Below are 245,196 nucleotides of genomic sequence, written 5' to 3'. Positions count from 1 at the left end.
ATTTATATATCTCAATTTTAGAGACATTAAAATTTAGAATAGGTTATATATATATATGTATATGTATGGACAAACATATATATAATGTTTACATATGTGTTTTCTGTATTGCAGCATGAGTTTTTTTCCTGTAAGTTTTGAGGCAACCCAGTTGTAGTTAGTTAAGCACATAGACTTTGATGCCAGTCTGTTTCTTATTTGCTTGTAGCTCTGGGAAAATTATTTAATTTCTCTGATTTCAGATTTATCTATAAAATGGGGAAAATAATATTTCCCCCTGGATCACTCACAATATACTTCATTAGACCAAGCTGGGCATTTTTAGTTTGAGTTCTAGAGCTTTTTGCAAGATAGATCTGTTTTGTTGCTTAAAATATCTATCAGCTTTCAGAGGAACTGAGTCTGTATTTTATTTTCTGAGACTATCTTTTAGCTCAGACTTTTGCCTTCAGGAGGTCTACAGTCCTAAAAACAGCTGTTCAATCAGGTTATTGACACGAACAGCTCCCAGGAAGAACATGATTTTAATGAGACCCATTTTTGTGCATTCACTTCCCATTGTAAGCCAGTTAACTTTACATAAAGAAACCTCCAATCCATAATTATAACCTCTGCTTCTCATTCCAACCTTCTAGACAGTGCTTTTCCCACAACTCTTTGCAACTGTAAGATATTTATTCATTAATCCTTTCTTGATCTCTCACTCTTTTCTCCTCCATCTTGCCAGTTAGTCTTTGCACAAATAGGCCCGCTAGCCATACTCAGGTAGCAAATGAATTCATTTTTGTCAGATGAGGCCCACTGGTTCAGTGGATCTATTTGGAATGTGTTAGGCTATTTGTTAACTAAGGTGAGCTACAGTGACTTTTTGGAGGCTAACAGAACAAAACAAATGTCTTTTGCTCTAAGACTGAGAAATGTTTTCTGAAGTTAAGTTTAGGAACTGTAAGATTTGGGAATTTTGTTTGATTTTGTTGTGTGCAATTCTGATAGCTAAGAGAGAAAAAGATGTTACCAAAGGCTAATTTTGGACAGAGGATGTAAGAATGATTATTTTCTTTATGTGTTCTTCCACATTTAAAACATTTTCCCTGTGAAAAGAAGCCCATATTTCTCTTTGAAAACGTCAGAAACTATTTACCTAAAATATCATTTTATCACCTTACTACAGTAGTTCTTAACTGTGGCTGCTCATTAAATCATCTGAGAACATTATTTTAATGCCTTGCCTGAAACCAAATATAGAGATTCAAATGAATTGTTTTGAGGTGAGACCCGGGCATTATTATTGTTTAAAAGTATGCCCTGGTGACAGTTGGCTTATTTTTGAGTCTCCGTGCTACACAGAGACTCAATTTACTTTATTATCAGCCTTAAGCTAAATCTCAATGCCTGTCTCTGCTACAGTAACTAGAGATTTTACATCCATGACCAGAATAATAACAGAATGTGTTCCAAGGCCCTTGTTGGTGTGTTCAATGAACCCGTGATTGGCCATATGCCAAGAAATCTGCTACCCTCTGGAGGGTATTGTGCTATTACAGATGAAAACCCATTTTCTTATATATATTACAAAGCATGTGGGAAGTTATGAAAAATGAACTAAAAAGGTTTCATAGTCAAATCATTTAAAAAATGCTATACTATCTCTGTGTAAGGAAGTTACAATGCAAATTAGCAAAAGAAAGACTGAGAAGTTCTATAATGAAGAAATTATTTCCCAAACTAATTGCACCATTTTCTCCCCCACATAAGTCTTGTTAATATTTGAGAAACTAATATTGTACAAACAATATCTTGTATTAATATCTATAAATAAAATCATGGCTTTGGAGAAAATAAAGGAGAAAAATTTAATGAAAGATTCCTTAAGTAAGCTAGAAAAAGGGACAGATTTATAAAGTAGATGCAATAAAATGAAAAGATCCCACATCTGTGTAGTGACACTGATTAATTATCACTACGAAGATGGCAGTCTGATGTGTCATGCAATGATATTCATGTTTACTTTCTCCTTAGTTTTTCTCCTAATGAAACATTTGAAATGTTTGTACTGTTGTGTAACAGATGGAATTGTGACTTGTGCTTTCTAACATATGAAGTTGATTTCATGCACTGTCAAATGTACCAAAAATGTGTGTCTAGCGAAAGGCCAGGCATAATGGGGTTCCACCCAGAAGTTCAGTTAATGCTAGTGTAGACCCCTTTTATGCAATATACAGCTGTGTTTTCCTCAGGCTAGGAACATAGCAAGTTTAGTAGAAATAACATTTTCAGTCAAAAGGCTTCTGTGTCGTTAGTACTGTGATCCTTGCCAATTAAATACAGTTCTCCTACTGTGTAAAAGGAAGATACGGGAGGCTTTTGTAACTGTTCAATGACCTCCAGTATGTGGAAATTTTCATATATCCTCTGACAGATAGTAGGTGCTCAACAAATAGAAATCCAATGTAAAGGTGATTGCTGAGCACAGAGATAACACCAAATTAAAGATTCCTGAGATCAACATGGAAGGAAGCTGAACCTGGAAGTAAGAACGGAAAAAACCGACCATCCCATCCCCATTTGTCAGGGACTCCCTCAGTTTTAGCACCTAAAGCCCTACATTTGGAGAATTCCTCTTTCCTGGGCAAACTGGGAGGGTTGGCTACCATAACTCAGAATGCAGAATACCCAAGAGAAAACTAGTGGTCAGAACACAAGACACAGAGTCTGGGAACATTAGGAAGAATAGTCCTGAGATCAACCACTATTTCTCAGTCAGATAGCAAACCAGTCTAAGGGTATGAGTTGGCATAAGCCCACAGGTAGAGGTCAATAGACACACTTGACTCATTTGAGGGAAACTCAAGGTGCTATACAAGTAGTGCTATATGAGAGAAATGTTACAACTAATTTCTTGAGTGACTGTGGTGGTAAGACTAAACAATGAGGAAGGGATAGTCTCTTTAATGAATATTACCAGGACAGTTATTAACTATAGAAAAAAATAAAACATTCTTTACCTCAAACAATACACAAAAGTTAGCAACATAGACACCTAAATATGGAAATTAAAATTTTAAACATTTTAGAAGAAAGTAAAAGAGAAAAGCTTAATGAAACCTTTTTAAAATAAGGTATAAAAAGGGAAAGATTGATAAAGTTGGTTGCATAAAATGAAAAGACCCTACAAACACAGGAAAGAGCCATGTTATAAACTGGGGAACAATATTTGCAAGTCATCGAACCTATAAAGGATTTGTATCAGGAATATGTTTAAAAAGAAAAAAAAAACAATTCAATAAGGAAAATGCCAGCAATCTAATAGACATTTGAGAGAAACAGGCAATTCACAGAAGAAATTTGAGTGTTAAAAAAATTAATTTAAAAAAATATATATGAAAGAGAGAGAGGGACAGACAGACAGGAAGGGAGAGAGATGAGAAGCATCAATTCTTCATTGCGGCTCCTTAGTTGTTCATTGATTGCTTGTGCCTTGACTGGCGGCCACAGCAGAGAGAGTGACCCCTTGCTCAAGCCAGTGACCTTGGGCTCAAGCCAGTGACCTTGGGCTTCAAGCCAGTGACCATAGGTTTATGTCTATGATCCCATGCTCAAGCTAGCCACCCCATGCTCAAGCTGGTGAGCTCAAGCCAGCGACCTAGGGGTTTTGAACCTGGGTCCTCTGCTTCCCAAGTCAATGCTCTATCCACTGCGCCAACACCTGGTCAGGCTAAAAACATTTTTTTAAGAAGCTCAGTCTTACAACTAATCAAGGAAATGTGAATTGAATAATATTTACATCAAACAGATTGTCAGAAATTCAAGAGCCTGACAATACCACTTGTTGGTGAGCATGTAAAGTAACAGAAATGCTCAAACTGCTGGTGAGGATGTAAATTGGCAAAATCACTTTGGAGAGCAAATTTTCAATATTATAAATACCTGAGCACTACTTTCCAGGTGCACAGCCTAAAGGAACTCTCAAACATGTGTGCAGGGTTCACATGCAAGAGTGTTCACTGTACCATGGTTTACACTGTACCATGGTTTACAAGAGCAAGAGACTGAAAAAAACCAGATGTCCATCAGCTGTAAAATAAATAAATTGTAGTATAAGTTAATGGATTACTGTCATACAGCAGTTAAAAGAAATTAGCTAATGACCAATACAAATAAATCTGAAAAGCATAATATTGAACTAGAAAAAGCAATTTGCAAAAGGAATTTACACAGTATAAAATCTATAGCAAGAGTAAAACAATATTTAAAATTTCATAGGTACACAAATAGATAATAAATATATAAAAACAGTCACAGAGATAATAAGCCAGGTAGTGGTGACTTCTGAGGAGAAAAAGATGGAAATGAATTCAGGAAAGAGTCCACATGGTAACAAATGTGTCTAATAGGTTTTTGTTTTAAACTACCTAAAGTAAATATAGCAAATGTTAAATTTTGCCAAAACTGGATCATAGATACATAAATGTTACTTTGCTTTCAGTACTTCTCTCTCTGCTTTGAGTATTTTATTTTTTATCAACTAATTAATTAAAGTGAGAGAAGGGGAGATAGAGAGACTGACTCCTGCATGCGCCCTGACCAGGACCTACCTGGCAATCCCCATCTGGGCCTGATACTCAGATCAGCTGAGCTCTCCTCAGTGCCAGGGGCTGACACTCAAACCAATTGAGCCACTGGCTATGAGAGAGGAAGAGAGAGAGAAGTGGGAGAGAAGGGGGAGATGGTCACTTCTCATGTGTGCCCTGAGCAGGGGTCAAAACCAAACGTCTGCACAGCAGGCCGATGTTCTATCCACAGAGCCAACTGTGGCTAGAGCCAAGTATTTTATTTTTTAAAGAAAGTAAAAACAATGGTATTAATATTTAAATTTAGATTATTTTAAAATTACTCTAAAGTATTTTTTAAACAATGAAGCAAAACTATGCTAAAAGTTGGTTAAGCCAAGTTTAACATGATTTACAAAGAAAAAGTTCAAGTTACCCCGTGTCCTGACAAATTTCACTGCCACACAACCAACACTAGATGTCACTCTACTACATGCGTGAGAGCTCTCTGGCTGAAATGACATGAACTTGGGTATGTTTTATCATTTTTGCCTCCAGTTGATATAGAGAATGAGGAAAAATTAGAGTGCTCTCTCCTTTATATTTATCCTAGAAGGTGAGAGGCATGTCCGTTTTGGTTCATCCTTTTATCCACAACACCTAATGCACATTAATAGAGTTGCAAAAATATTGTTAGTTGAACAAAGGACACGAGACTAACAAGAGAAACATTGAGTATCACCGACGTGTATAAAATTAAATTTGGAATGGTTTTTCTTTCCATAGCAGCTAGGTATTTGAAGGGTTTGCCAGGGAAAGATTGTGACTCTAATCTCAAAACTCAATTTGTGGTTAATGAGGAGAGGGCAACATTTCACATTCTTTAATCCAAAAATGAATCATCATTTATTGGTGCTCCAGGCCTTCTCCAAACAAGGAAACTTTGAATCAGTAGTCGTTACCCTTTGGGGGAGGGGCGATAAGCACCTTTGATAATCAGGAAAACCATGGACTTTCTAAATATTTTTACATAAACACATAAAAATTGTTTCAATGCAATTTCTGCAGTTTTGCGGACCTCCTTAAAACTCATGCATGGACCCCAGATTGGGATCCCCTGCCTGTAATAGATAAAAACACCTGCTCAGGTGCTTTTCCCAAGCTTCTTAAACTCTGCTTTCACTCTGGCAATAACCAGAACGTGTAGCTGAGGCCTGCACACAATTTGGACTAAGTAATTTAATTATGTGAGTGAATGGGGTGGAAACTAGCCCTGTAAATTCAGGTATTAACCAAACGTGGGCTATATTTAATTTGAAAAATATATGCTGTACAGATACCAAAGTATTTGTGTATTATTTTTTCTATCAGACTAAGAAAAAAAATTAATAACCTATTTCTTTGCTAAAATATTTATTTGGAAGCTTCTTCTTCCCTGAGGAGCAAACTAAACCCCAAGAATTGCTCCACAAACTAAAAATATATTCTTGTGCTTATTTGTCCAACTGTCTTCATTTTACACATGCTAACTGGAAAGAATTTCTAACTCTTTATTTATTTTCTTGTATCATAAATATTTGAAAAGCAATCTTTAGCCCAAATTAGGTAATAGTAGTTGATTTTATGAATACAACTTAATGAACTTTCCCTACATAGTGTAAATCAAATAAGCTTGAAACTTCTTTATCTTGCTTGTTCCAGATTCTTTCATTATTCAAAAGGCCTCCTTTTTCCAGGGACTCTAAGTTCTGATAGTCACATTATTAATTTACCAAAATCAGGTGGTGAATGTCAAAAAGAAATTCTTGTTTATCATGACAACCTTTTTATTTAAGTGACTTAAGGCCACAATTATAATAGGTAAATTGCATCAAATTTTTTAAATGGTGGTTTTGTTCAATTGAGATTATGTTAATGCCATGAGAATGGTATCAGATGGTACCAGAGTTTATTTTTACCCTACTATACAACTCTATTATATGTATTTGGTAAAGTAAATCGAGAGTATTTTATTAGAGTCCTGATTTGGTGCAGCGACCACATATAGACTGAGTCGGTCATAGAACCAGTTGTAAAATTACATGTGAAAAATGAAACCTGCTGTAAGAGGAGAGAATCTATCTTGGGTTCTAATTATTTGGCCACCGTAAACTTCCACAATCCTTTGTAATAAATATAGGAAAACATACGGACTTTATCAGAGATTTAAAGGGCTCCAAGTAGCTGTTTCATTGAGGCAGTTCAAGAAAACTTAAGAGTTCTGTTCTCTTAAAGCAAAGAGCATGAATACTGATCCTTTTTTGTAACGGACAATGTTCCCAGGATGGTTTCTTTTTTCTTTTGTATTTTTCTGAATTGAGAAGCCGGAGGCAGAGAGACAGACTCCTGCATGCGCCTGACCAGGATCCACCCGGCAAGCCCACCAGGGGGCGATGCTCAGCCCATCTGGGCTGTTGCTCTGCTGCAACCCGAGCCATTCTAGCGCCTGAGGCAGAGGCCACAGAGCCATCCTCAGTGCTCGAGCCAACTTTGCTCCAATGAAGCCTTGGCTGTGGGAGGGGAAGAGAGAGACAGAGAGAAAGGAGAGGGGGAGGGGTGGAGAAGCAGATGGGCGCCTCTCCTGTGTGCCCTGGCTGGGAATTGAATCCAGGACTTCCATACACTCGGCCAACGCTCTACCGCTGAGCCAACGGGCCAGGGCCCCAGGATGTTTTCTTAAACAAAATGACCAGTATAAATATTTAAACTCTATGGAGACAATATTATATTTTACAACTAAATATATAACCATGTAAAGTCTTTCAATTTTCAGTTATAGATTTAACTACTGTATTTCTCTTTGGACTTGTAAGAACTTAGAAACATTTGACTTCTCTTTATTAAAAAAAAGCTATTAACATAAGTGCTTAAATGATTGACCAACTTTTTCCTTGGAACAAAATCATTCTAGATGAGTCATGGCAGGCTTAATCAATAGACACATATTTCCAGTTTTATAGCCAAGATCTTACAATAACATTTGATTATTATGCCAATTTATGGTTCTGTGATAAAAAATATTTTGTTTTTATATGCTCATACCATATGCTAAATTTGTGTTTATTTTACTTAAATTTTTAAAAACTACTTTATTTATTTATTTTTAGAGAGAAGGAGAAAGAGAGAAACATCGATTTGTTGTTCCACTTATTTATGCATTCATTGGTTGATTCCTATATATGCCCTGACTGGGGATTGAACCCATACTTTGGTGTATCAAGATGATGCTTGAATCAACTGAGCTACCCGGCAGAGCTTTACCTTAATTGACACTTTAAAAAATTTTTTTAAGTGTGAAATTTCTCTTGGGGAGAAGTTTAGTGAGGACTGCTGGCATTAAACCCCAGAGGTTCCTGAAAGCTGGCTCCACTTCCTTATGCTTCTCCAGGAAAAATAGACTTTGTAGGTCAAGTTATCTTCTTTTTATTAAGTTGTAAGCATATTTCAAGATCTTGCAGTTTTTTCTCATTTTTGGTAACAAAATAGAAGTAATTGAGAACAGATAAGAATCCAACACAGTATAATTTTGGCAAAACAGAAAATACGTAAAACTCTTGACTAAATCTCACCTGTACCGGTCAGCCCCCAAAGAATGTTAAGTGTCATTAGAATAGAAACCTGTCTGTTTTATAATCCTCAGAATCCCCAGGGTCTGAAACAATGCCTGGGCCACAGAGGAACTCAGTCAATATTGACTGGATGAATGAGTGAGCAAACCCAGTATTTAGGGTTATGTGAATCTGGCTTTGGGATAAGAGGCCAGTCTCAGTCTTTGCAGTCTCCATTTCTCAAGTGGTGTCATAATTTTGAATGATTGCCAAGAGGAATTCTTAATTATAAACATTCTCCAAATTCACAGAGAAAATTCTACCTCCAAAGTGATTCCATGGTCTTTAGTATTTAGTATACTTTAATATTTTATAGTATCTTGAGCCACTGGGCTGTTTAAAGACTTCCTCAAATGAATAGACAACCACATTAACCACTAAATTTGTCAAATTAGATTAACTTTGTATATTTTTTAAATAATTTCTTAAAACTCATAGACATCACTGGTTTTAGTATTAAACAAGTACTAGATAACTATACTTTGTGACTGTTTTAATTCAATCGACTCAAATCCTTAGAGTTCCACAGTGCTCTTTGCTTGAGAGCTGAATTTTTATGAGGCAAATTTACACCACAAATAATGCTGAAAGGTATGAAAAATTTTAGGTTTTAGACCTCATGTCTAATCGTTTGAGCTGGACAATGGTGGAAGGGCCATCCACCCTGGGAAAGGGTGAGCACCTGGTCAGAGTGTGGGCTTTGCAGCCAGACCCATTATGTGAGGATCTTGGATAGGCTGCTCACCAGCTCTGTGACCTGAGGCTAATTACGTATCCTCTACTTATCTCATTCTGTCATCAGTAAAGTGGGCACGATGACCATACCTCTGTCACAGCGTTGTTCTGAAACCACTTGAGTTTCTATATATGTCTTTAGAACAGTATCTGGAAAACAGTAAGTGTTTTTGTTAAACAAACAATCAAGAAACATAATAGTAAATGTTAAATGATTACCATCCAGAGATGTTATAAAAGAAGTTTTTGCATATTCAGAAAGATGACCTCTAAGTTCTCTCCAGTGTTAAAATTTATTATTCTACTTACTTCTGTGTTCCGGCTCCCGTAAGACATGCCTACCCAGAGTGCCCCAGACACTCTTTATTCACTTTAAGCCTTCACTCATGGCTTTGGAGAATATCTTCCCTGCTCCAGTTATCCAAATTTTACCCTCACCATCCGGCTTTTCCCTCCTCCTGCTCCTTTCCGCCTCTTCTCTTTTCTTCTTCCTCTTGGCATCCAGTCTCTAGTGTGTGTTTTATTACTTTATGTTATTCTTCCACTATTTTACATGCAATCATTGTCTTCCCAATCAGATTGTAAGCCTCTTGAGAACAGCCTTACGCTTCCCTTATTTTCCAGCACACATGTAAATCCCTCTTAAAACAATACATGGTAGAGGGGAAAGTAAAATGAAAATCAACTCTTTAGTGATAATTAAATGCAAGTAAAGTGGATTATATATTCAATGTGCAGACCATTGATGAGCAGTTCTTATTTCTAAAGAAGTTTTGGTTCATAACTCTCCCCCTCACCTTTTTTTGGTCTGATCTACTGTTGGTGAAATATTTGTAGATTAGCTGGTTCCCCTTCATTCCTTCTCTTCTAAAATGTGTGGTAAAGTAAAAATGCCTAGAGCAATAATTTCTGGATAAAAAACAGCTGCACATGAAAAATAACTGATGTGGTTTTAAAATTACTCTGAGGTAGGAATTAAAATGCCTTTTCAGCCTATGCTCTAAAGAAGAGTGCTAAAGCTAATTCCCTGTAAACCATGAAATGGAACCAGAGGAAGATGCAAATTTTTGGATAGTCAATTGATTTGAAATAAGTAGAGTTTTAAAAACTTTTATATATTATTAAACATTCAGTTTGCTGAGAGGACTTAGTGATAGTTAAATAAAGTCTTATCTATACCCTTAGTAGTGTGAGTGTGTGTTTTCCATAATTATAAAGATACCTTTGATATTTTTATAAATTAATTTTTAATGATTTTGTAGATTCAGGTTTGTTTTTTTCTATTATGCTTCTGACATTTTCCAAGGAGTGACCCAAATGGCCAACATTCTTTATTCTTCTTATATTTCCCAAGGGGAGATGATTATAGTCATGCTGCTGTAACATCACCCACACCAACCTGGTGTGCAGGAATGCAAATGAAGTCAGACATCAGAACAAGATTGGAAGATTCGCAAAATAGTATTCTCTCAATATTTGATTGAATTTTTAAATCTAAATCTGCATAGACCCATTGTTTCTAAACTTATAAAAATATTTATATTCTATTTAGTTATTTCTTCATCTAAAAAAATATTCTTAGCTTTAAAAGATGGTTGTAAGAGAATTCTAATTCCCTAGTTTTCTTTATATAGAGAATGTCTGGGTAATGTTAAAAATCCAGTACTTTCCTTTAGAAGAAAACTAACCAGGAAATAAAAAAAGGGTTTAGTCATTATTCCTTAAATTGCAGTATCTCTTAGCTAATTCACACATGAAGTGGAAAAATTAAGCAGCATTAAAATAGATGCTTGATTTGAGCCTATTGTTGATTCCAATACTTCATAAACAGTAGTTAAACATAAAGATGAAAAACATGTAATACGTTTTATTTAATCTTTGAGCCTTAAGACTTACGATGTTTAGCAATGTCTATATAAAAAGATAAAATATTCTAAGTATTTATTTCATTTACTATATTCTAACAGTTTGCTTTGTCAGGAAACTTGTTATTAAATTATATAAACATTATAATTTAAACCTTGCATGGGTTTTGGAAAAAGTAACAGGCTGAGACAATTAAAGGCAACTAAGTATCTGAGGATTAAAATAGAATTAAAGCAATACTTACAATGTACTAAAATTAGGCAGATAGTTAGAAAGGGCTTGAATTTCAACCACAAATTAAATATATATTAGGCATACAGAGTGAATAAGTTGGAATGTTTTCTTATAAACAATACTAATAAATTTCAAAAAACTCAATGGCAAAATATACCTTTTCAACTATATGGGGAAAGTATTTAAAAATAACTCACATAAGTGCATACTGTGTATAAGACACTATTCCTAAAACTTTATATGTAATGACTAATTTAATCCTCATAACAAATCTATGAGGTAGATACTATCACTATCCCTATTTATAGATAAGGAAACTGAGGCATGCGGAGGGTAGATTCTTTGCCCAAAGTCACTCTGCTAGTGAGTAAAAGATCTGGGATTCTAAACTAGAGTTAGGGTGCCAGAATCAGCTCTGAACCATTTCACCATTCTGCTTTTGCAGCATGATCAGTATCTCTTGATTTACTTTTTAAGAAACGTGAATGTCTGGTTAAAATATTAAGTTATAATATGTTGTATTTAAATACAACAGGGAATATCCAAATAAGTTGTATAGAGTTTTTGAAAATATGAGTACATGCTAGAAATCACATTCTTGAGCTACAGAAATTGAAGACACATCATGATATGAATTTTTCTTTAAGATCGTTAGCAAAAGAAAAAGAACTTCACTGCATCTGATAGAAAATAATAAATAATTAAGTTTTATTAAATGCTTATATACCAACCATTATTCTCAGTGCTTTAACTTATTTAATATTGAAACTTTTAAGATACGTGTTATTATTGTTCTCATTTTAATTGAGAATGAGATTAATTGGGATCACACTCATTAATATAATTATACAGATTTCAGGTGCCCAATTCTACAACACATTTCTGTACACCATATTGTGTATTTACCCCCTCCTCCCAAGTCAAGTCTTCATCCTCAACTCTATTCTTTATCTCTGGAGATCTATGGGTCTCTGGTGTTTTCTTGTTTTATATAGGTGGGTAATTTAGAAACTTTTAGGTGGCTTTTTCTGGTAAGGGGTTTAGAATATTTGATTGAGCTAAAAGATAATTGCTGCTTACTGATAGACTGGGGGTGGTGCTTGAAGGCATTTTGCTTTCTACCTGCCGTGTAACTACTGCATAATCGAGTTTAATAGAATGGTAATGGCCAGGAGCTCTGGGGTCCAATTTTTCAAATCCTGGCTCTGTCTCTTTTCAGGAGATTTTGGGCAAGTTACTTAACTTGCAAAGACAGTGCTCTTGAATGGATTATAGGGAAACACTGCTGTCCTGTAGGGCAGTGGTCCCCAACCTTTTTTGGGCCACGGACCAGTTTAATGTCAGAAAATATTTTCACGGACCGGCCTTTAGGGTGGGACGAATAAGTGTATCACGTGACCAAGACAAGCGTCAAGAGTGAGTCTTAGACAAATGTAACAGAGGGAATCTGGTCATTTTTTGAAAATAAAACATCGTGCAGACTTAAATATAAATAAAATGGAACTAATGTAAGTTATTTATTCTTTCTCTGCGGACCGGTACCAAATGACCCACGGACCGGTACTGGTCCGTGGCCCGGGGGTTGGAGACCACTGCTGTAGGGTAAGGGAGGACAGGGTGAAGGCAAAGGGAGGAGAGAATTATGTGAAAGAGAATAAAAGAGACAGGAGGTTATGATAAATTTTCTAAAAATGTTTCCTCTTATCCTCAGTCAACAACATTTTCCATTACCTGTTTGATGTTTTCTATTTGTTTAATGATGAAATCTGTTCAATTTCTGTCAGCTTCTTCTTAGTCATATGAGAACTTTCCAGAATGAATGTACTTCAAGAGAACTGACCTACCAGGCCCACCCAGGCTGTGACCGTGAGATCACTTTGCAGCACTTGCCCTCATTCTGTTCGCCACATTTCCGGATGTGTCACCAGGGCTGCCTGTGGACCACACCCACAAAAACAACTCAGAAACAGATTTTCTTTAACCACATGTGACGTTGGTGAATTGGAATATTTTTTAACTGGGTCACATAGCTCTCTAATTGATTATTCTTCCTCTAATTTTTCCTCCAGAAAAATTTAACAGGTTTATTGATAAAGTTGCTGAAACTTGTTCACTGAAACATTTTGACTTGCATTAATGCTTTCTGTCCCCACATTATATTAAAACTTCACACACATGAAAATGGAAAAACTACCAATACCTGATTTCTGTCCCCTATTTTCAACTTGCATTTATACACGTAGGCACGTTCTCCATGTGTGAAGCGTGCTAGCTGGATGCCTCTTGGCATTGTTACCATTTGGCATGGATAGCACACAGGTTGGTGTCTTCAAAAAGGCCAATCAGTTAGGCCTCACTTGCCTTCTGTAAAGCACCAATAGCTACACCCTGGAAGGGCAGATCTGTTTTGAAGTCCTGAGTAATTTTTCGCACCAGACTCTGGAAAGGAAGTTTGTGAATCAGAAGTTCACTGAACTTCTGATAATGTCTAATTTATGTTGTGCCATGGTACCAAGCCTGTAACCATGAGGTTTCTTCACCCGTCCAGTAGAGGGCACTCACTTGCAAGTGGCTTTAGTAACTAGTAACTTCCTCAGTGCTATACCACATGTCCATTTACAGGCAGTCAGCTTTGTATGTGCCATGGTATAGAGAGGCCTCCTTACTTACTCTCCTTCTCATTCCTCTGAAGTTCAGCGAGCTGGAGGAGGTGCAGTCGCAGCTGGAAACAACCCCTCCCTTTTCAACAAATATTTATTGAGAACTTATTCTGTGCCAGACACTGGGGATATAAAGATGAATTAATCACAGTTGCAGAACCTGGCCACTTCGTAGTAGCAACAAACCTAATAATATGCCTTATATGTTGTCAGTGCAGACTGCTTTTGCTTTTGAAGTTAAGTTGCTTTCCAACTCTTGACTATTCACAACTTTTTTATAGCCTGTGGTTCCTATGTTTGCCTTCTGTTTAGCTCCTGTGCTAGCATCCTTATTTGAAAATATGTCAGAGCATCTAAACTTTTCTTTTTCTACCACTTTTTCCTTTTCACTCCTTTTTTGGTTCTATCCAGTACTTTTTTTCTGCTAGTGCAAGCCAGTTGCATGTACTTACTTTGTGCCAAACATATATTGTTTCCTTTGTGGTGTTTACTTTCTGTGAGGTCTATACCTGTGCTATCCAACACTAAGTGAATGACTAAGTGAAATATTTCTACAAATATATATAATTTGATTTGATTGAAACCATAAAATTATATCTATATTAAATTTATTTATATATTTTAAAGCTTTAGACGTACAACTACAAAGATTAGCTATAGCATTTGACCTTTTTAGTCCATAAAAACCTGCCTTTCTAAAAAAATATTATGGTTTCAATCAGATCAAATTAATTTAGACCTTGCTTGGGCATGAGAAGAGAGTTCAAAAAGTTGCAATTGAGAATTTGGCCTCACTATGTGTTTGGCATTCATCATTAACACTGACTTTTCTTAATGAGAAAGTTGCAGCTATACTAAGTAATCTTCTCTCTCTCTTTAAATAATTTTCTTATGGCAGAAACTAAGCCACATGCAGCTTCAATTTGGAACTAAGTCAAACAACTAGAATTTATTATTATTACCACCTTATCATTATCATTATCTCATCACAAATATTATTACTACTAATGAGATTTGTAACTATTCGTTTTTTGTTGATTCTTTCCCACAAGAATCCCTCCCAACTCTACCCATTTTTAAAACCTCATCCTAATTGCGTTTATTTAAACAGAAGTAACAATTTACTTAATTATATAATACTAAAGTAAAAACACTAAATCAATACTGATTTGGGGTAGGAGATTATCCTACTAAAGCAATATTATAGTAACACATCTCTCAGACATAATATTCTTCTGTTTGCAGCAAAGAATCTTTCTGAAACACAAGTAGAGTTATTTCTGGAGTCAGACATTTGAAGATTATTACTACAGTACTTGCTAAAGAGAGGCCCTACAGTCCTAATCAGACAAAAAAGTGAAATACATAGACAAGACAATAGTGCACTGCACCCTTCTCGTGCATGGCATTCACAGAAACAGTGAGGTGAACAGTGTCACTGATGTGCAATAAAGCAACGTGCATGCTTGGAAGTGCTGGAAACATTGTGGAAAGAAATAAAGAATACTCCATTGAAAAGTTAGGTAGACCCATAGTCTAGCTAACTCATTGCCTTTGAAAGTAATTTTATTTTTTAATTAAGGTTTTTCTGGAAGACATGAGTATTAACAAATAATCTGATTGAAAAGAGAAACACACTGTCTCAGTAGGGAATTGATTTCACAATCAGTATTCAATTTCACAAAAATGCACCACTGGAAACTCAAAACAGTGAATTTAAAACATAGATTAGAAAGTGTGTAAATAGTGATTCTTACCTGGTCAAAAAGGTAAAGCAATGGAAAATGATTAAAGATAGGCTATGACTCTAGCAATAGTTCAGATTGCTTGGATAGTACAAGACACTTAGTGCTGGGTAAAAAAAAAAGTCTTGAAACACTTTGCTTACATCACAAAATAATAAAGGAAATCCAGTCTTCCAATATTGTGGTATTCAAACTGTACTAAATGTTCTAGCTGGTGTATTGGCAGAGAAAAACAAATAAAAGTTATAAGAATTAAAAAAGAGCCCGATCAGGTGGAGGCACAATGGATAGAGTGTTGGACTGGGATGCAGAGAACCCAAGTTCAAAACCCTGAGGTCATTGGCTTGAGTGTGGGCTTACCAGCTTGAGTGTGGGTTGCTGGCTTGAGCGTAGGATCATAGACATGACCCCATGGTTGCTGGCGTGAGCCCAAAGATTGCTGGCCTGAAGCCCAAGGTCCCCGGCTTGGGCGCAGGCTCATCCAGCTTGAGTGTGGGCTCACCAGCTTGAGCATGGGGTTGCTGGCTTGAGCGTGGGATCATAGACATGACCTCATGGTCACTGGCTTAAGCCCAAGGTCATTGGCTTGTGCAAGGGGTCACTTGCTCTGCTGGAGCCCCCCCTACACCGGTCAAGGAACATATGAAAAGGCAATCAATGAACAACTAAGGAAACTAAGGAGCCACAGCAAAGAATTGATGCTTCTCATCTCGCTCCCTTTCTTTCTGTCTGTCCCTCTCTCTGTCTCTGTAACACACAAAAAAGAATTAGAAAAGAAGAAACAAACTGTATGTATATGCAGATGATGTGGTTGTTTATATGCAGAAAAATTCAAGACTACAAATTTTTAAAACTAAGAATTTAGTAAGGTTACTAGATATAAGACCAATATACAAAAAAAAATTATATTCCAATATATCAACAAATACTTAGAAATATTTTTTAAAAGACATCATCTATAAAAACAACCAAAACTAGTGTGTAGCAATAAGTCTAATAAAAGATTAGCAAGGTTTTTATGTATAAATTATAAAATTATGAAAATGTCTTTAAAAAATACCTAAATGCATGCAGAGTTATACCATGTTCATAAAAATATAAACAATTCCTTGAAGATGTTAATACTCCTAAGATCAATGATAAATGTAATGCAGTACCAATTCAATCCAACCCAGCCGATGTGAGTAGTGAAATAGAATTGAATTGCTGGTATTTGAGGTGAACCTGAAATTCTTTGGGGAATCTAGTATAATTAATACTTCTGATAGAAAAAAAAAATCTCTGTATTTTCTGTTATCAAAGGATAAATACTCAGATGTATACTCTAATTAGTAATGCTACTATCTTATTTACCAAGAACTGAAATATTTATGTCACTATTGGGAAATTAAGAATGTAATTTCCTGGCAAAAGAATTGCTGTCTCAGTTGTAAGATGGCATTTTTCATCTATGACTCAGAAGGAAGTCTGGAATACCTGCCTGGTGCCTAAGATACAGATTCTAGGTCTCCAGATGAAGAGAGAAGAATGTTTTAGCAAGTGCGCCCCGCCACACATGAGAGCATCCAGGGGTATCTGAATGACTCTCCCTCGCCCAAAGGCCACTTGTTAAACTATAACAGACATGCCGCCACCTGTTCCTTCAGAGGCCAATAAGTGATCTTTGAACAGGGCTGGAGTTAAAAAGTAAACCTATGCTTCACGTTTTTGCATTGTTATGACTAAAATACAACAACTGACTTAATATAAGTACGCAGTCAATATTTGCTTCTAAGATTGTCTCAGAGTTTACATTTTAAAGGAAGAACACACTTGTTATGAAAAAGGTTTTCCAAATAGTCTGATGGCTCTGAAGCAACTCTTGAAACTATAACTCTATGTAATCAGCTAAACTTTATGTACTACATTACTTTTCCAACTCTATAAAGCCGTGAATTTGTGGTATTTTACAGTAAAAAGGGGGTCAGTTCAAAAGGCAAGAATATAAGTACTCTTTTTAAGAGCTATATTATTTTTTCATTGATAACTATGAATTCTTAAGACAGATGAAGATTAAATCCTTGATCAATAAGCATTTCTTTTCTTTTTCAGTAGGTGTGAAAGCATTATTTAGAATATGGAAAAATCTCAGACTGGTGACGTGATTGGTGTTTTCTTTCAGTATTTTCTTCTGTGTTTCTGGCTCGCCTTCTCACCCAGCTTTTCTTCTCATACATCCTCTTCATTGTTAGAAAGAGGTGCTAGACAAAAACTAAAAACTTCAAGGAATGCATGCATGGAAAATCTGTTTCCTACAATATAAGCTTTAAGCATAATTTAGTTTTTATATATTTTTTCTTTTGTTGACTTTTCACTAATTGCTAAAAGTGAGTATAGTTTGAAAAGAGTGGGCCCTGGCTGGTTGGCTTAGTGGTAGAGCATCAGCTTGGCATGTGGAAATCTCGGCTTCAATTCCTGGCAGGGCACACAGGAGAAGTGCTCATTTGCTTCTCCACCCTTCCCCCTCTCCTTCCTCTCTGTCTCCCCTTCCGCTCCTGCAGCAAAGGCTGCATTGGAGCAAAGTTGGCCTGAGTGCCGAGGATGCCTCCATGGCCTTTGCCTCAAGTGCTAGAATGGCTCCAGCCACAATGGAGCAACGCCCCAGATAGGCAGAGCATCGTCCCCTGGTGGGCATGCTGGGTGAATCTCAGTCCGAGGCATGCGGGAGTCTGACTGCCTCCCTGCTTCTACCTTCAGAAAAAATGCATTAAAAAAAAAAAGATAGAAAAGAGTGAAAATAGTAAGTATATAGAGGACTTGAATAGATCATTTAATTTGATCAAATTGATGTTTATAGACTACTCCACCCAATAACAGAGGAATACACATTCTTTTCAACACACATGAAATATATGTGTTGACAGACCATATGCTGGGCCAGAAAACATCTTAACAAGTTTAAAAGAATAGAAATTATAAAAGGTATGCTCTCAAATAACAATGAATAAAACTGGAAATAAATAGCAGAAAGATAGCTGTTATTTTTCCCAAATATCTGGAAATAGATAATATACATTTGAATAGTTCACATACCAAAGAAGAAGTCTCAAATGAAATTTAAAATATTTAGGACTGAAGAGACATAAAACTACAATGTAGCAAAATTTGTGGGATACAGCAAAATTAATTTGCTTAGAGGGAAATTTATAGTATTAAATGCATATGTTTAAAAAGAAGAAAGGTCTAAAATCAATAACCTAGGCTTCCACCTTAGGAGACTAGTGAAAAAAAAATCAATTTTACATATAATCCAATGAAAGAAATATAAATTTAAAAATACCACTTTTCACATACTTAAGACATTTATATTTTTAAAGTATAATATCTAGTAAATTAGGAGCCATACAAATTGATACAACCCTTTTGGAAAAGAAATTTGGCAATGTGGCCTTAAATCTACCTGTCCATTAACCTGATATTTCTATTTAAATGATTATAAAGAAATAACCCTTGATTAAGAAATTTTTTTACATAGAGAGCTATAAAAGCATTATTTATAATAGCAAAAATCTGAAAATAGCCCAAGTGTTCAAGTAAGTGTGGCAGTCACTGAAACAGTTAATGGCCATGAAAATTGATATTTTGTGAGAATTTCTTATAACTTAATAAGTGAAAAAGGGTATGAAACAAAAATTGTATAGATAGAAATAAGATCAGAAAGAAATGAACCAAAACAAAAACAGTTTCTTGGGATGATGAGTTTGCCCTTTTTATGGCTTTTCTATATTTTTCAAAGACCATAATGGACATAGTGCTTTTGCTCCTGGATTTTGGAGACCAGCTCTGCTAAGTCTCAGTTCTCATTTATAAAGGAGTACGGTGATTGGAGGTCTCTCCCTAAGGTGACTGTGAGCACTGTCAGTGATAAAGCATGTAGAGTGTTTAGCACCATGGCCTGCCATGCATTAAGTCCTCAATAAATGCCAGTTATTGCTATTGGTTATAACAGAAAGAAAAAATCTTATCAAGAGTAAGTATATTAGGACACATTGATTCAGAGTTGCATAGGGGAGTTTTTACTTCTCTATAGGACTCTATTTACTTACCTTTGGGATTATATACATAGTCAAGATATTTGTTTACTGACTGTAAAATATTTTTAGTCTGTAAAGGGGCAAATAAATGTCCTTTTATAGAGCAAAAAAAGGAAGGGGGCACATACTAGAAAACTGTAAGTGTATTTGACTCTCTTTGTATATTTAAAAGTGCCATGTCAAGGACCACACCAGTGAGACTGGGAAAAGAATTCAAAGCTACTGGCTTTAGCTACTTATACCTCAAGTCTGTAGGTCCTCTTTTGTTTTGTTTCAGAGTAAGGAATAGTAGTCTGTACCTCCTTCTTTTCCCCTGTGAGTGGGTAGAAAGCCAGAGAATATGGTAATTCCACAAAGCAAACTTCCTACAGGGTCATTAGAAGACTGAGAAATCTCTTGTTGCTTCAGAATTCTTTTCAGTGTACATTTTAATATTGCTTTAAAAGTATTAATATACTAGAATCTATGTAAACACAATAAATTAAAAACAATAAAAAAGTATTAAAATAGTGCTCTCTGCTTTCATAACCAAAAAAGAGTTCTGTCCATAATTGGATTATCATGTATTCTAATAATAATTAATCATTTCTAAAGAAGATTCCTTCTTCTCAGTTTGCAATAAAATTTGCATTCATTCAAATATTCCTGATGAGGGAATAAAGTGGGAAAATGATGTCCTGTTCCTCATGATGAGCAATCTTTCATAATTATGTTAAAGAGACTAACTACATCCATGTGAAGTGCTTAGACTTCACCAAAAAGTGCTTAGACTTTTTTGTATTCATTTTGTGTTAACTTTAAGGTTTCTATTCTTCAAGTGTTGTTTTTGTTTTTGTTTTGTTTTGTTTTTTAAGTAAGAGGAGGGGATATAGTGACACACTCCCACATGCACCCTGACAAGGATCCACCCGGGCAATCCCCTCTGGGGCAGATGCTCAAATCAACTGAGCTATTTTAGCATGAGGCTGACACGCTTGACCAACCAAGCTATCCTCAGCTCCCAGGGTAGAGCGTAGCACCAACTGAGCTACTGGTTGAGGGAGGAGAAGAGGGAGAGAAGGGGATGAGGGGTGGGGAGAAGCAGATGGTCGTTTCTCCTGTGTGCCCTGACTGGGGATTGAACCAGGGAAGTCCATATACCAGGCTGACGTTCTATCTACTAAGCCACTGGCCAAGGCCTATTCTTAAGGTTTAATAGGGAATATTTCTGTGAGTAGAGAGCATTTTTAAGTAGAGAAGGTTTAAGGTAGGCCATTGGAGGTATTATTTTGAATTTTGCAGGAACATAAATGAACTTATTTTTATTTTAACCATGCATGGGTATAGCCTTCTAATTTCTCTTATCACTTATTTACAGGTTTTTAAAAAAATGTGTGAATATGTAATGAAGTTATTACTGTGAGCTCTGAGAATGGGATTATGGTTATATATTGCTCAGTGAGGTTCTTCTGATTTCCTGATAACTGAATCTTTCTTCTACAATGAACTCCATTATACTGAATTTAGGGTTAAAGTAAATTGTGTCATAGATTTGCACTCTAAATTGCATTGTAATCTTGGGAGATCTGAAATAAAAATGTTCAGAAAAGTACTTGTGTTTGAAATTGTAGCACAAGTTTAGGGTTAGAAAACATCCGGTGAAATTAAGACCCATAAGTAAAATCAATGCTAGAAGCATATCTAGCTTAATTAGTAGCTCAAATACATTGTCCCACATAATTTATCTTGAAATCCCACTTACAGACAAAAGATTTTGTTTGGTTGGTTTTTTAATCAAATTGCTGCTTTAGGAGATTATGGGCTTTTAAAAACTGGTTTTATATAATTTTTGATGGTTTTTTAGGGGAAAATATTCTTTAGTTTGTAAGCTAATCTTTGAAATCTAATTCAAGTTCAAAGTCTGAGCACATTTGCACATGAACACACTCAATATTTCGCTTTCCTGATTTTTCCCTGCGAGCTAAAGAAGATGGCTGGTTTAATGTCAGCAAATCCCTGCCACACAAAATTGCAGCAGTAACCAAGGCTGAAGGCTTGCTTAGTCTTTGTCCTTCTGTTCATTCTGGAGAATGTTCTCCACGTTTTCTCTCATGGAATTAATTTTCATTACAGCGGTCATGGGACATTTTCAAGAGTACTTCTGTGTTCTCTACTGTTCATTCTTATGCCAGTTGGTTCTTGTTCGATGGATGCCATACCCTGTCTCATTTCTCTGAGGGTATTGATGGTAGATCTTGGTGTCCTCACCGTTTGTGTTTCCTCAGAGGCCCAGCTTTTATTAGTCTGTTTTGATTTTCTGTTACTTCATCTCCCTGGTCTGTGTCATGAATGTCTGTTTATCCTCAGGCCTTAGTTTATATTTAACAATGAGATACTAACAATGTCATTAAAAGCTTTGTGGGCCTAGGTAAGTCTTTTTGGCTGGTGGACCTCATTTTTCAGGTAAAGTGGGGTTTTGTTAGGGAATCCCTAATGGCAATACTGTAGGTTCTTTTTTTTTTCTTTTTCTTTTCTTATTTCCATCCACTTTCTCTACAAAAGAATCTTTTAGTATCTTTCCTGGGAGTATATATGTCTGATAGGAAGGTTGCAAGAGGACTATTCCTGTGTATTTACTGATATTCAGCCTTTGACTCACCCCTCCCTCAATGGGCCTGGCCTCTTGTCTGTCTGTTTTAATTTCTTCAGAAGTCAAACCCACCATCTCTTGGGTATGCTGTGGATGAAGTGGGGTATTGGGAAAAAGTCACCTAGTGCCTGACCAGGCGGTGGCACAGTGGATAGAGCATTGGACTGGGATGCGGAGGACCCAGGTTTGAGACCCCGAGGTCGCCAGCTTGAGCACAGGCTCAGATGGTTTAAGCAAAATGCTCACCAGCTTGGGCCCAAGGTCGCTGGCTCAAGCAAGGGGTTACTTGGTCTGCTGAAGGCCCATGGTCAAGGCACATATGAGAAAGCAATCAATGAACAACTAAGGCATTGCAATGAAAAACTGATGATTGATGCTTCTCATCTCTCTCCGTTCCTGTCTATCAGTCCCTATCTATCCCTCTCTCTGACTCTCTCTCTGTCCTTGTAAAAAAAGTAAAAAGTCACCTAGTAGCATGAAATAAGGAGAATGCTTGGGATTCTCACTTCCTTTTCAGCCATTTTAAAACCAATTCTGCAGAGTACACATATCCCCTCTCATGGCATGATTAGGACTCTGGATTCAGCTAGGTCAGCTAACAATCTTCCATGGGAGTATGGAAGAGAACTAACCCTGTTGGTAGAAGAGAGAGTAAGAAAGAAAGGTGTTCTAGCAGTTATTCTCTGAACTACATTTCCAAGGATCTGCCAGAGTTAGCCAAAGGAGGAGAGAAGAGGAGGCAAGGGAACAGAGCATGCAGAAGCAAGAGGCATGAAGCGCCGTTATTCGTCTCAGAGACTGCAGGCCTCAGAAACTGTGGGTGGGGCTAGAGAGCCTGTGGCTGGACCTGGTACATCATAGAAAGTTTGTGTGCCAAGCCAAGAAGAATGATTTCCATCTATCAGTGATGGGGTGCAGCAGAGTATGTTAATAGGTGCTTGGGCCAGATACAGTGTATATTGGTGAAATTGCTAACTTTTGGTGATATATACAGCCAGTTGTCTAATTGACATTAACCTCCTTTTCTTTCTAATGGAAGCCTGATTGTTAAAGGGTGGCAATGTGCTCAGACTTCCTCATGGTCTGGAGAGACCACAGAGCCCGGGTCTGGACAATTAGATGGAAGCACGTGGGTGAGGTGGTTGGAAAAGCTTTTTGAGACCTAGCTGGCATATATCTTCTTTCCTTCTCTCCTTCTCCATTTCTCTTGCCTAGAATGGGGACACCAGTCCTGGAGGTGGAACAGGCATCTTGTGACCGTGAGAAAGAAACCACACAGGTCGTGATGACTTCACTGAGAAGCTGAAGTTCTACTAGACTATCTCCCTCCTGACTTCTTGTCATATGAAGAAAATCTCAATTAGTTAACCTACTGAGTTGGGTTCATGCAACTGAATGCAAACATTTAATATAATGTTATATTCATTTCCTAGAGATTTGCAATGAACTTAGCATATTAACTGTTCTGAAAAATCCTATTTAACTTTGTTAACCTACTGTTAAGGTTATTTGACCATAGAACTCTTTTCCCTCAGAAACTTAGTAATGAACACCAGCATTTTGCAGAAGTTTAGAAAAAACTACTCTTTTTGTGTTGGTCCAGAAAATGGACTATTGTGACATTCTACAGGATAAGAGATATGGGAAGAGTGATGTGATAGAAGAGCAAGATAATAAGTTTAGTTTTGAATGTGTTGAATTTGAAGTGTCTATTGACAGCCCTAAAACTCATGAGTGAGATTTGCAGGTAAGCAAGGTAGGTGGGGCTTAAATCCATGGTTCCCCAGGTTAAACTGCCAGTGTTAAGCTAGAAAACCTTCTAGGAGTGTTTTTACCAATAAGGAAATTGACATTCTAGTTTTGAACCCTTCCTTTAACTGCTTTCCTATGCCACTTTCTGACTTGTCCATTTATTTAGCTGTGTTAACTTGGCTCAAATATTTAACTTCCCTGAGCTCGTTTTCTCATTAAGGTTATTAGCTCCACAACCTAACCTTAAAGAGTTGTGAGAATTATAAAGTATTCAACATTGTTGCTGGTAGGTTATAGCTGTTGTATCAGTTCCAATTCCGCTCCCTCCAGCTGGGGATTTGTTGTGCTGCTAAGTACTTTCATCTCTTGTGTATGCCTTTTTTTTTTTTTTTTTGTATTTTTCTGAAGTTGGAAATGGGGAGGCAGTCAGACAGACTCCTGCAGGCGCCCGACCGGGATCCACCTGGCATGCCCACCAGGGGCCGATGCTCTGCCCATCTGGGACGTTGCTCTGTTGCAACCAGAGCCATTCTAGTGCCTGAGGCAGAGGCCATAGAGCCATCCTCAGCGCCCGGGCCAACTTTGCTCCAATGGAGCATTGGCTGCAGGAGGGGAAGAGAGAGACAGAGAAGAAGGAGAGGGGGAGGGGTGGAGAAACAGATGGGCGCTTCTCCTGTGTGCCCTGGCCAGGAATTGAACCTAGGACTCCTGCACGCCAGGCCAACACTCTACCACTGAGCCATCCAGCCAGGGCCTGTGTATGCCTTTTATAGATGTACAGCAGCATCTAAAACTAAGCCAGGACCACAATTTAGCTTCTATCTATTAAATATCTTCATATCACTGGAGATTAAATTCCAGGGCATATAAATACTATATGATTTTACTTACAGGTGGAATCTAAAAACAAAACAAATGGACTCATAGATACAGAGAACAACCTGACGATGCCAAAGGGGAGGGGATGGGAGGGTGGGTGAAAAAGGTGAAGGGGATTAAGAGGTATAAACTTCCAGTTATAATGTACAGACAAGAGAATATAGTCAATAGTATCATGATAACTTTTCACAGTTGTAAATGGTTACTAGACTTATCGTAGTATATATATACTAGATTTCATAAGGTAGGTATATAAATGTTAAATCACTAAGTTGTATACCTGAAACTAACATAATATTGTATGTCAACTATAATTCAAATAAATAAATAAATAAAATTTAAAAAAATTAGAAAACATCACTAAAAAATAAAAAATCTCAGGACAGGTAGAAAGAGATTGTATGTACATGATGGATTTGTACTTGACTATTTTATGTATTTAACAAAACTTAAAGTGCTTCCTGTATGTCTTGCTCTTTTTACTACTTCATAAAATTAACTCATTTGGTATTCATAGTAATATTATTAATTAGGTACTGTGATTATTTGTATATGGCAGTTGAGAAAATGGTTGCAACCAGAGGTTAAACCACTTGCCCACAGGCACATAGCTAGTAGGTGGCAGAGCCAAGTTCAAACCTGGAGACTCAGAGCTCAGAGTCCATGCTCTTACCCACTACACTACTATATAAAAGATATAAATAAACAAAAGGAATCACCCATATTGCTTACTGTTCTTTCATCCTCATGAGGCCTCTGGTAATTGTTTCTTATGTATTGCTCTACATTTTAAAGAAGTGGTAATTTGACTCCAAGCATCTTTTCATCAATGTCAGAAATAGTAATATGTATAGAAAGTTTTAGCTAAGAGCTATTTAGAGGAGAAAGTGTTTAAAATTTGTGCCAATATAGTACTGTCCAGAGTAGCTATTTTTGTATAACCAACAGTAGTGTTCTTGTTTGTTTGAACTTTTTAGGCTCTGTATAATTAATCTAAACATGAAAGAGCATGCGTGCAGATTTTTTTTTTTTTTTTTTTTTTTTTTTTTTTTTTTTAAGAAAAGTACTGCCTACCTTCTTGGAAGAGCACATGAATTTTCAGAAGCTCTCACTCCCTTCCTTGGAATGAGCAGCTGTAGCCAGAAAGCACATGAAATAAGAAACAGTGCCAGTGACAGAAGGTTTAGAGTAAAGCTTAAGGAAATTCTCAAGATGATATTTGTAAAGGGCATTTGAAGGACATAAACCAGGTAGAAAACAAAACATAAGATTATTTCAATATAAACATTTCATTTTTTCCTAATAGTCTTCTAGTTCAAAGAGAGATAAGATCATATTCATGGAAAACTGATGAATAAGCAATGATAAAAAAAAAAGTCTGTCCCTGCCTCAATAGCTTAGTTGGTGCATCATCCAGGAGCACAGAGGTTGTTGGTTCGATTCCCTAGTCAGGATACATACACGAGCAACTCAATGTTCCTGTCTCTCAATTCCTGCCTATCTCTCTCTCAAAAAAACAAACAAAAACAAAACAAAACAAAACCCTGAAAACCTATGTCCTAACTCCAGTGTATATTTATTGAATAATCTAAGTTTGCTGCTTATATCTTTCATATCACTTTCTCTCTCTTTCAATGAACACCACTATTCCTGTTCCTTCCCACACATGGATGCTGCAAGGATAAACGAGATGTTTATGTTTATAGTTCCATGGAGGAAAGATACCAGGTACATTAAAACTCACTACTTCAAAGTCCTTCCTTTCCTTGGAAATGTGCAGTAATACCATGTGTATACAGTGTTGTTGAAGAGTCAAATTTTCCATAAAAGTGGTTTTTTTCTTTCAGAAAATAGATACTATTGTTAATCAATGTCACCCCATTAAATTTAATTTCAAGATTAAAAAATTAATAAAAAATAAAACAGATGTTTATCCCATTTGGGACTAACAATTTCTTTTTCAAATTTTACAATTTAACCTTGTTAATTTTGTTCTTTAAATTCATATTTATTGAGTATTTAGTAGTTGACATGTATTTTATTTTATTTTTAAAATTTATTTATTCATTTTTAGAGAGGAGAGAGAGAAAAAGAGAGAGAAAGTGGGGAGGAGCAGGAAGCATCAACTCCCATACGTGCCTTTACCAGGCAAGCCCAGGGTTTTGAACCGGCAACCTCAGCATTCCAAGTCGACGCTTTATCCACTGCGCCACCACAGGTCAGGCTTGAAATGTATTTTAATGGGACTCTTTCCTTCTGGTAAAACAAAATATATTTTACCTTGTATTAGTGATCTTTAAGACATTAGTAGATGAAAGGGGAAATTTTGTTGGCTTCATGCATAATATCAGCCAACATTACAAAGCAGCTAATGCACTTTTAGGCTACAGCAGTGTAAGTCCTAGGCCTAAGTTAAGGAAACCGCTGCTCCTGTTTTATTCTGCACCGATCCAGACAAACCTGAAATTGAGTGTTCTAGATGCACAATATAAAAGCACATTGACAAACTGTAGTATATCTGAAAATGGATGATTAAGAGGCTGAAAGGTTTGGCAATTCCACCATATGGGTGATTAAACGAACACTTGGAGAAAAGACTAGTTAAAAGGAGCAATAAAACTTGACTTCAAATCTTCAAATACATGCAGCATTATACACAGAAATCAAGACATAGAAACAACCTCAGTGTCCTTTAATGGATAATTGGACTCAGAAGACACAGTGCACATGTGCACACACACAATGGAATACTACTCAGCCATTAAAAAGGCGAAAAGCTACCGATGGATGATTTTGAGAATATCAAACTAATCGAAATATGTCAGGTGAAAAAGGACAAGACATATGATTTTTCCCGTATGTGAAATATAAAACAGAAAGCAACAAATGAACAAACAAAACAAACCCAAAGACACAGACAACAGAAGGGTGGTGACCAGAGGGGCAGGGGGTTGAGGGAGGATGAAGAGGGTAAAAGGGGCCAAATATACTGGTGACAGAAGCAGACTAGACTTTGGATGGTAAACACACAATGCAATATACAGATGATGTATTATAGACTTGTACACTTAAACTTATATAATGCTATTAACCAATACCACCCCAATAAATTTATTTTAATATAATCTTCAAATACCTGTCAGGAAAGAAATTGGACTTATTCTGTATAGTTGTAAACAACCAAACTGAAAAACATAAGTAGAATTTTAAGAAAGATGTCACAATTAAATAAAACAGTACTAAAAATTTAAAGTGCATTTCCATTAAATTTAATTTCTAAGTGAAATAATAAATAGCCTGACCTCTGGTGGCGCAGTGGATAAAGCATCAACCTGGAATGCTGAGGTCACCGGTTTGGAACCCTGGGCTTGCCTGGTCAAGGCACATATGGAAGTTGATGCTTCCTGCTCCTCCCATCCTCTCTCTCTTTCTCTCCTCTCTAAAATGAATAAATTAAGTAAGTAAGTAAATAAATAAATAAGGAAAGGGCTGCTCTTGAGGCTTTCATTTACTGAAATTTCTAGAACAGAAACAGGGAACCATTAGATAGAGATTTTGTGGAGAGGGTTCCTGATAGAGTGAGAAGGTGGGTTCAAGGATCCCTAAGGTCCCTTCTGACACTGAACATCCTATGTTTCATCAGGAACTTCAAACATTGTACTTAGTTATAATAGAGTTACCATCCTTCATGCTTTGCCTCTGAGCTAAAACACCTCAGACTGCTGTGAGTTTTTGTTATGTATCCTTACTTTTTATAGTTCTCTCATCCTCCTTATTATCAGGTTGTCTCAACTCATTCCTTGTTTTAATGACATCCTGCTCCATCCTAATTTGTTACTTCTAATATGTTGTGACCTAGGAAAACAGTATAACCAAACCTATTAACATTGCAAGAATAATTTAAGTGAAGACCTAAAGAACTCTCCCATGGATAAGATTTTTGGTCTCAACATTTTTAGTTCTTAAAGGCCCTTTCAGCTTTCTTCCAAGTTCTCAGGAGCATTCTAAATTTAATTTGTCAATTATGGGGTTTCTGGAAACCTGTTATTGAACTTCCCTGGGTTTGCTAAGCTTCCTACTCATTCATAGAATTTAAAAATTATAAATCATTACTGAAATTTTCAAAAACAATCACTAAGGCAATGATATACTTATGACTGAGTAAGGTTTTCCTTATGTAGGTAAAATTTTCCTGCATAGCTTCTTTAAAATGGAAAAAGAATTTATATCTAAATTAGAATTAAATTAAATACAAATTTAGAACTAAATTAGACTACCTAACCAAATAAAATTGGTCAGAAAGAGATTAGAATGCTGATTACTTTTCTCTACTGAGCTGCTGCATAGACTTTTAGTTTTATTGTAAAGATATATTAGTTTAGAATATGGACAATCATTCTATTTCACTTTTTTTCCCCTTAATCCTTGTTCTTGGTATACAGCAATAATTTTTAACATTATTCAGTCAAAAATGTTTAATAAAAATTTACTAATATACTTAGCTGGTGTTCTCAGTTAAGAACTAAGAAGAATATAAGAAAAACATAATAATGTTTTGTATTGACTAGTATAAAAGACCAGTTAACCATTAAGGAACTTACTGTCTTGTTAAAGGAAACCAGAACCAGTTACAGAGTGATCAAGGACATATGAAAGGGTAGGCAAAAGTAGATTTACAGTTGTGAGTACATGAAAGTTTATTCTTACATTACTTATTAATTATTGTATTATTTATTTGTATCATTTGTGTAACTTATTTCATATCCTTTATCACAACCTGCATGTCTTTTCCCACATGAACAACTGTAAACCTACTTTTGCCAACCCCTGTATTATCAAGGTAGTATTGTTGCAGGTAGTAAATGCTTTTGAAACTTGCAATGAGAGATGGATTAGTTGTGCCTCAATATACTGTTATATATTGTTAACTTGAAAGTAATAATAAATGTGTATTTTCTCTCTTTTCTAAAAATTGGCTTTGGCCATTCGGTTAATATTGGTGCTAAGAACTTTTGGCTGTTGTAATTTCCTCACATTTATTTGGTAAAAAAAAAAATAATTTTGAGAGGTGTTTCAGTGACTGCACTGGGAGTATATCTATAAAATACAAAGAAAGCTCCAACATTACCAATATTTGAAAATTCAAAGGTTTTATACAAATTGTTATACAGATTGCTGTTCCATAATGTTTGCCACTTTCCAGTGTTGATCAGGAGAATAACTTTAATGTCTTAAATGGATGATGCTGATCTCACCCCAGCTCCTCTTGGGAGATATAAACTTCTTATATATCCCCAAGTTGAGTCATTATAAATAATATCGACATGTTCCCCAAAGCTCTGAATTGTCTTCATCAGTAACACACAGAACTGAATGGTATCTGTAAAGTAGTTAATTTTATGGAAAATATTCCAAGGCACAAAACGGACACTGTAATAAAATTGCTTTCCGCTTAACTGTCAATTTCGCTAGAAGTGTACACAGAACAATGTCTTCATAGAACTTGCAATCGTCCTAGACTCAAGTCTGTCTCCTTACATAGACAGCAACCATGAGCCATTTTGCCCACAATCAGTTACTTGTGATTCCTACTAAATTGTTCCCATAATCTTCCACAACATCGTTTCACAGCACAACACACTCCACAGAGTCCAAGTGCTTGAAAGGACCCAGGACGTGCTCTTTGTCATGCCTCTGTCTCTAGACAAGGATGTTCTTACACTACCCACTAGCTAGCCCTGTGACCCTTTTCTTTAATAAGCACCTAGAGTTTGAATGAGGGAGTACCTTTTACGTCAAAATGGATACACCTCGCGTCAAGTATTGATTGTTTCGACGTGATGTTCCCTACGCTTCCCTCCTCCCCCCAACAAAGGCGCCAGAGAAGCCGAGAACGCCACTTAGCTGCTCGTGCGCTTTCGGACGCTGTGACCCCGGGCTGGGCTGGGGGTGTTGCTTCTCCGGGTCGTGAGATTCCCAGAGAAGGGGCGGCGGGTGCGGGGAAAGAAGGAGGGCTTGTTTTGCCCGGAGATGTGGGAAGTAGGCGCTAGCCTGTTTCGCGGTTTTTTAAGCCCCTTGGCATGCCCTGACCTGATCGAGAGAGTCAACTGCTCTCTGGAATGTTCTGGGAGAAGGTGGGAGATTGTTTCCCAGCGGAGGCCTGTGGGTGCTGGCGGGCACCGTCGGGGTGCAGGGGCAGCGCAGGGAGATGCGGGCCGAGCGTCGGGAGGGACACGAGCGGAGCTGGGCGCGGGGGTGACGGGCGCGCGTGGGGGGCTGAGGCCGGAGGGACGGGCTGGCAGCGAGGCAGCGAGGGCGGCGGGTCGGGCGCAGAGATTCCCCCCCCGGCAGCGGCGGCGACCCGGCCGCGCGGGCTGCACCGCCCCGGCTGTCAAGAGAGCGCGGGGGGCGGGCGGGAGGAAGGGGTGGAGGTGCGAGGGGAGGAGGGCTGGCACCGGAGCGCCGCGGTGTCGGTGCAATAAAAATGCATCCCATGGAACTGCCCATGGAGAAGGACGGGACCGAGCCGCGGCAGCCGGAGGCGGTGGTAGAAGCGGAGGAGGACGCCCCGGAGGAGGCGGCGGTGGCGGCGGCGGCCGGGAAGTGAAAGGTCTCGCAAAGTTCAGCGGCAGCTGCTGCGAGCGCCGAGCCGCGGGCGAGCCGCGGAGGAGTGCGCAGGACCGCTCAGCCGGACAGCGCGGCCCGGCCGGCTATGGTCCCGGGGCTCCCGCCGCCCCCGAAGTGCGCGGGTCCCTCCAGGCCGGTGCGCAAGGGTCACCGCACAGCCCCGCGCGACCCCGGCCCGCGGCTCCCGGCCGCCGGCGACCACTGACTAAGCCTGGTGCCCCAGGAGGAGGAAGAAATAGAGTCCCGGTTCCTCCCGAGGACGGTTGGCGCTTCATCCCACAGCCGAGAGGGCTCGGCTCCCTCCCGCACCCGCCGTGCCCGGTCGTCCCGGCTCCTCTCGGACATGGGGAGCTGCGCGCGGCTGCTGCTGCTCTGGGGCTGCTCCGCGGTGGCCGCAGGTGGGTGGCGACGCTGCCGGACCCCCACCCTTCTTCCCTCGCGCCTTTGGTTCCCCACCGTAGGACTCGGGGGTGCAGGGGAGCGTGGTTTAGGAACGCAGAGCTCAGCTCCCGAGGATGAAATGAGTGGCCATGTTCCGCCTCCTTTGCCCGGTCTCCGCAGTTTAAAATACTGTTGATTTTTTTTGCAACTGCGATACACATGCCCTTGGATAACCCGATATCCTGGGTGCGCCCCACCGGAGATACCGTGACCTTGGTTTCTTTCTCGGTTTGGTTTAGTAAAAAACTGCCTTTCCACTTTGTAAGGGAACAAAGGACCAAGCTCGCCATCCCCCGGCACTTCATGGCCTGAGGAATGATGGGGAGGGGTGGCCCAGCGACCCGGGGCGCGCGTGGGCTGGGGCCGCTCTTCGGTTGCGAGCGATGGCCGTCGTTCCCGACCTCATGCTGGGTACTAGGGAGCCAGGTAGGGACACCTGGGGCGGGGTGAGTGCCCTCTTACCGGGGCAGTGGCTGTAACAGAGTGAAACTCGGGGCTGGGACTGTAGGTGGTGATCACTCTGGGTTGCAAGGAGCTAGCTGGCCGCCCCTGGGGAGCTGGTACCCTGGCCGAGGCTCCGCGGGAGGTGGAGGCGGGTCTGCTCCCGGTCTCGGTAACTGGAAGACGAGCAGAGGCGTCGTCAGATGCGCTCTCCCTCCCACTCGCATCCCGGCTGGCTTGGGCTGCCCTTGGCCACCCGCTCCTAGCTCGCCCTTTCTAAACTCGGGAAGCTCCTTTTGCCTCTCTCCCTCCCTCTGAGGGTCACCTGGTTTCCAGTGAGGCATCAGTGCAGCGCAGCGTGTAGGGGGGAAGAAAGTGAGGGACTCTTCGGCCATCCTTCTCTCAAACATATCTATCTTGCTTCAGAAAGGGGAGTGTGGGCTGCAGGGACTGACTGGTGGGTAGACAGCATCACCTTCCCCTTCTCTTTTGCTTCTTCCATTCTGTCCCAGAGACGCTGGCACGCAGTAAAAGCCAGGTTCTAGAATGTGCATCCCGACCGAGCCAGACTCATGGAGCATCCTTGCTGTACTTGGCTGACCACTTATTTAGGGATCTCCAAGTATTTTGTTCTCCCATTCTTATTCTGGCTCTAGTCTTTTCTGAACTTCTTATTAGTTCAGGGGCATTGAAAATTTTCCCATACTTTCCCCAAGGAGCCTTAAAGGTCTAAAATTTTACTTTTTTTCTTCCTACTTACACACCACTGCGTGGACTTACACATGCTCCCCTAACCACAAAGTGAACTGTAATAAACCTTTCCCTTTCCAAACCATGTTATGGCAAAAACATGCAAGCAATCAAGAGGTTGTAAATAAATATCCCAAGCCAAGTGTTTCAAGTCAAAAGTACTTGTACGGGCAGTATATGATTTTCCCTGAAATGTTTTACAGGTGAGTCATAGCACATTGTGTGTTTGGGTGATCCTGGCCACAGGCAACTGTTGCCCCAGCTAACCAGAACAGCAGCAAATAGAGTCCACGCATAATGCACTTGAATGTGACATTTAAAGAATATGCCTAAGGAATGGCTTTCTTTTGACTGCAAAGGCCATGTGGGGCTGGTGATCTTAGTGTGTGAAAGGTCTCTGTTTTAATCTAAGCTGTCATTTGGCTTTTCCAACAGTACTGTGATAACAGTTCAGAGGTGCTCTTTCTTAAGAAGCACAAATGTTCAATTACCCCAAATTTGGGGTCTGACTTCCTTTTCTTTCTTTACTGTTTTAACGTTTAAAATAGATGATTTTGCTTACGGTACTCATAATTAAACAAGAAACTCAAGTTAAATGATTATAATATGTAGTCAGAATGTTAATAAGTGGATAATGTTTTTCATTTCAAGTAATTTTGAAACATTAAAGTCTGTTGGACCTTTGTTTGGCTGGAAGTGCATGTTTCTTTAAGAAGGCATGCTAGTTCACAGATACTGTTTAAAGGTGCTGTTGATGACAGCCAGTCTACAAACATTTTCTGTTAAGCAAATAGGTAACTACTATATAACCTGTCACAGGTAGAAACACTCAAGAGTCAAAAAGCATGTCAAAAAAGCTTTTCTACTATATGGCAGTATAGAGGGGTTTTTTCTTAGTTATATTTACTTAATTTAAAAAATAGATATTGTGCATGTGAGTATCAGCAGTCTGTTTTGCCTCCCAAATGAGATCCCATCATCAATTGATTATCTCATACTGCTTTTCCTAGGGGATTTGTCCCTTCATATTTTTGGCTTAAAATGTAATAAATTCTACATTTCCTCCTTAATGCATTGTCATTAGATAATGCTAAGGACTCAAATTATATTTAAAAGACTGAGTTGGATGATTTTAAACACATTATTATTTTGGGTATTAAGTCATGACATCAAAAACAAATCAGTATATTTCAAATACAGGAAACACTTAGAAAGCAAGGGACTTAAAAAAGGTTAGGCCCGTTATGTTTACCCTAGTGTTTCCATTTTCCTTCCTCTTTACCTAAAGTGATTTTCTTTTCTTTTGTGTGAATCTTACTTCTGAACTTGAAATGCACACACACACACATCACATACACACTTGCATATGCAAATGCAGTGTCAATACTCAAATTTGGTAGAATTTCCTCTTCACTGAAAGTCTCAAGCTCTTTAGGGAGAACTTGATCGTTGAAGATGGATTAGGTGGGCAGAAGCGCTCTCCAGATGGGTTTGTCTTGAATAACATATGCTTTCCCTTCCCTAGGACTGAGTGGAGTAGCTGGAACGGGTTCCCGCTGTGATAAAGCCTGTAACCCTCAGATGGGAAATTTGGCTTTAGGGAGAAAGCTCTGGGCAGACACCACCTGCGGTCAGAACACCACCGAACTGTACTGCTTCTATAGTGAAAACACTGATCTGACTTGTCGGCAGCCCAAATGTGACAAATGCAATGCTGCTCAGCCTCACCTGGCTCACCTGCCAGCTGCCATGGCAGACTCGTCCTTCAGGTTTCCTCGTACGTGGTGGCAGTCCGCTCAGGATGTGCACAGAGAGAAGATCCAGTTAGATCTGGAAGCTGAATTCTACTTCACTCACCTAATTATGGTGTTCAGGTCCCCCAGGCCGGCAGCTATGGTGCTGGAACGGTCCCAGGACTTTGGGAAGACATGGAAGCCTTACAAGTACTTTGCAACTAACTGCTCGGCTACTTTTGCCCTGGAAGATGATGTTGTCAAGAAGGGAGCTATTTGCACTTCTAGATACTCCAGCCCTTTTCCATGCACTGGAGGAGAGGTAAGGGCACACGTTGAACTCCACACTGTAAGGAAGGTAGAAAAATGTTACCAGCCCACATTTTTTTTTAAAGCATGAAAGTATACCTGTAGCAACATGAATGAATGAAATTAGAATTTTTCATGAGCTTTATTTGTCATAAATTATTTCTCATCCTTAGACATGGATGTGTAGTCATTTTCAAGCAGGTTGCCCACTGGCTGAGTTTAAGTCAGAATTCTAAGACTTTAATTTTTTATTTTTTTTTCAATATCATCACTCTACCTAACAGGTTTGAAAGGCTAATGATTTCATCAGTTAGTGGAACTACTTACTGTGCTTCTGACGGGGCAAGAATTACTGAGACAGCCTGTTCCTGCAGCCTGTGTTGGTATCTTCCTGAAACTGTTAACATAAATAGGAAGTAAATAAAAATAAAGCCAAGGGAGAAAAAAATCTGTCTGTCAGAAGGATCTGTTGTATAACAGTGGAGTTTTATTGTTAAGACTATGAAAGTTCATAGCAAACAAATGAAGGTAGTTTTGTTAAGATACAAAAGTTATTTTTGTACTTAGAGACACATCAACCAGTTTTAAGGATCTTGGGTCTATCTTGGGCCCAAGACCATCTTTCTTTTTTTAAAGACTTTATTAATTTTAAGGAGAGAAAGAAAGTAAGAGAGAGAGAGAGAGAGAGAGAGAGAGGAGCTGGAAGCATCAACTCCCATATGAGCCTTGACCAGGCAAGCCCCGGGTTTCTAACTGGCGACCTCAGTGTTTCCAGGTCAACTCTTTATCCACTGCGCCACTACAGGTCAGGCCCCAAGACCATCTTAATTTCATTCTTCAAAAACAGCTTCCTTAGCTACTAGTCCAATTTCTATATAGAATGATTTCTCTTTATTTCATATTTTCTTTTTCCTAAGGGGAAAGCAGGTCTTTTAAACTTATATGGATGTGTACCTAATGTATCTCCAGATATATAAAAACATTCAGAAAAAAATTGAGTGAAAACAGATTAAGAAATAAAATATCTTCATCATGTAGATCAAGAAATATCAACTAAAAACAATCAGAGAAGAGAGAATATTCTTTCTAACTCTGGTTCATGTCATGAACACACAGAAAAAATAACTGTTTCTCAACTAGGGGTGATTTTGCCACCATCCCTCCTCCCAGGGGACATTTGGCAATGTCTGGAGATATTTCACTAGGAGGAGGGACACGACTGGGATCGAGTGGGTGGAAGTCAGGGATTCTGCTAAACCTGCTACAGTGCACAAGACAGCACCCCTCCCATTCCCAACAAAAAACTATTAGCCCCAAATGTCAATAATGCCAAGGTTAAGAAAGCTTAGACAAATTGTTAGGCATGCATCTAATGCATATAGTACAATGGCTACAGAGACTAAGATAGTCACTCTTTTAGAAGTCTTTTATATTACTATTCACAGACGATAGTATTTAATAAACATTTATTGAGCCCCTACTATGTGTCAGGCACTGTGCTCAGTGCTACTAATTCTGCCTTTGGTTGTCGGGGTGGGGGGTGTTTGTCAAGAGCCTGATGAAAAGGTTGGGAACCTCTTTCCCCCACTACCATAGATACATATGGACTTTGCTATGTGATCCAGCTGTTTCTTCTCTGTGCATTTTACAGACCAGAAAGAATGCCAGTGGCAACCAAAAGATGTGGCACAAACAGCACAGGCTGTTTTCCATTTTTCTTCATGGTCTTTAAAGTTGGCTTAATATTGGAAATCTGTGTGCACCCTGTCATGATGGGTATTTTTAAAGATACCGGGATAGGAAAGAGACAGATAAGTTAGTCATTGTTTTCTTATGTGGAGGACACTTTGTGTTGCAAACAAATCAATGGTTTGAACTCTCAAATTGCTTTAGAATTGATCCACAGGCTGATATCAGCTCCCTACATTTCAGTGCTACGGGGTCATGTGTATCTATGAAGAAGCAAAAATACAGTTTCAGTAACCAGATGGCAGGCATGCTTGCTTAGCAAACATGAAATGTATTACAATGGCCCAGCACTCACTTAGGGATGACTAGGATAATTTTTAGTTAACCTATAGTGGAGGCAAAAATCTTGACTTTTTTTAAAAGCCAAACTACTTACTGCCATCAATGCCTATCAAATTTCAAGCAGATAGAGACTAAAATTTGTCAGTTATTTCAATGTACAGTCATATTTTCTATCCAGTTAAATTTTTTTTTCATTGTAGTTGTTATTTCAACAGACGTAGTTCAATGGCAAGAAAAACATCAAGTGCCACCTCGTTCCCTACAGAGCAGTATTTTCAGATGTACATTAAACTGTCATGGAATTGCTTCCCTTTAGAGAGCAGATTTTGAAATGAATCTTTCCCTCCTGAGTTAGAGTAGAAGAAAGTCTTCTTCAAAGATAAGGACCAGAGCAAACCTTCCCAGAAAGATTATTACCTACCTCTCTTATGTTGCTCTGGAATGTCAATTAATTCTGAGTTATGAACTAATGTCTCAATACGCTTCTGTTTCATCAATATCTATCTTTGGAAATTGAGGGATCCGAAAAATAAGCCAATTAATCTAGTGCCAAATAAGTAGTCTCAGATTTCATTTATTGCTTATTTGTAATATCATTTACAAATAATATCATTTACCTATATCTTCCTCCCTACTATATAAGACTTCTTGGACTTCTCGAGGGATTATCCTACTAGTCTGTATTCCCAGCATTTAGCACATTGCTTGGATCACAGTAAGCAATTAATAAATCTGTAACTGAATGAATGAATGAAGGAATGAAGGAATAATATGACAAGCAGGGACAGGGGAGGAGAATATTCTTAAATGACAGAGATGGAGGAATGAAGTGCTTGGGTGAGGGGGTAAGATTCAGAAACCCTGGTTTTCGTGGAGAAGCTGAGTTGGTAATAATATGGAACAAGTTGTGACTGGAGGAAGAAAATTAATGAAAGATCTTAATGTTTTATTCATCCATTTATTCATCAAATAATTTTTGAGTTACTATGTATCTGATCCCATTCCAGATGCTGGGGAGATAACAGTGAAACCAAAAAGATAAAAATTAACAATTAAGTAAAATATACGGTATGTCAGAGTGTGATAGAAAATAAGAACTAAGAAGTGAATAAAATGCAGTAGGGATGGGAAATGCTGGCAGGGAAGGGCTTGCTGTCTTTAAAACAGATTGAAAGATTTGCACTTGATGGAATAGACCATGACAAGATCTCTGAGTTCCTGGCAAGTTTTCAGGAGTGAACAAAATCCGTAATTAAGGGTTCCACTTTTTTTTTTTTCCATCTGTAGATATGGGAAAATGAAGTTGTGTGTTAAAATGACAAACATTGGTAAAAATCCCTCTGGCTAGTGTTTCTTAGAATGAGAGCTTTTGAAAAGGAATGTAAATGTCATCGTTGGAAGAGCACATGACCGATGAGTAATCTGAAGCCTAAAGAAAGTTAAGCGACTTGTCTACAATTACTCAGCTGAAGTCTGTATTTCCTGACGTCAAGCTCAGTACTATTTGCACTGGGTTAAACTTCCTTTGTGCCATGCCAGATAGTGTGAAAGACACAAAACCTATATACACACCTTTTCTTTCAACTCCTTACAATCTACGGGGTAAGAGATTAAATGTGTTAATTTATGGACTGATTTATCAAATAATATGAGACAATACATGTTTAATTTTACCAATATATTGTACAGATAATATGCCTTTCAAGATTCAAGTATTTATTTGTCCTTTTCCAGTGGTCGGCAAACTCATTAGTCAACAGAGCCAAATATCAACAGTACAACGATTGAAATTACTTTTGAAAGCCAAATTTTTTAAACTTAAACTATATAGGTAGGTACATTCCTTATCGAGGTAGCGCCCACACGTAGTATTTTGTGGAAGAGCCACACTCAAGGGGCCAAAGAGCCGCATGTGGCTCGCGAGGCACAGTTTGCTGACCAGGGCTTAGGCTATTGGAAGGATTATGTTTCGATATCTGTTATAAAGTCAGTATGGCACAAGTATGCAGTAAGTGATAAATTACTTAATGAGGTTTTAACAGGTATTTATAATGTGCTAAGCGATATTTAGGATTTTTAAACTTAAAAGATAAAGCAGAGCTATATATGAGTAGGACTATTTTCTAAGCACTATTCTTTGGTTAGCTACCCATTTCTTCAGTCATTGAAATCTCTCCTGCAGCAGCACTGGTTGTGAGTCCTGGTGGCACCGAATAGCTACTGAAGCCTTCCCACATGCCAGGCACCCTGTAAAGTTGCATCCCTATTCTCACAAGAACCCTGCTAATTGGGTACCAGTATTAGACCCATTTTACAGATGATGATACTGAGACTTAATGCGTTTAAGTAACTTGGTCAGAATCAAATACTGTAAATCATAGCTAACTTGTACCAGAGCTTGGATTATTAGCTTGCCTGGAAATTGTTTATATGATTAAAGTTTATTATAACTCTAAAATGTCATAAAAAAGCCAAACCCTAAACTAAAACTAAATTGCTTTAGTAATTATTAGGTATTATCTACAACTTACTGTTTAACTGATAATTTGTAAATGGTTGCATGAACTTTAAAAAAAATAGGTTTTTTTTTACATTGATAGGGAAATTATAACAAGTAAAGATTGTTTGCACTTAATGTTACCCAAGATCATTTAAAATGAGTTAAATATGAATGAGTATCATAGTTCTTTAAAATCACTTAGCATATTTTATTTGAATGGTTTGTTTTAGGGAGGAGGGGAGTGTTTTTTACCTAGCTAATAACTGCTTTAAGCAACTTTTCTAACTTAGTCACCCAATGTATTAGCATTTTGCTTTGAAGCATATCCTCTGCTACAATTTTGTTGAATTTCCTTGAAAATAAGATATTGTATATATTTGTTTAGAGTGCTTCAATTATCCAAACCCTGGGAGCTAGAGATTTATAATAGAAAGTTTCAAAAAAGAAAAAAAGTGCCTTTAGTTTAAAGAAAACCCATAAGGTGGTTATCAATTAAAATTATTTAAAGAAGTGACATAAAAATTATTTTAAACCCAGAGATAAAATCAATAAACTTTGACCAGGTGGTGGTGCAGTGGATAGAGCATCAGACTGGGATGCGGAAGACCCAGGTTCGAAACCCCGAGGTCGCCAGCTTGAGCGCAGGCTCATCTGGTTTGAGCAAAAACTCACCAGCTTGGACCCAAGGTTGCTGGCTCAAGCAAGGGGTTACTAGATCTGCTGAAGGCCCACAGTCAAGGCACATATGAGAAAGCAATCAATGAACAACTAAGGTGTTGCAATGCGCAACAAAAAACTAATGATTGATGCTTCTCATTTCTCCGTTCCTGTCTGCCTGTCCCTGTCTATCCCTCTCTCTGACTCTCTCTGTCTCTGGAAAAAAAATCAATAAACTTTGATTTATTGGTTTCAAAGAAGAATTTTTCTTCCAAAATAATACCTTCCTTATAGCTATTTTTAAAAATTTGCTTAGCTTCTGTTTGCTTTGTGATTTGTTTGAATTGATGATTGAATTTCAATATTTGGTTAAAATATTCTGAAAACTGAGACATCAGATTGTAAATGCTGAGTTAGTAATGAATGGTTTACAGTGAAAACTTAAGGCTGGACAACAAAGAACAGATGAGGAGCAGGCACCTGGAGGTCAGGCATATCTGGTCATGCAAGGCAGCTTTCTACCAAATAAAGGAGAACCTTACAAGTCAGAGAATCCGGCTGACCAGTGGTGGCACAGTGGATAGAGCATTGACCCAGGATGTTGAGAATCCCGGTTCAAAACCCAGGATTGCTGGCTCGAGTGCTGGCTAGTCAGCTTGAGCGCAGCCTTACTAGCTTGAGTGTGGAATCATTGACATGATCCAAAGGTCACTGGCCTGAGCCTAAGGTCGCTTGCTTGAGCAAGGGGTCACTGGCTTGGCTTGCGCCCCCCAGTCAAGGCACTGATGAGAAGCAATCAATAAAAACAACTAAAGTAAAGCAACTACAAGTTGATGCTTCTCAGCTCTTTCCTCTCCCTCTTCTCTCTCACCCCCAAAATAAAACAAAATAAATAAAAGAAGTCAGGCACTCTGGAAGATGAGGAAAATAAATCATGCCAGGGAATGTGGAGGTTACTGCTTCTGTCAGTAATCAGAAATTTCTGGAAAGTTGATGAATAGACTCTCTCCCTCCCCTGCACTGCCATGCATATTGTGTTGCTCACACGTGACTACTATATAATGTCATGTCACCTGTCCCTTCCACTCCTGTCGTATTTTCTTCTTGAGGAACTCGGTCCCTTCCATCATTGTATGTGCTTTGTGCGCATACACAACCTCAGCACCCAGCACACATCCCTAAAAGGCATAAATGTCCAAGATAAATTTGTTGAATTGAATTATGTGAAAATAACTATGAAATAATTAATTGTATTGGATGTTACACATCTACTAAGTATTGGTCCTTTCACAGGAATCATGATTTATTCATTCTTTCTACAGATATTTATAAAGTGTTCCCATGTACCAACCACTATTTTAGGGGTTGGGGATACAGAGAAAAAATCAAATATTTCTGCCCTAGCGCTTACTTTCTAAATGTAAGGTGCTAAACAAGGTAAAATATAGAATGGTAGCTAGTGATAAGTATGGATAATTAAGAAAAAAAAGAAGCAGGGAAGGGGGCTAGAAAGTGGAGAGTTTTTTGTTGGTTGGTTTATTTGTTTTTTTATTGTTATTATTCATTTTTTTATTAATGTTTAGACAGAGCTCTCAGGGAAAGCCTCACTGAGACTTTTGAATAAGGACCAGAAGGAGAGAGAAGTGGACAGTGAGCAGATGCAGGGGAAGAGCAAAGGCCCATGGAAGTGTGCCCGGTGCCCTCAGGACAGTGAGAAGGCTGGTGCAAAGGCAGAATGGTCGACTACAGCTTAGCAGCTGTGGTCAGGGGTCAGAGGTAATGGGGAAGTGTGGGAGAAAGATGGGGCCTTGTAAGCAAGTGCCCAGGATGGCCCACATTTACACCTACTGTCAGTTAAAGCCTATTAATTATTTTTAGCATCACCTTTCATTTTTAAATAGGTCCCAGTTTGGACCATAAGTTACCACAAGTTATTATTATAAGGTTATTGCTTTTACTCTAAATGATTCTGGAAGCCATTTGAGGTTTTAAGCAGAAAGGTGATATGATCAATTTATTTTGAATAGGATCACTCTGGCCTGTGCATTAATAAAAGATGAAAGTGGGAAGGAGGGAGACTAGCTAGAATGCTATTGACATACTTCAGGCTAGATTTAATGGTGAATGGACAGAGGGTAGCAGTGGAAATGGGGAAAGTGGTTGAGTTCTAGATCTATTTTATGGAGAGAGCCAATAGCATTTGCTGAAAGGTTGGATATAGAGTGTGAAAAAAAGAGAGTAGTAAGGATGTTTTTAGGCTGAACACCTGGAAGAATAGAATAGCCATTTTCTGAGATGGAAAGACTATAGGGGGATCGGATTCAGAGAGGGATGCCAAGAGCTCATTTTTGGATGCATTAAGTATGAATTGCTTATGAGATATCCAAATGGAAACACTCAGTGGGTAGTTGGATCTGTGAGTTTAGAGTTCAGAAAGAGGTCTGGACTAAATATATAAATTAGGGAGTCATCAGTTTGGAGATGATATTTAAAGCTGTGAAACTGGATGAAGTAATCAAGGGAGTGGGTGTGGACAGAAAAGAGGAAGGTCCAGCACTGAGCTCAGGGCAGGATCACATACTTTTGAAATTGCCAAATCTTTTACTTTTTTATTTTCTTTTATTTTTCTGAAGTAAGAAGTGGGGAGACAGAAAGACAGACTCCCACATGCGCCCAACTGGGATCCGCCCAGCATGACCATTAGGGGGCAATGTTCTGCCCATCTGGACCGTTGCTCCATTGCAAAGGGAGCCATTCTAGCACCTGAGGTGGAGGCCATGGAGCTGTCCTCAGCGCCCAGGCCAACTTTGCTCCAGTGGAGCCTTGGCTGTAGGAGGGGAAGAGATAGAGAGAAAGGAGAAGGGAAGGGCGAAGAAGCACATTTGTACCTCTCCTGTGTGCCCTGGCCAGGAGTCGAACCTGGGACTTCCACACGCCAGGCCAACGCACTACTGCTGAGCCAACCAGGCCAGGGACAAAGTTGCCAAATCTTATACACAATCCAGTCTCACCAACTATAGGTCCAACAGTTGTTTAATTAAGCAAAAACAAAAATCTAATAACATTGACTTACCAGAGTCAGAACAGTGGGTATGAATTCTAAGATGACACGTGAGAGAGAAAGCATGAGAGCTGCAACTTGAGGTTTGCAAAAGATGAACCAAAACAAATAGGGGAAGGGAAAGCACTGATTGGATAAGAAATAATGATGGGAAAAAGAGAGGAAACAGGACAGAGGGAGAAAGATATCTTTGAAAATACCGTACTGAAAGACAAATGTTGAGTTTATGGGTTTTAAGGGCCTCATAGTCATTTTATCTTGACTCATCTAACTTTTCAATCTTTTAAACCCAGAATTACAGTTATAGGAGAAACTTGTTTTTGGAATGACCCTGGGTCATCACAGTATTGAGAATGAAGTTAAAATATAGCATGGTACACATTTTTTTCTGTCTAGTATGTTGTAAAATTTGATTTGCAGAACGTGATGGAGAGCATGTATGTAAGGCATAAGAGTGATATAATAATCCCATTGAAGTGTTTATATTTTTACTAGTTTAAGAAATATCTTATTAAAGTTTTAATTGTTTATTTTATTAATATTTAATGGTTCTGTTGAGAAGGAGAAGAGAAAACCAACATTAGAGATCACAGTAGAACGTGCAGGTACTGTGCACACATTTCACTTTATCTCTACAAGACACATGCTTTTCCTGGATAGCTTGTCTTGTTAATGAACAAAAAACAAAACAAGATACAACCCTCTCTCTATGTTGTATTTCTCTTCTTTTCTTAATCTTCCTGTAACTGATAGAGGTGCAGAAGTCTTTCCAGCTGTTGGCTATGTTTGCTGATGTTACTTGACCCTTAATAATTACAGTCCTGAAACAAACAAAAAAATATGAAAAATATTCAAATGTTTTCTGCATGGCATCATGTTTATTTGAGCTAACACTGTACCTTTCAGCTGTTACTAGAAAGGGATTCATTGTAAATTGAAGAGAGAAAACATAATCTCTTTCTTGTACTGTTTAATCTCCATTGAGAATTATTGTTTCTTTTTATTTCAGCCAATCTAATCCTTCTGAGATCTTTGAGGTTTTCTATCAATTCCTTCTGCACTCGATGGCTACATTTCTCTTGTATTCTGTGTCTCAATATATAACCCCAGTCCCCTTCCCCACCTCCAAATAAAAAGTAAAGGTCAATAGGCAACACGTCAGACCAATGATCTATTAGCAGAACCAGACATCTTACTCTTCAGGAACCCTCATCCTTGCTGTTTCCAATCTCAGTACACCCAGAGGGTTGCAACACTCATCCTTTTTTAACAACAGCTCCCTCTCTGATAATTGTCAAAGTTCAGAAGAATGTAAATCTACTGGGGGGTTCTTTCTGTGGGAGGAGTTCAGTGAGGGGTAGTTTGCAAAAACAAAAACAAGATGATTGTTGACTCCTGCTCCCTACCTCTCAACCGCCTTCCTTCCCAAGTGCTCGCTCAGTTTTCATTTGTTTCTTCTAGCCATTTTTTTTTCTAATTTTTGTTTATTTCCTCCAAGCATCTACTTATATCACATCAGATCATTTCTTTGATCTCTTCTTTGGGGCCAGAGTGGCCCCAAAATACTTATTTGTCTCCAAAAATGAAGATGATACCTAGCCTGTCCCCATGATTTTCTTTCTGGAATCTTCTATCAGTCCTCTTAACTCCGTTGCCCCTTCTCTTCCCATCACATCCCAATTTTCCATCAATCCCACTGTTCACCTTCTTGCTCCTTCAGCTAGACAGCTGAACTCTAATGGGAAAAATAATAACATACTTGTACTGAGAAATACTTTTAAGATTTATGTTTTTCATCTCAGTTTGGCCCTCAGACTTCCCTGGAAATCCTTTTCTCTTTGGCTGTCTTTCATTCCTTCAGTGAGTCTTTCGAAGTGTCTCTCCTCTTCCTAAGACTTCTCTTCACACCCATTGTTTGCTCTCTGGTAAAGTGCTTGCCTCTTAACCCATTGAGAAATAAAAACCTATATGAATGGCATCTCTGTCTAACCCAGAAAGGCCCATCAAGGCAAAAAGCAGAGATCTATTCTCAGTTCCTTTCTCTCCTCAGCCAACTTCAGTCACTCACCAAGTCCTAAACTCTTCTGCAACTGGAGTCTCCCTTCAGTAGGTATGCTTCTCTCCATCTCTACAGCTACTATCCTGGTGCAAACCACCATTATTTTTCATCTATATATATCATTGCACTATTCACCTGAATATTCTCTCTGGTCTGTTTTGCTTGCTTCCCAATCTATTTTCTATATCCCACTCTGAAGGATCTTTTTAAAATCCAAAATATCACTTGCCTGCTTAAAACTGTTCAGTGACTCTCTGGTTTGCTCCTAACATTGTCCTTATTCTTTAACGTGGAATGCTGGGTCCTTTCTGAACGCCCTTTGGCCGTATCTCTCATCACTGCCTCTCACCTCCACTGTATCCATCTCCATGGTGCTATGCTTTTTCCTATACCCTGACCCCTGCACACATGATTCCTTTTCCTGATGCTTTTCTTTTATGCTCCACTCCCTCAGTCATGCCTCTCATTCACTTAGCTAGGTTGTCCCTCAAATATTTTTTGGATGGATGGATTGATGGGTAAATAGATCATTCCTACTTATTCTTAAGGAGTTTGCTTAACTTCTCTTCCCAGAACTCTGGGTTCTGTCCACATAGCTGCGCATCACTCGTGTGCACTCCCGCACATGTTCCCCTCTCACGGCATGTCCCACGTTGCTTTGTGCACTCTCTAAGGTAGTCCACGCTGCACCTCGAGAAACACTGTCTCGACGTTCAACAGGCTGCCTCACATAGTAAATAGATATTTATTAAATAAATGAACTCTAAGGCATTATTTGTTAATACTACTGATAATAGCTATTGCTTTTTGTAGTTTAATGTGTTTTTTGACACAGTATCTGGTACATAGATACACCAAACAGTCTGATAGACGACTTACTAAGTGTCTCATGGTTAAGCAGTTAGGATGACAGATGCTAAGGCTGACAGTTAATCATTGTAGTTTCTCAACAAGCACAAGGTCACAGATTCTATCCCTTCACAAACGCAAACCACGGGCTCTATTCCTAACCTGCGAAGGCCTGGCACAAAGGGTCCCAGTTCACGTGGAAAGGTACAAATCTTCCACTGCCTACTGGACAACAGAGGAAAGTGCATGTAAAGGTTAAATTGGGGATTTTAATGTGTTTTTCCATATTATTAGAAATGATTGGATAGATGTCCTCATGCTCCTGCTTCCAGCTGGACTTCTTTTCGCAATGCTGCGCTGGGTGCCAGGGTGGCTGCTCTGTGATTCTGGAGAACACTGCCTGTGATACCATCTCTGGACAAACTTGTGCCACTACTTGGTTCACATGGATAAACCACCAAGCTTGTTACTCCCTCTCTCTAACTAAGAACTGCTATTTCAAGTACAGTAAGCCAAATCCAAATTACTTGCATTTCTAGAGTTGAGATGAGAAACTAGCTTTGAAAAAAAAAAGGTTTCAATGTGGGTTTTTTTTGACAAAGCAAACGAACAAAAAGAAAACACAGAACAAGAACTTAGAACCCCACCCCCAAAAAGGACTTGCAAGCTCTGTCCCTTTCCTGTTACCTGAACTTCACTGTGGTGTAATCCGGCCTTCAAGGGGTTCACAGTCTGACTGAGACTTCTAAATTGTTGTCTCTTAAAGGATGAATAATAAGCAAAAGATAGAGAAGGAATTCCATGGAAAAGTGCACACGTATAAGGAAAATCAATCCTTAGAATGGTTGTAGAGTACAGTAAGGGGGACAGCAGGCAGCAGAGAAGGACGGGGGAAATGAGGCCGACCCTGGAGGCTCAAGATTATGCAAGGTTAAGTGAGCCAAGTGTTTCGGACTTGATCCTGTAGGTGATGGAGATCAATCAACAGTTCTTCTGGGTAGGGATAGTGTAATCAGAGCTGTTTTAGGAAAACAACTTGGGGAGCAGTGTGAAAGATTCTTGAGCAAAATTTATGAGATCAAATTTAATAGTGTGAAATATAAATTCATGTAAAAAATCAGCTCTACTGTCATTAGAGAGGTGTGAATCATCAGCCATTCACATGAAAAAGAGCTGAGGGTTTCAGCTGCTTGTAATCTCATTGCGAGTCAACAATAATATATCATGACTACCAAAAAAGCTAATGCAATCCTAGGCTGCATTGATAGAAGAATAAGGTTCCATACACAAGGGAGAATAGTCCTTCTGTTGTGTTCTCTAGTTGAAGCATAGCTAGACTGTTATGTTCAGGCCAAGGTATTCCTGTTTAGAGAGAGCTGAGCAGAACTGGTGAGATCAATTAGAAACCTCATTGCATAATTAACTTGGACTATTTTGCCTGTGAGAGAGGATTTACGGGTGTTCAGGCACTGCTAATATTCTTCAGATGTTTCGAGAGAGATTAAATGAACTCCAGTGTTTTCAGAAGGCAAGAGTATAACCAAAGAAACACTTTCTTAAAAACTGGATGTACCCAAAAGACAAAGTGAGCTCCCCTGAGTTTTTCATTCATGAAATGTTTCAGCAAAGGCTGAACATCCCAGTGAGAGATGTTACAGAGAGCACTCATGTATAAATTTAAAGGTTTGTGTCAGGACTTCCTAATGTCTCATCCATCTCTGAATAAATAAATAGCTTATACCATAGAGTGGGTAAGTGACTGACAGAAATCCTTTACATTTAAACTACTCCAATAGCAGAGGTCATGAGTTGGGCAATGCTTAGCTAGTCATGATGGCCTTCCTGCTAGGTAGACCACACCCTCAATTTTGGTGTTATCTTTTTTTCTTCTTCTTTTTTTTTTTTATATTTTTCTGAAGTTGGAAACAGGGAGGCAGTCAGACAGAATCCCGCATGCGCCTGACCGGGATCCACCCGGCACGCCCACCAGGGGCGACGCTCTGCCCATCTGGGGGCGTCACTCTGTTGCAACCAGAGCTATTCTAGCGCCTGAGGCAGAGGCCACAGAGCCATCCTCAGCGCCCGGGCCAACTTTGCTCCAGTGGAACCTTGGCTGCGGGAGGGGAAGAGAGACAGAGAGGAAGGGGAGGGGGAGGGGTGGAGAAGCAGATGGGCGCTTCTCCTGTGTGCCCTGGCCGGGAATCAAACCCAGGACTCCTGAATGCCAGGCTGACGCTCTACCACTGAGCCAACCGGCCAGGGCTTGGTGTTATCTTTTTTAAGAGATGTCATTTCTTGCAAGGTGAGTGGTCCTTCTTTATAACCATTGGGCATAAGGAAGTCACTTAATTTGCTTTAAGAAAGGGGAGGCAGGGGAAAAAAGAAGTGAGTCCTTATTCTCTTAGTCTCTATCTTGTTTTAGTAGATGATACCTTATCTATAGTTTATAGTATTACTAAATGCAATGTGGTAGCATAAAGTAGGAGTTGGAGTCCCACACCTACCCTATCACCTGGTCCTAGTGGTTCTCAAGGAGCCTAAATGACTCTCTTTTTAATTTACGGGTCTTACTTAGATTCTTCATTTGTAAATTGAATCAATGTCAGAAAGAATAAGATAAGGCATACATGTGTTTTATAAATATCTAATCACTATATAAATGCTAATTATTATTAATAATATAATTCAATTATATTATTAGTGAAGTCAACTTTTGGGCTAGTTCATCCAGTCACTCAGCAAATATTTGGGTGCGTACTATGAGTCTAGCACTATCCCAGGCTCTGGGGATATAGTACTAAACAGAAACAGACGTATAAAGCACTCTCAAGCCCAGCCAACTGACTTGCAAATAAATTTTAAGAACACAAGTCATTTGTAAGTTAGTGGCTTCTCATACTAACATTGGTTAATTGTCAATGTTCACATCACTATGCACTACTATATAATGCTAGGCATTACTATTTAGGGACATGAAAGTGGGACAGTGTGGAAGGCTGATAGGGAAAAAATTATTCAGTTGAGATATAGTGCTGGAGGAGACATGTATGGATACTCTGGACTGCCAGAAAGATGAACAGATGTGACCAAGAGCAAATTAAGCCTCAAATACTGCTGGAGGCAAAAATGACAAAACTGAAGTTGTCCTACTTCAGGCACATCCTGAGAAGGCAGGGTTCTTTGGAAAAGACAGTAATGCTGAGAAAAATAGAAAGCAGAAGTAAAAGAGGAGACTAAATACGAGATATATTGACTCCCTGAAAGTAGCCACACGCACGAGTCTACAGGAGCTAAGCATGGCTGTTGAGGAGGGCATTGTGGAAATCCTAGGTCTCAGAGAGTCAGAACTGACAACAACACATAGCACACATGTTTCCAAGAGCATCAAGGGTCCACATTTTTACTTAGTGCTTTTGGATGTTTAGTTAAAGAACATCAATCTTAGTCATTTAATAGTTGATAAAGTTAATAAAAATATAATTGATAAAGTTAATATAAGGAATTATATACTTTTTATTAAAGCAGTAGCCCAGTCATCTTCATAGACAGGCAAAAATACACTGGAAGAAGTTAGATTGAAAAAATGAATAAATTAGATGTATAAAGGACGATTCATGTCTCTCCACTCCTTATTTAGTCCTCTATATCTACTGTGACGCTACAAATTCTTTTTAAATTATACTATGAATGTCAAGTACTGATAAGGAACTAAGTTTTTAAAGATATTTTTAGATGGCAATGTTATGATAAGATACAAGTATGAGCTTAAAGTAAAATTTCTTATCAAAACTGAAAAAAATGTAGCCACCTACACTTTGTTGGTATTTCAGACTCAAGAAGGAATTTCCAAGTGATTCTAGCAAGAGGGTGTTCTGTAGTGAACTTACAATGAGCAAACAGAGTTTGGGTCCTGGCCTTCATCTGGACCCCCTATTCTTTTGTTACGAATAGATACTCTTCATGATTTTGTATGGCAGGTTTATTGTTAAGATTAATGATCTTTTAAAACAATGTCCTTGAAATATAAGATTATTAATTTGAAATACTGTAACCATAATTCACATGCGCCTGTTTATCAAGAACTTGCACCAGGCACATATGGAAACTCATGGCTGGGAGTTCAGTGATGTGTTATTTCTGCTCCCTTTTTAGCTTTCCTTCTTTAAAAGCCCACTTGATAAAGCATTTAACTGCTTCTGGATGGTCTGGCCGGTGATGTAAGTGTGACCAGGAAGGTATGTTACCTATGGAGCTGTCCGCTGTTAATGTTGTCCTCAAAGGCGATTTTAGATCTCCTGGTCAATTTCTAGCCAGTTACCTTCATGGATAGGAAGACAGGGGAAACTGATTTGTTTCACTGGTAGCTACTGAATATTTAGACTGCTGCCACCTCCCCATACCCCCACCCCTTTGTTACCCCAGCCTTTCCTGTCAGTCTGCCTGTCAGTTTAGTTGGCATGTAACCAGAAATATTATTTTCTCATGAAATAAATAATACAATGACAGATGTTATAGAAATAGGCAGATAGTATCACAACATTCTATTCAGATGTAGAAGTAACTCTTTCATTACCTTCTCTACTTCCCAAAATAAGGACATTAAAATTGCAGTCATGCCTCCCTGTGATTGGCGATGAGTGCTCAAGAGGCTACATAAATGATATTCTTATAGAGAATATATTTTTTCCTATTAGTTCCCTGTCTCCTCTCATGAACTTCATTTCTTCCCAGACTACTACATTGAAAATATATAGGTCTTTTAAAATCTGAATATTCTTTACATTACAGAAAAACACTTGAAATACATTTGGATTAAAAATAATAATAAAATCAGGAAAAGGTATGTTCAAAAATAGAGGTTAGAATTTGTTTGACATCTTAGAAAGGAAAATGTCTGGAAAATATTGTCATCAGTAACTTCTGCACAGAGATCGTTTGCTACTCAGCCAGAGTGGTAGATGGTCTAAAAATTATGTGAAGTGAAATACAGTAGATATTTTACCTGGAGAATGAAAGTTAAGTTCATGGCTTCCCTTAAATATTTAAAGAACTTCCTTATTTAAGATAAAATAAACTCATTCTGTATAGCTCCAAGACCAGTATTAGAAGTTGCAGAGGACAGATGCTAGCTTCACACAGAGGAATTTTTTGATAATAAGAACCATCACAAAATGAAACATGCTGCCTGGTGAGAATGTGGAATCTAACAGAGAATGAATGGTTATCAGCTGTTCCAGTGGAACTTCCTGCATTGAGAAATTTGGGTTAAGTAGCCTTATTTTTTTTTCTAGTTTTTAAGACTATTTTGAGCTATTTTCTAATAAGACAGAACTTAATTTTCAAGAATTAGGAGACAACTAAAATCTTTGCATATTATTGATTTTTTTTCTTTTTTCTTTTTTTACAGAGACAGAGAGAGAGAGGGGGGGGGGGATAGATAGGGACAGACAGGAAGGGAGAGAGATGAGAAGCATCAATCATTAGTTTTTCGTTGCAATACCTTAGTTGTTCATTGATTGCTTTTTCATATGAGCCTTGACCGCGGGCCTTTGCTCAAGCCAGCTACCTAGGGTCCAAGTTGGTGAGCTTTGCTCAAACCAGATGAGCCCGCGCTCAAGCTGGCGACCTTGGAGTCTAGAACCTGGGTCCTCTGCATCCTAGTCCGACGCTCTATTCACTGCACCACCTCCTAGTCAGGCTGATTTTTTTTCTTATTCAGTTTTGTATCCAGAGTACATACCACAGTACCTGATATGAAATATTTCCTCAAAAAGTAATGATTAAATTAATAAAATGATACAGTAAATAAATGATAATAATTTCTTTAATCACAGTTTTGTTATTATTTAGAAACAAAAATGACACTGATGATAAGGGATACAATTAGCATTTATATTAGCCAAGTTTTCAATCTATCCCGGTTGGGAATGTCTTGTTCGCATATAAAATATAAGAAACAAAGACTTTTAGAAACTGAAGTGAGATTTAATTTTTTTCTCTTTGGAGGTCAGAATTTCTGTTGTGGGCTTTCTTGCTCTGTAAGCCCAATGGCTTAAACATCCTTAAATTTTTCTGTACTTTCAGCTCTTCTCTATTAACTTTTACTCTGAAACAGAAGGAAATATAAATTTTATAGTGCTTACTGCTGTCTGTCTTTATGATTCCTATTAATTAGGCTACCAGTGTTTCAGCTGAGCTGATTGTAATTCACTAAATGTAGATCAAAGTAGAGAGAATAGTATATACTTCTTACTTTTTAAGCCAGTTACTGACTTTTATTTCTACAAGTCTTTCATTCTAATTCAGCTTTTGCTTCTCTTCCTTAATTTATTTCTTGCAACTAACCCTTATATCTCAGCCTGAAACTTAATAGAAAAAGATAAATGAGTTTCATCTCTACTAGGAAAACTTTTTGTGATGGTGATTAATACTTATCTTCAAGGTCTTCTACAAATGAAGGACAAAGTGGCCCTATGCTACCGAGTACAACAGTAATAGCAAATATTAGTCTGTGGTTTAGGGAAAGTTGGGAAGTCCCTTTGAAGTCTATTTGTTTGTAGTCAGGATGTCCTCACCAGGGTAACAGTGTTTAAAGTTTGATATTTTGAAAAAAACTTTAATCAGGACATTTTGGTTGCTCCTGATTAAGCCTCCTGAGTGAAAAGATGAAAGCACATTCTAGTCTAGGTTTGCATTATGGAAATCTCTCAATAGGCACACATGTGTTCAACAAGAAAGCCTGCTTATCCCCAGGGATAACGTTGTTCTAAGACCCACAGTGGATGCCTGAAACTGCAGATGGTACCAAACCTTATACATACCATGATTCTTCCTATATATACCTACCTATGATGAAGTTTAAACTACTCTTGCACTTTGGGGCCATTATTAAGTAAAATAAGGGTTACTTGAATATAAGTACTGCAATATCAAGACTGTTGAGCAGATAACCTAGATGGCTACTAAGTGACTAATGGGCGGGGAACATCTACAGTATAGATATGCTGCACCCCTGGGAGGGACTGAGAAGGATGGAGCAAGATTCCATGACACTACTCAGAACGGCATACAATTTAAAACTTATGAATTGTTTATTTTTGAAATGTTCCATTTCCAGACTACGGTTGACCATGGATACATAAACCAAGGAAAAAGAAAGCATGGAGCCTGACCAGGCAGTGGTGCAGTGGATAGAGCATTGGACTGGGACACAGAGGACCCAGGTTCGAAACCTTGAGGTCACCAGCTTGAGCATGGGGTCACTGGCTTGAGCGTGGGATCATAGACATGACCCCATGGTCACTGGCTTGAGCCCAAAGGTCGCTGGCTTGAAGCCCAAGGCTGCTGGCTTGAGCAAGGGGTCACTTGCTCTGCTGTAGCCCCCTGGTCAAGGCACATATGAGAAAGCAATCAATGAACAACTGAGGTGTTGCAATGAAGAACTGATGTTTCTCATCTCTCTCCTTTCCTGTCTGTTTCTATCTGTCCCTCACTCTGACTCTCTTGCTGTTTCTGTCAAAAAAGAAAGAGAGAGAGAGAGAGAGAGAGAAAGAAAGAAGAAAGAAAGAAAGAAAGAAAGAAAGAAAGAAAGAAAGAAAGAAAGAAAGAAAGAAAGAAAGAGCATAGATAAGGGGGGACTGTTGAAATTGCCAAAAATAGTTTTCTATGACACCCAGTAAGGGAAAGTGCTCTATGTATGTATACATTTTCATAAGTAAGACTGAGGGGATAAATAGAGGTGAATAAAATCACTTTAGAGACTTTACTGTGAAGAAATGGCTGAGGCCACTGTGGATAATTTTACTGGCATTTGGTCTCGTTAGTTTTTAAGAGTTGTCTTACTCTTAAATCAGGGAATTAAAAAAAACCTATATGTTTATAGAAATGTAGATATATGAGAGAAAATTTTTCTGGATGTTAACAACTGAGTATTAGTGGTTTATCTTTTTTCCAATGTGACTAGGTTTTGTTGGTCAATAGAGGGTAAGGGGATGACTCTTTTAGTGCACCTTATTTAAAGCAGTATCTGTACTTACTGTGGCAGGAAAATTCACTTTTACTATATACATAATTTTACATTCTTCATTAAAGTACCTTGGTATTACAGTTAAGTGAGGCAGAGAAAACTGTAAATAGCTTTGTTCTGATCATGTTAAATGATAGCAGGGCCAAAGTGAAATTCTAAGAACTTTAATTCAGTAAGTGAAATAATTACCCAGAGCTGTCATTTTATCTACTCTGAGGGGGGGTATCTGCTATAATATAGTTTCTGCTACTTAAATATTGACTATGCCTCCAAATACAACAAATTACATAGAAAGCAATTTTATTTTCAAGTTTTATTTGCTCAAGGGAAAAATCTCAAGTAGAATCCTCTACCCTTTAAAAAGGAAGGGGAGACGAGTAGGGAAGGAACAAGAGAGAAGGAATAATTGCACTTCATATTCAGACTGATCTTAAAATCAGATAGGTTTTTCCTTTTGTCTCATTTCTGACACTCCATAAGTTGCAACATGTTAAGTTATCAATTTGAAATGAGATTTCTGTTTTTACTAGTGAAGGATTAACCACTATAGTAATTGCCTTCCCACAATAAAAAACTAGAAAACTGGAAAAAATATGTTATACAATTGTTTCAGACATTGGACAATAGGCAGAACAAAACAGATTTGTGAGAGAGGGGAAACAGAGTGAGCCCTATGACTGCCCTGCTTACTGACCAGCGTTTCTACACCATAGCATAGGAATGGAAACCTGGAGCCAGTGATCTCCCTGACTCCAAGGAACAGTATGTGACCTTTTGTGTTTGGTTTCTTTCACTTAGCGTAATGTTTCAAGGTTCATTCACATTGTAGCATGTATCAGTACTTCATTCCTTTTTGGACAATATCTCATTGTATGGATGTATCACTTTCTGTTCATTCATTCAACAGTTGGTGGACATCGGGTTGCTTCCACTTGGGGGCCACTGTGAACATACATGTGCAAGATTTTGTGTAGACATAGGTTTTCCAATTCATTGAAGAGTAGGTTTTTCAATTCACTGACGAGTAGAATTGCTGGCTCATATTGTAACTATATTAAACTTTTTTAGAAACTGCCAGACTGCTTGCCACAGCAGCAGCACCATTTTACATTCCCATCAGCAGTGTATGAAGGTTCTGATTTCTCCACATGCTCTTCAACACTTGTTATTGTGTCTTATTTATTATAACCATCCTAGTGGATGTGAAGTGGTATCTCATTGTGGTTTTGATTTGCATTTCCCTGGTGACTAAGGATGTCAAGCACCTTTTCATGTGCTTATTGATCATTTGCATATCTTCTTTGGAGAAATGTCCATTCAAACTTTGCCCATTTTTAAATCGAGTGCTTTTCTTAGCATTATGTGGGTAGATTTGACAAAAAGAGAATAAAATTTGGAATTAGATACATGGGGTTTCTAATTCCCGGTCTCAATAATCTTGGATAAGTTCCTTAATAACATATTTTTCAACCTTTAAAATAAAGATAATGATAGTAGCCTCATGTGTTTGAGGATTAAAACAGAAGATGTATGTAGATGTGTGACACAGTCAATCAAGAACAATCATTATTAATATTAACATCTGAAACGAATCTCTTATTTTCAAAATGCTGTTGATTAAAGCACTCATGTATTGACCCAGGATTTTTTTTAACATTATGAGAGATAAAAAAAATTTTAATTTTCAAATACAGTTGACATACAATATTACATTAGTTTTAGATTTACAACATAGTGACTAGACATTTATATAACTTACGAAGTGATCACCCTGGTAAGTCGAGTACTCATTCAACACTATACATAGTTATCACAATATTATTGACATATTCCTTATGCTGTACTTTACATCCCTGTGACTGTTTTTATATCTGGAAACCTGTACATCATAATCCCTTCCCCTTTTTTATCCAACCTACAAACTTCTTCCACCTGGCAACCATCAATTTGTTCTCTGTATCTATGACTTTGTTTTATTTATTTGGTTTTGAGATTTCACATATAAGTGAAATCATATGGTATTTCTCTTTCTCTGTCTAACTTATTTCATTTTGCATAATATCCTCTAGTTCCATCCATGTTGTCACAAATGGCAATATTCCATTCTTTTTATGACTAAGTAATATTCCTTTGTATATGCACCACATCTTCTTTATCCATTTGTCTATCAGTAGATACTTAGGTTGCTTTCGTATCTTGGCTATTGTAAATAATGCTGCAGTGACCTTAGGGGTTCACCTGTCTTTTTAAATTAGTGTTTTGGATTTCTTCAGATAAATATCCAGAAGTAGAATTGCTGAATCATTTGGTTGTTCTATTTTTAATTTTTTAAGGAACCTCCATACTATTTTCCAGATTGACTGCACCAATGTACAATCCCACCCATGGTGCACAATGGTTCCTTTTCTCCACATCCTCACCAACACTTGTTTGTTGATTTATTGGTAATAGCCATTCTGACAGGTGTGAGGTGATATTTCATTGTGGTTTTAGTTAGTGACATTGAACATATGTTTATATGTCTATTGGCCAGCTCTATGTCCTCTTTAGAGAATTATCTCTTCAGGTCCTCTGCTCATTTTTTAATCTGATTGTGTGGTTTTCTTTCCGTGTTAAGTTGTACTGCTCACAAAAATTAGGGGGTCAGGGAATGTGCAGATATTCCAGTACTTTCAGCCTTTTGCATAGTAAATTTTCACCAATAAAATAAATGTTGGTTTTGCATCTCATTTGCACAATCGAACAACTTTCTTTGACTTGTTTGCTTTTCTAATGTTCTTGTTTAATAAAAAATCAAATGCTTTTTTTTTAAATCATTTTATATTCATTTTGAAATACCCCTAATTTTTGTGAGCAGTATATATATTTGGATATTAACCCCTTATTGGACGTATTATTGGTGAATATTTTCTCCCATTCAGTAGATTATCTTTTCATTTTGTTGATTGTTTCCTTCACTGTGCAAAAATTCTTTAAGTTAGATGAACAAATACTTTCCCAATGAAGATGTATGTCAAATAAAGACAAGAAAAGGTGCAAAACAATGTTAGTCAACGGGAAAATGCTCATTAAAACCACAGTGAGATACTGCTCACATTCTACTATCAAGTCTAAAATGAAGAAGACTGACCATACCAAGTGTGGATGAGGATGTGTAATAACTAAACCTTTCATATATAGTGCTAATAGAAATGCAAAATAGTACAATCAACTTAGAAAACAGTCTTGCATGCAGTTCTTTTTTTTTTTTTTAAGAGGAGAGAAAGGAAGGAAGAGAGAGGGGTAGGAGAGAGCTGAGGAGCATGCACCTGTAGTTGCTTCACTTTATTTTTATTTTTTTTAAATAAATTTTTATTAATGTTAATGGGATGACATTAATAAATCAGGGTACATATATTCAAAGAAAACATGTCTAGGTTATTTTGTCATTAAATTATGTTGCATACCCCTCGCCCATAGTCAGATTGTCCTCCGTCACCCTCTATCTAGTTCTCTGTGCCCCTCCCCCTCCCCCTAACTCTCTCCCTCCCTTCCTCCTATGTCCTCGCTCCCCCCACCCCTGGTAACCACCACACTCTTGTCCATGTCTCTTAGTCTCATTTTTATGTTCCACCAATGTATGGAATCATGTAGTTCTTGTTTTTATCTGATTTACTTATTTCACTCCATATAATGTTATCAAGATCCCACCATTTTGCTGTAAATGATCTGATGTCATCATTTCTTATGGCTGAGTAGTATTCCATAGTGTATATGTGCCACTCAAAAAACTGCAAATAGAACTACCTTATGACCCAGCAATCCCTCTACTGGGTATATACCCCAAAATCTCAGAAACATTGATACGTAAAGACACATGTAGCCCCATGTTCATTGCAGCACTGTTCACAGTGGCCAAGTTGCTTCACTTTAGTTGTTTATTGATTGCTTCTGATAAGTGCCTTGACCAGGGGCTTAAGCCAAACCAGTGACCCCTTGCTCAAGCCAGCAATCTTCAGTGCAAGCCAGTGACCTTGGGCTTTGAGCCAGTGAGTGACCTTTGGGCTCAAGCCAGTGACCTTGTGAATATTTTGATAATCCTGAGCTCATGCCAGGGACCCCACACTCAACATAGCAAGTTCACGCTCAAGCTGATGAGCCTGCGCTGTAGCCAACAACTTTGGGGTTTTGAATTAGGGCCCGCAGCATCTTGTGCCAATGTCAATCCATTGTGCCTCCACCAGTCAGGCTTGCATGCAGGTATTTATAAAGTTAAATATGCTTTTACCATGCCACCTAGTAAGTCCTCTCCTAAGTACTCATGGAAAATAACTCATGTTCTCACAATGACTTCTATCTGAATATTCACAGCACTTTTATTTATGATAGCCAAAATTTGTAAACAGTTCGAATGTCTATCAACTGATGAATGAATAAACAAATGGCCAAAATTCTTTAATAACTTACTTCTTGCTTTTATTTACTTGTTCTCTATTCCTTCTTGAAACCTTTATAAATTGTCTCTTATTTTACTTAGCCTCTCAAGTCTTCTGTGAGCCAGCCACCCTCCTGAACTTTTTCTTTTCTTTCTTGTCTCCTGAATTGTATTTGCCATTATTAATTTCTTTTTCTTTGCATTCTTATTTCCTTTGGCTTCTATGATGATGACATTTTTTATAACATTGCTTGCTGATCCTTTTTATTTATTTTTTGTATTAATTTTGGCTCATCTCCTTCCTTCTGACCTCTAACTATGAGTGGCCCCTAAAACTTATCCACTTGTTCTTAGTTTTTGTTCTTATATTCTTTTTTTTTTTTTTCCTCTTACAAATGGCTGTTCTGTCAACCCTGCCTCCATTTCCTGTACCATAGTTTAGGCCAGGGGTCCCCAAACTACGGCCTGCGGGCCACATGCGGCCCCCTGAGGCCGTTTATCCGGCCCCCCCCCCCCACTTCCAGAAGGGGCACCTCTTTCATTGGTGGTCAGTGAGAGGAGCATAGTTCCCATTGAAATACTGGTCAGTTTGTTGATTTAAATTTACTTGTTCTTTATTTTAAATATTGTATTTGTTCCTGTTTTTTGTTTTTTTTTTTTCATTTTTCTGAAGCTGGAAACAGGGAGAGACAGTCAGACAGACTCCCGCATGCGCCCCACCGGGATCCACCCGGCACGCCCACCATGGGGCTACGCTCTGCCCACCAGGGGGTGATGCTCTGCCCATCCTGGGCGTCGCCATGTTGCGACCAGAGCCACTCTAGCGCCTGAGGCAGAGGCCACAGAGCCATCCCCAGCGCCCGGGCCATCTTTGCTCCAATGGAGCCTTGGCTGCGGGAGGGGAAGAGAGAGACAGAGAGGAAGGTGCGGCGGAGGGGTGGAGAAGCAAATGGGCGCTTCTCCTGTGTGCCCTGGCTGGGAATCGAACCCGGGTCCTCCGCACACTAGGCCAACGCTCTACCGCTGAGCCAACCGGTCAGGGCCCTGTTTTGTTTTTTTACTTTAAAATAAGATATGTGTGTGCAGTGCTCGCTTCGGCAGCACATATACTAAAATTGGAACGATACAGAGAAGATTAGCATGGCCCCTGCGCAAGGATAAAATAAGATATGTGCAGTGTGCATAGGGATTTGTTCATAGTTTTTTTTTTTTTTTATAGTCCGGCCCTCCAACGGTCTGAGGGACAGTGAACTGGCCCTCTGTGTAAAAAGTTTGGGGACCCCTGGTTTAGGCTCTTCTCTGCCAGATTTAGTCTTCTGAAATGAAGTTCTGATCATTTATCTTCCCTGAAGACCTGCTTAAGACCTTCAATTAGTCTATAACCAAACAGAGTTAGTTGTGATATAATGGCAATAACACTGAACTTTGACTCCAATAACCTGGGTTCAAATACTAGCTCTGCCATTTACTAGCTAGGTGACCTTAGACAAGTAAATTAACATCTTTTTAGAGTGTCTGTATCTGGAAAATGGGAATGAATAATACCATATCATAGATTCACTGTAAGAATGAAATCTAATAAAAACAAAAGCAATTTGTAGATGTAAATCATTAAGCATGGGTGTGATCTTTTAAGAAATGTGTGTTTATTCTTATATGTGCCAAACATTGGCTATATGCTAGTGGACAAGCAGACCAGCCCTGTGCTCTCCTGAAGTTCACAGTCAAGAGAGGGATATAAGCAATTAAAACAGACATTATAAGTTCTAAGTCTAGAGGACAGAACAGGTGCCTGAAGTAGCACATAGGTCTAAACTAACAGTGGAGAGGAATGGCAAAGAAAGCTCTCTGAATAAAGTAACATTTAAGATGACACCTAAAAGATAGGTTGAATTGGCCAAATAAAGGGGTGGGGCAGTGAGCAGCAACAGCAAAAAGGTGTCAAAAGTATTCTAGACAGTGAGAATAGCATGGGCCATGGCTGAAAAGGGAGAGAGACCATGGAGCTTTCTAGGAACAGGAAGGAGTTTGGTATGGCTGGAGTGTAAAGTTTAGTATAAAGAGAGGGAGTAAGAATTGGAAGGGATGGGCAGTGATAGCAGAGAGATAATGTATGTCATTTCTAGTATAAGTCAAACAAACAGAAGGTGTCAATGATCCAAACTGTGCACCAAGCATGGTGATAGAAACAGAGGTGATCAATATTGGGAAGTTGCCCACATAGACAATCAACATCTGGCTCCTAGCCACTGGGCTACATTTACTGATAGGGCTCAGTCCCAAAGATAGGAGATTGGCAAAAACAAGGCAGGTTCCCACTATACACTTTTCACAAACCAATTTCATTTATAAAGAACATTGATTTTCAAGGCATTTCTACATCTGATACCTTTTCAAAAATCTCCATTGCATCTTTGTGAGCCAAGCAGGTATTACTACCTTTATCAATTGTAATTTTATACAATTTGAATTAGTCACATCCCTTAACAGAGTAAAGGTGGAACAGTTAGTCCTATCTATTATTAGGATGACAAGTGGAGGTGGAATAAATTATATATAGTGTTTTCTTGAATTTGTCATTTAAAATTTAACTTTAATCCAGGAATGGCTAGCTGTGAAACAAGTATAAAATGAGATATAACAAAAAAATCATTAGATTGGAGACCAGGAAACTCGATTCCAGTCTTAGTTCTGTCACAAACCTACTGGTTCACCTTTGGCAAGTCACTTTAAGCACTCTGTGCCTCTTTTTCCTCTAGCCAGACAAGATCTTCGATTGCTAAGGACTCTTCAGACACTCAAATCCTATGACTGCAAGTACTGAGGCAAAGGAAAGCTAGGGTCCAAGGTATTGGAGGATTTTTAAAATGTATTTATATTTTTAGCCTCAATCTTAATTTTTTCTTTGCCCTTCTGTGTTTCTTGTTCCTCTTTGCAGTTCTGTCATTTCCCTCCCCACTGAAGATACTTAAGAAGCTGCCTTTTCATCACTTTAAAACTGTAAATATGTCCTTGAAACATGCAAAGAGGCTTTTGTGTACTTACAAATCGAGGTTATTATCGTACAAGTAAGTCACTTGAGTGCACTGCGTTCCTCAGCTTGTTCCATAGAGAGCTTTATTAGGTTATATTGTCCTATCTGAGAAGGACTAGTGGAGTAGATAAGACTCTCCCACTTTAAAAGGTGGACTATCTGATGAAACAGGGTGCCTAATGCTCCAGAGTGTAAGCAAAAGGATTTTGGTGCTGCCCAAAAGACAGACCTACTTTTCTAAGACAAGTAGGTGTTCCACTTAAAGTGACACAGTCAAGGACAAATGTTCTAAAATTAAACCAACCAGCTGCTTTTACGCGGATGCCCACCTGTCACTTATGCTCTCTTCTCCTCGTCCAGCCTTCTCTCTTTGTGAAGCCAGAACTCCCACTCACTGAAACCCTTTAAAAGTCTGAAACTTCACATGCATTTCAAAAGGTCTATCCAGGAAAGCAGAATGCCTGTTTCAGGAATGTATATATTAATATTAGGGTACCTATACTCACTTAACTAATATATACTCTTTGAGCTTTTTCATCTCAAATACCTAAAACTTTAACTTAAATGGTGCCACTAACTGGCTTCAGAAGTCAACTGACATATAACCTTCCTTGTTAGGGGGGTGACAATACAAAACTAGAGTGTGAATCCAAGTAAATTTTAGGAACTTAAAATTATAAGAGTTTTCAGTATGGTATCTTGAAAAACAGTAGAAATGGAGAAAAATATATCAGTTTCTGTGTTTAGGTCTTAGGTGTGTATATTACCCTAACAATAAACAGAGCAGTTGTCAATGTGTAGTGACAAGCTTCGACTGAATTAATAAGATGCTATTTGCAAACAACTGGTAAATAACCACATAAAACAAAGATGGCTCTATAATACAATTGGTAATGTTTCTTGATATAGATGTTATTCTAACCAGGCTTAAATAGAATGGAGAAGAAATGTAATTCTTTTTTTATTTATTGAATTTAGAGAGAGAGAGAGAGAAACATCAATTTGTTCTGTTTATTTATGCATTCATTGATTGATTCATTTTTTTTTCAAGTAAAACTAATTCATTTAATTTTTAAATTGAATTTATTGGAGTGACAAAAGTTAACATAGATATACTGGTTTTAGGAGCCCAATTCTATAACACATCTCTCTATACCATATTATATGTTCACCCCCATCCAAGTCAAGTCTTTGTCTATTGGTTGATTCTTGTATATGCCTTGATCAGGGATTGAACTTGCAACCTTGGCATATTGGGACAAGGCTCTAACCAACTTAACCAACTGAGCTACCTAGCCAGGGCTTAATTATTTTTTTATATAGAAGTAAGTGAAGTAATTTGTCTTTATTATTATTATTACTGATTTGAGGGAGAGAGAGAGACAGAAGGAAGAGAGTGAAGGAGGTGAGGAATGAGAAGCATCAACTAGTAGTTGCATCACTTTGGTTGTTTATTGATTGCTTCTCATATGTGCCTTGACTGAAGGGCTCTACCTAAGCCAAACAGTCTTTGCTTAAACCAGCAACTTTGGGCTCAAGCCAGTGAACTTGGGAATATGTTGATGACCCTGCACTCAGGCTGGCAAGCCTGCACTCAAACCAGTGACCTCAGGGTTTCGAAGTGGGGGCCTCAGCACACCAGGTCAGTGCTCTGTCCACTGCTCCATTACTGGCCAGGATGATTTTTCTTTTTATTTGATTATGTTAGGCCAAAGTTCCAGGAATTCCTCTCTAAACGTGTTGTTATTCTTACAGTTGGTGTAAATTTATTTGTAAATGTATTATAAAACCATTCAAGTTTGGTACTCAAAGAATATTTTAATATTAATTAATATTAAATCCATCTTTTCTAAAAAATAAAGTTTTATTAGACATGTTGATTGCAATATAAGTTTAACAGACAATTAAGATATTTTGTAAAATGATAAAGTTTATTGTAAAATACTATATACCTAGTATATTCTATTAAGAAAAAAGTGCACATTATATAAATAAAATTGTTGTCTTGGCCGGCTGGCTAGGTGGTAAAGAGTTGGCCTGGTGTGTAGAAGTCCCGGGTTTGATTCCCGGCCAGGGCACACAGGAGAAGCACCCATCTGCTTCTCCACCCTTTCCTTCTCCTTTCTCTCTCTCTCTTTCCCTCCTGCAGCCAAGGCTCCATTTAAGCAAAGTTGGCCCCGGGAACTGAGAATGGTTCCATGGCCTCTGCCTCAGGCGCTAGAATGGCTCTGGCTGCAACAGAGCAAGGCCCCAGATGGGCACAGCATCACTCCCTGGTGGGCTTGCAGGGTGGATCCCGGTCCAGTGTGTAAGGAAGTCTATCTCTCTGCCTCTCTGTTTCTCACTTCATAAATAATAATAATAATAAAAAAATGTATTATATTTATATTATTATTCTTATATCATAAAATTAAAATAAATTTATCTTATCATGATTCTATATTGATTTACTTCTTCAATATCTATCATTAAGAATCTGTAAGAAAAGGTGTTAGATAGGAATACAAATATGCATTGAAGCATAAGGTAAATAAAATTATAGTAAATATCATAAGTTGAAAGTTATAGTGAGGGCTTACCTAGCTATTAAAAAAGACAAATTACTGAAAAAATTATTCAATAAATTTATAAAGTTTAAATGCTTTTAAAATTATTTTTCATATTTCTTAATTTGATATGCCCAATAATTTCCCATTTATTTTTAAAGCTTTTTTATCTACTAAATGTAACCATACATCTAAATTTATTATAAAACTTCTAATATGTCATTCCTATGATATTTTTATAAAAAAAATAAGGACTTAGTTCAGTTGTAATTTTATAAACTGTATTTCATAAAAGTTAAGCTGACTTGGATTTTAGATTTCAGCTCTCAGCCAAGATGCAGTAACAAGAACCAGATTAGTCCTGCTGTCTGAAACTAAAATATTGGACAAAATATATGAAACAACTATTTTCAGGTATTGGATATTAGGCAGCGGAGGATAGTGATCCCTAAGAGAGAAAAAGTAAATGAAATGAGCCCTTAACCCACTTCCAATTTCTAGTCTTGCATGCATGAAGTACGAACTGAGGAGAAGCCTAATAGATTTCCTGAATTAAGGAGCTGATAGTCTGGGAGGGTTAAGGTGGCTAGAGTTTGCAGGGCAGAGTACCAGAGAGAAGAGAATTGCACTGGAAGAGACTTCCAGAGACAGTTCCCCTCAAGTCTTCAGCTGAGTACTGATCAATACGTACATGTAAGAAAACTACCTGAGGCCAGAGAAAGAACAAAGGGAGAAAACTTTCAGAACTCACTTAAGGCCAGCACTATAGCAAGCCAGAGTAGAAATCCTTATCATTTAACTTTGTAAGACATCAATAAAGTAATTAGAAGGGTGTTGCCTCAGCAGAAGGGCAGAATTAGCCCCATACTGAAGGATGCATTGGTCCTACCTAGCAAAACTTAAAGCCTCGGCCCTGGCCGGTTGGCTCAGCGGTAGAGCGTCGGCCTGGCGTGCAGGGGACCCGGGTTCGATTCCTGGCCAGGGCACATAGGAGAAGCGCCCATTTGCTTCTCCACCCCCACCCCCTCCTTCCTCTCTGTCTCTCTCTTCCCCTCCTGCAGCCAAGGCTCCATTGGAGCATAGATGGCCCGGGCACTGGGGATGGCTCCTTGGCCTCTGCCCCAGGCGCTAGAGTGGCTCTGGTCGCGGCAGAGCGACGCCCCGGAGGGGCAGAGCATCGCCCCCTGGTGGGCAGAGCGTCGCCCCTGGTGGGCGTGCCGGGTGGATCCCGGTCGGGCGCATGCGGGAGTCTGTCTAACTGTCTCTCCCCGTTTCCAGCTTCAGAAAAATATAAAAAAAACAAAACAAAACAAAACAAAAAAACTTAAAGCCTCAAAAGGATCAGCTATTTCCAAGTAACTTAACTGCATCTCAGAAAAAAAAAAAGCTCAAGAATACAAAAATATCAAGCACTTAACAAGGTAAAATTTGCAACGTCTTGCAGTCAATTAAGCTATGCAAAAGAGCAGAAAAATACAATCCATAATGAGTAAAAAAATAAGTCAATAGTAATAGATCCAGAAATGACACAAAGGACATTAAAATAGTTATTATAACTGTTCCTATGTTGAGAATGTAGAAGAAAGATTGACTAAGTTAAGCAGAGCATGGAAAATAGGGCAAAAATCCAAATTGAACTTCTGTTGGAGACTATAATGTCTAAGATGAAAAATACATTGAATGCTATTAATATTATAGATTAGCCATTACAGAAGAAAGATTTGTGAAGTTTAATACATAGTAATAAAAATGATCCAATATGAAATGAGATAAAAGAGAAAGATAATAAATAAATCAGTGAGCTGTGGAACAGCTTCAAGCAATGTAATATATGTGTAGTTACAGTCTGCAGAGGAGAGAAATAGGAAAAGTAGAACAGAAAACATTAAAGAAATAATAGCTGAAAAAAGTTCTAAATTTGCTATAACTATAAATCTATAGATCCAAGAACCCAACTAAACTTAAACATAATAAACAACAAGAAAACTATCCTAACGCAAATTATAATCAGATTGTTTAACAACCAATAATAAAAAGAAAATATTCAAAGCAACCCAAGGGGAAAGACATAACACATTATGTACAGAAGAACAAAGGAAACAATGCGAGCAATTGCTTAACTTAGTCAGTGAGGCAGAATGCTGAAAGTCCTGACAGAAAAAACAATGTCAACCTGAATTCTGTATCCAGCAAAAATATTTTTCAAAAATGAAGAGAAAATGGGCGAATACTGCTGTAAGTTTCTTAAACTATACTATATAAAGTGGTAAATATTACTTAAAGATAGACTGTGTTAAAGATGTATACTATAAACCCTAAAGCAACTGCCATTTTTTAAAAAGAGTTAAACTAGTAAACAAAAAATAAAATAAAAAGGATTCTAAAATATTCAACCCAACAGAAGACAAAAATATATACAAACAATATAAAACAAAAACCAAATGGTAAATTTAAACACAATCGTATCAACAATCACATTAATGGTAAAAGGTCTAACCACTCCAATTTAAGGCATAAATAATCAGATTGGATAAAATCTTTTAAAAGATGTACCATATTTCCCCATGTATAAGACACTCCCATGTATAAGATGAACCTTAATACTGGGGCCCGAAATTTGAAAAAACATTTATTACATAAAGTTATTGAACTCAAGTTTTATTCATCATAAAATTTATACAACTCCTCATCACTGTCAAAATTCCCATCCATTAGCTTGTCCTCATCTGTGTCTGATGACGAATCACTGTCTTCATATATTGCCTTGTCCTCAGTTCCATCTGTGGCATTTGAAATGCCACAACCACTGTATAAGACACACCCAGTTTTAGACCTCAAATTTTTTGGAAAAAGGTACGTCTTATACATGGGGAAATACAGTAATTATGCTGCCTATAAGAAACCCTCTTTAAATACAAAGACATAACTAAGTTAAAAGTAAAAGAATAGGAAAAGATAAACCATGCTAACATTAATCAAAAGCAAGTTTTTGGTAGTGGCTATATTATTATCAGACAAAGTAGATTTCAGATCAAAGAATATCACCAGGGATAAAGAGGGACATTTTATTTATATATTGATAAAAGAGCCAATTCATCAATAGGATATAACAATCCTAAGTGTTTAGGTACTTAACAGCAAGGTTTCCAAATACATGAAACAAAACTGCAAGAAGAGATAGGTAAATTGATAATTATAGTTGGAGATTTCAACACCTTTCTATAGTTGATAGAATAAGTACAGAAAATCAGTAAGGATACAGAAGATTTGAATAACATTGTCAGCCAACTTGGCTTAATTAACATTTATATAATAATGTTCCACTGCAACAGTAGAATGCACAATCTTTTCAAGGTACAAAGAGCATTTATCAAGATCGTTCATATACTGGGTCATAAAACTAGTACCAATAAATGTGAAAAATTTAAATGATAAAATATGTCATCTGACCACAAAGGAATTAAATTAGAAAACAATAACAGGAAGGTATCTGTGAAATCCTCAAGTATTTTGAAATTAAATAATACACTTTTGAATAACTCATGCGTCAAAGAAGAAATCAAAAGGGAAATTAGAAATCATTTTGAACTGAGTTAAAAATGAAAACAAAAACATCAATATTTATGGGAAACAACCAAACAAGTACTTAGGGGAAAAAACATCTCAAATCAATCATTTATGGTTTTATTTTAAGAAACTAGTAAAAGAGGAGGAAATTAAACTCAAAGTAAGCAGGAAAAAAAAGTAAATAAAGATAAAAGCAAAAACAAAATAGAAAAACAATAGAGAAAACCATTGAAATAAAAAGCCTGTTTTTGAGAACATGAAGATGTCTATGATTCCAAAAACCATTAAAGAACAACTGCAGTTATGATCCCAAAGTTTCCATTTTTGGTAGATAAGAAAGCTAGACCAGTAACCATAGAAAAGACGTAATATTTGTACGAATTTGGGTGCTTGCTCTTGCCTGCCCGACCTGTTTTCTTAAGACTGAAAGATCTTGTGTGCTACTGAGGAAAAAATTCATAAAGCCATTTGAAATCACATATTTTTACACAGATATTTATACATATGTGTGTGTGTGTTCACATACTTCTCATCAAGAGTATAGTAAGAACATCTTGCTTTCTTTATTTTTCTAAACCTTATTCCATATTTGGCTTCCCCTTTTCTAAAAAAAAAATGCTATTTGGAGAGATAGTTCATTTAGCCATTCAGCATAATTATGAAACACTACAATATGCCAGAGATTGTGGGACATGCTGAGGGACACAGCTGTTAGCCTTGCCTGCTGAGCAGAGCCTAATAATGGGAGCTACAGACAAGTAAACAGGCAGTAACAACGTACTCTTGTAACAGTGCTAGTGTGGGAAGAACGAGTGCCAACAGGGTCCACAGGATGGATAATCGACTTGGACCTGAAGTATTCCTCAAGTTCGCATGTAAAGAGAATTTTTTTAAATGTGATAACTAAGTTTCTTGAATTATTATGATTCAACATAGGCAATATAATTTTAGGTGTGGAATAATATGGAAGGTATGAGTTTGATACGGAAAGAATTCCTTGACTATTAGGTAGCTAATATTTACTCTACTTAAATCTGTTCACACTGTTAATACTCTGTTGAAGTTTTCATCCCAGAGTATAAATAAGACATATAGAATGCTGGTTTTTTTACTAATTTTCAGTATTATTGAGAGTTTTTTTTTAAGTATTCCAGAAAAGACAGAATATATGGGTGATTCTAACCTGTTAAAAACTTTTTAAGGATCTCTTTATTATATTGGGGCATAAGAAATGGCAGAACCTAAGCCAAGAATCTTTAGGCAAAGTGTGAGGGAATTCCAGGTTTAGAGAAGTGAGGCAAGACCAGAAAAATGTGAAGATTCCAAAGATTAGGTAGGAAAGGGTCCTTGACTCATTCAGAAGCTCAGATAGGTTTTAAAATGATGCATTTCCTTTAATTCATTGATTTTGCATTTGGAAATGTATTTTCAGGATATTATAAATTTCCTCATTTTAGCTACAACGTTGTCATTGATTATACTGAAAAGTTGGAAACAACCTAGATCCCTAACAATAGTAGCCAGGCTAAATAAATTATGTCATAGCCATACAATAGAATTCTAACCAGGTTTTAGAATAATGTAGCAATGTTTCTCAGACTTTATTAGGCATCAGAACCACTTGGAAGGCTTGTTGAAAACACAGATTGCTAGGCCTCACCTCCAGAGTTTCTGATTCTGTCAACTTGGTATAAGGCCTAAGAATTTGCATTTCTAACAAGTTCTCGGGTTGATACTGATGCTGTTGGTCTGGAGTGTGGGACACATTTGAGAACCACTGATGTAGAATTATTTATATTGACTAGAAAAAATATTCACAAGGTATTGTCAAGTTGAAACAAAGCTGTTTGCATTATATTCTTTGTGTAAATGTGTAAAAGTTTAGATGGAAAAAATATAATCCAAGTGGCATCCCTGGTTGTCTTTGGGGTGAATTGCATTGTAGATTCTTATTGTCGTCTACATTTTTCAGTGACAGATTTTTCTGTAACAAGCATAGTATTAATCACTAAACCATAATCAAGTTTCTTCAATAATAAAATCATAAAGTCCTGGCCAGTAGCACTAACAAACTGGAAACATCAAAGTAGGCTAGATCCTAGTCCCTCTTTTTAACTTTGTTCTGTTAGGAGTGTATTTTCAGAAGCAATCACAGACAGAGGAGCGGTGATGGGTCCATCGATACAGCCTGTTCCTGATGGGAACAAAAATAGAGGAGGCTGACATTATGGAGGGCCTCTCCATTTAAAATTTCATTTTAGTAGTGCCATACAGGCTTCTTCTGAGGATGTTTGAAGAAAAACTGGGTGGGACCCAAAGGGCGACCTGCCAGAAGTTTGAAGCATCTGGATTGGCACACTCTTTGTTTCCTGTTGCAGGGTAGATCCATTTCCCAGGGTATCAGATTAAGGCGTCTCCTTTCTGGAAAAAAGATTTCATGGTTTAAATTCCCGTTCACTTTTGTGTCTGTGGCATTCTGCTGTCTCCTTTCCAGCATGCAGCCTCAGGGGTCATGATGTCCCTTCCCTGCTGATATCAGCGTGCCAACTGTGGTGTCATGCACACCAAGCACAGAGCTGCCATTCAGTTTCCAGTCTGGGTTCAGGAAGCAAAAGAGCTTCTAAGTTCCTACAAACCTTGACAGATCTTCCTCTAGCCTTGTATGTGAACAGCTTCCAGGGAGAGGCGGGGGAGGGGAAAGGAGCTAGAGGGAACAGAGTAAATGTCAAGGGTGAATATGTGACGGGAACAGAGAGAGTGACAGTTGTCACCAATGTTTAGAAAAAGGAAGGGTGGGCGACAACATTGAGAAGTACCCCATAGACTTTTCAATGGAATACTTCTTTGGTGGGCACCGGTCACCCTTCTCCCTGTCCTTGCATTACTGTGGTGGATAAACTAGGAAGTAGTCACATCAGTTATTTTATTTAGAGCACGTATTCTTTGTGAATGTCTAATAGAGTGCCAGTATTTGGGATATCATAGTGAAAACAAATCCTATATAAAACTCAAAATGAATTTCATGTTTTCTATTTTTTTTAATGGTTCAAAATATAAAATCATGTTCCAATTTAGGCTATTGTTAAAAGAAAGAGATATTACTTCTATATTGACTTTCAAATAAGGACATATTATTTGTTGAAAAATTTTATTCCACAGTATGTTGCTTTCCACCACTTTACATGTGAATAAAGGGGGCAGAATATTGGTAGAGTTTAAAATACAATCACTAAGTTTTGCAAGTTCAAAAATAGCTAGATATTGGTTAATTATGTAGTTATTTATAACTGTAATACAACTTTTTACCTCTCACCTCTGGTGCTATAACATGAATTCAGTATAAGAATCTGTTTAGGACCCTATGGAAGAAAGTTGTTATTTGAAATTCTTACCTATTACCTGAATATCAAAAACAATGTTATAACTGATCAATAAATTTACCAAAAATGCATTGGATACCTACTCTGTGCTAGACACTGTTCTGGGAGATAACAGTGACTCCTCTCTAGAAGTTTATATACAAGACTGAGAAGACAGTAAATCAATAAACAACTACAAATTTAATGTGTCAGGCAGAAATAAGCAGTAAGGACAAAAATAAGGCAGGGCCATTGTAAGGATTTTGTATTTTGTTGAGAAAAATGGGAAGTCTTTGGATGGGGATGGATTTAAACAAGGGAGTGATGTGATCCAACTTCTGTTTATAGAGAATCACTCTGGCTGCTGGATGGAGCCAAGTAGCCATTGAATTACTACCCGTCTCCCCCAAAGTTATATTTCCTTGAGGACACTTCTGGACCAGCAGGCTGGAGATGTGATCCTACACAGCTGATTCTTACCTTTTCATTCTCTTGGTGTAAAGCTGGTCTCTAACATGAATTATGTCCAAAATATTACTTAAAGAATTTTTTTCTGGAAAGTTACTTTTCTAGCTACATTCTCTCTAAATAAGAGTTTATCTAAAGTCTACTTTTTAATAATAACTTTACTTTCATACTACAGTTGATGAACAACATGGGTTTGAACTGATTGGGTCCACTTATATGTGAGTTTTTCCAAAAATACTATAAATGTAGTTTCTCTTCCTTATGATTTTCTTCATAACATTTTATTCTCTAGCTTACTTTAAGTAAGAATATAGTACATCATACATATCACATACAAAATATGTGTTAATTGACTGCTTAAATTATTGGTAAGGCTTCAGATGAACTGTAGGCTATTAGTAGTTGAGATTTGGGGGAGTAAAAAGTTATATACAGATTATTGACTGTGTGGGAGTTAGGCACCCCTAAACCTCACCTTGTTCAAGAATCAACTGTACTTGGTTTTCAAAATATTTCTGTGTATGTCAACTATAATTCAATTAAAAAAAACATGTGTCTGGATCTTGATTTTGTAATCACTTTTTAACTGGTCCTCCTGTATCTATTCTTCACCCTTTATAATCCATTCTCTTCACAGAAGCCAGAGTTATCTTTTGTAAGACTATAAAAAGAAGGTTTTTTGTTTTTTTTTTTACAGAGGCAAAGATAGACAGGGACAGACAGACAGGAACGAAGAGACATGAGAAGCATCAATCATCAGTTTCTTGTTGCGACTTCTTAGTTGTTCATTGATTGCTTTTTCACATGTGCCTTGACCGTGGGCCTCCAGCAGACCGAGTAACCCCCTGCTGAAGCCAGCGACCTTGGGTCCAAGCTGGTGAGCTCTTTGCTCAAGCCAGATGAGCCCGCGCTCAAGCTGGTGACCTCGGGGTCTCGAACCTGGGTCCTTCTGCATCCCAGTCCGACGCTCTATCCACTGCGCCACTACCTGGTCAGGCTCTTTTGTAAGACTATAAATCAAATCATATCACTGGTCTGCCTACAGGCTTGTAGTGGCTTCCATTACAATAACTCTGCCTTGGCCCGCAAAGGGTTTCGTTCAGGATCTGTCATGCACCGTCTCTGTCCTCCTCTCCAAACATTGTCCCTTTGTTCCCTGGACTCTAGTCACATTGGCCTTGCTGTTCTTCCTTGATTAAACCAAGTTTGATTTATTCACTTCAAGGGCTTTAAACATGCTCTTCCTTCTGCCTAGAATGCTCTTCCTCCAAGATTGTTGAGTGGCTGCCTTCACTGCAAGAGTTCATTCTCGGCGGGTTACTCAATTTATGATCCTTAGAGTGATGGGGCAGCTCTTCCCCAGGTGTGATCAAGGGCTAAAAACCTCTTTAAGCATATCATGTACAGATAACAGAAAGTATAAATCACACCACAATGATATGGGGCAAACAACCCAGGGTTTGCACACAGTCCTCTACATTCATGGTGTTTTCTTCTTTACAGGTTATTTTCCGAGCGTTGTCACCACCATATGATGTGGAGAACCCTTACAGTGCCAAAACACAGGAGCAGCTGAAGATCACTAATCTTCGTGTGCAGCTGCTAAAACAACAGTCTTGTCCCTGTCAGAGAAATGACCTGAACACAAAGCCTCAATATTTTACTCACTATGCAGTCTATGATTTCATCGTCAAGGGAAGCTGCCTCTGTAACGGCCATGCTGATCAGTGTGTACCTGTTGATGGTTTCAGACCTGTCAAGGTCCCAGGAACATTCCAAGTGGTATGTAAAACAAGTTCTCACCAATGCCAGACAAATCCCAAGTTACCTTCAGCTTTGGGCACTCTGAAGTTCCCTGAGAGCTGATCTGTGTTTGCATAGTGTTTCTTGTTTTCTCCTCTGCTGCTTCACTTCTCCAACTTCATACCCATCCCATAAAGTGCCTATTAACTTGTTTTTTAGTCTTTAATTTTAGAATTATAAATAGTCAAGCATGATAACAAGATTCCTTGGACAGCATCAATGCCAGTTTTTAGTACCATGACCTTCAGATAGAAAGTGTAAGGTGAGCAGTAAGAGAGGTTGGCATAATCATTTTAGTGGCATTATCACACAGAAGCCAGCTTTGACAATAAATGGGGACCATTGTTGAGTAGATTTTTATAGTGGAAAAAATAAGAACCTGTCTAATGCCTGGTATCTTTTGCTGTTCAGCCAATCGAATGAATAATAATTCTCTATACAGAGTGGCCTGACCCTCTCTCTCCTCAAGACAGAGTAAGCTCTCATTCCTCTAGGCTCACACATCCTCTTGTGCAGAGGTCCCCAAACTATGGCCCGCGGGCCACATGCGGCCCCCTGAGGCCATTTATCTGGCCCCTGCCGCACTTCCGGAAGAGGCACCTCTTTCATTGGTGGTCAGTGAGAGGAGCACATTGATCATCTCATTAGCCAAAAGCAGGCCCATAGTTCCCATTGAAATACTGGTCAGTTTATTTAAATTTACTTGTTCTTTATTTTAAATATTGTATTTGTTCCCATTTTGTTTTTTTACTTTAAAATAAGATAGGTGCAGTGTGCATAGGGATTTGTTCATAGTTTTTTAATAGTCCGGCCCTCCAACGGTCTGAGGGACAGTGAACTAGCCCCCTGTGTAAAAAGTTTGGGGACCCCTGCTCTTGTGCTTTCTTCTGAACTTTACTTCTCTGCATCGCCTAGGCCCTAGGAGATCATGGACTCCCTGAAGACAGAGACTGTGATCTTTGTATCCCAGAAACCCAGTGTGCTAGCTGAGCCAGAAGTAGGCCATTGTTAGGTGTTGGATTGAATAGTAGCAGCATAAGAATAGAGATATGATGAAAAATTACTGTCATTGTTTGTTCTCACCTCACCTTCTTTTAACCTACTAGCTTCTAGACCCTAATGGATCTTTGAAGTAATATTGCTTCAAATAAAGGATGAGATGATTTGTTATACCTAAGTTAATTGAGTTTGTGTATGATTCAAATAGAAAACAACCCAGATATTCCAGAGACATGTTAACCTACTGGACTATAATTTGTGTGAGGTAGAATGCTAGAAATTTCTGCCATTTTAAGTGAATTAGTAACAGTAGAGCCTACAGGCTACAGTGGACTGAATGTTTGTATCCCCCCCCCCAAAATTCATATGTTAAAACCCTAATCCCAGTGTGATGGTAAGTGGAGGTGAGGCCTTTGGGAGGGCCGGTGTCCATAACGGAGGAAGCCAGGCAGTTAGCTGGCTCTCTCTATGCCATGTGAGGACACAGGGAAAAGTTGGCAGCCTGCTCCCTGGAAGAGATCCTAACCACAACTTGACCAGGCTGGCACACTGCGCTTCGGCTTTCAGCCTTCAGAGATGTGAGATATTAATTTCTGTTGTTGATAAATCACCCAGTCTATGGTATAGCAGCCTGAACTGACTGAGCTGACAGAGATGCTGGCCTTTGTTTCCTCAACTGTCTGCTATAGTCCGAGCTGTATAAGATACCTCAGGGTGGAGCCTTGGGCAAAAGGACAGACACAAGAAGGCCACTATTACATGGTCAGAGTAGGCCATACCTGTAAGCAATTAACTTAAGAAACAACCTGAGCCTGACTGGGCAGTGGCGCAGTGGATAGAGCGTCGGACTGGGATGTGGAGGAACCAGGTTCGAGACCCCAAGGTTGCCAGCTTGAGTGCAGGCTCATCTGGCTTGTGCAAAAAGCTCACCAGCTTGGACCCAAGGTTGCTGGCTTGAGCAGGGGGTCACTCGGTCTGCTGAAGGCCCGCGGTCAGGGCACATGTGGGAAGGCAATCAATGAACAGCTAAGGTGTCACAATGAAAAACTGATAATTGATGCTTCTCATTTCTTTCCGTTCCTGTCTGTCTGTCCCTATATCCCTCTCTCTGGCTCTCTCTCTCTGTCCCTGTAAAAAATAAAGAAATGTTTAAAACAAAAACAAAAACAAAAAAACAACCTGAATGGCTCCGATCAACCAAACTAAATTACCAGATTTCTCAAGAGCCTTACAAAACTTTCATGTGTGTGCCTTTAAAAGCAAAGCAATAGTCTCTTTTTTTTTAAAGTAAGGCCTCTGAATGTTCATTTTCAAAGAGATAGCAACCCTTTCTAAGGCTAGAGAGAAAATTCTATATGGTTCTATTACATTCTCTGTGTGTATGCAAATACACTGCCCAGAATGAGAACCACTCGCGGGGGGGATATTGCGTCTGCTTCTCACCCAGCAGCAGCAGTCCCATTATTGTCTCCTGTGGCTGGGACAACTGGGCAAGGTGTGGATCCTGTCTCAGCTGCAAGCTGAGGACAAAGCACAGCAGCCACCAAGGCTACCTGAACATGTGGGCGTCTCTCCAGATGGTTCCCTCTGTGCTTCTGGAGGCAAGTGTGGCTAGGCCTGCTGTGGGACCTCAGCAGACAGTGGGGACATCCTAGACAGTGGGGACATCATCATCACCTGTTCTTCAGCTCCAACCCCTGCTGGCTCCGGCCACCATGGGCCCAGCCTTAAGATCTGGGCTTAAAGGGCACGATCATTGTAGATGAAATGAAGCGAGAAGTCATCAGTCCCAGCAGCAAGGCAGAGCCACACCAGTGCACCTCTCTGGCCTGGTCTGCTGATGGCCAGACCCTGCCAGCCATATCAACAACCTCATACAGGTATGGCAGGTGACCATCAGCACCCATTATAAATATACTGCTCACAAAAATGAGGGGATATTTCAAAATGAATATGAAGCGATAACATATCCCCCAATTTTTGTGAGCAGTATATATTCCAGAGCTCTAAAAATAAAAAATTAATAAACTGGCTTTCTGACATAAAAAGAAAACAAATTTTGTTAATTCTATTAAATTCAACAAGGGATAATAACACATAGTTAACAGAGACCTTTGCAAAAGTCTTAAAATATAACTATTTTGTACAATCTTCTGCCAGCACTAAAACTGTCAACGATGAGCCCACACCCCTGTGTCTCTGCCTGCTGGCCTTCTGCTCCATCCTGTCACTCCCCCCTGGTGCCCCCCATCGCTCTGATGCACTCAGCTGTATGCTGTCTGGGGTCACTGCCACCCTCCTCCCAGGCCTTGCTGCCTTGGCCTCTGCCTCAGCCAGCTTCTGGTGGGCTCGTGTGGGGATGGTGGCCCCAGATCCCAGCCTAGGAGTCACAGCAGCCTGTAGGAGAGAGAGCAACATCAAGAAGATGAGTCTGGAAGGTGGTGCCTGCCAGGATGATAACAGAAAGATTTACATGCACCCTGGACAAAGAATACCTGCCCATTGCTGAAATGGCTGAGTTTTACAAGACATCTGCAGAACTAGCTCTGGATGAAAATAGCAAAGTGTTGAAAAGTGGCCAATATGTCACTATGCAGATCATTTCTGGAACTGGAGCCGTAAGGATTGGAGCCAAATATCTGCAAAGAGTTTTTAAGTTCAGCTAAGATGACTCTCTGCCTAAGCCATCCCAAGGAAATTGCTCACCCGTCTTCAGGGATGCTGGCATGCAGCTACATGGTTATCTAGTTATCTATATTATGACTCAAGACTTGTGGCTTTGACTTCATAGGCACTAAGAAGGGTATTTCAGAAATGCCAGAGCAAAGTGTTCTCCTGCACAGCTGTGCCCACAGTCTCAAGAGAATGAACACCATCTTGAGCAGTGAGAGGAAATAGCAACAGTAGTGAGGAAAAAGAACCTCTTTGTGTTTTTTGACATGACCTACCAAAGCTTTGCCAGTTGTGATGGTAACACGGATGCCCAGGCTTATGTGGTGAGCATGTGGCAGCCCTCACTGCAGTCTGCAGAGATGCTGATGAAGCCAAAAGAGTGAAATTAGAGTTGAAGATCTTGATCTATCCAATGTGTTCCAGCCCTCCTCTCAGTGGGACCCAGACTGCCTCAACCATTCTGACTAGCCTGGATTTTGAAGATAGTGGTTGCAGGAAGTTAAAGTCAGGGCCAACATCATCATTAGCATCTGGACTCAGCTGGTCTCCAACCTCAAGAAAGAGGCCTCCTTCCACAATTGGCAGCACATTCCTGACCAGACTGGCATGTTTTGTTGCACAGGGCTAAAGCCTGAACAGATGGAGCAGCTGAACAAGGAATTCTCCATCTGCATGACAAGGTCAGCCACAACTCTGTAGCAGGGGTGCCCTCAGACAACTGGGCTACCTTGCTCATTTACCAGAACACCATGTGATTTCCCTGGTGAGAGGGAACAAAGACAACCTCCTGTCTTCAGCCTCCTCTGCTGTTGTGAGATTCACATGGAGGATGAGGAAGGGTGGATGGTAGTGAGCGGACCATTTCTTTTCACCACAGTGCTTAACACTCAGTGGTTGAATGTGTTTCTAAGAAAAGAACGTGAAATGGGGCAGAGGCATCCATGGCTGATGTCTGGCTCTAAACTGAACTCTCCCACATTCTTTTAACTCCAGCTTTTCCAAAAGAGTTTACACGTGCAAGAAAATCGCAGCCCCTACAAACCTGTCAATCACACCATGGCAATATTGCAGGAGCTTTAACTGAGACACATTATGGTGTTGGGGATTTCCTCTATAGACCCAGCATAGGAAATAGCCTATATTACAGGCTTTGTGGAAAAGACCTACTTCTAACAATAACAGTTCACCTGTTCTGTCCTCTCGTGACTGAACAATCTTACCAACAGAGAGTATTATAGAAGTTGTGTTTTGGAAAACCAGATGTTTTAATGTTTCTCTCTCCTCTCTTAGCACTTCTGTTCTCCTCCTTAGGCACAAAGGTTTATAACTAGTCTAGATTTTCATACTGTTCTACTACTTGACTGACCATCAACCCCATCCTCTTAGGATTTACTCATTTGAAGACTGAAAAACATAACCTACTATTCATCCGATACCCTCAGTTTTCTCTGCAAAGAATAGCAGAGAGTAGGCAACTGCCTTTTATTTTAGCATCCTCTCCAGTGAGTGGTTGTTTCCTGTTGGATTTTTGCCTCTGCCCAGTTGGACCTCACACTTTCATTCAGCATGGTGTTCGGTCACTCATCTCACGAGTCAGGCAATGCAGGGGAGTGTCAGGAAAGAGGTTATTCTGGGCTCTGGTTTTACCCAGTGTATGCTGCCAGCTGGGCTCAGGCTTCACCCTTTGGAAAGATGACCATCATCTGCTCTAATCATGTAAACTTATTACAGCCTGGTTTCTCAGTTACAATAAATTTACTGTAGGAACCTTCTCCCTTGGAAAAACAAATGAGAGAGAGAGAGGGTGTGCCCTGGCAAGGTTACTCAGTTGGCATTGTCCCCATACACCAAGCTTGTGGAATTATCCTTCATCAGGGCACACACAAGAATCAACCAATGAATGCATGAGTAAGTGGAATAAATCGACGTCTCTCTCTTTCTCTCTCTCTCTCCCCCCCTTCCTCTCTCTCTCTAAAATCAATACATTAATATTTTTTAAATTAAAAAACAGAGAAAACTGTCAATCTATAAAGAAGATCTGAATAACCAAGTAAAGGAGATTATATAGTGTTTTTTCATTTCATAAGGATGTCAGAATGAGAAGTTTCTATTCTAGAGACCCTATGGGATGAAAAAAGAACCCTCATTTCCTTTACTAATCTCAAGCTACTTTGAAATTGGAAGCAATTTCCTTTTAAAATAATACTAGTTTTGTGACTTCCTGCTCCCAGCTTTCATATTAATTTCAACTTCTGCAGCAATGGTGGTAACCCTACTGCCGTAACTATAGCATGTGCTGAAACCAGGCAAGATAGTCCCACAGGCAAGAAACAGACTGTGGTCAAGGCTATGTTGGCATCCAGGGATCCAGTTCCATGAGATCCTTGCTGTTTCTATTGTAAGAAAGGAAAGAAGGAGAAGGAGAAGAAGGAGAAGGAGAAGGAGAAGGAGAAGGAGAAGGAGAAGGAGAAGGAGAAGGAGAAGGAGAAGAGAGGAGAGGAGAAAGGAACCTGCAAGCGACTGGACCAGCAGAGGTTTATTATTATGATGATTGCTTAGTTGGGCAAATTGTACATTAAAAGTCTTTTGCCTCATGAAGAACATGGTAATAAGGTCAGTTGTCCTCCCATATCTGTGTATCTGTGAACATCATCCATTATAGGTATGTAGAAATAAATAACCGGATTTGTAAATTGTGCCTGTAGAATTGAAGGCAGCTTCTCAAGAGATGCTACTGTTTTACTAGTCAGCTTGCCCTAGGCATGGGTGTAGAAACCTGACTTTTGTTAGCACAGTTTTTCGTTATAGAAATCATTCTCAAAGAGTTGGTCCCTCAACCAGCAGCATCAGCGTTGCCCGGGGACTTGCTAGGCCCCACCCCAGACCTGCTGAATCTGACACTGTAGTGATGGGGCCCGGGAATCTGTGTTTAACAAACCCTCTGTGTGACTACAGTGCTTGTTAAAGCTTGAAAGCTGCTGCTTTATAAACAGCTGCAACTAATTTTGTTTTCATGTGCTATAATTTTTGATAGCTGAAGATAGAGAATTAAGGTAGTTAATGGAAATACTTTGTTTCCTAAGCTATACAAGATTTTAGGGTCATTTTCCTTTTTTGGGAGAAGGAAGTAGGAAAAGAGACAAAGTGGGAAAGAAGTCGACATCTTCATTTACCTTAAAACACTCCTGTGTCTTTTAAAAGAGTGTCCCCTTTTCCATGTTTGTCCTTATTAGATCTGTTTCATTTATCTTTTGTCAGTTCAACTTTTTGTCCCTTTTACTAAAAGGCAGAACAATCATTTGTTTTTGTTTTTCACTGGAGGGTAGAACACTAACATTGGAATCAAATAGACCCGGCTTTGACTTACCACCCCATTTACTAAGTTAGTCTCACTGAACCTCTGTTTCCTAAAAAGAAAAAAAAAAAAAGATGGTCATATCTATCTCATATAGTTATTGTGAGGATTGAAAATGTGATAACCAATGGCTAGGGCATGGTAGACACTGCTTACGGTGACTGCTGTTATTATAGTGTATAATATTATCTCAGCCACTTCCTCGTCTTCTTCCACATATTCTTCTACCCCAATAATGACAAAAATAAATTACAGCTTATGTGCTGCTTGACATGTGTACAGGGCTAGGGATTTCGTAGCAAGGAAAATGGAACTTTGACTCCACCCTGCTGGGATCCCAGAAATTATGTGAAGAGAAGATCTCAAGCTTCTTATCTTTGCAGCTGCACAGGACTTATTTAGTTCTTTTTTCCCTAGCAGCTGGTGATTTTTACAGCTGTTGAATGATGGATGATAAGAAGGAACATGGAAAGCTTTATTGTTTTACCAAAAGTATTATCCACTGGATAACACAGAAGCCTTAGAATAACACAAAGAAGTGTTTAAATATCTTGAGTTACACTTGTGCAGGTTTTTTTTTCTTTTGTAATCAGAAACTCAGTGTAAAAAGAGGTTCAATATTTTTACTGATGTGTTCAAATCTAAGAGGAACATTGAGACCTATGGAACCATGTAGTAGGGTTTGAGGAAAATGTTACTTAGCTGTCTAGCTGTGTCAGACAGGATTTTGAATCATTTTATACAGTTTCATGACAGGTTTAAGACCATCATTCTTACCTTTATAAAGAATTCTTTACTGTGAATATGCAAAAAGTAATAATTAGAAAGCTCTTGTCTCTTCCAGGTATTAGGGGAAAGAACAGAGGGTTTAAAAATAATAGTTATTACATAAGCATTTAAAAATATTTTTATATAGTAAAACATACACTCATGTTTGAAAATGAGCACCTGTAAATTAGTTCCATGTCTTCTCAGCAGAGTAAAAAATTATCATAGGTCACAAATACACAACAACTGGATAATGTGTTATCATCATTTTCTTTAATAGATGAGGAAGTGAGTCTTGGAAATGTTATCTGACTTCTCAAAAGTTAAGAAAGGGTACAGCCACAGTTTAAATTCACCTGTCAGACACTGAAGCCCATTCTGTCTTTGCTATTGTTGTGTTGTTAAAGATTTGGATCTAACCAGGGTTGATATTATGCCAAGAGCAGAGGAAAAAGAAGGGATAAAGAACAGGAGGGACCAGGGAGATAGGGATGGTCTCAAGGGCCTGATTATCATGATGGACTGCAGAATCTAAGCTGAGCACAGAGGAGAGTGAGGACACAAGAGAGCAGAGACAATTCCCACCACCAAAGGTCAGCTGTCTTAGATTTTATAAAGCCTTTTCTCATGCATTGTTTCGCTAGATCCTTACTACAACACTGGAAATAAGTATTTTTATTTCAATTATTCAGATAAGGGAAACTCAGATACAGAGAGATTAATTTACTCGCTTGAAGTCACAGTAATAGGACAATAATTCACAATCATTGCTGTACCCCCTCTTCCACCCCCAACAGGCTACCAAGAAAAAACTCTTATTAAAAAGACTCTTTTTTAAAGGGATAGGTAATCTATCCACGTCATCTACATTTTATTATGAAACCAGAAATTATGGTTGATTCTCTCTCTTCCCTTCTATTCAGTAACTAGTGAAATGACTCAGAGGGAAGAAAGAAGAAAGAGTCAAGAGATAATTCTGGATAATGTACAAAGTGAATAATTTAGAAGTGGCTCTCCTTTGGGGGGGTATATATCATCTTTGATGGATATTTTTGGATTAGGGAAAGGGATTTCTGGATCTGTAATCCTACTTTCATCTCTTGCCCTAAATAATTTTCACTGTGAATGAAAGACAGCAGCAATCCTAGTTATTTCATTTTGTCACTTCAGATCTGGCGGGATGGATACATGAAAGAGGGCACAACGTGGTTTTCTTAGTATTAACAAAAAATAGAACCTGACAACTTGATACTTTTAGTATGAGACTGTTCTCAATCCATTCCAAGCTCTTAACCAATGCTCCTGTGTAAGTATGGTATAGTTTTGCGAGCAGTCCTTTGGCAACGAGTAACGACAGATACCACAGAAGGTGAATAGAATGTTTTATACCTCATTTACTACCTCATGTTTCCCAGTAGAAGGGCAAGCCAGTAAAATATGTTCATGGATGGAAATTATTAGTGTTTTGACTGTAAAATTTCCAACTAATTTAGCCTTATTTTCTCTCTAGACAGTAAGACATGTTCTCCTTTAATGACAAAGGCTTCCTGAGATTGCTCTTTTGATTGGATGATCGGGAAACCATAAGACTTCAGAAAGGGAGGCATTACAAAATAATTTTGCACTTATGAAAGAAATCTCACTGAGGTTCTTTTTAAGGGCTCCCCAGAACCTTTAAATATTTATTTAAAGGCCTTTGACTATTTCACAGAGAGGTTAAAAGATAAAAATACATGAAAGCTAAAATGTTGGTGTTAGAGCTGACATCTCTGAAAAGAAAATATTTATATAAACCAACAGGAAAGTAAGGCTGATTCTCCAAATGTGATATTTGTACATTCAACTTTTCATGAACATGCTTTGCAGAATGTGAAACACATGTATGTTTAAAGTCAAAATTGAGGCATCATCAAAGTACAAAAATCAATTTCTTCAACAGGTTCAAACTGCTTGTTTTATAGATTTGAGAAAATATAAGTTAAATTTGACATTATTCTCACCATGAAGTGCTCCTTAGCTATTTCACTTTGCAATGTTTAAGTGAATATTTCCTTTTCAGTGTAGCAGTTTTGCGTACATCCTACAGATAGTTGGGAGCCTGGAGTCTGAGCTCTGGGTCAGGAAGCCTAGTCTCCCTATTTAACTGCTAATATAATGGGGTGAGGGGGAAGCTTCATAGAAAGAGAAAAGCTGGGGTTACAGATAGGCATCTCACTTCTGGTTCACAGCCCCAGCTCTCACATCTCTAAGGTATTTCATTTGTGTCTTGCCAATTTTGTAAGAGCTGGAAATGTACTTCAATTTTTCCTAAAACAATTACATTCAGTAGAAGATTAACTGTAATTTAAATCCTTAGTTCCTCTTCAAAGAATTTTTAGTGACCAGATATATAAGGTTAAAATACACACACACACACACACACACACATGTGTACATATACATCATAATTATTCCACTAGACAGAAAATTCACGGCTACTTCAAACAGTGAGAAAAACAAAGTCTGTTAATCTTGGCATTCAAAACCTTAATACTTTAATTGGAACTGTAGTTGTATTGGATCTTAGCAATATAAATATTTTTTAAAAGATTTTATTTATTTATTTATTATAGAGAGGGGAGAGAGAGAGAGAGAGAGAGAGAGAGAGAGAAGAGGGGAGGAACACATATCAACTCCCATATGTGCCTTGACCAGGCAAGCCCAGGGTTTTGAACCAGCAACCTCAGCATTTTCAGGTTGAGGCTTTATCCACTGCGCCACCACAGGTCAGGCAGCAATATAAATATTTTAATGGAAAAAAAATAGTACACCTCTGGGAATATAGAAGGACTATATTATTTGTTAACTCATTATAAGATTTTTTAAGTCATGGAATCTGATTTTTTTTTTTTTGAGACAGAGACAAGAGAGACAGAGGGAGGTACAGATAGGGACAGACAGACAGGAAGGGAGAGAGATGAGAAGCATCAGTTCTTTGTTGTGGCACCTTAGTTGTTCACTGATTGCTTTCTCATATGTGCCTTGATGGGGGGGAGGGCTACAGCAGAGTGAGTGACCCCTTGCTCAAGCCAGTGACCTTGGGCTCAAGCTGATAAGCCTTGCTCAAACCAGATGAGACCATGCTCAAGCTGGCGACCTCGGGATTTCGAACCTGGGTCCTCCATGTCCCAATCCGACACTCTATCCACTGCACCACTGCCTGGGCAGGCTGATATCTTTTTCGTTTTTCTCTCTTTAGATAGAAATAAAAATTAAAAAATGATGGTTTCAAAAAGTATAATTTAGCTTTAAGAGAACTCATATATTAGAAATAGAAAAAAAGAGATGTGTTCCACTATTAAATATTTTATGTATAATACAGACAGTTACAAAATTTGTAAGAGTAAATAGTAATCAAGTGTCCTTTCCTTTGCCTTTTATTTTTGCATCTCTAATGGCATGTGTCTTAGCTGTCTAAGTCAGCTCTCACAATTAATGAAGGGCAGTGGTTCCATTGTTTCCAAGATAAGGCCCTAATGGGCTTTACAATTAAAGAGAACTGTGATACTAGTATTTCCATATGCTGAATAGAGGCTAAAAATGGTAGTTATAGCCCATTAACCTTCTAATTCTTATTTGTAATTTAGTTCAATTCATAAATATAATAAAAAGGGAATTTAGCCCTGTTAGATTACACTTTGCCACCTAACTTCATTAACATTTTGCAAAGTAAGGAAATACTTAAATGTTAAACATTTAAATTATTAGTGGCCTTGACACAAAACCTCAATCATTTCTCTTCCTTTCCAGAACCCCCTATAAGGCAATTAAAACATTTACTTACCTGTATTTTAATTATTTGCTTACATATCTAACTTCTCTATTTGCTAAGCTGTCTGATTCTTTAATGGCAAATACTAGGCCATTCACAATGTCTAATATAAAATAGGTTTAAACAATCCTGGGTCAATATATAAATTAATTAATCAATGGCATTTAAAAAGTAAGAGATAGTGTTATTCACTTGATAATATTGTGAATAACATTAATAATGATTGCTCTTGATTGTCACACATCTACATACATCGTCAAACACATGGGGTCAGTATCATTATCTTTATTTTAAAGGTAGAAAAATATATCTTGTTACTACGGAATTTATCCAAGATTATTGAGACCAAGGATTAGAAACCTCATATATCTAACTCCAAAATTTATTCTCTTTATGTCACATTTACCCACACAATGCTAAGAAAAGAACCCAATTTAAAAATGGGCAAAGGTTTGAATGGACATTTCTCCAAAGAAGATATGCAAATGACCAATAAGCACATGAAAAGGTGCTTGACATCCTTAGTCACCAGGGAAATGCAAATCAAAACCACAATGAGATACCACTTCACATCCACTAGGATGGTTATAATAAATAAGACATAATAACAAGTGTTGAAGAACATGTGGAGAAATCAGAACCTTCATACACTGCTGATGGGAATGTAAAATGATGCTGCTGCTGTGGCAAGCAGTCTGGCAGTTTCTAAAAAAGTTTAATATAGTTACCATATGAGCCAGCAATTCTACTCCTTAGTATATATCCAAGTGAATTGAAAACCACTACACAAAATCTTATATGTGAGTGTTCATAACAGCATATTCATAGTAGCCCCAAAGTAGAAGCAACCCAGGGTCCACCAACTGATGAGTGAATGAATAGAAAGTGATACATACATCCATACAGTGAGATACTGTCCAACCATAGAAAGGAATGTAGCACTGATACATGCTACAATGTGAATGAACCTTGAACCACTGTGCTCAGTGAAAGAAGCCAAACCCAGAAGGCCACATATTGTGTTATTCCTTTTTAAAATCCCTTTTATATGATATATCAAACATAGGGAAATTCATAAAGACAAAGTAAGTTATGGTGTCTAGGAGATGGAACTCAGGAAGGAATGATGAGTGATTGTTTAATGGGCATGAGGTTTCTTTCGGGAGCTATGAAAATGCTCTAGAATTAAATGGAGGTAATGATTGCACAATTTTTTGAATGTACTAAAAATCACTGAATTGGATGCTTTTAAATTGTTAAAATGATTAATTTTCTATTATGCAAACATAATCTCAATAAGAAAAAAATCCGTAACTAAAAAACAAACAAAAAAAACCCATGGCTGATTATATAGGAATTTTACAGTATGAATATATTTCAAGTCCCAGTCATTAAGCTTACTGTTTTAAAGAGCAACAGCTTTCGATGGATGACTACTGAAGAACCCGTTCTTTCAATAACTGGCTATGGCTGTTTCATCTTCAGATAGATGATCACGGATTTGTTAATGACTGCATTCTGATAGAGTTGCCAAACAAGTGTAAGTTTTTCATAAATCATTATTGATCTTTCATATGAGGATACTCAAGAATGAATACTATGTTTTAAAAGGTTCACCTAGAAACAAGCAATTTTCCAATATAAAAAGAAGCATGTGAATGAATGAATCCAACAAAAGACTATGGAAGAAAACATGCCCTAGCAACTGGCTTCTTGTACTACAATCAGGGCTCATTTATCTTAAACAAGTCAACTTTTGTAACACCCTTTGCACTGTATAGAATACTGAGTGACAGTCAAACAGAGCTGTCAAGAAAAAAGTGGGAAATGTGAACTAGAATGAATAAAAAAAAAAACTTTGTAAGAGAATGCAAAATAGCCTGTGACAAAGAATTTTCCTTGAAAATAATCAGAAGCTATGTGAGCCCATTGAGCAACTGAATGTCAGTGGGGTGAAAAGTACTTAATAATCCCCCCCAGCATTTCTAATAGAATTTACCTGGCCCCAACTAATTATAAAAACCCATCTAAATCCTAAAAGACGTTGAACAAAACCCCACAAAAGTTCCTTCAATCTCGAATCAAACGCTGCTTGACAGATAACTTACAAAATGAGTTCTGCTAGTTTTTGTCTCCACTCCGTTTCCCAGGTTCTTGCCCCGTGGTTGTGTTAATAGTTTTAACAGCATATCAGACGTCCTATATTGTTAATTCCACTTTTGCTATTTCTTCCTAAAATTTTTTAAATTAAATAGGTACTAAGAAATTGACATTGGCACGATCCCTCTTTCCTTCAGTGAGGGTTTATTATGTTATTTTAGGTGTTTGTGGGAAGGAAAAAGTCCTATTGATGACATCACTGTTCTAAGATGGAGCCTTTAATATTTTAGGACTCTCTTGGAAGTTCAACTCCCGATTCTGCCACTGATTTGCATTGTGACCTTAGAGGAGTTTAAGTATAAAAAGACAAGTGCAAAGTGAAATTGTGAAAAGACTTAACTGAGATCAAATGAGCTGAGATAGAGTGGGTTGAATGACTATTAGTAACTGTCGTAGTCACTCAGCACAGTGACCAGGTAACAATTTTGTTTGAAAGAAATTTCAAATTAGCTGTATATCAAGATAGTTTCTTAAACAATATTATAGGAAACTCAAGGTCTGTCTATCGACAAGAACTGCAGCAAAACTATAATGATATTTGTCAATTGTCTCTTCCTCTATATCTTGCAGCTGAAGAAATTGTGGCTTTTATAGAGAAAAGAAGCTAATTTAATGTCTTAAGGCAAGTAAGTCTTAGATATACTGAAACAAACATCTTCAAGCAGAGTGCCTTACTTTATTGCCATTGTATACAAGCAAATCTGAAAACAAATTATGCACATAACCTATAATAACTCAAAGGATTTAGCCAAATAATTGTATGTATTGGGGGAGGGAAGCACAGTAGCCAGAAATAATTCTTAATACACACTGGAAACAAAGAACAAATAACAAACAGTTCTTTACAATGAAGTAAAGTAGAAAAAAAAAAATCTCGTAACTTGAAAATAGGATGATTGTTTCTAAATGTAATCTTCATAAGCCTCCTGGGCATTCCAATTTTCAGTTCAATGATGTTTGCATTTTTATAGCAGAAATATTTATTACAGTCAACAAAGTGCCCAGATGATACTGAAAAGAAGAAACTAGTAGAATTAGTCTTGGGAAAATTTAAGACATTCAGAACCCATTTAGCTTTATAAAGCATGTTGAAATTCCACTTTTAGGTTTATATCCTCAAGTAGTGTTGGTAGAAGAACTTTAGGGGAAGATAAGAAATGGCAGTGTTAAAGGATATATTTTTAGAGAGTGAAGTCATTACTCTTAAAGAGATACAAAATAAACATGTGTCAACAATTGTATTTAACTCACTATTAATGACAGACCAGTAAGACATTATAAAGGATTCAAAGGAAAATTCAAAGAACCCACAAGTACATAGGCAAATAAAGAATCCTGAAATATATAATATATTTCACAAATAGATGCAGAACAGGTCAATATGAAAGGCAATGATCAACTGCATTCTTACCAGACACAACTGATTTGCATTTCTATGGACAAAAATTATTTGCATTATTATTAATTTTTGACAACTTAGAGAGCTGCGAAATAGTTCAATGGTAATAAAAGGTAGAGATAACCCAGAAGGGTGTCCTAGACAGAATACTGTCATCTTTTTAGGGGGTGGGGGTATTTCAAAGTCTTTCACAACTTTTCCTAACAGAAAGGATATATTTGTTAATTAGGAAAACATGCAAAGAAGAATATTCTGATAATGTGTTACATGTGAACCTCTTACACCCATGGTTGTAAATAAAAATATCATAGTTTCTATGCTTGAACTCTCAAAAAGAAAGAAAAACTTGAGTTGTTCTAGGAAATCATTACTCTGAAGGATAATAGAATCCCACCTAAAGTTACTCAAGAACCTAAAATGTAAAGTAAAGTGCTCACTAACAAAAACATACTGTTGGGTTAATAGTAGATTTTAAAACAATAGGAATATTTTACAGCATTTTACTTAGCTTTAAAAAGTGATATAATTTTATTAACAATATTTTTAAACTCAAAAATGTTTGTGCAATTTATTTGAAAGGCCCAAGTTATGCTTTTCTCTGCCCTGGAGCAAGTTCTGACTTCCTTTCTGCTAATGGGTGGGCTTGGGGGTGGGGAGGGTGTTGTTTTTGCTTTGTTTTGATCTTGACTAATTATCTAATTTTCATAAAAAGGGCCATGATGAATGTTGAAAGATAAACCACAAAACTTGATTTGAATTCTTAGTTCTAGTTGAAATACTACAAACAAAGGTCTTTAAGCAATTTTAGAATTAAGACCCATAATTTAGTGTAGGCAGATTTGGTAGCATTTGGAAACTTTGTGTGTGCATATGCATACTTCTGACTACTTCCTTCAACTTCTGATTTCTTACAGTAAATAGCATACACAATGGCGTAGATAGACTACCATTTTAGATATGTGAATCAAAGGTTTGGTGCATACAAAATTTTGTGCATGAAAAAATGGAAATAAGCCAGCAACCCAGATCTAAAAACTGCCTCCATCATTAGGTTATGCTCAACGTTCCCACCATTCTCCATAACCTAAATGAAAACTCTCTGTTACTGTCCCTACGGGATTGGATCTAATGGGGAAAGTAAATAATATAAAGGAGGTGCTATCCACAAAGAACAAATCTCCAATTAGAGTTCATTTACATTCCTGCTATCATTTCCTTTTGTAAATTTCTTCCCTGAAAATTTCTGATAAGTAGGGCAAGTAGGGCTTGTTAACACTTGTGGTGGCCCAGAAATGCCCCAGGAGGTATCAGAATGTTCAGAGCACAGATAAGTTTTACACTGAATGAAAGAGAATCTAAAAGGATTCTCCATTCCTGTGTGCCCTGAAGTGGGGCCGATCTTTCCTATCCCCAAAGCTACTAGACTTCTCCCAGAGGAACGGGATTTATCATCTACTCAGGAAAAGAATACCCTTGAAATGAAATGTCTCACTTTGTGTCCAAACCAGCCTTTGTCCTAAAGAGCTCTTCAGGGACAATTGGTTTGAAACACACCGATTTTATTCAGGTGAGACCCTGAAGAGCTGTGGCCAAAGTGGATCCCTCAGAAATCCTACTCCTTGGAGTCTTAGGAGAGCATAGTTTAGGGGTTAAGATGGTGACTTGAGTCAGACTGCTACAATTCAAGTAGTTCTACCATTTACTGGCTTGGTAGGCAAATTACTTAAACTTCTTTGAACATCAGTTACCCTTTGTAAAATGGCAATGATAATTGTACCTTACTTATCTTGTGTCAATCCAATGAGTTGATATTTATACAATGCCTAGAACAGTGCCTGACACATAGTGCTACCCAATTAGCTATTTCTTTTTTTTTAACCAATTAGCTATTTCTACTATTACTGCTATTATATATATAATAGCAGTATATATATATATCTCACTTTGTGTCCAAACCAGCCTTTGATGATATATATATCATCATCATTATTACCATTATTATTTCTCCCATTTCCCTCCATAACTGACCCTGCTCCTTGGGCTTACAGTAGATCTCCCAGAGCAACTATAGATAACTGCTACACAGAAGAACACAAATTTTCACCTACAAGCCTTGCTCAGATGTGAGCTAGTATACCCCTTATAGGAAGCACTGTAGACAAAACTATCTTTAAATCCTACCCTTTCCCAAATCTTCCTTTGTGACAATTGAAAGTATCTCCTTTACACATGAAATGCATAGTTAGCATCCTGCCTTCTTGGCAAGTTTTAAAAATGAGACTAAACTTCATACCTAAGGTTTTGGATGCTCCATTAAATATATATTGGCTGAATAAAAAAAAAATAACACGTATTTGTTGAAAACCTATTATATGCCAGTTAAAGTTCAATGAAATTTAAGACACTTATTTCTTCTTCCCTTCAAGAGTTTACAGTCTAGTAGAGAAAGGCAGATAAACCCATGATTACCATATAGTGTACTAAATTCAGTTTTCTTATGAAATCTGCATTGGCTCTATTCTTTTATTATTATTATTATTATTATTTTTTTTTTTTTTTTTTTTTTTTTTTAGCTCTGTCAGCCAGAGCAAGATTCTTGGCAAAATATCGAAGTAGGTAGTTTGCCTTTGGCCCCTTCCCTCTCCTAAAACATTCCCTTTCCTTTCATCCTTTCATCAAGAAGTCACTTCCTCGTCTAGGTAACTCTGAGTTCATTTCTAGGATTGAGAACAGATAGCAATAATCCTTGCTGATATATTTGTTGCTAATAATTTAAGGTTCTTTCCCCTTCTGAGTGTAAGTGCATTCTGGTAGGAAGCTCCTGGACCTCAAATACCACTGAGGAGCTAAAGAGATGAATCTACAGGAAGAATTTCAGGGACCTGGCTAGCTGGGAAGAGAGACATCCCAAAGTACTGGCCAATTTTATCCTTGAATCATAATTGCTTCTGCTCTATATCTATTTTTTATTTTATTGCCCATGCTTTCTGACAAGAGCTGTTTTCTCTAGTGGTCAAATACAGACCAATGAATAGATTGCAGAGCTTTTCAATTGTTTGCATTCTTGCTGTATATATTATTTGACAAAGCTTTGGAATACCCAGCTTCAACCTATTTTGCCTCATTTTTGACAGTGTGCTTCAAGTTCCCTTTTCCACCAAACTCAATTATTATGCTTTGTATTCACCATGGAACTCCCTCTTCTGTTACACTGAAACCTGCAAAACCTTAGTGGGGAAAATGAATATTTTATTCGTTAAAGAAAAGACATGTTTTTCTTACAAGGCTTTCTATTCAAATGTCTGTACTGTAGCATTGTTGTGCATGTTTTTTGTTCTGCATAAGGGGAGCAAGTTCTAACAGGCCAGCCTGTTATTAGAATTTATCTCTTTTCATGCATAGGAAGTTCATTCTTTTAAAAGTTAATCCTTTTCTCTAAAAGGGACATGCTATCTCTTTAGAAATTAATCAGTTTTTGCCTTCACATTTTGTCTTAAATTGCTGCATAGCATTGTTCCACTTCTAAATCATTTGTTATAGCTACATGGAGGGCTGTGAATTGCTGAAACTGCCTTTAAGTGAGCATTTTCCTTTGGTTCGTAGGACTGTTTGCATCCTCTTTTCAGAAACAGTTTGTAAAGTTCCAATGATGCTATGAAAGGTTAATTTTTTTTTACTTTAAATAATTTTTTCTTTTTCAATTACAGTTGACATACAATACTATATTAGTTTCAGGTATACAACCCAGTTGAATAGTAAAGAAAATAAAATCATATGTATGTAAAAAAAATCATGTGTGTAAAAAAATGGAAATTACTCCATTTATGAAATTCAAGACTTCCTAAATATATACTTAGCTGTAAAATCTTTCTTTTCCCTACTGACATTCAGTAGAACTTTTAGTTGGACATAAATAACAGTTGTTTTCTTTTCTTTCTTGGAATGTAATTGGGAAGCAAGTTTTTTTTTGTTTTTTTTTGTTTTGTTTTTTTTTTTATAAATTTTTATTAATGGTAATGGGATGACATTAATAAATCAGGGTACATATATTCAAAGAAAACATGTCTAGGTTATTTTGTCATCAAATTATGTTGCAAACCCCTCGCCCAAAGTCAGATTGTCCTCCGTCACCCTCTATCTAGTTCTCTGTGCCCCTCCCCCTAACTCTCTCCCTCCCTCCCTCCCATGTCCTCCCTCCCCCCCCACCCTTGGTAACCACCACACTCTTGTCCATGTCTCTTAGTCTCATTTTTATGTTCCACCAATGTATGGAATCATGTAGTTCTTGTTTTTTTCTGATTTACTTATTTCACTCCTTATAATGTTATCAAGATCCCACCATTTTGCTGTAAATGATCTGATGTCATCATTTCTTATGGCTGAGTAGTATTCCATAGTGTATATGTGCCACATCTTCTTTATCCAGTCTTCTATTGAAGGGCTTTTTGGTTGTTTCCATGTCTTGGCCACTGTGAACAGTGCTGCAATGAACATGGGGCTACAAGTGTCTTCACGTATCAATGTTTCTGAGGTTTTGGGGTATATACCCAGTAGAGGGATTGCTGGGTCATAAGGTAGTTCTATTTGCAGTTTTTTGAGGAACCACCATACTTTCCTCCATAATGGTTGTACTACTTTACAGTCCCACCAACAGTGAATGAGGGTTCCTTTTTCTCCACAGCCTCTCCAACATTTGCTATTACCCGTCTTGTTGATAATAGCTAATCTAACAGGAGTGAGGTGGTATCTCATTGTAGTTTTGATTTGCATTTCTCTAATAACTAATGAAGCTGAGCATCTTTTCATATATCTGTTGGCCATTTGTATCTCTTCCTGGGAGAAGTGTCTGTTCATGTCCTCTTCCCATTTTTTTATTGGATTGTTTGTTTGTTTGTTGTTGAGTTTTATGAGTTCTTTGTAAATTTTGGATATTAGGCCCTTATCTGAGCTGTCGTTTGAAAATATCAGTTCCCATATAGTTGGCTGTCTGTTTATTTTGATATCAGTTTCTCTTGCTGAGCAAAAACTTTTAATTCTGATGTAGTCCCATTCATTTATCTTTGCCTTCACTTCTCTTGCCATTGGAGTCAAGTTCATAAAATGTTCTTTAAAACCCAGGTCCATGATTTTAGTACCTATGTCTTCTTTATGTACTTTATTGTTTCAGGTCTTATATTTAGGTCTTTGATCCATTTTGAATTAATTTTAGTACACGGGGACAGGCTGTAGTCGAGTTTCATTCTTTTGCATGTGGCTTTCCAGTTTTCCCAACACCATTTGTTGAAGAGGCTTTCTTTTCTCCATTGTGTGTTGTTGGCCCCTTTATCAAAGATTATTTGACCATATATATGTGGTTTTATTTCTGGGCTTTCTATTCTGTTCCATTGGTCTGAGTGTCTATTTTTTTGCCAATACCATGCTGTTTTGATTATCGTGGCCCTATAATATAGTTTAAAGTCAGGTATTGTAATGCCCCCAGCTTCATTCTTTTTCCTTAGGATTGTTTTGGCTATTCGGGGTTTTTTATAGTTCCATATAAATCTGATGATTTTTTGTTCCATTTCTTTAAAAAATCTCATAGGGATTTTGATGGGAATTGCATTAAATTTGTATATTGCTTTGGGTAATATGGCCATTTTGATTATATTTATTCTTCCTATCCAAGAACAAGGAATATTTTTCCATCTCATTGTATCTTCTTCGATTTCCCTTAACAATGCTTTGTAATTTTCATTATATAGGTCCTTTACGTTCTTTGTTATGTTTATTCCTAGGTATTTTATTTTTTTTGTTGCAATCGTGAAGGGGATTATTTTTTTGAGTTCGTTTTCTAATATTTCATTGTTGGCATATAGAAAGGCTATGGACTTTTGTATGTTAATTTTGTATCCTGCGACCTTACTGTATTGGTTTATTGTTTCTAATAATCTTTTTGTGGAGTCCTTCGGGTTTTCGATGTATAGGATCATATCATCAGCAAAAAGTGATAGCTTTACTTCTTCTTTTCCGATATGGATGCCTTTTATTTCTTTGTCTTGTCTGATTGCTCTGGCCAGAACTTCTAGCACCACGTTGAATAAGAGTGGAGAGAGTGGACAACCCTGTCTTGTTCCTGATTTAAGGTAGAAAGTCCTCAGTTTTATGCCGTTTAATAGGATGTTGGCTGATGGTTTATCATATATGGCCTTTATCATGTTGAGATATTTTCCTTCTATACCCATTTTGTTGAGAGTCTTAAACATAAAATTGTGTTGTATTTTATCAAAAGCCTTTTCTGCATCTATAGATAAGATCATGTGGTTTTTGTTCTTTGTTTTGTTGATATGGTGTATTACGTTAACCGTTTTGCGTATGTTGAACCATCCTTGAGATTCTGGGATGAATCCCACTTGATCATGATGTATTATTTTTTTAATATGTTGTTGTATTCGGTTTGCCAGTATTTTGTTTAGTATTTTAGCATCTGTATTCATTAGAGATATTGGTCTGTAGTTTTCTTTCTTTGTGCCATCCTTGCCAGGTTTTGGTATGAGGGTTATGTTGGCCTCATAAAATGTGTTTGGAAGTATTGCTTCTTCTTCAATTTTTTGGAAGACTTTGAGTAGAATAGGAACCAAGTCTTCTTTGAATGTTTGATAGAATTCACTAGTATAACCGTCTGGGCCTGGACTTTTATTTTTGGGGAGATTTTTAATAGTTTTTTCTATTTCCTCCCTGCTGACTGGTCTGTTTAGGCTTTCTGCTTCTTCATGACTCAGTCTAGGAAGGTTGTATTGTTCTAGGAATTTATCCATTTCTTCTAGATTGTTGTATTTGGTGGCATATAATTTTTCATAGTATTCTACAATAATTCTTTGTATTTCTATGATGTCTGTGGTGATCTCTCCTCTTTCATTTTGGATTTTATTTATTTGAGTCCTGTGTCTTTTTTCCTTGGTGAGTCTTGCCAAGGGTTTGTCAATTTTGTTGATCTTTTCAAAGAACCAGCTCCTTGTTTTATTGATTTTTTCTATAGTTTTTCTGTTCTCTATTTCATTTATTTCTGCTCTGATTTTTATTATCTCCTTTCTTCGGCTGGTTTTGGGTTGTCTTTGTTCTTCTTTTTCTAGTTCCTTAAGGTGTGAAGTTAAGTGGTTTACTTCGGCTCTCTCTTGTTTGTTCATATAGGCCTGAAGTGATATGAACTTTCCTCTTATTACTGCTTTTGCTGCATCCCAGAGATTCTGATATGTCGTATTTTCATTTTCATTTGTCTGTATATATCTTTTGATTGGGAAGCAAGTTTTATCACACATTCCTAAAAAAAATTCAGCTAATGTGCCTCCTCCAAAGCATTAACCAGATTGGTTTTTTGGTTTGGTAATTCCATTATGGTGAATGTCTATAGTGAACACTACTAGATGATGAAGTATACCTTTATTTGGAAGGCAGGAACTGGAATATTTAGTCTGTTATTTCTTTAGTCACAAGCAATGGAAAAATAGTCTAGAAGGAGGAAAACAGAAAAAATCAGAAAAGAGTAGAAATTAGTTTAGGAATAATCAATATTGACAAATGAAAGTCTTTACACCACTTATTTACTTTTTCATTTGTGTCACTAGTTGTGCCTGCAAGAAAGAAGAGATATTCTCCTAGCTCTCTCTTGTCTGATTTTTTTTTTTTTTACAGAAAGAGAGAGAGAGTCAGAGAGAGGGATAGATAGGGACAGACAGGAACGGAGAGAGATGAGAAGCATCAATCATCAGTTTTTCGTTGCAACACCTTAGTTCATTGATTGCTTTCTCATACGTGCCTTGACCGTGGGCCTTCGAGTGACCCCTTACTCGAGCCAGCGACCTTGGGCTCAAACTGGTGAGCCTTGCTCAAACTAGATGAGCTCGCGCTCAAGCTGGTAACCTCAGGGTCTCGAACCTGGGTCCTCCGCATCCCAGTCTGACGCTCTATCCACTGTGCCACCACCTGGTCAGGCTCTTGTCTGATTTTTGGATGATCTGGAAATGTTCTGCATTGATGAGATGGCAACACAACCCAGCCATAAGACGTTTAAGTCTTCTCTGGGAGCTCAGGAAGGTTTATGGGTAGTTGCCTACAACCAACCAGTATTCACAACACAGAGAAGGAAACCTTAAAATCATAAAATCTTTTTTTTTTGTTTTTTTTTTGTATTTTTCTGAAGCTGGAAACGGGGAGGCAGTCAGACAGACTCCCGCATGCGCCCGACCAGGATCCACCCGCATGCCCACCACACACTGGCACTCACACACTGGGGGGCGATGCTCTACCCATCTGGGGCGTCGCTCTGTCGTGACCAGAGCCATTCTAGTACCTGAGGCAGAGGCCATAGCATAGAGCCACCCCCAGCGCCCGGGCCATCTTTTGCTCCAATGGAGCCTCGGCTGCAGGAGGGGAAGAGAGAGACAGAGAGGAAGGAGAGGGGGAGGGGTGGAGAACCAGATGGGCGCCTCTCCTGTGTGCCCTGGCCGGGAATCGAACCCGGGACTTCCGCACGCCAGGCTGACACTCTACTGCTGAGCCAACCAGCCAGGGCCAAAATCATAAAATCTTAAGAGTAGAAGGACTCTAAAAGTAGTCTAAACCAATCTTCCATCTAATGCTTAAATATTTTACAATATATTGATAAGTGATTGTTCAACCCATATGCCTGACACTGTCAATGACTAGATTCTCATAGCCTCTTGCCATGCCAATTTCCTCAACTACATGATTGCTGACTACTAGAAGGCCTCTGTTTCCAAAGAAACAATAAAAAACAGCTTTTCTAGGCAAGACTTGTGTTTCTTCCAATGATGTATTTCAAAGATAATAATTTCCTCATTTTGCACCCCGCTCAGATTCCTGAATCTGTTGCCTCAAATATAAAGAAATGATATTTTCTCTTCTGTATTTATTTGTCACCAAATAAATAAATATATTTGTCACCAAAGTGCACAGCTATTAATGAGCATGCTGTTGCAATAATTCCTTAAATTACTGTTTGAGTCTGCCCCTATAAGATAAATATATACTAAAAATGATTTACAAATAGGTTAATATTAGTACCAATAAATAATATTAAATGTAAATAGGAAAATTGTTAGCATAAACAGAATAAAGTACTTTTAGTATAATAGAGGGGCTATAAAACTCACAGAATACCCAAAATGCCAAGGTGTACCTTGATAATTAGGAGTTATAGACTTGCTGTTAAAGTAGATTTTGTATTTTCTAATTAGATAGCCAGACACCACTTCAAATAAGCCTTAGTAATAATCCTATTTTTCTGCTCTTTATCTAGTTTGTGTTTGTCTACCAAACAAGAACTATGTTTGACTAACTTCTTACTAAAGTTTCTTTCTTTTATTTATTTATTTTTTCAATGAAGACCTAGTTTTACTTGCACATTTTTTACGAGCATCAAATAGTGGGTGATCTTTCAAGCTTGAACGGTAACAGTTGTATTGCTGAGGAAGGATTTCTTGTTTCAAGTGATGTAGGTAATGATTTACAACTATTTTGGGTAATACTCAAAATGACAGCTCCTTGAATTTTTTTGTGCACAGAAAAATTTGTTGGGCTGGCATCTTTTAGACCCTGGGAGGTTCATCCCAATTCTCAGCATGTGGGAAACAAGGGAATGCTCTGAAATCCTTACTCCAGAGGGAACTGACCTGTCCACATTATCTTGTGATACATGTGAATGTTTGATGACATTTCCCTAAATGTCTGTGGCCTCCTGAGGCCTGGAATTTATGGGCCAGGGTGAACCTATGAGTTGGATGAAATTAGTTACAGGCTGTGGGTATTCCAAAACCAAACCTAAAAAAATTGAACTATAATGCTAGTTTAGTTCCTTTAAAACAGAACAAAACAAAAAACAACAGTACTTTGCAGCATCTTTCTTCATATGGTACTCTATATCATATGTTGTTAAAACAACCATATGGTTGTTTAAAACTATAAAGGATGCAAAAAAGCAGTAAATAAGAATTAACAACCTTTTAAAATTCTGAACATTATCAGAAAATAAACATGGGTACCACTGGCTGTTTGAAAGTATAAGCAGAGTTAAATACCATATTTCCCCGTGTATAAGATGCACCCTTTTTCGAAAAATTTGGGGGCTAAAAACTGGGTGCGTCTTATACAATGATTGTCGATTTTTTATTTACATTTCCCGCTTTTTTGCGCTTGTTGTCTTTGCACTCATTGTACCTGGGTGAAAAGATCCTGGGATAATATCAAGATTGAGATCGTTGTCAAGTCATTTAAGAAGTGTGACATTACAAATGCCATAGATCAGTGTTTCCTAACCCCCGGGCCACGGGCCCGTACCGGTCCGTGGGCCATTTGGTACCGGTCCACAGAGAAAGAATAAATAACTTACATTATTGTCATTTTATTTATATTTAAGTTTGAACGATGTTTTATTTTTAACAAATGACCAGATTCCCTCTGTTACATCCATCTAAGACTCACTCTTGACGCTTGTCTCGGTCACGTGATACATTTATCCATCCCACCCTAAAGGCCGGTCCGTGAAAATATTTTCTGACATTAAACCGGTCTTTGGTCCAAAAAAGGTTGGGGACCACTGTCATAGATGGAACTGAGGACGAGGCAATATATGAAGACAGTGGTTCGTCATCAGACACAGATGAGGACAAGCTAATGGATGGGAGTTTTGACAGTGATGAGGAGTTGTATGAATTTTATGATGAATAAAACTTGAGTTCAATAACTTTATGTAATACATTTTTTTTTCAAACTTTGGGCCCCAAAAATTAAGGTGTGTCTTATACATGGGAAATATAATATATATATATATAATAAAAGAAATAATAAAGAAGGAAAAGGGAGAAAAATAATAGACAAGATAGCAATAAAATAGACATTGTTTATTTTTAAATTCTTTAAAATTTATTTATTTATTTTTCTTAGAAAGTTTTTAAAAGAGAAGAAAGGGTATTTAATATACCTTTCAATCATTTCCTTACTCAAAAATCTTCAATGGGTCTCTACCATAGTTACTTTCTACTTCTTAACATTTTCTCAAATGCCCTCCTCAGTTTATACTCCATATACTCAATCCCCTTAACAGCAGGGATGGACTAGGTATTCTGACTCTAATTTTATCAAACATTTTTATCCTGGGTGTATGTGTATGGTTTTTGTTTTGTTCTGTTATTGTACAGGTTATAAAATTTAGACAATTACAAAACTGTTTTTCCCACTAATCGTCAATATGCTACCAACTTCCGTCAGCTGAATATATGAAAAGCTATCCAGGAACTAGGATGAAAAGACCTCACTCTTATAGACCAGTAAAAAATTTAATTCCTGCAGACCTCCAAATTACAGTACAAATTTGTCTTTAGAGTGTGCCTGAATGTGTGAATGAAGATGTATAGTAAACTGTTAACTCCATGAGACTTTATATATCAACAGCTCATAGTAAAAAGAGACATAAAGAGAAGCCCAAGAAAATATAGTTGGTAACTATAATTCAACTCACACTTGGGCATTCCAAGGCTAAAACCAATAAATTAAATCTATAATATTAGTTGAGTTTCTACAAAGAGAATCAACAAAAATTTTTGCAACATCATGGTTCTCTGAAGAACCAATGCCATTTGCTTAAAAAAAAACAAAAAAAATGTTTTTACTAATCCCTAAAAGCTAAAAAGACAACAATATTTAATTTTCATTAAGCACAAAGACCTTACATTACAATATACAGAAATAAAATTTAGCAAGATGGCCACCAAAATCATTTATGAAGTTATCCAGATTGTAACTCTTAGCTCTCATGTGGTTTACTCGCAACTAGCCTGCAGTCCTCCAAACACTATATAATTCTTGCACTTGTGAATATAAGGTCTATGGTAGTTATGTATCACACTTGTATAGTACATATGCTATTTCCAGAGTGCCTCCACAAAGACATATGTATACTAGGAGAATTAAAAGAGAAAGAGGCTCTTGGATAAGATAACACAACTTACTGGAGTGTTAAATTAGGTCAAGCAATAGTACATCAATATATTGGTGTAACTATTTCCAGATTATGTTGAACTCTAAGGATTCATTTTGATTCTGGCCACTCTAAGTACATGTCATTTTTAGTTCCTTTACCATTGCAATAAAAATATTTTAGATTTTCCCTAGCCTCCTAGCACCACACCTTGGTTCATTTTGTTTCCTCTTCCTGGTAACTTGCTTCCCTTCTGTCAGAAATACTGTATCATCAAGGACCAACTCAAAACCAACCCTCTCATAAAGGCCTCCAGAACTGCCAACCTATAATGATTTCTGCAACTTTTGAATTCCAACATAATTTTGTTTCTTAGATATTTATTTATTGTCCAGTTTATAAATGTTTTAATGTAAGTCATTTTTCTTCTTCTACATTATACTTTTTTTTTTTTTTTTTTACAAAGACAGAGAGAGGGACAGATAGGGACTGAGGCAGGAAGGGAGAGAGATGAGAAGCATCAATTCTTCACTGCAGCTTCTTAGTTGTTCATTGATTGCTTTCTCATATGTGCCTTGATTGGGGGGCTACAGCAGAGCGAATGACCCCTTGCTCAAGCCAGCAACCTTGGGCTTTAAGCCAGCAGCAACAAATGGGCTCAAGCCAATGAGGGTCATGTCTGTGATCCCATGCTCAAGCCAGTGACCCCATGCTCAAGCTGATGAGCCCATGCTCAAGCTGGATAAGCCTGTGCTCAAGCTGGTGACCTTAGGGTTTCGAACCTGGGTCCTCTGTGTCCCAGTTCGATGCTTTATCCACTGCGCCACCACCTGGTCAGGCTACATTATACTTTTCTTAAAGACAGAAATTATATTTTATAATGCATTCTATATCAAACATTGTGTAACATAGTGACTTTCCTTTGAATATATTTATTAAATAATTTTTTATTGGCTGCTATAATTTATTACCTTCATGCTGTTACCTTTTATACTATTTCTCAAGAAAGAAAAGAACACCTTATATTTATAGATCCAAATTTGGGAATCCTTTTCTGAGCTACTTTACAAAACTTTCATTTGTATAGTCAGGATATCACATATCAATTAATGCATCTTAGTACTGGAATTCATGGCAATACTTAGTCATTAGGAAGTATTCAAGATGATTCAAAATATTACTTTTTAGAAGAAATTTAGTGAGATAACACAAAAATATTAAAATTCTCATAAAACTCTCAGAGCCCAGAGAATTCTACTCAAGTATTCCTCCCTGTGAGAAATACTATTTTTAAAAACCCTCAAATATTTTGCTTGACCAGGTGGTGGCGCAGTGGATAGAGCATTGGATTGGGATGGAGAGGACCCTGGTTTGAAAACCTGAGATTGCTGGCTTGAAAAACTGAAGTGCCTCAGTGAAGAATTGATGCTTCTTATCTCTCTTCCTTCCTATCTGTTTGTCCCTATCTGTCCCTCTCTCTGTTTCTCTCTCTGTGTCACAAAAACAAAAAACAAAACAAAACAAAAAAACCCTCAAATACTTTGAACTGTGGGATTAAAAGAAAATACCCAGTCATTATGACAAAATGTATTCAAAGTCTTAAAAATATTTTTTTGCCATTTCATTTTACTTCTAGAAAACACATTTCAAACAAATAAAGATATATTCAAATAGTTAGCTACAAAGATGTTTATTGTAGCATTAAAATATAATATGTAAAAATTCCCCCAAAATAGGTGAATGAATGTCATATGGCTAAAGCCAACTAATGGAATAACATTGTAGGAAAATTGTTCTTTATTAGCATTGTTTGTGCTCATAGCTCATACTTAGTTTTGTTTGTAGGTCCATGGGAAGTGTATGTGTAAACACAACACAGCAGGAACCCACTGCCAACGTTGTGCACCATTATACAATGACCGTCCCTGGGAGGCAGCTGATGGCAAAACAGGATCTCCTAAAGAGTGCAGAAGTAAGTACTAAGCCCACAAGACTCAAAGCCTTCTTTATAAAGTAAACTTATCTGTGGACTCCTTGTTTTCTCTGGAAACATACAAGTGGTGGGTGACAGACTCTGTAACCTACACAAACATAGCTGGTATCATTGCCCACTATGACCTCAACCACTGGAAACAACTACTCCTTGCCAGTTGCCAGTAAGACTGTTTTGCCAAGAATGAGCTGCCCATTTACTTGGCCACTTATTGTGGGACCTAAACACCCTTCTTGATAATTTGACATCATAAAAACCTGGCTAGATACAAGAGCAACTAGGATTATGGTGTACAGTTACCCTTGTAGCTGAGTTAATGAATTATAATCATGAAAATAGCTAACTCAAACTCATTTCTCAAAACAACCCTATAAAGCAGGCAATTTTTATTTATTTATTCATTTTAGAAAGGAGGGAGGGAAGAAGGGAGGGAGGGAGGGAGGGAGGGAGGAAGGGGGAGAGAGAGAGAGAGAGAGAGAGAAAGGGGGGAGGAGCAGGAAGCATCAACTCCCATATATGCCTTGACCAGACAAGTGCAGGGTTTTGAAGCGGCAACCTCAGTGTTCTAGGTCAATGCTTTATGCTTTATCCACTGCGCCACCAGAGGTCAGGCAAAGCAGGTAATGTTAATCCTATTTTAGAGATCAGGAAACTGAGGCTTAGTAAGATTAAGTAAATTGCCAAAATTAGTCAATGATAGAGTCAGGATTGGTTCTAAGTCTTCAGACTCCAAATTTCTTTCCCCCCATAATACCATGATACTACTTGAAATGACAAATCAGATTTGAAATTATGCCAGTTAGTCAAGAAGGAGACTTCGCTACCAGAGTTAACTTTGAGTTTAAGGTTTAAAATTAGATAGGAGGGTAAAAAAATATGGAAATATGTACCATTTTTTAAAATTCAAAATGTTTAGAGAAATTCACATGTCCATAACAATGTTTATATTTACAAGCTTCAGTTTTACTAGGTTGTTTTTTTTTTACAGGTAAATACTGTGGGTAAAGTTGTAAGAATTCTCTTCTTATGCATAATTAGGAGTCATAACTGATTTAGTTTCTAGGAAATGTAATGGATTTCCTATAAGTATAAATCTTAAGTTATCTTGTAATATGCTTTTTAAAGATTATGAATCTGGTCAAAATATCATAACACATCAAGGAAACAATGAAAAACAATGGTACAAACATCTGACTTCCACACACAAAAAATAAAGACTGGAATCTTATTCTAAATCACTCATCAAAAGAATCTAAGGAATTTCTCCTAAATTCCTAGAATGCCATTCCAGCCTTTTCAAGAGAAACCAACTGCATATCTAAATACATATAGAACACAGAAACTTGTCATTTGGTGCTATTGACTGATAATCTTAGAAATACCTTTGAGAAATTTATTATGTAAGAAACACTGCTTACCTCTTCTATAAGAAAATTTAGTCTTCTATAAGAGACTGTTTCATACTCACCGGTAAAACAATTAGCTGATAAAGAGAAAGAGAAATCAATCTACTTGCCAAGCTACTAAACCCTGTCAACCAGTAGTTTCCTTCCAGGCTCTTATAGGCTTATAGGCTTCCTGAATTCAGGCCTATACCTGCAATATGAATTAGCATTTTCAAATAACGCCTGAAAATCTAGGGTTTTCTAAGGAAGGCCATGGGACCCACTGTGCTAACAGTGGTCCTTGGGAAGTAGCAGGAACGGAAATGGTGATGTATTACCATTAAAAAGAGAAAAAAAGTGGTGACCACTCAAATAGTCCTTCCAAAATAAATGTCAACTCCAGTTGCTAAGGTAACAATATCTCTGCCTAATTTTAAAAATCTACATTCAGTTGACTATCAGGCATATCTTCAAACTTATTTTTTAAATTAAAAATCTAATATGTTGGTTTGACCTGTGGTTGCACAGTGGGTAAAAGCATCGACCTGGAACGCTGAGGTCACAGGTTCAAAACCCCAGGCTTTCCTGGTCAAGGCACATATGGGAGTTGATGCTTCCTGCTCCTCCCTCTGTTCTTTCTATCTCTTTTCTCTCTCTGTGTCTCCTCTCTCTAAAAAAATGAATAAATAAAATGTAAAAAAAAAAATCTAATATGTTAATTATATCTAAAAAAATAAGAGTAATAAATTTTAACTAAACATTAGAAACCCTACCAATTTATTTTTTATTATGTGTTTTCCTTTCACACTTCTTTTTTCCAGCCTGCAAATGCAATGGGCATGCTGATGCCTGCCACTTTGACATGAACATATGGGAGGCATCAGGGAATCGCAGTGGTGGTATCTGCAATGACTGTCAGCACAACACGGAAGGTCAGCATTGCCAGCGATGTAAGCCAGGCTACTACCGGGACCTCCGGAGGCCCTTCTCTGCTCCAGATGCTTGCAAATGTAAGTGCAAGACTAGCGTTTTCAGTGGACACCTTTTTATATTGTTTTGATTCTTGTGTACTGTGAAAATGTGCATAGTAACTTGTGGTTACTGGAAAAAAAAGATAATGTACAAAAGAGCTAAATCTTTCCATCCTTCATTTGCTAGCCGTAGGGAGAGAGGTCGTGTAATTTCAGACAATACATTCACACACATCAGTTAATTTCTTCATTGATGAGGGGTAAGAATTCTCAAATTATTAGATGAAAACAATACAATATTCATAAAAGTAATTCTCCTTTCTCATTCTCCACTAAGTAAAATTATTTCCTGTAACATCACATTTTGGAAAACAGGATGACTAGTATAATAGATAAAAAAAAAATGATGAAGAGGGAGATATATTTAAAATTATCTTAAGACAAAATATATGAGAACATAGACAATGAATGAACTGAAGTGAACGAAATAAAGAGTGGTTACCTGCACTTGGGTCATTCCAGCTTCCATCTCTAGAGTGAGCCTGAACACTTGCTTTGGTTTCAGTATGAATGTACTTCGATTGACACTGTTCTAATGTACCCCCGTACCATAAACAATTTTAAAACATAACAATTTAATCCCTATTCTTCCCCTAAATTCTAAATTCATATAGAATGGATTCTGATTTTTTTACTGGCATAACTCCAAGAAGTTTATTTGAAAAAAATAGAATTTAAAAATATCACTCCAATTACCTGAAATGTAACTGTAAATGGTGTATACAGAACTTAAGTCAATGTCCAATGTGGATGAATAGCTTATCTAACTACATGAGAATTTACATGTCTAATAACTCAGAAATTACTAGAGGACTAAACCATTCAAGACTGTTAATAGAGATTGATGGTCATGCTTTTCCTTTCCCCACTGAGGACTCTGTGTTCCAGCTCAAAACAGGGACAGGAAAGGAGCAATACAATAGGAAACAATCATTTAAAATCTTGAGATTTGCTTTTTTTTTTTTTAATTTAAAGGAAAAATTCTATTGCTCTTGAAAAACACATATTTTGAACATCAGGCAGGAGATATCTACACACAAATTTGAGTGGGCTTATTCGTTATAAGCTTTCTCTCTTAAACTGTGGAAGACAGACTGTGGCACAGCTCACTTTCAACACTGAGCCCAAGATTTGGATGTCATATTTCTCAGAGTACTATTTACTTCTGCTCTTGTGTGGGCTCAGACCTGAAGCTAGAAACTAATAATAATAATTCATATTGCTAATCTCTCCTAGTTAAAAAAATACTCAGATGCACCAAATAAGGAACTGTAAAAATAACTAATACCAATTTAGTCCTTTTTGCCTAATTTGTAGGAAATAGATGGATTAGTAGGGAAGATCTATATCTCTTTTCCTTCTCCAGACAGCCCCCTGCTTGACTGGTACACTGCCTGAGGAAGGCCTGTCTCCATTCCCTTTATGACTGTACCAGCCTGTGTTTGGGGCAGAGACGCCTGTGCCCACTCACTGCCCTGGTGCCTTCTGGTTCTTCCTTTCCCTTTTCTGCGCCAGGGCTAGATTCCAACACTTAGCACATCCAGTTCCAAGAACTAGCACATCCACTTCTTCTCTCTACCTACATACTCACTGTAATATATTGTTTAATTGGCAACATGTTTGGTAATATTTTCACTATTATTTAGTTATATTTTCATATCATTAACCATTTCCTTGACAGAAACCATTTCCTTGTCCCTATGTCACCTTTAGAGTTATTAATTCTGATAATAAAATTTATCACAAATAAATTAATGGACTTAGCATTTATTAAGCACCTATAATGTATCAGATTTCATGCTAGGTGCTGATATAAATATTGATATAGCCACAACTTTTCTCTCCATTTGTTTCCACTTAACTTTTATGAGGAAGATAATATCAAGAAAACCAGTTGATATTTTTAAAAATTTGAACTATCTCAGTGTGTGGTTCCATCAACAACATGTACAATGTTATTCAAAATAACAGTTTTATTATATTTATTCTACTGTGCTCACCAAGGCAGAAAAGTAACCTACAACTCAGTGTGTGGTCCATAGATCAATCCCACTGGCATCATCTGATTAGAAAATGCAGAACTCCTGATCCCATCCAGAGCTACTGAAATAAATTTGCACGTTAACAAAATTCCCATGTGAATGTATCATATTAAAGTTTGAGAATACTGAAGAATGCTTTTCAATAGGGGTTACATGCATTATAGCACTTACTCTAAAGGTTAGTTTTTTTAAATGACAGAATATCCTTTAATTCCTGAACATCAAATTAACCAACATTTGCATCTCTACTTGTGCATATAGATTATGAATTTTTAAAAAATGAATTATGTAAGTATTTACTGAGGGGAAAAAATGGAAATGTGAAAAAATATGTTTCTACAGTATAGTACTTTCCAATGTATGATCTATGAAACACTAATTCCATGAGATGTTAATAGGAATTAGGATAAGGAGACATTTTTCTATGGCTTGAAAATTTAGGAAATGGTGGATTAATCAAAGGTTTCTTTACTTTAGGATGCCTGCTTGCTTTCCTTCTTCTTCCCTCCCTCCTTTCCTTTCCTTTCCTTCCTTCCTTCCTTCCTTCCTTCCTTCCTTCCTTCCTTCCTTCCTTCCTTCCTTCCTTCTTTCCATCCTTCCTTCCTTTGAGGGGGGAGAGAGATGAGAAGCATCAACTTGTACTTCCATCATTGGAAGTACAACTTTACTTGTTCATTGATTGCTTCTCATAGGATGGGAGCAGGGAGGGGGTACACTCAAACCAAGCCACTGACCCCTTGCTCAAGCCAGTGACCTTAGGCTTCAAGCCAGAGACCATGGGATCATGTTGATGATCCTGTGCTCAAGCTGGCAAGCCTGTACTTAAGCTGGTGACCTGGGGTTTCAACCCAGGGTACTCAGTGTCCCAGCTCAATCCCCCTGGCTACCCACATGGCCACCACCACTCAGGCTACTTCAGGATTTCTCGGAGTCTTTCATATACTGATGTTTATTACAAACCTCCTACAAAGTCTGAGGTGTGTCTTTCAAATTTAACCAGGAAGGAATGCTTTTCTTACAGAACACCTTCTGGGATCAGTGTTCTACAGAACACACTGGAAAATGTTGCTACTGTAGTGTGCCCATCTCTATAGAAAGACTTCACTTTGGAAGTCATGTCCTTGAAGATTCCTTCTATTTATTTGTTACTTATTTCCAAGGGCTAGATACCATAACTGTATATCAAGGAAATAATAAACCTTATATTTCTATCTGTAAAATAATTACAGAAATAATATTAAATAAGCCTGGGCAAGCTACAATCATATATCATTGATGATATATGAAAACACTTCTCTTCCTTACTTCCTAGTTTATGTCTTCTCAGGAGCTGGAACCATTGAAAACTTGAAGTAGCCAGCCAGACAAAATTATAAGTATATAAATTATATACTCAGTTTAGCTCAGAAGACATTTACTGAATGCCTTTTCTGTTCTAGGCACTGTGGTAAGTACTAGGTCTGTAAAGATAAAAGGCCTTCCCTAAAAGATCTTACACTCTAGATGAGGAGAAATATACAATAACAGGCCATTTCAATTCACTGTGGCAATGGTGATGATATAATAGTAATAGCTGACATTTATTGAGCTATTTTCTCCTATTTTCTTTCTTTCTTTCTTTCTTTTTGAGTGCCTCCTATTTTCCATTCACTGTTAGAAGGGCTATACACACATTAATTCATTTAATTTTCATAAAATCTGAGGGAGAGTGTGTAGGTGGAATGAAGACAGTTAGGGAAGATTTTCTTGATGAAATGCCTCCAATACTTTTTTGGTGGCTGTTTTATTTTTTTCCTCTGTAAGTGCTGAAACACCAAGTTTGTCCTGTTTTCTAATCAATGATTGCCTTCATTGGCTTTAATGAGTTGATCTAAAAAGTGGAATGAATGTTATTCAATCTACTACATGTTTAATAGAATACTTACTGAGGCACATTCATTCATTCAACAAATATTAGTGACAAGTAGCTAGCTCCCTGCCAAATAAGCCAAGGATTTATTGACCCCATTCAAGTTCCAGCCATATTTTTCCTCACATTATCCTGATAGGCACTATGCTAAATGCTATGGTCCTTATATTTACAGTTAATTGATGGTCATAAATTCATCAAGCCTAAAGAAAAGGGGTCATGAATCAAATCTACTAGCCAATAGATTTATTCCTCTCTGCAATTAAATAATCTGTTCTCACTTCCTCTTTATTTCAACTGTAATCAGAGTCAACTGTGGACCCAAACAACTACACATTGTCATTGCCAAGAACTTGCTTCTGAGGATTCCAAAGATGTTGTTTGTTTTTTTAAGACTACTGAAGATCATTGAAACTGAATTTATTTCTACAACTTAGAAAAAGAATTTTAAAAGTACAGTGCATTTAAGGTCTGTGAACACCAGGGACAATGTGAAACCTCTCAAGCTGAATCTAGGGATAAGGGAAGAAATCAAGGCTGAAACCACTGGTCACTAAGTTACAGAAGTCAAATGGAAAATATAATTATCACTGTATACTGAGGTACTGTGAGGAATACTGTCTCTCTGTTCTAAAAGAGAAGTCTCTTTTAGAGTAACTTATTTGAAATCTTAGTCACTTATGTGCCTTTGGTATCCTATAACTTAAATATTTTCCTATGGCAGGCACATTATAAATGTGAGAATAACCCTAATAGGAAGTGGCATGCTGACTTTCTAGGGAGAAAAAAACCCTCTGATTTGCAGCAGTAGCTAGTTTTTGTGGTTTAAATATTTTCACCATGCCAGTTCCAAGCCATCAGATCATTGTTTTTTGTTGTTGTTTTTTTATCAGGAACTCAGTGACTCAGATAGACTCTAAACCAAACGTGGAGTGGTTTCTCTCCTTTGAATGAAGACTTGCCTCCACCTTCATAGCCCCTTCTCTGATTCAAGCATGTCTCTCTAGTCAAACCTGTATGTGGATTATAATCACTTGGGAGCACTTACTGAAAATATGAAATTACCCTGATCTGAATCAGAATATCCAACAGGGATAGGAGTAGAAATCTGTATTTTTAAAAGCATCATTGGTGATTCTAATTTAGCCTTTTGGTCTTCTGATCAGCATGTGAGAACCACTACATTTATCATTGCTGTTTCTAGTGTGAACTCTATTTACTTTCATCTTTAATGAAAGATTTTGAGCTAATAATCATCTATAATTTAATCTACTTGCTGAATTAGCCATAAATCTGACAGAAAATCCTAAAGGATTACTAAAACTCTGGCTAGACATGTTTTTTCCCCTGACACAATGAAAGATACAAATGCTGGTAGCAATTTATATCAATTACTTTTTCCCACATAAGAATGTCTAACTTAGAACTTCTGCTTTTCTCCTAGAAATTTCTGGCAGAATTCTAAGATGTCTATTTTTCATGTAACAGTTTCAAAATAAATACCTAGCCATTCTATTCAGAGGAAGCCCTCTTATTCATAGTATACAAATTAATTTACTGTAAATATCTTATACTTTGAAGTGAATTATTATAATGCAATTAGAATTTATAATAAAATTAGTATACCACTACATTGACAATTTACTTTTACTTCCATATTTACATATTCAAAGCACAGCCTAAACTATTGTAAGTATGTTATTGTGTTGGATTTAAATAATCACTGAATCCAGTTCTTTGTAAAGGCCCTTTTCCCTTCCTTTTAACACAAAAGATATGTTAAACGTTAAACAGATGAGAAATTGATTGGATATGGGGTATTAACAGCTATTTCATGAAATGAAATTTTCCATGGCTGCTTGAAGAAAATACTTTATAGAACAGAATTAGCTCCCTTTTCAAGAAACAGTCAGTTGGTAACTATACAATAAGTTTATTGACCTTTGTGTCAAGACATATTTTTAACTATTGCATAGTCTCTCTCCATATTTAAAGAAAAATCAGCAAATGGAAAAGAAAGCAAAATTCATTCCCTGTCAAAGTAAACAGCCTCTTGAAAAACTGACATGCCCTTCCTTCCTCCCTAGAGGCCAAAATAAATGTAGTCAATTGCCTTTCAGTAGAGAGCAAATAAAAATAAACTTGGTCTCTCTGTCCTGAAACCCAAAGCAAGTGTTTACCAAGATAATGTCTGGTTACTTGGTTACTGTTACCCTAACTAGCTAGCTCTCTTTGTAAAGAAAGAGTTCTATCATCCATCCAAATCTTTTTCTTTTTCTTGTTTTATTTTCCCCCTTTCTTTTCTTCTTTCTGGCATAGGTGAGAACTGGCCAGCTGATGTAAATAAAAGTGCTTTCAGTGGGTAACTATCTTGCCACAGATTACCTTTCCATCCTTCATGGTCTACTGACATATGACCTTCTCATGATGCTCCCAAGAAGAATCTTTGTATTTGCTTATTTGTTTGTACCTCTATTTAACAATTATTTCATTCTGTGTCTAGGATGGTTCTTTTTTCCCTTCAAATTATCTTAGAAGTAAAAATTTTAAATTAATAAAATCCAGAATACCTTACCACAATGACATATTTAGGAACTCAGAAGCACCTTCCATTTTTCATTCTTGTGCCTATGTTCGGCCCTATCTCGGAAAAAGATTTTTCTCAAAGGTCACTGACATTTCTTTCAATAGTAGCTTAGTAGACTTGTCTTTCAAATTGTAGTTTTAGAAAGCCACATGAGTTCTTTTTATGTCATTCAACCTAAATATCTTTGTTTTATATTGAAAGTGTGAATGATTCCAGCATAGAATCAATATGATGTAAACTGTTTTTGAAAAGCAAACTTTAAATAGATCAAAAACTCAACAATAATAGTTGGGAAACTTTAATCTCAGCTTTTTAAAATATCTAGCATATAAAACAAGAGGGTTAAGAAGTGAAAGAGATAGAGAAAATACATATAATATAATAATCAGAAAATACATATAATGTAATCAGGACTATCCTTTTAAAAGATTAAATGACATGTATTAAAATTCACCCAAGAAGAAGAAATTTTATGAATTGATGAGTAAAAAAAGTCAGTCAGACTGGGGAAGAGACATAGAAGAGATCCTGAAATTCTCTAAAATGTATCCAAAACAGAAAGTATAAATCATGGAATAAATAATATGGCATTCTGCATTTGATAAGGACAAGAATTAACTAATCAAGCAATTAGTTTTAAAACATCAAAACCCTCAGAAAATCTGGACAAAATTAGATGGGGTATAAAGAAAAGAACTAGCATTTGTTGAATGGCTACTATGGGTGAGACACTAGCTGGGCAATTTACATAAGTTATATCATTTAGCAATTTTTATGAGTTAAGTGGTGTTTTTTGTACTTTATAAATGAGAAAGCTGAGTCTTAAATTGACTATATAGTTTGTCCAAGTTCATGCAGCTGGTCAGAGGCAGGGCTGGCATTTGAATCCAGCTTTGTTTGACCTCAAGACTTTGAGCCAATGACCTACATAGACCTAAAGAACATGATTCAACACTGTGACCTAGTTGATAAAAATAAAATGCATGAATTAACAAAGGTGGAAATAATCAGACATATATAGTAGAGCCAAAAATAATTTTTAAAGAACTTAAATTTTAAATATATATGTATATATACATATATGGTTTGGGGTTTTTTTTTTGTTTTTTTTTGTTTTCCTGAAGCTGGAAACGGGGATAGACAGTCAGACTCCCGCATGCGCCCGACCGGGATCCACCCGGCACGCCCACCAGGGGGCGACGCTCTGCCCCTCCGGGGCATCGCTCTGTCGCCACCAGAGCCACTCTAGCGCCTGGGGCAGAGGCCAAGGAGCCATCCCCAGTGCCCGGGCCATCTTTGCTCCAATGGAGCCTCGCTGCGGGAGGGGAAGAAAGAGGCAGAGAGGAAGGAGAGGGGGAGGGGTGGAGAAGCAGATGGGCACTTCTCCTGTGTGCCCTGGCCGGGAATCGAACTCGGGACTCCTGCACGCCAGGCCGACGCTCTACCACTGAGCCAACCGGCCAGGGCCTATGGTTTTGGGTTTTGAATAAAACAGATAAAGAGCCATGTAAAGTTTGAATATAAAGAACTGCATTTACTTAAGGATTCTTAGTACAAGAAATTTGGGGGTAACCGGAGAGTGTTCCAGCTAGACCAACAAAACAAGGAAAGAGAGATACTAATGAATATATATAAAAAAAGATAAATATTCTCAGATTAACTAGAAGACTTCTCAAAGAGAAATAACTTTCTATACATACTCAAAAGGTGTAAGGGGATATAGGAAGTAGAAAAAAATATTTACTTCCTTAGAACAGAGTCATAATTAGATATAATTGGATGAAAGTAAGGAAAGGAATTTCAGACTGATTAATGTGACAAAAAATTTTGTTGCCAGTGAGAAGCATTTATAGGTGAGGAATGTCTCCTGTGGAGTTAGAATAGAGAACTTTCATTATAAACAATAAATAATAAAACCAGACTGAATAAAGCATTAAATGTAGGGAGTAATCTCACACGCGTGTAGGGAACAATCTTACACTGGCAAGATAAAGAATAATCTGTATTACTTAACCATTTTAGAAAACTAAAATGGTCAATTTAGTTTTCTAAAATGGTATGGATTTGTTGTTTTACTTTGTTTTTCCTGTTTCAGTATCTTAGTATTGCAAATGCTGTGGCGCTGATACTAAAAACCTGTAAAATAAATAGTATGAGCTTTTTTTGTAATTTCATTGAACAAAATCATTTCATGGTTGTTGGTTATTGAGAGGTTCATTCATTCATTTATTCAACAAAGATTGAGTGAGTCCCTAAAGTGGGTCAGTTATGGCCCTAGGTTTGGAGGATATAGAGATGAAAAGATGTGGTTCCTACTTTCCAGGCCCTCACAGTGTACTATAGAAATAGCAGTCAGGCAAAAAATCATAAAGAGATTACACTGAAGGACAGAAGACTGTCACTCACTAAGAAATAGTTATTAAGTGACTATACTTCATTCATTTTTAAAAACTCAAAAAAGATTTAATCAGTGTTGACCATCTGGCAGGCTTATCATAGTCACTAAAAACACAATAATACAGTCCCTAACCCAGTGGTTCTCAAAGTGTGTGCCCTAGAAGATTTCCAGGTATTCCAGAGAAATAAGTGCCTGTTGGGGACCAAAAACCCAACAGAGTTTTTGGAGTTTAGATTTTGGGGGGACAGAAGTATGAGAAATTGACTGTAAACTGACAGTCTGCCCAACCCCCCACCTCACTTGCCTGATTAGGTTGCAAAAGGCTGTTAAGCTGTGGTGCTGGATTGTTTACACTACCCCCATGTTCCCCAGAAAGACTGGAGGCAAGTTTCTTCTACGCTTTGTTTGGTATAAAGTTAAGATGATATATATGGTGAGGCTTTTCTGCACTCAACACAATTAAGAGTAAAAAGAGAGGAATTCTTCAATGTATTGACGAGGAAATGAGAGTTTGCCTTTCAAATATATGCCCAAACATTGAAGAAATCGCTAGGACACATCAGGCTCATGTTTCTCATAAACACAAGAATGAAAAAACTTAACACATTTGTGCCAGGACCTGCTGAATTTACTAAATCTTACTAAGAATGTATCTATATATATAAAAAGATAAATTTTTTGTCATTTTTTTATTTTTTAACCCTTCTTTTTTACAAATTCTAGAAAGCATAACTCAAAAAATGTAACAAAAATGTTTTTTAATGTCAGAATATATTTAATTTTATTTGAAATGAACATACACTTTGAATATGGAACTAGATATCTTGGAACATAATGCATATAACATTTAAAGGATGAGTAGAAAACGGTTTCCTAGTTTAATAAAGGGGTAAACCATATCGCCTTTGACAGAGTAAACTTCATTTACAAATTTTTTCTTTATTTTTTGTAGTGATTCATCCACTAGCAAAAATAGTTGATAGTACAAAAGAGAAAACAGTATCAATAAAGCTAAAAAATTTTCATTTTATCTAATATTTAACTTCACACTTAATATAGTAATAACAGTTCATATTGTCTCCTTTCTGTTTAGAGCCGCATTCAAAGTCATCTCTTTTAACTACCAGAACCTTGGCAGGCAGCTGGACAGCTTTCAAAATAGCTTTAACATTAAAAATTCCCCATCAGAAATTCTGTAGGGCCTTGGCCTTTTCAGGAGAAAACAATGTTGGGAGCCCGGGCAGCACCCTGAAGGAGTGGCCATGGGCAGTGATGAAAGGGTCTGACCAGTAGCTTCTTTCCCAGCTGAGGACCTTGAACTTTGAGTTCTGTTTTTAGAAAAGCTAAATCAGAAGCAAATACTTGTAGGGTATTTTGCTCCCAGTGTAGCTTTTACTAACAGAATAACAAAAACTACAAAAAAAAAAAAAAAAAAAAAAAAAAAAATAACAAAAACTAGAGCCATAAAGTAATGCTAAGGAGTCCTGGTGATTAAAAAAAGGGTAAGATGCTGGACACAACTGTTTATTTCTACAGCAAGCTTGGCATCATGGGTCACTCTAAGTGGAAGACATGCAGACAGACTCCTAAGTTCTGGTGAAGGTGGGAATGAAGATGAAAACACAGCAATGGTGTCTCCTGTGTCTCCACCAATAAATGCTTTAGCAACCCCATCAGAATGTGGCTAATGTTTTAACCAAAACTTTTTCATTATGTTCCTGGCCATTTTGTATATACTTATTATGTTCACATCAGTTGACAGTTGCAACTCTTGTCCTACATTGTATTGTAGGGTACCCTCCCATAAGCAGCAGGGCCTGATTCACAGAAGGACAGTAATAGCACTTTTTTTTTTTTAATCCAAAGAAAGGAACATGTAACAGGGGAATTATCTAATTCTATAGGATTTAGCATAATCAACAAAGTTATTTGTCACCAAATTTCTTCCAGGGGCAAAATAAGGAATTTCAGCTTATTTTGGAAGCTAGTTACATCATTAATTTCCTTTAAAAATAACCCTGATCTACAGTGAGGCAGTTATTGTGCTTTGTGTTCCCGTGCACCCTTGACTGCATTGTTACACGCTTTACTGCCTTGTAATTATTTATTTGCATATCTCTTTCCTTACTGAAGAAGACTTGGTGACTCTGCATTCGTTGTTGGATCTTCAGCCCCTTGCATAGTTCTTGTTAATTCTAAAGTTTAAGAACTCTTTGACAAAGGTGTGAATGAATGAATGAATGAATGGTGCACATTTTTAAATCAATGTTTCTTCTAGATAATAATATTGTTTATTCTTTAAGCATCTGGTGCCACTAAATGCCTGATACATTACTACATACAAACACTGTCTCATTTAACCCTTACACAAACCTACGGCCAAGGTATTATTTCTTACTTTATCAATGAGAATATTGTGAGTTGAGGAGGTTAATTTTACAAAGGATAAGCCTCATAACCAGATTTGAACTCATCTAGTCTGACTCGTAAATTTGTGCCCTTACCAACTCTGTTATACTGCCTTTGTTTTATTTTCTGTCTTTCTAAGCGATATTTCAGGCAATTTCCAAACAGCTGTATTTATTGTCAGCATTTGTAGTTGATACAAAATACTAGTTTCAGAGCCTTACAGAGATGCACAAGGTTACTTAAATATGTGCTCACCCATTGTTTTATTAACAGTTAGGTTTCCTTGTATATATACTCCAAAGCAGCCTAATGTCTTAACTCTTTCTTGAAAATGCTCTATAGAAGGATAGTGCTTCATATAATATTATAGGTGTATTGCTGCAACTGTACATCTGTAAATATAATTTGTATAACATTTAGCAAGTATCTGAAGTCATTATTTAAAGGGAACCTATTATGAAATTGTTTATAAAAGTACCCATTACCTCTAGCCTATTTGTTTCAATGTTTTATATTATTATTTCAGGTTTTCTTATAATAGGATGTATCAGTACAGAATATATTGTTTTAAATTACCATATTTCCCCATGTATAAGACGCACCATTTTCCAAAAAAATTGGGGTCTAAAAACTGGGTGCGTCTTATACAGTGGTTGTAGATTGAGATTGTTGTCAAGTCATTTAAGAAGTGTGACATTTCGCCCTGGCCGGTTGGCTCAGCGGTAGAGCGTCGGCCTAGCGTGCAGAGGACCCGGGTTCGATTCCTGGCCAGGGCACACAGGAGAAGCGCCCATTTGCTTCTCCATCCCTCCGCCGCGCTTTCCTCTCTGTCTCTCTCTTCCCCTCCCACAGCCAAGGTTCCATTGGAGCAAAGATGGCCCGGGCGCTGGGGATGGCTCTGTGGCCTCTGCCTCAGGCGCTAGAGTGGCTCTGGTCGCAATATGGCGACACCCAGGATGGGCAGAGCATCGCACCCTGGTGGGCAGAGCGTCGCCCCTGGTGGGCGTGCCGGGTGGATCCCGGTCGGGCGCATGCGGGAGTCTGTCTGACTGTCTCTCCCTGTTTCCAGCTTCAGAAAAATGGAAAAGAAAAAAAAAAAAAAGAAGTGTGACATTTCAAATGCCATAGTTGGAACTGAGGACGAGGCAATATATGAAGACAGTGATTTGTCATCAGACACAGATGAAGACAAGCTAATGGATGGGAGTTTTGACAGTGATGAGGAGTTGTATGAATTTTATGATGGATAAAACTGAGTTCAATAACTTCATGTAATACATTTATTTTTTCAAATTTCAGGCCCCAAAATTAAGGTGTGTCTTATACATGGGGAAATATCGTAGTCATTCGCATTTTAAAAGAAATCTTGTGACAATATTTAGGAATTAAAATGACATTTTAAGTAATTTTGCTTTGCTAATTTGGTTCTGAGAGCAGTTTGAGACAAATGTTTACTGTGGGATTTTATGTCTAACAAGAAGAAGACAAAGCTTCAGGGAGAATTTATGTCACTCCAACTGGGTTGTAACTTTGACATTCATCATAATGACTAGGTAAAAATTAAGTGCTTGGGTTGCATTTTAGAATGATCAATAAGAACTATATATTGGAGAATCAGATCCTTAACCAGAATCTAATACAAACCTCTTATTTTTCCCCAAGCAAGAAGGAAATATATTTGTATTTTGAAAGAAAGTAAGAAATGTAGCTTAGGTGCGTCAGACATTGCCTGCTTTACAGGCTTCAGGAGATAGGTATGCAAGGCAAGCCACGGAGTGCAGTCTGAAAAAGTATTCTGTGAAAGATGTCAGGGCCTTCTGCCTGGAGCGAGTTCTGCATAGTTTCCAAGTGGTATTTTTATCTTGTAATTATGTGAAAAGTCACATTGACAGAAATCCACCAGTACATGTGATAGAATCACATTCTTCTCTGGTCATTCCTGAAATGTGTGTAGGTTTAAAAATATATAGTAGTACAGACAGGTTAAATCTTAGAAAGGCTTGATAAAAGGAAAAGATAATGGTATCCTGGAATATATATTACATGAAATGTGAGTCCTTATAGTCTTTCTTCTGGTTCCTCTGTCTGCTGGTAAGAACCAAATGGCCTTAACTGAGTGATAAAGTAACTATTGGTTTACTCACTTCAAAATGATGAAATGTTTATACTGGATTATGTGATTTCCTTTAAAGTCTTCACATAGCACTTTGATACACTCATGTCGTATAGTATCCATTCTCTCCAAATGGATGATAGACTTCAAACTTTAACTGCTTTCCACTCAATTCACACTCCAGACCCACTAAACTTCACATTTCCCAACAGGCCATGTCTTTTTACATATGATTCCTACTGTCTGAATGTCCTTCAGGTCAATCCCATAAATGCTTATTTGGGCATCTACCAGATGTTGTTCTGGGGCCTAGAAAACAAAAATAAAAAGATAAAGATCCTTCTGTCAATGAGTTCAGAGTCTAGTAGTAAGGGAGACGAGCATGTAAAGAAATAAGAATGATGTGCTGTGATATACACAAAATAGAAATATATACAAAGAACAGAGGCAGCATAGAGGAGAGAGTAGCTAACTGTCCAGAGGGAATGGGACAAGAAAGTGTGTCATGGGCCAGATGGACAAGGTGGCAAAAGGCAAAGCAGGCCCGTCTGGTACACCGAGGCATGAAAGAGCTTCACACTTCCACAAAGCAGCAAGTGCTTCCACATATGATGCAGAGACTTAGACCGCAGTGGCGATGGACTGTACACCTAAAAATGGTTAAGATGGTACATTTTCTGGTATCTGGGGTTTTTTTTACAATTAAATTTTTAAAAATTATTTAAAAGAAATACAACAGGGAGACTATCTAAAGACCAGGCTGGAAATAAATAACTTCTTCCCCTTCTTTTGAACTTGCAAAGTCCCACTCATCTTTTAGGATCAACTCAAATGTCTAAATGACCCCTCCCTTTTGGACCCTATTTGATTTTCTCAGCTCATGTTCCAGTTCTCTTGGCTCCCGTAACACTTTATACAGACCTCTATTGGAGTACTTATCAGAGGATGGAAATTTTTGTTTTCCGCAACAAGACTATGAGTTTCTTGAGGGTTGGCTCTGTTATTTATGCAAGCACAGATCCTACAACTTTCATGAATTATTTATTCAATTAGTTAATTCACTATTAATTAACCATGTGCCAGACACTACACTGTTTTACATGCATAATCTCTTTGCATCCTTACAACAATGTAATGAGGGTAAATATTATTCTAAGCTCCAGTTTACAGACAAGAAAACAGAAAATGAGAGGCGAGGTATCTTGCCATAGTCAGAGTTACTAGTGGAGCTTTGAAGCTAGATTGAAGCTAAACTGAGATTTTAATGACAAAGAAAATATTCAATAAATGAAGTTTCCAAGGGGATAAAGGAGAGAGTGGGATCTAGAATATTAGTTGAGAAAACTTTAGCAGGAAGAGTTGGCCTAGTAGGTGTCAGGCTCTGTGCTGTGCATCTTGCTGAAGTAATTTCATTTAAAATAATTCCATCTTCATGAAATCTCCATGTATTATGGATACTTCATTGACGAAACAGAGGTTTAGGAGAGTTAAATTTCTTTCCCAAGATCACAGAGCTAGTGAATGGCAAGGCCATAAACCAAGATCTCTCCCAGCATTTTTCATATGATTCTTAGAGAAAACTGGAAAGATAGAGATTTTGAAGTGGAGAAAAGATTATCCAGTGTACCTTATTAACTAATTAGAATTTTCAGACCAAGTGGTTACAGTGAGTTAAAAAGTTTGGAATATTTTGGGATAGCCACTGTGAGGAAATTTTTTCATTAAAAAACCCCACAAACAGATAGAATTGAATAAATAGTGTTAATGAGCATCAGTTAGGGCACCCAACTGAGGTTAGGGTACACAGATTTGTGATGAAACCAATAAACACATTTAAAAAACTTTGTTCAACTATTTTTGCTATCCCAGGAACAAATAAAATATTAAGGAATTGTCAAACTGTGGGCAGTGAGCAACTGTGGGATTTGGGAGAGAGCTGAGGGGAAGTACTCTTGATTAATAGCAAGGACTTGCAGAAATGGCTGCTCGTAGATTTTTGTCTGAGGAACTGGATTTAACATGTGTCTTAGTCCATACAGGCTGCTATAACAAAATACCACAGACTGGGTGACTTAAACAATAATCATTTCTCATAGTTCTGGAGGCTGGAAGTCTGAGATCATGGTGCCAGCATGGGATTCTGGTGAGAGGTGTCTCCCAGGTTGCAGGTTTAGCATCACATCTTTCACAGAGAAGAGAGCTCTTTGCTCTTCATTCCCCTCATAAGGGCATCAGTCTCATCACCTCCAAGACCATATTCAAATTTCCCAAAGGCCTCACCTCCAAATACCATCATATTGTGAAGAAGGCTTCAACAAATGAATGGGAGGAGGGGGAGACGGTGACACAAACATTCAGGCCGTAGCACATGCAAATTAAATCCATCTTTCTCCCTATATCAAACCTAGACCCTCTCAGTTGTACAGAACTGGAGAAACAACCAACCAAAGTCACTGTAAGTTCATGACTTTAACCTCAAATGCAGCCTTTATGTTGCCTGGCAATTATATTTCACCTCCTAAGTTCCTCATTCACTCTTCTACTCCCACGCTTCATTATCTTTCATCTGATGACCTTGCTTCATCCAGAAAATACAATTAGAAGGAAAAATCCCACCACTGCATATATCCGCTCGCCTGCATCCATATTTATATGCTGTGCTTTCCATCTTGTTTCTATGAACTGATCATGCTCCTAATCAATGCCAATACCTTGTTTTCTATACCAGATCCCAGCCGTTCTCCCTTTCTCAAGTATAAGCAAGTATACCTCTAACAATTCTCCCATCTCTCTTTTAGTCACAAATTTTTCCTTTTTTTTTAATAGGATCATTTCCATCAACATCAAACATGCTATAATTTCTTCTATCTTAAAACAAAACAGACAAAACCTATACCTTCACTTTTGTTTATATCCCTCATTCAGTTTTAGCTGCCACCACATTTCTGTGCCTTTATAGAAAAGCTTCTCAAAAGGGTGTCTACTCTCAGGCTCAACTTCCTCTACTGTCATTCTCTCCTGAGTACTCTTCAGTTGGGTTTTCCACTCACTATTTCACTGAAACTGTTCTTATCAAGAACACCATTGTCAAATGTAGTAATCCATTTCCATTCCTCATCTTCTTGGACCTGTCAGCATTTGTCAAAGTTGATGTTGCCTACCTCTTTGAAACTTTCTTTGGTTTCCAGAATACCATACTCATGATTTTTTCCCCTTTATCATGAATTACTCCTCCTTTGTCTTCATTCCTATCACCCCTAACAAAATCCATTCATATTTAATGCCTTTAATTTTATAATAAATTATTTTTGCTGCAGCAGCAGACAAGTTTTTCTGATAGTATCTTCTTATCAGTAATTTAATTGGCTTCTATTCTCTGAGCATACACCAACTGGCTAGAGGAAGAGCCTGAGAGATATGCTGTGTGGTGAGAGGAAGCCATTTTGGTATTGCTAGGCCCAATCTCCACAATCTGGTCACTCGCCTGTCCTTGTGTATCCTCTCTGTTGTAGTGTGTTCCTGCCATCCAGTTGGATCAGCTGTCCTTCCTTTCAGCTCAGTGATCTTCTGTGACCCCAGCAATGGTGACTGCCCTTGCAAGCCTGGGGTGGCAGGGCCACACTGTGACAGGTGTATGGTGGGATACTGGGGCTTCGGACACTACGGCTGCAGGCCCTGCGACTGTGCAGGGAGCTGCGACCCTCTCACAGGAGACTGCACCAGCAGGTGAGTGCCCTTGGCTCTCGTTCTCCTCTGTGTGTCTTTCCTATTCTGTCCAAGATCTGCTCGTGGGATGGAAAACCTTGCATGCCATCAGTGGGGCAAAGATGTCTTTGCACATCTCTTTAAAGAGTTTTTGTCAAATTGAGAGTCAAGTAATTTGTTCTTACAAGATACTAGAGATGGTCTAGTTCATTTTGCAAAAAAAAAGGAAAAAGTAGTATTCTTAGCAATAGCCCCTTAAAACTGTTTATTTCTGAAAAGTGAAAGGATGGAAAGGTAGCTGAAAAGGTTTCAATCTCTATAAATTTACTCATTTCATTCAAGTTCTTAAAAATTCTTTAATAATGTCTTCATCATTTTCTGTTTTATTAGCAGCATAGACTTGGACTGGTATCATGAAATTCCTGACTTCCATTCCACACACAATCAGAGTGAGCCAACCTGGGAGTGGGAGGATGAGCAAGGATTTTCTGCACTTCGACATTCAGGTGAGACAATAGATATAAAATATTTGCAGGCCCTGGCCGGTTGGCTCAGTGGTAGAGCGTCGGCCTGGTGTGCGGAAGTCCCAGGTTTGATTCCCGGCCAGGGCACACAGGAGAGGCGCCCATCTGCTTCTCCACCCCTCGCCCCTCTCCTTCCTCTCTGTCTCTCTCTTCCCCTCCCGCAGCCGAGGCTCCATTGGAGCAAGAAATGGCCCGGGCGCTGGGGATGGCTCCTTGGACTCTGCCCCAGGCGCTAGAGTGGCTCTGGTCGCGACAGAGCAGAGTGACGCCCCAGATGGGCAGAGCATCGCCCCCTGGTGGGCATGCCGGGTGGATCCTGGTCGGGCACATGCGGGAGTCTGTCTGACTGCCTCCTGTTTCCAGCTTCAGAAAAAAAATACAAAAAATATATATATATTTGCAGATCCGGTCTTAGACTAACAGTGATTTGTAACAAACCAGAGAACAGCTTTTGAATCCTATAGAACAGGGGTCCCCAAACTACGGCCCGCGGGCCACATGTGGCCCCCTGAGGCCATTTATCCGGCCCCCACTGCACTTCTGGAAGGGGCACCTCTTTCATTGGTGGTCAGTGAGAGGAGCACATTGACCATCTCATTAGCCAAAAGCAGGCCCGTAGTTCCCATTGAAATACTGGTCAGTTTGTTGACTTTAATTTACTTGTTCTTTATTTTAAATATTGTATTTGTTCCCGTTTTGTTTTTTTACTTTAAAATAAGATATGTGCAGTGTGCATAGGGATTTGTTCATAGTTTTTTTTATAGTCCGGCCCTCCAACGGTCTGAGGGACAGTGAACTGGCCCCCTGTGTAAAAAGTTTGGGGACCCCTGCTATAGAAGAACTCTTTAGCTCTGACACTTAATAAAGTAGTGCCCCCCATAAGCATAAAACTATTAAATATAACTAAAGGGTATTTTAACAAGCTTCTTTTTTGCATTATTATTAGAGTAACATAAGTAATTAGTATAGAAAATTTAGAAAATGCAAAACATCATAATAAAATTTGTCACGCAAATCTCATTACCCCACTGTTGATATTTTTGTATCTTTCCTTCTCTCTGAAACACACTGCTTTACACAGTTGAGAGCTAACTGAATATATCAGGTTGGGAAATATATAGATCTGTTTAAAAGAAAAATAGTCTTATCTAGTATAACTTAATATGTACAAAGTAAAGACTAGCTGTGAACTTTTTATAGCTTTTTTTTACAATTAGAAAACAAAAACAATTTTTAAAAACTAAATTTAAGCCAAATAATAAAACTAATAAAATTCAAATTAACATTAATTGATTATAAAAAATTATTTCTATTGGATCCAAAACACATAAATGTGGTTCTTTGAATTTACCAAGTTGATACTATTTCCGCTGACTCACTTTTCCTATGATGTTTATCTAGTTCTTCATTTGAAGAGCATGCTGTGATGTTGGTGGGAATATATAATCTCTGTGTTCATTCTGCTTCTATTCTTTTCTCATAGAAATCGAGTGGTTTAATTTAGCACCAGCTTGCTCCCTAACACAAACATAAAAGCATGACATCTGTGTTGGCATTTGATTGCAAAGTGCTAACCAAATAATCCAACTAAACCTAAAATTAAAACTATTATTATTAAACATTACAAATGCCAAAAATGTTAGATAAAAACCCATATACACACCTGCTAGTGTTACCAAATCTTACAATTTGCAATGATGGTTTCATGTTTTTACTTAAATTTTAAAGTGATACAGATATATTTGAAGCCCCTGGTGTACCAATCTACAAGCTCACTAGCCTCTGTTACTCCACATATTAACCACTAGCCTGAATTTTGGTGTTTATTATTCACTTTCATGTTTTTTGAATATATTTATATAAGAATGGACATAACTTACCTACCATTTCAACTTTTTTTTTACCTAAGTATGCACATTTCTTAGTTTATCTATTCTACTATATGAATGTACCATTTTTATTATCCTACTATCTAGCATTTTGCGTATTTCCAATTTCCAGTGTTTCACTGTTATATATAATGCTACCATGGATGTTCTCTTATCTGTGACTTTGTACTTGAGAAAGAGTTTCATTAGATCAGGGGCTGGCAAACTATGGTCCTCAGGCCAAATATGGCCTGCCATCTATCTTTCTATAACCTACAAGCTCTACCTGCTCTAAGGTTTAAATGGTTACACTTTAAATGGCTATATAAATACCTATATAATATCTTTCATTCTACCTCCTGGCCCACAAAGCCTAAAATATTTATCATCGTGTGCCGACTGTTGTTCTAGGGCAGTGGTTGGCAAACTCATTAGTCAACAGAGCCAAATATCAACAGTATAACGATTGAAGTTTCTTTTGAGAGCCAAATTTTTTTAAACTTAAACTACATAGGTAGGAACATTCCTTATCAAGGTAGCGCCTGCACATGGTATTTTGAAGAAGAGCCACACTCAAGGGGCCAAAGAGCCACATGTGGCTCATGAGCCACAGTTTGCCGACCAGGGTTCTAGGGTAAAACCTAGATACTGTTGGGTCATGGGTGTGCTTATTGTCAAATTTACCAAATATTGCCAAATAGTTCTCTGAAGTGGTTGTATAAATTTGCATTCCACCAGCAAAGTATGACATCCTGTTTCTCTACATCCTCATTAATACTTTGTATTTATTTAATAAATATTTATACGACACATACAAGGGCCAAGCACTAATCTGACTCATTAATTCAGGCATAGTTTAACTCAACAGTTACTGGACTTCTAAAGTTAATATTATCAAACTTCTCAAGTTTTGCCAATATGATGGATATAAAATGAAATCTTACCATTTTAAATTGCATTTTCCTGATTACTAACGGGTTTGGTCACTTCCAGTGGTTTCTTGGTCACTCAGGTATGTTTTTCTGTGAATTTTCTATTTTCTTCCAATTTTTTTTTTTTTTTACAGGGACAGAGAGAGTCAGAGAGAGGGATAGATAGGAGCAGACAGGAACAGAGAGAGATGAGAAGCATCAATTATCAGTTTTTCGTTGCGACACCTTAGTTGTTCATTGATTGCTTTCTCATATGTGCCTTGACCACGGGCCTTTAGCAGACTGAGTAACCCCTTGCTCGAGCCAGTGACCTTGGGTCCAAGCTGGTGAGTTTTTTGCTCAAACCAGATGAGCCCGCGCTCAAGCTGGCGACCTTGGGGTCTCAAACCTGGGTCCTCCACCTCCCAGTCCTACGCTCTATCCACTGCGCCACCGCTTGGTCAGGCTTTCTTCCAATTTTTAGAAGTTATTTGTAAATTCATTACTTCAGCCAACAAATATTTATTGAGTACCCATGCTATATGCCAGTGTTGCAAATATAGTAATCGATAAAACAGACAAAAATCCCATCGTCTAAGGAACCTATATTTTTTCACAGAAATGTAGCTAACAAGTAAGTAAAATATTTAATATGATGATGTTTAGTGTAATAGAGAAATAAAACAGGGGTGGGGGAATAAGAAGTGCTTCTGAGGGGCATACTTTCTTTTATTTTTTTGAGAGAGAGAGAGGAAGGGAGAGAAATAAGAAGCATCAACTCATAGTTGTGTCACTTTTAGTTGTTCATTGATTTCTTCTTATATGTGCTTTGATGGGGGCCAGGGTGGCTCAAGCCAAGCCATTGACTTCTTGCTCAAGCTAGTGACCTTTGGATTTAAGCCAGCAGCTTTGGGATAATGCTGATGGTCCCACATTCAAGCCAGCAACCCTGTGCTCAAGATGGCGAACCTGTACTCAAGCCAATGACCTTAGGGTTTCAAACCTGAGATCTCAGCATCTCAGGTCAATGCTCTATTTCCTGTGCCACCCCCAGTCAGGCAGGAAGGTCATACTTTTAAATAGGGTAATCAAGGAAAATCTTGGGAAAGGTGACATCCATCTGAAAAAATAAAACATGAAGGAGGTAAGGGGATGCAGAGAAAGAGTTTATGAAGAAGACACAAGTATGCCTGACCAGGCGGTGGCGCAGTGGATAGGGTATCAGACTGGGAGGTAGAGGACCCAGGTTCAAAATCCAAGGTCGCCAGCTTGAGTTGTGCTCATCTGGTTTGAGCAAGGCTCACCAGCTTGAGCCCAAGGTCGCTGGTTTGAGCAATGGGTCACTCAGTCTGCTGAAGGCCCACAGTCAAGGCACATATGAGAAAGCAATCAATGAACAACTAAGGTGCAGTAATGAAGAACTGATGCTTCTCATCTCTCTCCCTTCCTGTCTGTCTGTCCTTATTTATCCTTCTCTCTGTCTCTGTCACAAAAAATAAATAAATAAGGAAGTCACAAGTGCAAAAAAGTCACAAGATGGGACTAGGCCTAGCTTACTCCAAAAACAGGAAGGAGGCCAGTATGGCTGAAGCAGAGTTAGAGACTGCAGTTTCCAAGAATGTGCCTGACCAGGTGGTGGCATAGTGGATAGAGCATTAGCCTGGGACACAGAGGACCCAGATTTGAAACCCCAAGGTCACCGCCTTGAAAGCGGGCTCATCTGGCTTGAGCGCAGGGTTGCTGGCTTGAGTGTGAAATCATAGCCATTAGCCCATGGTCGCTGGTTTGAGCTCAAGGTCACCGGCGCTTGAACCCAAGGTTGCTAGTTTGAGCAAGGGGTCACTGGCTTGGCGCAGCCCCCGCAGTCAAGGCACATATGAGAAAGCAATCAATAAACAACTAAGGTGCCGCAACGAAGAATTGATGCTTCTCATCTCTCTCCCTTCTTGTCTGTCTGTCCCTATCTGTCCCTCTATCTCCCTTGTAAAAAAAAAATATCAAGAATTTAAATTATACTAGTATTTGTAATTCCATATCATGGTTTATTCACTTAACATAATTTTATGGTCATCTTCCTGGTGGTTTCATTTTAATTCACAACAGGGAGAAAGGTAGAATGGATAAGGCAAGAAGAAGTTGTCGTATTTATCTTTTCACATTTGAAAAAAGTTTTTAGGACATTCATTAAACCAGTCATCATGTTACTAGGGAGCTGGCAGCACACCATTTGAGGGCACAGCATACTGGCATCAGAATGACTCCACACTCTTACATTCACAACAGCTGTTAGGTCTGTCATGTCCCCAGAGAGCCTCTGAAATTCAGCTGGATGCGCTCCAGATTGTGGAAGACATTGTTCAGTTTCCTGCTAAACAGCAACGTTCCAACTGAGTATAGAATATTACTCCTGGGCACCTTTTTTAAATAAAATGTGATGTTTCCTAAGCACTGTGATTTATTCTCAATTATATGTGCCTACCTACCTATTTACCTACCATAAGTTTCCATAACTAGGAATACAGTATTCTATACCAACTGGATACTCTTAATTTCTATCACTTCTTGTGAGGTAAAGAACATCAGATGTAAACTTTCACTTCCTGTACAAAATTGGAGTTAGTACCAAAGAATGGTAAACAATGCTCTCTCTCTCTTTCTCTTTAGCATTTTAATACCTAGTATATCTAAACAGGTTTTCCCTTCCTTCCAGATTTCTTTTAAGAAAATACATCTAGGCCTGACCAGGCGATGGCACAGCATCGAACTGGGATGCGGAAAACCCAGGTTCGAGACCCCGAGGTTGCCAGCTTGAGCACGGGCTCCTCTGGTTTGAGCAAAAGCTCACCAGCTTGGACCCAAGGTCGCTGGCTCGAGCAAGGGGTTACTCAGTCTGCTGAAGGCCTGCGGTCAAAGCACATATGAGAAAGCAATCAATGAACAACTAAGGTGTTGCAATGCACAACAACAAAAAAACTAATGATTGATGCTTCTCATCTCTCCGTTCCTGTCTGTCTGTTCCTGTCTATCCCTCTCTCTGACTCTCTCTCTCTCTGTCTCTGTAAAAGGAAAAAAAAAGAAAATACATCTAGGCTGAATCTGATCAACAAAGATTCATTCAAAAACACATTTTAATGTCTGATGTCTTAACATATGAAAAGGGAGTACTAAAAGCAGCCAAAAAAAGATCTTTAAATAACAGACTTATATGTGTTCTTATATGCTGAAGGACCAAAGAGAACATTATGTTGAGGACTAATATATATGTCATTTGGAATTCCATTAGGTTTTATAGCATGATAATTACCATACTGTCCTGCTTTGGTGGAATTATCAAAGGCTGTGGCTGTTCACTTAAGTTACTACAATTTCTGAATGAATAATCCTCTCTGCTATGCTTAGATTAGAAGCAATATTACTCAACAAATCACACCAGCTTGTTTTAAGTACCTTTGATTTCTTTCTCATTATTTAATTCCATTGTAATTTTCCACTTGCAGATCTCATTCCTTGGTTTCTAGAGAAGCTTTAGTTAGAGCCAAAAAGTCACTGTTCTCCACATCACTATGTGTCTCACCAGAACCCTACTCTCATTGCCACCTGAATATTCTGTCAGCATCTCTAATTCATTACATTAGAGTAATTCATTGCATTGCATTATAGTAGAATTCGTTACAGACCTCTATATTGTGTTTTACCTGACCAGATTAATTTCCCCTTCTTTCCTGGTATTTCTGTGGTAGCTCAACCCAATTTTTCAGGGGGACTGCTCTCCCTTCACTTACTACACTGTTGGAGGGGCTAATCAGATGTTCCCTCCCTGAAATTTAAATATTTTGCTGGAAGTGATTAGAGTTTATGATTTTAATGGTAAAGCCATGAAAGAGACTTCCCAATAGTTCTTAGATCTTTGGCACATTCCTGATTCTTGTCCATTTCAAGTTCCAGTTCTTCAGCTTTTTCTCCTATGAGCTACTCCACATGGTTTCAGTAATTTAGACAATTGATTTCTACCAATAAAACCCTTAAATTATATATCCTAAAATGCTCTTCTCTTAACTTCCCTATTTTTTAATCCCCTCTGTCGCCTTGGCTGAAAACTTCAAGTTTGTTTATATGCTTCTTCTTTCCTTACCATTGACAAGATGTGTAGACCCTACCTCTGCAGCATCCCTTGATATTTCTTCCTATCTAGACCCATGGCCACCTCTTAGACCCACGTTCTATATGACTTAGCAAGTGAACTTGACTCGAAGGAACTGCTGAGCTACAGCCAGCCCATCCATCTGACTTAGAAAAACAGCATAGGGGAAAGATCAGGGGGCTTCAGACTCTCCCTAACCCAGGCTTAAAATCTGGCTTTTCTACTTGTTAACAATACTACCTTGAATAAGTTCACTTATTCTGAGTCTTTATTTTTTCATTTCTTAATAATACTTCTCTCATAAGGTTATTATAAATATTAAACAAGATCATATGAATAACATTCCTTCTACAGTTTGTGGCTTATAGTTGGCACTCAAATTAGTTAATATTATTATTATCGTGTTTCACTAGCTTCTAGTTGTTCCCTGCCTTCATTTACTCTTCTTTCTAATACTTTTGATATGGTGATGCCAGATTAATTTTCACATATATATTTTAATTCACGTAACTTCTTTAAACTATTAACACTGAAAATTCCCATTTATCTAACAAATTAAATTCAGGGTTTAACTGCTTATCAGCCAAGGGTCTCCGTGATACCTCGTTCTGTTCTCTACTCAATCTATACCCCGGATAAACAGAATCACAGACTCTTCCATGAACACACTCTGCCTTTTGCTCTTACATTTTTCTGCTCACCCTTTTATCTCCACGTACCTGTCAAGTTTCTGTATATAAGAATCTATATGAGTAAATAAATGTAAAACACTTACAAAAAAGTGCCTATACATAGTAAGTTCTCCTCAGTATAAGTTACCTGCTGTTATTACCATTCGGTGCCGATAAATTGCAATGCCTGAGGGCAAGAGGGGCAGGTGAGGGAAGGGGTGAATTTATATCTATTTGTTAAATCAGTATGAGTAAAAATACCATCTATTCTGGGTTCTAGAAATGTAAAGATGAATAAGATATAACCATTGTCCTCGAGGATTCTGATCTAGCGCAGAAACAGATACATGAGCATCAGTAAGTAGGAGAAGGCTATATAGAGAGTATGCACAAAGGTGTTTTGAAAGTCTTCCACAAGGCCTGGCAAATCTCTCACACATAATTGTAATACATAATTTTAACTGTTGTTAGAAAACATCCTACTTATTCTTCAAAGTCCATTTTAAGTCCTTTAGCCAGAAAGACTTTTCCATCTTCCCAAACATGTGACCTCCTACCCAAGCTTATTGTATCTGTCTTAGAACACTTACCACTTTCTCTATCCACTGTACTGAATTGTAACTTTAAGGCAAGAATTTTGCCTTGCTTACATTTATATACTCTGAAGTTTATAGCACCATATCCTGCTTACTGTAGGAGCTCAATAAATTCTTCTAAATTAGATGGTATTACCTTCAAAGGACTGTCCAATTATTTTATTTTACTTGACTTTTGCTGTGGTGAACATTAATTATAAAAAGATAATTTTTATAGGTTATCTATTAATTGTTCCTTTCCATTAGCATGGAGTGTACAGGGTAGGTCAAAACTAGGTTTCCAATTGTTCATAAAGAAAATAATACAATAATTAATAAATAATTATATAAAAATAAACTGTGTTTTATGTACTCACAACATAAACCTACTTCCTCCCCCCCCTGTATTTATCACAACATCAATACAAGCACTAAAATATATCAATATTTTTACATTTCTGTATCTCTCTTAGGTCAGTACATCACTGGATAATTAATTCAATTCAGAAAGTGACTATTTCTTTTGAATGGCTTTTCATAGTTTCTTAGTATTTATGAATTATGTTATATGAATCATTCAAGCCTTAAAGAGTATGTTACCTGGATTTATTTGTTGATTCCCCCCCCCCCTTGTTTGTGACAGACAGAGAGAGGGACAGATAGGGACACACAGGAAGGGAGAGAGATGAGAAGCATCAATTCTTCATTGTGGCACTTTGTTGTTCATTGATTGCTTCCTCATATGTGCCTTGACCAGGGGGCTACAGCAGAACAAGTGACCCCTTGCTCGAGCCAGCGACCTTGGGCTCAAGGTGGTGAGCTTTGCTCAAACCAGATGAGCCCACACTCAAGCTGGTGACCTCAGGGTTTCGAACCTGGGTCCTCCACATCCGAGTTCAACGCTCTATCCACTGCACCACTGCCTGGTCAGGTCAGGCTGATTTCTCTTTTTTACTTTGTTTTTAAATAACACCATTTCTCATTTAATTTCCATAGGTAAATGTGAATGTAAGGAACAAGTGTTAGAAAACTCCAAGGCATTCTGTGGAATGAAATATTCATATGGTGAGTTTGAAGTCTTTGAATGCTTCTGATACTCTATTCAAACTAAGTATGAAGAGTTTTCTAGGAAATGTGAGGCTTTGTATATGACATTCTTAACAAATTAAAGCATTGGTCTTATATGGTAATATTAAAACAGTTGTGGTCCCATTTTCCTAATAGAGATGGTGTTGAATGTTCTGGTGAAGGCAGGAGGCTGGTAGAGCAAAGAAAAGGTTATCCTACTATAAGGAGAAGAAACAAGAAGAAAAAGAAAAGAAAAGAAACATAAACATAATCCTTTCTTATGGATGCTTCTTGTCTTAGTAACCTAAAAGGGAAGTCTATAGCTACTTGAACAATTCTTGTGGCAGTTTATCAAATAATAATAAGCAGAAATCAATTGCAAGCAGTATTTCATAAAGCAATATTTCAAGAGCACAGGCATTGGGCTCAGATCTACATGGGTTTGATTTCTGGTTTATTGAGTAGGTAACTGAACCTAACAGCCTTCCTCATCTGTAGAATAGGGATAATGCCAACTTCCTCATGAAATAAGATTTTCAAAAAGCACATTATTTTACACTTACTAACGGCTCAGTAAATAGTAGGGAGGAGGAAGAGAATATGTATTTCTAGGGAGTTAAAGGATATATTTGCTGACATAAGCTGTCTGTCTGAGTTTTTCCCTGCTCTCTCTGAATACTGTTCCCCTACCTTTCAAATACCAGGAAAATGCAGCTATAGATAAAGAGAAATGTCATTGCCCTACATAAAGATTGTTACTACCTTTAAATTTTAAATGACTTTGGCCCTGGCCGATTGGCTCAGTGGTAGAGCGTCGGCCTGGCGTGCAAGGGGTCCTGGGTTCGATTCCCGGCTAGGGCACACAGGAGAGGCGCCCATCTGCTTCTCCACCCCTCCCCCTCTCCTTCCTCTCTGTCTCTCTCTTCCCCTCCCGCAGCGAGGCTCCATTGGAGCAAGGATGGCCCAGGCGCTGGGGATGGCTCCTCGGCCTCTGCCCCAGGCACTGGAGTGGCTCTGGTCGCAACAGAGCGACGCCCCGGAGGGGCAGAGCGTCGCCCCCTGGTGGGCGTGCCGGGTGGATCCCGGTTGGGCGCATGCGGGAGTCTGACTGTCTCTCCCCGTTTCCAGCTTCGGAAGAATACAAAAAAAAAAAATTTTTTTTTAATTTTTTTTATTTTATTCATTTTTAGAGAGGAGAGAGAGAGGGTGAGAGAGAGACAGAGAGAGAGAGAGGAGAGAGAGATGGAGAGAGAGACAGAGAGAGAGAAGGGGGGAGGAGCTGGAAGCATCAACTCCCATATGTGCCTTGACCAGGCAAGTCCAGGGTTTCGAACCGGCGACCTCAGCATTTCCAGGTCGACGCTTTATCCACTGCGCTACCACAGGTCAAAAAAATTTTTTTAAATGACTTTATGTTTACCATTAAATATATTAAAGATACCTTATCTTGCCAACATATCATACTTTTGGCTTCTTATTGCTCAATAATGTATAGGGCCTGAAATATGCGTTACAAAGAGAAAATTTGAAGTCATGATTTTTGAAACCAAGTATAAATATTTTTTTAAAAAGTATAAATATTCAGGTTATTGATAACATTGTGTTCAATTTCATAAGAGATAAAAAAGTAAATGTTAAAAACCTCATAAATCATATCTAAAATTACATGCATATCTCTCCACTTTCACTTGCCAACATGAATAGAATAAAACTTTGAAGTACACAGTGCCTAACAAAGAAAAGTCAGCTTAGAGGGCATGGTCTTTACTAACAAATGAGAAGGGAGGGAGGGAGGGAGGGAGGGAGGGAGGGAATCATTTAGTTCAAAGTCGGTCAGTTTTAGTGGAAATATTGACTAGTTTTCACTATCACATAAACTCAGTAGTCCTATGACTAAATTTACAAACAACCACATTGACATTGCCATCTTTTAATACAACTGTATTATTTTCTGCTTAAGAGAATTTGAATGCTTTTAATGATGTAATGAAATACCTTGGTCTTATTAAGTACAATACACCTACAGACTTGGGGGGGGAAAGGTCCCCTCCCATTCTCTGGCTTACTGGGGGAAAAAAAAAAGAAAAAGAAAAAAAACCCTCAACTTTTTAAATTATTCCTTTAACAAATATTATTGAGCTGTCATGAATAGACAAGATCCCTGCTCTATCTGAGCTTATGGTCTAGTGAATAAAGTATCCCAGAATACCAAAATAGCCATTAAACATTGGATATGTGGGAGGCTCTTTGCTAAGTACCCTTCATGCAATTATCTCAAGATTCTAGTCCAAACTCTACCTCTAACCAACCAGTCATACAGACTTAAGCAGTTCACTTAATTTCTTGAAACTTAGCTTCTCATACATAAAACAAAACTGGATGAGCTCCTAAGATCCTTTTGGTGATTCTAAAAAGAAAGCTGTCTGACAGTCGTATGGATATGGAACCAGCCAGAATAGGGTTCTCTCATTACACATAATCTTACCTCAAGATATAGATGAGCCAGTAAAAACTCTCTAGTATATAGACCAGGGGTCTCAAACTCAACTCAGCATGTGGGCCGTAGAGCAAGATCACAGCCGTTAGGCGGGCCGCACTAGGTCTACAAAAGGCAACTGTTACGCAACACTTTTCTCACTGCAGTTGAAAACAAAAAAAAAATCAGTATAACAAGCACAATCGTACATGCAGTTTACTCAGTGTCACAAAACGACCAGAAACGGTAGTTCGCATCACAACTGCTGTTAACTAAGCTAATATCTAGCTAGGATGCTAGAGAAATGAAAAATACAAGTAGGCCCCTAGGCTTACTTAATTTTATCCAAAATATTTTGAACTTCGTGGATTAGTCTGTGGGCCACACAAAATTGTTCGGCGGGCCGCATGTGGCCCGCGGGCCGCGAGTTTGAGACCCCTGATATAGACTGTGGCATCCAATGTTCCTTAAGTATACTTTCTTCCACATCCTAACTAATTCCATTACTTAATCTGTCCCCCATCCATTTCATAGACATTAGAGAATAATAGAATCATAAGTTATATAGAATACTGGAGCGCTGCCATCATGTAGAAAGACAGCCTCCTTAACCCCACTCAGCTTGCAACTTTACACCAGGGGAAGAAGATTAAGTAATCAGTAATATTATTTAATCTTTTTAGAATAATATATATCCTGGTAGTAACCTTTGTGCTGTCATGACATTATACACTGTCAGGAGAGTATAATATAGTTAAAATCTAAATAAAAACCATAAATCTACTTCAATGCATCTTCTTTTTATTTAGTTAATAGCTGAATGTGTTTAAGATTATACTTGCAGTAGGCAAATGGCTGATATTTTTTTAGTATAGTGATATGGGAATAAGTAGCAGTTGAAAATGTCTAAGAAGGAAGAGTATAGTTAATAAATAGGATGAAGCCAGTACAAAATTGCTGAGCCTAATGATTTTTTTAAAGCAAATTTTTACATCTTTATCATCATTAACTCATTTTTCCATTATACTCTGAAGTTTATATTTAAGCTGTTGTTCAAACCTCAAAAGATATGAAACTCTACACATTTTGACTTTTGGAATTGTGTTGTTACAGTGCTAAAAATAAAGATTTTATCAGCTCATGACAAAGGATCTCATGCTGAGGTCAATGTGAAGATTAAAAAAGTCTTAAAATCTACTAAATTGAAAATTTTACGAGGAAAGCGAACATTATATCCAGAATCATGGACTAACAGAGGCTGCACTTGTCCAATCCTCAATCCTGGTGAGCATTAGATTTTTCTAGTTTAATAACTACCTTCTCTCTGTTGAATTACTGTTTGTCTAACATTCTTTGAACCACAACCTAAATAAACTTTGCAAGAGCATCTCTCTTTTTCACATCTGAATTCTGGGGAAAGCCCAAATGGAATTCTTTGAACTGACATCAAAAAACTATTTCTCTTCCAGGTGCTCTATTAAAGTATAATACTTTAAAATCCAGCAATATAATATTCTCTGCCCTAAGAGAGAAGTCTCAGATTGGTTCCAGGTGTCGGTAGCATAGAAAACACTTTCATGAATTTATCTGCCACTAACACTTTATCTGAAAGCTAGGTCCTATTACGATGCCCTGGGTAGAATTTGCTTCCAAAGGAAGTTCAAACGCAAAATTCCATCTGTGCAAATAATATTGAATTCATTTTTACTATTGTATGAGAAGCATCTGTTTCTCCTGAACAGAAAACAACTCTCAAGTTATCATCTTATTTTTCATCAAATGATCATTCTGGTTTCAAACTTGAAACAGAAGAAATAAATAAACAAGAAAACAACCAAAAACAAACAAGAAAACACCTCGTACAATCTCAGAGAAACTTGGAATGCAGTGAAATTTGCACCTTAAAATGGTACGGAAGAAGTAGACAGGCAAGTAAGAAGGGATTCATACCTTTAGGGTCTGTAAGTGTAGTCCTCCTACCCTTTCATAAATTGCTGATATCTCTGTCTTCCTCACTTGGTCAGAGGGCGGGATTTAGATTTTCGATCATAGTGTCCCAGGTACATAACATTAGTACCCAAATGCTAGTAACATATTCCCAGTTAGTAAGTTCTAACAAAACAATTTTTTTTAAAAATCCTCTGTATTTTCCTGTTTGTGTAGTTGTTGTCACCTGTGTCTTAATGGCACAGTTGAAACGAGAGCACAGTTTCTCTTCTGGACATAATTCCTTCCAAATATAAGTCCAGAAAATCACAGTTATGTTAATAAGAAGTCATTTGTGATCTTTACAAATAAATTTGAGAGAAACAAATGGATAACCAAGAGAGAGAGGAAAACTGTCAATAAAATATCTCCCCCAACCCAAACCATCTAAGCAATGATATACAACCTTTGACCTTATTTTTACTGTTAAGTAATCTCTCATACCCTTTTATATCCTTTTAGTATTTTATTTAAATTAATTTAAATTTTCATTAAAAATATCTTATATGTATATAGTTTCAAAGAACAAATCAAGTAGTAATCAGAATCTTGGATTTTGAGTACAGGAAACAGAGAGTCATTAATCTGCATTCTGTGTGCACAAGGGCTCTTCCTATAAGCACTTTCTACTATCTTGGCAAAAGAAAAAAAAATCCACAGTGTTTTAGCCAGACATTAAAAACAAAAGCTTGGACCATCTGAGCCACTCTCCAGGAAGTGAACTATACTTCCTAATTGGTTTTCTGCCAAACAGTCAAGGGAATCAACTGAGCTCATCACAATTGAAAACATAGGCGCAATTATTCAAAGAATTCTTGAAAACATGTTTACTCACTTTGAAGAAAAGACTGGAACCTGCCAAAGCAGAACCAGACACTCTTTCATTTCACTTTGTTTTTCCATTTTCACAAGTTCAATAGCTAAGGCCAAAGAAAGCTGATAAGAAAATTCTGAAACCTTACACACCAATTTGCTTCCATTGCTGTTTTTGAAAAGAAGCAATCTAATTGGTTATCCCTGTAAATGCATTTATTCCAACATTCATATATACTTTTAGCCATTCGTTAATCATATATTTAGAAAGGTCAAGACTAACACAAAGTGTTATATTTTCTTTTTATGTGGGTGCAAAATAAATGTTGTGCCCTCAAACATGTAGCAAAGTAGATGTTGAAAACATAGAGCTAGGAAAACAAAATATAAATGCTAACAAGTGATGCAATAGATAATACTGTTCTCCATGCTAATTTTGGCTTGATGCTGCTCCATAATTTGTGGATTTATTCAGTATCATTTTTGTTAATTTATAAACTTGACTTTAAATTAATGCCAAATTCCTATATTATCTGTTCCATTTGTAATTTCAAAGCAAATTTATTAAATATACTAGACTTAATATTAAACTTTACTAAAAATTATTTATTGTACTTTTTTTTTACATAAGAGGAGGGGAGATAGTGAAAAAGACTCCTGCATGCACTCTGACCAGGAAGCCATCTGGCAACCCCATCTGGGGCCAATGCTCCAGTACCGAGCTACTTTTAGCACCTGAGGCTGATGTGCTAGGACCAGCTGAGCTATCCTCAGCCCCAGGGTCATGCTCAAAATAATTGAGCCACTGGCTATGGCAGGGGTAGAAGGAGCAAATGGGAAAAGAAACAGATGGTCATTTCTCTTGTATGCTCTGACCAGAAATAAAACCGAGGATGTCCTTATGCCAGGCCAATGCTCAATCCACTGAGCCACTGGCCAGGGCCTATTTATTGTATTTTTTAATAAGGATTTTGTTATTTTAGAGATGATACAAATAATATTAACAACATTATATTTTAACTAGTCTATTAAATATTAGGGTTCTTTCTCAATTAGAAACTAACATTACCCTTTAAAGAATTTATTTATTTATTTATTTATTTACTTAGGGAGAAAGAGAGAGAGATGAGAAGCATCAGCTCACAGTTGCAGCACATTAATTGTCCATTGATTGCTTCTCATACATGCCTTGACCGGGGGCTCCAGCCAAGCCAGTGACCCCTTGCTCAAGCCAGAGACATTTGGGTTCAAGCTAGTGACCATGGTATTATGTCAGTAATCCCAAGCTTAAGGAGCAACCCTGGCAACCTTGCTCAAGTTAGCAACCTTGGGGTTTCGCATCTGGGATCTCAGCATCCCAGGTTGATACTCTATTACACCACCACTGGCCAGGCACCCTTTAAAGAATTTAAATACCTTATAATACATTTTACATTTGTGCTCCCCAGTGTTCAAAGCTCTCTATGTCATTATTTACCTTTCTTTCTCTCTTCATTTTTTTTTTTTAAAAAACACCATAATAGCTACCTTTAAATTTAGGATTGATTAATTTTTGTTTACATTTTTTTTAATTTAGAAATTAAATTTAATGAGGTGACATTGATCAATAAGAACACATACGTTTTGCCTGACCAGGCAGTAGCATAGTGGATAAAGCATCGGACTGGGATGCAGAGGACCCAGGTTCGAAACCTCAAGGTCACTGGCTTGAGCGTGAGCTCATCCAGCTTGAACGCTGGGTCACTGACTTGAGCGTGGGATCATACATATGACCCAATGGTTGCTGGTTTGAGCCCAAATGTCACTGGCTTGAAGCCCAAGGTCACTGGCCTGAGCCCAAGGTTGCTGACTTGAGCAAGGGGTCACTCACTCTGCTGTAGCCCCCCAGTCAAGGCACATATGAGAACGCAATCAATGAACAACTAAGATGCCACAACAAAGAATTGATGTTTCTCATCTCTCTCCCTTCCTGTCTGTCTGTCCCTATCTGTCCCTCTCTCTGACTTTCTGTCTCTGTGTAGTAAAAAAAAGGTTCATAAAAAAAGAATACATAGGTTTCAAGTAAGCATTTCTATAGCATTTGAACTGTTGATTGTCCTAAGTGCCCATCACCCAGTCAAATTATTTTCAATCACTGTATATTTGTCCCTCTTTACTCCCTCCCCCACCAGTAAACATTTCACTTTTATCTATGTCCATTAATCTCATTTTTATATCCCACCTATGTGTAAAATCTTATCGTTCTTAGCTTTTTCTGATTTACTTATTTGACTTAGTATAATGGTTTCAAGTTCCATCCACCTTGTCATACATGGCAATATGTCATCATTTCTTATGGTTAAATAGTATTCCATTGTATATATGTACCACAGCTTCTTTATCTAGTCCTCTGTCAAAGGACACTTTGGCTGTTTCCATGTCTTGGCCTCTGTAAATAATGCTGGGATGAACATGGGGGTGCATGTGTCTTTTGCGTACCAATGTTTTCAAGTTTCAAGCAGCGAATGAGGGTTTCTTCTTCTCTACAACCTCTCCAACATTTGTTATTACCTGTCTTGTTGATAACAGTTAATCTAATGGTGTGAAGTGGTATCTCATTGTCGTTTTGATTTGCATTTCTCTAATACCTAGCAAAGATGATCATCTTTTCATATACCTATTTGTTGTTTGTATGTCTTCATGGGAGAAGTGTTTGTTCAGGTCCTCTCTTCATTTTTTAATTGGATTGTTTGCTTGTTTGTTGCTGAGCTTTGTAAGTTCTTTATATATTTTTTATATCAATCCCTTATCAGAGCTGTTGTTTATATGAGTCATTTCTCTTTTATCCTTGATTTATTTTAATAACTTTTCAAAATAAGCCTTTTATTGTTATAGAAGCAATACAGTGTGTCCATAAAGTCATGGTGCACTTTTGACCGGTCACAGGAAAGCACCAAAAGACGATAGAAATGTGAAATCTGCACCAAATAAAAGGAAAACCCTCCCAGTTTCTGAAGGATGATGTAGCAGCATGTGCGCATGTATAGATGATGATGTAACACCATGTATACAGCAGAGCAGCCCATGGCCCTGCCAGTGGAGATGTGGACGGTACAGAGGAAAGTTCAGTGTGTTCTGTGGCTCACTAAATTTGAATCCGTGACCAAAGTGCAACGTGAATATTGGCGCATTTATAATGAAGCGCCACCACATAGGAATAACATTACTCGGTGGGATAAGCAGTTGAAGGAAACCAGCAGTTTGGTGGAGAAACCCCGTTCTGGTAGGCCGTCAGTCAGTGATGAGTCTGTTGAGGCTATACGGGATAGTTACCTAAGGAGCCCTAAAAAATCTGTGCATGCATGTGCTTGACAATTACACCTAAGCAAGACTACAGTTCATAAGGTGTTAAAGAAACGTCTCTGTTTTACGGGGTACAAATTGCGGCTGTTGCATGGTATCAAACTGGCAGATAGGCCCACACGATAAGTGTTTGCTACAGATATGCTTCATGAGATAGACAATGATGCAAGATTTTTGCAGAAGATTGTGTTTAGTGATGAGTCGACCTCCCATATCTGTGGACATGTTCATCTCCATAATGTCCAAATATGGGCTGCTGAACATCCTCATGCCTACCTTGAGTATGAACGTAACACCCCTAAAGTGAACGTGTGGTGTGGCCTGATGCATGATAAGGTGATAGCCCCATTTTTTTTCACGGAGCAGTCTGTGACGGCAAAGTCCTATCTTGACATGTTGGAACTGTATGCAGTGCCACAATTTCCAGAAGGTGTCATCTTTCAACAGGACGACGCTCCTCCACACTATGCCACCATTGTTCGTGAGTTTCTGGATAGAACATTCCCCTGGTGGTGGATAGGCAGGGGTTCTGTCAAGCCATGGCCACCACGATCCCTGGATCTGACGCCCTTAGACTTTTATGTTTGGGGTTATGTGAAGCAACATGTGTACATTGAACATATCAACGACATTAATCACTTAAAACAGAGAATCACAGACGTTATTCACTGTTACACCAGACGTCCTTACCCATGTGTGGCAAGAACTTCACTATTGTTTGGATGTGTGTAGGTCAACAAATGGAGCCCACATCGAACTGCACTGAATAGGTATGAAACTGGGAGAAGTTTTTCTTTTATTTGGTGCAGATTTCACATTTCTATCATCTTTTGGTGCTTTCCTGTGACCGGTCAAAAGTGCACCATGACTTTACGGACACACTGTATATGTACATTATAGAAATTTAGGGAAAATTTATAAATTTCACATTTCTGCCCCTCAGAGATCATCTCTGTTAACATCTTAGTGAAAATCCTTCCAGATCTTTCTTTGTGCACATGTCATATTTTTTAAACAAAATCAAATCATAGTATATGTTCTATTCTGCAAGCTACTTTATTCAGTTAATAATCTATATCTTCAGCCTAACCTGTGGTGGCACAGTGGATAAAGCATCGACTTGGAACACTGAGGTTGCCAATTCGAAACCCTGGGCTTGCCTAGTCAAGGCATATATGGGAGTTGATGCTTCCTACTCCTCCCCCCTTCTCTCTCTCTCTCTCTCTCCCTCTAAAATGAATAAAGTCTTAAAAATATTTTTAAAAATAATCTATATCTTCAATTTTAGTTTATTTTAATATAATCTAATACTAAGACCATATTTCTGTTTCCCAACTGATCCCAAAATGTTCTTTTGTGATGGTTTGTCCTTGCCAGTATTCAGTCCAGGATCACACACTGTATCTGGTTTTTAAGTCCCTCAAGTGTCTTTTATTCAAGTACAGTTTCTTTTTATTGCTGCTGAAGAACTTGTTACTGGTGAAGAAACCAGGTCAGTTGTACTGTAGACTATCCTACCCTTCTACATGTGTCTGGTTGGTTTCTTGTGGTGTCATTTAGCTTGTCCCTTTACCACCTATATTTTCTGTAATCTTTAAAGAAAAACTTGAGCCTGACCTGTGGTGGTGCAGTGGATAAAGTGTCGACCTGGAATGCTGAGGTTGCTGGTTCGAAACCCAGCACTTGCCTGGTCAAGGCACATATGGGAGTTGATGCTTCCTGTTCCTCCCCCCTTCTCCCTCCCTCTCTCTCCCTCTCTCTCTCTAAAAGTGAATACATAAAATTAAAAATAAAAATAAATAAAGAAAAGCTTGACAGAGTCAAGATAAACATTTTGGCTAGAATTCATTACACTTCATGTTATATACTTCATGCTGGGTACTTTGTGTTAAATCACATCAGAAGACACATAGTACCTGGGTGACCCACCATCAGTGTTGCTAAATTTGACCCTTGGGTTAGAGTAATAACAGTCTGATTTCTCCATTGGGCATTTTTGTTTTCTCTTTTAAAACTAGAAAATAATGAGTGTAGCATTACATAATCACTATACAAACGTCAAGTTTCCCATTAACCATTCATTCAATGATTTTATCATCAATTGATAATACCGTATTGAACCAATAATTTCACAGAATGACTTTTTTTAGGTAATTTTAATGAACTAACAAGAATATATATATATCAAAATCGTGAGTTTAAATTGATATTTTCAATTGAGTTTTAATATCTAGTGTTTTCCTGCCTGGCCAGGCAGTGGCACAGTGGAAAGAGCATCAACCTGGGATGCTGAGGACTCAGGTTTGAAACTCCAAGGTCACTGGCTTGAGATTGAGCTCATCTGACTTGAGCGTGAGTTCACTGGCTTGAGTGTGGGATCATAGACATGACCCCATGGTCACTGGCTTGAGCCCAAAGGTCTCTGACTTAAGCCCAAGGTCGCTGGCTTGAGCGAGGGGTCACTGGCTCGAGCAAGGGGTCACTGTCTCAGCTGGAGCCCCCGGTCAAGGAATATATGAGAAAGCAATCAATGAACAACTAACATGACACAACTGAGCTGATGATTCTCATCTCTCTTCCTTCTTGTCTGTCTGTCCCTGTCTGTCTCTCTTGTGCACACGATAGAAAACAAATGATAAAACCCCACATCTAGTGGTTTCTCTTAATATGAGCTTTAAAGTATATGTCTCTTTATCTTATATTGGAAATTTTTATTTTATAAACATAATTACGTATTTTCTCTATACTATAATATTAATGAAAAAATGTTTCAAAATACCAGTATTAATATTACTATAAACATCTACTGAAGTAGATTGTCATATTTCATTTTAGTAATATATAGATTGTGAGACTGTCTTTTCATTTCTGTGTCTGTTTATTCCAAGTCAGCTCTAGGTCTGGTCAGTTCTCACCATTTTTAAAAATGTATAACAAACAAACATCTTATATTACAAAAGCACATTATCTAGAAAATATATGCTATTTTTTGTGTAATTCATAGCTCTCTTCTAATATGTTTTTCAAATGGTTGTTAAACTTTATTGAAATTCTCTTGAATATTCACTTTCCTATATAGTGAGTCCCCAAGAAATACTGATTAATTATCAGTATGTTAAATTCCTATGGAATCCTTACTTCTTTACATAGAGAGTGGTATGTTATAGAGTAATAATTTTGTAATCAGACAGACCTGAGCTTAAGTCAAAGTGTTTCTACTATTGAGAGACACTGAACAAGTTCTTAATCTTGCCAAACCTGTTTCCTCATTTGTAAAACAAGAAGAAAAATAATATCTACTTATAAGGTTATTTTCAAGGTTAATGAGATAATACATGTTAAGCACTTAGGAAATGCTTATTAAATGTCAGCTGTTGTTGTCTGCTACTCCCTATTCAACCGGGAATATATAATATAAAACCATTAACTATGCATATATAAAACCACTGAAGTCACATTATCCCCCTTCAATAAATTATGATACTATATAGTCCCTTTTGTTCTCTTTTAGGTTTGGAGTACCTTGTAGCAGGACATGAGGATGTAAGAACAGGCAAACTAATTGTGAATATGAAAAGTTTTGTTCAGCACTGGAAACCATCTCTTGGAAGAAAAGTCATGGATATTTTAAAAAGAGAGTGCAAGTAGCCACAAAGGTGTATAGTACATAATGTCACTTCTCTATGTATATAACACAAACTTAATGGAAAGGAGACCTCAATAATGAAACTGGAATTTTTTAAAGTGCCAAAATGTATAGAAATGTTCCAATGCATGGGTCTTATTTAACCTATCTCTTTTGGGTCCATGCTTAAATACATTGTTTCATAAAAAGAAATGAAAAATCTATGCCAACACCTGTTTTCTATGGAACTGATTCTGAAATGCCTATTAAAAATATTTTAATAGCAGTATGATATTTAACAGTATTCCATTAAGGGCAATACATATAACAAGGACTCCTTTCAGCTTCAGATATGTTACATTTGTGCTACTTAAAGTAATTAATAAGATTCTAAGGAATCCCCAACCCTCCTATCAGAAAAGGTTTTTCTTAAAAAGAGCCTTGTCTTGTGTGATGTGTGAAAACTAGGGTCTGTGGCATGTTAAGAGGAACCTCTCCAAATGTATATAGTATTTCTTTGTATAAAGCACTTTACTACCTACCACGTGTGTTGTGTAAACTTGGAGACGCTGTTGACAGCAAGAAAAGAAAAGGGCATGTAGGAAAACCTACTGAAACAGAAGCACTGCCGCTACATGTGGACAAAAGTGACAAGATGAAAGAAGTTGTACTGTTTGACTCTGAATATTTGGAGAAACTATGTGAAGATGCAACCTTAAAGGAGAACATGATTGCATGAAGTCTCAGCTTCAGGCTAGGGGTTAGATTCCACAGATAGCAGCCTTGATGAAACTTAAAAAATGGAAAAAAACTACACATAAAGAGACTTTAAAATAAGAGAAAGAAAACATAAGTTTAAAATAGGTTTTGGTAAGAAAAAAAAGGAGGTGGACTTGAAATTTTAAAATGCTCAGTTATTTGCAATGCACTGTATACACTTCAAAAATTCTTATAGACACAGAGCCCTGGCCGGTTGGCTCAGTGGTAGAGCATCGGCCTGGCGTGCAGAAGTCCTGGGTTCGATTCCCGGCCAGGGCATATAGGAGAAGCGCCCATCTGCTTCTCCACCCCTTACCCTCTCCTTCCTCTCTGTCTCTCTCTTCCCCTCCCTCAGCTGAGGCTCCATTGGAGCAAAGATGGCCCGGGCGCTGGGGATGGCTCCTTGGCCTCTGCCCCAGGCGCTAAAGTGGCTCTGGTCCCGGCAGAGCATCGCCCCCTGGTGGGCAGAGTGTCGCCCCCTGGTGGGCGTGCTGGGTGGATCCCGGTCGGGCGCATGGCGGGAGTCTGTCTGACTGTCTCTCCCCGTTTCTAGCTTCAGAAAAATACAAAAAAAAAAAAAACTTATAGACACAGAATTTGTTTTATTTTTGTGTTTAGTATTTAAACATGAATATTGAAACTTTCCTCCTTTTCTTTAACAGTATATGGTCATTTGTATTTACTTATTTTTTTGACACAATGTACATGATAGTTCTTGAAATTATAATATTTCATTATTATTCACCTTCCCTACCCATGTGTAATCACTTTACATAGAGTTTCTTCTGTACTTGAATATACAAAACATGAAGCACAGTGCCATAAGATTAATTTCACATACAGAACATATTTTTTTCCTGAGGTCCTGTGGGCTTGCAAAAAAATATATATATATACGTATATACATATATATATATATATATTGCTGTTAATTTTTTACACTGCTCACAAAAATTAGGGGATATTTCAAAATGAAAATGAGTGATTAAAAAAAGAAGCATTTGATTTTTTAATTAAACAAGAACATCAGAAAAGCAAATAAGTCAAAGAAAGTTGTTTGATTATGTAAATAAGATGCAAACTCAATTATCATGATTGAGTAGCAAGTGACATATTGGTGGGGGTGAACAGAAGCATGTCAAACTGGATGAGAGTGCCACACATTGACTGTCCAGTAGGGTGTATGGTCACCCAAGACTGCCAAACCACACTGACAGCAATGGGGCAGGACGGGATCAGATTGTCCAGCAGTTCTTGTGGGATCCTCTGCCACTCTTGCTCCAGGGCAACTTCCAGCTCAAGAAGTGTTGTTGGAGGCATTGGACAGTTTGCTAGACATCTTCTCAGTGCATCCTAAGCATGCTCAATGGGATTCAGGTCTAGAGAACGTGAAGGCCAGTCCATGTGTTCGATTCCTGCCTCCTGAAGCATACTGCTGACAAGATGTGCATGGTGGGGCCTCGCATTATCGTCCATGAAAAGAAAGTTGTTTCCAACTGCTCCAGCATAGGGTACCACTCTAGAGTGCAGACCTCATCTCAATATCTGACAGCAGACAGCGATCTGTTTCTGATGACATGGAGGTCAGTACAACCACCAATGCTGATGCCAGCCCACACCATGATTCCACCACCACCAAAGGAGTCCCTTTCTCGCATGAAACATGGATTCTCCCATGTTCCTCGTTCACATCAGATCAAGACATGATGATTGTCAGGCTGCAGACTGTACCATGACTCATCAGAGAAAAGGACAGTTGACCACTCATCACTAGTCCAATGATGATGCTCATCAGCCACCTTCTACGGGTTCTACAGTATTCAGCAGATAATGGAATACATACCATTGGTCACCAAGCATGCAGTCCAACATGATGGAGCTGATTTCGTATGGTCTAGGTGCATATCCCTTGTCTAGTGGCAGCAAGAAACTGTCCCTGCAGCTCTGTTGCATTGCTGCACCTGTTCCAGCCAATAAGATCAAGTAGCAGTCATCTCTTGCTGTTGTGGCAGGTAGGCGACCCTGCCCTCATCTTTTTTGTATTGTGCCAGTCTCTTGAAAGTGATTCCGCAGTCTGCTAATCATGCTTTGGAATGTTCCAAGTGCTATTGCCACTGTCGTCTGTGTTTGACTGACAGCAACACATCCTATGGCTCTCCAGGCTTCACATTTGGGCAAATCGTGTTGCAGGGGCATTGCAAAGGCTGGAAAATTGCAGGATGTGCACTTTCAAGATCAGGGAACATGTAGATACTTCAGTACTTTCAGCCTTGTGTATAGTGCATTTTCACCAAAGTTGGTTTTGCATCTCATTTGCATAATCGAACAACTTTCTTTGACTTATTGTTTGCTTTTTGATGTTCTTGTTTAATAAAAAAATCAAATTCTTTTTTTATCGCTTCATATTCATTTTGAAATATCCCCTAATTTTTGTGAGAAGTGTATATATAATAAAGAAATATTATCATAATTTTGTTTCATTTTCTGATCAATTCTTTCAATAATCATAAAGATTACCTTCTCTTAATGAGGGAATTCAAATCTAATTCCTTAAATTAAAATCAAACAAGGACCTAATGTTTCTATTCTGTTACTATGGAGTTTGGGGACTGGGTGGACACTAATTCAGATGTGTTTAGCTTTGGTAGCATTTGGACATAAACTTTTCTCATCAGGTGTATTGCTTTTGTACTACATTTACTTTATAACTAATTTTAAAAATAAGAAAAGTTCATTGTTGAAAGTACAAAAAACTGAGGGGAAAAAAAAGCCTATATTTCAACCATCCTGTGAAAATAGCTGTTAGCATTTTAGTGTCTAAATTGCTAGATTGTTTTCTTTGCATATACATATCTTTTATAGAATTGTGTATACATTTTCTAATGAAATCTGCATTGATCACCTGTAGCATGTCTCTCAGCTTCTTTCCTAAGCCTATCTTATCCTAGTAGGTAGAACACTATTTTGTAGGGTATAATTTATAAGCAACTTATAAATATGCTGGTAAGTAAATCATATCAAGAAAAATATTTTAAATACATCAAATATAAAATCTGCTTAAGTTTCAGAATTGCCAAGTTGCCTTCTTTTCCATTTTACTTTATTTAAAATAACTATTACCCATGAAAAAATAACACATTGTCTATTTTTTAAGAGTAGAAAGATATCTATATTATTGAGTGAAAAAATTTGCAGAATACTGAATATAGTATTAGCCTGCACTCCAAAACCACATTTATAATATATACAGTATTTTAAGGTGTCTTAAAGATAGACTGTTTACAGCAGCATTTGCCCTTGTAGGGGAAAGAGGGAGATTTTCCCCTTTTATTTTGCTTATATCTGTATTGCTTTACTTTCTTTTGTTGATCATGTACTACATTTGTAACTTGTTTCTTTTAACAATTTCTTGAGCACCTTTTCCGGCAACATTCCAAAAATTAAGTCACTGGTATAATAATTTCTTAAGGTCATGATTTTCAAATCACTTGCAGCCCTTCCACTGCAGTTTTATTTCTTATAAGCATCATTTGACTTCCAAAGGAAAGAAAGAAAGAAAGAAAGAAAGAAAGAAAGAAAGAAAGAAAGAAAGAAAGAAAGGAGAGAGAGAGAGAGAGAGAGAGAGAGAGAGAGAGAGAGAGAGAGAAAGGAAAGAAAGAGGAAAGGGAAAAAAAACATGTTTCCTATTTGTAAAAGTAAACAAAACAGAGGGCAGGCTAGCTGGCCCATGACCTCATTCCTATTCCATCATTCCATCATTCTGCCACACTCTATATACACTTTCTCCTCCTTGGCATCTTTCAAAATAACCATCCTGGTACCAAGGCAACAGAGTCAAATAAAATTTCCATCTATGGCTATAGATGAACCTGAACACTTCCTTCAAGAGCTACTGGGAAAGTCTCTGCCCCAGAGCTGTTCTCCCTAGACTGTGGAGCTTTGTTAGTCAGCAGATGAGGTGCATAATCTCCACATACCTCTGTGTAATTTGCCCGAGGTCAACTCAGTCTATGCCCTCTTATTACATCATTTTCCCCATAGAGGAATGTTACTAATATTTAATATTTGATGCAATGGAAATTCTTAATAACAGGACAATCTTTTAATAGTGTCTACTAAATGAGGTCAAATCTGTGGGGATGTGACCAGGAGTCCAAAAAGCAATGTCCCTCTGGCTAAATTAAACAGAGAGCGAGGCCTGTTATGGATAAACATAGTTCTCTCGGATACTTTGGATTCTTGCAAAAATAAATCCTTTTCTGAATGATCAGAGACTTATCAGCTCTAAACGGTGGGAAAAAGAACCTTGAAATTCCTTGTGCTGGCTGTCCCTTCGCCACTCCCCTGGAATGCCTGAGAACAAGGAGCCTGAGCACCGCCTGGGCTGCTAAGGAGTTTTTCAGAGGCCCCAGGACTGAACTGCTTTTGTGTTCATTGTTTCAGTGATAAGCAGTCTCCTAACCTAATTTTATCAGAGAGCCAAAGTTACTCAAGACTTATTTCCCACAGCTTGGAAGGAAAATATTTATGAGCAACCTCAGTTTTGCAAGGAAGATTGGTATGATAAAAATGGAATAGAAGCAAAGGGGTGTGCCTTACAGGACAGGGTTTTTTTTTTTTTTTTAAGTCTCTCAAAGAATGATTTGTCTGAGAATACATTTTTTAAAATGATGCCCTTGTCCCTTTTTTCTATACTTTCATCAAAAGGATTTTCAACTTTTTGAGCATTAATAACTGTATTTGAGAACTGCAACTTTTTAAATGAAAAATTATCAGTTTTATTATTAGCTCATATGTACTGAATAATGAAAAAAGCAGAGTTTTAGTCATGAGAAAGAAAGAAATATGCATGGGACCAAACAGGTATTTTCAAAATGTGAGATGTATGTTCTATAAAAAGAGGATGTTAGTAAATGCTGAATTCAACTCTATTTTCTGAATATGTACCCACAGGTAAGTGACCATATTACAAAGTGTGATCACCAGTAATGGATTAATTTATAAATCCAAAAATACCTAAGATTTATTAGGAATGATCAAATCATTGTGCATTTATTTGAATGAGAATGGCAGCCGGGCAGGGAACCTTGCTTTCCTGAAAGAAAAATCAGCACTGTCAGCAAATTTTCTCAATATGAACAAAATGGTCTGCCCAGAAACTCCCTGAACATATCCTTCTCAGCCGGGACACCACCAAGGACTTTAAACTTGGTGAATAAAGAATAATAAGATAATAACATCAAAATAAATCAATAATTAAGAATCTACCACAAACTATACACTTTTCTAAGTGCTTTACATGTGTTATTCACATTTGATCCTCCTAAGAACCTGAGGCACAGAGAGACTAACTAAATAGTCCAAGGACACTCAGCTAATGTTAATTGTGGAAACTGGATTAGAACATAGGCATTTTAACTCTTGGGGTTCATATTTCAACCACTAAAATGGAATTCTGGCGTTGAGAAGGCCATCCATGTGAGGTGATGCCAATGGTACCTTTTCCTCATTGGCTGTTTCTTTCAGATAATTGATAGAAGAGCACTGAAGGTCAGCATTTCTCCCATTTCCCTTCTCCATATTCCATATTATAATGTATCCTAATATTCCCTTCTATAATTACATAATTTCTGTCTTTCTCATTGTTACATTGCATCTAGGGTAATGCTTCCTACCATAATTTATACTAAGATGAAATAATAAGAGTCCATTTCTTTCTTTTTTTTTTTTTTTTTTTACAGAGACAGAGAGAATCAGAGAGAGGGATAGATAGGGACAGACAGGAACGGAGAGATGAGAAGCATCAATCATCAGTTTTTCATTGCGACACCTTAGTTGTTCATTGATTGCTTTCTCATATGTGCCTTGACTGTGGGCCTTCAGCAGACTGAGTAACCCCTTGCTGGAGCCAGCAACCTTGGGTCCAAGCTGGTGAGCTTTGCTCAAACCAGATGAGCCTGCGCTCAAGCTGGCAACCTCAGGGTCTCAAACCTGGGTCTTTCCGCATCCCAGTCCGATGCTCTATCCACTGTGCCACCGCCTGGTCAGGCAATAAGAGTCCATTTCTTACCTTTGCTGTTTTCTTCCTGGTCTGGTTTTCTGAGCTCTATTTAAGCATAAGGTCCACTCTTACATTTATCAATAATTACTTTGAATAAAACTACAATGAAATTCAACCGCATCCCATTTTAAATCAACTCTCTCAGCTCTGACTTCTGCTATGTAGAGCAATTCTTCTTGCAAGATGAATAAGAAGAAATTACACCAGAGACAGAAAACAGGAAAAAATAGAAAATATAGACACTTTGTTAACCAAGAAGAGAGAGTAAGAGGCAGAATTATGTATACTCATTATAATAATGGTATCACTTTTGCTCTTATTATGTGCCGAGTGCTAAACTTTACATGACTTATCTCCTCAGACCTCACATAAGTACCTTGTGAAGTTAATACTATTATTAGGTGGAAACTGTGAGGGCCAATGGGTTAAATAACTTGTCTAAGGTCACAAAGCAAGTAAGCAATAAAGCTAGTATTTGAACCCAGATTTATCTATCTTTAGAACTCATACTTTTAACCTCTATCATCTACTGAAACTTCTAAACCAATCATTCTCAAATAATGTGGATAAAAATCAGCAGATAGGTTTGTTAAAATGCAGAGTCAGGTCCCACTTCAGAATGTCTATTTCAGAAGGTTTAGGTGAGGACGACGGCTGGACATTTTTATCAGTACCCGTGGTGACTCAGATACAGGTAGTCCATAGATAAGACTTTGAGAAACACTGCTCTAGCCACTTCTATAGAACAAATAGCCTCAACAAAGTCACAACATTATTCATCACTTCTGTTGCTGCAGATGCTCTCCCTCTGGTCATAATTCTACTTGGCTTTCATCACAAATGTTATTTATGAATAATAGAATCATTATTTCTTTTATGGTTACCCAAGAACTAAGATGGTGGAAAAGGGGAATTTAAAGGAAATCCCACCAGCTTTTATATGCCCTATAACTTCCTAACCTGGCCTTGAACAGAACTGTGAAATATATAAACTGGTCTCTGATATCTTATCTCCTCAATCCACTTTGGGTAATCTTCTCCAGGAGCTCATTGGCTTCATACTGCCTTGAGTCAAGCAAAGACAGACACTACACAAAACTCTGAACTCCCAATTTTCCCTCCAACCTTAAACAGCTCAGTACTTGTCAAGATGCTACTTTTCACCAAGAGACTGATAGATTGATAAGATAAAATAAATCATTCTAATGAGATACTTTCCTGGTTTCCCACTTCCCTCCTCCCTAACACAATGCTTTATTGACCCAAATAAACCATGCGTGTCTGCAGAAAACTTTTAATGAGTGATTTTTATCATGGGAATTTTAGGCACTGATGGCAGGCCAGTGATGGAGATATTTTTGGTCAGCTGTGCCTTTCAATGCCTCATAAATCAGGCTGCTTAGGCAGCTTCCCAGTTTTCCTTTAGGCAGTGCCAGTCCTGCTCACACCCTCAGCTATACTCCACTCAGAGGCTTAAGAAATAAAGAGAAAGATGAAAAAAACAGTAACACTGAAGTTCCCTAATATACACTCTCAGAAATGAGGAATCAAGCCTCAAATATAATAATAGTCCACACAGACCTCACATTTTTCTTTCCCATTCCTGCAAATGAGAAATAAAATCCAGGATACATTTTCCTTAATAGATATAGGAGAAAAATCAAGGAGATATACACAACTTGCTTCACAGCCAATGGAATTCCTTGACCTCAGAAATACTCATGTTACACACACGTACGTGCTCCCATCTCTTTTTTTTAATTGCATTTTTAGTTCTTTTTTTTAAATAAATTTTTATTAATTTTAATGGGGTGACATCAATAAATCAGGGTACATATATTCAAAGAAAACATGTCCAGGTTATCTTGTCATTCAATTATGTTGCATACCCATCATCCAAAGTCAGATTGTCCTCCGTCACCTTCTATCTAGTTGTTGTCTTTGTGCCCCTCCCCCTCCCCCTTCCCCTCTCCTTCCTTCCCTCCCCCCCACCCCCATAACCACCACACTCTTGTCCATATCTCTTAGTCTGGTTTTTATGTCCCACCAACGTATGGAATCATGCAGTTCTTGTTTTTTTTCTGATTTACTTATTTCACTCTGTATAATGCTATCAAGATCCCACCATTTAGTTGTAAATGATCCGATGTCATCATTTCTTATGGCTGAGTAGTATACCATAGTGTATATGTGCCACATCTTCTTTATCCAGTCTTCTATATATTTTTTTTACAGTGGTTAAAGCCTTTAAGCAAACTCTTGGCCAATACAACAAGAATCCATAAAAGAATAGTGTCCTTAACATGTTCTCCAAGTCCAAGTTGACACCAACACCATTCCAAATCCCTGCGAATGCAACCCAACCCCAGTTCAGTCCGTTAGGAGCTATCACAGGGAGCAGGAGTCCAGGAAAAGTCCACATCCAGGAAAAGTCCGCATGGCACTGGAGTTGTTGTCACAATTCTATACTTTGTAGCTCATGTCCAAGTCCCAATGACTGCTGCTTCTAGCTGGTAATGATTCAGGTAGACTGGAAAAGCCATCTGCAGCATGTGTGGAGATGGAGCTTCTGTTCTCCTCTGCCTGGAGAGATGAGACCAGGGTGCTTTTCCCTGGAGCTCTGCGACTGTGGCTTGGTAAAGAGAACCTTGGGTATACTAAGCTGGGTGGCAAAGGTAGATTCATAATAGAAGTTGGCAATAGGGGGAGAGAGAGCTCTAAATTAGGAGTAGGTCCCAGCCTGAAATATGAGTGTATGCTCCCATCTCTTACACATGGAGACTTGCCCAGCAGTGACCTTCAGCAACCCAGAGAGATTTTTATAACAATTGAGAATACACAACTGGATATTTTTATAAATGTGTTTTCTGCCTTTGATAAATGTTATATTGAGCCATTTGAAACAGAAAGTGACCACATTTTTTAATGCAGTACTTATAAGGACACTTAATATTCTCTAAAATTTTACATATTTCACCAAATGTCTCAGAAAAGAACAGTAACTTTAGGAAAGACCCCTCCAAGCTTCACTTGCCTCCCAAATGTTATCCTATTGATGGTAAAAGCTATTGAGAAGTGGTGCATATTAGGCAATAGCTGATTTTTCAGGACTCCCATATATTTATGAAGTGTATTTTCCTTTCTTAAGCAGAAAATAAAATAACACATGTATATAAACAAAACAGTACATACCCTACAACTTAAAGAATTCTTTATAATCTATTTTTATGGCAATAAATAGATGATTGTTTTCCCTTACTCTCCTATTGAGTAGGGAGTCCATTATGTGAATTCCTTACTGAAGCAACATGATTTACGGAAGGGTGGGGATAGGACCAGCATTTTTAGAGTACCAAACAACATCACAATCATCGTCTCAATTAATCCTCAGAACAACCTTTTAAAGTAGAGGCTATTACCTCATTTTATAGATGGGAATATGAGAGTAAGAGGAATGAAATAACTTGCCCCGGGCCAGTAGCTACCTAGTAACTAGCTGATCCAAATATTCAAAATAGGGGTCTGTCTTATTTCAAATCCTATGCTGTGTCAAGTACATAGTGCTGCTTTAAAGCTCTGAGCTCCTTTCTCAACATCATTTGTTGGACTGTAGATCTTCATTCATGAATTTAACAGATATTTCTTATGACTCTCCTATCCAGTGGGCACTATTCTGGGCCCTGGGGATAAAGCAATGAACAAAACAAAATCACAAGCCTCAGAGAGCTCACAATCTCATGAGGAGGGACTACAGAAGATAGCTATAATGATCCTGCTCTTTATCCAGATTGCAGGGCTTCATTATCAAGCACTCAATGTCTTAAAGGATTTGAGAGAAATATTCCTCTTCCATCACTAAAGGAAAAATTCAATGTAATAGACCCCATCATGTTGATTGTATTGAACATTGTTTTTCATCTAGATGAACTGAAAGCAATAAATGACTAAATTCTTCAGAGTGGGAAGCTGTTATAATTGGCTAGTGACCACAAAGCAGGCATTTTTGAGTTACACTAAATGCCTGGAGGGAAACAGCAGAATTCTTCCTCCCACTGCCCATTATGGAGCTGACAAGGTCCTGCTCTGTACAGTGCTCATTAATTTTCCTGTTGGCTTTAAAGATTTACAACCGCTCTGACACCCATGCGTGAGAAACACAGGGATTCCCCCATGCCCAAGCCTTGGAGCACTGGCCAACTTTGTTCCCCACAAGCCTGCTCAGGGCTCATCTACTCAAGTCATGGTACCTTGGGAAGATTCACTTGCCTCTGTGAGAAATAACAGTGACCAAAATAGAAAAAAAAAAATTCTAGACATTCTTTCGGAGTGTTGGGAAGTTCCAGCACATTCCAGTTACAAAAGAATTCAAGTCCCTCTACTTATGTCAAAGCTCCAGTTCGATCCTTGTGTGCTTTGTACATTAAATAGACCAAGGCTTAGTAATTAACTCTATAAATTTTCTCCCAGCCCTTTTTTTTTTTTTTAAATCAAGAACCACAAGCTGATTCTAGGGAGGTCAACCTGGGAATTGGTGAATTATCTTCAGGCCTTGGGCAGTGACAGATTTCAAAGATTTGAGGATTCTCAACATAAAGAATTGCTATTCCAGAGCACTCAGCTGCGGCCCACATGCTGAGTTGAGTTTGAGACCCCTGCTTTAGAGTTTTCCTGAGCTAGGTTGATGTGGCCAGAACTTAATACATTCCACTGAACGTGGGCCATCCTAGGAAGGGGCATGGCCTTGCTCTCTGCACTGAAGCAGTCCTTAAAGGGGCTGACAGCTGAAGACTATCCGCCAATAGCAGCAGGGGCAGCAGGGCCCTCCGCTGAAGACAGAGAGGGCAGCACAACACAGTATGCATTCCACCTAGCAAATATGATGGTGGGGTGGGTCACTACCTAAAATAAAGCAGTCATGGAAGGTTTTTCTGAGGAGGTAATATTTAAGCTGATAACTAAATGGTGAGGAGGCAGCAGGCATATAAATAGTTGGAAGAATGCCTTCTTATTAAAGGAAACAGCCAGTATAGTGTCCCCCAGTTCAAACCAAGCTGGAGTGTTCAAAGTGTAAGAAGACCACTGATGCCAGAGAGTGGTATAAAACAAGGTCTGAAGAGACAGGAAGGGTGACCAGAACATCAGAACCTTGCAGGAGTCTGGATTTTATTCTAGATAATGATAAGATTGCAGAATCTGATTTACTCCTTTGAAAGATCCTGCTGGCTGATATGTGGGGATAGGACTAAAGAAAGGACAAAAGTGAAAGCAGAGAGACCAATTTAAGTTATTAAAGGTTTCCAGACAAGAGAGGGTATGTGGATGAAGACAGAAAACAGTGGCTGTATTTATGTACAGTACGCTGTAGAAAACCCTACAGAGCTTGCTAATGAATTAAACGTGGAAGGTGAAGGAAAGGAGACTCAAGAATGACTCCTAACTTTTTTGCTTGAACATTTAGCAGCATGGAAACCAGAGTCGGGCCCGTTAGGCCAGGTTCATACTTCCAGGCCGCCGCTCAGGCTTGTCCCCAGTTCCTCTGCTCTCTTTCCGCTCAACCCCTCTCTGTCCATTCTCCCAGACTTCTCACAGCTCACCAACAGTTCATGGAGTTCAGAACATGGTGACAGCCCTAGCTTGCTGCACTAGGCTCCATTTTGCCTTCTGTTAAGTCCTCATCAACACTGGTTTGTCATATTAGAGATTTCCACCTTGTGCAAATGCTGTTCCTACTTGAAGTCCCACTTGGCCCTCTAGTGACTCTTAGAAGAGAATTGAGAAGGAAAGATGTGACCGAGCAATGATCCTGAAAAGCAGCCATTCTGTCCACGATTTGGCTTAATCTGCAACATTTTTCAAAGAGCTTAAAAGATAGATACACCAACAAATGTCTCACCCAGTGAAATATTACTATTAGCAGTTTGTCTTAAAGAAATTTTCTTACATTTTTATGCCTGGGCTTCCAACGAATTTGCAGAAAAATGAAAAGGTACTGTTTCTAGACCACAAGAATTACTTGAAATGAGCTATAGTTACAAATGAGAATCATTATTATAAGAGTTAGGATTTTCCTTGTTAATTTTATGGGGCCATAGTGTTTTTTCCTAACACATATATCTTCAGTTGCTACTCATGGTATTTTCCTGTTTTCTTCTGGTCAAATATTCTTTAGCTGACTGATCCTAGTGCGGAATACAAAAAGCCATAAAACTGGAAATTAGAAATTAATGACATCACAAAAAGACAAGTTGAAAATAAACATTTGGCTTTAACCCTGGCAAACAAAAGATTGAATTTAGCAAAGTCAGAGACTTCTAACTCTTCCTGGTCATTACCACTTAGTAAAAATTTGTTTCCCTGAAATCAGTGGTATTCCATTTGGCTGTGGTTCTCACTGGGAAATTTCCAGGGACAAATGAACTCTCAGATTCCACCATTCCTGGGTTCTAATTGTATATCCTTGCTACAGAAGCTTGTGTGTTCTCTGCCTTTTCTTTCATTATTTGCTTTGCAAATAAGGCAAACAGTAACTATGCCATCTGCCTGATGACAGAGCCACTCAGAGAGGCCTTGTTCTCATGTTACATTAGGCATCTTCAGAAAGAGCTTTAACTCTGATCTCCGCTTCAGACTATTTTGTTATTTGATTTACTTCAGATTTTGTGATACTCAGAATGAATTACTCTTGGCTGGTAGGGACCAGTCTCTCTCTCTCTCTTTTTTTTTTTTTACAGGGACAGACAGAGAGTCAGAGATAGGGATAGACAGGGACAGACAGACAGGAACGGAGAGAGATGAGAAGCATCAATAATCAGTTTTTTGTTGCAAGACCTTAGTTGTTCATTGATTGCTTTCTCATATGTGCCTTGACCACGGGCCTTCAGCAGACTAACCTCTTGCTCGAGCCAGCGACCTCGACCTTGGGGACCTTGGGTCCAAGCTGGTGAGCTTTTGCTCAAACCAGGTGAACCCACGCTCAAGCTAGCGACCTTGGGGTCTTGAACCTGGATCCTCTGCATCCCAGTCTGACGCTCTATCCACTGCGCCACCGCCTGGTCAGGCGGGACCAGTCTCTTTAGTTAGATACTTCCTGCTACTTCCTTCAGCCATGGCTCCCACAATGGCAAAGCTCTCATACACTGTGGTGTTCCTTGTTACCTCAAAGTTAATTGCCCGTATCACAGTGACTCTGCAAAACCTTTGTCAGATGGAGCTCATATCCGTTCTTCTACTGACTATCCATATTGCTTGCATAAATCATATCTCATATCTCTTTCTAAACACACTTTCTAAATTAAACATGTGTCAGGCCCTAAAAAATTATAGTGGGGAAGCTAGCTAAGGGAACACATCACAGTCACACTCAAAGCTGTCATTTGACACTGTTGTTTGGGTCTTTTTTTTTTTTTTTTTTTCATTTTTCTGAAGCTGGAAACAGGGAGAGACAGTCAGACAGACTCCTGCATGCGCCCGACCAGGATCCACCCGGCACGCCCACCAGGGGCGACGCTCTGCCCATCCTGGGTGTCGCCATGTTGCGACCAGAGCCACTCTAGCACCTGAGGCAGAGGCCACAGAGCCATCCCCAGCGCCCGGGCCATCTTTGCTCCAATGGAGCCTTGGCTGCGGGAGGGGAAGAGAGAGACAGAGAGGAAAGCACGGCGGAGGGGTGGAGAAGCAAATGGGTGCTTCTCCTGTGTGCCCTGGCCGGGAATCGAACCCGGGTCCTCCGCACGCTAGGCCGATGCTCTACCGCTGAGCCAACCAGCCAGGGCCTTGTTTGGGTCTTTGAGGCAGGACATAAACCCACTGAATTTCTTTTCTCTTCGTGTCTTTGAGTATGTTCTTGGCCTTTCCTCCATGACTTCCATCCTTACTATGACCCCAGATGCAACAGGGACCCATGAGCAAAACCAGCCCTGAGTATTTCTTAGTTCCCCAACATAGACCTGCAGTACCAAGGGTTATATTGATAAAGCAATGGAGTCTGTTACTAAAGCCTGTGTCAATCAAGCCACTTCAAATATTTATTGAACACCTACTTTATGCTCAAAACCAAAGAGTTCTTGGCAGCCATCTATTATCACTGGTCCTAACAGGTTTCTCTGAAAGTGTGATTGCATCACATGCTTTTCAGAACCCTCACTGCCCTCCAGTAGCTATGGTGCAATACTGGCTAACGGCAGAATAAGCCTGAACCACTGATGAAGCAAAGGCAGACACAATTCAGCTAACTCCTTCATCCCTCCTCTATCATCGAAAAAGCTCAGAATAAACAATACCTTTATGTTTTGGTCATTATTTTGTACTTCCCTCCTGTGCTTCATTACCTCATATGTGTTGCTTAGACTGTAAACACAAACCAAATGCCAAGACGGAGATAAAGTCACCAGGAAACCTAGTTCTATGCGCCAGACCCACCTTTGTGCTTTTGGACTGTTGCTATGTTTGTTTAGAGATGGCAGGAAAAAGGAGCCACATGGCTCACTGCTCATTTGCTTCCTGCTCTGTTAGACATTAAACCCCAGAAACCTGCGCAAGTCTGTCTCCCTTACTATAGCCAACTGACTAGAACACTAACCCCGGAGTAATGCCCAGTGTGTGTTTTCCTCCTCTCTTCTTTTTCCTTCCCTTCCCAAGATCCTGTGAGCTAAGCACCAACCATATAATATGTGAGAAGTGTATGATTCAGAGATTTCTCTTCTTTATGGTTCTACTCAAAGGAAAAACAAAACAATTGTTGATTATCTTAACCTGCATATAACTTGTAGGACAAAAACATTCCTGTTAAATAATCCTCCTTCAATAAATTCTCTTCACCATTGTAAACTAAGACATGACCTTTAAGCATTAATACCCAGACAATACAACATTTGTATGTTATTTAATTAGCTTATTGCTTTTGTTAATGTACATTCCTGTGGTTCTACCACTTTCCATTCAAGTTTGAAAAAAAAAATACATGGTATTAAAATTTTTTTTAACTAATGTGTCCATACTTTTGCTCCATTTTAAATGATTTCTTTTACCTTTTAGCCAGGATCTCTTAATGTTTTGAGGTTATCTCATAACAATGGCAAATTTGTTAAGTCCTAGAAAATTATAACAACAATAAGTCTTTCTGCAAACTTTTAGCATGCTAGTGATTTTTGGTTTAAAAAAAAAAAAAAGAACATGACAGATCCTGCAGAGACCACTGTCATTTTTATACCATCTAATCCCCATTATAAAGTGATTTTTATCAAATTGGGAAGTGATCATCTGGCAGCATTAACAACACCGGAGAAGCTAACTCAATAAATCAGAAGGGTTATTCTATGTCATCTACATGCTCAAACAAGAGGAAGAGCACAATGGCTTTAATAAATCCTCAGTTTCCAGCCAAAGACCTTTCAGAGCTCTTGGCTGCCTGATCAGATGTCTGGAATTATGAAAGCAAAGAAAGTTTTTGGAGCTGAGGAGGACTTCTGATTTACCCTAAAAAGAAAACTTGAACTGGACAGCTTGCTCAGTGTTCTACATAAGTATTTAATAATCATATACTTACCCAATTATCACATTTTACATATGAGGACACTAAGACTAAAAAGGTTAAACTTGTTCATAGGCAGGCAGCTAGGAAATGATGGGTCTGGAATGCTAACCTTTGCACTATGTTCATATCAAAAAACAGACTATCAGAGGGTGCTGCTGGTCTTTATCACTGATTCAATTACAGTCCCATATGTTGCCTAGTCTGGGCATGATGTGTGTAACCATGTGACTCAGATCACTGTGCTGATGAGGCCCAGAGTCATTCAATGATTCAACAAATATTATTAAGAAACTCCAACGTGCCAGGCACTCTACTAGGAGAAGCAGACAAAAAAAAAAAAAAAAATGTACCCTATAACGTCAGTTAAGTAATAAGCTCTATGAAGAGAAATGAAGAAGGGTAAGGAGGAAAAGAGAATCTTTTATTGGGGGTACTATTCTAGTTAGATGGTCATGGAAATATTCTCTGGTAAGAAGACATTTGAGCAGACTGAAGGAAATGAGGGGAGAGAAAAGAAAGTGAACCATATGATATCTGGAGGAAAAGCATTCAGGCAGAAGGAAAACCAAGCAAAGGGCCTAAGCAGGATGCTCTGTATATTTAAGGAAAAGCACTGAAAATGCCAGCGTGGCCACAGCAGAATAAGCAAAGGAAAGAGTTGAAAGAGATGAGGTGGGAACATATTGGCAAGGAGGGAGGTGATCATGAGGGCCTTGTAGATTCTGTAAACATTTTAGATTTCAGTTTATGTAAGATGGAAGTCTCTGGGAGATATTCGATCGAGGAGTGACATTCTTTGGTTTGCTTTAAGAGAATCACTTCATTAGCCAGATGACTTGGCTCCACCAGTCAGCAAGGCCCCAAACTACAAATAGACTGAGAGGCAGGAGCCATGCAAAGAACATAGGCTTTGGAATTAGACAGATCTGTGTCCAAACCTCAGGCTCCATCATCTGCTACCTTTATTAATCTTACACTAGTTATTTAAGCTTTCTAAATCTCAGTTTCCTCACCTACAAAAGGGGAATAATATAACCTATTTTTCTAAGTTATTAATTAAATATTTGTAAAGCACCTGAAATACAGTAGTTCGCAAAAATTAAAATAACCAGACATTGTAGTTATTTAATTTACTGATTATTTTTTAAATCATTATTATAAATAATACAGGCAAGACCTTGTTTGAATAATATTTTTTCTCTGCCACTCAAATAATAAAAATAAATTAATAGTGGCAAAAAATAAAGGATGTGCTCTTTATCTCTCTTAAAACTTTTGTATTTGGGGAAATTTTCAAACATATACACAATTAAAGAAAGTAATCTAATGAATCTCCATGTACACAATGTTAATAATTAGTATTTATCCAATCATATTTTATCTTTTTTCTGGACTTTTTAAAGCAAATCCCAAATATATTATCATTTCAACTATAAATAATTCAGTTTGTATTCCTAACAGAACTTTTTTTTAACATAACCCCAATATAATAATCATATCTAACAAAACTAACATTTTTTAATAACATCTAGTGCCTAGTTAATGATTAAATTTCCCTGTTTTCTCAAAGATATATTTTAAAAATTGTATTGCTTAAATCAGAATCTAAATCAGGCCCATAGAATTACAGTTGGCTGATAGGGCTCGCAAGGTTGCTTTTATCTGTAACAGTTCTTCCTTCTCCACTGCCCCCCACTCATGACTTCTGTTTTTGAAGAAGCTGTCATTTGAAGAATATGCTCTATTAATGGCAGGTTAGTAATGTTCATTCCATATGCAAAGGACCTACATATTATACTATAGGCACACACCAAGTACTTTCATAGAGTAATATCAGGTATATTTTCTGCTTTCAAGAAAAGAAATTAACACTATCAACTCTTGTAGAGAAAATGCCACAATATGATGAGGAGATAGCCAACAGAAGACTTAGACTCTAACATAGACATAAAGTACTATCTTGGAAACAGACAATATTGCTTGAAAACTTCCTTCCAGTCCTAGAATTTTCTGGAATTTATCATTAAATATGAATTTAGATGATCACCATGGGATAACAACAAGCAGAATTTCTTGTCAGAAAATTTTCCTTGCTGGTAAGAAATGACAAGAATATTTGCTGTCCTTGTGAAAAGGGACATAGTAAGTTATTGCTATGGAAGGCTTATATTGATTGTCCTTAGAACTGATGGCTCAAATTGGGTTGGTTTAGCTAAATTCAACTCTGGCGTCAAAGCTACAGCTAATCGGCTTTCTTCAGTTCTTTTAGGTAATTCTTCAGACCAAGACCCAAAAGAATTAATGGGATACTGATAAACCCTGATTGAGCAGAAGTTTTTGTTTTCTTCAGATGAGGAAAAAAGAAAACCAGGTAAAGGTAGGCCCTGTTGATTTTATATCCTACATATTTCATGAATAGGTTTTGCCAAAGGATCACTTGTGGGAATAACAACTGAGGAGCAAAACTTTCAAGATCTTGTTTAAGAACTGACTTCTGGAAGCAAATTATCAATTTAGATATTGGTTTCCATATACTTCATTTAACTATCAAGTACAAAATTCTTTTATAGACCTTAATAAAAGGCCCAAATTAGAAATTAAGTGTTTTTATTTATTGCAAATTATTTTGATGGGGATCCAAAAAGAAATGTCCATGTGAGTCAACATGGGGTGGGAGCTGGAAAAAGAAAGCTGGTCTCCCACTCATAGCTAATTCTGGCTCTGGTAATCAGGGAAACACAGGAGACAGCCAAGTATGGACTGGCAGTTCCAACTAGCTTGTTTGTTATTTTGTTTTTCACTCAATAATCAACCTTCTTTTTGCATTCATTAGAGTGTAACCTAGCACTAGGTCCATTGTGTTCTGAGTATAATAATTCTTCATTAAAACCAGGAGTCTGGTTTAACACTGACGTTCACTTTTAATTAAGATGGATAATTTAGAAAGACATTGTTGGCAAACAAATCTCAGAAGGAAAACAGTGGTCTGCGGGACACAAGGCAAAATGTTGGAGAGAAAAATGTGATAAGAGGAAAAATAGACAAGAGAAAGAAAGAACTTTTTTTTTTTTTTACATTTCTAAATGTCTGATGAAAAGGAAAATAGAAGAAGTGGGGGAGGGGTGAAGAAAAATAAATTACCGTATTTCCCTATATATCTATAAGACACCCCCATGTATAAGACACACCTTAATTTTGGGGCCTGAAATTTGAAAAAAAAAAGTATTACATAAAGTTATTGAACTCAAATGTTATTCATCATAAAATTTATACAACTCCTCATCCATGCAAAAAAGCAGGAAATGCAAGTAAAAAACTACAACCACTGTATAAGACGCACCCAGTTTTTAAACCCCAAATTTTTTGAAAAGATGTGCATCTTATACATGGGGAAATACTGAATAGTGATAGTTTTTGGTTAAAAGATGTTTTTAAGAAGTTGGCATACATAGGGTTGTGGGGGAAAACGTTAAGTCTCCTGGCTGTGAGGAAGAGTGGCAGAGGTCAAGGGTGGCACAATATGTGTCTCATCAGTACTAACAACACGAGGAGTAAGGTCCTATCTTGAGTAAGGTCTCTTCTGCACAAGGAGAGGCCGGAGCTGTACCACTGGGGCTTGGTCTTTGATGCATGGAGAAGACATGTCCAGCCCATTCAACCTATATATGCTTTTTATATTACTTTCTATGTCTTTTAAGGCACAGAATTGATAAAAAAAAAAAAAAAAAAAACCAAAAATTTAAAATTCATTCATTTTATATTCCAATAGGAGGAATTTTGATTAGGTTTGATCAAGATGCTATAATAATTTGCTGTATTTTTTTAAAAGATTTTATTGATTTTACAGAGAAAAGACAGGGGAACAGGGAGCAAGAATTACCAACTCATAGTTGTTTTACTTTAGTTGTTCATTGATTAATTGCTTTTCATATGTGCCTTTACCAAGAAGGCCCCAGGATTGAACTGGTGACCTCAACATTGCAGATCAATGCTCTATCCACTGGGCCACCACAGGACAGGCATAAGTTGCTTTAAAAACAAACAAAACTCCAAAGAGCTGGCAATAAGAGCTGTTTCTTGGAAGAAGGCATAATGTATTGATTGGTTCTTCAATCTAGAGTCAGTGAGACCAATGAGAAAATACAGGGAGAAAGATTTCAACTTAATACAAAGGCATAACTTTTTTTATATATACATTTTTTAAATTATTTTTATTAGCCCTGGCCGGTTGGCTCAGTGGTAGAGCATCAGCCTGGTGTGCAGGAGTCCTGGGTTCGATTCCCAGCCAGGGCACACAGGAGAAATGCCCATCTGCTTCGCCACCCCTCCCCCTCTCCTTCCTCTCTTTCTCTCTCTTCCCCTCCCGCAGCTAAGGCTCCACTGGAGCAAAGTTGGCCCGGGCGCTGGGCGCTAGAATGGCTCCGGTTACAACAGAGCAACACCCCAGATGGGCAGAGCATCGCCCCCTGGTGGGCATGCCGGGTGGATCCCGGTCAGGTGTATGCGGGAGTCTGTCTCACTGCCTCCCCATTTCCAACTTCAGAAAAATACACAAAAAAAATATTTTTATTTATTTATTCATTCATTTTTAGAGGAGACAGAGAGAGAGAAGGGGGGAGGAGCAGGAATCATCAACTCCCATATGTACCTTGACTGGGCAAGCCCAGGGTTTTGATCCGGTGACCTCAGCATTCCAGGTTGACACTTTATCCACTGAGCCACCACAGGTCAGGCAAGGCAGAACTTTTTAATACCTTTTTTTGGACCAATCGTGAAACATATCACCCCTTGAGGAGGTGAGCTGTATGACACTGGAAAGAGTCAAGCTTAGATGACTTTGCGTCAGGAAAATGGAATACAAGTGGTCCCAGATTTGTGAGGACCCCTTTATGTTTAGTTAGCACCCCCCCCATGTTAGTGTTTGTGTTCTTAGTATCTATTAAGAAACCATTGTGAGCCTGACCTCTGGTGGCGCAGTAGATCAAGCATCGACCTGGAATGCTGAGGTCACCAGTTCAAAACCCTGGGCTTGCCTAGTCAAGGCACATATGGGAGTTGATGCTTCTTGCTCCTCCCCCCTTCTCTCTCTCTCTCTCTGTCTCTCTTCTCTAAAATGAATAAATAAATAAATAATAATTTTAAAAAAAGAAACCATTGTGAATAATGCAACAGAACTGTCACTTAAAATAGCTAAAATGATTAAATTTTTTTCTGAATAGTTTATCACACTAAAAAAAGAAGAAACCATGATAACAAATATCAAGTAATACTTTTTAAATAAATTTTAATTTTACTTATTATAATAGTACTTATATGTTAGGAAAATCATATTCATTATTTCCTTTATTTATTTACTTATGTATTTACAAAATGCCTAATTTGACCAAGGCACTGAGGCAAGCTCTGAAGATACTAAATTGAGTAAACACCAATATGACACCTGACCTCATAAAACAAAATATATATGCAAGACTTGTTATTTATTGATCTACAATGTGGGGGTTCCTTTTGTTTGTTTGTTTGTTTGTTTGTATTTTTCTGAAGTTGGAAACCAGGAGGCAGTCAGACAAACTCCCGCATGCGCCCGACTGGAATCCACCTAGCATGCCCACCAGGGGGCGATGCTCTGCCCATCTGGGGCATTGCTCTGTTGCGACCAGAGCCATCCTAGGGCCTGAGGCAGAGGCCATGGAGCCATCCTCAGCCCCCGTGCCAACTTTGCTCCAATGGAGTCTCGGCTGCGGGAGGGGAAGAGAGAGTCAGAGAGAAAGGAGAGGGGGAGGGGTGGAGAAGCAGATGGGCACTTCTCCTGTGTGCCCTGGCCGGGAATCAAACCTGGGACCCCTGCACACCAGGCCAACGCTCTACCACTGAGCCAACTGCCCAGGGCCCAAACAATGTTATTTCATAGGCCAGTTGGAAACCCTGCATCTAATTCTTCAGTTTCTCAGGAGTCCTTAGCCCACAGGTCAAGCACCTCTTTCTTTAACCATCATACCTCTACTGTGTGTACTATAAACAAAAACATGAGTTAGGAATAATACTTGCCTACAGGTAACATGGTAAAGTATAAAAAGTTCATCCTATGCTAACTTGGTCACAAGAAGACTGATTTAAGATCTTTTTCATGGTAACCCAATATGTCCTTGACCAAAATATGACAGTGAATATAAGTTGATTTGTCATTCTAGGTTGGAACTTTTGCTCCTATAGTACAATAAGGAAAACAAGAAAAACATATTTTAAAGTTCTTAGAAAGGATTGTTTAGGGGCATCTAAAATGGGACTATGAACCACTGGTTTAAAATAAAGAGGTTTTGCTTTAATATCACACTCAATTTTGAGGTTGTAAAAGAATAGTCAGATAGTTAACAATTTACCTGATATGTTGGGTACCTGCCAAGATACTTACTGATTTCATTCTAAAATACGTCCTGCTAGGAACCACGAATCAGAGGGATTCCTCTGTTTTGCACCTGCCCTTGATACATGCTATCTTAGGAAAGGAGTCGGGGGGGTGGGGGCTTTATATTCAACCATACTATTTGACAACAGAAAGCCTCTGAATAATCAGAATCCCCCCCCCCCCCGCCACTTGGCCCCCAACTGAGCAGACTGCAATTCTTTCCTACCTGGAGCGCTGCAGGGGGTGTGACAAGTGAGGACATTACTGGACATTTGCATTTAAAGAATTAATAAAAATTCCTCATTTGCCTGAAAGCCCATGAAGTTTATAACCTTGACACTATATAACCCCCTACACTGGTTTCTCTCCTGGTATGGCCAAACAAACCAACATAAATCTGTATTTTAAAGAATGCAATTAGTAATGTGCTACTGAATCACATACTAGAACTATGCAGTTCCCTGGCCACAGAATGTCACAAAAGGAAAATAAATAATACAGAACAATGAAAAGCATTTTCTGGGCTATAGTAACCTTTAGGTCACTCGTGTTAATGACAACTATTCCAGGTGAACATTTTTTACTCCAAACAAACAATCTACTGAGGACAAAAGGTCAAAAATTCCCTTTCTTTGGGTTTGACATAGAGGAAATTCTTTTCATTTGTTTTTTTCCTGGAAATTGATGTTGTTGGTGCTTCCTGGGAGTGATTTCCAATGTTTAGTTTGCAAATCTACCTTAGGGTTCTCTGTGATCCATCCCTACAGCAAAACCTGAGCCCAGTATGCTTCTGTGGTCCTATACCTCACTTGGAGAATGAGTCTCAGTCTCGCCAAGGGAAATTGATAGGCTATATCATAGACATGCTGGAGTGTAAAGGGGGCACCGGAGTGGGTACCTGTGGGAAATTCAAGAATGTTTCCAATGGAGAAAGAGAGACGCTTTCCCTGAGCCTAACACTGAAGCAGAGAGAGTGCAGGACACTGAAAAGGACTCCACAGGCCCACTGCCTCTCTTGGGTAACCTTAGAAAAGGAATTTCTTGGAAGTGGAATCCCAAACCAGTGTGGCCACTCAGGGTTTTGGTAGAGACTCAAGCGCCCTCTGGAGGTGATGCTGAGGTTTCCAGTCATTGTGCTGCTTAAGAATGTTCAAGGGAAAGTTGGGTGGTGCTTACCAAATACATAAACATGAGAAAGTCCCTAAGACCACCAGTACCACTGGGAGCTGGCAAGGAAGGCCTGGTTGATAATAACGGTCCCCAAGAGCAGTAGTGTCAGGTTCTGTTTTCTCTTGCAGTTTGTCACCCTTGAAGGAAACTGAAGTCAGTCTTCACTGCTACTTAACTAGGGGTAGAATGGAAAGGAAGATAGGGTTGTCTTTCCTTCTTTTGGAAACCACTCTGTGCTCTTGAACCTCTTTATCCTAAATTATATAGATCCTTGACTCCAAAATTATTTCCTCTGATTTACTGCCCTGAAAAAGTCTTGCAGAATTTAATCTTGCCATTTCCCTAGCAGCCTGACCAAGGCTGCTGCCTCTCATGATGTCCCTAATGAGATGGCCATTCTACTAAGCACAGCTTTCTTCAGTTTGATCACTGTTGGGCAGATAAAATATATTATGCTCACTTTATTAAAGATGGCATTGCCCACGTGGAAGCCTGTCACCCAGGTGATATTAGTTGCCCTTCTTGCTTGGGATGGGCATGATTATATAATATTAATGTGTGTTGGGGGTAGGCTGTGGGCAGATAGTATCCTTGTAGCCTGGGGCTTGGTTTTAGGCCTAAGCCTTTCCCACCCTTTTTGATGTGGGGTGGTGCACTCTCATGGGGGATCCCATTATGCCTTAGATAAGTGGCTTTGTATCAGAGACTTTCTTATTTGTAGATTGGATTAAAGGTTTGATTTCTATACTACAAAGTGGGGCAGACCGGGAGCTTGCACACTCTCGGTTCCTGAGATCAGCATTAGAGGAGAGAGCAGAGAGAGGAGAGCAGAGTAAGGCCACGTGAAGGAAGCCAGGAGAAGCAGCCAAGATGGCGGAGTGTTGAAGAAGCCAGTTTGTGCAGAGAGGAGATGGGGAACAGAGGTGAATGAGACTGGTGAGGTTAGAAACCTTTGATTCTAGGAAACTCATATAAGTCAGTAGCTTTGGGATCCCTGAATGGAAAGGGAAGTGTTTTCCCACTGTGTGTATTTCTTGACCGCCGGGTGCAAGCTAGGATTAAAGCTAATGGCCCACCAGTTCTTGGCTCCATTGTTTCATTACCATCTGTTCGAATCCAATGGGAACCTGCATGTGAATGGCCACGATGGCGGCTCCTGGCCATACAGTCACTACCACTGCTCCCACTGCTCTGACCTATGGGGTGTGACATCATCTTCCCCTCTGCTGAACCTTTTAAAGCATGCAATAGGGTCTCTGGTAATGCTTTACAGCACATTACCACCTATAACAAGACTTTAATAAAAGATTAATTAAAAATAACTAATTGAAAGGCAGCCTAAGATTATCTCCTAATAAGTAACTAAATGCATTAGAATTATCTAGAGCAGAGGTCCAGAACCTATGGCTTGCGAGCCAGATGTAGCTCTTTTGATGGCTGCATCTGGCTTGCAGACAAATCTTTAATAAAAGTAATAATAACATTAAAAATATAAAACATTCTCATGTATTACAATCCATTCATTTCCTACCAGTCATGTTCATGGTTGCAGGTGGCTGGAGCCGATCACAGCTGTCCTCTGGGAAACACCAAATTTTTATTGGATAATGCATAACATACACAGGTCGTTGTATGGCTCTCATGGAATTACATTTTAAAATATGTGGCGTTCATGGCTCTCTCAGCCAAAAAGGTTCCCAACCCCTGATCTAGAGTGTTTATTATAAATAAGATTAAAGGCCCCACTTAACAATTAGCATTTCTAGAAGTGGGTCTCATATCTGCATATATGTGATGGGGGAAAGTAGGTTTAGAGTGAGAACGTGAAAGTTTATTCTGTATTATTATTTATTAATTATTGTATTATTTTCTATACAAACAAATGTAAACCTACTTTTGCCCCACCCTGTATGATAAGCTCCCCAGAAGATACATATGCACATCAATATTCGAATTACTGGCATGGGAAGTAATTTACAACTACTATATAAGATGTGGCTTCTCTTAGAGAACTAGGAACCAACGCTAGCTATTGTCAGGGAACCTATATGCCTAAATTTCAACCTACATTTATATGGCAAGCATAGGCTCACCCCCAACACTGGTGGTGTACTGACATGTCCATGTAGCAAAGCCCAGGCAAAATGCCAAAAGGTCCATTGAGACAAAAGAGTTCTCCCTTTATCCTTAGTCTAAGGCTCATCCTAGTCCTGCCATATATTCAGTGGTAAAAACTGCTTCTTCTGAGATGACTGATGGAGAAATTCCCACTGTCATCATGGAAACTACCACCCCCAACCCACAGAGGTATGATCTTGCTCTGAGACTCAAGGACAATCACTTCAATACATTTCCAAAAGCCCGAGTCATTCCTTTCCTAATAATACCACAGTTCAGGCATTAACAGCCCAAGCTGAACTTTACCAAGTCCAATCCAGTTCTTTTTATAGTCTCTCCTCTGTTGTAAGATAAAGATAATTCCTCTACCCCTTTCTTGTAATTCTCTTGGTCCCAGTTCAGACTATGTGATGACTCTTGCTTAACTACAACAGATCTCCTCAAGAAAAGGGAACAGGTAGCAGACAGAGGAGTCTTGATCCATATCTGTAGAAGAAGCATTGCAAATTCTTTGGTTCTATAATGCCATCAGCCTGATCAGGCAATAGCGCAGTGGATAGAGAACTGGATTAGGACTCAGAGGACCCAGGTTCGAAACCCCAAGGTCGCTGGTTTGAGCGTGGGTTTATTCGGCTTGAGTGTGGGCTTATCAGCCTGAGCACAGGGTTGCTAGCTTGAGCCCAAAGGTCTCTGGCTTGAAGCCCAAGGTCACTGGCTTGAGCCTAAAGTCACTGGCTTGAGCAAGGGGTCACTCACTCTGCTGTGGCCCCCCAGTCAAGGCACATATGAGAAAGCAATCAATGAACAACTAAAGGAGCAGCAATGAAGAATTGATGCTTCTCATCTCTCGCCCTTCCTGTCTATCTGTTCTTATCTGTCTCTCTCTCTGTCTCTGTCACAGATATATATATAAATAAAATGCCATCAATTGTCAGACAGATCATATGGTAAATATAATGCAGTTTTTGTTTTATTTTCTTTTTTCTTTTTTTTTTTTCATTTTTCTGAAGCTGGAAACAGGGAGAGACAGTCAGACAGACTCCCGCATGCGCCTGACCGGGATCCACCCGGCACGCCCACCAGGGGCGACGCTCTGCCCACCAGGGGGCGATGCTCTGCCCATCCTGGGTGTCGCCATGTTGCGACCAGAGCCACTCTAGCGCCTGGGGCAGAGGCCACAGAGCCATCCCCAGCGCCCGGGCCATCTTTGCTCCAATGGAGCCTTGGCTGCGGGAGGGGAAGAGAGAGACAGAGAGGAAAGCGTGGCGGAGGGGTGGAGAAGCAAATGGGCGCTTCTCCTGTGTGCCCTGGCCGGGAATCGAACCCGGGTCCTCCACACGCTAGGCCGACGCTCTACCGCTGAGCCAACCGGCCAGGGCCTTATTTTCTTTTTTCAAAAAAGAACTATATTGGTGACCTCTGTTTGGCACAACTCTCGATGATCTTCTTTACCACTTTTAGGATTAATAGGACAATTTCTAAGCATATTAATTAAAGAATACCAGGTTGTGTTCTGCACTCTGCATTTTCTATTTTCTTAGTTGAATTACATATGATTGGAAGTCAGACAGTTTTCCTTGAACATTATCCAGAAAATGTTGACATATATTTAGTGCTTAAGTCTCTCATGATGTGTAAATCAGTTATACCAGTCTCTTCTGTATTAGTAATTTCCACTGTTCCTAATTGCATTGTCAGCCACATGACAAAGGGGAAAAAAAGAAAGTGAAATGAAGTATTTGTAGTGGCTTCCCTTCTTCTTTCTTTCTTTCTTTCTTTTTTTTTTTTAATTTCTGAAGCTGGAAACGGGGAGAGACAGTCAGACAGACTCCCGCATGCGCCCGACCGGGATCCACCCGGCACGCCCACCAGGGGCGACGCTCTGCCCACCAGGGGGCCACGCTCTGCCGCGACCAGAGCCACTCTAGCGCCTGGGGCAGAGGCCATCCCCAGCGCCCGGGCCATCTTTGCTCCAATGGAGCCTTGGCTGCGGGAGGGGAAGAGAGAGACAGAGAGGAAGGAGGGGGGGTGGGGGGTGGAGAAGCAAATGGGCGCTTCTCCTATGTGCCCTGGCCGGGAATCGAACCTGAGTCCCCCACACGCCAGGCCGACGCTCTACCGCTGAGCCAACCAGCCAGGGCTGGCTTCCCTTCTTGAAACCTGTAAAACTTGTGGGTTTTGCTAATCAAGAAAATAGAAACAATAAGCTAGTTTTAGAATAACAAACTTTTGTTCCTTCACAAAAAATTTATATTCCATCCATCAATTTCATGCCTTTTTGAATACACAGTAACTTTTCAAATCTACATTCAAGTGTAATCCTTTTGAAGTTTTTAAAGTGAATCAGAGAGGCCCTGACCGGTTGGCTCAGCGGTAGAGTGTCAGCCTGGCGTGCAGGAGTCCCGGGTTCGATTCCCAGCCAGGGCACACAGGAGAGGCGCCCATTTGCTTCTCCACCCCTCCCCCTCTCCTTCCTCTCTGTCTCTCTCTTCCCCTCCCGTAGCGAGGCTCCATTGGAGCAAAGATGGCCCGGGCGCTGGGGATGGCTCTGTGGCCTCTGCCTCAGGCGCTCGAATGGCTCTGGATGCAACAGAGTGACACCCCAGAGGGGCAAAGCATCGCCCCCTGGTGGGCGTGCCGGGTGGATCTCGGTCGGGCGCATGCAGGAATCTGTCTGACTGCCTCCCCGTTTCCAGCTTCGGAAAAATGAAAAAAACAAAACAAAACAAAAAAACAACAAAAAAAGTGAATCAGAGAGACTAAAATTTAAATTTAAATGTTTATGACACTGTGCAAATAACAACCATAGTGACAGTCAGATGACAGAAATTTCTGTGCAGGGGTAAGTTTCTAAATAGACATAAAATGGTTACTATGTAAAAATTTATTTATTTATTTATTTTTATTTTTATTTTTTTTCATTTTTCTGAAGCTGGAAACAGGGAGAGACAGTCAGACAGACTCCCGCATGCGCCCGACCGGGATCCACCGGGCACGCCCACCAGGGGGCGATGCTCTGCCCACCAGGGGGCGATGCTCTGCCCATCCTGGGCGTCGCCATGCTGCGACCAGAGCCACTCTAGCGCCTGAGGCAGAGGCCACAGAGCCATCCCCAGCGCCCAGGCCATCTTCGCTCCAATGGAGCCTTGGCTGCGGGAGGGGAAGAGAGAGACAGAGAGGAAAGCGCTGCAGAGGGGTGGAGAAGCAAATGGGCGCTTCTCCTGTGTGCCCTGGCCGGGAATCGAACCCGGGTCCTCCGCACGCTAGGCCGACGCTCTACCGCTGAGCCAACCGGCCAGGGCCTGTAAAAATTTATTTTGATGCATAATTCTTATGGGCAGTTGGTTATTTCAGAATCACTAAAATGTAAAAGGGAAAAGAAGCCTACAAACATACAACTCTACTTGTATTATAAAGGATCTATTTTTAATACACAGAACATGTATCAGTAGTTTTACATATAAAAAATCCAAAAAAACTCACAACACACACACACACACACACACACACACACAATTGGTTCCAAAAAGTTTAAAATTTAAATATGAAATACAAACTTTAACACTCTTAGAAGAAAAAAATATATAGGATATAGAAGAATGATCAATAAGCATATGAAGAGATGTTGAACCTCACTAGTGACCAGAGAAATATAAACAATGAATGAGACAGCATCAGATTTATATAAATTAAGATGTCTGATAATATCCAATAATATTGAAGAGGAGAAGAAAATAGTAACTCTAATGCTCTCTAATTCATGTAACACAGCAATTTGACAATGGTTAACAAAGTTAAAGGTACATCCCACTTCCTGGTTTATATCATAGAAAGCTCTCCTACATGTGTGTAAAGAAACATATCAAATATATAAAAACCTAAGTAACAACAGAAAGATAGGTAAATCATGGTATATTTAAACAAAGGAACGCTATAAAGCACTTTAAATAAGCTGTATCTGTCCACATGGGCAAGTCTTTTATGTTAAGCAAAAAAGAAAAGTAATTTGCAGACTACATTATACCATGTATATAAAATTTTAAATTGTGCAAACAATTTTACCTATCATTTATGGATGCATAACTCATATAATAAAAGAGCATAAAACAGGGAAAACAAAACAAAACAAAAAAATAACAAGGCATGGGAATGATAAACACCAAAGTCAGGATAGTGGTTATCCCAGGAAAAAGACAGAAGAGGGTACACATATTTTAACTATATCTAACCTTTTGGTACTCTCATTTTAAAAAAAGAAACAAAAAGTTCTAAATAAATGTGGTAAGATACTAATATTTTTAAAACCTGGGAAGTAGATATATATTATTTGTCTTATTATTTTCTATATTTTTTCTTTTCTTTTATTTAGTGAGAGAATGGGGAGGCAGAGACACATGTGCCCCAACTGGGATCCACCTGGCAAGCCCACTAGGGAGCAACACTCTGCCCATCTGAGGCCCTTGCTCCGTTGCAAACAGAGCCATTTTTTAGTGCCTGAGGTGGAAGCCATGGAGCCATCCTCAGCACCCAGAGCCAACTTGCTCCAATTGAGGCATGGCTGCAGGAGGGGAGGAGAAAAAAGAGAGAAATGAGAAGAGGGGGTAGAGAGGTAGATGGGCGCTTCTCCTGTGTGCCCTGACCAGAAATCAAACCCAGGACATCCACATGTCAGCCGATTCTCTACCACTTTGCCAACTGGGCAGAGCCTTTTTTTTTTTTTTAAGATTTTATTTATTAATGTAGAGAGGAAAGAGGGGGGCAGTAGGAAGCATCTCCCATATGTGCCTTGACCAGACAAGCCCAGGATTTTAAACTGGTGACCTCAGTGTTCTAGGTTGATGCTTTATCCACTGTGCCACCACAGGTTAGGCTACATTTTTTCCATATTCTTGAAATATTTTATAATTTTATAAAGGGAAAAAACTATAAGATAGTAACAGTACTTAAAGACAAATGATATAGAATTGATAATGTGTTAATGAGATGCATTTCACTATAGATGAGGGTCACTCCAAGTAGATAAATGCAAGTAAGTAAAAAATTTCTGTGGCATGGTATGTTAAAGCATCAGCATAATTCATTAGGTATTTTAAGCATATTAATCACTTCAACAGAGTTGAGTGATAATGGGAAGTAATTTTCCTTTATTTTCATGGAACAATAAAGCTTAAATTGAAAACAACTAATAAAAGAAAACTTCATATTAGTTTTTTAGTACTTTTTGCATTTTGAAAACACTAATATTTTTATATATTTAAAGATTTCAGAGAGATAATTTTTAAATGATGATTTTAGTTACTTGCAAGAAATAGAGTTCCCAAAAGTGAATATTTTTTCAGCGCCAAATCAAGTCATTAAAATATTGGAGGCATTATGTTGTAGGAAAAGTTCACAAAGTCAGAAATCAAGTAACGGAATTTTAATCTTGACTTTGTTACTATCTAGACCAGGGGTCCCCAAACTATGGCCCGTGGGCCACATGCGGCCCCCTGAGGCCATTTATCCGGCCCCCACTGCACTTCCGGAAGGGGCACCTCTTTCATTGGTGGTCAGTGAGAGGAGCACATTGACCATCTCATTAGCCAAAAGTAGGCCCATAGTTCCCATTGAAATACTGGTCAGTTTGTTGATTTAAATTTACTTGTTCTTCATTTTAAATATTGTATTTGTTCCCGTTTTGGGTTTTTTTACTTTAAAATAAGATATGTGCAGTGTGCATAGGGATTTGTTCATAGTTTTTTCTTATAGTCCGGCCCTCCAACGGTCTGAGGGACAGTGAACTGGCCCCCTGTGTAAAAAGTTTGGGGACCCCTGATCTAGACGTAGGGAAAAGTACAGCCTCTTAATAAAATCTGGACATTGCATTAGTTACTCTCCAAATTCCTTCCAGTCTTAACTATGAATGTGTTTATTTATTTTCAGCAGTATATAGTAAGATAGTGGAAAATGAAAATAAAGAGGAAAATGTAACTTCCAAATGAAAGGCAAATATTTTAAAACTCAGAACCAGTGCCCTCAATAGTCTAAATCCAGAGTACAATTCATATAGGTAACAAGTAATAATCAGATGATTAACAGGATCATGGAGTTATTTCTAATTAAACTATCTGAATGAGCTTCTTGGGGCTTGGGAAAAACTGAAATAATTGAGAACTAAAACTAATTAGAGGACATTATCATACATTAGTTTCAGGCTACAATATAATGATTTTTTTGTTTTGACAGAGACAGAGAGAAAGAGTCAGAGAGAGGGATAGATAGGGACAGACAGATAGGAAGGGAGAGAGATAAGAAGCATCAATTTTTCATTGTGGCACTTTAGTTGCTCATTGATTGCTTTCTCATATGTGCCTTGACCGCGGGGCTACAGCAGACTGAGGGTCTGTTTGCTCAAGCCAGCAACCTTGGGTCCAAGCTGGTGAGCTTTGCTCAAACCAGATGAGCCCACGCTCAAGCTGACGACCTTGAGGTCTCAAACCTGGGTCCTCGGCATCCCAGTCCTACGCTCTATACACTGCGCCACCGCCTGGTCAGGCTGATTTTGACATTTATATAAGTTATGAAGCAATCACACCAATAAGTGTAGTACCCATCTGACACCCTATATCAAGGGTCAGGAACCTATGACTCACGAACCAGATGTGGTTCTTTTGATAGCTGCATCTGTCTCACAGACAAATCCTTAATAAAAAATAATAATAACGTTAAAAATATAAAACATGCCTGACCTGTGGTGGCACAGTGGATAAAGCTTCCACCTGGAAATGCTGAGGTCACCGGTTCGAAACCCTGGGCTTGCCTGGTCAAGGCACATATGGGAGTTGATGCTTCCAGCTCCTCCCCCCCTTCTCTCTCTGTCTCTCCCTCCTCTCTCTCTCTGTCTCTCCCTCTCCTCTCTAAAAAAATGAATTAAAAAAAAGTTAAAAATATATATATATAAAACATTCTCATGTATTACAATCCATTCATTTCCTACCGCTCATGTTCATGGTTGCAGGTGGCTGGAGCCAATCACAGCTGTCTTCTGGGACAACACCAAATTTTTATTGGATAATGCGTGACGTACACGAGTTGTTGTATGGCTCTTACGGAGTTACATTTTAAAATATGTGGCGTTCATGGCTCTTTCAGCCAAAAAGTTTCCCTACCCCTGCCCTATACAGTTATTACAATATTATTATTATTATTATTATTATTTACAGGGACAGAGAGAGAGTCAGATAGGGACAGACAGACAGGAACGGAGAGAGATGAGAAGCATCAATCATCAGTTTTTTGTTGCAACAACTTAGTTGTTCATTGATTGCTTTCTCATATGTGCCTTGACCGTGGGCCTTCAGCAGACCCAGTAACCCCTGACTTGAGCCAGCGACCTTGGGTCCAAGCTGGTGAGCTTTGCTCAAACCAGATGAGCCCACGCACAAGCTGGCAACCTTGGGGTCTCAAACCCGAGTCCTCTGTATCCCAGTCCGATGCTCTAGCCACTGCGCCACCACCTGATCAGGCTACAATATTATTGACTATATTCCCTATGCTGTACTTTACATCCTCATGACTGTTTTCATAATTAGTAATTTGTTTTTTTGTCTGTTTGTTTTATTGTTAATTTATTGTGTTTACATAGATTCTAGTGTCCCCCCAAATACATCCTCCCCTCCCCCATGATAACTAGCAATTTGTACATCTGAATCCCTTCCTTTTTCCAGCAGCTTACCAACCCCTTCCCATCTGGCAACTGTCAAAATTTTCTCTACATCTATGAGTTTGTTTCTATTTTGTTTCTTTATTTATTTTATTAGATTCCACATGTAAGTGAAATGTTTTTCTCGATCTGACTTATTTCACTTAGCATAATACTCTGTAGGTCCATCCATGCTGTTGCAGATGGCAAGATTTTGTTCTTTTTTATGGCTGAGTAATATTCCATATTGTACATACATATCATATCTCTTTTAAACTATTTTTTTACTTTTCTGTTGAATATATTGGGGCAACATTGGTTAATAAAATTATGTAGGTTTCTGGTGTACAATTAATTCTATACTACATCATCTGTATATTGTATTGTGTGTCCACTACCACAGTGAAGTCTCTTTCCATCACCATTTATCCCCCTGTACCATGTGCCCTCTTCTGCCTCTCCCAACCAGGTCTTCTTTATTTATCAATGAACACTTTGGTTGCTTCCACATTTCGGCCAATGTAAACAATGCTGTAATCAACACAGAGATGCATATGTCTTTTTAAGTTAGTGTTTGGGGTACCTTTGGATAAAAATCCAGAAACTATCCATTAAACCAGGGGTCCCCAAACTTTTTACACAGGGGGCCAGTTCACTGTCCCTCAGACCGTTGGAGGGCCGGACTATAAGAAAAAACTATGAACAAATCCCTATGCACACTGCACATATCTTATTTTAAAGTAAAAAAAACCAAAACGGGAACAAATACAATATTTAAAATGAAGAACAAGTAAATTTAAATCAACAAACTGACCAGTATTTCAATGGGAACTATGGGCCTGCTTTTGGCTAATGAGATGGTCAATGTGCTCCTCTCACTGACCACCAATGAAAGTGGTGCCCCTTCCGGAAGTGTGGCGGCGGCCGGATAAATGGCCTCAGGGGGCCGCATGTGGCCCGCGGGCCGTAGTTTGGGGACCCCTGCATTAAACTATCCAAATTGCTGGGTTCTTCTTTGTCTCTTGTTATAACCTTTATTTAAAGTATATTTTGTCTGTTATAAGTATTGCTACCCCAGGTTTTTGTTTTATTTCTATTACATGAAATAATTTTTCCATCCCTTTATTTTCAGTTTTTGTGTGTCTTTTGATCTGAAGTGACCATCTTGTAGGGAGCATATGTATGGGTCTTATTTTCTTATCCATTCAGCCACCTATGTCTTTTAATTGAAACATGTAATCCATTTACATTTAAACTAATTATAGATAGGTATGTAGTTATTGCCGGTTTTCTTTCTTCTTTTTAAAATTTTTATTTATTCATTTTTAGAGAGAGAGGAGAAAAGAGAGAGGGAGAGAAGAGGAGAGGAACAGAAAGCATCAACTCCCATATGTGCTTTAACTAGGCAAGCCCAGGGTTTCAAACTGATGAATGAGCATTCCAGGTCAATGCTTTATCCACTGCACCACCACAGGTCAGATCACTTTTTTTCTTCTTAAAGAAAGTCCTTTTAACATTTCTTGTAATACTAATTTTGTGGCAATGAACTCTTTTAGCTTTACTTGTCTGGGAAACTCTTTACTTGTACTTAGAAAAATAAGCTATCATTCTAAATGATAGCTTTATGCGGTAGACTAATCTTGGTTGTAGGTCCTTGCTTTCTTGCTTTTCATCACTTTAAATAATCCCTTCTGGCCTGCAAAATTTCTGTTGAGAAATCAGCAGACAGTCTTATGGGAGCTTCCTTGTAGGTAACTAACTGCTTTTCTCCTGTTGCTTTCAAGATTCTCTCTGTCTTTAAACTTTGGCATTTTAATTATGATGTGTCTAGATGTGGGCCAATTTGGGTTCATCTTGTTTGGGACTCTGCACTTCCTGGACTTACATGTTTATTTCCTTCACCAGGTTAGGGAAGTTTTTCATCATTTCTTCAAATAGGTTTTTAATTCCTTGTTCTCACTTATCCTCTGGTACCCCTTACAAAGCCAATGTTGGTATGCTTGGTGTTGTCCCAGAGGCCCCTAAACTGTCCTCATTGTTTCAGATTCTTTTTTCTTTTTGCTGCTATGCTTGGGTGTTTTCTGCTACTTTATCTTCCAAATCACTGATTTAATCCTGTGCTTTTATTTAATCTATTGCTGATTCTCTCTAATGAATTCTTCATTTCAGCTACTGTAGTTCTCATTTATGAGTTATTCTCTTTTAGGTTGTTTATCTCCATTTTTATGTTTATTTCTATTAAATTTCTCACTGAGTTCATCTTCTGTTCCCCTAAGTTCATTGAGCACTTTTAATCAGTGTTTTGAACTCTGCCTAGTAGATTGCTTATCTTCAGTTTGTTTAGGTTTTTTTCCCTGGAGTTTGTTCTTTCATTTGTGACATGTTTCTTTGTCTCCTCATTTTGGCTGCTTCCCTCTGTTTCTTTCTATGAGCTGTTACATCTCCAGTCTTGGCAGAGTGGTTCTTATGTAGTAGGTGTCCTGTGGAGCTCAGTGGCACAGTCTCCATTGTCACCTGCGTGTGCTCTCTTGTTGCAATGGAACTTTGATTCCTATTGGCACTTCAATGGGAGGGACCCTCAGGCTAATTGGCCATAAGGACTGTCCATGACTATAGCAGAGGAGCTGTTGTGCAGGGGCTGGCTCCATGGACCAGGCTTTATGTTAGCAGGTATCTGGTGACTGCCCAGTAGAACCTTTGGGTTTGTCATTTGTGGAGCTGGTTAGGTGGTGCTTTGGTGTTGTCTGGAGACAGCCACTGGCTGTGTTGGTTCTTGTGCCTCTTTGAAAGGGCTCTTGCATGTGCCCTGACTGGGAATCAAGCCCACAACCATCAGAACAATACTTTAATCAACTGAGCGACCAGGCCAGGGCTATAAATATTTCTAATATTTTTTCTGACATCTCTGCTTTGTACACTATCTATAGGAAACTCTCACTAGGCCCAATGGCCAGTGAGGATCTCACAATTTATAAATTATAAATTTCCAAGATGAGCAGCTCCATGTGATTGAGTGGAGCAACTTTTTTAAAAGACAGAATCAGCCTGACCTGTGGTGGCGCAGTGAATAAAGCGTCGACCTAGAATGCTGAGGTCGCCAGTTCAAAACTTTGGGATTACCTGGTCAAGGCACATATGGGAGTTGATGCTTCCTGCTCCTCCCCCCTTCTCTCTCACCTCTCTCTCCCTCTCTCTCTCTCTCTCTCTCTCTCTCTCTCTCTCTCCTCCTTCTCTCCTCTCTAAAATGAATCAATAAAGTCTTAAAAAAAAAAGTTAACAACAACAAAAAAAGATAGAACCAGCCCTGGCTGGATTGCTCAGCATCACCCTGAAGCATAGATTGCCAGTTTGATCCCCGTCAGGGCACATATAAGAACAGATTGATGTTCCTGTCTCTCTCTCTCTCTCTCTCTCCCCTCCACTCTCACTAAAATCAATAAATAAAAAAATTTTTAAATGACAGAATTGTAAAACAAAGGAAGAAAGAAACAGAGGAGAGAGAGGAAGGAGGAAGGAAGGAAGGAAGGAAGGAAGGAAGGAAGGAAGGAAGGAAGGAAGGAAGGAAGGAAGGAAGGGGAAAGGAAAGGAAAGGAAAGGAAAGGAAAGGAAAGGAAAGGAAAGGAAAGGAAAGGAAAGGAAAGGAAAGGAAAGGAAAGGAAAGGAAAGGAAAGGAAAGGGGGAGGGAGGGAGGGAGGGAGGAAAATAGAAAAGAAAAAAGAATCTCAAAGCCTACTCTCAATGATTCTGACTTAGAACATCATGCCCCAGTTGTGGATGATGCTCAGACAGGGAAACCACTGCTCTAGGAGACCCAGCTTTGGCCAAAGGACCACAGACTCAGGGACAATGATTATATCTGTTTGGTCCTAATATTATCACCTTTCTTTGGGCTCATTTCTAACCATCTCATCTCTCTGATAAACTGATTGACAAGATTTTAATTATCTTTCTAATCTCAGCTTTAATTGGGGAGGAGAGATTACTTATCCCAATTCTTTGGTTACAGACAAAAAAGAAGTATTTCCAAGGGATTTTTATCTCTATGAAGACTGTCCTAGGTAAGAACAGACAACTTCCTCAGAGGGCTGATCCCCTTTCCCTTTCTTTTTCTTTTTTTTTTTTTTTTTTGTGGCAGAGACAGAGAGAGTCAGAGAGGGACAGACAGACAGAAGGGAGAGAGATGAGAAACATCAATTCTTCGTTGCATTGCTCCTTAGTTGTTCATTGATTGCTTTCTCATATGTGCCTTGACCGTGGGCTACAGCAGACCGAGTGACCCTTGCTCAAGCCAACGACCTTGGGCTCAAGCTGGTGAGCTTTGCTCAAACCAGATGAGCCCGCACTCAAGCTGGTGACCTCAGGGTCTCGAACCTGGGTCCTCCACATCCCAGTCCAACGCTCTATCCACTGCACCACTGCCTGGTCAGGCCCCTTTCCCTTTTAAAAAAAGTTCCCCTTTCTCTTCATAGTAGCAATGTAAACACAAAAAGCTCTTAGAGCTTCTGTCTGGGCCCGATGCAGAAAAGCCTTTAATTATTTCTTGTCTACAGTCTTTGGGTCACATTTGCACTCAAAACACCACCACTTTTGAAATATTTTTAATAGCTAATTTGACTCCCACAGCTACACTCATGAGAGTATGTAGTATATGTTGTAAAAGATCGAGGAGAATACAATTCTGCAATCTGTTCCCAAGGCCACTAAATTATATCCACACTTAAATACGGTTTATCAAATGTTTGCATAAGCCATTGTGTTTTGATAGATCAAAAGGAAATTTTCACTAAACCAGCTGATTAGCATTCATTAAAATAGATTAAAGTATTTACTCTGGTTTTATGACCTACTCTGACCAGCCTCACCATTTACTTAAGTTCTTCTTGCTTGATTTGGTATTAATTTTTAATCTATCTTTGGTCACCAGTCTTTGTTTCTATTTCTGCCCTCCAAAAACACCTGTCCAAATGACAGGACTGATAGTATCAGCACTATGACTAGCTATAGGGGATTTCTGTGAATGGAGCAAGGGGGCATTCATGGCAAGAGGGAACTCCAAACTATTTTGTTCCCCAAATACAGTTGCAATGTTTACAAAATCATGTAACACATAGCTACAGATAAAGTTTCATTTGTGCAACAAGGCAAAACTATTTTCCCACTTTTTTTAAGGGCTATTTTCTTAGAGAATTCATTTTTGACATATATAAAACTGAAAGAAACTAGACTGGAAAATAACAAGCTTTTTAAATTATCTTACCCATTGAAATTGAGATGACTATAACTTTGGACTCATTAATCTTAGATTTAAGAATTTATCCTAAGGAAATATTAAGATACATCCAAAGATTTCTGTTCAATGATATTCTCCTGAATGTTACTATAAAAAGGAAAAAGGGAAAATTGAGCTTACTCTAAATGTCCAACAATAGCAATTTTGTTAAATAAATTGTGGTATGTTCATTTGATTAAATTTTAAAAAATGTTACTAAGTGACGTCACGGAAATGGCGCCGTGAGCAGCGCGTCCGACAGCTCTCCCCTAAATCACAACAAATTTATCAACTAGAAACAGAAAAATTTATCCTCGGAGCATTCCGGAGTTCCACACAAACTGATAGCGAAAGGACTGTTATCACTTGAATCTGAGAGACGAGGGTGTGGAGAAATCTACCACAGGGACGTTCTTTCAAACCGCAAGGAAGTGCGCCTGTGGTGAGTCAGCCCATATACTTGGGACCCGCGAGCCGCCACCACGAGCCGCCGCGAGCCCCCGCGAACCGCCGCCGCCAGCAACCGCCAGGAGCCGCGAGCCGCCGCGAGCAGCCGGGCGCGCGCCCGGTCCGGTTGAGCACCGCTGACGTTCCCAGTGGCCCGCACACTGCGAGTGGGGGTCGCTGGCCACCGGTGCCCGGAGCGCCCCATTCGCGCGCGTGCCTTGGGCATTCCACGCGCCCAGGGCGCCCTGCTGGCCCGCACACCCAGGGGGCTCCATTATCCTGCGCCTGGTGCGGTCCAGCCGCCAGCGGCGGGGCTAGCGGGAGAGGCTTGGGAGATTCTCTCCGTGGGCGGGGCACCTCACCCAGCCATTCAAGCTAACAATCAAGCGTTGGGGGAGGGGCGCACGCAGGCAGCCTAAAATACCTTCGGAAACACAGCTGCGACCCAATCACTGAAATTAGCTTAACCCATGAAATCTGCGCACCCTCGGTTCTAATTGATAAGATCTCTCTCAGTTCAGCGATCCAAGACAAGAGGCGTGATATTTTTTAGTGCCTCTCGCTAAAGGGGCGGGGGCAACTTCTGATTGATAGAGCCTCCATATTCAGGGATAAACGCTAACAAGAAGGACTTGGCAGATAATAAGGTCTATACTACACTAGTCGTAAGCAGAGACTAGTGCCTCTTCTTCCCTGCAAAAACAGGCTACAAAGTGTGGAAAGCCTGGGTTGAGAGGTCCAACTAAATGATAGGCGCTGATCAGTCACCTTGACAACAATTGACTCCCACCCCCGCCTGATTACACTGGAGGCCCTGACTCTCAGAGCCTTTCCCAAAGCCTTGCACTGAGTGGGGATAGAGTGGGGATTTCCCAGCTCTTTGAGCCTCTTACTCCCCAGGCAGAAGCAGTTGCAGCCTTATAGCTGGATCACCAGGCTGCTAATTCAGAAAGGGGGGACTAGGAGAGAGAATCCAGGAAAGCAAACTCTCTCATCGTTGAACCTTGCAAACGCCAACAAGCCTTTACTTCCAGCAAGACTAAAGCCAATTATATGACATTGCCATAGAATCCCATCAACTGCAAATCCCTACCTAAGAGTGACACAGGGGCAGAGCCTGGGGTACAGAGTCACTGACCAGGAAGAGGGAGAGAAAAGAAAAAGGAAGAAGTTAACCTCTCAAAATCAAGAAAAACCCACAGACTTTACAACTTGATCCACTAATTTTGTTGTTGTTGTTGTTGTTGTTTGTTTCTTCTATCTTTTTGCCTTTATTTCCTCCACCTCGGTCCTTCTATTCTCTGCCCATCTTATACTTCCCCTTTCTTGAACTACACTACTCATGAGTGTTGCATTTTATTTTTCTTCTTCATCCTCACCCTCCTTTAAGGTTATACTCCAAAACACTTAACTCTCACTCTCTCCTCTTTTGTTTTTTTTTTTTTGTTTTTTTTAGTCTTGCTTTATTTTGTTTTTTTCTCTTCCTATTTTATTTCTTCCTTCGTTTTTCTCTTTTTCTTATTTTTTCCTTTCTATTCGTTTTTTCTTTTCTCATTTTACTTTCCTCCCATATAATCCTCAATCACGAACAAATTAGTTAATTTGGGACTCAAGGCTTTTTTTTGGCTTTATTTCTCTTTTTTGCTTTTGTTTTTATTTTTTTTTCTTGTTTGTTTATTTTTGTGGCATTTTGGGTCCTCCCAACCCAAGGTCTCCATTGTATTTAGTCTTCGCTCCACTTAATACAACAGATTTTTACTTATTATTTTTATTTTTTCTTCTTTATTATTCTTTTTTGGTCCTTTTTTCTGGTTCCCTCTTATCCCTCTCATTATATTTCTTAGTTGACCATCACTTACAAGCAAATCATCTTATGCTTGTCTAAGATTTTCTTCCTTTTTTTTTTTTTTTTTTTGCATTTAGTAGGTCCCTACTCCCTTTTTGTTTGCCCCTTGAACTCTTCACCCCAAATCAGGCCCTCCATTATAGGCACGATATTTCCCTGAGGAGGGGAGAGGAGGGAAAGAGAAGAGAGAAAAAAAGGGGGAAATAATAAATTATTACTGTTTTTTTTTGTGGGGTGTTTTACCCTTTTTTTTTTTTTTTTTTTTTTTTTACTTTTTACTCTTTATTAATTCTAATTAGTGCTATCAATAAGACCACCCTCAGATGCCGATAAGAAAGAGGAAATCGAATATTATGGATACAAAAGAAAGAGAGGTAACACAAATAGATGTGGAAAAATCTATGGAGAAAAGACTTAACATATTGGAAGCCTTGGAGCTAAATGACAGAGAATTTAAAATAGAAATCTTAAAAATACTCAGAGATATACAAGAAAACACAGAAAGGCAATATAGGGAGATCAGAAAACAACTCAATGAACACAAAGAATATATTACCAAGGAAATTGAAACTATAAAAACAAATCAAACAGAAATGAAAAACTCAATTCACGAGCTGAAAAACGAGGTAACAAGCTTAGCTAACAGAACAGCCCAGATTGAAGATAGGATTAGTGAAATAGAAGACAAACAACTTGAGGCACAACAGAGAGAAGAAGAAAGAGACTCAAAAATAATAAAAAACGAGAAAGCCCTACAGGAATTGTCTGACTCCATCAGAAAGAATAACATAAGAATAATAGGTATATCAGAGGGAGAAGAGAAAGAAAATGGAATGGAGAATATACTCAAACAAATAATAGACGAGAACTTCCCAAGCCTGTGGAAGGAACTAAAGCCTCAAATTCAAGAAGCAAACAGAACACCAAGTTTTCTTAACCCCAACAAACCCACTCCAAGGCACATCATAATAAAGATGACACAAACCAATGACAAAGAAAAAATTCTCAAGGCAGCCAGGGAAAAGAAGAGTACAACATATAAAGGAAGGCCTATTAGATTATCATCAGATTTCTCAGCAGAAACTCTACAAGCTAGAAGAGAGTGGACCCCAATATTTAAAGCCCTGAAAGAGAGGAACTTTCAGCCAAGAATACTATACCCATCAAAGCTATCCTTCAAGTATGAAGGAGATATAAAAACATTCACAAATACAGAAAAGATGAGAGAATTTATCAACAGAAAGCCCCCACTCCAGGAAATACTAAAGGGGGTTTTCCAACCAGATTCAAAGAACAAAAGAAAACAACACCACAAGTAACAGCTCCACCAAGAACACAATAAAACCAAACTTAAACTGTGACAACAAAGGAAAAAAAAGGGGGGAGAGGATGGAGATTAACAGTAGCAAAGGATGATGAAGTGCAGAAATACTTATAAGAGAGGGTACTACAATGAATATGGTAGGTACCCTTTTCATTACTTAATGGTAACCACCCTTAAAAAAACCACCACAAAAACACTTGACTTAAAAAAGGTAGCAACAGAGGAAAGAAGTATGGAACACAAACAAACAAAAACAAATGATAGAAAAACAAAAGAGAAGAATCAAACTAGATACAAAACTAACAGAAAGCAATTTATAAAATGGCAGTAGGGAACCCACAAGTGTCAATAATTACACTAAATGTAAATGGATTAAACTTACCAATAAAAAGACACAGAGTAGCAGAATGGATTAAAAAAGAAAATCCAACTATATGCTGCCTACAAGAAACACATCTAAGCAACAAGGATAAAAACAAATTCAAAGTGAAAGGCTGGAAAACAATACTCCAAGCAAACAACACCCAAAAAAAAGCAGGTGTAGCAATACTCATATCTAATAATGCTGACTACAAGACAGAAAAAGTACTCAGAGACAAAAATGGTCATTTCATAATGATTAAGGGGAAGTTGAATCAAGAAGACATAACAATCCTTAATATATATGCACCAAACCAAGGAGCACCAAAATATATAAGACAGCTACTTATTGACCTTAAAACAAAAACTAACAAAAATACAATCATACTTGGAGACCTAAATACACCGCTGACGGCTCTAGATCGGTCATCCAAACAGACAATCAATAAAGATATAGTGGCCTTAAATGAAATACTAGAACACCTGGATATGATAGACATCTACAGGACACTTCATCCCAAAGCGACAGAGTATACATTTTTCTCTAGTGTACATGGAACATTCTCAAGAATTGACCATATGTTGGGCCACAAAGACAATATCAGCAAATTTAGAAAAATTGAAATTGTACCAAGCATATTTTCTGATCATAAAGCCTTGAAACTAGAATTCAACTGCAAAAAAGAGGGGGAAAACCCACAAAAATGTGGAAACTAAACAACATACTTCTAAAAAATGAATGGGTCAAAGAAGAAATAAGTGCAGAGATAAAAAGATATATACAGACAAATGAAAATGAAAATACGACATATCAGAATCTCTGGGATGCAGCAAAAGCAGTAATAAGAGGAAAGTTCATATCACTTCAGGCCTATATGAACAAACAAGAGAGAGCCGAAGTAAACCACTTAACTTCACACCTTAAGGAACTAGAAAAAGAAGAACAAAGACAACCCAAAACCAGCCGAAGAAAGGAGATAATAAAAATCAGAGCAGAAATAAATGAAATAGAGAACAGAAAAACTATAGAAAAAATCAATAAAACAAGGAACTGGTTCTTTGAAAAGATCAACAAAATTGACAAACCCTTGGCAAGACTCACCAAGGAAAAAAGACACAGGACTCAAATAAATAAAATCCAAAATGAAAGAGGAGAGATCACCACAGACATCATAGATATACAAAGAATTATTGTAGAATACTATGAAAAATTATATGCCACCAAATACAACAATCTAGAAGAAATGGATAAATTCCTAGAACAATACAACCTTCCTAGACTGAGTCATGAAGAAGCAGAAAGCCTAAATAGACCAATCAGCAGGGAGGAAATAGAAAAAACTATTAAAAACCTCCCCAAAAATAAAAGTCCAGGCCCAGACGGTTATACTAGTGAATTCTATCAAACATTCAAAGAAGACTTGGTTCCTATTCTACTCAAAGTCTTCCAAAAAATTGAAGAAGAAGCAATACTTCCAAACACATCTTATGAGGCCAACATAACCCTCATACCAAAACCTGGCAAGGATGGCACAAAGAAAGAAAACTACAGACCAATATCTCTAATGAATACAGATGCTAAAATACTAAACAAAATACTGGCAAACCGAATACAACAACATATTAAAAAAATAATACATCATGATCAAGTGGGATTCATCCCAGAATCTCAAGGATGGTTCAACATACGCAAAACGGTTAACGTAATACACCATATCAACAAAACAAAGAACAAAAACCACATGATCTTATCTATAGATACAGAAAAGGCTTTTGATAAAATACAACACAATTTTATGTTTAAGACTCTCAACAAAATGGGTATAGAAGGAAAATATCTCAACATGATAAAGGCCATATATGATAAACCATCAGCCAACATCCTATTAAACGGCATAAAACTGAGGACTTTCTACCTTAAATCAGGAACAAGACAGGGTTGTCCACTCTCTCCACTCTTATTCAACGTGGTGCTAGAAGTTCTGGCCAGAGCAATCAGACAAGACAAAGAAATAAAAGGCATCCATATCGGAAAAGAAGAAGTAAAGCTATCACTTTTTGCTGATGATATGATCCTATACATCGAAAACCCGAAGGACTCCACAAAAAGATTATTAGAAACAATAAACCAATACAGTAAGGTCGCAGGATACAAAATTAACATACAAAAGTCCATAGCCTTTCTATATGCCAACAATGAAATATTAGAAAACGAACTCAAAAAAATAATCCCCTTCACGATTGCAACAAAAAAAATAAAATACCTAGGAATAAACATAACAAAGAACGTAAAGGACCTATATAATGAAAATTACAAAGCATTGTTAAAGGAAATCGAAAAAGATACAATGAGATGGAAAAATATTCCTTGTTCTTGGATAGGAAGAATAAATATAATCAAAATGGCCATATTACCCAAAGCAATATACAAATTTAATGCAATTCCCATCAAAATCCCTATGAGATTTTTTAAAGAAATGGAACAAAAAATCATCAGATTTATATGGAACTATAAAAAACCCCGAATAGCCAAAACAATCCTAAGGAAAAAGAATGAAGCTGGGGGCATTATAATACCTAACTTTAAACTATATTATAGGGCCACGATAATCAAAACAGCATGGTATTGGCAAAAAAATAGACACTCAGACCAATGGAACAGAATAGAAAGCCCAGAAATGAAACCACATATATATGGTCAAATAATCTTTGATAAAGGGGCCAACAACACACAATGGAGAAAAGAAAGCCTCTTCAACAAATGGTGTTGGGAAAACTGGAAAGCCACATGCAAAAGAATGAAACTCGACTACAGCCTGTCCCCGTGTACTAAAATTAATTCAAAATGGATCAAAGACCTAAATATAAGACCTGAAACAATAAAGTACATAGAAGAAGACATAGGTACTAAAATCATGGACCTGGGTTTTAAAAAACATTTTATGAACTTGACTCCAATGGCAAGAGAAGTGAAGGCAAAGATAAATGAATGGGACTACATCAGAATTAAAAGTTTTTGCTCAGCAAGAGAAACTGATATCAAAATAAACAGACAGCCAACTATATGGGAACTGATATTTTCAAACGACAGCTCAGATAAGGGCCTAATATCCAAAATTTACAAAGAACTCATAAAACTCAACAACAAACAAACAAACAATCCAATAAAAAAATGGGAAGAGGACATGAACAGACACTTCTCCCAGGAAGAGATACAAATGGCCAACAGATATATGAAAAGATGCTCAGCTTCATTAGTTATTAGAGAAATGCAAATCAAAACTACAATGAGATACCACCTCACTCCTGTTAGATTAGCTATTATCAACAAGACGGGTAATAGCAAATGTTGGAGAGGCTGTGGAGAAAAAGGAACCCTCATTCACTGTTGGTGGGACTGTAAAGTAGTACAACCATTATGGAGGAAAGTATGGTGGTTCCTCAAAAAACTGCAAATAGAACTACCTTATGACCCAGCAATCCCTCTACTGGGTATATACCCCAAAACCTCAGAAACATTGATACGTGAAGACACATGTAGCCCCATGTTCATTGCAGCACTGTTCACAGTGGCCAAGACATGGAAACAACCAAAAAGCCCTTCAATAGAAGACTGGATAAAGAAGATGTGGCACATATACACTATGGAATACTACTCAGCCATAAGAAATGATGACATCAGATCATTTACAGCAAAATGGTGGGATATTGATAACATTATAAGGAGTGAAATAAGTAAATCAGAAAAAAACAAGAACTACATGATTCCATACATTGGTGGAACATAAAAATGAGACTAAGAGACATGGACAAGAGTGTGGTGGTTACCAAGGGTGGGGGGGGGAGGACATGGGAGGGAGGGAGGGAGAGAGTTAGGGGGAGGGGGAGGGGCACAGAGAACTAGATAGAGGGTGACGGAGGACAATCTGACTTTGGGCGAGGGATTTGCAACATAATTTGATGACAAAATAACCTAGACATGTTTTCTTTGAATATATGTACCCTGATTTATTAATGTCATCCCATTACCATTAATAAAAATTTATTAAAAAAAATGTTACCAAATAATATTTAAAGAAAAAGTAAAATGTATTATATAAAATAGCACATGGCGAGAGGAAAAGCAAATAAAAAAACACTGCTGGATTTCTACAGATTTTTGTATCAATTTTTTTTTTCCTGAAGTGAGAAGCAGGGAGGCAGTCAGACAGACTCCCGCATGTGCCCGACCAGGATCCACTCAGCGAGCCCACTAGGGGGCAATGCTCTGCCCATCTAGGTCATTGCTCCGTTGCAACCGGAGCCATTCTAGCACCTGAGGCAGAGGTCATGGAGCCGTCCTCAGTGCCAGGGCCAACTCTGCTCCACTGGAGCCTTGGCTGTAAGAGGGGAAGAGAGAGACAGAGAGGAAGGAGAGGGGGAGGGGTGGAGAAGCAGATGGGTGCTTCTCCTTTGTGCCCTGGCCAGGAATTGAACCCGGGACTTCCACAGGCTGGGCCAATGCTCTACCACTGAGCCAACTGGCCGGGCCTTATATCAATTTTGTAAAAGAGAAAATGCTTGCATGCATTTCTTTTAAAAGACTGAAAAGATATGTAACAAATTATTTGTAATTATCTCTGATAAAATTTCTAATGAAATTTTTCCAAATTTTCTAAAATAAGCATTGTTTACTTACATACAGATACACATATATATTTTGGTTTGCTGAAATACTAAAAAATGACTTTATTATGAAAGTATGTTTTGGTACTTAACTCACTTGAATTTAAAAATCAGTGTAACCATAACTTGTAATAGTTTATTGCAGAGACTACTCAGTGTATACATATTATTATTCACATTACTAAATTATCATAAAATATTTATTTAAACCTTAATCATTTGCATAGACACACAAATAGTATTGCTATGTTGTTTTTATCTTATTTGATTTTCTTATTAGTTGAGTATATGTGAAAATAATAAAGACAAAACTATTATTCGAAGGGGTCTGCTAATAATATTATTTATTCTGTTAGAAAAAATATATTTTAAGACAGCTAATCAGAATCAGTAGATGACCTTTGCTATGCAATAGTACAACTCACATTTTCCTTAATTTTGAATTATCTGTCTTTATATTAAACAGTATCACCTTGTATAATTCTCTGGGCTCTAAGTTACTAAATCACAAAATGATCAAAAGGTGAGTTACAGCTTATTTTATATAATTCTTTAATGTTCTAAGACTTTCAGAAATAGCAAAAAAGGAACAGAAATTTTCAGAAAGATATTTTAAAGTGTTGACTTTTGAAATTCTTAATGGCCCATCTCTTCATGGGATTAATGCCACTGAAAATGCAAATAGCCTGACCAGGCTGTGGTGCGGTGGATAGAGCGTCAGACTGGTTCAAAATCCTAGAGCAGAGGACCCAGGTTCAAAATCCCGAGATCACCAGCTTGAGCACAGGCTTCTCTAGTTTGAGCAAGGCTCACCAGCTTGAGACCAAGGTCGCTGGCTTGCGCAAGGGGTCACTCGGTCTGCTGTAGCACCCTGGTCAAGTCACGTATGAGAAAGCAATCAATGAACAACTAAGGTGCCACAACGAAGAATTGATGCTTCTGATCTCTCTCCCTTCCTGTCTGTCTGTCCCTATCTTTCCCTTTCTCTGTCTTTGTCTCTGTCTCTCTCTCTCTGTTTCTCTCTGTCTCTGTCACACACAAAAAAATTGCAGATAAATCACAAAAGAAAAGCAACATCCATCTAATTATTCCAATGAGGATGAGACAGAAAGGGAGGGGAGTGCTTCCAGCAACCCAGTTTAAAGACTTTACATGTTGTTGGGACATAACAGCATGACCAATCAACATACTCACAAAACAATATTCCTCTGACAAGTTATTTAAAAGATTAGTGCTGATATTGGAAAAGAGTGTGAGTATGAAGGCTAAGTTTAGTTGGTTTAGTGTGGATCTTTAAATTGAATTATCAAATAATAATATTTTCCCTCAACTACCCAACATAGAACAAAAAAGGGCAGGAAAGTATAAAAGAGCTATTCATGAGAACAAAATTTGAGCTCTGAGTCAACTGTTTACACATTGCAAATGTATTTCACCCACTTTAACATACCACTGCTGGTGGTGATGTCTGCCAAGCTTGAGACTGTCTTAAGTTTAAGGACCCAAAGAAGTTGACTATGGGCTTTAAAATGTCCCCAAATCACTGTGTTTGCCCAGGTGAAAAGAAAGCAGCTGGATTTTGGACTAGACCCTCTCAAAAATCTACTACTGTATAAAATTCCAACTTGGAATCGTTTCCTTCTACTTATACAGATGGTATCATAACTGGAAAGGGTTTCCCAGATAAAAAGCAAACATGGTTCAAGGTTGAGACCTTATTAGCATTTCCAAAGAGCTGTGAAAAGCCTCTATTCTCTCGCTCCTGCCAAGTAAATTTTGTTTTGCTGAGCTTTGGCACTGTTCCTCTGTTGTCATGGTGGGGCATTATTGTCACAGCTGTCTCGGGGGTGCTGCCTTGAATATCTTTAGAGAATAACACACAAATAAAGAACATGGCATTTGCTATACCAAAAGAGCTTTTCTAAGGCAACCACACCTACTCTTACAAGACTCTAAACTGGTAATATAAATATCACTTTGCACTTTAAAACTATGAAGCCAAAAGATGAAATTAGGCAAATGAACAAATGTATTTACTACAGAGATAAAAAATGGAGAGCATATAGAGACGCCTTCAGTAAAGATAGAAAGCAAAACAGAGAAAAGACCACTTCAAAGATCTACTTTTAAATACAAAAAATTGATGCATAACTGTCTCAAAAATAAACATAACTGCCTGACCTGTGGTGGCGCAGTGGATAAAGCATCAACCTGGAACGCTGAGGTCACTGGTTCGAAACCCCGGGTTTGCCTGGTCAAGGCACATATGGGAGTTGATGCTTCTTGCTCCTTCCCCCTTCTCTCTCTCCTCTCTCTCTAAAAATGAATAAATAAATTAATTAAAAAAATAAACATAACTCAGTCCATTCAACTGCCTGCTTCATTTAGTAAATTTTCTTTTTCAAACTCACCAATTATTTTGTTTAGATTATCTTGCTCTTCAGAAAACAGTGGGTTGTCAGCAACATGAAAGGAAGTATTTAACTATTCTTTCAAATTTCATATTGATTATGAATTTAAAAGGTGATTAAGGAAGTTGTGCATAATAGTGCATACAGAGCCTTGAATGATGGGCAAAATGTGAATATGCTATGCAACTTACTGGAATTTCCTTTACACCTATGTTGCCTTTAAGATATTTATGTTTAAAAAGAATTGTAGGGAGGAACTTACAACTAATGTATACTTAATGATATGTTAGTCATTATAGTGTCCTTACTACTGAATAAGTGGCTCAGGTCATATGACATCTCTTAATCCCTTTCACCATGATTTCAGGTTAAAAACAAAATGACACTGGCTTGAGCACGGGGTCACTAGCTTGAGCGTGGGATCATAAACATGACCCCATGGTCTGTGGCTTGAACCCAAAGTTGCTGGCTTGAAGCCTAACGTCATTGGCCTGAGCAAGGGGTTACTCAGTCTGCTGTAGGCCCCCGGTCAAAGCACATATGAGAAAGCAATCAATGAACAACTAAGGAGACTAAGGAGCCACAACAAAGAATTGATGCTTCTCATCTCTCTCCCTTCCTATCTCTCTGTCCCTATCTGTCCTTCTTTCTATCTCTTTCTCTTTCTGTTACAAAAAAAAACAAACGAAAAAGAAAAAAAAAGGACTTTATCCTTAGTTGCTGCTCTAATTGGCATCTTCAGAATCAAGGAAAATAGCATTTCTCAGTATCATCAGACTTGCCATAGGATTTTTGAAAATTGATTTGAGAGAGAGAGAAACATTGATTTGTTATTGCACCTACTTATTCATTCATTGATTGATTCTTGTATGTCCCCTTGACTAGGGATCGAACCCAAAACTTTGGTGTATTGGGGCAGCACTTTAACCAAATGAGTACCCTGGCCAGTCATGGAATTTTGAGAAAGTTACTTCCCCAGTCATTGTTCTCTCTTTAAGAAATAGATTAGTAATTAAAATAAAGTAATAATATTTCCAGTGGATCATAATTATAAGTATTTAGGGGCTTGTCACAATAAAATGTGTTAAAATATTGGTTTCAACACCTTACTAGAATTCAACATAAAAGCCACTTAAGAATGAAGAATTATTTCTCCTTCACCTAAGTCTAAGCTGGTAGATGGTGTGAAGTGTAGGCTGGCTTTCTTCCGTGAGGCCATTCAGGGACCCAGATTTTACCTATGAAATTCCAACAGAGCAGAAGTAAAAATCTAAAGTTTTTATTTGCAGACTGAACCTGTCATGCCTCTATCTTCAACAAGCATGGTGGACATTATTAGTTATCTAGCCAGATCCATTATCATACCTTCCTATCAGAACCTTGATTGGTTTGTGTATATTCCCATCTGTTTACACAGAGCTGATGAACCCTCTGCTTCTGGAGTCACCCTACATTATCTAAAGCTGTGGTTTTCAGTTAGTGTGATTTTGCTTCCCAGGGGACATTTGGCAACGTCTGGAGGCATTCTGGTTGTTGCAAATGGAAGGAGGATGCTACTGGCATCTACAGGGTAAAAGCCAGGAATACAGATAAACATTCTATATTGCACAGGACAGCCCCCACAACAAAGAGTTATTCTATTCAAAATGCCAATAATGCCAAGGTTGGGATTTTCTAACTTTTGTCTCTCCTACGAAGCACAAGTTCCTCTCTCTCTCTCTCTCTCTCTCTTTCTCTCTCTCATTCCCCTGGAATAGAGCAATATAAAGAATTTGTAAGATGACATAATGAAACCACTGGATCCATACAGCTACCAGCATTCCTCTTATGTCAACAACGCACTTCCTCATTTTTTTTAAGTTAGTTTGAGTTGCATATTCCATAAGTTACATCAAAATCAAGTTTTTATTAAATAGCTACTGTGTCAGGGACACTATTAAACAGTGAGAATATAGGCCCTGGCCGGTTGGCTCAGCAGTAGAGCGTCGGCCTAGCATGCGGAGGACCCGGGTTCGATTCCTGGCCAGGGCACACAGGAGAAGCGCCCATTTGCTTCTCCACCCCTCCGCCGCGCTTTCCTCTCTGTCTCTCTCTTTCCCTCCCGCAGCCAAGGCTCCATTGGAGCAAAGATGGCCCGGGTGCTGGGGATGGCTCTGTGGCCTCTGCCTCAGGCGCTAGAGTGGCTCTGGTTGCAACATGGCAACGCCCAGGAGGGGCAGAGCATCGCCCCCTGGTGGGCGTGCCGGGTGGATCCCGGTCGGGCGCATGTGGGAGTCTGTCTGACTGTCTCTCCCTGTTTCCACTTCAGAAAAAAAAAAAAAATAAATAAATAAATAAATAAACAGTGAGAATATAAAAATAAACAGTCAATTGGCCCATAATAGAGTTTTTATTCAAAAAGAGGACATGAATCCCTAAAAAAAAAAAAAATTATGTGCCATAATACAGATAGATGCAATGAGAGCCTAATGGAAGAAGTATTAGTTCTATTTGTCTGGGAAATCAAGTGTATCTCCTTGTAGATTCCTTAAGGGCAAAGAATCAAATTATTTTCATCTTCTTCATTGTCATTATTTGGCATAATTCCTTGTATATAGGTGTGCAATATTTGATTAATTTAAATACTTATGAACAGGATCATTATTATGAGGTTCTTCAACATGCTTGTTGATATTTTAGGGGATAAGACTGAGTCAAAATGTAATTTTTTTTTGTGGCAGAGACAGAGAGAGAGCGAGAGAGAGGGACAGATAGGAAACAGACAGACAGGAAGGGAGGGAGATGAGAAACATCAATTCTTCGTTGCGGCACCTTAGTTGTTCATTGATTGATTTCTCACATGTGCCTTGACCAGGGGGGCTACAGCAGAGAGAGTGACCCCTTCCTCGAGCCAGCGACTGTGGGCTCAAGCTGGTGAGCCTTGCTCAAACCAGATGAGCCCACACTCAAGCTGGCAACCGCAGGGTCTCGAACCTTGGTCCTCTGCATCCTAGTCCAACGCTCTATCCACTGCGCCACTGCCTAGTCAAGCTAATTCATGTTTCTGTTAATATTTTATTCTATTTTGCCAGAAATCTCCAGCCCTACCTAGCATGTATATGTTTGTATCTGTTGTACTTTCAAATATGTTTAAGGTACCTTAAAATATAAAATACAGACATGCCTGAATAGACATTTTTCCAAAGAAGACATACAAATGGCCAGCAAGTACAAGAAAAGATGTTCAACAGGGAAATGTAAATCAAAACCACAATGAGATATCATTGCTCTCCTGTTATAAAAAAGTTGAAAAGTAGTAAGTGTTGTAGAGGATGTAGAAAAAGGAATCCTCGTGCACTACTGATGGGAATATAAATTGGTATAGCCATTATGGAAACCAGTTTGGGGTTCCTCAAAAATTAAAAACAGAATTATAGTATGATCCAGCAATCCCACTTTGTGGCATATATATAATATATATATATATGTATATTATGTATATGTGTGTATATTTTTTTAATTTATTGATTTCAGAGAGAGAGAGAAAAAGGAAGAGAGAGATAGAAACATCAATTTATTCCTATATGTGCTCTAACCAGGGATTGAACCCATAACCTTGGTATATTGGGATGATGCTCTAACCAACCAAGTTATACAGCCAGGGCTGTGGTATATATCTAAAGGAAATAAAATCACTATCTCAAAGAAATATTTACATTCCAGTTGTCACTGTAGCATTATTCACAGTAGCCAAAATATGGAAATAACTTGTGTTCATAGACAAATGAGTGGGTAAAGGAAAAAAATACACACACACACACATACACACAATGGAATATTATTCAGTCTTTTAAAAGAAGAAAATCCTGCTATTTGCAATGACATGGTTGAACTTGGAACACATTATGCTAAGTAAAATAAGCCAGACACAGAAGACAAATATTGTATGATCTCACTTATATTTGTAATCTTAAAAAAAAAAAAGTCAAACTCATAGTAACAGAGTGGAACCATGGTTACCACAGGCTAGGGCATAGGGCAGCGGTTCTCAACCTGTGGGTCGCGACCCCGGCGGGGGTCGAACGACCAAAACACAGGGGTCGCCTAAAGCCATCGGAAATACATATTTTATTTAAAAATATATTGTATAATAAATAAGTATTTTCCGACATATTTTATTTAAAAATGTATTGTATAATAAATATGTATTTTCTGACATATTTTATTTAAAAATTAATAAATGTGTTTTCCGACATATTTTATTTAAAAATGTATTGTATAATAAATATGTATTTTCCAATGGCTTTAGGTGACCCCTGTGTTTTGGTCGTTCGACCCCTGCCGGGGTTGCGACCCACAGGTTGAGAACCGCTGGCATAGGAGAATAGGGGAAAGATTGATTAAAGATACAAACTTTCAGTTATAAAATGAATAAATTCTGGAGACCTAATGTATAGTATGGTGACTATAATAATGTTTGTATTGTATACTTGAAATTTGCTAAGAGAGTAGATTTCAAGTGTTCTCATCATACACAAAAATAGTAGTAACTACAGGAATTGATAGATATGTTAGTTTGATTGAGCTAATCACAGTTTACACATATATCAAAAGCATGTTGTGCGTCTTAAATATATACAATTTTTTTTTTATTTTTTTAGTGAGAGGAAGGGAGGCTCAGACAGACTCCCGTATGCACCCAGAGAAGGATCCACCTGGCAAGCCCACTAGGGAGCGATGCTCTGCCCATCTGGGGCCCTTGCTCCATTGTAAACGGAGCCATTATTTTAGTGCCTGAGGTAGAGGCCATGGAGCCATCCTCAGCGCCCAGGGCCCACTAGCTCTAATTGAGCCATGGCTGCAGAAAGGGAGAAGAGAGAGAAGGAGAGAGAGAAACAGAGAGAGAAGCAGGAGGGGGAGGGGTGAAGAAGCAGATGGGAGCCCTTCCTGTGTGCCCTGGCCGGGAATTGAACCCGGGACAACCACACGCCGGGCCGACGCTCTTCCACTGAGCCAACCAGCCACGACCTATACAATTTTTTATCTGTCAAAATGAAACCAATTGAACAAAAATTCAAGTAAAAAGAAAAGTGGGAAGGAAAGAAGTAGGTAAAAGATGGAGACAGTTTTAAATTTGGAAAATATTGGAGGATTATGCCAGTTTTCTTTGTAAAGATTTAAAAAATGTAACTATAAAGCTGGCATTTAGAGATGAACTAAAAACACATTTGCTGATCATCTGTACTTAGAATTGCCCTTTCTACCGCTTCTGACACACCCATCAGAAAATAGCTTATGTTCCCTGGGCTCATCACATCATCATTATGTCTTGAAATCAATATTGCCTATCCCCAAAAAAGCATTCATAAGGAGGTACATTAATCAGAGTTCCTTAATGCCAATTATTTCTCTGGGTCCTATATTCTTATATTTCAGGCTAAAGCTAAAACTATATCCCTTTGTCTAAATCCTCCCAGGAAGTAGCAGTACATTTTTTGAAAGAAGATTAAGGTGGAGAATCTTGTCAAACAAGGCTCTACCTGTCTCAGTTAAGAAAACCATTTCCAGCTCTGGCACTCTTACCTTCTGAAAAATGACCAAATTATATAAAAATTCTGTTCTAAACTTTCAACAATTATCATTTACATTTCCCAAAAGAAAGCTATTTTTATATAAATGAAAACTTAAACCCTTTTACTAACTTCTACTTATTTTCTTCACCCTTCTGATAACCAATTTTCTACTCCATTTCTATGAGTTTGACTCTTTTTTCCCCTTACATTCCACAAATCAGCAATACCAGGCACTATTTTTCTTCCTCTGTCTGGTTTATTTCATTTAGCCTAATGCCCTGCAAACTCATCCATGTTGTCGCAAATGACAGGATTTCTTTCTTCTTTAAGGCTGAATATTTCACGATGTGTGCGTGTGCATTTGTCACATTTTCTTAATCCATTTATTCATTGGTAGACACTTAGGTTGTTTCTATATCTCAACTTGTGAATAATCCTTCAGTGAACTTGTGTGTATAGATAGCTCTTCAACATATTAGTTATAGTATTGGCCAGATGCTTGATGGTTTAAGCATTGCCCCAGTAAGCAGGGGTTGCCAGTTTGATCCCAGTCAGGGAACATACAGAAATAGATTAATGTTTCTGTCTCTCTTTCTCTCCCTTCTTTTCTCTCTAAAATCAATAAATACATTTTAAAATTTTATATTAAAAAAGATACTAGTTTTATTTCCTCTGAATATATATTCAGAAGTGGGAAGGCTGGATAAAAGCTATTTTTAAGGTTGCATAAATTTTCCTTAAAGAACAGGTTGCTATTTTATAACTCTTGATTGTAAATGAAACAAATACAATTTAAATGAGTTTAAGCAAAAGAGCAAATAACTATAGAAAACCCCCCTTATCAGTAGAAGATACATTCCAAGACCCCTAGGGATTAACAGAAACCATGAATAATAATGAACCCAATATATACCATGTTTTTTTATACATATATATGTATGTGTATGCATGCATAAAGTTTCATTTATAAATTAGGCACATTAAGAGATTAACAATAATAAAACAACAATTATAACAATAAACTGTAATAGAAGTTATATTATTATGGCATTATAAAATAAAATAAGGGTTACTTAAACACAAGCACTGTGACACCATGACAGTTGACCTGATAACCATATGGCTATAAAATTACTAATGGGCAGGAGTGTATGTATACAGTTTGCATACACTAACCAAATGGATAATTCTCATCCCAGGCTGGACAGGGTGGGGCAGCATGAGATTTTGTCACTTTACTCAGAATGGTGCACAATTTAAACTGTATGAATTGTTTCTGAGATTTTTCATTTAATGTTTTCCAACCACAATTGTCCACAGGTAATTGAAACTATAGAAAGTGAAATCATGGATAAGGGGGCTACTGTGGGTTGTCTGAGAAGTTCAAATATAGCTGTATCCAGGGGCCAGATCAATATTGGCACCTTCCTTTTCTCTTGTGTCTCCACTTAACTCCTCTGTGTTAGTTTTCTCTTAATATAAGACAGACTCTGTGAGGTTTAGGAGATTACTATGTGTGGTTCCATTTGTCATCCTAATTTAGCAACTTTTGCAGAATGAATCCTCTCTACTACCATCCTTCAGTCAGGTCAGTGAAGGTCTCTGATTGGTTCTATTTGGATCAATTACCCACTCCTGAATCAATCGCTATATCTAGAAAAAATTAATATGAACAGCCAAGCCTGCTTCCTATGCCATTATTATGGCCAAAAAGAGTGAGGCCCAAGGAAATGTTGCCCATCAGAATCACAGGACGTGGAAAAGAAGGCGTTTCTGTACTGAAGAGATACTAGACAGGAAAAAAAAATAGGAAAGCATAACATCACATAAGTCATACTTACCAGAACATTTTTAGGCATGTATTTAAGGGAACTGTGAAATCAGTGAACTTCCCATTTGAGAGGATTGTGTCATGGGAATTTGTGTTGTGTTAACCTTACAGACTACCTATCCTATGTATCTATTCTTCATTTGTGTCATTACCTTAGATAATATGTTTAGCTCCTAGACATTCTGACTATATCATCTATATAAGATAAGTGGGCCCTAATATAACATGTGGTTCTTTTCTAAAGTACTTTGAAATCCTGTGAGGACAGGGGCTATAGCATATGCTCCAGTGATCCTGTTAAGATTACTCATAACTCTCTAGGCTATGTTTGGAACTCTTTCTGAAGTGAATAAACAGATGGCCGGCAGTGGCTAAAATTGAAGTAGTTTAAAAAATGCTAAGAATCAATTAGTTTAATACTCTCCGAGCTTAAAGGTCTTTCAAAAAATGACTGGACAATATTTACTAAGAAACATGGTCTTTTGGAATGAATTCAGCTCAAGGAAAGCAGATGTGCTGTAATATTCTGAGACAAGAATTCAAAGTGATGAGAAAAAAGAATTACTGGTTTCATACCCCTATCACAGAAGTCTTGAGGCATAATTAATTGATGAAGATTGCTTCAGAAATATTCTGAGCCAAGACTCCACCAAAAAAAAGAGAGAGAGAGAGAGAGAGAGAGAGAGAGAAGTATTTTTCTCATTAACTTTGTAATAGCACATATTATTCACAAGAAATTCACAGAAATGGGAATGGGCATGCTATGTCTTGGAAAAGTGACCCATTTAGTAGCATGCTTCAGCCAGAAACAGCAAAATGGTGGGAAAGGCAGTTTCAGGATTCTGAATCTTAGAAACTGTGCCAGTAGGCTTTTTTGAGGGCCAAAAACAGACAGTGAATCAGCCAGTCCAGCTGTGAGAATGCAGCTGTGCGACTGCTGAAGGATATGATGAAGCAGAAGGCGAGCTCATAAAATGGGCACACCACCAAGCTGAGTACAGTATCAGCACACTGAAGGACAAAATTAGTACTTAGAATGACTCTGGCAAGTTAGAGACGTGGATCTAAGACAAAAAAAGAAAAAAATTTTCAACAAGACAAGTCACAAATTGATATGAAATAAGAAGCTATAGGAGTAACATGAGGCTGTAGGCTAAAGTTGAGCATCAATAGAACAAAGTGGACCACACACTAATATATAGTATATAATATATAGAGATTATCTCATCTAACTAGCCATTCATTTTACAGATGAAAAATAAGTCTTGCCCAAAGAGAAGGTTTCAATTGTCTCTTGCCATTTAACAAATTACACTGAAAAATAATGGCTTTAAAAATTTTTAAATGTTGCCTGACCAGGTGGTGGTGCAGTGGATAGAGCGTCAGACTGGGATGCAGAAGGACCCAGGTTCAAGACCCCGAGGTCGCCAGCTTGAGCGCGGGCTCATCTGGCTTGAGCAAAAAAACAAAAACAAAAACAACTCACCAGCTTGGATCCAAGGTCGCTGGCTCGAGCAAGGGGTTACTCTGTCTGCTGAAGTCCCCTTGTCAAGGCACATATGAGAAAGCAATCAATGAACAACTACGGAGTCCCAACGAAAAACTGATGATTGATGCTTCTCATCTCTCTCCGTTCCTGTCTATCTGTCCCTATCTATCCCTCTCTCTGTAAAAAATAAATAAATTTAAAAAAAAAATTTTTAAATGTTGTTTATTTGCTCATAGTTCTGCAATCTGGACAAGGCTTGGCAAGGACAGCTTGTCACACTGCCCGTGACATCAGATGAAATGTACAACTATGATTAAAGAATCTACTTCCAAGATGGACTTGCTCACAGACAAACAAGTTGGTATAGTCAGTGTAGTTGCTTAGATCAGCTAGGGCTGCTGGCCAGGGATTTGGTTCTCTTCTACGTGGCCTCTCTTCTATGTTGCTAGCTTGCGCTCATGAAGAGGCCATGTGGAGGACAACTGCTCACAGCATGGCAGTCTCAGGATAGACATATAACATGGCAGCTGGCTTCCCCCGAAAGCTGCTATGTCTTCTTTTTAATTTTTTTTAAAGATTTATTTATTCTTTTGTTTTTTTTAGAGAGGAGAGAGAGAGAGAGAAGGGGGGAGGAGCAGGAAGCATCAACTCCCATATGTGCCTTGACCAGGCAAGCCCAGGATTTTGAACCAGCAACCTCAGTGTTCCACTGCGCCACCACAGGTCAGGCCTGCTATGTCTTCTTAAGGCTTAAGTCTAGAACAAGCACAGTGTCACCTCCTCTGAATTCTTTTGGCTAAAGCAGGTCTCAGGGCCAGCCCAGATTCAAAGGAGGACACCACACAAGGGCATGAGTATCAAAAGGCATGGTTGAATTTATCACAAAGATGTGACATGTGCAAAGTTAACTATAAATAAACTACTATTAATTAGAGGAAAATTTGATGCTAATATGTCTGGAAAATAAAACAGAAAAAAAAGAATTTGTTTGTGTGGCTGACATAGGGAAAAATAGGCAGAAATAGTAAAATAATTATCTTATTTTAAGGATCATGGTCAAATCTCAGCTTCATCAGTTAAAAAAAATAAAAAACCTGGATATTTTGGAAATAGGGAAGAAGTAATTAACCACTAGAGCATACAGTAATAAATTTATTTTAAAATTTTTCAAAATAGATTTGAGAAGAGGGGAGGAAGGGAGAGAAAGAGGAAGAGAAACATCACTTTGTTGTTCCACTTAGTTGTGCACTCACTGGTTACTTCTTGTATGTGCCCTGACTAAGGATCGAACCCACAACCTTGGTGTATTGGGACAATGCTCCAACCAACTGAGCCACCTGGCCAGGGCAGGAAAATAAATGTATGATGAAGGCTTTTTTTTTTTTTTATTTACAGAGACAGAGATAGAGTCAGAGAGAGGGATAGACAGGGACAGACAGACAGGAATGGAGAGATGAGAAGCATCAATTATCAGTTTTTCGTTGCGACACCTTAGTTGTTCATCGATTGCTTTCTCATATGTGCCTTGACTGCGGGCCTTCAGCAGACTGAGTAACCCCTTGCTCGAGCCAGCGACCTTGGGTCCAAGCTGGTGAGCTTTTTGCTCAAACCAGGTGAGCCTGTGCTCAAGCTGGCAACCTCGGGGTCTTGAACCTGGGTCCTTGGCATCCCAGTCCGACGCTCTATCCACTGCGCCAGTGCCTGGTCAGGCTGATGAAGGCTTTTTAAAAATGAAGTTATTTAGTCTGGAGAAAAGAAGACTGGAGAGTAAGTTAATAATGATCTTCAAAACTTAAACATAAATATTCACCATTAATTCCTATTCTCCAAGAAGAGAAAAAGAGGACGTCTATTTAAATAAATCATGTAAGATTTAGATTGAAAGATTTTCCTGGAATATATGATGAATTAGAAAAGGAAACAATATTTTCCTTTTAAAAACCCTAAGTGAGGCGCCATTTTTTAAAAAAAGATTTTATCACCTGACCTGTGGTGGCGCAGTGGATCAAGTGTTGACCTGGAAACACTGAGGTCGCCAGTTCGAAACCCTGGAGCTGCCTGATCAAAGCACATATGGGAGTTGTTTCCTGCTCCTCCCCCCTTCTCTCTCTCTCTCTCCTCTCTAAAAAATATAAATAAATAATATTTTTTAAAAAAGATTTTATCTATTCATTTTAGAGAGGAGGGAGAGAGAAAGGGAGGAGGAACAGAAAGCATCAACTCCCATATGTGCCTTGATCAGGCAAGCCCCGGGTTTCGAACTGGCGACCTCATTGTTCCAGGTCAACACTTTATCTACTGCGCCACCACAGGTCAGGCTGAGGTGACACTTAAATATATGGGAAAGTTTTCTCTAGAAGCAAGAAACCCTCCATAATGACTACCTCCTATGACACTGTGAAGCTCCTTCAAAGTGTTGAAGCTCTTTATAGATCAATTGCCTATACCTTCCCACCTGGATTATTAATTCTTTTATGTCCCTGTCTTTGCACCCTGCCTTATATCCCACCAAATGCCCTAAATCAAAGGTTCCTTGAGGAGAGGCATTATGTCTTGATCCTTATCCCAGAATCTATAACTTGCTCTTAACATAATATGTGCTTAATACATAAACTATTAGACATCTTTGCACATGCTAACTAGCAAGATGCTCAGCACAATGATTAAATAAGTGTCCATTAATTCGATTCTGTTGATTTTACTGTGCATCGACTCTGAACCAGGCACTGTATGATATGCAATGACATGCTGTGATCAGTAAAACATACATAGTTTCTGTTCTTATAGTATAGCAAGTAATATATATAGATAGTAAGTTATATATATACATATAGTTTTTGATGGAAAAACTATAGGATTATATGAGAACTTAAAATAAGAGGACTTGATTTGGGGAGCCAGAATAGTGATTATGAGACAGGTTCTGGAGTTGGACTGACTACAAGTTTCTTAACAATTTGAACACTAAGTTGTTTTGATTTGTAAAATGGGAATAATATTATATATCTCATAAATATTTTTCAAAACATAACCTTTGGTTTAATGTCCGTGTTCACTGGAGTCATTTTTGGTTTTTTTATTTCTTTTTTGAGGAGTTCTAAATATTTATAAGGATTGATTTTTCATGGAGAACATCAAAGAACAATGATTGTTTTATCTTAGAGGTCTTCAGAAAAAAAACAAAGAGAAATTTTCTGTTTATATTTTTATAGGTCAAAACTCATTCTATTTTGCAATTACTATACAGGTTCACTAGACCCTTATACAATCTAATATACCTATGATATCTTAGTGATCTTATTTTTCTTATATTTTAAAATATCTTGCTATTTTATTATTTTCAGAACTAGTTCTTAATAACTGACCAATTATTTTCAACTGTGATTTCAAAAACAATATTAAGCCTGACCAGGCCGTGGTGCAGTGGATAGGGCGTCGGACTGGGATGCAGAGGACCTAGGTTCAAGACCCTGAGGTCGCCAGCTTGAGCACAGGCTCATCTGGTTTGAGCAAAGCTCACCAGCTAAGATCCAAGGTCACTGGTTTGAGCAAGGGGTTACTCAGTCTGCTGTAGCCCCACAGTCAAGGCACATATGAGAAAGTAATCAATGAACAACTAAGTGCCACAACGAAAAACTGATAATTGATGCTTCTCATTTCCCTGTGTTTCTGTCTGTCCCTATCTATCCCTCTCTCTGACTCTTGCTCTGTCTCTGTTAAAAAAAAAAAAAAAAAAAAAAAAAAAAAAAAGCCTGACCAGGTAGTGGCACAGTGGATAGAGCATCGATCTGGGATTCTGAGGACCCAGGTTTGAAACACCAAGGTCACCAGCTTGAGCCCAAAGATTGCTGGCTTAAGCAAAGGGTCACTTGCTCTGCTGTAGGCCCCCTTCCCACTGCCCCATCAAGGCATATATGAGAAGCAATCAATGAACAACTAAAATGCCACAAGTACAAGTTGATGCTTCTCATCTCTATCCCTTCCTGCCTGTCTGTCTCTCTGTCTCTCCCTCTCTCACTAAAAAATAAAATAAGAAAATGAAAGAATTATGAAATTATCTAAAAGCATGTGGAATAGTGTAACAAATCATCACTAATATATCATTTTTCAGTTTCTTATTGTACTGACCAAAATACTGAAGTACTAAAGCATCTTTCAAGAAGGTATAAAGGACACAGGAAAAATTATCATTGTCTTTTTTTAAGCTTTTTAAAAATGCAGCTGAGAGATTTGAGTGTACAAGTCAAGTTCAGGAGACGAGAGTTCAGAGAGAGTGAAACGATACTTCATGTGGTATGTATGATAATAAGGGAAATGGTAATGAATAATTAAGGTTTAGGAAACACTCCCCTTGATTGTCTTAAAATCCCTCAGCTGGACTATAAACACACAGAATGAGCTTATAATTTTTTATTCCCCACCAGCTGGGTTGTTCTGAGAAAACAGTATGTTTTTAATAAATGATTGCCTGAGAGAAGTGGACTCAAATCAGTCATTCATGTGAAATAAGTAAATCAGAAAAAACCAGGAACTGCATTATTCCATACGTAGGTGGGACATAAAAGTGAGACTAAGAGACATTGATAAGAGTGTGGTGGTTACGGGGGGAGGGGGGAGAGGGAGAGGGAAAGGGGAGGGGGAGGGGCACAAAGAAAACTAGATAGAAGGTAAAAGAGGACAATCTGACTTTGGGTGATGGGTATGCAACATAATTGAACGACAAGATAACCTGGACTTGTTATCTTTGAATATATGTATCCTGATTTATTGATGTCGCCCCATTAAAAAAATAAAATTATTAAAAAAAAATCAGTCGTTCATGTCAGTAAAGTAGAATGATTAGAAGTAAGAATATCATGAATCTTGCAATCCAGTTAAACTGGGTTCTAATTTCTGCTCTGCCACTTAATTACATGTTTGATGATAATCAACTTCCCCTCTGTACCTTAGTTTTATCATCTGTAAAAGTGTCTACCTCATAAGGGTGATATGATACTTAAATGAGATAAAAAAGGTGAAATACTTTGTAGAATGTTTAGTAAACATTAGCCTCTATTATTTTTTCTCAGTTAATCCATATTTTTTCATCAGCATAACTATCAAATGTACAAATCCAAATGTCAACAGCATGAACACAATAGTCTCAAACAATTATTTTTCCCTAGAGAATAAGCCAGCTTTTCATTTATTAGTATAGTTTATGATGGAATTACATTTGTCAAGGAGATGAATTTAAAAACTAGGTCTGGCTTTTCTCTTAATAAACCAGAAAAGAAAGTTCCTTAAGAATTATTGAATAACATTGAATTATAGTTTATAAAAGTATGGGAAGAGGCCTGACCAGGTGGTGGCGCAGTGGATAGAGCGTTGGACTGGGATGCGGAAGGACCCAGGTTCGAGACCCCGAGGTCGCCAGCTTGAGCGCGGGCTCATCTGGCTTGAGCAAAGAGCTCACCAGCTTGGACCCAAGGTCGCTGGCTCCAGCAGGGGGTTACTCGGTCTGCTGAAGGTCCACAGTCAAGGCACATGTGAGAAAGCAATCAATGAACAACTAAGAAGTCGCAACGCGCAATGAGAAACTGATGATTGATGCTTCTCATCTCTCTCCGTTCCTGTCTGTCTGTCCCTGTCTATCTCTGCCTCTGTTAAAAAAAAAGTATGGGAAGAATAAAATTCTCTTTATCCTGTAAAAAGGGATTAACACAAGAAAACAACCTGAAACTTTTTTCAGGATCAACTTGATACAATGTATGCCCAAAAGAAATATTATAATATTATTTTTCATTCATACCAGCTTTTACCCATGCTTAATAAAAACAAAGCTTGAGAAGTAATACCATTTTTTAAAGACATCTACTGAGAATAATATTAATAATTATGATAATAATAGCTAGCTCTTAATAAGCAACATAAGTATTTCCCATGATTTATCTCATTGAATTATTATACCGATACATATTACATACTGAAAAAACGACATACAAATCGTTTTGAATCCTGAAAAGTTGATTCCAAGAATAATAAGGGTACATGAGGCACACATTGTGATGTGCTACCCAGATCCTTCTTCACTGGCACACTTAGTGCCCAAGCTGCTAGGAGTACTATTGGTAAACAGCTTTATCCTTCATTCACTCTTTGTAGGCATTGCCTCAGTCAGCCTTCAGCTGTCAGCCAGTCACTTGGGGACTTCCTCAGAAACAGAGAGAAGCCTTGCCCAAAGTCACACCCCTTCCAGAGTGGCCATATGTAATGACTGGTTGATGTGGGAAAATACAGACTTGACCTCGATCAGATATATTTTATTAAAACAATTTTTAAAAGACTTGGCCACAAGGCCAACTTAGGACAATCCTAAAGGGCCATTCTAGCTTCAGAGCTCTTTGTGGGGCCAGCTAAGACTATGGTTGGTGTGTATCACAGGTGAACTTACCTCTTTGCTTCCTTTCCATGTCTCAACAAGTTTTGATCTCAAAGGCACGGCTTAATAAACATCCTGTGTGCTAAGCTCTGTCTCAGGGAATGCTACCTGAGGGACCCAACCTGCAACACTGCAAGTACACTACCAATAAAAGGCCATTTTTACTCACAAATGTCTCACATCTTTAATAACTGATGTTACTAAATTTAGTTATTATGAAACCATATTATTCTTAGTGTTATTCTATAGTCATATTTCTATAGCCTGCAAGTTGGAGGGAGGAAGGCCATGGGATAGCTGTGCTCAGTGTTATAGTTTCAGCATAGAGTTGTAGATGAATATTGGGAAACAAAATTTGTCAGACTGAAGATGATAACTGATCCTCTTACAAAAATAAAATCAAAATAAAGAAAAGTAAGATTGCCCTGACTGGATAGCTCAGTTGGTTAGACTAGAGCATAATCCTGATATGCCAAGATTGTGGGTTTGATCCTGGTCAGGACACATATAAGAAACAGCCAATTAATGCATTAAAAAAGTGAAATAACAAAATAATATTTCTCTCTTTCATCTCTCTCTAAAACTCAATAAAAAATAAAATTTAAAAAAAGAAAAAAATTAGTGCCTGACCAGGCAATGGCACAGTGGATAGAGCGTTGGTCTGGGATGCAGAGGACCCAGGTTTGAAACCCTGAGGTTGCCAGCTTGAGCCCAAGGTCGCTGGCTTGAGTAAGGGGTCACTGGTTCAGCTGTAGCCCCCCGATCAAGGCACATATGGGCAAGCAATCAATGAACAACTAAAGTGCTGCAATGAAGAATTGATGCTTCTCATCTTTTTCCCTTCCTGTCTGTCCCTATCTATTCCTCTCTCGGTCTCTCTTTCCATTTTTGTCTCTCAGTAAAAAATAAATAAATAAAAGAAGGAAGGAAGGAAGGAAGGAAGGAAGGAAGGAAGGAAGGAAGGAAGGAAGGAAGGAAGGAAGGAAAAGGAAAGAAAGAGAGATGGATCTTCCTCTGAAATAAAGGATAAACATAAGAAATATATTCTGATTGAGAATGATTTTAATGAGAACAATTTTAATGACAGAAATTATATAAAACTAAAAAGGAAAGCTATGCCTTTTTCTCACCTCAACCTTTGTCCCATTCCCTAGAGGTTATCACAGTTGGTTTGGTGTGCATTAAATCTAGAACTTTTCCCATGAGTATTTGTTTATAGGTGTGCATATCTTCTGAATGTTTAATAAAAACTGAATTTGCTATGCTTACTGCTCTGCAATCACATTATGGAATTTAAATGCTAATCACATCTAAAAAATACCTTTAGAGCAACATTTAGACTGGTGTTTGACCAAATATCTGGGTATGATAAACTAGCCAAGTTGACATAAAATTAATCATCTCAAGTTTATGCCTTGGCAACTTGGCACCCATACACAACCATTTCTAATATTTAAGTAGAGATAATAATAAGTGTTAGTTCAGGCTGTTATAACAAAGTACCATAGGTTGCATAGTTTATAAACAACAGAAATTTTTTTCTTACAGTTCTGGAGGGTGGAAGTCAGAAATCAGGTGCCATAATGGTTAAACTCTGGTGAGAATTCTCTTTTAGTTGCATACTGCTGATTTCTCCTTTAAAAAAAATCCATCGAGGCCCTGGCCAGTTGGCTCAGTGGTAAAGCATCGGCCTGGCATGCAGGAATCCCAGGTTCAATTCCCAGCCAGGGCACACAGAAGAAGCGCCCATCTGCTTCTCCACCCCTCCCCCTCTCCTTCCTCTCTGTCTCTCTCTTCCCCTCCCGCAGCCAAGGCTACATCAAGGCAAAAAGCTGGCCCGGGGGCTGAGGATGGCTCCATGGCCTCTGCCTCAGGTGCTAGAATGGCTCCGGTTGCAACAGAGCAATGCCCCAGATGGGCAGAGCATCGCCCCCTGGTGGGCATGCCAGGTGGATCCCGGTTGGGCGCATGCGGGAGTCTGTCTGACTGCCTCCCTGTTTCCAACTTCAGAAAAATACAAAAAAAAAAAAAAATCCATCGATTTGAAGAAGGAAGAGAGAGAGAGAGAGAGGCATCAATTTGCTGTTTTACTTACTTCCACTTAGTTGTGCACTCATTGATTGCTTCTCTTAGGGACTGTGACTGGTGATTGAACTCATGACCTTGATGCACTGGGACAATGCTTTATCTACTGAGCCACACAGCCAGGGCTGCTGATTTCTCCTTCTATCCTTGCATGGCAGGGAGCAAGAAGGAGAAGCAAGCTCTCTTGTGAATTTTATAAGGGCACTAATTCAATTCATGAGTACTTCACCCTCATGACCTCAGCTAATCCTAATTACTACCTAAAGTTCCGACTGCCTAATACCATCACATTGGCGAGTAGGGTTTCAATATATGAATTTGGGGAGACACAACATTCAGTCCATACAACTGTACATCTGTCTAACATGATACAATTATCCTTCATATAACTGAAAAACTACTAACCCTTTCACCAGAAGATGCAAAGTCCTTAGGTGATGTTCACTCTTCTTGATGTCCTACAACTTAAATACTATGATGTAAAGTCAATATACCTTATGTAATAATACAAGAAGAACCTTCTCTTATCCTCTTATTCCAGGAAGAACAAAATGTTGCCCCTTCTATGATAGAAATGGTCCACTATAATCAGCCTGCCAGCACACACCTGGGGGATCCGATCACCCTGGGGGATGATGCCATATCAGTATAGGTCTCAGCTACTAGCAGATTGAGCACTCAGTAGTGGCCATAGCCAGGTCTTTTAATGAGTAGAAGTCCATGTCACTGAGCCCACGCATAAATCCACCCCTGCTACCATGGGCATTTTGCTAATAAGCCTATTAGGCAATGACAGAGGTGGATGGAGAAAGAGGCTAACCTGGTATCCACAGAATGGGACATCCTCCTATCCCTTGATTATTAAAACCCTCTTCTACTGAGAACATAGTTTGGTGAACATTTACAAATTTTTCTTTCATTCAGCAAGGTGTCTCCAAATACCTCCTCCCCAAATTTCTGTCACTAATTTTCCAATCGTGTTTTTTCCAAATGTCGTACTCTCCAACCAAACCACTGACCACAGCCCATGAGTCAGTATATAATCACACATTTAGCCATTTTTCCTTCTAAACAAAATGAACAAAAAGAACAGTGTACTACCTGTACTACCTGACATTCTGCCTACTGAGAGGATTTCCCTTCATCACATTTTCCTTTAGGAGTATCCCAGAAAGGAGCTGTAGTGCTGTATTTTTAAATAGTTACCTGCATATTACACAGAACCATCTATAAAACAGGCCCAAAATTTCTCCACCTCTGTCAACCAATTGTAAGGAACTCCCCACAAAGCCATAGGTACAGGCTGGGAGAGAAAAGGTGATGAAGTTGAAGTGGGGATCCTTTAAATCTATACTATAAATCTAGCTCATTCATTTTAACAGCTGGATAGTATTCCATTTTTTTTAAAATATACTTTTAATTTTAGACCAGATTTAATTAATTAATTTATTTATTTATTCATTTTATAGAGGAGAGGGAGAGACAGAGAGAGGAGAGACAGAGAGAGAAGGGGGGAGGAGCTGGAAGCATCAACTCCCATATGTGCCTTGACCAGGCAAGCCCAGGGTTTCGAACCGGCAACCTCAGCATTTCCAGGTCGACGCTTTATCCACTGCGCCACCACAGGTCAGGCCAGATAGTATTCCATTTTATCTTTCACCATAATACAATCTCTCCATTTTAATGGGCTTTGAGCTTATTTCCTTTTTTTTTTTTGCTTTTAAAATGAATATATTTATATATATATCCTTGTGTACTTGTTAGATCTCCATAAAATTAGATAATAGAAATAGAAAATAAGATTTTTTTCTTCTTTTTCCAAGTGAGAGGAGGGGAAATAGAGAGACAGACTCCTGCATGCACCTTGACCTGGATCCACCCAACACCCTCTGTCTGGGACTGATGCTCTGCTCATCTGGGGCCATGCTCACAACTGAGCTATTTTTAGCACCTGAGGCGGAGGCTCCACAGAGCCCAGGGCCAATGTGATTGAACCAATCAAGCCATGGTTGCAGGAGGGAAGAGATAGAGAGAAAGGCAAAGGGGGAGGGGTGGGGAAGCAGATGGTTGCTTCTCCTGCATGCTGTACTGGGACATCCACACACTGGGCTGAAGCTCTACCACTGAGCCAACCAGACAGGGCTTAGAAAATAAGATATCAATTGTAACAATTAGACTAGATATACTAGCATAAAAATGCATCAGGAAACTCAAAGGACCACTTTGAAATCTATTACAGGTGTCCCTGACCACACAGAAAAAATATTAATGAAACTCTTAAGAGAACATGTGAATGTGTCCACATATTTTATCACCTGTTTATATAGTTGAGCTAACATTTAAACCAACATAGGAGTAATTATTATTATTCACAATTTTGAGGTGGCTTATCAATTATTGTCACTGCATGAATTTTGGGTGTTCAACAGTTTTAAAAAAAATTTTTTAAGTCCAACTTTTTAAAAAATTCTTCTGTTAGCTGCAGGAGTACAGCCCTACAAATTATACAGCAGGTCAGTTAGGTATTTAGTATTTTCTGATTAATGTTTCTATCCCAGAAGATGGTCCAATATTGAGTATAATTATTTTTAAAATGCATATGAAATTCAACAGAAGTCTTATACTATGTATAATAATAAATCTTTTCTAAATTTGCCAAATTGGTGATATTAACAATTTAAACTCTGTAAGTCAAAGAAACTCATTCCATTCCAGGCAAGGGTATGATTTTTCCAGTTTCCTCCCCTCCCCCCAGTTTCTTTTATGAAGGACTTCTAAGTTTCATACTTTAGCAGTTGGTTATATTTCATTTGACTGAGTTGAGAATAGCCATCTTACACATGGGCAGCTAATATGTGTATCTCAATAGTTCATTGAGTTAAAGATTTCACTTCTAACACAGCAAAAACTTCCGGTAAAGTGCTTTATATCTGAGTTGCCAATTTCAAAAGAAACTAACCTCCAGGCTAGAAGGGGTCTCTTCTTTACTCACAAAACCTTACAAGTGAGCCAGCTTGTAAAAAATTACCTCACATTCTATATTTTAATTTTTTTTTTTTTAGCAAGAGAGAAAGAGAGAGAGGGAGACAGAAACAGGAAGGGAGAGAGATGAGAAGCATCAACTAGTAGTTGCGACACCTTAGTTGTTCATTCATCGCTTTCTCATATGTGCCTTGATGGAGTGGGGTGGGGGCTCCAGCTAAGCTAGTGATCTCTTGCTCAAGCCAGCAACCTTGAGCTTCAAGTCAGTGACCTTAGGCTCAAGCCAGCAACCATGGGGTCGTGTCTATGATCCCACACTCAAGCCAGCAACCTTGTGCTCAAGCTGGTGAGCCTGCACTCAAACCAGATGAACCTGCATTCAAGCTGGTGACCTTGAAGTTTTGAACCTGGGTCCTCAGCACACCAAGTCGACACTCTTTCCACTGTGCCACCACTTGGTCACGCAAAAATTGCCCCACATTAAAAGAAATAGCTTAAATTACATCATATAAGATTTTATTGGGGGGGGTCTTAAAGCCTTTCAGTTGTCTGAAAAAAATCTCCTAAAAATATAAAGTCTTGAGAAAGTTAATCCCTTAAACCAAGAGAGCAGTTATCACCTTTGTTAAACAGTTTAGAAATGAGACACAGGATTTGGACAAGGACACAAAAAATTAAGAGAGGAGAGGGACATAGAGCCAAAAACATTTTTGGTCTAGTTTACAACTTTATCAATAATCTACCCTCATATAATTTCAGGTAATAATTGAATAAAAAATATAAACTAACAGGCTTGTACATTAATTCATCTTATAGGATATTTCAAAATATTAATCTGATAACTCTAGGTAATACCTTATTTATAGATATCTCTTCTCCTAAACATACTTTCTTTTCAACTTATGAATTTTCTATACCTTGTTCTTTCTACATATCATCAATATTTGCTAACTCTAGAGATTGAATCTCTTTTTACTCACCCATCGCTCTAGGGTTAACCATTATCTTAACTTTTATCATGATATGATCATGTCCTTGTTTTCCTTTAGTTTTACCACTTCCTACATATTTATCCTTAAATTATATAACTTAGTTTTGCCTGTTTTTTTTAACTTTACAGGTGTGGAATCATAGTACATGTACTCTATTTTTCTCCGTATTGTTGCTTATAGTCGTACTTTATTCATATTCATTCCTAGATAATTTCCATTTTATAAATATATGTACTTCAGTTTATTCTTCCATTGTACAGTTAATGGATAGTTATGATGCGAACACTGTTAAACATGAATTCTAATAAACATAAGCACACAATATATTTTCAGGAGTGCATTGTCGTATCATAGGATATGAATATCTTCAACTTTATATGATAATGCAGACTAATGTCCAAAGCAGTTATGCCCGTTTACACTGCCACTGCATGTGAGAGCCCCTGTGGCTTCCTATTCTGCCCAGTCCCTGATATTGTCAGATGTTTTCATCTGCAAATCTGGTGAATGTGTAAAGGTATCCCACTAATCTGCTACCCCTTATGAGAAATGCGGGTGGGAACCATTTTCACATATTTTATCAACCATCTAAATATCCTTCTTTGCATAATGGTGAAATAACCTTTTTCATGGTTTGCCCTTTCTTAGGGTCAGCTTTTTTTTCTTTTTTTTAAGGAGTACTTCATTCTGGATAGTGATTAGTGCTATTAGGTTGCAAAAATTTTTTCTTATATTCTGTGCCTTGTCTTTCCTGTCTTTTATATTGTCTTTTGACACTTAATAATTTTAAGTCAAGTTCCCTTTATGTTTAGCGCCTTTTGTGATATGTTTAACAAATCATTTCCTACCAGTGAGGTATTCTCGTATATTATCTCCTAATAGCTTTATAGTTTTGCCATTAATATTTAAATCATTAAACTAACTGGTATTTGTTTCTATCTGTGGTATGAGGTAGAAGTCGATTTCATTTTTTTTCTTATAAATACTTAGTTGTTCTAGCACCAATCTTCCAGAACAAGAAGAGATGCTTCTGAGTTTTATTCTTTTTCTTTTCTTTTAATGCAGGTGTCGAAAACCTCTAGTCCTTGATTCAATTAGTTTCAGCTCATAAAGAAGGTTAATAGAAAGAGTTTGATTTATTCCAGTAGCTGTTAAAACTCATTTTTTTCATTATTGGTTGTAATAATTTAAAAGAAGATAAATGTGGAAATAAGTTTTTCTATCTAAAACTGAGATCTAGCATGCCTAAGCTATAGTATAGAAAATTATATTGAAAATGAAAAGATGGAACCCTGGCTGGTTAGCTCAGTTGGTTAGAGCATTGTTTGGAAATGACAAGATTGTGGGTTCGATCCCCGGTCAGGGCACATATAGGAAGCAACCAATGAATGCACAACTAAGTGGAAGAACAAATGAATGCTTCTCTCTCATTCCCTCTCTCTCACCTTCTCTCTCTCTGAAAAAGCAATCAATAACACACATATATATAAGGAAATGAAACAATGAATAAAAATATCCCTGGGTATGTAACATTTAATCTAATTCAACAAACCCTTAAGGAATAAAATATTTTATAACACCTGTTTTATAACTAAATATTGTACATTTAATTTGGTTAATTTTTTTTGCTTGCTTATTTATTTTTAGAATTTTTGTAAATAAATTGAGTTTTGGGGGTATTTTAAATTTTTTGGTTTGAGGGTGTGTTTTTTTTAGAATTGAGGTTCTATCTCTATCTCATAAACTCTATCCAATTGTCATGGAATCTTTTTTTTAAACTAAATTTTTTTAAATTAAATTTAATGCAGTGACATTGATAAATCAGGGTACATATGTTGAGAGAAAACATCTCCAGATTATTTTGACATTTGATTATGCTGTATACCCCTCACCCAAAGTCAAATTGTCTTCCGTCACCTTCTATCTGGTTTTCTTTGTGCCCCTCCCCTCCCCTCAACCCCTCTCTCTTTCCTTGCCCCCTCCCCCCCACCCCCATTACCATCACATTCTTGTCTATGTCATGGAATTTTTATACTTGAATTTTCTCTATAACATAACTGCCCAAGGATTAACTATTATAATTTGAAGAGCTCGGTATTGAACCAAAATTTGACTGATCCCTATTTTTTCTATTTGCTGAACAAAAATCAACTTGGAAGACCCATTCAGAAACATGATTCTTCTTCCTTCTCTTGACTTCCCTAGTCTTGCCTTCTGACTAAACAATACTAAGGTACTTTCATTCTTTATTGATGTTCTAATTTCATATCCCCTTATGATCCTAGCTCCTCTGAAGGGGCTAACATTGTGAATCATAAAATTGAGCAGCAAAAAACAGAATAAACTTCCTTACATCAGATAGTATAATATCTCCATTAATATATTTGCTTTTTTAAATCTTTTTTTTCTTAAGTGAGAAGCGGGGAGGTAGAGAGACAGATTCCAACATGCATCCCAGCCAGGGTCTACCAGGCAAGCCCTCTACTGAGCGATGCTCTGCCCATCTAGGGCGTAGCTCTGTTGCTCAGCAACTGAGCTGTTTTAGCCCCTGAGGTGAGGCCATGGAGCCATCCTCAGTGCCTTGGGCCAACCTGCTCCAACAGAGCCATGGCTGCAGGAGGAGAAGAGAGAGCTCATGAGATAAGGGAGAAGGGAAGAGGGGGAGAAGCAGGTAGTTGCTTCTCCTGTGTGCCCTGACTGGGAATCGAACCTGGATATCAACACGCTGAGCCGACTCTCGACCACTAAACCAACCAGCCAGGGAAGCTTTTAAAAATCTTTATTTGGCCTGACCTGTGGTGGCGCAGTGGATAAAGCGTCGACCTGGAAATGGTAAGGTCGCCGGTTCGAAACCCTGGGCTTGCCTGGTCAAGGCACATATGGGAGTTGATGCTTCCAGGTCCTCCCCCCTGTCTCTCTCTCTCCTCTCTCTTCTCTCTAAAAATGAATAAACTAAAAATCTTTATTTATTAATTTTAGAGAGAAGAAGGGAGATAGAAAAAGAAACATCAGTCTGTTCCTGTGTGCACCCTGACTGGGGAATCAAACCCACAACCTTCATGTTTTAAAAGAGCACTCTAACCAAGCCATCAGGTCAGGGCTGTATTTGCTTTTTTAAGAAGTCACTTTCCATGGCTGTTTCTGTATGCCATCCCGAAATAGTCATAAAAGTTAAATGTTTATTTGCTAACATTATCAAATGGCATTTGTTCCCATTTTAAAAGTGATTGTATCTAACATTTCTATATTTCTCTCATTCTTAAAAAAATAACCCTAATTAGTTGCTTATGTCTTATAGATGACCCCAAATGGTTTCACACACACACACACACACACACACACACACACCCATTTCTTGTGAGAAAATAGAACGACTTCTAGTAAAACATGTTTTATATTTTACTGTTTAACATATAAAGGTAGAGATATTTTCAGTCACTTGTTTTCTTCATGATTACTTTTTTTTTCAGTCAGACAAGGAAAATTTTTTCTCTGCCTAATCACAGTTCTCAGCATGCAAATGAGACATCTTTGCCCTCTTAGTTTTTTTCTAGCCCAGTCAGTTATAATTTTGAGGACTTTCCCTTATTCAGTTGTAGAGTTTTATTTCTTTTTAAAGAATTATGACTGATGATTCAAAAAACTCAATTATGCCTAGCAAAATTCCATTATCTCATTTCCCAAGGGGTACCAGTGAGCCCTGCCCCAGCAGCCAGGATACACAAGAACTCTGTTTTAAAGCAGTTCCACATGAATGCCTGCCTCTCCCTTGTGTTCACTACTGCTGGGAATCACCTCTTTGAAAAACACAATGCCATGCTGAATGTGCATTTTTCATTAAAATGTGACCTGTTTTCAGGCTGGTATCTGTGTTCCACATTCAACTAACCCTTTGGCCAAAATCACACCCACATATTTTGGATATTCTTCTGGCCTAAAACTGCATCCAGAGCATCTGTTCTGTGCAAAGGATTAACGAAAATAAAAAATGTGCATGCAGATCAGAAGCCAGTCTGCACATCCCCCTTCTCATGCCACACAGAGCTTATGCCTTATTTTAAAATCTTATAACTGTATAAATGAGAAGACAGCAAGAAAAACAAAAACAAATAGTATAGAACATTTTCTTTCTTTCTGTTTTATTTCTTGGCCATTTGTTAACCTCTTATGGTTTCTAATATTAAACTCTTCATGTCTTTTTCTTAGGATGTTCTACTATAATCAATAGTCTAAGAAAAGTTTAGGGTTTTTTTCCACAAGTGGAAAAAACAAGATAAATATAACTTAAATTTCAAAATTAAGGGAAATAAAAGCTTTCTTTTACCCAGAACTCTTTCTTTTCCTCTTTTCTCTGTGTCACCTATAGAAAAAAATCTATGAAGGTAACCAATCTGGGAAGTGAAATCTTACATATATTTAAGGAAAATGTATTTTTAAAATATAGATATTGGGAGTCCTGGCAGAGTAGCACAGTTATTTAGAGCATTGTCCCAACCTGTCAGGATTACAGGTCCGATCTCTGGGCAGGATACATACAAAAATATCACTTCTTGGCATTTTGGGTAAAATCAAGTGTAGGATGCACACAACAATCAACCAATGAATAAGTGGAACAACAGATCAATGTTTTTCCTCTCTCTGTTTCTGTCTCTTTCCCTTCTCCTCTCTAAAAAATAAATAAAAATAAAATATAGAATGTTTGTAGCCTGACCAGGTGGTGGCACAGTGGATAGAGTGTCGGACTGGGATACAGAGGACCCCGGTTCGAGAGCCCGAGGTTGCCAGCTTGAGCGCAGGCTCATCAGGTTTGAGCAAGGTTCACCAGTTTGAGCCCAGGGTCTCTGGCTTGAGCAAGGGGTCACTCGGTCTGCTGTGGTCCCCCCCCCCCCCCGTCAAGGTACATATGAGAAATCAATCAATGAACAGCTAAGGAAACGCAGCGAAGAATTGATGGTTCTCGTCTCTCTCCCTTCCTGTCTGTCTGTCTCTCTCTCTCTGACTCTCTCTGTCTCTGCCACACACACACACACACACACACACACAAAATAGAATATTTGTATGAATATATCTTGTTTTTTTTAATTAATGCCATGCATAAAGAGAAAACTGAAGACTGATTACTAGACATTATTCTCAAATAAAATCTCCCAAGTTACACTATATAAATCCTCAGCCAAATTTCCCCCTTGCATACAGAGTTAAATGGTCACAAAGATGACTAAAGAAGCCTTGCTTAGTTTTGATAAAGTAGGTGCATTTGGGAATATACAGAGAGAACTACTCTTTTGTAAACGATGGTGTAACATTTCTCTCTACCCTTCTGCTATACCAGGGCCATTTGCACCCAGGCAGGAAGGAGACAACACCTTCAGATATCCTGCAGTAGAACCCCATGAATGCTTCTGACTAAAACAATGAGAACCCTTTGTTCTGGCCACCTGGTGTAATAGCCATCTCTCTAAAGGTCCTGTTGGTGACCTTGACTAGTTAGATGTCCTTTCACAGCACTCTTGCTTGGAATAGCTACTATGATTGCCTCTGACTCTCCCTTCTAGTCTGTGCCAACAGAATTGAATTTCTTCCCCACTGTCTCATGCCCTGTACTTAGGGCAGCAAGCACACAATCTCAGAATTGATCTATAAATGTGGTCGGGGTGACAGTGCAACTCCTGTGGAATTCTTGGTTCCTCACCCCCTGCCATTTGGATGGAACTTTGTAAGAAAGCAATTCCAACTCTGATGCATCTCCATGTCATTGGTCAAAGACATAGTGAAAGTAATGCTTCAAAATAAAAGCAAGAACTAAAGTAAAATAGCCAATGCTAAGCCCTCAGATACGGTTTTCAGCAGACAGCAGAATTTGGGCGCAGCTTGATGTATGATATTATTTGTCTATCTGGGTGTGTGTGTTTGTTTGTTTGTTTTTAATACAATATATGTTTATTGTCTTACAGTTCTATAAGTTCAAAATGAGTCTATCTGTGTGTGTGTTTGTTTGTTTTTAATACAATATATGTTTATTGTCTTACAGTTCTGTAAGTTCAAAATGAGTTTCCCTAGGTTAAAAATCAAGGTGTTACCCAGGCCAGTTAGCTCAGTCAGTTAGGACATCCTCCCAAATATAATACCAAGGTTGCAGGTCTATTCCCATCAGGGTACATACGGGATGCAATCAATGAATGCACAACTAGGTGGAATAACAAACGAATGCCCCCCCCACTTCCTCTGTCTATCTCTCTAAAATCAATCAATCAAAAAATGTTTTTAAATCAAGGTGTTGTCAGGGCTGTGCCCTTCTGGAGGCTCTAGGGGAGAATCCATTCCTTTGCCTTTGCCTACCTCCAGTTTATTGTGATTCTAACCCATTTTTTTTTTTTTTTTTTTTTTTTTTTACAGAGGCAGAGATAGACAGGGACAGACAGACACGAACGGAGAGAGATGAGAAGCATCAACCATCAGTTTCTCGCTGCGCATTGCGACTTCTTAGTTGTTCATTGATTGCTTTCTCACATGTGCCTTGACCGCGGGCCTTCAGCAGACCGAGTAACCCCCTGCTGGAGCCAGCGACCTTGGGTCTAAGCTGGTAAGCTCTTTGCTCAAGCCAGATGAGACCGCGCTCAAGCTGGCGACCTCAGGGTCTCGAACCTGGGTCCTTCCGCATCCCAGTCCGACGCTCCATCCACTGCGCCACCACCTGGTCAGGCTCTAACCCATTTTTAAAAAGGAAAGAAGAGTCCACACAGAATATTTTCCAATGTTTGTCTTTTCCTTCACAGTCAGATACTAGCTGTTTACAATTTAAATAGTTCCATATTTCTATTTAAATTGACACCTGTCAAAGGTTAGTGAATCTGGGTGGGAAGTAGAGCAAATCTCAATGTTTGCTCTTTCTCAGGTAGCAGAGCAGAAAAGAGGGCTGCTTTGCAAAAGAGTATTATCCCAGAGCACCCCCTTATGGCAAAATGCACTAAAAAAAGTGCTTCCATGAGAAAAGTAAAAAAGTATTTCAATATTCAAAATAGGAAGATAGTTCCTGATTTTCCACTCTTAGACCATGTCTCCATATTTTTATGGGAAATTTAAAGTCACTTTGGCACTCAAAAGAATAGCCTTAATTTTCTTTATAAGTAGACTTATTTACTACTTCAGAAATTAATTTATTTTATGCTAGAACATGGAATCCTACACTTTGGATTCACTCGGTCATAGCAAACCTAAACTAACCCAGTTTTGATACTCCTGATGAGCTTAATTTCCAGATGCATTTCTTCTACCACCAGCTGGACTTGAAGTGTTTTGTGAAGTGTCATTTTTCACTAAATCATTCGCCACCTACCTCTGAACTCTTCTTGGGTGCCAGCTTCATAACCCATTTGTGTTCTGAGCAGCCAGCCATATGAGCTGTTATTCACTAAACAGGATCATTGATTCCTATTGTTTAGATCATGAATGGCTATAGCTGTACACAGGGTTCTCTGGAGGGTTTTTGCTGTAGCTGGAAAGGTAAGAAATGAGAAAATAACTGACCCAAGCAGGCAAATGTTTATAATAATTTATCATGACAGAAAATTTACACATAACTTCTGTTTCCTATTATTTTTAACCCATTGTTTAGGCTTTTCAAATGTTCTGCATGCATTAAAAATAAGTCATTATGTTATTGTATTAAGCATTAGAAAAAGGCATTCAAATTTAAAACTATAATAGAACTTGGTTTTAGAGTGTCTTTAAATGCTAATCCAGAGAATAATATTAGATATTGAGTTTCTCTGTTCCTTTGAGAAAATGTTCTCCTTATTAATCTACAACCTTCTTTTCCTGAATTCATGATAAAAATCTATCATTTCAGGGTTCCAGAAAGGTCAGGCCTCACTTAAAAAAGCCTGAGCCTTAAAAAGTTAGATGAGATCTAGGATGTTAAACGTATGGCCCAAAGCAGGGGGTGCTGACTTGAGAAACAGGCTCACAGTTACAAGACTAATACCAGGTCAGAGGGAGCAAGGGCAGGTGAAATGAAACAAAAGGCCTTAACCAAATGTTCAGACCAGCTGCTCCCCACCATAAGAGTGGGCCAGCTGCTGCCTAGATCCAGGAGTGAGTCCATGCTGAGAGGCAAGTCCAAGTAAAAGTTCTTAAAGAGTTACAAGGAGCAAGCCAGGTAACCAAGGTCAGTGTAGGCCCACTGGGCAGGAAACACGACCTAAGTCAAAAAAGGACACAAGTGGGTCCCGGGCAATCACTGTGAATGGAGCTTGCCTTTTTTGTTTGTTTGTCGAGTAGGCGTAGATAAAAGGTACACGGTGAAGGTGAAAGAGGAAAAGAGAGACAGAGAGTGAGAGATTGAGAAATTATTTAGCCTTGTATTGGAATTTCTAAAATACTCATTTCCTTCTCTTCTTCCCATCAAAACATTCCAACACTCAAACAGAACATAAAATGTGAAATACTTAATCCCTCACTTTGCCTACAAGGTCCATGATAACTTCAAATTATTCTCACTATTATTCTAAAAACATTTTCTTTTTCTTATTCTAAAATCAACCCAGTAGGTTGAGCCAGATCCACTGATCATAACCTTGGTGCTCAAGGTCTCTGGAAGTCAATTTAACTAGTGATGAATCTTGCTTCATCCAAATTTACCTCTTTGCCTGCTACAGCCTTGGCATTCAAGGTGAGCATGCATCCAACAAAACTTCAGGACACTAGGTGGCTGAATCATTAATCTAATTTCAGTGGTCATTTCTGCACCAGCAAGCAATTCTTATTCCAGAATTCCCTGGAAATTACCAGAAATGTCCACTAGAGGTCACTTTACTACTACATCCAAAGAATGGGGAAATCTCAGAGCTTCGATTCCCTTTAAAAAAAAGGTTATTAAACAGCGTATGTGGGGTGCTGACGTTCTAAAAAAAATGTGTGAAGCAAATTGAAGATACATCCTTCCAATGCCATAGTGCATAATGCTTCCAGAATTTTAAATATATGAGGCTGAAAGTGCTTATGCAAATCATGAAAACTTGAGAGGAAATCAGTTTATTGCTTCTCAACAGCCACACTCACTACTTACTCCTTCATACTAGCTCAGAGACCATATGCCTCCAGAAGGTCACTAGAGCAGGCAGGGTTCCTAATTTGAAGAACCTCTAAAATTGTGTGCATTTTTCTGAGGACAGAAAGGTCCTCAAAAAGGTTTTTAAGAGATGAGAGATTCAGAACCACTGGAAAAGAACCTTTTTTTTTTTTTCATCTCTTTCTTGACACCAAAGAAAATTCAAGGAGAAGTCTTGACTCAGAAACTCCAACTCCAATTACTTCGGCCAGTAAGAGACAGATCAAGGAACTGATGTTTGAGCCCCTGTTCTTTAGAAAGAGCCTGAATGAATGAACTGAAAGGCTAGGAAAGCCTCAGCATTCACAACCAAACTAAGTGGTACAGAATAAATGATAATTGTCAATAGTTGAGGCTGGAATGCAGGCTGGAAACAAAAGGAAGATAAATGAGAATGGCTCACCAGGACCTGAAACCTAGGCTCTAAGGACAAACGGGGATCACTGACATAGAAAAAGGGGTGGAAACCCCCCAGTGTGATGCAGATTTGTTTGAAGCTGAGTGACCAGCTCCTAGAGAAGGAAGTCCCTGCAGGCCAGTTCACCCTCCCCCACAGCCCTGTGTGAGCTCACAATACCTCGCCTTCTGAGGAAGTGGCCGCACAGGGATTTAAACTGACTGAAATGGAAAGCTTTGGATGCGCTGGAGCCTGTCATCAGTGTGAAGTCTGATAATTCAGAAAGTTCTTAAGTGTGGACAGGTGAGGCTGAAAGGAAAGAGAAATCAGGGAACTGTGATTATTTCTGTTCCTTTAGGAATTGAATGTCGGGGCCTGGATGTGTGTTTAAACCATCTCTGGGGAATTTGGAGTTTAGGGGGTATTAGAAAAGAAAGGCCTTTGTTTTTTACCATTAATTCCAACTTTTCCTATCTATCGATTAAATATGACCAACTGACAATATCTAAGTAAAATCCTGTCCATTTGAACCTAACTACCTAATATTTTAGGGAAATTATCATATTCTCTCATTATGGCACTGGGCTCTATCAGAACTGGCGGGGCTAAGGAAAGAATTGGGTTTTATACTATGTCTTAAAAGCAAACAAACTGGGCCCTAGCTGGGTAGTTCAGTTGGTTAGTGTCTCGTCAAGGTTGCAGGTTTGATTCCCAGTCAGGGCACATACAGTTGTTCCTCTCTCTCTCTTGCTCTCTCTCTCTCTCTCTCTTTCTTCCTTCCTCTCTAAAATCAATCAATCAATTTTAAAAATTTAAAGCAAACAAACTGGCAATCCTATAGTGGCATCATCTCAACCTAGAGGCATAGTCCCCTTTTGGAGGAATTTGCCATCCAGATAGTCCTAAAGATACTAACAAGCTCTTTTTAAAGTAAAGGATTAAACAGGCACCACCATGGCCCTGACCAGTTGGCTCAGTGGTAGAGCATCGGCCCAGTGTGTGGAAGTCCCATGTTCGATTCCCAGCCAGGGCACACAAGTGAAGCGCCCAACTGCTTCTCCACCCCCCCTCTCTTTTCTCTCTCTCTCTTCCCCTCTCGCAACCAAGGCTCCATTGGAGCAAAGTTGGCCTGGGCACTGAGGATGGCTCCATGGCCTCTGCCTCAGGTGCTAGAATGGCTCCAGTTGCAACAGAGCAATGCCCCAGATGGGCAGAGCATCAGCCCCTAGTGGGCATGCTGGGTGGATCCCGGTCGGGCGCATGTAGGAGTCTGTCTCTCTGCCTCCCTGCTTCTCATTTCAGAAAAATACAAAAACAAACAAATAAACAGGCACCACTGTCTGCAAGCACTTGGGGAAAAAAAGAGCTAAATTTATACTTTCGAGCCAATAACATCCAGCAGACTACACAAACAACTAGAAAGAAAACTGAGAGACTACAAGACCAATTCCACTCCAAAACGAGTTCCGTGACCTCAGCCAGCAATTTGATCTGACTTTTAGAGTATCACATACAGTGAAAAGTGCAAGGATTTAAAGCCCAGGTATTCATGCCTTGAGAACTCTGAGTTCTAAATGCCAATGTAGACACTTTCTATTTGGGTGATTTTGAAGAGTTATTTAACCTCAATTTCCTCACATGGAAAGTGAAAATAGGCCTGACCTGTGGTGGCACAGTGGATAAAGCCTTGACCTGGAATGCTAAGGTTGCCGATTCAAAACCCTGGGCTTGCCCAGTCAAGGCACATATGGGAGTTGAAGCTTCCTGCTCCTTCCTCCTTCACTCTCTCTCTCTCTCTCTTCTAAAATGAATAAATAAATAAAAATAATTTTAAAAAATGAATTTTAAAAAAGAAAGTGGAAATTATAAAATCTACCTTATAAGGATCAGAGATTGTGTGTGTGTGTGTGTGTGTGTGTGTACTATCCCATCCTCTCTCTCAGATGAGAGGGTAAGACAAAATATAATGTGATATACAGAAAGTACTTTAAAAAATAAAAGAACTATATAAAGAACAGTAATAAATTCATAATAATGATACAAGTCATACTGAGGGCTTATTTCTGCCAACATGCACAATAAAAACAGACTAAGAGTTGTCTCAGCTCTATTGAAATTGCTCTTTCAATCACTTGTAGGATCAATAAGGAGCTACCAGGAGATTAATTCCCAATCAACATCAGGAAAAGTTGCCAACCGTGGTCCTAAAACAGAAGGTCTGCTTCCTGAAACTGTGAGCTTCTTATTACCAGCGGTAGGTTGGGAGGCCAGGGCAGGAAGACAGGAGGGGGATGAGGAAGGGACTCAGGGATGTCCAGATCTACACTAACTTAGACTTTATAAAATATCTTCCAAATCTAAAAATTCTAGGCTAGAAGGTTACAGAAGGGGGTATAATGTTAAAACTATACTTTTGACCTAGATTACTATTCTTGCTCAACTTCCCAATAAGCCTAAAATAAATAAATAAGAATTAAAAATTAAAAGAAAACAAGAAAAAAAGTGCCTGACCTGTGGTGGCACAGTGGATAAAGTATCGGCCTGTAATACTGAGGTTGCCAGTTCAAAACCCCAGGTTTGTCTGGTCAACGCATATATGGGAGTTGATGCTTCCTGCTCCTCTCTCTCCCCCTTCTCTTTCTCTCTCCTCAGTAAAATAAATAAATAAAAGTTAAAAAAAAAAAAAAACCAATGACTTCCCAAGCATCTTTCCTACATTGGTTGCACTCACTGAAGAGAAAAAAAAAATCCACATTTCCTATTTCTTTGCAATTAACCCTAAAAATAGTCACAGGAGCTAGAATGCTATCTAAAAAAGACAGTAACATTAAAAGCAAAATCTATATTACTGACATGAAAAATAATTTTGTAACATGATATACTTGGTCAAAAACAAACCTTTAAGTGTCTATTTGACCTACTATTTATTTAGAGGGAGAGAGAGAAAGAGAGAAAGTAGAGCGGGATGCATCAACTCATAGTAGTTGCTTCTTATCTGTGCCTTGACTGGCAAGCCCAGGGCTTTGAACCAGCAACTTCAGCATTCAGGGCAATGCTCTATCTACTGCGTCACTGCAGGTCAGACTGACCTTTTTTAAAAGAATTTTTATTGATTTTAGAGAAAGTAAGGGAGAGAGAGGGAAACATCAATTTGTCACTCCACTCATTTATGCATTTATTTGTTGATCCTTGTATGTGCCCTGACCAGAGACCAAACCTGCAATTTTGGCATATCGAGACAATGCCTGACCAACTGAGCTACCCAGCCAAGGCCTGGGTGTATATTTGAATTCTATCTCCAATTTATATTCTTATTTTTTTTCCCTGAAGCTAGAAGCAGGGAGGCAGTCAGATAGACTCCCGCATGCACCAGACCAGGATCCACCAAAATGCCCACCTGGGGGCGATGTTCTGCCCATCTGGAGCCTTGCTCTGCTGCAACCAGAGCCATTCTAGCACCTGAGGCAGAGGCCATGGAGCCATCCTCAGTACCCAGGCCAACTTTGCTCCTGTGGAGTCTTGGCTGTGGGAGGGAAAGAGAGAGACAAAGAGGAAGGAGAGAGGGAAGGGTGGAGAAGCAGATGATGGCTTCTCCTGTGTGCCCTGACTGAGAATCGAACCTGGGACTTCCACATGCCCGGGCAATGCTCTACCACTGAGCCAACCGGCTAGAGCTCCAGTTTATATTCTTAATGAGATGCTTGTCCTTTTTTTTCATAAGAATTCTAAGAAAAGCAAACATTTTTATCAGAGATCTAAAGGACTATTTGTGTAAGTTTTTTAAAAGTTAAAATAAACCAGAAGCCACCAAACATATTTTCTGTGTGGCATACCTAAAGCAGAGCCTCCTGTTATCTCAGTGTGTGTACAGAACAGGACATTGTCCCATGGTGGAAATATTCTTACAAATCCCTGGAATCACACTTCTTGATTCAAATCCTGGTGTTTTTACCTGTTAGCCACATGACCTAAAATAAGTAACTTGATCTCTGTACCCCAGTCTTTTCATCACTAAAAGAGAATAATTGTATATACTTCATAGACTTAGTGTGAGGATTAAAGACAAAATACTTATAAAGCTGCCTGCATAGTCCCCAGGCATATGTGAGTGCTCATGATATTATAGCAACCATTAACACAATGGCTCACTCCCTCTAGATGGGCCATGGGTTTTAAATGTAGACCTTTTGAAATATTTATCAATGAAATTTTTATTATGAAGATAACATATGCTCCCTGGCCAGATGGCTCAGTTGGTTAGAGTGTCCAAAAAAGCAGAGGTTGCAAGTTCAATCCCTGATCGGGGCACATACAGGAACAGATCCAGTGGTGAGATTCAAATAATTTAACAACCAGTTCTTTGCCCTAATGACTGTTTTAAGTATAATAAAATATTATGCCAAAAGGTAGTTTATTATTTCATTAGTGATAAGATAACCCTTGAAATCTATATCTCTGTTGGTTCATTATGTCCTAGCTTCCTATTGATTTCACCATTCTGGAAACACCAGCCCATTCATAATATCTCAGGGAAATTTTGAGTGTAACACAAAGCTGAAACAAATGACAGCTTGTCACCTCCCCTCCCCTGTTGTTTGGCGCTTTTTCTCTTTACATTATATGTTTGTTTACTGAAGTAACAAACATGAGGGAATTAAAATGTAGTATTTATCTCATCTAAGGTATAATGAGTTTTATGAAATGAATAAATAAATATTATAAGCATAGTTCTGTCCAATTTTTTTCACCTATGGATAGAATGAACATTATGATGGGCACTTAGAATATGTTGTTGCACAGATGAAAGTTAAAAAACAGTAAGGAACATGACCTGTGGTGGTGCAGTGGCTAGAGAGTTGACCTGGAATGCTGAGGTTGCTAGTTCGAAATCCTGGGCTTGCTGGTCAAGGCACATACAGAAAGCAACTATAAGTTGATGCTTCCTGCTCCTCCTCCTTCTCTCTCTCTCTCTCTCTCTCTCTCTCTACCTCCTCTCTAAAATGAATAAATAAAATCTAAAAAAAAAAAATAGAGTAAGGAATGTAAATTTACAATATAATTTTCACATTGGGTGGCGGCCCTGGCGCCCACCTCAGAGAGAACCTTGATTACAAGTGCCATTTTAACAACCAGTTCACTGAACTCAACAAAAAATTAGGTATCAGTTCTGCTGAACCGGTGCAAACCAGCTGAATCCCACCCCTGAACAGATGGATGCTTCTGTCTTACTCTCTTTCTTCCTCTCTCTCAGAAATCAAGAATAAAAATAAATAAATAAACAAATAGATAAATAAATAACTAAAAAGGAAATTACATATGCTTACTGTAACCACCTACCATTTATTATGTGTCTAAGTAAATGTGGAAATGACTACAAGGAATTTAAAAAGAATATTAATCACCCCTAATCCTACAAATTAGAGAAAAAGCTATTCAATATTTAGTGTATTTCTTCCAAACATTTTTTCTTGCATACTTTTACCTAGTGTGCACAGTCTGGTGGAATGAGGACTAGAGTGAACTCTAAGATTATGTTGCACCTCCTTCAGTGTCATAGATGAGCTATTCTCATGGGTACCACCTTGAAAACCATATTTTCCTCTATTCTTCATTATCTTCTTTCTTCAGGAGTTTACTATATACCTAGGAAGGACATAGTTCTGTGACCTCCGGCTTCTCCATGTGAACTTTTTTCACTTTCAAAAGTATATCTCTTTCTGTAAGCCCCTCAGGAGATACCCTGTCTTTAATATAGTTTACAACTTCTCTTCCGCCTTTCTCTCCAACACCCAAGCTCCAGAGCTACAGACTCAGCTTGGCTCTACAACCTGACCCTACAGAACTCCTCCCCTGGATTGTTGTGATGTTCATAGATGAAGCTTTTTCCCACCACAATTTCTTTCAATGATTTCTAACTACACAAGTTACATAAAGCTTCATAGATAGAATTACCTATTTCGTCCTCATATTAAACATATGACAAACATAACTTTAATCTGGGTAGTCAAGAAATTGATTGTTCCTGCTCTGGCCAGGTAGCTCAGTTGGTTAGAGCACTGTCCCCACATACACCAAGGACTAGGGTTTGATCCCCGATAAGGCACATACAGTAAATGTGTAAATAAGTGGAACAACAAATCGATTTTCTCTCTCATTCTCTCTCTAAAGTCAAATAAAATTTTTTAAATTAAAAAAAAAGCAATTGATTGCTCCCTACTCTATAATAAAGTGCAGTGGTTGTCAGAGTTAGAAATCATCAACTGCTAGCATCTAATCTATAACTTTTAACTCTGTAGTTCATGCTTTCCATAGTTATTGCTATTTTCAGTAATAAAATATGTCACCATAAATATCAGGTACTATCACCACCTCAAGCAAACCACCTACCATTTATTATGTGTCTAAGTAATTGGCTATGTCATTAGTTTTTCCTATATTAACTCATTCAATCCTCAAAACAACTGTGAGATTGCCTACTTTTCAGGTGAAGAAAAAAGAGATTTAAATCAAGGTTTGTTTGATTTAAAAAATGACTAAGTTATTACTCTAATTCAAACCCTGAAACGCTTCTCTGGATCAAACCTAGCTCTAGAGTTTTGGCACAGTAAGGTTTTCCAAAATACTCTAACAATATTTTAAATTCATGCTAGAATAGTAGAGCTTAAAGAGAAAAACATAAAAAATAACTGTGTCTTGGAAGGCAAGTTCTCTTTGACACAGTACAGTCATCCCTCACCATATCACGTTTCACTTTTTGCAGTCTCACTGTATTGTGGATTTTTAAATTGTATATATCTAATTTTTTATTGTGGATTTTTCGCTATATCGCGGGATTTTGTGGTACATAGGCATTTTTACATATTTATTATTTTAATTATTTTTGTGTTAAAATAAGTGTGAGAAAAGTTAATAACTGTGGGAAAGGTTTATAAAAGTATAGGGAGGGTTTATAAAGCCTTAAAATATATATAAATAATAAAATAAATATAAGGTCGCTACTTCGCGGATTTTTGCCTACCACGGCGGGTTCTGGAACCTAACCCCCGCGATAGAGGAGGGGCCACTGTATACAGTTTTGGTGGTGGTGGGGGGACAGGAAATGGGGTGATATGGAGAAGATGCCTGTTCTATGAGCCAAATTAGCTAAATCAATCCTAGAGGCAGCTATCACAGCTAGCGCAAGCATAGCCTCACAAAAACAGGTTAGTAATAAAATAACTCAAGTAACCAAATACCTTGGAGAAAGTGCAAGACAGTCCAGCATGCCATGGAGTACTACTGCTCTTTGGCTTACAGAAATAGAGAGGTTCTCAGGTTAAATCTTTTTAGGTGACAATTGCCCATCACTGGGTGAAACATTTTCCAGTCCAACTGCCATAATCTGCAGTAACAGTATAATCTGTGTATTTTTTTTTCCCTGAGAGCTAAAAAGAAAGTAAAAGTTCAATTTTCCAAAATGCTCTGGGAAAAGATGCCTTTTAATCTCTTTCCCTGCCCTTCTTTGTCAGCTACTTTATATGGCTGATGGCAGTAAGAGTAGCAAGTGATTCAGGCGGAACAAGCTGCCTCAGTCCTGCAATTTTCAAGCCTATCAAAATAAACAAAACAAGAAATAAAAAAGGTTTTTAATATCTACAATGTCCATCTCTGGTTCCTCCCACCTCTGTTATCTGGCTTCTCTGAAGCTTCTGGGTAGTCTTTGACCCTAATCAAATCAATTTCCTTGTGACTTTTCTGACTGATAACGGCTCAAAGGGCCGGTCTGCAGAGCACAGCATATACAGCATGCTTAGTACTCATATACATGTGCACACACATACACACAAGATGGCCTTAAGGACACACACACAAATGATATGCAGTAACAGCTGTACCACAAAATTAAAGTAGGATTGATTATGCTGGAGCATAAGCAAAATGCCATATTTAGAGTTGAAAAGAATATAAATGGATGCTGATAGTCGAATAAATTTATGAAAGAAAATTTAATCTTGAGAGGTCGACTGAATAGAGGTGTCATTCTCATGAGATTAGTTATCTATCTTTACTAAATGACTAATATAGCAAAAGTTCAAAAAGGTTGCAAGGCAGACTGATGAGATAATAATACTATTACTACCGGTAGTAATATCTTAATTTGATTGTTGCTCAATGTCACATCCATTCTTTCATTAGAGCTTTACCACAGTTAACAGGAAGTTAAAGATTAGACATAATTTTTGTTGTTTACATTCAATTCCTTCTTTCATTCAACAAAATATAGAGTGCCTGACATGTGCCGAGTACTGTTAAACGTGCTGAATATTCAGCAGTGAACAAGACAGATAAAAGTTACTATTCTTTTTTTTTTTGTATTTTTCTGAAGCTGGAAACGGGGAGAGACAGTCAGACAGACTCCCGCATGCGCCGGACCGGGATCCACCCGGCACGCCCACCAGGGGGCGACGCTCTGCCCCTCCGGGGCGTCGCTCCGTTGTGACCAGAGCCACTCCAGGGCCTGGGGAAGAGGCCAAGGAGCCATCCCCAGTGCCCAGGCCATCTTTGCTCCAATGGAGCCTCGCTGCGGGAGGGGAAGAGAGAGACAGAGAGGAAGGAGAGGGGGAGGGGTGGAGAAGCAGATGGGCGCTTCTCCTGTGTGCCCTGGCCAGGAATCGAACCCAGGACTTCTGCATGCCAGGCTGACGCTCTACCACTGAGCCAACCGGCCAGGGCCTATTCTTTTTTTTTTTAGTTGCTATTCTTATATGGCTTACATTCTAGTAAGAGAGACAATATACAACTCACATAATAAAGAGCATAATATTAGAATGATGCAGTAATTGAGAAAGTATGAAGTGCTATGGAAAAATAAATCAGGGTAATGAGACATGCTAAGGGAAGGTTGCAATTTTAAATTGCATTGAGAAGATGTTATTTGAAAACATACATCTGGGGGGAAAAAGTGATCCAATCAGAGAGAATAGTCTGTGCAAAAGACCCAGAGCCAGGAGCTTGCCTGGATAGCTTGAAATGCAGCAAAAAGATCAATGTGATGAGGATAATGATAAGAGATTAGGAATGATAAGAGATCAGGAACAACAAGAGAGAAGGGGTGGGTCCAGACACTTTAGGGTCTTTTTTAAGGACTTGAGCTTTTACTCTAAAGTCCTTATAAAGGACTGGCTGTTATGATGAGAAAAGACAGTAGGGCGGCTAGAGTAGAAGGAAAGACTAGTTAGAATGCTGCTACAATAACCCAGGCAACAGCAGGCTGGTCGATGATTATCGCAGTGGAGATAGTGAGAAATGGATTCAGTATATTATATGAAAGTAGAAGGGAGCCTGACCAAGCCGTGGCGCAGTGGATAGAGCATCAGACTGGGACACAGAGGACACAGGTTCAAAACCCCTAGGCTGCCGCTTAAGCCCAGCTTGAGTACGGGGTCACTGGCTTGGCTGGAGCACTAGCCCCCCTCCCCCATTAAGGCAGGTGTGAGAAGCAATCAATAAACAAAAGTGCCTCAACTAAGAGTTGATGCTTCTCATCTGTCTCCCTTTCTGTCTCTAATTCTGTCTCTGTCTCTCTCAAAAAAAAAAAAAAATTGTTTAAGCCTGGCCTGTGGTTGCTCAGTGGATAGGGCACCAGTCTGGACCACTGAGGTTGCCAGTCAGTTCGAAACCCTGGGCTTGCCCTGTCAAAGCACATATGGCAAGCAATCAGTGAACAAGTAAAGTGAAGCAACTATGAGTTGATACTTCTTGGCACCCCACCCCCCCTTCTCTCTGTAAAATCAATAAATAAAATCTTTTTAAAAAATTGTTTAATCTGACCTGTGGTGGCACAGTGGATAGAGCGTCAACCTAGCATGCTGAGGTTACTGGTTTGGGGCCCCCGACTTACCCAGGGGAATTGATGTTTCCTGCTCTCCCCCCATTCTCTCTCACTCTCTCATTCTCTCAAATTCCCTCTCTCTCTCTCTCTCTCTCCCCCCTCTCTCTAAAATGACTAAATAAAATCTTTTAAAAAAATCTAATCTTTAAAAAATTGTTTAAAAAAATGTTAAGGCTAATTTTACAGCCATTTCTTTCTGCTCATTTTTCTCTCTATTCACATTTTGCCATCTGCTGTTTTATTTTCAACACTACTCCTATGAAGTTCTTTTTTAAATTTTTATTTTATTTTATTTATTCATTTTAGAGAGGAGAGAGAGGGGGAGAGAGAGGAGAGAGAGACAGGGGGGAGGAGCTGGAAGCAGCAACTCCCATATGTGCCTTGACCAGGCAAGCCCAGGGTTTTGAACCAGCAACCTCAGCATTTCCAGGTCGATGCTTTATCCACTGCGCCACCACAGGTCAGGCTGAAGTTCTTTTTTACACATTTGCCACAAATTTGTTCTTTGGGTCACTCATTTAAAAAAAAATGCACCGTGTTGCTACATTTAATTAAACTTTAGATCTGATCTCTTTAGTATTCTCTTACTTGCTTCCACTATTCAATCCTTCATTTCTTCAGGACATTTAAATGAAGACTATGAACATTTCAGTGCCTAGGATGGTTCCAAGCACATAGGTGCTCAAAAACTATTTGTCAAATGAATCTTAATAAATTCAGTTATTAAATAGGAACATTAAGCTATTCTTGGAAGCAATTTCCTCAAAGTTAACGAACTCATCAATTTATCACTACAATTAGAATTCCTAAGATATTTCTCAGAGTCAGGCAAGACTGGACTAAAAAAATTCTAAAAATCAAAACAAAGCATAAAAAGCAGCTCAAAAGTTTGTTTTCAATTCATTCATTCTCTTCCCAGAATACAAGAAAGAAACCAGTTTTTGTTGTACCCACTTCAAAAGTTGGATATGGCCTCAGAATTGAAGTATCAGAGTCACTAAAATTTTATCTTGTGTAGGAAACTGTTAGTTACCTTGGAGAAAGAACAAATTGACTTTTATTCCAATATAGAAACTATGGAAACAAGGGAAACCCCTACACATCATTTTTACAAACCTACATTATGCTAGGCGGGAACTTCTAATTTTGTTCATTCATTAAGCATTTTAAGAGTATTTTTAGCCAGCATTGTACTACGAGATGTGGAGAGGGGCAAGTGCACAGTCCTTGCCTCCAGAGAGGTTACAATGCAGGAAGAAATCAGAACAAAAGCTGTGACTGCATAATAATGCACGAGTGGGGTGGGGGATGGGGATCTGGAAGCCCAGTTGTTACTAGGAAAGCAGTTTCCTGGAGGTGAAAGTTCAAGCCAGCTCTGAAAAAGGCTGATTGTAATGATTTGCAGGTGTGAAAGTTGGAGAGCATTCTACTTAGCAGGTAAACATCTGCCCTGATTTAAAGGTGGGAAGTGCCTGTAGTGTGGGAGGCCAGAAGGAGACCAACTTCCTAGTAGTCAAAAGGTGATGTGGGGAGTGATTTTTGAAGACGGTTGTAATATGTGGGGAAGTCAGTTGCTGAAGGTGGGAACAGAAGAAGACATTTTCTTTACAGTAAGGTTACAGTAAAAATCTTAGATTTTATGAGGTGGGTAAAAAAAAAAAGAAAAAGCACATGATAAAAATGATTTTATGGCAGCTCTGAATAAATGAGATTCCAATAGAGAGGTTCTGGAACTCAGGAAATAAGCAAGGCATTCCATAATTTAAGTCTGGTTTGCTAAGACCTGGAGTAACATGGTAGCGGAGAAAAATTTCGAAGTTGAATAAACAGTAATGATGATAAATATAAAGAAAAGGCTAGTCTGACCTGTGGTGGCACAGTGGATGAAGCCTTGACCTGGAATGCTGATGTCACCGGTTTGAGGCACTGGGCTTGCCTGGTCAAGGCACATGTGGGAGTTGATGCTCCCTGCTCCTCCCCACCTTCTTTCTCTCTCTCTCTTCTCTGAAATGAATAAATAAAAAATAAAAATAATTAAAAAAAGAAAAGGCTATATGAAAAACTATCTCATTACTATTCTTTAATTATGAGCACAATGAACAATTTCAAGAAATTTCCTTGTCTCAAACTCCCCCGCTTAGAATGCAGCAATTCTCCCTAGCTTACTTTATACTCAAGACATTTTATTGAAGACACCTTATTTATTATCCCCATCTATGCCTTACTCACCTTGTCTTTGTCTTCTCATTTCACTCCTTCATTTATTCAAATCATTTTAGTCCTTAAAAGACCCAGCCTAAGTGCCAGCTTTTCCTTGATGCCATTTATGATCTCAGAGAATTCTCTTTTCTCTGAATTTCTGTCTGCTAATCACTTTAATCACTATAACTTTCCAATTAAAATTTTTTTAACTTATTTATTTAGAGAGGGGGAAGAGAGAGAGAAAAAGTGTGAGAGAGAAAAGGAGGGAGGAGCAGAAAGAATCAACTCCCATATGTGCCTTGACCAGGCAAGCCAGGGATTTGAACCAGCAGCCGCGGCATTCCAGGTCAACGATTTATACGCTGCACCACTACAGGTCAGGCTCTAATTGGAATTTTTGACTATTGATGATCTTCATTCTGTTTCTCTCTTTAAAATAGTTTTTAAAATTTATTTTCATTGTAAAAAAATGTTTAGAAAAAGAGTCACTTGTAATCTCTCCACCATTAAAATGTTAATGTACTCTACCCTGGCTGGATAGCTTGGTTGTTAGAGCACCATCCTGATATGCAAAGGTCTTCGCCATATGCAAAAGTTGTCACAATATGCAAAGGTTGCAAGTTCAATCCCCAGTCAGAGAACATACAGAAACAGATTGATGTTTTTGTCTCCCTCCCTCTCTTTCTTACTCTCTCTCTAAAATCAATACATAAACATTTTTTAAAACTTTAAAAATGTTAATGTATTCCTTCAGGTGTTGTTCAGAGTGAATAATTTATATATACATCTTTTAAAATTCAGTATATACATTTTTTGCATTCTTTTAGTTTTTACTTTTATAGTTATTTTAGAGACTTCTGAAATCCAAGCAGTTCTAGTCAGCGTCTTGTCACTTGCTTGATCTCTTTAACTCAACTGCTACTTCCTATAGCCTCTGCTCTCTCATGGCTTTGCTGCCTGGTGTCCACTGCTTGCCTACTTTTTTTTTAAAGAAAAAGAGAGAGATGCACCTTGAGGGATGAAAGAGGATGGAGAGGCATGGACATGCTCTAGAAAAAGGAAAGAGCGCACCTCAGTGTGCTTTTAAACCATTATTCAGTCTACCTCAACCCTCTTTTACCTTGCACTGTGTTTGGGTAGAGCTTTAACACGTTTCCTACAGACTGATTGGCTTTGGGTCTGGTGCCCATTCCAATCCAACATACTGTTGCAAAGAGGGAGAAGGAGATCATGTAGTGCCATAAGTAAATGTACTGCTCACAAAAATTAGGGGATATTTGAAAGTGAATATAAAGCTATAAAATATCCCCTAATTTTTGTGAGCAGTATATATGAAGGAACTTCTCTCAGAGGACTGGGAATAGCAGAACACACTTGGCTTGACCTATATCCCTTCACTTTAAAAAGATTTTTGATGACTTATATGATAGTCTGTCCTATGAATCATTCGAATAGTGCTGAACAGTTAGGTTGTCGTTATGATTCTAATAACACTGATGTGAACAGCCTTCTAAGTTGCCTGAGTTTCAGGTAAACACTTTGTGTTTCTAAAATATAATTACTTCAGAAGTAGCAGACTCTTGATAGAGTTTACCCAATGACCTTCCAAAGGGCTTCTTTTTTATTATTCATTTTAGAGAGGGGAGATGAGAGAAGCATCTCATCAAAGAGGGGGGGGGGGGAGAGGAGCAGGAAGCATCAATTCCCATATATGCCTTGAGTAGGCAAGCCCAGGGCTTTGAACCAGCGACCTCAGTGTTCCAGGCCAACACTTTATCCACTGCGCCACCACAGGTCAACCCCATAAAGGTTTTATGACATTAAAATAAGAGCAAGAATTTTAACCTTTGTTTTATTTTGCTTTCTAAGAACTACAGAAAAAACTATATTGAATGCTAGAAATACGTAGTTGAAAGAAATACATCTTCTTAAGAGACATTCTCATGTAATGCATTTTGCACACCTTAGAAATTAAAGTGGTGGAAAAATTACAAGACAGTTTATGTTTTGCATGGGAGGAATGCACCGGAGACCAAAATGAAATGCAAATAATTATTATGCATTTAACGATATAGAAAAAAGAATGAAAAGAGTATTAAACTATACAAACTCACTCTTTAATCTTTATGTGCATAATAACTACATTTTATGTAGTTGAATTTTCATTTACATACTCAGTAAGCTTTCAAATATAAATTGATCAGAACATTGTCATTTTGTTCCCTACTTAAGAATTCCTAAGGTTACTATGCCAGATGTTAATTAGCCATTTCCCTTTGGTTAGGCCTTTTTTCACCTTCAAATTTTTGTGCTTTGGAAAAAATGATGCTATGAATACCTTTGCACACTCATTTTTTTTTTTTTTCCTGGATAGACCATGGAAAGATACCAAAGTGGAACTGTTGATTAAAAGATATAAACAATGTTATAGCTTGCCTTAAACATCGCAAGATACTGTACTCTATTGACGTTACTAACTTCGCGCGTCTGTTTGCCGACTCTTCAAGCTCCTGGAAGGAGGACGGTGTCTTTTCATTTTTCAGTATCCTCCACTGAGTGGCAGAGGCACAAACTGGCTCAGAGAGAGCTCCGCGCAAAGTAGAAGGTCTAAATACCAAAGGATTAATTTTCTTGTTTCTGTAGGCTTGACGTTCCTCTTTGCCAGATTTTCTCCCTCAGTTTCTTCTCTTCTTTTTTTTCCGGACTCTACTTCATCTTAAATTGCTAATTTCAGGCAAGGTCATTTTGGACAGAGGTGTCTTTTCGTGTCCTTTAAAGTCTCATTTCTCAGGAAGCTTCCCATTCTGGAACGTTATTAGCGGACCAGCCAACCACCCCACTTGCACTCACATCCAGGTGCCTCCTCGGGAAGGAACCGTTTCTCTTGAAAAATGTCTACGCCAGTTAATTAGGACAGTTTTGAAGGTAACAGAATTGGCCCGCATTTCTGCCAAACAATTCGGCCCTGTATGGGTTGCCCCGAAGGAGTAACGACGTCTGTGAAATAGTCTGCATCTCAAAGCTGGAGGTAAACACTGGAGGTGCCCTCCCAGGCCCAGCGGTCACGACAGGTGTGAAGCCCGCGCCGAAGGAAGCCTCTGCTGCCCACGCAGAGCTCCCGGCTCCGGGGAAAGCCGGTCCCAGACTCGGAGTTCGAAGCCCCGCGCTTCGGGTTCTGGAGCGTTGAGGGCACGCGGTCGCGACGCGGATGCGGGTTAGGACGCTGGCAAAGCTGGCGCCGTGGAGAGAAAACCGCATCCTGCCCCCGGCTGAGTGCCGCTACCTGATGCTCGGGTCCGCTCCGGCAGGCTCTCCACACCCGGCCGCCTGTCTGCGCACAGCGCCTCCTACAGGACAGCCCCCAAGTCGTTCCACAGGCGAGGGGGCGGGGCCTGCGGGCGTCACTGCTGACGTAGCCGCCCCTCCGGGGCCTCGGCTGACCCCGGGGGTGTGTGAGGTGCCGGAGCTCCGGGGGCGAGCGCTAAGAAGGCCATTCGGGTTCGGGCTGGTGAGTGTGCGTGAGGGGTGCACGCGACGGAGGCGGTTGGCTGAGCGAGGCTCCCTGCGGGAGCAGAGGTCCGACGGCAGCCCCCGAAGCCGGTAGGCACCTGGCGGAGTTTTCCCGCCACGCAGGTTGCAGGGTGGCGGTTGAGAGAGGGAGAGGGCGCCGCGGCCCCACCGAGGGGAGCGAGCCTTGGGGCTCGCCGAGGCGGCGAGGGTGCTGGCGAACTTAGCGTTGCGCCGCTGGGAAGTTTCGGCGGGCCGTGCGAGGTGGCCGGGCTGAGTCCTGGGGGCCGGCCCCTCCGGAGCGCCCGGAGATGCTGCGAGGAGCCGCGTCGCCTGTGGCTAGGGGCACGGCGTAGCCACCCGGCGCCGGGCTGCAGAGGAGGGGAAGGCAAAGTTGGGGGGTGGGAAGGGGGCGCGATGGGGAAGCTGTGCCCTGACTCGGGTTCTGGAGCGTTGAGGGCACGCGGTCGCGACGCGGATGCGGGCTAGGACGCTGGCGAAGCTGGCGCCGTGGAGAGAAACCGCATCCTGCCCCCGGCTGAGTGCCGCTACCTGATGCTCGGGTCCCGTGCGATGCTTTCAAAGGACCGTCCCAGTCCTCCGTTTCGAAGGAATATCTTTTCTCCTCCCTCTATCGTTCGGGTCCCAGCGCTCCCAGCACCTGCCGCCACTTAAAGACACTGGAGATTTTTCAATATCAGCTTCCTAAAACATTCCCGCCGGCCTTTGGAGAAGGAATGCTAGTATTAAAACACATTTGAGGGGCTTAAGAAACGCGTCAGCATGAGAAGAAAAAAAGATTGTACAAGTTTAAAAGATGGTAGGATCCGCCTCCACCCCACCCCCCGAAAAGATAATGAAACATGGTAATTGTTTCAACTGCAGTTTATGCAGTTGTAAAGTCTGCTATCTGGATACTTTCTTGCAGTTTTTATTCTGAAAATAAAAATACAAATTAGCAAGTCTTGGGAAAGTCTGTTTATCCTTATCCCTCTCTCCCTTTTAAACCTCGTCATATCTTGTTCTATCTTGCTCGTTACTGGGGTTGTGAAATTAGCACGGAAATACGACTTTCGGGGTCTGCACTTGAATTTATTATCTTTTAAGTAGCTGCCTGTGGGGGAAAAATATAGGGGGTTGGTAACAGTGAGTCGGAATTCCATTCTGAGATGTCTTTAAAACCAGTATTTGGTGTAAACAAGGAAAAAGCATTGGCTGTTCATTGTTATCAAATTCGGAAGGCCAAATATGAGTTAAGCACGTGTTAATTGAATATTTAATATCAGTGAGATTCAGTTATCTTAAACTACTAAAATAGATCAGAAAGGTATTGCTACATACTTAAAGCTTGGATTGTATGTTGCAATGAGTAAATAAAATTAATTTTAGGAAATTACTATGTGGTAAATAATAAGCAGTTCTGGGCTGTTGAACTATAATAGGTTAAATATTTTATCTGTGATCTTAGTTGATTTTTGTGATAAAAGTTTTTTAACCAAAAATACCGTATCTAATTATATCTCACATCTTTTTTCTCTCAAGTCATTTTAGCTTTCTATTGTATAATTGTTTTAATGAGGTACTAACTATATAAAACAATTTGGCTTTCAATAAGTTAAATTCAATTTTCTATTGATTAATTTTAGGGAAACAGAGAGAAAGAGAGAGAGAGAAGCATTAATTTATTATTCTACTTAGTTGTGCATTCATTGGTTACTTCTCATTTGTGCCCTGACCACTGCGAACTGTCTGATGCTCCAACAGACTGAGCTACCTGGCAGCCAGGGCCAAATATTTTCTTAAACTTTATAACTTTGCTGAAGGGAATTTTGAAAATAAAAATGTTTGCTCAATTACTTGCCATGAAAAGTTTGAATAACTTGAATATTTTTTTAACAAATTACATTTTTTATTGTCTTTAAGCAGTGAGGAGTGACAATAAGAAGGCTTTTAAGAATATTTGCAAACTATCTGTTTTTAAAATAAAGATTAACATACTTTGTCTTTTTTATTTAAAAAAAAAGCCAATTCTAATAGCAAATGTTGGAGAGGCTGTGGAGAAAAAGGAACCCTCATTCACTGTTGGTGGGACTGTAAAGTAGTACAACCATTATGGAGGAAAGTATGGTGGTTCCTTAAAAAACTGCAAATAGAACTACCTTATGACCCAGCAATCCCTCTACTGGGTATATACCCCAAAACCTCAGAAACATTGATACGTGAAGACACATGTAGCCCCATGTTCATTGCAGCACTGTTCACAGTGGCCAAGACATGGAAACAACCAAAAAGCCCTTCAATAGAAGACTGGATAAAGAAGATGTGGCACATATACACTATGGAATACTACTCAGCCATAAGAAATGATGACATCAGATCATTTACAGCAAAATGGTGGGATCTTGATAACATTATAAGGAGTGAAATAAGCAAATCAGAAAAAAACAAGAACTACATGATTCCATACATTGGTGGAACATAAAAATGAGACTAAGAGACATGGACAAGAGTGTGGTGGTTACCAAGGGTGGGGGGGGGGAGGGAGGACATGGGAGGGAGGGAGGGAGAGAGTTAGGGGAGGGGGAGGGGCACAGAGAACTAGATAGAGGGTGACGGAGGACAATCTGACTTTGGGCGAGGGGTTTGCAACATAATTTGATGACAAAATAACCTAGACATGTTTTCTTTGATTATATGTACCCTGATTTATTAATGTCATCCCATTACCATTAATAAAAATTTATTAAAAAAAAAAAAGCCAATTCATAGCTATTAATTGGAATTTCAAGTTTGAGACAGTCTTTAAATATATGAGAAAATGATAGTCCATATGAATTTTATTCTAAACATCTTGATTATTTTTATGTCACTGTTATATGTAGGTATTTTATCAGAATCTATATAAGGGATACAAAAATGTTTTGTTATCTCTTTTTAAGAATATACTACCAAAGAACACATATCTAGCCTGCTAGAACCAAACAGAGTTAATAGATTCTCAGTAGTAGATTAGCAAATGAAAAGAACTGCTCTGAACTCCGTAGAGGAAAATAGGAAGTGTCAAGAAAATACCCCCATCCCCCTTTTCCTCCTAGCTTTTAGATCTTTGTGAGATAAAGTCCTTTTGGGGCTCCCCTAGTGACTGTCTCTGAGCTGTGGATCCAAGCAGCAGAACAAACGAGATCTCTGGTGCCAGCAGCCTGCCTCTCTAGCTCCTGCTCTCATCCCTGTCCTTCCTGTGGTCATCCACCCACTACTGGTTTCTTTCGTAAGTAGACAGGGTAAGTGGGTTCCTACTCTAAAATATTAATCTCTTGATCTGTCATTACACTATTCTGCTTTCACTTCTTTGGATTTTTACAAAGATTTTATTTTTGAGAGATCCCCTTTTAAAATGCAAATACCCTGGGAGAGGTCAGACCTTGGTTCTCAGCTAACATCTTAATTATCAGTTAACACCTTAGTTGGGCTGGGTACACACCTGGCAGAGGAAAAGGAACTCCTGGATAAAAGTGATAAAACTAGAAGAAATTAGCATTTATACTAGTAAGTATGATCATCATTGTAGTTATTATTATTATTGGCAGCAAAGATGTACTGAGGGCCATATTATTTAGTGCCAGGAATTGTTCTAAGTGTTTTTGCAAATATGTATTTCTCTAATTCCCTCAAAAACTCTACTGGGGTTAATATCACTGTTAACTTACAGATAATAAAGCTAAGGTGTGTGGAGCATAAATAATTTGTCTAGGTCACATAGTGAATACAGCCAAGTGTTAAACTCAGGTATTTGGATTCCAGAGTGTGCTCACTAACCATTTATTATGATACCACTCCCCTGCTCTATTGCCTGTCAGAGAGATGGCATCTGATCAGCATTTCACCCTTTGCATAATTCTGCATCAAATGCTATTGTGCTATCCAATTATATGTCACTTTCTATTGAAGGTCAGGGACTTTGCCATCTTCTAAACAGATATTTTTATTAACAAGTGCAATATAAAAGGCAAATTCCTGTGACCAAGGAAATTTATTTACAGAATACAGATGAAAAGGATTAAAGAGGCTAGTGTATAATTTAGCACATATTATCTTTCATACTTAAAACTTATTATACATATAACATGTTCATTATTATTGGAGACTTGAAAATACAGACTAATAAAAATAAAGTAAAATAATTTGCAGTCCCACCACCCAGAGATAAACTCAGAATATGTATATACAAATATTAAAAATATATTTTATATGTATATAAAAATAAACTTAGAAAGGGTTTTTTCTTTTTACCCTATTGTGCAAGGTGTCAACACTCATACCACCTCTTTAAAACTTTAGAATGAAGTAATTTTTCTTGTGTGTAAACAGAATTTTCCTTGTCATCTCTTCAAGTAGTTAAGTAATTATTACAATTACATGTGAGAAACAATTAACTAAATCTGTGTTCTTTATAATGATCTTATTAAAATAAAAGTAGATAGAAGAAAACCCTACATTCTTCTCTATTTATTATTTATTTAAATTTTTTTTTTTTTACAGAGACAGAGTCAGAGAGA

The 245,196-nt window shown here is 38.5% G+C and overlaps 2 protein-coding genes, 1 non-coding gene and 1 pseudogene across 4 annotated transcripts in view; all 4 read left to right on the top strand.

The window, feature by feature from the left end:
- The first annotated feature begins 31,213 nt into the window (after nt 1-31,213).
- Nucleotides 31,214-147,382, top strand: NTN4 (netrin 4). 2 transcript variants are annotated; one of them, XM_066261904.1, is made up of 10 exons: nt 31,214-31,795; nt 34,555-35,084; nt 73,146-73,424; nt 102,427-102,553; nt 104,781-104,969; nt 121,961-122,174; nt 122,547-122,659; nt 131,840-131,908; nt 135,501-135,671; nt 144,040-147,382. In XM_066261904.1, the coding sequence occupies exons 1-10, from the start codon at nt 31,741-31,743 to the stop codon at nt 144,174-144,176; spliced, it is 1,884 nt and encodes a 627-aa protein (XP_066118001.1). In that variant the 5' UTR covers nt 31,214-31,740; the 3' UTR covers nt 144,177-147,382. The 2 variants fall into 2 exon arrangements, with proteins under 2 accessions (XP_066118001.1, XP_066117991.1); XM_066261894.1 differs by having other exon boundaries at nt 122,544-122,659.
- LOC136321646 (U6 spliceosomal RNA) lies at nt 59,754-59,860 on the top strand. The gene has a single exon (XR_010728791.1). It is a non-coding gene; the product is annotated as a U6 spliceosomal RNA (small nuclear RNA).
- On the top strand, nt 76,212-77,816 carry LOC136320987 (aspartate aminotransferase, mitochondrial-like; annotated as a pseudogene).
- A 93,231-nt stretch (nt 147,383-240,613) lies between the features above and the next one.
- The window catches only part of USP44 (ubiquitin specific peptidase 44), a 23,454-nt gene continuing 18,871 nt past the window's right edge, over nt 240,614-245,196 (top strand). The window contains exon 1 of the mRNA XM_066253125.1: nt 240,614-240,733. The gene's annotated coding sequence lies outside the window, so the exon portion shown is untranslated. The remainder of the gene's footprint in view (nt 240,734-245,196) is intronic.

This window comes from Saccopteryx bilineata, chromosome 1, assembly GCF_036850765.1.
Source record: "Saccopteryx bilineata isolate mSacBil1 chromosome 1, mSacBil1_pri_phased_curated, whole genome shotgun sequence".
NCBI classification, from domain to species: domain Eukaryota; kingdom Metazoa; phylum Chordata; class Mammalia; order Chiroptera; family Emballonuridae; genus Saccopteryx; species Saccopteryx bilineata.
Note: the sequence above shows the minus strand (reverse complement) of the source record. Positions and strands in the feature narration are given on the sequence as shown.

What these genes read in the sequence shown, in the direction of transcription:
- NTN4 (XM_066261894.1), top strand. Translation starts at nt 31,741, where the DNA reads ATGGGGAGCTGCGCGCGGCTGCTGCTGCTCTGGGGCTGCTCCGCGGTG. An exon ending in TTCTGCACTTCGACATTCAG is followed by an intron (nt 122,660 to 131,839) that starts GTGAGACAATAG and finishes TAATTTCCATAG; the next exon opens with GTAAATGTGAATGTAAGGAA. An exon ending in TTGTCCAATCCTCAATCCTG is followed by an intron (nt 135,672 to 144,039) that starts GTGAGCATTAGA and finishes GTTCTCTTTTAG; the next exon opens with GTTTGGAGTACCTTGTAGCA.